This window comes from Dendrobates tinctorius, unplaced genomic scaffold (genome assembly GCF_039654945.1).
Source record: "Dendrobates tinctorius isolate UK_male_01 unplaced genomic scaffold, ASM3965494v1 ptg000173l, whole genome shotgun sequence".
Lineage (NCBI taxonomy): Eukaryota > Metazoa > Chordata > Amphibia > Anura > Dendrobatidae > Dendrobates > Dendrobates tinctorius.
This window is the reverse complement of record NW_027361840.1, coordinates 4,721,491-4,960,685: the sequence shown is the minus strand read 5'-3', so window position 1 is coordinate 4,960,685 and position 239,195 is coordinate 4,721,491. Positions and strand designations below refer to the sequence as shown.

General features: G+C 47.1%; 1 protein-coding gene across 1 annotated transcript; it reads right to left on the bottom strand.

Moving 5' to 3' along the window:
• Positions 1-64,581: 64,581 nt before the first annotated feature.
• Positions 64,582-221,934, bottom strand: LOC141053964 (uncharacterized). The gene is made up of 3 exons (XM_073551119.1): positions 219,231-221,934; positions 116,588-116,707; positions 64,582-67,536 (listed from the first exon to the last, which is right to left on the bottom strand). The coding sequence occupies exons 2-3, from the start codon at positions 116,655-116,657 to the stop codon at positions 65,615-65,617; spliced, it is 1,992 nt and encodes a 663-aa protein (XP_073407220.1). The 5' UTR covers positions 116,658-116,707; positions 219,231-221,934; the 3' UTR covers positions 64,582-65,614.
• Positions 221,935-239,195: the final 17,261 nt, after the last annotated feature.

The window sequence follows — 239,195 nt, the reverse complement described above, 5'->3', positions numbered from 1 at the left end:
CAGGAAACAGGGAAGTCATAGCATAAGAGTTTAGTCTTTCCCTTGGGTCACATACACGCACAAGTATAATTGCCTATATGTAGACTAAGTTTAAAAACATGTGACTAAAATGCATTTTCGAGTCTTTTCATCCATCCCAGAACCTGAGGACATAGGAGCCCACCAGATCCTGCCCGGTGACTGAGTCCTCATCACCTAGAGGTTCATCAGACATACCCTTGAACCTAGAGATGACAGCCTGTTCCAAGTCCTGTCAACTATCGCAGCAGTCCATGGGTCCTCGCTTCCCACTGCAAGGAGATGCCGGATCCAGAGTCCAGTAGCGGCTGCCACTCTTCATCCATCTGGCACTTATCCTTTTCCTAGCTCAAGGGGTAGTCAGTCACCAAGGGGTAGTCACTCATGAGAAGGGCATACTGACTTTCTGGTATAATGTCTCCACCCCAAGAGTAACATATCAATTTGACTATTGTCTCACAATAAGAATGTCCAGGCCCCATGGCACAGTTTCATATCAGGTTTAATACACAATTCATCTGTGTCACTACTGCTGAAATAGGGGAAGGTTCAAACTGGGAGGATTAGTCTCTTGTTGGGTGGCACACTGGTGAAAGTGACTAGAGACATCAACCAGCCCAGGCCCTACAGCGAAGGGACAAATGGGGAATAAGCCTATTAAGTCGCATGACCCTGTCCAAAGCCCATTTTAAGGGTCAGAGTGGCCTTCCAGATTCAATACTCCCTGTCACTGCCACTCACTGCCCCAAGGAGGGATGCATAGTTCTGTACCTCACCATTGAGAACCCCTCAGAGAATGAGCAAGGGTTATATGTACTAGGCTCAAGTACTAAACTTGGGAGGGAAAATGGTGACACAAAAGGTAAATTTTGGCTAAGAAGCATAGATACCAGTGGGGGCACACAGGGAGCACCTGACAAATTCAGAGTCAAGAACGAGACAATAGTTGTGTTTAAACCCACCATCCCCGTAAATAAGAATGCAATGCGGATAAACTATTTATACAATAATCAACAACGGTTTATAAAATACACTGGGGATGCCATAAAGGCAATTATTGACCCATTAAGTTTGCAAAAGTTATTTTATGTCCTTTGATCATATTTTCCTTAATTCTATGCTGCATAGTTCCATGCCTTAAGAAAATGATGATGAAAACTATGGAAACCACAGTGATGACCATGCATGCCGATTTCGAAGATCCCCTGTATGAAAAATGTCCCAATTAAAACATGCAAGCAACACCTCCGGAATATGCCTGCCTGAAGCAAGCCAACGAGGGAAAGTCCAGGATCTGACTTCCTCCTGTGCAAAGTCCGTTAGGAGGGGGTCCATCTACTAGAGATGGGTCGTCTCGTATATACGGTGAAGATTAGTTAGTTAGGTTCCAGCATTGTTGAGATAGGTAGGCCGGGAGGACAGATCGATAGGTTCGACGAGATTAGGATTTTGATTTTGCATATCTCCAAAGGAGGGACTGTTAAGGGGAAAATATATGGCATATGAATATATACAAGAATCAAAACTGTACCACTATATGGACGCTTTGCTGATCATGTTGCTTTAAGATATTTCTGATTCTCTAAGATATTTCTGATTTTCTGTTAATTGTTTCTGTATGATATCACCCACCTAAGCTTCATTTAATATTTAATGAACTGGGTGGATTAGGGTGGATCGGGCTAGAAAACAATACTTATGTACATAAGTATTGTGTAGCGATATGAGAACAGTATGAGAACAGTAAATATTAACGTGGAAACGTACATAATGATTGTGTAGCGGTATGGGAACGACAAATAGTAACCTGGAAACGTACCCATGATGTAATAACACAAACTCTGTATAAAAGCTGTTCATTTTTGGATTAAAGACAGAGAAGAATCATACTGACACGATACACCTTGTCTTGTGTATTCTTTTCTCCGTGCACGTAAAATCTCTACCAAAGATCCAATTTGGCCACAGACAATTAAGACGGGCCACACCCTAGTGCGGCAGAATCAACAACAGCATGAGAGGTGGCTGTGAACAATGGCGATGTGTGCCTGAGAGCTCCCTGGAGGGAACTAACGTATAGTGGTGAAGCCACATAAGGAACACTGACGGGTGAGATAATGTTGAGGCTGAACAGCCTATATAATGGACGCTATGCTGACATGAACATTGTGGTGCTCCCTATGGTTTATGCTGCATAATAAACCGCATGGAATGTTATGGTTTTATGGAAAAACCCGGTGCCGGACGTGTTTTATTCGCTGCAAGTGAGAATCCCCTAATTAGATGACAGCGCTACCTCACAATTGGTGGAGAAGGCTATGGGCAGTGTGTAGCCTTGTTGCTGGGAGGAACGGATAAGGACTGCATAAATTTGGTGGCAAAGAGCAACGCTGAGCCAGGAGGGCTGACGGTTGTGGAAGCCGTGTGATGTGCTGCTGACCGGCCATGTGTGAGCAGAGCCTGTGACGGCCTGCAAGTGGGGAAGCCACTGTCCGACTGTGGTGCTGGAAACCGTGGGGCAGCCTAGTGAGTAAGGCACTGTCCGGATCGGTGAGCCCAGTGCGGCCGCTTCCCCAGGAGAAAGAGACTGGTGAGTGATAGGGTGCCTCTGCGGAGAAGAGGTACCCGAGGACCTGTGTGGGCAACACAGGAGAAACGGACTGGTGTTCGTGTGGTACTGACCTGGGTCAGTGAGGAAGACGGTGTACCTGGAGGGTTCAGTGAGGAAAGGTCCTGGAGGGTCAGCCCTGGGACAAGAGTTGGATCCCAGGAGCACGTGGTGTGACCTTGGACCTGGTGAGGTACGAGTGTTGGGCAGTCTCAGGCGGAGACGGATGTCCTGAAGAGCACTCGCCGAGCCCCTGGACCTGGTGAGGCTGGTGTGTGGGGAGACCCTGGGAGGAGGGTCGCTCCCTGAATCGCACCCGGGGCGCCCTGTGTGTTGGACGGGAGCGTCCCGAATAGCACACAGTCAGGACACGTGAGTTTTTTTGTGTGGTGTTTTTTTTTCTTCTTTTTCTTGACTCAGCCTGCGGGGGCTCAGTGGGAGTCAAGAAGGTGACAAGCGGCTTGATGTGGCTCAATGGGGTCACGAAGGTGACAAGCGGCTTGATGTGGCTCAGTGGGGCCACGAAGGTGACAAGCGGCTTCCGGTGGATCGGCAGGTCCACAAAGACGGCGCAGCAGGAGCTGCAGTGACACCAGCCGCTGTATGTGTGTGAACAGCAGCCGGTGGTGCCGGTGATCGGTGACAGCAGGAGCTGTGGTGGTGCCAACAAAGACTTGTGTGGTATCGTGGAAAAAAAAAAAACTGTACTGTGTGAACTGTGGTCTGAGAAGATCGGTATAACAGACATGGGGAGATCCCGAAGGGGGGTGGAGTCCCAAAAGGGGGCGGTGACCCAAATTGGGGTGGTAGCCCAAAAGGGGGTGGTGTCCCAAAATGGGGTGGTAACCAAAAAAGAAGTGGAGTCCCAAAAGGGGGTGGAGTCTCAGAGGGAGGCGGTAACCCAAATGGGGGTGGTGGTCCAGAAAGGGGCCGAGTGTGAAGAAATGGCAGCACTAGTTGGCTCAGTGGGTATGTCTGGGAAACGGCAGTGTTCGTGTATGTCATTTCCCGAATGTGGGATATTCTTTCCGGGTGATGACTGGCCGCAAGTGTGTACCGTGATGTTACATCGGGAAGGGATCTCGGGACGGTTGGACTCCAAGAGTCAGGTTACTCTGGTAGGAGCTCCTCTCACTTTCTGTCTGACCGAGAAAATGGTCCAGGTTCGCTGTAAACATGGGGTCACGGTGAACTATCTGGTAGACAGAATAATGTTTGAGGGGCTTGAAGGCAGTGAGTGCCAAGGGGGCAGTATACCATCAGACTTAGGGTATGCCTTGGAGTGGGGCCGGGACTTTGTCAGGTTTGATGATATATGTCACGAGGGTGGAGACGTTCCTACTGTGGGGCTAACCCATACGAAGATGGTGACGGCTCCTGACGTGGAAAGGTCAGAAGTGGAAGTGACCGGGAAAAGGGGTATGTCAGCCCAAACGGACGGACCTGACATCTCGTGACAAAACTGACGCTGACCTGGTGGATAAGACGGCTGAAGTAGTCACACGGTTAGTGAGTAACTGGAGGGATGACTCAATTCTCGGGGGGTGACTGTGGCTCTGAGAAAGAAAGGGAGCACAGAATAGAAGGGCTAGAGAAAGAAGTCTCTGAGCTCAAAGGCCACATGGTAACGTGGCAAGGACTGAATAAGGCCCTCAGAGAGGAGGTGGATGAATGTGTCAAACGAGAAAAAGTCCTGAGACAAACAGCTGAGCACAGGGTCGAGGAGCTCAAGAAAGAGATCTTGGAGCTCAGAGGTCACCTGTCCACCTGGCAAAGTGTGAACAAGAACCTCAAGGAAGAGATGGAGGAACTCAGAGGAGTAGTAAAAAGTAGAGTTGAGCGATACCAGCCGATACTTGAAAATATCGGATCGGAATGGATCGGCCGATCTTAAAAAAAAGTATCGGTATCGCCGATTCCGATACCGGGAACCAATGCAAGTCAATGGGGCCAAAATATCGGAATTAAAAAAAACCCTTTCTTTCCTTGTAGGTTAATTCTACATGAAGAAAAACAACTAAGAATAATGTAGAATGTATTGTGGGAGGTGGAGGAGACATTAAAGCCATAGAGGTTTAGCCCAATCAAATGGAATAGCAGGAATTAAACTTTTTTTTTTAAAGATGTTAGGAGTTACAAAGATATTGACTATGTTAGCCTCATTTATATTTTGCCAGACATGTATGTCTTCTTCTTCTACTTCCTTTTTTTACATTCTTCTTCTTCTTCTTCTACTTCCTTTTTTTACATTCTTCTTCTTCTTCTTCTACTTCCTTTTTTTACATTCTTCTTCTTATTCCTTTTTTTACATTCTTCTTCTTCTTCTTCTACTTCCTTTTTTTACATTCTTCTTCTTCTTCTTCTTCTTCTTCTTCTTCTTCTTCTTCTTCTTCTTCCTTTTCTTACATTCTTCATATTCTTCTTATTCAACAATTATTATTCTACATATTCAGCTTCTTCATCTTCTTCCTATTCTTCTTCATCATATTCTTGTTTGTGTCAGGCATTCCTGTAGTTGTTATCTAGAAAAGTTAGAAGTTTACACCTTCCGTTCTGCCTGTCACAAAAGATTTACAACAGGATTTGTCCGCGTTCAGTTTGGCCTGCAGAAGCAGGCCTTTTCCAGGGGCACCACGAGGAGGAACGGACTCACCCCCATACACTGCTTAGTCTTCTTCTGCTTATAAATAAGATAATATCATTTGCTCAGAGTATTAGTCTTATGCTTAATGTTCTTCTGCTTTGTTTTTTTTATGCTTCTTTGTCTTCTCTCTCTTGTTGTTCTGCATCTTGGTGGTTGTCTTCCTGTTCTTTGTCCTCTTGAACCAGCTGACGGTACTGGCACCCGGAGGGGCAGCAGAAGGAACAAGAGCCAATGGCACTACCGAGGACCAGCTGACGGTGCTGGAACCCGGTTACTAAGCAGGAGGTACCTGTGCTACAAAGCACTACCAAGGACCAGCAGACGTTGCCGGAACTCGGATACCGAGATGGAGGCACCTAGGCCAAACGCTCTGACGAGAACCAGCTGACGGTGCTGGAACCCGGAGGGGTAGCATAAGCTGCAAGAGCAAATGGAAATAGCGAGGACCAGCTGACAGTGCTGGCACCCGGAGGGGCAGCAGAAGGAATAAGAGCCAATGGCACAACCGAGGACCAGCTGACGGTGCTGGAACCCGGTTACTAAGCAGGAGGTACCTGTGCTACAAAGCACTACCAAGGACCAGCAGACGTTGCCGGAACTCGGATACCGAGATGGAGGCACCTAGGCCAAAGGCTCTGACGAGAACCAGCTGACGGTGCTGGAACCCGGAGGGGTAGCATAAGCTGCAAGAGCAAATGGAAATAGCGAGGACCAGCTGACAGTGCTGGCACCCGGAGGGGCAGCAGAAGGAATAAGAGCCAATGGCACAACCGAGGACCAGCTGACGGTGCTGGAACCCGGTTACTAAGCAGGAGGTACCTGTGCTACAAAGCACTACCAAGGACCAGCAGACGTTGCTGGAACTCGGATACCGAGATGGAGGCACCTAGGCCAAAGGCTCTGATGAGAACCAGCTGACGGTGCTGGAACCCGGAGGGGTATCAGAAGTTACCCCTGAAAAGCAAAGTTGGCATGCCGCAAGCTGGCCGCAGTTACCGAATCACACAGTCCTACAGGGGGTGCTTGTCCTACTGGCACTATGGAACAAACCTTTCTTACCAGAACCCGCAGTCCACATAGGAAGCACCTAAACTGCTGGCACCCTAGCCTCGGCTAACCCAACCGCAACACGACATGGCAACTTGGGGTGGCAAACTGACATTGACACTTCCCGGAAACAGCAGGCAGGGCTGGAACCAAGCTGGGCAGGAGGGAGTACCCGTGCCAAAGTCAGTTATGAGCAGCAACTGGCGATGTTGGAGCCCAGGACAAGCACTTAGCAGGCTGAGGCCTGATGTGCTGTCAATTGGGAGGCAGCAGGACAGATTGCCATCAAAACAGCAGGGGAACAGCTGACGTTACTGAACCCCACAAACACAGGAGCTAGTGTTTTACTCTGTGAAGACGGCACTTCCGAGCAACAACTGGCTGTGTTGAAGCCCAGGGACAAGCACGGAGCAGGCTTAGGCTGCATTGAAGAAATTTTAAGATCGGTTGTAGACTACTAATTTGAACCAAGCTCCACTTAGGCCTGTGGATTCACTGATTTTCGTATTTCCCCTGTCCTCCAACCCCGCCAGTTACAGCTCCGAAGTGGCGTCTGCACAATCCACACTTGTTCCTGTGTTACAGGTGTTCAGTCCGGTCAGTTAATCCCCTGATGTGTGTCCGGCAATGTCGCCTGCTCTGTCCACATTCCGATAATGGGAATGTGGACAGAGCAGGCGACATTGCCGGACACACATCAGGGGATTAACTGATCGGACTGAACACCTGTAACACAGGAACAAGTGTGGATTGTGCAGACGCCACTTCGGAGCTGTAACTGGCAGGGTTGGAGGACAGGGGAAATACGAGAGACAGTGGAGCCACAGGCCTAATTGGAGCACGGTTAAAAATCAGTAGTGGTACGACTGTGTAGGCAGCAGGAGACTTTGCCATCCACACAGCATGGGATCAGCTGACATTACTGAACCCCACTGAGACACGGGAGCAAGTATCTCTTTCCGTGTGGACGGCACTTCCGAACTACAACTGGCTGTGTTGAAGCCCAGGAAATAGGAGGGTGTAGGCAGAGGCCTACTGTATTTTGAATGAGTTTACAGCAGGAGAGACTGCCATCCACACAGCAGGGGATCAGCTGACGTTACTGAACCCCACTGAGACACGGGAGCAAGTATCTCTTTCCGTGTGGACGGCACTTCCGAACTACAACTGGCTGTGTTGAAGCCCAGGAAATAGGAGGGTGTAGGCAGAGGCCTACTGAATTTTGAATGAGGTGACAGCAGGAGAGACTGCCATCCACACAGCAGGGGATCAGCTGACGTTACTGAACCCCACTGAGACACGGGAGCAAGTGTCTCTTTCCGTGTGGACGGCACTTCCGAACTACAACTGGCTGTGTTGAAGCCCAGGAAATAGGAGGGTGTAGGCAGAGGCCTACTGTATTTTGAATGAGTTTACAGCAGGAGAGACTGCCATCCACACAGCAGGGGATCAGCTGACGTTACTGAACCCCACTGAGACACGGGAGCAAGTATCTCTTTCCGTGTGGACGGCACTTCCGAACTACAACTGGCTGTGTTGAAGCCCAGGAAATAGGAGGGTGTAGGCAGAGGCCTACTGTATTTTGAATGAGTTTACAGCAGGAGAGACTGCCATCCACACAGCAGGGGATCAGCTGACGTTACTGAACCCCACTGAGACACGGGAGCAAGTATCTCTTTCCGTGTGGACGGCACTTCCGAACTACAACTGGCTGTGTTGAAGCCCAGGAAATAGGAGGGTGTAGGCAGAGGCCTACTGAATTTTGAATGAGGTGACAGCAGGAGAGACTGCCATCCACACAGCAGGGGATCAGCTGACGTTACTGAACCCCACTGAGACACGGGAGCAAGTATCTCTTTCCGTGTGGACGGCACTTCCGAACTACAACTGGCTGTGTTGAAGCCCAGGAAATAGGAGGGTGTAGGCAGAGGCCTACTGAATTTTGAATGAGGTGACAGCAGGAGAGACTGCCATCCACACAGCAGGGGATCAGCTGACGTTACTGAACCCCACTGAGACACGGGAGCAAGTGTCTCTTTCCGTGTGGACGGCACTTCCGAACTACAACTGGCTGTGTTGAAGCCCAGGAAATAGGAGGGTGTAGGCAGAGGCCTACTGTATTTTGAATGAGTTTACAGCAGGAGAGACTGCCATCCACACAGCAGGGGATCAGCTGACGTTACTGAACCCCACTGAGACACGGGAGCAAGTATCTCTTTCCGTGTGGACGGCACTTCCGAACTACAACTGGCTGTGTTGAAGCCCAGGAAATAGGAGGGTGTAGGCAGAGGCCTACTGTATTTTGAATGAGTTTACAGCAGGAGAGACTGCCATCCACACAGCAGGGGATCAGCTGACGTTACTGAACCCCACTGAGACACGGGAGCAAGTATCTCTTTCCGTGTGGACGGCACTTCCGAACTACAACTGGCTGTGTTGAAGCCCAGGAAATAGGAGGGTGTAGGCAGAGGCCTACTGTATTTTGAATGAGTTTACAGCAGGAGAGACTGCCATCCACACAGCAGGGGATCAGCTGACGTTACTGAACCCCACTGAGACACGGGAGCAAGTGTCTCTTTCCGTGTGGACGGCACTTCCGAACTACAACTGGCTGTGTTGAAGCACAGGAAATAGGAGGGTGTAGGCAGAGGCCTACTGTATTTTGAATGAGTTTACAGCAGGAGAGACTGCCATCCACACAGCAGGGGATCAGCTGACGTTACTGAACCCCACTGAGACACGGGAGCAAGTATCTCTTTCCGTGTGGACGGCACTTCCGAACTACAACTGGCTGTGTTGAAGCCCAGGAAATAGGAGGGTGTAGGCAGAGGCCTACTGTATTTTGAATGAGTTTACAGCAGGAGAGACTGCCATCCACACAGCAGGGGATCAGCTGACGTTACTGAACCCCACTGAGACACGGGAGCAAGTATCTCTTTCCGTGTGGACGGCACTTCCGAACTACAACTGGCTGTGTTGAAGCCCAGGAAATAGGAGGGTGTAGGCAGAGGCCTACTGTATTTTGAATGAGTTTACAGCAGGAGAGACTGCCATCCACACAGCAGGGGATCAGCTGACGTTACTGAACCCCACTGAGACACGGGAGCAAGTGTCTCTTTCCGTGTGGACGGCACTTCCGAACTACAACTGGCTGTGTTGAAGCCCAGGAAATAGGAGGGTGTAGGCAGAGGCCTACTGTATTTTGAATGAGTTTACAGCAGGAGAGACTGCCATCCACACAGCAGGGGATCAGCTGACGTTACTGAACCCCACTGAGACACGGGAGCAAGTATCTCTTTCCGTGTGGACGGCACTTCCGAACTACAACTGGCTGTGTTGAAGCCCAGGAAATAGGAGGGTGTAGGCAGAGGCCTACTGTATTTTGAATGAGTTTACAGCAGGAGAGACTGCCATCCACACAGCAGGGGATCAGCTGACGTTACTGAACCCCACTGAGACACGGGAGCAAGTGTCTCTTTCCGTGTGGACGGCACTTCCGAACTACAACTGGCTGTGTTGAAGCCCAGGAAATAGGAGGGTGTAGGCAGAGGCCTACTGTCTTTGTAATGCGGAGACAGCAGGAGAGACTGCCATCTCCACAGCAGGGGAACAGCTGGCAGTGCTGAACCCCACTAACACTTGAACGAACGTGTTTGGTTCTGTGGAGACGACACTTCTGAACACCAACTGACGCTGTTGGAGCCCAGGATTAGGCGAGGAGCAGGCTGGGGCCTACTGGATTTTGGCAGGTGAAGGCAGCAGGAGACTTGCCATCTCCACAGCAGGGGAACAGCTGGCAGTGCTGAACCCCACTAACACTTGAACGAACGTGTTTGGTTCTGTGGAGACGACACTTCTGAACACCAACTGACGCTGTTGGAGCCCAGGATTAGGCGAGGAGCAGGCTGGGGCCTACTGGATTTTGGCAGGTGAAGGCAGCAGGAGACTTGCCATCTCCACAGCAGGGGAACAGCTGGCAGTGCTGAACCCCACTAACACTTGAACGAACGTGTTTGGTTCTGTGGAGACGACACTTCTGAACACCAACTGACGCTGTTGGAGCCCAGGATTAGGCGAGGAGCAGGCTGGGGCCTACTGGATTTTGGCAGGTGAATGCAGCAGGAGACTTGCCATCTCCACAGCAGGGGAACAGCTGGCAGTGCTGAACCCCACTAACACTTGAACGAATGTGTTTGGTTCTGTGGAGACGACACTTCTGAACACCAACTGACGCTGTTGGAGCCCAGGATTAGGCGAGGAGCAGGCTGGGGCCTACTGGATTTTGGCAGGTGAAGGCAGCAGGAGACTTGCCATCTCCACAGCAGGGGAACAGCTGGCAGTGCTGAACCCCACTAACACTTGAACGAATGTGTTTGGTTCTGTGGAGACGACACTTCTGAACACCAACTGACGCTGTTGGAGCCCAGGATTAGGCGAGGAGCAGGCTGGGGCCTACTGGATTTTGGCAGGTGAAGGCAGCAGGAGACTTGCCATCTCCACAGCAGGGGAACAGCTGGCAGTGCTGAACCCCACTAACACTTGAACGAACGTGTTTGGCTCTGTGGAGACGACACTTCTGAACACCAACTGACGCTGTTGGAGCCCAGGATTAGGCGAGGAGCAGGCTGGGGCCTACTGGATTTTGGCAGGTGAAGGCAGCAGGAGACTTGCCATCTCCACAGCAGGGGAACAGCTGGCAGTGCTGAACCCCACTAACACTTGAACGAACGTGTTTGGTTCTGTGGAGACGACACTTCTGAACACCAACTGACGCTGTTGGAGCCCAGGATTAGGCGAGGAGCAGGCTGGGGCCTACTGGATTTTGGCAGGTGAATGCAGCAGGAGACTTGCCATCTCCACAGCAGGGGAACAGCTGGCAGTGCTGAACCCCACTAACACTTGAACGAACGTGTTTGGCTCTGTGGAGACGACACTTCTGAACACCAACTGACGCTGTTGGAGCCCAGGATTAGGCGAGGAGCAGGCTGGGGCCTACTGGATTTTGGCAGGTGAAGGCAGCAGGAGACTTGCCATCTCCACAGCAGGGGAACAGCTGGCAGTGCTGAACCCCACTAACACTTGAACGAACGTGTTTGGCTCTGTGGAGACGACACTTCTGAACACCAACTGACGCTGTTGGAGCCCAGGATTAGGCGAGGAGCAGGCTGGGGCCTACTGGATTTTGGCAGGTGAAGGCAGCAGGAGACTTGCCATCTCCACAGCAGGGGAACAGCTGGCAGTGCTGAACCCCACTAACACTTGAACGAATGTGTTTGGCTCTGTGGAGACGACACTTCTGAACACCAACTGACGCTGTTGGTGCCCAGGATTACGCATGCCGCATGCAGAGGCCAATGGGCAGCGGTTTTTATGGAGGTTGTGGACTACTACTGATTCTAACCATGCTCCACTTAGGCCTCTGGCTCCACTGTCTCTACTATTTACCCTGGCCTCCAACCCCGCCAGCTACATCTCTGAAGTGGCGTCAGCACAATCTACACTTGTTCCTGTGTTACTGGTGCTCAGTCCCATCAGTTGATCCCCTGATGTTTGTCCGGCAAGTTCGCCAGCTCTGTCCTCATTCCCACTACTGGTTATGGGAATGTGGACAGAGCAGGAGACCTTGCCGGACACACATCAGGGGATAAACTGATGGGACTGAGCCACAGGAACACAGGAACAAGTGTAGATTGTGCTGACGCCACTTCAGAGATGTAGATGGCGGGGTTGGAGGTCAGGGGAAATAGTAGAGACAGTGGAGCCAGAGACCTAAGTTGGGCACGGTTAAAAATCAGTAGTGGTTTGAATGTTGATGGAGCTGGTGACTCTGCCGTCCACACAGCAGGGGATCAGCTGGCATTACTGAACCCCAGTAACACAGGAGCTAGTGTGTTTCTCTGTGCAGACGACACATCTGAGCGACAACTGGCTGTGTTGAAGCACAGGGATTATAGTTCAGGTGGTAGAAAAATGAACACACCAGCAGACCTGGATACAGTTGCCAACCACTAATTTAGTCTGTAAGAGGAATGGCAAAGTCTTTGGAGATCCAGGCCTTGTTCATTTTCAGAAAAGTCAGCCGGTCAACATTATCGGAAGATAGTCGCGTGCGACGGTCTGTTAGTACACCACCTGCGGCACTAAAGACACGTTCCGATAATACACTGGCAGCAGGGCAAGCCAGCACCTCCAATGCATACTGGCTAAGCTCTGGCCATGTATCCAGCTTAGAGACCCAAAACTTGAAGGGGGAAGAGCCATCTGGGAGTACAGCGACAGGGCAAGACATGTAGTCTGACACCATCTGACGGAAGCGTTGCCTCCTGCTGACTCGAGGCGTCGCTGATGGTGTAGACAATTGTGGTGGACACACAAAACTTTGCCACATTTGGGCCATAGTGGTCTTGCCTTGTGCTGCGGCACTGCCTCTGCTCCCTCTTTGTGCAGAGTTTCCTCCACTGCCTCGACGCACAGAGCTGCTTTGTAAAGCACTTGCAACAATGCTGTCGGGTGGAATGGAAAACATTATGGACTGCACCAGTGACTCTTCGTACTCCCGCATTTTACGCTCCCGGTTCAACGTTGGTATGAGCCTTTGTACGCTGTCCCGGTAGCGAGGATCTAGGAGGGTGTACACCCAATAATCAGCCGAGACGAGAATGTGGGCGATGCGGCGGTCGTTTCTCAGGCACTGCAGCATGAAATCAACCATGTGCTGCAGACTCCCAACTGCCAAAGAACCGCTGTCCCCTGTTTGAGGCGTGACCTCGACCTGCTCTGCATCACCCCACCCTCGCTGTACATACTGAGTAGAGGTTTGTGTACCTCCCTCCTCTGGAGAGATGTCTTCCTCCTCCATCGACTCCTCCTCATCCTCCTCACAAAGTGTCCCCTGCCTAGGCCTTTGTGAGGAAACACGTAGCGCAGACTGTCCAGAAGCAGATGACATTTGGGACTCCTCATCCTCCACCTCTTCTGAAACCTCATCCCTTAGTGCTTGCAGTGTTTGTTGAAGCAGGCAGATAAGGGGGACAGTCATGCTGACTAGTGCATCATCTGCACTCGCCATCCGCGTGGATTCATCGAAGGCACGCAAAACGAGGCAGATGTCCTTCATAGAGGCCCACTCAATGGTGCTGAAGTGTGAACGGCGCACAGTGCGACTTGTTTGCGCCTGATGCAGCTGGTACTCCATGACTGCTGCCTGCTGCTCACACAACCGCTCCAACATATGTAACGTTGAATTCCACCGGGTGGGTAGGTCACATATGATGCGATGTTCTGGAAGGCCAAATCGTCGCTGCAGAGCAGCGAGGCGCGATCTTGCCGTGCTGGAACGTCGCAAGTGAGCGCACTCTATGCGGACCTTGTGCAACAGTGCATCAAGATCCGGATAGTCCCTCAGAAAGCTCTGCACGACCAAGTTAAGAACATGTGCCAGACATGGGATGTGTGTGAGGTTGCCTAGGCCAAGAGCTGCCACCAGATTTCGGCCATTGTCACACACTACCAAGCCCGGCTGGAGATTCGCTGGCCCAAACCACACATCGCTCTCCAGCTTGATAGCATTCCAGAGCTCCTGCGCTGTGTGGCTTCGATTCCCCAAAGAAATTAATTTGAGTACAGCCTGTTGACGTTTGGCCACGGCTGTGCTCATATCGGTCGTAACAGGCTCCTGCTCTGCTGTTTCTGAGGAACTTGAGTAGGAGGAGGAGTCTATGTGTACAGACTGGAGTCCTGCAATCCGTGGCGTTGGAAGAACACGTACAGCGCCACTCTCCAGATCCGTACCCGGCTCCACAACATTGACCCAGTGGGCAGTGAGGGAAAGGTATCGTCCCTGTCCATGGTTACTGGTCCACGCATCGGTGGTCAGGTGGACCTTGCTACTAACGGCGTTTAGTAGCGCATGTTTTATTTTGCCCTCAACATGTTTCTGCAGGGCAGGGACGGCTCGCCTGCTGAAATAAAAGCGGCTGGGCACGTTGTATTGGGGGACTGCCAATGCCATTAAGTCCCGGAAGGTGTCAGTGTCCACCAGCCTGAATGACAGCATTTCAACTGCCAGAAGTTTGGCAATGCCAGCATTCAGAGACTGTGCTCGGGGATGGTTTGCCGAGTAAGGGCGCCTTTTATCCCATGCCTGTGCTACCGATGGCTGTGATGGATGGGAACGTGCTGTTATGGGTGGAATCTGACAGGGTCTCCGGACAACAGTGGCAGAGGTTCTTCCTTGGCGATCCTGTGAGGAAGCCGAACCAGCAGTGTGTGAGCTGGAGGAAGAGGGCCCAACACGAACTGAAGAGGTGGTAGGTGGTGCTGTACGTTGGCCTACGTCTTGAGGGTGTCTCTGCAACTCCAACTCGTGCTTGGTGCGCACATGTTTCCACATATTTGTGGTATTGAGGTTGCTGACATTTCTCCCTCTTTTGACTCTCTGATGACACAGCTTGCATTTGACAAAGCAAATGTCATCTGCAACTGTGTCAAAAAAGGACCACGCACTGCAACTCTTGTGAGCGCCCGGTTTGCCTTTGGAAGGAGGAATGCTCCTAACGGGTGCCGAAGTGGAGGGTACAGGCAACCAAGTCTTCCCCCTCCCTCTGCCTCCTGTTTTGGCCGGTAGGGGAATCTCTTCCTCCGAGCTGCTCCCACCACCTTCCTGTTGCTCACGCCATGATGGGTCAAGGACCTCATCATCTTCCCTCCCCTCTTCAAACAGCTGCTTCTCCGGGGTTGTCTCGCCAGCACCGTACGCACCAGAAAGTGGCAACTGAGTCTCGTCATCATCTGATGCGTACTGAGGTGTGCTGACCATAGGCACTGGCCCACTCGCCTCTTCAGATTCAGAGGGACAAAGAAGTTGCGCATCACTGCATACTCCCTCTTCTTCACATTCAGGAATGCTGCTTGGCTGGCCCCCTCTTTCCAAGCCAACAGATTCCGAGAACAGAAGTAGAGATTGTGATGGCTCCTGTCCATGTCTCTCTGACTGCCTGGGCACTTTGGCAGGTGGTGAAGAGACAGATGGTTGCTCTTCGGTGCTCTGACCCTGAGAGGATGCGGAAGTAATTGAAGTCGATGCGTTAGCTGCCATCCATCCGACAACGGCTTCAATTTGTTCCTCCCGCAGCAGTGGGGTACGTTGAGGTCCTACAAAGCTGCGCATAAAGGACTGTTGCCTGCTAAAACTGGGGGATGCTGATCCACTGGTGCCCGCAGCAGGCCCAGAATCCCCACGTCCTCTACCTGTAGAATCCCCACGTCCTCTCCCTGCAGAATCCCCACGTCCTCTCCCTGCTGAAACTCCACGCCCACGCCCACGCCCCCGCGCCTTACTCCCTGCCTTCTTCATCTTGCAAGACTGCTTAAGATAGGCAAAAAAGGACAAAGGGGGGCCTTAGTGTGCTTATTCCTGAACAGCTGGTTACAGGTACAAGAAACACTAATTTTATGAAGTGTGTGTGTGTGGACTAGACTTTAATAGGAGCTGATGTGGCCTACACAAGTTCAAAATGTAGTGTTTGGTGAACTTTTTATGTGGTTTCTTTGTTTGAAACAAACTCAAAGTATGAGAACAAAGAATTGAAACTGATAGTATCACCAACTTTTTGGAGCTATTACAATGCAGGCAGGTAACCTACAATGCAAAAGATGAGGCTCCAAAAAAATTGGGTAATACTAATCTGGCTGCGCCGGCAGGGCACAAGCCAGAAAAAAAGGCTCCTCTATCTACTCCTATATAGTGTTTGCAACCAACCAATGTTGATGGATACGGATGGATGCACACTAATAGGAGAAGAAAAAATGAGCTGCACTCAGAGACAAATATGTGTGAGGCAGTGACGCACGTTGAGCGTCCTACAACCAGACGTAGCTGCAGGACACTCTACTCAGCGTGAGCTGCACTCACACACAGTCAGAGACCTCTCAGACAGCCGTCAACAGTGCAGCTAAGTGGGCACTGGCACTGACAGGCTGCAGAAAGGCTCCGCTGTGTACTCCTATATAGTGTTTGCAACCACCGTAGATGGAGACGGATGGATGCACACTAATAGAAGAAAAAATGAGCTGCACTCAAATAAAAATATGTGTGAGGCAGTGACGCACGCTGAGCGTCCTACAGCCAGACGTAGCTGCAGGACACACTACTCAGCGTGAGCTGCACTCACACACAGTCAGAGACCTCTCAGACAGCCGTGAACAGTGCAGCAAAGTGGACACTAGCACTGAAAGGCTGCAGAAAGGCTCCGCTGTCTACTACTAGTGTTTGCAACCAACGTATATGGATACGGATGGAAGCACACTAGATTGAAATTATTTAAAAAATGCAGCTCAAAAAATAAAAGATGTATGAGGCAGCAGTGATCACACTGGGTGGCCTACAGCCTGACGTGGCTGCAGGACCCACTCCACAGCGTGAGCTGCACTCACACAGCCCTTGCAGACAGCTGTGAAAACAGCGCTGCTAGGGAAAAGCAAGCTACAGTGGTGGTTTATGTAGCCTGGATAAAGCACAATATTGTTTTTAGAATCGCTATTTCTAACTGTCCCTCACAGTCTTCTACAGCAGCCTGTCCCTAACTGAATTCACAGCAGAGTGACCAGAAATGGCGGCTGCGGTGGCTTTTATAGTGCATCATGACATCATTTCGGCAGCCAATCACAGCCATGCCAATAGTTAACATGCCTACATGCCTAACAGGATGTGCCCACACTTCGGAGGATTCCCATTGGCTTAATCAAAGCAAGCAGGCTCATAGCATGATGGGAACTTCCTATTCCGATTCCGATCCCGGAATCCGATATGAAAAAAGTATCGGAATTAAGTATCGGAATTCCGATACCGCTGATATCGGCCGATACCCGATACTTGCGGTATCGGAATGCTCAACACTAGTAAAAAGTCTTCTGCGAGAGAAGTTGGACGAAGACTTACCGCAAGTGAGTGCGAGTGATAATAAGACAGAACTGCCAGTAGCCATCGTGGCAAAGGGTCATGAAGTGATCCCATCATGTGAAGTTGGCGAGTTAAGAACTAAAGAAGACAGTCACCCGGTCGGGGCAACTGTAGTGAGGGAAGTGTCCATGGTAATGCCAGAGCCTTCGGTCCAGGAAGAGAGCAAAACTACGACCTTCCAGTCTGTGATTGATGTACCAGAGGACATGCAAGAAGCCTGTGCTGAGGAAGGTGTGCATGAGGCTTTCAAAGAGGCGGTCAAAGCCTGTAAGGTGCACTGGGCACCTGAGACTCGGCAGTTGGTGATAGTATCAGCCAGAGAAGAGACATCAAACCGAGTAGCTGTCCTGAAAGAGATGCATTTGCAGTGTCTACGTGTCAAACAATTGGTTAGGCAGAGTAATGTGAAGGCTGCTCGACGCCTAGAGATAGCAAGAGAGGCTATGGATCGGCGGGGTTTGCGGAAAGAGGTAGTTCCGGTACCCAAAGCTCTGATTGGGAGAATCATTGGAAGATCTGGGAAGGTGATGCAAGACCTCGTGAATATCTCCGGTGTGGTGAGGGTGAGGATCCCTCCCGATAATGAAGACCCGGTGTCCAGTGAAGTGGGTAGAATTCCCATCATCGTGGTTGGCTCCATGGAGAGCCTGAGAGACTTTCGGATGCTCTTGGAGTATCGAGTGGGGTACCTGCAGGAAATTGAGCAGTTGAGGCAGGACCGCCAGCGAATTAATAAAGAAGTACGGAATACCAGGTGGCGGCCGCCTCCAACCCAAGATGTAAGGACCCGAAGGGTTCCTCCAAATAGTGACATGGCAGGTGGCCGAAGATTGTCAGCAAGTGGCAGTTCGACAGGCCGTGCGAGGCTGAGAGACGTTAGTTCCTGTGAGACGCTGAATGAGTCAGACTCAGGCCAGACAGTAGGACTGATTAAGACTGATGACCGTACCAACCGGGAGAGACGATCAGTGGGAGAACGGTCAGGTGATGAAGCGCATTCTAGGAGGGTGGTGACTAAACAGTGTCTGATGACGCAGACAGACTGCAACTGGAGGGTCAAAGACAATGACCGATATTTTGACCGCTGGAGGCGGGGGAGGCCAAACGCAGAGATGAGGCCGTATGACAGATGGAGACGGTTCTCTCGACCTGGGGGGCAAGATGTAATGAGTGCCCGGTCTCGAGATCCTTGTGTAAGATCATGTGTTCAATCCCACAAGTTTGAACAGAGGGGCGGGGTATGTGGTGTAATGACTACTGTGTCCGCTAGGGGGCGCTGTGTGGATGTCCCAAGAGAGAGGATGAGTGTCAGAATACTGAGTGGCCATTGTGTATCTCAAAGTGGGTGGCTTTGAGATGAAGGCTTGGACATATGCTGATCAGCAGAGCTGATCTCTCGTGCCTTTGTGTTAGGGAGAAGCCTTCAGGCAGCTGGAGAGATGGGCGGGTTCTAGCTGCCTACAAATCCACCCAGGGGTGTGTCTGATAACACCTATAGGAAAAAGCTATGTGTGTGAAGGACCTGTGATGAGGTCATAGCCATGTGACCCAGTGGGCGTGGCTACGGACCATATAACGTAGCCAGGGTAGGTCACAAGGGTGAATGCAGGGACCTGGTTGGTCCAGAGCGGAAGGTCCCGTGAGGAGAGTTGTCTCCTGGATCACAGCATGAGAGGTGGCTGTGAGCAATGGCGATGTGTGCCTGAGAGCTCCCTGGAGGGAACTAACGTATAGTGGTGAAGCCACATAAGGAACGCTGACGGGTGAGATAATGTTGAGGCTGAACAGCCTATATAATGGACGCTATGCTGACATGAACTTTGTGGTGCTTCCTATGGTTTATGCTGCATAATAAACCGCATGGAATGTTATGGTTTTATGGAAAAACCCGGTGCCGGACGTGTTTTATTCGCTGCAAGTGAGAATCCACTAATTAGATGACAGCGCTACCTCACAGTATGTAGTATGTATGTTGCATGTAGTATATATGTAGTATATATGTATGTTGCATGCATGTAGTATATATGTGGTATATATGTAGTATGCATGTTGCATGCATGTAGTATATACAGTCATGGCCAAAAGTATTGACACCCCTGAAATTCTGTCAGCTAATATTCAGTTTCTTCCTGAAAATGATTGCAAACACAAATTCTTTGGTATTATTATCTTCATTTAATTTGTCTTAAATGAAAAAACACAAAAGAGAATGAAGCAAAAAGCAAAACATTGATCATTTCACACAAAACTCCAAAAATAGGCCGGACAAAAGTATTGGCACCCTCAGCCTAATACTTGGTTGCATAACCTTTAGCCAAAATAACTGCCACCAACCGCGTCCGGTAACCATCAATGAGTTTCTTACAATGCTCTGCTGGAATTTTAGACCATTCTTCTTTGGCAAACTACTCCAGGTCCCTGATATTTGAAGGGTGCCTTCTCCAAAGTGCCATTTTTAGATCTCTCCACAGGTGTTCTATGGGATTCAGGTCTGGACTCATTGCTGGCCACCTTAGAAGTCTCCAGTGCCTTCTCTCAAACCATTTTCTAGTGCTTTTTGAAGTGTGTTTTGGGTTATTGTCCTGCTGGAAGACCCATGACCTCTGAGGTAGACCCAGCTTTCTCACACTGGGCCCTAAATTATGCTGCAAAATTTGTTGGTAGTCTTCTGACTTCATAATGCCATGCACACAGTCAAGCAGTCCAGTGCCAGAGGCAGCAAAGCAACCCCAAAACATCAGGGAACCTCCGCCATGTTTGACTGTAGGGACCGTGTACTTTTCTTTGAAGGCCTCTTTTTTCTCCTGTAAACTCTATGTTGATGCTTTTGCCCTAAAAGCTCTACTTTTGTCTCATCTGACCAAAGAACATTCTTCCAAAATGTTTTAGGCTTTTTCAGGTAAGTTTTGGCAAACTCCAGCCTGGCTTTTTTATGTCTCAGGGTAAGAAGTGGAGTCTTCCTGGGTCTCCTACCATACAGTCCCTTTTCATTCAGATGCCGACGGATAGTACGGGTTGACACCGTTGTACTCTCGGACTGCAGGGCAGCTTGAACTTGTTTGGATGTTAGTGGAGGTTCTTTATCCAACATCCGCACAATCTTGCGTTGAAATCTCTTGTCAATTTTTCTTTTCCGTCCACATCTAGGGAGGTTAGCCACAGTGCCATGGGCTTTACACTTCTTGATGACACTGCGCACGGTAGACTCAGGAACATTCAGGTCTTTGGAGATGGACTTGTAGCCTTGAGATTGCTCATGCTTCCTCACAATTTGGTTTCTCAAGTCCTCAGACAGTTCTTTGGTCTTCTTTCTTTTCTCCATGCTCAATGTGGTACACACAAGGACACAGGACAGAGGTTGAGTCAACTTTAATCCATGTCAACTGGCTGCAAGTGTGATTTAGTTATTGCCAACACCTGTTAGGTGCCACAGGTAAGTTACAGGTGCTGTTAATTACACAAATTAGAGAAGCATCACATGATTTTTCGTACAGTGCCAATACTTTTGTCCACCCTCTTTTTTATGTTTGGTGTGGAATTATATCCAATTTGGCTTTAGGACAATTCTTCTTGTGTTTTTTCATTTAAGACAAATTAAATGAAGATAATAATAACAAAGAATTTGTGTTTGCAATAATTTTCAGGAAGAAACTGAGTATTATCTGACAGAATTGCAGGGGTGTCAATACTTTTGGCCATGACTGTATGTAGTATAAATGTATGTTGTATGCATGCAGTATATATGTAGTATATATGTTGTATGCATGTTGCATGCATGTAGTATATATGTTGTATGCATGTTGCATGTAGTATATACACTCACTGGCCACTTTATTAGGTACACCATGCTAGTAACGGGTTGGACCCCCTTTTGCCTTCAGAACTGCCTCAATTCTTCGTGGCAGAGATTCAACAAGGTGCTGGAAGCATTCCTCAGAGATTTTGGACCATATTGACATGATGGCATCACACAGTTGGCGCAGATTTGTCGGCTGCACATCCCTGATGCGAATCTCCCGTTCCACCACATCCCAAAGATGCTCTATTGGATTTAGATCTGGTGACTGAGGAGGCCATTTGAGTACAGTGAACTCATTGTCATGTTCAAGAAACCAATCTGAGATGATTCGAGCTTTATGACATGGCGCATTATCCTGCTGAAAGTAGCCATCAGATGCCTGTTCTTAGCTGAGAGGAGTGGTACCCAGTGTGGTCTTCTGCTGCTGTAGCCCATCTGCCTCAAAGTTCGACGCACTGTGCGTTCAGAGATGCTCTTCTGCCTACCTTGGTTGTAACGGGTGGCAATTTGAGTCACTGTTGCCTTTCTATCAGCTCGAACCAGTCTGCCCATTCTCCTCTGACCTCTGGCATCAACAAGGCATTTCCGGCCACAGAACTGCCGCTCACTGGGTTTTTTTTCTTTTTCGGACCATTCTCTGTAAACCCTAGAGATGGTTGTGCGTGAAAATCCCAGTAGATCAGCAGTTTCTGAAATACTCAGACCAGCCCTTCTGGCACCAACAATCATGCCACGTTCAAAGGCACTCAAATCACCTTTCTTCCCCATACTGATGCTCGGTTTGAACTGCAGGAGATTGTCTTGACCATGTCTACATGCCTAAATGCACTGAGTTGCCGCCATGTGATTGGCTGATTAGAAATTAAGTCTTAACACACAGTTGGACAGGTGTACCTAATAAAGTGGCCAGTGAGTGTATGTATTATAAATGTATGTTGCATGCATGTAGTATATATGTTGTATGCATGTATGTAGTATATGTGTTGCATATATGTTGCATGCATGTAGTATATATGTTGTATATATGTATGTTGCATGCATGTGGTATATATGTAGTATGCATGTTGCATGCATGTGGTATATATGTATGTTGCATGCATGTAGTATATATGTAGTATGCATGTTGCATGCATGTGGTATATATGTAGTATGTATGTATGTTGCATGCATGTAGTATATATGTAGTATGCATGTTGCATGTAGTATATATGTAGTATATATGTATGTTGCATGCATGTAGTATATGTGGTATATATGTAGTATGCATGTTGCATGCATGTAGTATATATGTTGTATGTATGTTGCATGCATGTAGTATATATGTAGTATGAATGTTGCATGCATGTAGTATATATGTTGTATGTATGTAGCATGCATGTAGTATGTATGATGCATGTAGCATGTAGTATGTAATTTTTTTTATTTTTTTTTACATTCAACACATTAGCTGGATGATGGGACTACTACTGTCCCATCATTGGCTAATGTGTCAATCACCGTCATGGTTGCGGATGATGCCTGCACAGACCTCCACAGCCTGCACAGACCCCCGGACAGTCGGCACAGCCCCCCAGCAGGCCGGTACAGACCCCCGGGCAGTCCGCAGAGACCCCCGGGCAGTCCGCAGAGACCCCCGGGCTGTCGGCACAGACCGCCGGCAGGCCGGCACAGACCCCCGGAAGGCCCGTACAGACCCCCGAGAGGCTGTACAAGGAAAGAAAAAGGTTTTTCTTATTCCGATACCGGAAGTCCCATAGACTTGAATGGGACTTCCGGTATCGGAATCGGCGATACCCGATACTTTTTTCGTATCGGGCCGATACCATCCGATCGGATATTTTAGGGTATCGGATGGTATCGCTCAACACTACCCTGTAGTCCACGCAGAACCGGGTGGTTCGATCCTTTTTAGGCACGAGGACTACAGGTGAAGCCCACGCGCTTTTTGACGGTCGAATCACCCCTAGCCATAACATCTCATCGATCTCTTGGCGCATGACTTGTTGCACTGCCTCAGAGATCCGATAAGGTGTTCGCCGAAGTGTGGTGTGATTCCCGGTGTGCACCTCATGAACCGCTAACTCCGTCCTCCCAGGTCGGTTGGTGAAGACGGCCTGGAAGGGTTCCAGGGTTTCCACCAACTGCGACTGCTGGGATACTGTTAGCAAACCACTTATCTCCATGTCCTCAATGGACCCATTGGCCTTGGCTTGGGCCAGCATGTCCAGGAGAGGATCTTCCCCCCCCCATCCTCGGGCAGGTTGCAGACCGGTAGGACGCAAGCTTCACGTTCGTGGTGCATGTTCAGCATATTGACATGAAAGGCCTTGCGCCTACCCCGAGCATGGTCAAGCGTGACCACGTAGGTGACCGGGTTGAGCTGTTGGTGGACGACATATGGGCCTTCCCAGGCTGCCTGAAGCTTATCCGTTGGTACGGGGACCAGCACCCACACCTTTTGACCCACCTGGTAGGTCCGCTCCCGGGCGTTCTGGTCATACCAGTGCTTCTGGTCAGCCTGAGCCTGCGTCATGTTGTCATGCACCAACTGCGTCAAGGTCTGCATCTTGTCACGGAACCGCATGACATAATCCACGATGGACACTTCTGTGGCGTTTGGCTCATCTTCCCAAGATTCTCTTATCAACCCAAGGGGTCCCCGGACTCGCCTGCCATACAGGAGCTCGAAGGGGGAGAACCCGGTCGAGGCCTGCGGAACTTCTCTGTAAGCGAACAGCAGGTGTGGGAGGTACCGCTCCCAGTCACGCCCTTGGGTCTCGACCAGCATGCTGAGCATCTGTTTGAGGGTACCATTGAAGCATTCACACAAACCCTTAGTCTGTGGGTGATACGCACTCGATACCAGGTGCTTCACCTGCATTTTCTCACAGAGAGCCTCCATTAGGCGAGACATGAATTGGGTCCCTTGATCGGTAAGCATCTCCCTGGGAAATCCTATCCTTGAAAAGATGGTCACCAGTGCGTCAGCCACCTTATCTGCCCTGGTTGAAGACAGAGCTACTACCTCTGGGTACTGGGTAGCGTAGTCTACCACGGTGAGAATGTATCGCTTTCCAGAGCTGCTGGGGACGGCCAGCGGGCCTACAATGTCCACCGCGATCCTCTGGAAAGGCTCCTCTATCACCAGCAAAGGAATAAGGGGAGCCTTAAGAGCAGGCCCCGCCTTACCCACTTTTTGACAGGTGTTACAGGAGCGGCAGTATTGTGTCACATCTGTCCCCATCTTGGGCCAATAGAAGTGTTGAGACAGCCATGCCTTTGTTTTGCTGATCCCCCAAGTGTCCAGCGAGTGGAATCTCAAGGGCAATCCGCAACAACTCAGTTCTGAACTGTAGGGGGACGACTAGCTGTCTTTCCCTCAACCACTCCTTTTGGGAATCTCCGGGTACTGTCTCCCGGTACAACCTTCCTCAATCTCAGAACACACTCTCCTTATCAGACAGTTTCTCCAGACTCGCATCTGAGTGCAGAGCAACCTGGAACTCCTTGCTGGAGGCTGCCAGAAGTGACGTCAGGGTCCCTTCCTTACTGGGACCCTCTGGAACCGGCTCTGGGGTCACCTCTAGTTCAGTCTCTCCTGTAGCAGCAGAGGCTCCAGAAGACAGTGTGCTACCTGCGATGTGGGCACTCTGACTGCGTGTGACAGCTGCTATGTATGCTGCCTCCCTGGGGATTTCTACAGACCCACCAATCGGCGCTGCCATGGGCCCTACCTCCCCATCCACCCCCAACACTTCAGGAGCAGTGCTACTTATGGGCCAGTTACCTTCCTCGGTGGCACTGGTCAGCTGCATGGCATTACCTTCCTCATGGTCCCCATGCACCTCCCCATTTCCTTGAGCACCGTTGCTTGCTCCTGCCAGGGGTTCCTCAGCCGTCTCACTCCGCAGAGTGACGTGGCTGAGCACTTCGGTACCTGTGGACACATCTACCGTTTCAAAGAAAGGGTTAACAGGTTCAGTCGGCACAGATACATCATCATCATTCCTAGGAACAGAATGGTTATCAGATTGCTTGGGTACATTCACATCACCATCATACCTGGGGAAAGAATGGTCGTTAGTTGTATCATTACTCATCAAGGCATTAGCAGGTAACACATTCAGTTTCCCATCATCATCATCATCAGGGTTAATGTTACCCTTATTATCAGATTGGGGAAGGGTGTCAGGGACATAGTATGCAACCATCTGCCCCAAGTCAGTCCCCAATAAAACATCAGTGGGCAAGTTTTCAGACACTCCCACCACCTTCAACCCGCTCCCAGCACCCCAATCAAGAAAAACCTTGGCCACTGGAAAGGGACAATGGGTGCCTCCAGTCCCGGTGACAGTCAGGGTTTTCCCCTCAACAAACTCTTCAGGGGCCACCAGTCCAGGACGGATGAGGGTTCGTTCAGCCCCGGTGTCCTTGAGGCCTGTAGCAAGACGGGCCCCCACCTGAACAGGTTGAACGTTGTCATCAGCCCTCCCAACAACATCTCCCCACCGATCTGCGCTGCTTTGTCCGCGTTTGTTGGTTCGTGGTCCAGGATGAACTGTCGGACCTCAGCTGGGCAGAGATGCAGGAACTGGTCTTTGATCATCAGGTCCCGTAGCTGCTCAAAGGATTCAATGGACAGTCCTTGGCTCCACTGGTCAAAGTGGGTCCTGAGTCCTTGCACCACATCACTGTAGCTATCATGTGGGCCATGTTGGAGGTGCCGGAACTTCTTTCGGTATACCTCAGGTGTCAGCCGGTATTTGGCAATCAGAGCATTCTTTATGGCCTCATAGTCCTCTTCGGCTTCTGGTGGAAGAGAAGCAAACGCCTCCAGAGCTTTGCCTTTTAGCCCCGGGGTCAAGTACCTGGCCCATTGGTCTCTAGGCAGCTGGTACTGTCTGCAGGCTTTCTCAAAGGCTCGCACAAACGTGTCCAGCTCCCCGTCCTTTTCCATCACGGGAAAATGCTCTGGCCGGGGTTTCGGAGTCTGGATGCTGCTGGGCTCACCGCTTCGGGCTATGGGGGCATGCCCCCTTGTCGGAGCATCTCCAGCTCATGGGCTCTCTGAGCCTCCCGCTCGGCTTGGGCCTCCTGCCGATATTGCTGGATCAGCCTCCCCCGTCCCTCACGGTCTTTGGCGGGGAGGGCGTCCAAGGCCATTTGCAGATAGGGGTCCACCCCACTCTGGTTGAATGTGGGGCCAGCGCTCATGAGTGGAGCCTCTGCTGCAGCCCCATTGTCACTTGGGCCAACTTCTGCGTCCGCTGGATTCTGGTCGTTATCAAGCTGCACCAGAGACGCGATCAGTTGGGCTCTGTTTTTGTTCGTGGCGTCAAGGCCTTGGAATGTGCATAACTCAGCAAGAACTTCCTTTGTCTGCTTTTTGTACCAAGGTTCTCCTTTTGCCGCCATGGTTGCCAAATAAAAAATAGAAAAGAAAAGCGAAGAAACGGGAGGGGATACTTGCACGTACACACAAATGTCTCAGGACTAGCAACCACTGAGTCTGTTCTCCAAAACCTATGATGCAGGATTGCTGCAGGACCGTGCAGGTTTTTAGTGAAAAGGATGATTGCTCAAACCAAATCACTAATGCTCTAGGATGATCCCACCGCTCTGCCACCAATATGTGAGGAACAGCCCGCTCGCTGTCCCCCAATACGTGACGAATGGGGGTCCCGCTGCCACCAATATGTGACAGACAGCGGACCCTTTGTCACCACTATGTCACAATCCCACCACTGACATGGGTGTATCAGCAGACGGAGGGACGCGACACACTGCCGGCACACGGCTATCACAGGCACAGTGGAGCTTATCTTAGTTATCTCACCACTGACACCATGTGACAAAAATATCCAGCAAGCTAATCTCGCTCTAACAATTTGCCGCAGGGGGGTATTTTGGGTGCCCCACCACTGCTATCAATCTTCTATGAACTGCGGGGATTTATGTATATCCCACTTTCTCAGTTCCACTTTGGAACTCGCAGCTCTCCGGCGCCCCCCTTACCCTCAGGTCAGTCAGGGAACTGCACCTAGGATAATTAGTCACCGGACGGGCTGCTTGTTGTGGACCGGCGGTTAGGCTACTGCAGTGAGGGAATTATCAGTGCTGTGGCCACAGCCCCTCATTCAGCAATATAAGACCCTTCCGGACTGCCAACTAGCCTCACAGCCGTACACAATGTGCTGCCACCAGTCACGGTTTACTTAATTCACAGAGTTAATTAAGAGGGTCCGTGGCAAACCCCTTGAATTAGTAGCGATTATCTAAAAGAAGCGCTTAGTTCATTTCTTAGAGCATAGAGACAGACTAAATATTAAATCATTTATTCCCCGAAAAAAGTAGGGCAGTGGTTATACAGATAAAAGGTGCTATAAAATTGAGACATAAAATATGTGCAATAGACAAGTATAAAACAAAGTGGATGAAACAAAAAGAAATTACACTCACAGTTGCATATTGTTCCTTAGGCAGCCCATGTGGTGTGTGGGAGGGAGAAGGCGGAGCCACACGTCTCCACTCATCTGGGTTCTGGTCAGCTTGGATGCTGTAGCTCCAACTAACTGGGATATCATAGGGAGCACCTATTGTCTAGGGTCTTGTGACCTCACAAAGTGGGCGGTCTGGGAAAGTCCCACCTCCCTTACTCTCTAGGTAGAAATCTTACTAAAACTTATAATAATCATAACTTAACGAGGGAAGCCCGCACAAACACATATATGGCATCATTGTTTGTGGTTTGTTGAGTACAATAATTCAAGCCCAAATATGCAGTATGTTGTGAGTTCATTTTTCCCTTTACCACTGAGGCCCGATGAACTCCCTCCTCTGGTAAGGAAAGGTAGTGAGCCTGATTATCAGGCACCTGAGCCTAATGATGATGACTGGCTGAGTGGAGTTACGGACTGGATATAAGGCTAGCTGCGCCCTTCCTGCCCTGCGGGTGATTTCTCTGTGGGATCCTTGGAGACCAGTCTGAATTCCTGCTCTGCTAAAGCTAAGTTTTTTGCTCTGCTTTTTGCATTTGTGCTTTGACTTTGTTTTGCTTTGTTTTTCTGGATATTCTCCCACTCCCCTCCGGGGTGAGCTGAATTCCTTTAGCTCTGTCTTCTGAAAATACCTGAGTGCTGATATAGTTTTTGAAGCCTAGCTGCTTCAGGGCCTTTTTGCCATATCAGCTTGTTGGCTTGTCTTTGATAGGGTTTTGGCAGATTGCAGACAGCAACCTTCCTTTCCTTTCCTGTTTAGGTAGTTGGGCCCCATCGTTTGCTCAGCCTATCTTTCTATCTTTGTAAGTGTTTTTTCATCTTGCTTCACCGTCATTATATGTTGGGGGCTGCCTTTCTTTGCGGTCTGCTCTGGGGCAGTTTAAATTTCCTTTTCTGTCTTTAGGTTATTTAGCTCTCCGGCTGTGATCGAGGGGTCTAGGGCAACGTAGGAACCCCCCACGGCTACTGCTAGTTGTTGTTAGCTTCAGGGGTCTGCAATCTGATAGTTGCCAACTTCTCTGGTTTTCTGGACGTAGCTCCTATTTTTGTGTCTGCCTCCTACGGTGACTCATTCATAACAGAATCACCCGCCATACCGCAGATCCTAGGGTACTCAATAGCAGGAAAAAATTGTGTAAAAAAAAAAAAAAAAAAAAAAAAAAAAAAGTGTATTTTTTCCTCTATATCTCTGAGGCCGTAGGAGGATTTTTTTTTTTCTCTCTCTCAATGGAGATAAAGCAATTGTCTGATCGTGTGGAGCAGCTCGCTGCGGACGTGCGGGGAATTTCTGCCTACCTTGCTCATTCACATGCTGCTGAACCAAAGATTCCTACACCTGATGTATTTTTTGGGGATCGGTCTAAATTTTTGAATTTCAAAAAAAATTGTAAATTATTTTTTGCCTTAAAGCCTAACTCGTCAGGGAGCTCCGCGCAGCAGGTTAAAATTGTCATCTCTTTGCTGCGTGGCGATCCCCAGGATTGGGCGTTTTCTTTGAAACCAGATGATCCTATTCTGACTAATGTGAATGCATTTTTTCAAGCCTTGGGGTTGTTGTATGTCGAACCTAATGCTGTTGATCAGGCTGAAAAGACCCTGCTGGCATTGAACCAGGGTCGAGATTCTGCAGAATTGTACTGTCAAAAATTCCGAAAGTGGGCGGTACTTACTACCTGGAATGATAATGCCTTGGCTGCTCTCTTTCGGAAGGGTTTATCAGAAGCCGTAAAAGATACAATGGTGGGATTTCCTGTTCCCTCTGGTCTTGACGATTCTATGTCATTAGCCATTCAGGTTGATCGGCGTTTGCGCAAACGCAAAATTGCACGAGAGGTGTTGCCACCTGTTGAACAAATGTCTGACCCTATGCAATGTGATAGAGTTTTGTCCAGAGAGCAGCGTCAGGAGTTCAGAAGGCGTAATAAGTTGTGTTTTTTCTGTGGCGATGCCTCGCATATTATTTCTGTCTGTCCTAAACGAGAGAAACGCTTTGCACACACGTTTTCTGTTGGTGGTGTTCAACCTATGTTTCTTCTGGCTATTACTCTGATCTGCTCCCTGTCCACATTTTCCGCCAAGGCTTTTGTGGATTCGGGAGCAGCCCTAAACCTAATGGATTTGGAGTTTGCTAAACGTTGTGGATTTCCGATGACACCTCTGCAGATGCCCATCCCTTTGAGGGGGATTGATGCTACTCCTTTGGCTAAAAATAAACCTCAGTTTTGGACCCAGGTGGTAATGCGGGTCGCCCCAGACCATCAAGAAAATTGCAGGTTTTTGGTGTTGCATAATCTGCATGATACCATTGTTCTGGGGTTTCCCTGGTTACAGATTCATAATCCAGTTTTGGATTGGAAATCTGTGTCTGTGGTGAGCTGGGGTTGTCGGTGTGCCCTTAGTGAGGCTCCGGTTTTTTCCACCTCTCCTCAGTCGCATGATGTTCCTGACTATTTAGCGGACTTTTATGATGTATTTAGTGAGAATGAGTCTGCGTCTTTGCCTCCTCATAGGAGTTATGACTGTGCAATTGAACTGAGCCCGGGGTGTAAGTTTCCTAAGGGTCGGCTCTTCAATTTATCTGTACCTGAGCACGAGGCTATGCGATCCTATATTAAGGAGGCGTTGGAGAAGGGTCATATTAGACCATCCTCGTCACCCTTAGGTGCCGGTTTTTTTTTTGTAGCCAAAAAGGATGGATCATTAAGACCTTGTATTGATTATCATGCCCTCAACAAAATTACTGTTAAATATCAGTATCCGTTACCCCTGATTTCGGATCTATTCTCTAGAGTTAAAGGTGCTTGCTGGTTTACCAAGCTTGACCTCAGGGGGGCGTATAATCTTATTCGCATTAAGCATGGGGATGAATGGAAGACGGCGTTTAATACTCCGGAGGGACATTTTGAGTACCTGGTGATGCCTTTTGGGCTCACTAATGCCCCTTCTGTCTTCCAGTGCTTCATGAACGATATTTTTCGAGATTTTGTCGATACATTTTTGATTATCTATCTGGATGATATTTTGATCTTCTCCAAGGATTGGGATTCTCATGTGGAACATGTTCGGACTGTGTTCCGGATCTTGAGGGAGAATTCTCTGTATGTCAAGGGATCGAAATGCCTTTTTGGGGTACAGAGGATTTCTTTTTTGGGATTTATTTTGTCTCCGTCAACTATTGAAATGGACCCGGCCAAGGTACAGGCCATTCATGATTGGGTTCAGCCCACCTCTTTGAAGGCCCTCCAGAAGTTTTTGGGTTTTGCTAATTTTTATCGGAAATTTATAGCAAAATTTTCTAGTATTGCCAAGCCATTGACTGATCTGACTAAAAAGGGTGCTGATGTGTTGAATTGGTCTCCGGAGGCTGTTTCTTCCTTCCAGGAGCTGAAGCGAAGATTCACTTCTGCCCCGGTTTTGCGGCAACCTGATGTCTCACTTCCGTTCCAGGTAGAGGTGGATGCTTCTGAAATTGGTGCAGGAGCTGTTTTGTCCCAAAAGGATCCTGTAACTTCTAAAATGAATCCCTGTGCCTTCTTTTCCCGAAAGTTCTCTCCATCTGAACGTAACTATGATGTGGGGAATCGGGAACTGTTGGCCATGAAATGGGCATTTGAGGAGTGGAGACATTGGTTGGAGGGAGCTAAGCATCAAGTCGTGGTCCTCACTGACCACAAGAATTTGATTTACCTAGAGTCGGCTAAGCGCTTGAACCCTAGACAGGCTAGGTGGGCCTTGTTTTTTACACGTTTTGATTTTGTGGTTTCTTTTCTTCCTGGAACTAAGAATGTCAAGGCAGACGCCCTCTCTAGGAGCTTCCTTGCTGACTCTCCTGTAGTTACCAAGCCTGCTACCATCTTAGGTGAAGGGGTAGTTCTTTCTGCCATCTCGCCTGATTTGAGACGTGCTCTGGAAGAGTTCCAGGAGGACAAACCTGAGCGTTGTCCCAGTGGAAAGTTGTATGTTCCTGACCAGTGGAAGAAGAGAGTGATGTCTGAAGTTCATTGCTCTGCTTTGGCTGGTCATCCAGGTATTTTTGGTACTAGAGATCTGGTGAGTCGTCCTTTTGGTGGCCCTCCTTGTCTCGTGATATCAGGAATTTTGTGCAGTCCTGTGGGACGTGCTCCCGGTCTAAATCGTGTTCTCGCTCTAGTGGGTTGTTGATGCCTTTGCCTGTCCCCAAGAGGCCATGGACCCATATTTCAATGGATTTCATCTCTGATATGCCTGTCTCTCAAAGGATGACTGTTATTTGGGTGATTTGTGATAGGTTCTCTAAGATGGTTCATCTTGTACCACTCCCTAAGTTGCCGTCCTCCTTGGAGTTGGTGCCCCTGTTTTATCAACAGGTGCTTCGCTTGCACGGGATTCCTGAGAACATTGTATCTGACAGAGGAGTTCAGTTTGTGTCTAGATTTTGGAGAACTTTCTGTTCCAAGCTGGGAATTCAGTTGTCCTTCTCCTCTGCTTTTCACCCTCCGACCAATGGGCAGACAGAGAGAACAAACCAGACCTTGGAGTCATATTTGAGATGTTTTATTTCCGCTGATCAGGATGATTGGGTTTCATTTTTGCCCTTGGCCGAATTTGCTTTAAATAATAGAGCTAGTTCTGCCACTTTGATGTCACCTTTTTTTTGTAACTTTGGGTTTCATCCTCGATTTTCTTCAGGGCAGGTGGAGCCCTCTGCCTGCCCAGGTGTTGACACTGTGGTGGAGAGAATGCACCAGATCTGGGACCAAGTGGTAGATAAGTTATCTCTCTCCCAGGAAAAGGCCCAGCGGTTTTCCAACCGACATAGGACCATTGGTCCCCAGTTTAAGGTTGGTGATATGGTGTGGTTATCATCAAAAAATATTGCTATGAAGGTGGCTTCTCCTAAGTTTAAGCCTAGATTTATTGGACCTTACAAGATTATGGAGATTATTAATCCGGTCTCTTTTCGTTTGGCTCTTCCTGTCACATTTAAAATCCATAATGTGTTCCATAAGTCCTTGTTGAAGAGGTTTGTTGAACCTGTTGTTCCGGGGGTGGCACCTCCAGATCCTGTATTGGTTGAAGGTAACATGGAATATGAGGTAGAGAAAGTACTGGATTCCCGTCTGGCTAGACGGAGACTCCAGTATTTGGTTAAGTGGAAGGGTTATGGTCAGGAGGATAATTCCTGGGTCTCTGCCTCTGATATTCATGCCAAAAGATTGGTGCGTGCCTTTTATCGGGCTCACCCTGATCGCCCTGGTGGCGTGGTTGAGGGTTCGGTGACCCCTCCTCAAGGGGGAGGTACTGTTGTGAGTTCATTTTCCCCTTTACCACTGAGGCCCGATGAACTCCCTCCTCTGGTAAGGAAAGGTAGTGAGCCTGATTATCAGGCACCTGAGCCTAATGATGATGACTGGCTGAGTGGAGTTACGGACTGGATATAAGGCTAGCTACGCCCTTCCTGCCCTGCGGGTGATTTCTCTGTGGGATCCTTGGAGACCAGTCTGAATTCCTGCTCTGCTAAAGCTAAGTTTTTTGCTCTGCTTTTTGCATTTGTGCTTTGACTTTGTTTTGCTTTGTTTTTCTGGATATTCTCCCACTCCCCTCCGGGGTGAGCTGAATTCCTTTAGCTCTGTCTTCTGAAAATACCTGAGTGCTGATATAGTTTTTGAAGCCTAGCTGCTTCAGGGCCGTTTTGCCATATCAGCTTGTTGGCTTGTCTTTGATAGGGTTTTGGCAGATTGCAGACAGCAACCTTCCTTTCCTTTCCTGTTTAGGTAGTTGGGCCCCATCGTTTGCTCAGCCTATCTTTCTATCTTTGTAAGTGTTTTTTCATCTTGCTTCACCGTCATTATATGTTGGGGGCTGCCTTTCTTTGGGGTCTGCTCTGGGGCAGTTTAGATTTCCTTTTCTGTCTTTAGGTTATTTAGCTCTCCGGCTGTGATCGAGGGGTCTAGGGCATCGTAGGAACCCCCCACGGCTACTGCTAGTTGTTGTTGTTAGCTTCAGGGGTGTGCAATCTGATAGTTGCCAACTTCTCTGGTTTTCTGGACGTAGCTCCTATTTTTGTGTCTGCCTCCTACGGTGACTCATTCATAACAGCAGTAGTTCTGATACACCGTTTAGAAGGAACCCATATCTCAGGTTCTGAAGGCCCGAGGACCTCGCAAAAGCCACCGCAGCGAAGCTGGGACCGCTCAGATCACAAAAATATGATTGTTCTGTCGCTGCTATGTATGGTTTTCGCAGTGCAGTCTCTTAAAGTTTTACTCATTCACATGTCCTGAACAAATGATTTCCTGTGCTGTGCAGGCAGGGGGAGGTAAAATTCCACACTTACTTCGAGAGGAAGTTTCCGGTTTCAGGTTTCACAGAGCTGCACATAAAGACACTGGTGTATGTGAAGAGAAGGGGGGTTTGCGGGTGCTGCTGCGAAGCTGGCAGTCTACATTGTCATGAATGGAGGATTTTTTAGCGTTCTAGAAACATCTTTTACAGAAAAACCCTCATACTTCTCAGACATAGTATATCACAATCAGGATGCATCAGGATTGCTACACATCACAATGCACCGTACCAAAACACTAGTGGGCTGTATCATACCATGCTGGGGGGCTATATACCATGCTGGGCTGTATCATACTATGCTGGGGGGGCTATATACCATGCTGGGCTGTATTATACCATGCTGGGGGGGCTATATACCATGCTGGGCTGTATTATAATATGCTGGGGGGCTATATACCATGCTGGGCTGTATTATACCATGCTGGGGGGGCTATATACCATGCTGGGCTGTATTATACCATGCTGGGGGGGCTATATACCATGCTGGGCTGTATTATACCATGCTGGGCGGTATTATACCATGCTGGGGGGGCTATATACCATGATGGGCTGTATTATACCAAGCTGGGGGGCTATATACCATGCTGGGCTGTATTGTACCATGCTGGGGGGGCTATATACCATGCTGGGCTGTATTATACCATGCTTGGGGGCTATATACCATGCTGGGCTGTATTGTACCCTGCTGGGGGGGCTATATACCATGCTGGGCTGTATTATACCATGCTTGGGGGCTATATACCATGCTGGGCTGTATTGTACCATGCTGGGGGGGCTATATTCCATGCTGGGCTGTATTGTACCATGCTGGGGGGGCTATATTCCATGCTGGGCTGTATTGTACCATGCTGGGGGGGCTATATTCCATGCTGGGCTGTATTGTACCATGCTGGGGGGGCTATATACCATGCTGGGCTGTATTGTACCATGCTGGGGGGCTATATACCATGCTGGGCTGTATTATACCATGCTGGGGGGGCTATATTCCATGCTGGGCTGTATTGTACCATGCTGGGGGGGCTATATACCATGCTGGGCTGTATTGTACCATGCTGGGGGGGCTATATTCCATGCTGGACTGTATTGTACCATGCTGGGGGGGCTATATACCATGCTGGGCTATATTGTACCATGCTGGGGTGGCTATTTACCATGCTGGGCTATATTGTACCATGCTGGGGGGGCTATATACCATGCTGGGCTGTATTATACCATGCTTGGGGGCTATATACCATGCTGGGCTGTATTGTACCATGCTGGGGGGGATATATACCATGCTGGGCTGTATTATACCATTCTGGGGGGGCAATATACCATGCTGGGCTGTATTGTACCATGCTGGGGGGGCTATATTCCATGCTGGACTGTATTGTACCATGCTGGGGGGGGCTATATACCATGCTGGGCTGTATTGTACCATGCTGGGGTGGCTATATACCATGCTGGGCTATATTGTACCATGCTGGGGGGGCTATATACCATGCTGGGCTGTATTGTACCATGCTGGGGTGGCTATATACCATGCTGGGCTGTATTATACCATTCTGGGGGGGCAATATACCATGCTGGGCTGTTATATACCATGGTGGGTTATATACCATGGTGGGTTGTATACCATGGTGGGTTGTATACCATGTGTTGCTGGGCTATACACTATGCGGCTGTGTTATATACAATGGGGGTACATTTTACATTATATTCTATAAGGGGAGGCTGTTATATGGGGGGGGCTACATTATATTCTATGGGGAGGTGGGCTGTATTATATTCTATTTGGGGCTACGTTATATTCTATAGGGGGCTGTATTATATTTATTATATTCTATGGGGGCTGCATTATATTCTATGGAAGGGCTACATTATACTATATAAGGGGCTGCATTATATTCTATGAGGGGGTTTCCATATATTCTATGGAGGGGCTGCATTATACTATATGAGGGGGGACTGCATTATATTCTATGGGGGGTTACATTATATTCTATACAGATATTATATCCAGCCCTGAATAGACTCAATATTAGATAACAAATAGCAAATAACTTTGTTGCCCTATGAAGGGGGGGCCTGAAAATTTCTTGCACAGGGGCGCACTACAGTCTATGTCCGCCCCTGCACTAGTGTGAACGCAGCCCCACTCGTGCAGCCCCTAACCAGGAGCCCCCATACATGCTCCCAATACATTTTATTATCATTACCACAGCGTAGCACAGGGCACAAGCCCTTCTAGTGAGGCGGGAAAGATCACTGTATGACAGGGCAGCATGCGGACATAGTCTATATTATGTCTGCATACTAGTCCCACACAGCACATCCCTCGCTTCCGAGCATGCTCAGTGGCACAACACGGATCCCTGCACACGGAAGCACACGGATCCGTGCTCCATAGAGCTCCATGTTAATTCCAGACGTGTAGCCGCGGATCCGTGCGTCTCCCTGTGCCTGCGTGTTTTTCAGATGACACAAAACTGCAACAAGTTGCTTTTTTGTGCATCTGATAAAATATGCAGACATGCGGATCTGTGGCAAAACGGTAACAACTGGATGCACACGCAAGTCCCATCCGTCACCACTGAAAGTCAATGGAGACGAAAACGGATCCGTGTGCAGCCAAAATATGCAAGTGTGACACCAGCTGGACTCTATATAATGATTGGGGCTGGACCTAGATCTCTCCACAGGTTGTACCTAAAATCCCTCTATATTACTTACCCTACCCTCAGGGCTCATACTCACTTGCGAAAGACTCGCGTGATTCTTGTGCGAGTCTCACATGAAAACCCAGTACTGCTGCCGGCACGCGGACCGGAGGGGGCTGCATAGAAATACATGTAGCCGCACGCTCCGGTCCGAGTGCCGGCGGCAGTGCCAGGTTTTCATGCGAGAGACTCTCACGAGAATCACGTGCGTCCCTCACAAGTGAGTGTGAGCCGTGAGCAGCAACACCTGCTGCCGTCTGTCCTCCTCCCTGCAGTGTTGTCCTGAATCCTCCTGGCGCTGCGTTCAACGGGATCGTTACATAGCGGCACTAACGCTGTAACGGAGGAGTAACGCACCCATTGGCCGCAGTGCTACTAATGCATCCAAAATCGGCATGATGCGTTACTTCATAACGCCCCCACAAATGCTGCAGACCGCGTTCCAGGGGGCGTCATGAAGTAGCGCATCAGGCCGATTTTGGCATGCGTTTGGATGCGTTAGTATCATTGCGGCCAAAGGGTGCGCTAGTGCCGCTATGTAACGGATCCCGTTGAACACAGGGCCATTAGCGCAATGTGAACCCGGCCTAACACTATGATAAGATGATATACCAAGCAATGTGCGGGGTCTCTCCTCCTGCACACGCCATGTACTGTATGTATACGCCAGGGATGAGGGGCCAGGAAAGTAGATCTTTATTTGGGACTAAAGGTAACGCACAGGTCATTGCAGATGATGATGATGATGACAATGTGCTGAGTCCCTCCTCTAAGGCTGGTTTCACATTAGCATTTATTCGCCGCAGCGCATGGCGCCGCTCCCTGCCCACCCCTTCCGGTCATCGCCTCCTCCGAGCGCACACGGCTGCATGCGTTATGCGCACCCTATCTTTAGCATAGGGTGCGCTGGCGCAAGTATTAATGTAGCGTGCACTGCGCATTTTTGCAGGTGCGCCGAACGCAGCATGTTGCATTTTGGCACACACGGCACACCTTCAAAAATGCGCAGCACACGCTACATTCATAGTTGCGCACGGCCAGCGCACCCTATGCTAAAGATAGGGTGCGCATAACGCATGCAGCCGTGTGCGCTCGGAGGAGGCGATGACCGGAAGGGGCGGGCAGGGAGCCGGCAGGGGGCGTGGCTTAGCGGCGCCGTGCGCTGCGTCCTATAAACGCCAGTGTGAAACCAGCCTAAGGCAGACGCCCTTTCTAGGAGTTTCTTTGCTGATTCTCTTAATGTGACCGAGCCTACTACTATCCTAGGTGAGGGGGTAGTTCTTTCTGCCATTTTGCCCGATTTGAGACGCGCCCTGGAGTAATTTCAGGAGGATAAACCTGAGTGTTGCCCTATGGGAAGATTCTATGTTCCTGACCAGTGGAGAAAGAGAGTGATGTCTGAAGTCCATTGCTCCGCATTGGCTGGTCATCCGGGTATTTTTGGTACCAGAGATTTGGTGAGTCGGTCGTTTTGGTGGCCTGCCTTATCTCGTGATGTCAGGAATTTTGTACAGTCCTGTGGGACTTGTTCTCGGTCTAAACCCTGTTCTCGTTCTAGTGGGTTGCTGATGCCCCTGCCGGTGCCCAAGAGGCCATGACCCATATCTCAATGGATTTTATTTCTGATCTTCCTGTCTCTCAGAGAATGACTGTTATCTGGGTGACTTGTGATAGATTTTCGAAGATAGTCCATCTTGTACCACTCCCAAAGTTGCCATCTTCCGCTGAGTTGGTGCCCTTGTTTTTACAACAGGTGGTTCGGTTACACGGGATTCCTGAGAACATTGTGTCCGATAGAGGGGTCCAGTTTGTTTCCAGATTCTGGAAAGCCTTTTGTTCCAATCTGGGAATTCAGTTATCCTTCTCCTCCGCGTTTCATCCCCAGACCAGTGGGCAGACTGAGAAAACAAACCAGACCCTGGAGTCTTATTTAAGATGTTTTATATCTGCTGATCAAGATGATTGGGTCTCATTTTTGTCCTTGGCCGAATTTGCGCTGAACCATAGCGCTAGTTCTGCCACTTTGATGTCACCCTTTTTCTGTAATTTTGGGTTTCATCCTCGATTCTCTTCAGGACAAGTGGAATCTTCGTCCTGCCCAGGTGTGGACACTGTGGTTGTGAGAATGCAGCAGATATGGGACCAAGTGGTGGATAAGTTGTCACTCTCTAAGGAAAAGGCCCAGCGTTTTTCCAACCGGCATAGGACCATTGGTCCACGGTTTAAAGTGGGTGATATGGTTTAGTTGTCGTCTAAGAATATTCCTATGAAGGTTGCATCTCCAAAATTTAAGCCCAGATTTATTGGACCTTATAAGATTTTGGAGATTCTTAATCCTGTTTCTTTTCGATTGGCTCTTCCAGTTACGTTCAAAATCCATAACGTATTTCACAAGTCACTGTTGAAGAGGTTTGTTGAGCCAGTAGTTCCTGTGGCGGCACCTCCTGACCCTGTATTGGTTAAAGGCAATGTGGAATATGAGGTAGAGAAAATATTGGATTCTTGTTTGGGTAGATGGAGACTCCAGTATTTGGTCAAATGGAAGGGTTATGGCCAGGAGGATAATTCTTGGGTCTCTGCCTTTGATATTCATGCCAATAAATTGGTTCGTGCTTTTCACCGGGCCCATCCTGATCGGCCTGGTGGCATGGATGAGGGTTCGGTGACCCCTCCTCAAGGGTGGGGTACTGTTATGAGCTCATTTTCTGCTCCACCAGTTGAGAGTTCTCCTTCCGTTCTCCCTCTGGTGGTGACAGGAGGTAGTGAAGTTGGTTTAAGTGGTAGTGACCTGCCACCTGATGAGAAGGATAATGATTGGATCTCTAGAGTATCAGACTGGATATAAGACAGCCGACGCCCTATCCTGGCGCTGGTGATTCAGTCTGCTTCTCAGGTCTTGGACTTCAGCTCTCTTCCAGTCTTCTTAAGTTAAGTTTGTTTTTTTGCTAATGTTCACACTTGCGCTTGTTGGTCAATTCAGTTTCTTGTGTGGTCAGCTTGCCCCTACTTGGGCCATGCTGAACTTCCTCTCCTATTTATCTGTATTTGCCAATTTGCCTTTTTGTCCCTTATTAGATTGGCCTCTTTTTGCTCTGTCTCAGAATATTTCAGAGTGCTGATATAGTGGGAGAAATCTAGTGACTTCAGGGTTAATTTTGTTATCAGAAGTGTTGGACGTTATTTTTGTAGGGTTTTTGGCAGATTGCAGACAGTGTCTTTCTTTTCCTATCCTTTATAGTTAGTTTGGGCCCCATCGTTTGCTCAGCCTATTTTCCTGCCTGTGTTTGTGTTTTCATCTTGCTTCACTGTCAATACATGTGTGGGGGCTTTCTTTTCCTTTGGGGTCTGCTCTGGGGCAGTTAGTTTTCCCTTTTCTTGCTTTAGGTTTATGTAGTCCTCCGGCGGTGACAAGGTGTCTAGGAACAACGTAGGAACGCTCCACTGCTACTGTTAGTTGTGTGGTTAAGACCAGGGATCTGCAATCTGCATAGTTACCAACCTCTTTGGTTTTCTGGGACTTATCTTTTTGTTGTTCCTCCTCGGTGGCTCATTCATAACAGGGTCCCTGAAAGATCTAAGGACTGGGTACAAAAACGGGTCATCTCCTAATAGAAAACAAACTGAAAACAGAAACTAAGACTAGCAGAACCAGAGGTCCCAGAACTGCACTAATTAAACACACAGAAGGCAAAGCAAGGCTCCAAGCCAGACTTCAAGCAGATTAACACTGTTTTCCAGCAAGGAATGGGAGACAGGTACAGGTTAATAAAGGGTGATACAATCACCTGACCCAAGACAAACCCAGCACCAGGGGAAAAAGACCAGCAGCCAGAACACTACAAGAAAATGGCGGATAGTCACAAACTGAACAAATTCTAACACACTGTTTATAGGTGGGAGGCATATGGCGGCCTCTGTCTGTGTGCCCACATTGCATTTTTGTAAGCGTTTCCGCAGCGTTTGAGCCAGATCAGACGCTGCAGAAACGCTTAAAAGAAGCTTCCCATTAAATTTAATGCATTTTTGGCTTTTTATGCCAATGCATGCGTTTTTTCCGCTCAGGAAATGCTTAGCTGCTAAAAACGCAGCATGCTCATTAATTTCCGCATTGCTCCACGTTTTTAGCTGTTTCCAATGTTCCCAGAAAACGCGCAAAAAAAAAAGCAGAAAAAACGCGCATTTTCTGGGAAGGAGTCCGGTTTTGTGAGCGTTTAAAAACGCTAACGTGGGCACATGGCCTAAAGGACAGTACTCCCACAGGCGGGAGGGTGAAGAGTTCACACAGCGTCTTAAATAACAGAGCTCTCATAGGAAGGGAGTTGCAGAGTACACATGACGGCATAAAGGACAGTGATCCCACAGAAATGGGTGCAGAGTACACACGGCGGCTTAAAGGACAGTACTCTCACAGATAGGAGAGTGTAGAGTGCACACAGCAGCTTAAAGAACAGGACTCTCACAGACAGGAGATTTCAGAGTACTCACAGGGGCTTAAATTACAGTACTCCCACAGATATAGGTGCAGAGTACACAAGCAGCTTTTAGCACAATACTCCCACAGGCAATGGGTGCAGAGTACACAGAGCGGCTTTTAGCACAGTACTCCCACAGGTGGGGGGTGCAGAGTACACAGAGTGGCTTTTAGCACAGTACTCCCAGAGGTGCTGGGTGCAGAGTACACAGAGTGGCTTTTAGCACAGTACTCCCAGAGGCGAGGGTGCAGAGTTCACAGAGAAGCTTTTAGTACAGTATTACCCCAGATATGGGTGCAGAGTACACAGAGTGACTTTTAGCACAGTACTCCCAGAGGCGGGGGAGCAGAGTACACAGAGAAGCTTTTAGTACAGTACTACCCCAGATATGGGTTGCAGAGTACACAGATTGTTGATTGCAGAGTTCACAGTCACTATCTGTCCCTCACTCCAGCTGCATCCTATCTCTACACTAATCAGAACAGAATGGCGGCTGACTCGTGATCTGGCCTTTCTACAGGCCTGGTCACATGCTACGCCAGAAAATTACAGCTATGTCAATTCTTGGAATTGCTGTGATGGCTTTGGAAGTGCCCACAGTCTAAAGGCTTGCTGATTGGCTGTGCTATAGCCTTTCAACAAGCTTTATTAGACAAAAAGAGTAGTACACTGTAAAAAATGCATATTCTTGTTGCTAGGAACCCTGAAGGTGAACCCACTGGACCACGGCAACGAACCTCCCCCGGGCGAGCGGACCAGGTGGACCACCCCCTATACAGGGAGTGTTAGGGACAGGCCCAGGGGAAACTATTACCGCGGCAGCTGGTACCTAGGGCAGAAGCACAGAAGACTGGACCGGGGTAGAATGGCAGGAACATAGGAGACTGGACCAGAGTAGAGCGGCAGGAACACAGGAGACTAGACCAGGGTAGAATGGCAGGAACACAGGAGACTGGACCAGGGTGGAATGGCAGGAACGCAGGAGACTGGACCAGGGTAGAATGGCAGGAACCCAGGAGACTGGACCAGGGTAGAATGTCAGGAACACTGGAAACATAGGAGAGAACAGGTAACATAGGTGAGAGAGCAAGGCAGGCGACGAGACGCGGAGGAAGCGGCGATGAACGCCAGCATGAGGGGCCAGAATCACAAGGGAAGGCAAGTGACGATCAGGCAGCGTCACTAGGGAGCGACGGCCTGATATGGGAGCGTGGGGAGGAACTTCTGGGTCAGGGTCCTCCTGACCATAGAGAGGACCGGAGAGAGCGACCGGCTCAGAGAGGAGGAAGTGCTCGTGCACGGAGGGAGCTGCGGGGAGCGCGCGCCCGGGAGGAAGCAAGCTGGTGAGTCCGACGGGGCACAGGGAGCGGTGGCATGGCAGGAGGAAGCGGCGACGTGACAGTACCCCCCTCCTTACGCGCCCTCCTCCCCAGGCTGGAGAGAAATCTTGCCAAAATCCGGGGAGCTTGAATGTTCACCCGAGACTCCCAAGATCTCTCCTCGGGGCCAAAACCTTTCCAATCGACTAGGAAAACGGTCTTTCCATTTAGCCTCTGTGCCGATCGGATGCAAGCCAAGTTCTTATGGTCTGTGTAGATCTTAAAAGGATGCACAGCTCCTTTCAAAAGGTACCGCCACTCCTGCAACGCCATCTTGATGGCCAAAAGCTCCCTGTCACCAATGGAGTAATTTCGTTCCGGAGAGGAGAACGTCTTCGAGAAGAAGCCGCAGGAGAGGAAGTGCTCGTGCACGGAGGTAGCTGCGGGGAGCGTGCGCCCGGGAGGAAGCAAGCTGGTGAGTCCGACGGGGCACAGGGAGCGGTGGCACGGCAGGAGGAAGCGGCGACGTGACACTTGTAAAATACTCAGGACTAGTTACCAGATAAAAATGTTCTTATAAAAAAATGTAGTGGTTTATTTGGATTCTTCCATCAAAGAAAAGATTATTACAGAAAAACATAAAAATAGGTGCATGATTATAAAGAGATTGTCCATTTGTTCATAGTAAAACTTATATTCTTCTTTCTCTGGGATCCCACATGGCAAATGGCGTCTGTCTCTCTGTTAAGAGATTTTGCTGTAGTCACATATGGAGATTAAGTTACATACCAACTGTCCATTCAATGCTATGTCCGTGCAGAGATGACTTCCTTGCGTCTGTGTCTCATGATGGGGAGGGAGCAACAGCGACCTCTAGAGTAAGCCATGAATTATATACGTCTCTTAAAGCATGTGATCTCTGTATATATGGAGTTGACCTTTTACCATGAGCTAATGGAGTTGACATTTACCACTTGCTAAAATAGCACATGCAGTGTCAGTGGAAGGCAATGTCCAGTACAGAACTGAGTGTAATAAGAATACAACTCCATAACTAATATAAATCCATAACTAATAATATTTAACAATTTCACCTTTTGAAGGAGACAGACATTAATTGGAACCCTCAAAATATAATGAGATCTTCTTTCTTCTTCTTTGACAAAATAGTTTAATATCAATAATAATGATATCAGATTATTGTTATACATACTCAATGACATAATTGATGTGAATTCAAGTTATGGTAAGCCGTGAACAATATTCATATAAAATATGTATAATTATACTTCTCTAAATCTAAATTGAAGCATCTCAGGTCCAGTCATCATCATCTGATGTCATCTGGTCTTCATTTTGATGTCTTCTGTCTTCTTCTTGGTTCTTTTAAAAACACAGTTTTTCTATAGCATATAGATGTTATAGAAATCGTGTTGTGTCAAGTCAAAGTCCATAAATTCAAATGTTGATAAGAAAACAAAGTCTATAGATGAAATGTAGCTTTAATATCTGTGCAGTGTCACCTTTAAAAACCTGGGCTTACATTGGCTCGCCTTGGATATTTCTGGAATCCTCCATCAGCACTGGTCTTTGAACAGGTGTGACGTCTTTGGTCAGCAAAGCAAGGGTTAAAATTAGGGTTGAGGGACTTTGCCTTTTTTCGGGTCGAGTCGGGTTTCGCGAAACCCGACTTTCTCAAAAGTCGGGTCGAGTGAGATCGTCCGATTAACGGACAAAGTCGGGTTTCGTTCAGACCGAAACACGAAACCCAATGTAAGTCAATGGGGAAGAAAAGTCGGGAGTGAGAAGAGGACAGGAAACACACTTACAGTGCCCATTTGAATGCCAAAACCATAAATTCTTATTCCTGAAGCTTGTCACCCTTTATTTACTTCATAATACAAGCTACGCATTGAAAAATGGGGGTTATTTGGCTAAAGTTGCGGGGGGGTAGGTCTGGCTCCAGGTTTTCATGTGCCCTGGGCCAAAGAGCGCCCCTTTAATACATACCACAACTCATGATGCTCTGATATGGCAGAGAAATAGTGGTATAGTACAATGAAAAATACTTCACTTTTTACATCTCATGACTGATATCCATTTTAAATTCTCCAATAGCTCCAAAAACGGACAGTATATTACTCCATACAGTATTATGGCCACCGCATAGTGCGCTATACAGAGTAATGAGGCCCATCTATTTCTCCCTACAGAATCATTGATCCCATATAATGCTTGAAACTGTATATGATGAGCTCCACATAATGCTACAGTATATGTTGGTCCACATGGATGAAGTTCCACTGTCTTATGGGCCCAAATAATGCTCCATACATAATGGACCCTATTTCTAATGCTCTAGTGTATAATGGGCCCTGTACATGCTGCTCCAGTGTCTGATGTCCACCTTTGGAATGTTGCAGTGTATGGTGGGCCCCATCTATCATTCTCCATAGTATAGTGCTCCCCAAAAATTGCTGTCCCAACATTGAAAACAATGAAATAATTCTCCTCGCTATGGAATCCCTGTACTAGTCAGGACTCCTTGTCGTCCCCATCTTCCATCCCACTGCACTTGGCTGTTTAGGCAGAGGGTGTACAGACGTGATGTCATTGCGCTCTCTGATCACAATATCAGTGTCAGGAAACGCGGAAGACGTCATGGCGGTGGAGCAGGGAGAGGTAAGTATTTCAACCTTGCAAGTGCTGTGATCCTGAGCAAGCAGGGGGGGCCTACTCGTTGGCGACGGCACTGGCACAGGGCCCCTAATAGTACGGCGGTGTGTCTGACGGCAGGTGGGCCGAACCTGTACTTTCATCTGCAGCTTCCTCTTTGTCACCGTGTAAGGTGGAACATTATATGAGAAGGGTAACCTGAGTTTCATCAGGGTCAGATTCAGGCTGTGTAGAGTGCGAGGGGAATGTAGTGGTCTGGGTCAATGTACCAGCAGAATCATTGAGCAGTGGCTGGGCATCAGTGCACTTGTGGCACCCACAGCAGTATGGTCGCCACTGATGTCATGCTTGGGAGCAACGAAGGATGTCTCTAGCAGGTTAATTGATTGGGCGGCATGATTCCCACGACTCACGACCCTCCAAACAGCGTCCATGAAGGCAAAATTTTGGTTTGACGTGGGCAGTATGGTTGCAAAGCTGAACCTTAAAGGAATGTCCAGAAGGGCACCACCAGGAGTGGAGCCTGCGGCGCAATTGGACTCAACACGGGCAACCTCAACCATCCAGTAACCGAAAAGATGCACGCATTGCAAGCTTAATTCTGTTAACGAACGAGACTCCGTCCTGCCCACGCGGTCCGCGTCCAGCTTACTAGAGGGACACGCGAGGCTCTGGCACGCGAGATTGGCCAATAACTGGTGTGTCAAGGTCTTACATGTCCGTGGCTGCATGCGCGCTACACCGAAAGGGCCAGCGTGTGTCGCTTACAGGTGCAGATAAGCCGCTGAACATCGTTAGTGATGGGTATCTGGGATTACAATTATTACCCGCGAACGATGATTTCCCAGTAAGTGCAGGTCAACCGCTGTTCCGGAATTAGGCCTAACCGTCATTCCTGAAAAAGGGAAAAACTTATGTGTGCAAACCACAGGTGCTGTAGCTTGCATAACAGCTCGCCAGCCGTTCTCAGGCACAGTATGGATTACACGTGATTGCAGAAAGGTGAGAAAGGGTACCGTATCACCGGATAACATGTATGGATAGCATAGTTTACACATTAAAAATATATGTCTATACATCAGGAGGCAGGCTCAGACGGTGTCAGGCCCAGTATGGATTTGACAGCCCAGACTACACAGCGGAGGAGCAGGGAGAGGTAAAGATTGCAAATGCTGGGGCCCTGGCCAAGCACGGGTGGCCCACTCGTGGGCGTCGGTACTGGCACTGGGCCCCTCATAGTACGGCGGTGTGTCTGACGGTGGGTGTGCACCACCACCGTCAGAGACACTTGATTGCACTATGAGGGACCCTGTGCCAGTGCCCGCGCCCAAGAGTCGGCCTACCCACCTGTCAAGGGCAACGGCACTCGCACGGTTGCGTGTGCTAGCTGGTGAACCCGACCATGGGGGGGGGGCAGCCCAGTTAGGGAGGTTTACACAATGGCATATGTTGATGTTGGACATTCAGCTGATGCAAAAGGCGAAATTGGTCAAGTCCCAGGAAGCGGAGGACCAAAGCAAGCCATGTTTCTGTCAACCTATGTGTCATCAGGGGAAGGTGGGACAAAATCCTTGGAAATGCATGGTTCATTTTAATGAAGGTTAGATCATCCACATTTTGGGTCGACAGACGGGTCCTTTTTTCTGTCAGTATTGAACCAGCAGCACTGAAGACTCTTTCCGATAGCACACTTGCAGCTGGGCAAGCGAGCTCCTGTAATGCATATTGTGCCAATTCAGGCCAGGTGTCCAGTTTAGCGGCCCAATAGTCAAAGGGGAATGACCTGTGAGGGAGAACATCGACCTGGGAGGAAAAGTAGTTTGTAACCATAGCTGACAAGCGCTGTCTCCTGTCACTTTCCATCGATGCAGTATTACCAGTCGTTGGAGCGGGACTTGAAAAATCACTCCACAACATGGTCATGAAACCCCTTTCTCCAATGCCACTCCTGATGTGTGCACCACCAACACCTCTTCCAAGCTGCCCCCGGCCCCTACGGCTCGTGTGACAAACATCACCGCTGCTGTGTGCTGGGAATGCCTCAACCAACCTGTTTACCAGAGTTGCTTGTTTGTTAGCCAATATTAGGTCAAGGTTCTCCTGTGGCATGATGTTTTGGAATTTGCCTTTATAGCGTGGATCGAGGATGCTGGCCAACCAGTAGTCATCATCGTTCATCATTTTGGCAATGTGGGGGTCCCTTTTTAGGATCTGCAAGGCATAATCTGACATGTGGGCCAATGTTCCTGGTGTCAATGATGCAGTGCGACTGCATGGTGGAGGAGCACTTTCTGGCAAATCCACATCCCTCCAGTCACGCACAAACCCTGTACCAGCCCTTGCTACACCAACATTTTCTCTGGACACACGAGAAGCATCCTCCTCCCCTAAATAATCATCCCCATCATCACCCTCCTCCTCCTCTTCTTCCTCCACCTCATCCAGGAGAGGTCCCGGAGCAGACAATGGCTGACTGTCAGCAAGGATTCCCTCCTCCTCCTCTTCCTCCTCGTCAACCTCGGCTGCAGACGCCTGCTCCTTAATGTGCGTCAAAGTTTGCATGAGCAGACGCATAAGTGGGATGCTCATGCTTATGATGGCGTCGTCTGCGCTTGCCAGCCGTGTGCATTCCTCAAAACACTGAAGGACTTTACAGAGGTCTTTCAGCTTTGACCACTGCACACCGGTCAACTCCATGTCTGCCCTCAAAGTGCCTGTCCGGGTATCCTCCCACAAATGCATTACAGCCTGCCTCTGTTCGCACAGCCGCTCAACCATGTGCAGGGTGGAGTTCCACCTTGTTGTAATGTCGATAATTAGCCGGTGCTTTGGAAGGTGTAGCAATCGCTGCAGCTTCTGCATACGACTGGAATGTACGGGCGAACGGCGGATGTGCGAGCACAGTTTTCGAACCTTCAGGAGCAGGCCTGTTAACTCTGGATAATTATTGAGGAAGCACTGCACCACCAGGTTCAAGGTGTGAGCCAAGCACGGTATGTGTTTGAGTTTTGAAAGGGCTATGGCAGCCACAAAATTGCGCCCGTTATCACTAACTACCTTGCCTGCCTCAAGATGTACACTGCCCAGCCATGACTCAGTTTGTTGCTGAAAGTAGTCGGCCAGTACCTCCGCGGTGTGTCTGTCGCCCAAACACATCATCTTCAACACAGCCTGCTGACGCTTTCCACTAGCTGATCGATAGGGGGACACCTCGTGTGCAACACTGGCAGCTGCAGATGGAGTGCTGCAGCGACTGCGCTCTGGGGACGAGCTTTCGCTTCTGGAGGAGTAGGAAGAGGAGGGTCCAACGCCAACAGCCAACTGTTTCCTATTCCATGGGCTAGGCAGCACTGTCCCACCACCGCTGTCCCCTGTGGACCCTGCATCCACCACATTAACCCAGTGCGCAGTGATGGACACATATCAGCCCTGGCCATGCCTACTGGACCATGCATCAGTTGTGAGGTGCACCTTTCCACTCACTGATTGCTTGAGTGCATGGACAATGCGGTCCTTCACATGAAGGTGGAGGGCTGGGATAGCTTTGCGAGAAAAGAAGTGGCGACTGGGGAGTTCATAGCGTGGTACTGCATAGGCCATTAGTTCGCGGAAAGCTGCGCTTTCAACCAACCGATAGAGATGATGCCCTAACGAGATTAGTTTTGCAATGTGGGCGTTCAAACCCAGTGTACGCGGATGAGAGGATGAGTACTTTTTTGTCCTACTCATAGTCTCTGGTAGGGTGAGCTGGACTTGAGAGCTGCATATGGTGGAACTAGCGGTGGACATGGCGGACTGAGAGAGGGTTTATGATGGTGATGGAGTTGGTGTTCTTTCTGATGACCTAGATTCAGTCTTTCGTTGCAATGACAGTGTGATTCCCTGACTGATTTGCCCTTGCGACGACAACTCTACATTTGCTGCTGGTGGTGTGCTAACCGGTGGACTTACAGTGGGGGAAACAATGTAGCGTTGCTGACTACCTTCATTGGGAGCAGTAGCACATGTGGTACGTGAGTTTTGGTAGTCCGTCCACGCTTGCAAGTGCATGGTGGTTAAATGTCTTAGCATGCAACTGGTATTCAAATTTCTCAGATTTTTCCCCCGGCTAAAGGTCTTTGCGCACTTCTTACAGATAACCTTTGCCTGATCATTATGATTTTGTTTAAAAAAGTGCCACACTGCACTCTTCCTACTAGGGAAGACAGTTTGAGGCCTTGCACGCTGTGCTATTTTGACCATCTGGCCAAGCTGTCCTGCAATTTTTTGGGTTTTTGTAACCCGTTTTTGGACTGCTCCGGGCCTGCCAGATAACTGTTGCGGTGTCGATGCCCGCTGCTCCTCCTCCTCTTCTGAGCTATTGGCAGCGGCACACTCTACCCCCAATGGATGCCAATCTGGGTCAACAACTGAGTCATCCATCACCTCCTCTTCAATGTCATGTGCACCTTCCTCTGTGTCACCGTGTATGGTGGTATAGTATGCGGGAAGGGGCACCTGAGTTTCATCTGGATGAGATTCTGGCTCAGTACACAGCGAGGACAATGTAGTGCTCTGAGTGAATGTACCAGCAGATAAATCTATCAGTGGCTGTGCATCAGTGCACTCCATGTCAGATTCATCTTTGCCTGGGTAATTCACGATTTGACTTGATAACCCAGGGATGGTATGTGAAAACAGCTCCATGGAGTAATCTGTAGTGTGGCCTGCCGCATCCTTCAATTTGGGTAGGGGTGAAGGACACAAGGAAAGGTGTGGTTCATGACCATGAGCCTCCAATGAGGAATCACTGCTTTTATTTTTTAAAACTTCAGAAGAGGAGGCAATAGAGCTGGAGGCTGAGTCAGCAATGTAAGCCAAAACTTGTTCTTGAAGCTCTGGCTTTAGAAGCGGTTTACCTACTCCCAGAAAAGGGAGCCTTCGAGGCCTTGTGGAGCCAGACGATGACGCAGCCTCAACACCTCCTGCATTAGGTGCTATTTTGCTTTTGCCACTACCAGCAGATCCACCACCAACACCATCATTACCAGCTGCCAACCCCCGCCCACTTCCACGGACTCTTCCACCACACTTCCTCATTTTTGGGAAAAATGTACCCAAATTTCCACCAACTCTCTGGTACTGTAAAACAAGGTACAAGGTGTATATAGTAGTGGGGAGATTTGGAATGTCTCTACACTTCAGGACACTGTTGGATTCAGTCAGGCCCTGTGTATGTAACACCGCAATGTGACAGGCAGATTCTCTATGCTGTTAGAAAGGTGGTAACAGTTGTTACACGTTACTGAGAGAGGAGCGTACACGTACACCACTGTATGGTGTATGTAAAATTGTCAAGCTCCGTGTTTTTGGATACGGACTGACGCACGCTGTCTCTCTCTAGTTTTGAATGTAATCAAACAGCAAATTTACTATACTGTTTGAAAAACGGACAAAACTATAAGGTGTAGGTCTGTAAGAACGGACAAACTCCTCGGCTTTTCCTTAGAGTGACACACAGAGAGCTTCACTGTGGCTGTGATAACAGCCGTTACATGGTACTGAGAGAGGAGCGTGCACGTACACCGCGGTACGGTGTATGTAAAATTGTCAAGCTCCGTGTTTTTGGATACGGACTGACGCACGCTGTCTCTCTCTAGTTTTGAATGTAATCAAACAGCAAATTTACTATACTGTTTGAAAAACGGACAAAACTATAAGGTGGAGGTCTGTAAGAACGGACAAACTCCTCAGCTTTTCCTTACAGAGTCACACACAGAGAGCTTCACTGTGGCTGTGATAACAGCCGTTACACGGTACTGAGAGAGGAGCGTACACCGCTGTAAAAATGAACGCTCAGTAACTCACAAGGACAAAACAATAAAATCTGGATTGCTTTGAAAAAAGCAGTTTGCACACAGCAATGCAGCCTTAAAAGGCAGCCTAGTAACCAACAGAGCTGATGCACCAAGATATAGCCTCCCCTTGCACTGCACAGTGACTGGTGTGTTGTACAGGCAAAATCACTAGCAGCAGAATCAGTTTTTGGTATCTTCTTCCCTGCCTAACGCTCTCCCTACAGAATCTTCCTCAGCAGCAGCTCTCCCTCTTCGGAGATCAGCATGAGTAACATGGCGGTCGGCGTCCCCGCCCTTTTATACCCCCTGTGACGCCCCACAAAGCAAGCCAATCACTTGCGTGCCCTTCTCCAAGATGGTGGTGACCCCTGCCTATGTCATCACTGTTAGGCATCGGATTCCTGGCACTGCACAGCGGGAATCCAGAGCCAGACATCCTGCGGTCTCCCATTCTCCTCCAACTGCTCGGACTCCTGCTCAGCATTCTCAGCGAACCAGGCATTTCCCTCAGACTTGTTCTGTGAGCCTGGATGTTGCTTCCACCTCTGGTGCAGCAATGGTGGCGCAACCTGCTTTGCAGGGAACTGCTCCGGAGGCTAAGTCCTCGTGCCGTGCTACTGGGCATGCCCGCAACTTGTCTTCTCAGTGGAGAGCAGGGGTCACATGTGCAGGTCCTATGTCGGATCTGATTGGTCCTTCCTATAGTACTGGAAGGTCCCGGAAGCGCATGGCTATAAAAAGCCCGCATGGCGGCTCGGCCATGCGCTAGTGTAGCATATTATGCTGTGTGTGTGTATGGTGATGGATGCATGGACTGGTGGCTGACTTATTTGAAACCCCTTCCCTCGGTTATTACGAATGGTGACAGATTGTTGGGTAGTCAGCTCCAGATTGTGGCAAGCTACACGCCACTGTGCCTCCTGCACTGCACACTAGCGTCCGACGGTGCTCGGTCATTCCGGTGCCGTCGTTCAGCGGCCATAGTAATGGCCGCGCTGCAGTAGCAGCGTCCTTGGCGTCTGCGTTTGCAACGTCACTCGCTGGTTAGCCTGTGAAGTGAACAGGGCCAGCGTCCTCATAAGTCTTTTGTGTTAGCGACTCTGTGTGTGAACAGAGCCGCTCTTAGCGTTCGGGTGACGTTAACCCGAGCGCAGTACTTCACCTTTTGGTGCATTCGCCATTACTCAGCAGCGGTCTTGTCACCTACCGCACGGTGGACCCCGGGCGGCGAACGCACCCCCTATTATTTATATCTGGTGCGTTCCGCCGACCCTAACATTACACTAGCACCAGGGTCTGGCTAGTAATGGCGGATGAACAGCGACTGCTGCAGTACGTCCGGCAGCTGCAGGGCAGGTTGGCGGCTCTCGAGCGTTCAGCCTCAGCTGCGGATGTTACTGCAGGCGCTGTTCAGGCAGCCACAGAGGCTGCCTCCCGTGTGACCACAGCCATCCCTGTCCCGACTTTGTCCCACCTCCTGCTGCACGAAAAGTTCTCGGGTGATAGTGCTGCTTGTAGGGGTTTTGTAAGCCAGTGCTCTATACAGTTGGAGCTGCTGGCCGCCCGATTCCCCTCTGAGTGGGCTAAAGTGGGATTTATCATTTCCCTTCTGTCGGGCAGGGCTTTGGAGTGGGCCACACCGCTGTGGGAGCGTGGGGATCATGTGGTGCAGTGTGTCTCGCGGTTCTTAGACACGCTGAAACAGGTCTTCCTGGGACCACGAGTCACCCATGACACCACGCTCCGGCTGCTGGCATTATCACAGGGCTCGTCCATGGTCAGTCACTTCGCCATCCAGTTCCGGACGCTGGCCTCAGAATTAGAGTGGCCAGATAAGGTCCTCATTCCGGCATTCTGGAGAGGTTTGGCTGGCCATGTGAAAGACGCTCTGGCCACCAGGGAGATTCCCGCTACACTGGAGGAGCTTATCACTGTCTCCACCCGAATAGATCTTCGCTTTACCGAGCGAAGGTTGGAGCGGGACCAGTGTAGGCAGAGGTTTAGGTTGGCACCTTGTTTTTCTAAACCTCTGGAATCTTCCGATCAGGCGTCCGAGCGTCAGGGGGCTTCCCGTGAGGGATCTAGGCTCCGGTCCGCTCGAGCTCCTGTGAGCTGTCATATTTGTCGGCAGTCCGGTCACCGTGCCAACCGGTGCCCACAGCAGCAGGGAGAACGCTCGCGCCTAGTGGCCGTAGGAGGCGGCGCACTAGAGTCAGCGACGTTTTCCTCCAAGCTGTCCTTTAAGGGGACTCTTGGGTTTGATTCTTCCACTCTGGCGGTGGAGGTTTGCGTGGATTCCGGGGCAGAGGGCAATTTTATGTCGTCAGCCTTCGCCCAACGGCACGCTATACCCCTGGTTATGATGTCTACACCAGTCACTGTCAGAGTGGTGAACGGCACTACCCTACCCTCACAGATAACTCACCAGACCGTTCCCTTAGTACTCTCAGTGGCCCCGTCTCATCAGGAGACGATATCCCTCCTCGTCATGCCCGAGGGTATTGACCAAGTACTTCTAGGGGTTCCCTGGCTGCGGTATCACTCCCCCCATATAGAGTGGTCCTCAGGGAGGATTATTGGGTGGAGTAAATCATGTGAGGGTAGATGTCTGAGGGAGTGCGTTCAGGTTGCCTCCACCGAGGTTCCCGCTGATCTCTCCTCGCTCCCCAAACACTATCGACAGTATGCAGACGTGTTCTCCAAAAAGGCGGCGGAGACCCTTCCACCGCATCGCCCCTATGACTGTCCTATTGACCTCTTGCCTGGTGCTGAGCCACCCCGGGGTCGAGTCTATCCCCTATCTCTCCCAGAGACTGAGGTCATGTCTCAATATATCAGGGAGAATCTGGCAAGAGGATTCATTAGGAAGTCAGTGTCACCAGCGGGGGCGGGATTCTTCTTCGTCCAGAAGAAGAGTGGGGAACTACATCCTTGCATTGATTACAGGGGTCTTAACGCCATCACCGTTAAGAATAAGTATCCACTGCCCCTGATATCAGAACTGTTTGATAGGCTACGAGGAGCGAGGGTATTTACCAAACTTGATCTGCGGGGGGGCTTACAACCTGATTCGCATCCGTGATGGGGATGAATGGAAGACGGCATTTAACACCAGAGACGGGCACTATGAATACCTGGTGATGCCCTTCGGCCTCTGCAATGCCCCGGCCGTCTTCCAAGACTTTGTAAACGATATCTTCCGGGATATGCTTACCACCTCGGTTGTAGTCTATCTGGATGATATTCTCATCTACTCTCCAGATATTGACTCCCACCGGAGAGAGGTTTGCAAAGTCTTCGATCGCCTGCGGGCGAACTCCCTCTATGCCAAGTTGGAGAAGTGTGTGTTTGAGCAGGAGTCCTTGCCTTTCCTGGGCTATATCATCTCCGCCCAGGGATTGGCCATGGATCCTGCCAAGCTACAGGCGGTGATGGATTGGCAGGAACCTCATTCTCTCAAAGCGGTGCAGCGCTTTATGGGGTTCATAAACTATTATCGCCAGTTCATTCCCCACTTCTCGACTTTGGTAGCACCCTTGGTAGCCCTCACCAAGAAGGGTGCAAATCCCAAGTTGTGGTCGGAACCGGTCTCCAAGGCCTTCTCCATCATTAAGTCCCATTTCGCTAGTGCTCCCATTCTACATCGCCCCGATGTAGACAAGCCCTTCATTCTGGAAGTGGATGCCTCTTCCGTCGGTGCTGGAGCGGTCCTGTTCCAGAAGGACATGCAAGGTCGGAAGCATCCATGCTTCTTTTTCTCCAAGACCTTCACACCGGCGGAGAGGAATTATGCCATCGGGGACAGGGAGTTGCTAGCGATGAAGTTGGCCTTCTCGGAGTGGAGACACCTCCTGGAGGGGGCTCGCCACCCTTTCCAGGTGTTCACCGACCACAAAAACTTGGTATATTTACAAACAGCCCAGCGGCTAAACTCTCGCCAGGCCAGATGGTCTTTGTTCTTTTCCCGGTTCCATTTCACCCTCCACTTTCCCTCCGGGGAGAAGAACGTCCGGGCCGATGCTCTCTCCCGCTCCGTGGTTTCATCGGAGGAAGAGGAGGAGCCTCGGCTGATCGTCCCATCTGAGAGCCTGAGGACTGTGGCTCCGGTTGCCCTTGAGTCAGTACCTCCGGGCAAGACATTTGTCCCTGCCCGTCTGCGACCGGAGGTCCTCTCTTGGGCCCATTCGTCCAGAGTGGGTGGACATTTTGGGACAAAACGGACATCTGAGCTTTTGGCGAGGACGTACTGGTGGCCACATATGGCCCGTGACGTCAAGGACTATATTGAGGCGTGCGTCTCTTGCGCCCAGAATAGGTCCTCTCGGCAGCGGCCCGCTGGGCTTCTTTTCCCTCTGCCGATAGCAGACAGGCCCTGGGAGATGGTCGGTATGGACTTTGTGGTGGGGCTACCCAAGTCCAGCGGCAGCACGGTCATTTGGGTTGTCACCGACCATTTCTCTAAGATGGTGCACTTGGTACCTCTCTCCCGGTTACCTTCTGCCCGGGGCCTGGCAGTCTGGTTCATCAAGCATGTTTTCCGCCTGCACGGCATGCCGGACAAGATTGTCAGTGACCGTGGCCCTCAGTTTGCGTCCCGTTTTTGGAGAGAACTCTGTTCTCTACTCAGCATTGAGCTGAATCTCTCCTCGGCCTATCATCCTGAGACGAATGGGATGGTAGAGAGAGCCAACCAGACCCTGATAACATATCTTCGACATTTTGTCTCGGCCAGACAGGACGACTGGGCATCCTTGCTGCCATGGGCAGAGTTCGCGTTGAACAATGCTGTGGCCGACTCCACCGGTCAAACCCCATTCCTCCTAAATTACGGTCAGCATCCGCGCGCGTCCCTGTGCCCATGCCCGTGTCTTCCACCGACTCCAGGGTGGCAGACTGGGCGGTGGAGGCACGTGACATTTGGGATCGCACCCAGGATGCTATCTGAGCTTCCAAGGAGAGAATGAGGATCTCCGCTGACGCACACCGGTGTCCGGCTCCAAGCTTCTCCCCTGGCGACATGGTATGGCTCTCCACCCGAAACATTAAACTGCGGGTTGAGTCGCCCAAGTTCGCGCCACGATACATTGGACCATTCAAGGTCCTTGAGCGACTTAGCTCGGTGGTCTACCGCCTGGCTCTTCCTCCACATTTGGCCATCTCGGACGTGTTCCATGTGTCCCTCCTCAAACCAGTTCACATGGTCTGGTTTTCCGAGTCATCTGCCGGATCAGACTTATCGTCTGACGAGTTTGAGGTTAACGCCATCGTGGGGCGCAGGTTTGTCTGTGGCAAAAAGTTTTATTTGGTGGACTGGAAGGGTCATGGTCCCGAGGCTCGGACCTGGGAGCCGGTGGAAAACATTCACGCACCGCTCCTGATCGCGGCGGTGCTCAGAGGGGAGGGGGCGGGTAATGTTAGGCATCGGATTCCTGGCACTGCACAGCGGGAATCCAGAGCCAGACATCCTGCGGTCTCCCATTCTCCTCCGACCGCTCGGACTCCTGCTCAGCATTCTCGGCGAACCAGGCATTTCCCTCAGACTTGTTCTGTGAGCCTGGATGTTGCTGCCACCTCTGGTGCAGCAATGGTGGCGCAACCTGCTTTGCAGAGAACTGCTCCGGAGGCTAAGTCCTCGTGCCGTGCTACTGGGTATGCCCGCAACTTGTCTTCTCAGTGGAGAGCAGGGGTCACATGTGCAGGTCCTATGTCGGATCTGATTGGTCCTTCCTATAGTACTGGAAGGTCCCGGAAGCGCATGGCTATAAAAAGCCCGCATGGCGGCTCGGCCATGCGCTAGTGTAGCATATTATGCTGTGTGTGTATGGTGATGGATGCATGGACTGGTGGCTGACTTATTTGAAACCCCTTCCCTCGGTTATTACGAATGGTGACAGATTGTTGGGTAGTCAGCTCCAGATTGTGGCAAGCTACACGCCACTGTGCCTCCTGCACACTAGCGTCCGACGGTGCTCGGTCATTCCGGCGCCGTCGTTCAGCGGCCATAGTAATTGCCACGCTGCAGTAGCAGCGTCCTTGGCGTCTGCAACGTCACTCGCTGGTTAGCCTGTGAAGTGAACAGGGCCAGCGTCCTCATAAGTCTTTTGTGTTAGCGACTCTGTGTGTGAACAGAGCCGCTCTTAGCGTTCGGGTGACGTTAACCCGAGCGCAGTACTTTACCTTTTGGTGCATTCGCCATTACTCAGCAGCGGTCTTGTCACCTACCGCACGGTGGACTCCGGGCGGCGAACGCACCCCCTATTATTTATATCTGGTGCGTTGCGCCGACCCTAACAATCACGTTGCCCACAGTGTCCGTTCTTCCTGATTGGCTGCAAAAAGGGCGCTGAAGCATCCTGTGAAACGCGACTTTGGCAGTAAAGTCGCCGAACACGTGGCCGACCTCACGCTGGGGTCGGGTTTCGTTTCATGAAACCCGACTTTGGCGAAAGTCGGCGACTTTTAGACATTTTCGACCCGTTTCGCTCAACTCTAGTTAAAATGACTTCCTTGCTAAACATAGCACCATAAAAAGTCTTCAGTCCTAATGCACAGAACACATGTCAGGGTTGGAGCTTCCTGACAATTACCTTCATTGTTCACCAGCTTTTCATTGAAGCTTTACAGGTGATTGGAAAACACTGGAACTTGGTAAGAGCGTGATAACACCGTTCATCTCAGCATCATAGGATCATCGTCCTCTGTAATTGTGACTGTAAGTGGTGGATGCTGCACTTGTGGCTGTCAGTGGTGGATACTGCACTTGTGGCTGTCAGTGGTGGATGCTGCATTTGTGACTGTCAGTGGTGGATGCTGCACTTGTGACTGTCAGTGGTGGATGCTGCACTTGTGGCTGTCAGTGGTGGATGCTGCACTTGTGACTGTCAGTGGAGGATACTGCACTTGTGACTGTCAGTGGTGGATACTGCACTTGTGACTGTCAGTGGTGGATACTGCACTTGTGACTGTCAGTGGTGGATACTGCACTTGTGACTGTCAGTGGAGGATACTGCACTTGTGACTGTCAGTGGAGGATACTGCACTTGTGACTGTCAGTGGTGGATACTGCACTTGTGGCTGTCAGTGGTGGATACTGCACTTGTGGCTGTCAGTGGGGATACTGCACTTGTGGCTGTCAGTGGTGGATACTGCACTTGTGGCTGTCAGTGGTGGATACTGCACTTGTGGCTGTCAGTGGTGGATACTGCACTTGTGGCTGTCAGTGGTGGATACTGCACTTGTGGCTGTCAGTGGTGGATTCTGCACTTCTGACCGTCAGTGGTGGATTCTGCACTTGTGACTGTCAGTGGTGGATTCTGCACTTGTGACTGTCAGTGGTGTATCCTGCACTTGTGACTGTCAGTGGTGGATACTGGACTTGTGACTGTCAGTGGTGGATACTGGACTTGTGACTGTCAGTGGTGGATACTGCACTTGTGACTGTCATTGGTGGATACTGCACTTGTGACTGTCAGTGGTGGATGCTGCACTTGTGGCTGTCAGTGGTGGATGCTGCACTTGTGACTGTCAGTGGTGGATGCTGCACTTGTGACTGTCAGTGGAGGATGCTGCACTTGTGACTGTCAGTGGTGGATGCTGCACTTGTGGCTGTCAGTGGTGGATGCTGCACTTGTGGCTGTCAGTGGTGGATACTGCACTTGTGACTGTCAGTGGAGGATACTGCACTTGTGACTGTCAGTGGAGGATACTGCACTTGTGGCTGTCAGTGGTGGATACTGCACTTGTGACTGTCAGTGGAGGATACTGCACTTGTGACTGTCAGTGGTGCATACTGCACTTGTGATTGTCAGTGGTGCATACTGCACTTGTGACTGTCAGTGGTGGATACTGCACTTGTGACTGTCAGTGGTGGATACTGCACTTGTGGCTGTCAGTGGGGATACTGCACTTGTGGCTGTCAGTGGTGGATACTGCACTTGTGGCTGTCAGTGGTGGATACTGCACTTGTGACTGTCAGTGGTGGATCCTGCACTTGTGAGTGTCAGTGGTGGATCCTGCACTTGTGACTGTCAATGGTGGATACTGCACTTGTGGCTGTCAGTGGTGGATACTGCACTTGTGACTGTCAGTGGTGGATAGTGCACTTGTGACTGTCAGTGGTGGATATACTGCACTTGTGACTGTCAGTGGTGGATACTGCACTTGTGACTGTCAGTGGTGGATACTGCACTTGTGACTGTCAGTGGTGGATATACTGCACTTGTGTCTGTCAGTGGTGGATTCTGCACTTGTGACTGTCAGTGGTGGATTCTGCACTTGTGACTGTCAGTGGTGGATTCTGCACTTGTGACTGTCAGTGGTGTATCCTGCACTTGTGACTGTCAGTGGTGGATACTGGACTTGTGACTGTCAGTGGTGGATACTGGACTTGTGACTGTCAGTGGTGGATACTGCACTTGTGACTGTCATTGGTGGATACTGCACTTGTGACTGTCAGTGGTGGATGCTGCACTTGTGGCTGTCAGTGGTGGATGCTGCACTTGTGACTGTCAGTGGTGGATGCTGCACTTGTGACTGTCAGTGGAGGATGCTGCACTTGTGACTGTCAGTGGTGGATGCTGCACTTGTGGCTGTCAGTGGTGGATGCTGCACTTGTGGCTGTCAGTGGTGGATACTGCACTTGTGACTGTCAGTGGAGGATACTGCACTTGTGACTGTCAGTGGAGGATACTGCACTTGTGGCTGTCAGTGGTGGATACTGCACTTGTGACTGTCAGTGGAGGATACTGCACTTGTGACTGTCAGTGGTGCATACTGCACTTGTGATTGTCAGTGGTGCATACTGCACTTGTGACTGTCAGTGGTGGATACTGCACTTGTGACTGTCAGTGGTGGATACTGCACTTGTGGCTGTCAGTGGGGATACTGCACTTGTGGCTGTCAGTGGTGGATACTGCACTTGTGGCTGTCAGTGGTGGATACTGCACTTGTGACTGTCAGTGGTGGATCCTGCACTTGTGAGTGTCAGTGGTGGATCCTGCACTTGTGACTGTCAATGGTGGATACTGCACTTGTGGCTGTCAGTGGTGGATACTGCACTTGTGACTGTCAGTGGTGGATAGTGCACTTGTGACTGTCAGTGGTGGATATACTGCACTTGTGACTGTCAGTGGTGGATACTGCACTTGTGACTGTCAGTGGTGGATACTGCACTTGTGACTGTCAGTGGTGGATATACTGCACTTGTGTCTGTCAGTGTTGGATACTGCACTTGTGATTGTCAGTGGTGGATACTGCACTTGTGACTGTCAGTGGTGGATACTGCACTTGTGGCTGTCAGTGGTGGATACTGCACTTGTGACTGTCAGTGGTGGATACTGCACTTGTAATTGACACAGTCTATTACTCAGAAATCATAGCTTTGTTACCTTCTGGGACTTCTGGATCGCGTTCTTCTTCTTGCAACTGGTAAGAATCAATTTAGAAATATGAAAAGTCTTTATTAACGTAATTTCAGTATCTTGCTTGAAGTCTTCATTCCGTAGTCTATATCAAATCTGGTAATTTTCCTAACCCATATCACAGCGTACCACAGTAATCAGTAATATCCATATAATTATTATCAGAATTTGTACCATATATGGATTTCATGTTTAGAATAGTAAAACAATAATAATTGATAATACATTATTATCCATATTCTTCATGTGATAGAACATTTTTTTATGTCATAGGTGCAATTACCCTTTTCAACCCATAGGTGTCAGTGTGTTTTATGTAACAAGTGTTTTCATCTTTATTATTCAACTTTATTAATAGAATATATTCATTATACCAATAATATGTAAGAATGTATAGCCATGAACCAAAATATGAATATATGAGTGAGCGAATGAATGAATGGATGAATGAAAGAATTGTTGCATATAGCTCAGAATTGAAACATTTTCCTTTGTAATGGAACCACATCATTGCTATATTTAATAAAGCAATATTCTCATACTAGACATTACTTTATTAAATATTGATGGGTTTTTTTTGATTGACAGAAAAAATAAAAATGTAAGAATTAAAAATAAATATAGAATAAAAAATTGAAAATAAGAATAAAAATAAGAATAAAAATAAGGCCTTTATATTGAAACCAAATGCAGAGTAGTTATGTCCTCAGTAACATATACCCTTAATATTTCCATGATCTGGATTATTTCATAATTGTCATAAACTTGTGTTACCAAAATATTCAAATTATGCAACTTTGCATGTAATACTCTTCTTAGTGTAAAGAAAAGACTCTTTATAATACCTAATGTTATTATACCCAATACTTATACCATTGTACCTTATTAATATTTTTTTCTTTATTAAAATGTGTGACGAAGAGGCATTAATCAAATGTGATGATGTAGTCAGAATCAAAAACATATTTCCCCCTTAATACCGAAAAATATTGTTTCATGAAATAATTCATTTATCAAAACCAAAATTAAAATTAATTTATAAAGTGTGTACATTTTATATTTGCTTATACCATTTTGATGTGCGATTGCACTTATCCACATTTAACTAAATCAAGAAATAATTACTATAGAAATATATGTTGTGTAGGTAATATTTCATTATGTATCTTAATATTCTAATAATTTAGCTGATCTGCATATTTCTCCTAAAAATAAAAGTTTTTTTTTTTCCTCTTGCATACAGAATCCTGAGGGTTCACACACATCAAACGTATCACATTACTCCTAAGCAGCTGCTCATACACGCATCTATCTGTCACTCAGACTGTGTCACATATAAGTTCACACACCAAATTATCTGACATACAGAGGTATGAATTCATATATATATTAACCCAAATTATTATCCTAATTATCAATGCGCATTGTAAACTATTAAATTTAGTATCTTAATATTTCTTTGAATATTCCCCAAATACACATAACATAAATATATATTGTATAGCTATACTTGAAACTTTAGGCCTACGAAAAAAAATTCCTTTGATTTGCAAAATCTGAGACCCCTTAAAAATTCTTTTCACTAAGGCTACAGGTACATGATATACTTATTATTAGAACAAGGTTCAGATTTCACATGCTGTGGTTGTCATTCATGCCATGCAGCACACAGAAAGCTAATTTTTTTAGATACAGTTAGTTATTTTCTTTTAAGTGTTAAATATATAAAATCATGCAATTATTGCAACTTCCTGTGAAAATAAAGGCATAAATCCTTGTAAGAGAATTTTTCCCGATTAAGTCCTGCTTTGAAATGAAAATTCTAAGGAAAAATAAAAGAGAAGGTTAATATATTCATAATTCTAAATATTATTACTGGAGTAGATTTTAATTTTTCACTAAAAAAAAAAATACAGTTCTACAATAATTACATTTTTAGCCAATTCCTAAACCCAGACTTATTTCCCTGTAAAAAATGTCTCAAAATATTCTTGCAATTTTAAAATTACTGGATCCTCTGAGCAGCTCCGATGGACTCTTCAGCTCAAAGTCAACGATGTCACTCACCACCTGCTTCTGTCTGTCAAATTCAGCCATCTTTTTTACAGAAAGATCAGAATTTTGAATTTTTCTTAACTCGAACTGTAAAGTTTTTTCGGTGGTCTGCATCATTCCATAAGGCTTATAACAAACATGTGATTTTCTTTGTTCTTCAGGAATGATTTTGCATATTTTTAACAAATTTTTCCTCCTCCTTTCAATTTGGAGTTGGGCCTCTGAGTGATCTATTCTTAGTGGTACGTCTTTCTCTTGTACGTCCTCTACGTCAGTTCTGAAGTCTCCTCCTACTTCTCCATCTTGTTCCACAGCTGCAAGGTCACCTTCAATGGTTGCTACAGACACTTGATTACAGTCAATCTCCCTAACTTTACAGCCAATCTCTAGAACATCACTATCCTCTACACAATCATTTTTGGATTTCTCTGACACAGATCTATAAAATATATCTACCATTTGTAGAATATTTTTCAATTTCTCTCTTTCTCTATTGAACGACACCAGCTTAGAATCTAACTTCAGATTTTCCACTTCACATTCTGCATATAAGCGGAGCCATACTTCTGAATTAGACTTGTCTACAGACTTAAATTTCAGTTTACTCTGCTTAGAAAAAGAAGTAATGACATCCATTTTTCTTACCTTGAAATATCTCAGCTTGTTCCTTTGATGGACAACGCTGGGCTCTTGTCTTTACACGTCTACCTTCAGCATGTCTGGCACTTGTAGTACTTCTCAATCCATCTGGCAATTCTTAGTCCTCACTTCTAGGTTCTTGCAGCCTGAAATAATATTCCTGATAACTTGCACATCTGACGTTCTTTTACTTCTCTGTCGGCTCCCCTTGCAAGTTGAAGGAATTTCACAAAAATTCAGATGTGACTGGCTGGCTTCGCCTATGTAAAAGATGTGTATAGTTGTAAAATACTCAGGACTAGTTACCAGATAAAAATGTTCTTATAAAAAAATTGTAGTGGTTTATTTGGATTCTTCCATCAAAGAAAAGATTATTACAGAAAAACATAAAAATAGGTGCATGATTATATAGAGATTGTCCATTTGTTCATAGTAAAACTTATATTCTTCTTTCTCTGGGATCCCACATGGCAAAAGGCGTTTGTCTCTCTGTTAAGAGCTTTTGCTGTAGTCACATGTGGAGATTAAGTTACATACCAGCTGTCCATTCAATGCTATGTCCGTGCACAGATGACTTCCTTGCGTCTGTGTCTCATGATGGGGAGGGAGCAAGAGCGACCTCTAGAGTAAGCCATGAATTATATACGTCTCTTAAAGCATGTGATCTCTGTATATATGGAGTTGACCTTTTACCATGAGCTAATCTTACATATGTAAAGGAGTTGACATTTACCACTTGCTAAAATAGCACATGCAGTGTCAGTGGAAGGCAATGTCCAGTACAGAACTGAGTGTAATAAGAATGCAACTCCATAACTAATATCAATCCATAACTAATAATATTTAACATGCACAGAGGTATGGATGTCAAATGGGATACTATAAATAATAACATACCAAGCAAATTGTAGATATTATCCCACATTAATAAAAATACCATGGACTGTAAAGGGACCAATTGTCAAAATTCACAAAGAAAGGGGAGGAAGAAAAACTTCCAAGACAACAACTCAAGGTTATAATATAAAATTGCTTTATTGGAATACAGGGCAAGGAACAATAAAACATGCTAAAATGCTGATAACTTGTCATAAAACATTAGGACACGATGGACCTGCTACTTGCTTGCTTGCACTTGCGTTCATCAGGTAATTTGGGACACGTGTTGTTACTCTGCGGGTATATGTGCCTTCTTTTTCTATGGCCTATGTGCAGGATTTGGGTACCGGTTTAATTATTTGGTCAGTGACATGGCAGTTTACCGCTTACCTACTTGTGTCCTTCTCATATCTTCTACGATTATTATAACATAAGCAGCAATTATGGTCCATCGTGTCCTTATGTTTTTTGACAAGTTATCAGCTTTTTAGTATGTTTTATTGTTCCTTGCCCTATAATCCAATAAAGCAATTTTATATTATGACCTTGAGTTGTTGTCTTGGAAGTTTTTCTTCCTCCCCTTTCTTCAACAAGCTTTATTAGACTGGCAAACCCAAACAGGAAACTGGACAGACAGTAAAAACACCGTGTTCGGCATTCGGTACCGCACGCTAGGTGTCCAATACGAACCTCAGACTTTCCAGTCCGGGTTCACTCATCTCTAATGTCCAAGTCACTTTCATAGTATATGGGGGGAACGGTGCATTCCTTGCTCAGGGGTCATGTGCAGTCTGTGTCCTCCCATGATCCAGCCTGCTGACAGCCCACTCGATGGCATGTAGAGGCCGGATGCATTGGCACATCTCAGGGACATATGCTTCACCATCTAGAAATCCATAGAAAATCCAGGATGTGGGCATGTCTGACAAAGACTATTCAAACCACTGTGAGACAGTAAAGCTTCCTTTATTGGCAGTAAGTGTCTACAAGATTCAGTATATATCGTGTTGGTGTCTTCCCCGAGCCACAAAGAGTAACAAATAGGGGAAAAGGACATCAGGAAGAGAAACCTTCTATGTAACGTGCACATAATCAATAATGATGAAGACAGAAGATCAGAACACAGAAAAGCAACACAAATTGTAAGTTCTCAGTCACAGGAACGAGATTTCATGAGAACAATTATTAATAGCGAGAAAGTGAAATGTGAGTAATGTATCTGCTGTCTGGTGCCTGGAGGTTTACATGAGATGGACGGGACTTCTGTACATGAGAAGAGGCGCCATCACCCTCCTGCTTATGGTGGATTACTACCAGTGTGGAGCCGCGACCAAAGAGATATTCAAACTATGGGGGAAAGCAGAATAATGAAATATAGGCACGTTCCCCATATTATATGTTATCATAGTGACCACCGCTTGTGTAACTAAGATGGGCAGCTTGTCGCCAAAGGGTTTAAGAGCAAGAGCATCGCTCTAGGAAGGTAATAGGACAATAGGAACCCAAGGTCTCAAGAAGCCATGTTTGTTTGTTATAATGTGACTATAAAATGGCTACTTCTGTGTGAATGTTCTTATGTTTGTAAAGAGATGATCTCTAAGTAAAACATTTCCCACATACTGAACATGAGTGCGGATTTTCTTCCGTGTGACACCTTTGATGATTAGTAAGAGCTGATTTATGAGAAAACCATTTCCCTCATTCTGAACATGAATATGGCTTCTATCCTGTGTGAACTTTTTCATGTTCAACAAGACTTGATTTCATTGAAAAACATTTCCCACATTCTGAACATGAATATGGCTTCTCTCCTGCATGAATTCTCTCATGTGCAACAAGATTTGATTTCATTGAAAAACATTTCCCACATTCTGAACATGAATATGGCTTCTCTCCTGCATGAATTCTCTCATGTGCAACAAGATTTGATTTCTGTGAAAAACATTTCCCACATTCTGAACATGAATATGGCTTCTCTCCTGTGTGAATTTTCTCATGTGCAACAAGATTTGATTTCATTGAAAAACATTTCCCACATTCTGAACATGAATATGGCGTCTCTCCTGTGTGAATTCTCTCATGTGCAACAAGACTTGATTTCATTGAAAAACATTTCCCACATTCTGAACATGAATATGGCTTCTCTCCTGTATGAATTCTCTCATGTGCAACAAGACTTGATTTCATTGAAAAACATTTCCCACATTCTGAACATGAATATGGCGTCTCTCCTGTGTGAATTCTCTCATGTGCAACAAGACTTGATTTCATTGAAAAACATTTCCCACATTCTGAACATGAATATGGCTTCTCTCCTGTATGAATTCTCTCATGTGCAACAAGACTTGATTTCACTGAAAAACATTTCCCACATTCTGAACATGAATATGGCTTCTCTCCTGTATGAATTCTCTCATGTGCAACAAGACTTGATTTCATTGAAAAACATTTCCCACATTCTGAACATGAATATGGCTTCTCTTCTGTGTGAACTTTTTCATGTGCAACAAGATGTGATTTCACTGAAAAACATTTCCCACATTCTGAACATGAATATGGCTTCTCTCCTGTGTGAACTTTTTCATGTGCATCAAGACTTGATTTCATTGAAAAACATTTCCCACATTCAGAACATGAATATGGCTTCTCTCCTGTATGAATTCTCTCATGTGCAACAAGACTTGATTTCATTGAAAAACATTTCCCACATTCTGAACATGAATATGGCTTCTCTCCTGTGTGAACTTTTTCATGTGCAACAAGACTTGATTTCATTGAAAAACATTTCCCACATTCTGAACATGAATATGGCTTCTCTCCTGTGTGAACTTTTTCATGTTCAACAAAACTTGATTTCATTGAAAAACATTTCCCACATTCTGAACATGAATATGGCTTCTCTCCTGTGTGAATTCTTTCATGACGACTAAACTGTGATTTATTTGCAAAACATTTCCCACATTCTGAATATGAATATGGCTTCTCTCCTGTGTGAATTCTGTCATGTAAAAAGAGATTTATTTTGTGTGAAAAACATTTCCCACATTCTGAACATGAATACGGCTTCTCTCCTGTGTGAACTTTGTCATGTGCAACAAGACTTGATTTCATTGAAAAACATTTCCCACATTCTGAACATGAATATGGCTTCTCTCCTGTGTGAACTTTTTCATGTGTAACAAGACTTGATTTCTGTGCAAAACATTTCCCACATTCTGAACATGAATATGGCTTCTCCCCTGTGTGAACTTTTTCATGTGTAACAAGATTTGATTTCTGTGCAAAACATTTCCCACATTCTGAACATGAATATGGCTTCTCCCCTGTGTGAATTGTCTCATGTACAACAAGATTTGATTTAATTGAAAAGCATTTCCCACATTCTGAACATGAATATGGCTTCTCCCCTGTTAGAGGGCTTTTATCTTCAGCATTTCTTTTGTGACTTTTGTTTTGTTTAACAGTCTGTGATGAATTTAGAGATAATTGTTCATTAAAATAAGATGATCGGTCTCTGCTTTGAACAGCTGGGGGTATATCTGAGATGTTTTTATGCTGTGTAGAAGTATCCTGTGTGATACTAGAATCTTCTGAATTAAACTCTAAAGATATCAGATGTCCCTTGAAGCTCCTGGTACAATCATCTGTCAAGAATAAAATGCATGTTATTATTTTTAAATAACATAACCTAAAATATTATATTTGCATTTCCTGATGAAGAGAATTTTCAACTTTCACCACGACAACGACCCTAAGCAACCTTGAAGTCACCGTAAGAACGGCTTCACCACGAGAAGATGGAAGTTCTGGAATGGCCAAACCTCAACCCAAAACTGAATGCAAATTCTGTGGGGACCTGAAGAAGGCACTGTACACAGGAGACACCCCAGCAATCTGACAGATATGGAGCCTTTGCACGGAAGAGCGGGCAAAGATCGCCAATTGTAGATCTCTCTTGAGATAGACCCAGACCAATATAGACTGAATTCTGCCAGAAATTCAAAGTTGACTGCAACAAAGTATCAGTGTAAGGCATCTTTCACATTTTCACATGTCCTGGACTCCTGATAGTTCCGAAATGGGAAAAAATAGTACCGGTGCTATCAGTGTCCACATGTAAAATCCGTGTGGCATCCTTGTGCACCTTGTGCACAGAAATGACAAACGTTTAGGTGTTAGATGTCCAAACAGAGGATAGACAGCTAGAGAAATAGATAAAAGCTATATAATAGAAAGATTCAGTTGAAACCAGAAGTTTCCATCCACTATATATAAAGACACATCTGCATGTGTTTCTCAATATCTGACATTAAATCAGAATAAACCTTTCCCATTTTAAGACAATTAGGATTACCATAATTATTAATATTTGCCATAATAATGAGAATGTTTTAAAGGGAATCTGTCAGCCTATTTTCCGCCTATCAGGTGCTGGCACCGCCATCAGGGGCTTATCTACAGCATTCTTTAATGCTGTAGATAAGCCCCCGATGAAACCTCATACCTCAAGATCGGACAACAGAGAAGGTGGAGGTGTTGGTCTGCTCCTATCACCCAAATGTACCTTTCAGGTTATCCCTCAAGTACCCTCACTTGTTTTCCCTTCTTTTGAGGGCCATGCTGTCAGACTCTACATCACCTTCTCCATGCGACTGGCGGTGGGGTTACATCCTCCGGGCCCCTCGCATCAATTCCTGGATCACTTTGCCACGTGGTTTCCACATTTTTTCTCCTTTGACTTCCTCATCCTCATGAGAGACTTCAACATCCCTATTGCTCTCCCCCTCTCCATATCTGTTACTCACCTTTTATCTTTAACCTCCTTCTTTGGCCTTTTTGCAGCTTACTAGCTCTCCTACGCAAGAAGACGGAAACTCCCTCAACTTGGTCTTCTCCCAGCTTTGCTCAATGGTTGATTTCACAAACTCCCCTCTCCCACTCTGTGACCACAACCTTCTTTCATTCTCGGCTTATAACTGCCATTCCGCTCAGGTCATTCCCACTTTCCACACTTATAGAAATATACAGGCCAACACCCAGAAACTTATGAAGAACTTGCAGTCATCATTGGCCCCTATCTCCTCCCTCTCGTGTCCTGATTCTTCACTGAAGCATTATAATGAGACACTACCTGGATGAAGCTGCACCTCCTATAAATAGAACAATTCAGCACAGATGGCGACAACCCTGGCACACGCTGCAAACATGTTTCCTACAGCGGTGCTCCAGGTGTGCCGTACGTCTGTGGAGAAAATCCAATCTACCTGAAGATTTCATCCATTATAAGTTTATGCTTAATACATACAACACTGCCCTTCACCTATTTGAACACCCTCATCACCTCACTATCAATAACCCGAAACATCTCTTTGATACTTTTCATTCCCTATTCACCCAAAAGTGCAGGCCCCAACCACGGATCTCCGCGATGATGATCTGGCTAATTACTTCAAAGAAAAAATTGACCATATCCGACAGGAAATTTTCTCTCAACCCCCTCACACCATGCGCTGTCCTACCTCCCCCCCTGCATCTAGCTCACTCTCTTATTTTGAACCAGTCAGAGAAGAAAAAGTGATCAGGTTCCTTGTATCTTCTCGGCCTTCTACTTGCACAAGTGACCCTATTCCGTCACATCTCCTCCAGTCCCTTTCCCCTTCTGTCACCACTCACCTAACTAAAATATTCAACCCCTCTCTCTCTTCCGGTATCTTCCCCTCCTCATTTAAGCATGCCATCATATATCCACTGTTTAAAAAACTATCCCTTGACCAAAACTGTGCTGCTAACTATATACCTGTCTCTAATCTTCCCTTCATCTCTAAACTCCTGGAACGCCTGATCTACTCCCATGTTATCCGCTATTTCTCAGATAACTCTCTTCTCGACCCTCTACAATCCGGTTTTCTCTCTTTATACTCTACTGAAACTGCCCTCACTAAATTCTCTAATGATCTACTAACAGCTAAATCTAATGGTCACTACTCCGTGCTAATTCTCCTGGACCTCTCTGCAGCATTCAACACTGTGGATCATCAGCTCCTCCTCACTATGCTCCGCTCCATCGGCCTCAAGGACACCGTTCTCTCCTGGTTCTCCTCCTATCTCTCTGACCGCTCCTTTACTGTATCTTTTGCTGGTTCCTCCTCCACTCATCTTTCCTGTACTGTTGGGGTTCCTCAATGATCGGTCCTAGACCCCCTCCTCTTCTCTTTGTATACAATCAGTAGATTTGGTTTCCAGTACCATCTCTATGCTGATGAAACCCAATTATACACCTCCTCTCCTGACAGCACACCTGCCTCTTAAGAAAACACCAGTGATTGTCTTACCGCTGTCTCCACCATCATATCCTCCCGCTATCTGAAACTGATCCTGTCAAAACCTGAACTCCATGTGTTTCCTCCCTCTACTATCCTACCTATGCCCGACTGTTATGAATGAGTCACCGTAGGAGGCAAAAAACAGAAATAATAGCTAAGTCCAGAAACCCAGAGAAGTTGGCAGCTATCGGATTGCAGACCCCTGAAGCTAACAACAACAACTAGCAGTAGCCGTGGGGGGTTCCTACGGTCCCCTAGACCCCTCGATCACAGCCGGAGAACTAAATAGCCTAAAGACAGAAAAGGGAAAACTAAACTGCCCCAGAGCAGACCCCAAAGCAATAGGCAGCCCCCAACATATAATGACGGTGAAGCGAGATGGAAAAACACTCACACAGACAGAAAGGCTGAGCAAATGATGGGGCCCAAGCTAACTTAAACAGGACAGAATAGGAAAGCTGCTGTCTGCAATCCGCCAAAACCCTCTCAAAAACAAGAGCCAACAGTCTGATAAGAAAAAAGCCCTGAAGACGCTAGGCTTCAAAAGACTATATCAGTATTCTGGTATTATCTGAAGACAGAGCAAAAAGGAATTCAGCTCACCAGCAGGGAGAGGCAGAATTCCAGACCAACAAGGCAAAAACAAAACAAAAGCACAAATGCAAAAGGTAGAGCAGAAAACTTAGCTTTTGAGGAGCAGGAATCAGACTGGTCTCCAAGAATTCCTCAGAGGAATCGCCCGCAAGGCAGTAGGGCGTCGGCTGCCTTATATCCAGTCAGCGATCCCAGTCACCCAGTCATCATCATTCTGCTCAGGTGCTTTGTAATCAGCACCACTACCTTCCTTCACCAGAAGAGGGAGTTCATCAGACCTCAATGGTGAAGGGGAAAACGAACTCACAACATCCGACATTGCCATTTCCGTGTGTGGTTCTACCATTATTTCCCAGCAACATGCCTGCTGTCTTGGGGTCATGATTGATTCAGATCTTTCATTCACCCCCCACATCCGATCACTGGCTAGAACTTGTTATCTGCACCTCAAAAACATTTCTAGAATTCAACCCTTTCTTACTTTCGACTCCGCAAAAACTCTTATTGTTTCTCTTATTCATTCTCGTTTGGACTATTGTAACTCTCCACTAATCGGTCTCCCTCTTACCAAACTCTCCCCTCTCCAATCTGTCCTTAATGCTGCAGCCAGGATCATATTCCTCACCAACCACTACACCGATACCGCTACCATGTGCCAGTCATTACACTGGTTACCCATCCACTCCAGAATTCAGTATAAACTTATTACCCTCACCCACAAAGTGCTCCATGGCTCAACACCACCCTACATCTCCTCCCTCATCTCAGTCTACCCTACCCATTCCCTCCATTCTGCTAATGATCTGAAGTTAATATCCTCAATCAGAACCTCCCACTCCTGTCTCAAAGACTTTTCACGTGCTGCGCCAATTTTTTGGAATGCACTACCCAGGTTAAGTCGATTAATCCGTAATACCCACAGTTTTAAGCGTGCCCTAAAAACACATTTCTTCAGTCTCGCCTACCGTCTCAGTACATTAATCTAATTATCCCTGTGTAGCCCATTCAATATTTTTACCATAACCAGGTTCTTCATATCATATTCTCACATGTTTTAAGCATTTAATAGCCCTGTGTATATACTGCTACTTATTCTGGCTGATAACCGGTTCATGCAGCATTACATGAACACGTGATTTCTTAAATTATGGCTGGTCTGAACAATGAAGGCAATTGTTGACATCCACTTTTCGTGTCTCCCCTATTTCCTCATAGACTGTAAGCTTGCGAGCAGCAGGGCCCTCATTCCTCTTGGTATCTGATTTATGTAATTATTGTAATGCTGTAATGTCTTTTGTCTGTGGAATATGTTGGCGCTATAGGAATAAAAGTATTATTATTAATAATAAATATTAATAATTATAGTAATCCTAATTTACTTAAAATGGGAAAAGTTTATTCTGATTTCATGTCAGATATTGAGAAAAACATGTAGATCTGTCTTTTTATATAGTGGATGGAAACGTCAGGTTTCAACTGTAGATAGATAGATAGAAATATGTCGGTGAGATATATAATCAGTGCCTTGTGTGTGTAGTTTTCTGAATTGTATTTAGCTAATAAAAAAGGTAAGGTTACTGCAGTTCAAAGCCTCCAGGTCACATGAGAGCAGCACTGGCAGTTGTGTACTGGGATAACCTTACTGACCTCACCGCTCGTCACGGCAGCTGGGTTCTCCCGGAGTGCAGCGTTACAACCAGCAGCGACTGTTGCTCCAGTCTATTGAGCTTTGTTCTCTGAATGGGGCTCCATACACTGGACAAAGAAGACCTGGATCGTCGTGGGACTTCCATTTGTGTTATGACAGACTGGTGTGGATTATTTTTTATTAAATAAATGTGCTAAAGAGGGAATTTGTCAGAGAGTGATTTTTACAAATGAAACACTTTTTTGTAAATAGTTTAGACTTAGGGGTTAGTAATGGGGGTGTCTGATAGATGCCTCTCCGTTATTAACCCATAGGTTTGATGTCACCTGACATTACACAGCTGACATCAACCCCATAAACCATTACCCCGATTGCCACCTCACAATGGAAGCTGGGAAGAGCCGATCTTAAGCGTCAGAATTGGCATATCTCATGGATGTGCCATTTCCGGTGCGACTGTTATGGCCTTCCTGGAAATCATGGGGTACTACATGAGGCTAATTCCAAACTTTGCCACGGTGGCCAAACCCGTGATCAACCTCACTAAGGGGATAAAATTACGGGTGGCCAAATGGACGTCGGAGGTGGAAAAGGCCTTTCAAAAACTGAAAGTGGCTCTGTGTCTTAAAGAAATTTGTACTCCAAATAGATGTTAGATTAGGAGAGTTCCTCTCTCAGGAGATACACGGAGAGGAGAATCCTGTTCTCTACCTGAGTAGTAATCTGTAAGCATGTGAGAAAAATGATTCCATTGGAGAAAAGGAATGCCTGTCCATAAAGTGGGCGATGGACACATTGCGATACTATCTCTTAGGGTGAGAATTTAAATTAGTGTCAGACCATGGTCCACTCAGGTGGATGAGAAAGAAAAAGAGGAAAAATGCTTGTGCAACCCACTAATTTCTAGCCCTGCAGGATGTCCATTTTCAAGTAAAACATAGAATCGGGAGTTACATGGTAATGCCAATGCCCTCTCGAGAATCCTGTGTCTGCAAGATGTCAAGCCTATGGCTTTAGGCAGAGGGGGGAGGTATGTAAGGATGCTTGTTAAACACAGTGGATGGGAGATAAACCTGGAGTAACCTGGCCATGAAAGGTTCATTATGAGCAGGTGAACTGCAAAAAATGTATGAAGGTAGTAATAATAATAAAGGTATTTAGTAAACATAGTTTTGATCAAAAGAATGTACAAGCCATCCCGCCACGTCAAGCCTTGTGGGACAGTACTAACTCTTGTATTAAAACCTTTCCACTTGTCAAATGACGTAAATGTGAACAAGGATCGAGGGACTGAACCACCAGTAAAAGCCAGGATGGATTTTCCAGCTCAGAAACAGGGCGTTCACATCCTTATATGCACAGGATGCACATTGAACTGAATAAAAAACTGTAGTCTGAACTGAAAAAGTAAGTTAATGTGTATGCACAATATAAATGCATATTAACACACGACTTTTGATCAAAATTATGTTTACTAAAAACCCTTTCTACCTTCATGCATTTTTTGCATTTTACTTTTTTATTTTAGGATATTTGTGTTTTGTTTTTCTCTGTGTAATGGTCGTGTGTCGTGACTGCAGACCAAAGGGGGCTGTAAGTGAGAGACATTGGCATGGCATGCAGTCGCCCATGGAAACTGGAAAAGGTGAAGTCCAGCATGTTTAGGGGACTGTGATACAAAGCTGTGTCCTATGAAGTGCTATTGACTGGTGTGAACTGAACACTAATATTATTTGCACTTGTGTAAATTGGACTTTAATACTGTTAGGAAACACATTAAAAGGGACTTTTGTGTCTGCCTCTTCACTGCGTAATGCTGCTACCGCTGCCTTACATATGATGGAGAATACGGGCACTGTGAATTGAGGCATACCCCAGAGAGTGCTGCAGATCGTTGTACAGGTCTGCTGGAGAAATGGAGGAACTTTTAGAGCATTTTGTGCTCAGTCAGCAGTCACAGCAAGAGGTTCTGCAGCAGCAGCAAGAGGCACTGCAGTTTCAGCGGTCGCAGCAAGAGGTTCTGCAGCAGCAGGTGCTGCAGTTACAGCTGGAGCAGCAAGAGGCGCTGCAATGGAAGCTCCCACAGCTTCAGCTGAGTAAAAAGGAGAACCCTAAGGTAAGGGATGATCATTGGGTGTACCAGTGGTCCTGTGTAGTCTCGGCCCGCCAGGTCTCATGCAAATGACTTGCTGCAGTTGGTGGAGGAGTGGCTCCAGTCTGAGTTTTTTTCCCCAATCGAGATGATGGAGAGTTGTGGTTGATCGGATTGTGCGGCCTCTGCCGGCCGCCATGCAGCATTGGGTTGGGCAAAGGGAGCTGGGCAATCTGGACCTGCTGGTAGGATTGATTGAGTGGTATAAATCCACTCAGGATGTGGTACCAGAGCCTGGAAATGGGGCTAGTAACTGTTCTGTGCCATCTGAGCCCATTGACTGCAGGTATACGCACCATGTCTCGATATATGCCCAGCCAGTCTGTATCACCACTGCGGGCACTGCCGACAGCGTGCAGCGACTGTGCCAGGCGCTTGTGAATGGGTGCCACACAGAGGCTCTCCTGGACACAGGGAGCAGAGTGACTTTGGTCCATAGGTCCCTTGCTGCTGGGGACAACTCCAAAGGATGGAAGGTGAAGGTGGTGGATATCCATGGGGAAATCCGGGAGTACCCGACCGCTGAGGTTAATTTTTCTACACAATCTGGGGACATTAAACATGTGGTGGGAGTGATGAAGATCCTTCCATATGGGACTGTGTTGGGGAGCAACTTGCCCCTGTTTTTGTCGCTGTGGGAGACCAGGGTCAACCCTCTCATAGTAAAGGTTGTGCCAGGAATAGAACCCGGAGATGTTGAGATACCTGCCATAGGGGTCGCCAACCTAGGGACAGAGTGTAATCACGATAGGCTCCCCCTAAAGGTATTGGCAGGGCAGGATGAAAATGTTGTTTCGGGTGCAGAACCCGAAGATGTCAAGTCAGAGATATCTGCCACAGGGGTCGCCAGCTTAGGGACAGAGTGTAACCCCAACAGGCTTCCCCTAGAGCAGGGATCCCTAACCTGTAGCTCGGGAGCCACATGTGACTCGCGGTCCCATGAGTTGTAGCTCGCGACTGTCTGCCAGCTTGGTGCATTAGGTCCAGATCTAGCAAACAGGTATGAAGAGTACATCTCAAAATGGTGAATGTTGTGAGTAGCCCTGCACAGAAGAGCAGATGTGAATGCACATTTACTGGTCTTAGGGGTTTAGATATGTTTTAGGTATGGTATGCTGGAGGATGGTGCTCAAAGCTGGATGTGACTGTGTTGGGAGTCCTTGATGACAGAATACTGAATGGGGGTATTGTGGGAACCCCTGGATCTCAGTGTACTGCTTTGGAGTGATTTCTGTGGAAAAGCTTAGGTTATCATTATACCTGTAATGGGGGCTTTGGTTGACACTACTTTGAAGGAGATGGGAGCTGGATGTGGCTCACGCCCCTCTCTCAGTGCTGAATGTGGCTCGAGACCCTCTCTCAGTGCTGAATGTGGCTCTCAAGGTCAGAAAGGTTGGGGACCACTACCCTAGAGGTTGTGGCAGTAGAGGGCATGGAGACTCCACTGAACCCAGAGCTGGAAATGTCCCCTGGTAAGTTCATGGCAGCTCAGTTCCAGGGTCCCACGAAGAGAAACTGGTGTGTGTAAGAACTGCAGGTTTAAAAAGAACGCCGGGAAGAACCGGGAGTGTGTGGTCGCAGAGGCGACTGGGGACGTGCGCACGAGGAATCTTCTGGCACCGGCCAACGATGTGGCCTTGGGTCAGAGTGAAATAGATAGAGTGCTCGTTAGACAGCAGTGTCGGAAGCTCTGGTTTGGGTGCGACGTAATAAAGATGGATGCTCGGATTTGATGGGTCGAACCACGGCGTTTCAGCATGATATAGTCACCGAGGCACTGGTAAGGGTACGGAACAAATGATACCAAAGGTCCGAAGGTGAGTACTTAGGTGACAGGATGAGATGCGGGGTTACTGAATCCAAAATAAAAAAACACGGTCAGGGCCACCCAAAACTGGTCCAAATCTAGTTATACGTGAAAGTGAGCGTGGCGTCTGCATAGGAGAACGGAAAAGTGGGTGGTCCCGTAATGAAGTATAGAAGAGAAACGCAAAGGGGAGGGATGCATGTGTTGATCGACTGTTCCGGACCCTACTTTGGTTTCAAAGTGCAGTGTCGGGCGGGGATGTCACAGGGGCATGCGGATGCCGTCTCATGTCCATGTGGGGTGTCAAGTATTCAACCCCAAAGGTTTGAACAGTGGAGGGGTATATGTGAGGCAGTGACCCCTGTTACAGCTAGGGGGTGCTGTATGTTCTCCCCAGGATACGCACGGAGGCATATTGAGGCTATGGGAATGCATTGCGGTCACAGGCGTAGCTGGGATTGCAATGGTGAAGCAGTGACCAAAGTCACAGGTAGGGTTTGCTGTGTAGTCTCCTCAGGATATACACGGAGGTGTATGAAGGCCATAGGTGTCCATGGCAGTCACAGGCGTAGCTGTAACTGCAATACAGACTGATAATAAAAGTGTTAGTCTTGAACATGTTAGTGTCCAAGGCGGATGTAGGGAAAACCTGCTCTGGATGTTGTGTGTGAAACAGGCTGCAGGATAGTAGTTTGTGCAGTCTGTTCCATTCCGGACCCAGGTTTTCCCATGTGGCTGGAAGCCACACTTTGCTATGTTAAAAACCCTGAAGGAAAGGGTTAGGTGTTGCTTAATGAGTCTCAGGTGTGTCAGGGCCAGAGAGAGGCCTGACAACCCACAGCATACACAGTGGTCCTGCCGTCCACGATGACTGGTCATGGATGTGGACAGGTCTTGTGCCCAGAGGTGAACCGGAGGTAGACTTCCTGTGCCCGAAGGAAGGACTGGCATGTGTCACAGCTGCAGACAGGAGGATGTCAAGGTCTGTGTATGGCTGTGAAGAGAGACTGTGATACAGTGGTGCACGACACCCATGTGAACTAGTCAGAGGTGGGGTAGCGGGTGTCGTGACTGCAGACCAAAGGGGGCTGTAAGTGAGAGACATGGCATGGCAAGCAGTCACCCATGGAAACTGGACAAGGTGAAATCCGGCATGTTTAGGGACTGTGATACAAAGCCGTGTCCTATGAAGTGCTATTGACTGGTGTGAACTGAACACTATATTATTTGCACTTGTGTAAATTGGACTTTAATGCTGTGAGGAAACACATCAAAGGGACTTTAGTGTTTGTAGGTCACTGCCTCTTCACTGCGTACCATGATACCGCTGCCTCACAATGTGTAGTGATGATTTTGACTCCATGGGTGTTTTCCAGAAGCAAGCAGCAGTGTATGTTGCTGATTGAAAATAGCATATCTGCCATTGAAGTGCCCATTAAATTGTAGTGCCCAGACATTGTGCCCAGATAATACTTCTGGACACATGCACCCTCATTGCTATAGAAATGCCAAACATGTGGACACTAAATGTGGTTTAGGCACACTGTGGGGCTCAGAAGGGAATGGGGCATTTGGATTTGGGAGCTCAGAATTTGCTGGATTTTTGGGGAGAGGGGAGGAGCCATAGTGCTTTTCCAGATCATTTGTGCTACCTGTAATGTGGAAGCCCCCTATATTTAAGGACACTGCCCTCTCCTGGTTCTCATACTATCTTTCTGACCACTCCTTCAGTGTTTTGTTCATTGGTTCCACTTCATCTCCTCTTCCTCTCATTTTTGGGGTACCTCAGTGCTCAGTCCTTAGCCCCCTTTTCTTCTCTCTCTACACGGCCCCAGTTGGACAGACCATCAGCAGATTTGGCTTTCAGTACCATCTTTATGCTGATGGCACACAACTATACACGTTATCCCCTGACCTTACCCCTGCTGTACTACAACGCAAGTGACTCTCTGTCCGCAGTCTCCAACATCATGTCCGTTCTCTATCTGAAACTCAACTTCTCCAAAACGGAATTTCTTCTGCACTTGCAGTCTACTAACCTCCCTAAATCTGACATTTCCCTCTCTGTGGGTGGCACCATAATAACACCCCAGCAGCAGGGCCGCTATCTGGGTGTTACGTTTGACACAAATCTCTCCTTCACCTCCCATATACAATCTCTTGCCCGCTCTTGCCCTTTACACCTAAAGAACATCTCTAGAATCCGCCCTTTTCTCACCATGCAAACAGAAACCCTCACTGTCACCTTGATCCACTCCCGCCTGGATTGCTGCAGCACTCTATTAATTGGCCTTCCCCTCACTCGACTTTCCCCTCTCCAGTCCATCCTTTATGCAGCAGCCAGGGTCGTCCATCTGGCTAATCAGTACTCGGACGCGTCCGCTCTTTGCCAGTCCTTACACTGGCTGCCCATTCATTATAGGATCCAATTCAAAGTACTTGTTCTCACCCACAAAGTTCTTCACAGTGCGGCACCTCCTCCCTCTTTTCTGTTTATCGGCCTAGCCAATCGCTGTGCTCTGCAAACGACTTTCGACTAACCTCTACACTAATCTGTACCTCACACTCCCGACTCCAAGACTTCTCCCACGCTGCACCAATCCTCTGGAATGCTCAATCTTCCAGGTCTAGATCAACCAAAGGCATGGAGACAACTAATATGTTTCCTACTAGGGGAAATCAGGCGGTAAAACGGAAGTTCATACTCCCTAATAAACAAGATAAAAGGGATAGGAAGACTAATCTTGAGGTAATTAACCTGTCAAAACACGTTCTTACTGTGGCTCAACTTGAGGTGCTCTCCAGGGACCTCACCTTCTCCCCTACTAACAACTATGACTCTTTTACAGCCATAAAAGATTTATATCTATTTTCTAGAAAACTGATTCTTAAGAAGCTGTATGTGAAGGGAAACAGTGACCAACATTAGGCTGATGTTATGGAGGAGGAGGCATTGCAGGCCCTGGAGGAGCTACTCAATGAACAAAATTTGGCATCACAAGGTATGTTCCCACAGTCCCTCTATCCACGTTCCACTCGCTTTCCCCCCTTGTCATTATGTCCGGCAGTTGACATCTTCACGAAACTAGTCATGGAAGACTTTAAATGTATCTCCCACAAACGGAGACTGGATAACCTCACGGCTGTACAGCTTGCAGCCTTGAGAGAATTACAGTCCCTTGAGGACGTTGTTATAAAACCGGCAGACAAGGGGGAAACAGTGATTTGGCCACAAGAAATGTATGAGAGGGAGCCGTTTAGACAGTTGAAAGATAAAAAGATCTACCTCAAGTTAGACTGCAATCCCCTGAGAGCCTTTTCGGCAGAGTTAGAAATGATCCTCAATCAAGCTTTCGAAAAGGGTGTGATCCCTAAAAAAATCTATGATGGACTGCTAACCAGCTGCCCCAAAATACCCACTATATATTTTACGCCAAAAATACACAAAAACACGGCTGAACCACCGGGGCGCCCTATTGTGGCGGGCATAGGAGGGCTATGCGAGCCGGTTTGCTAATTTATTATTATCTCAAACCTTTGGTTGAGGCTCTGCCCTCCTATGCCTGTGACACAATGGACGTTCTTGTTAGAATTGACGGCATGACTCTGGACCATGATATGTTACTAGTGACTGTGGATGTTGAGTCGCTGTATACATGTATTCAGCATCAACACGGTCTGGAGGCATGCCGTTTCTTTTTGGATAACAGCAACTGGGATGGCCCTCTCTGTGAGCTCATTCTCAAACTTTTACAGTATATTTTGACTCACAATTTTTTTGTTTTTAGGGAACGTTTCTATTTGCAGCAGTGCGGCAATGCGATGGGGGTGGCCTGTGCGCCTTCCTTCAACAACCTCTTCCTGCAGTGCTGTGCAGTGCTGGTTACGGTACATCGACGATGTACTTATCGTCTGGCAAGGTACCGAACAACAACTGCATATGTTTATGGAGGGGTTAAATACCTCCTTCAGCAGAACGGAGGTAGACTTTCTGGATATTAAGTTTCTAGTAGACGAACATTTACAACTACAGGCAGATATATACTGAAAGCCCACCTCAACAAATTCACTACTTCATGCAAGTTCGTATCATCCAGGAGCCTCGGTGAGGTCCATCCCGGTGGGACAATTTCTCAGATTGAGGAGAGTATGTTCATCGGATTCAAGATTTGAGGATCAAGCTGCTGATCTCCGAGAGAGATTTAGAATGCGGGGGTATAGTAATAGATGTGTAAGATTTGGCTAAACGAGAGCAAAGAGAAGTCAGCGTACATCTTTACTACCCTCTCAAAGTAGAAAAAATAGGGAAGGCCAGGACCAAATTAGGTTTATATCTACCTTCAATGGCGAATGGTCGACAATGAGGCAATGTCTCCAACGTCACTGGAGTATTTTGAAAACTGAACCAACTTTAACAACATTTTTACCCGAACAACCACTCATGACAGCAAGGAGAGGCCAAAATTTGGCTGACCTCCTTGTACACAGCCACTATGCACCAGTAATAAAAAATCCCTTTAATACAAGAGGATGTCCACAAGGATGTTACCCGTGTGGAAATTGTGTAGCGTGTAAAAACATCATGCGGGCTACTACTTTCACCTCAGCTGACGGACGTCAACAATTTTCAATACGGCAGTACATCACCTGTACCACAACACAGGTTGTGTAATATGCCACTTGCGGCTGCCAAAAGATATATATTGGCTTGATGTCACGCCAACTTAAAATCCGTACAAGGGAACATGTACGAGATATCTTGGCTGCTGCCTCTGTCACAGACCTCTCTGTTCTAAAAACTATACCAAAGCATTATAAACAGTTTCACCAGAGTAACCCAAAAACTTTTATGGTCAGAGGTATACAAACATATTCAATGCGGAATCCGAGGAGGCGATATTAAACGCCTACTGGCGCAAAAAGAATGTAGGTGGATTACCATCTTGGGGACAATGTCCCCTCATGGTCTAAATGAGTCACAGGGGTTTGCTTCCTTCCTGTGATCATTTTTGGATTCCCTAGTTCTTATATATGGGGATGTTTTTATCCCCTGATTCCTAGTTCCACCATGATGGCTTTATCTTTAATTTTAACCTTTGTTTTTAAACAGTGTTGTTGGTTTTTAATTGTATTACTTTTCATTTCTTCAGTTCTACTCATTGACTAATTACACCAGCTCTGGTATAACGGTCCCATGATGTCTCACTATATCGGCAACTAATGCGGTCTTGGGTAGCTGATTTGTAACATTCTGACAGAAGATTACATCCGGAAAATTCCTAACTATAACTAATATCATGTGGAATTATTTGGATTTAGTTTAATAATGGACAAATTTTGTTCTTATCGGTGAACAATATGTCATGTCATGATTAATATTTGATGCAATGTGGTATTATATGAATTGAGTCTCTGTATTCTGCAATAATCTTTTTGCCCTTTTCCTAGCACAATGGATTTGTTTAGCTCTTGTTATAAAAAAAAAATTTCTGACAAGGTATCGTTTTTAAAGTGCTTAGAATAGGTTCTCTCTCTAAGATTATTGATGCTATTTGAGACTTCATAGATGCAGTACATCAAAAGTTTTTTACTTGGTGAAACAGGGTATGCCTTAGGTACTAATGTGTGCCTTGTGGCACACTAAGAGTTAATTAGCAAAATGATTTCACTAATTTTTGGTGTCTGTATTTCAGTTACCTATTGCACATCTGTTTAGATACACGATTTATTTGTTTACCGCATTTGCGCGCCCCCCCTTTTTCTATTTAATCTATATCTGTATAAGGCTTCCATAAAAGCGCTTCTATATAACTTGCTATTTAGCAGCTGATATCCGGCTCTGATTGCTTCATTGCCACTGCGCATGTGCGCTCTCCTCTGTGTGCTTCCCTCATGCGTCTCTTCATTACTCCCGGCTCTGCTGGGCTGCGTGGTGACGGCTTGGTGCCAGCCGCCCCACGTGGTCCAGAAGACTGGGGGATATGCTATTGGTTTAGAGCATCCAGGGGAGGCGCATTGTTTCAGCGCTGCTGACCTTTGCAGCGCTACTACTGGCTGTAGATTTACAGCGTTCAGTCTTTATTGCGCTGTCATTTCCTGCAGAACTACTCACCCGGATATTTAAACGGGAGCCAGGGACCTATTAAGCCGCCCCCCTGAAGAAGGAAATCCACACTGAAACGTGCGTTGGGGATCGGGCTGTCTGCTTCCACCTTCTAAACATGACGGGTAATGATCTATTTTAGTCATTTTTTACATTTGAAATGTCACTATATGACTATGTAGTTTGAGACTTAACTTATTCCCTGGGACAGGGGTTCTTCTTCTTATGACTACCTATGCTCTCTATGGGTCTGACCAATTACTGACACTGCTTAGGACCAATATAATCTGGTGCACGGGTCTGTGGTGTTTTTCAACTTTTGTGGTCAGTGCACTGGAGGAGCCTGGGCATTTTGCTTACCTTATCCTTAGGATATATTGGCAATTTTTTACTATGCCAAACATGTTTTAATGAGGAAACAGGATGTCCATGTTACGATCCAGGGTACTTAAGTCACTTTATGATGCTCATCTACTCTTGCTAATTGTGTCTGCTCACACCTACTCTATATATGTTCTTTTTGCATATTTATGAAAAAACTGTCATTTTTTTGTAATAAATAAACGTTACTATTTTTCTATACTAGCATAGACTTTGTTTCTCCTCCTTTTTCTCATTACAATTTGAGTCGCCACTTTGATGCATCTTCTGCCTAAAAGGGTGTTATTTGCACCATCATTGGATAGCCAATTATGATTTGGAGATTTGTTGTATTATCCACAATTTGCATAGTTTTAGGCGCTCCCTCAAAACACATTTGTTCAGAGCGGCCTATCACGTTCCCTAATCACAGTCATTCTATGTGTAAGTGTGCATGTGCAACCCATTCACTATCTCCATCCATCCCTCACTCCCTAAAGACGGCTGGACCATCATTGTATATACACCATTGTAAATACTCACTTGTACTCTGTATCTCCCCCACCTCATTGTAGAGTGTAAGCTCTCACCAGCAGGGGCGTCTTATTTTGCTTTAATTATTGTATTGTTAACGTTGTTACTTATGACTTGTGTTTTGAAATTTTTAAACTGTAAAGCGCTGCGGAATATGTTGGCGCTATATATATATAAAGATTATTATTATATTTCCATTAAAAGATGACAAACCTTAGTAAGGGTTTTTTTGTGGATTGAGTTGAAGGTTTTATCGGGACAGTTTACATTACATTTTGGATCACCTTTATCCTGCGCTCTACGCTGAACACTTACTTTGGGGTTTCTATCTAAATCACTGAGTGACGTGATTCAGATGAAACTCCAGAGGGATTTATTCACTATAATTCAACAGCAGATTACTCTGGACTCCGTATGGCCAAAGTTCAGCGGTGTCCTTCTTTTCAGAGGTGCATAAAACTGGCCGACCGTGATTTTTTACACGCTTAAAAAACCAGACACTGCCAGATCACAGGTCAAACTGCGTCCACAGTGTTTCCATCTGTCTCATTATAGGGAATCTTCCACCAAAGATTTACACAAAAACTCTGATGTAAGCGCTCAGCATAGAGCACAGGATAAATGTGTGCTGAGCCTTACTACATGTAAGGATTCCGGACTTTACTTTGTGCCTGTTTGCCTTCATCCAAGTGGGAGCCTTGTATCTCGCCCTGTCATGGAACTTCCTGTCTGTCCTGTTATTTAAGTCCGGGTCATGTGTTCCTCCTTGCCTGAGTATTTTGTGCTGTTGGTTCCAGAGCTCCTGCCTGTTGTGCTGGTGAACTCCCTGCTACTTCTGCTGGTTAATTGGTGGTCTGCCTCGCCTCATTCAGCTGCCTTCCATTTTCTGTGTGCTCCTGGATCCTGATCGGGGTTGCCTATTGATCAGAATACTTGGGTGCTGCCCTTCGCCTCAGAAGCTGCTGTGCCCAGTAAGAAGTGCAACTTCATATCTTCTGGACTACGTCTGTTGGGCTGTGGTGCGGGACTTGTCAGCCCTTCAAGGTACCTTTAGAGACATTCCCCTGTCTAAGCTTCTTCTATGTATTGTTGGACTCCCACAAACAAGTGCCGTACCGACGTGTGATCAAGATATTGGTGGGAGACTCCCTTGTTTAAGTACTGTGTGCATTGAACGACCCCCTTGCTGGATAACCACGTTTAAGTACTGTATGCATACCCACTGATATCTTTAATGGTCTTCCTTGTTTAGGTGTCTTGCGCACTCCTGCATCATATCCTTGCTGGACTGGTTCGTATTAGCGGTCGCATCCTGCTATTCCGCTTGCTGTGATTTACTATATTGTGCTGAGCACCTCGTTTCAATTGCAGGAATATCTGTTAGTTCTGTTTACATTCCTGTTTTCTTTAAATACATCTTTATGCTGCAGCTTTGTTCTCAGACTGATTTTATCCCACGCTATCAGATTCCTTAGTACCTACATAATTGTTACAGGATACTCAGGACAATTAGGAATCTGCTGGGATAATGTCGACTGAGTCAAAGTTGGATCATTTGTTTTCTATGATCAACTCCTTACAAGGGGACGTAGTAGCTCTGAAAAACAAGGTGGCTAGCTGGGAGGCCCAATTCAGGCAGGCGCTGCAGGATTTAAGTAATCAATAACAGCATGGGCGCCTCCACCCCTGGGGCAGCTACTGCCAACTAGTCCTCCCAAGTTACCGCCGATTAAATTTAATGGTGAACGCTACAAATTTTGTGGGTTTATAAATAAATGCATTTTGTATTTTGATGTACATGCTGCCCATTTGTCTTGTGTATAATCATGTTACTTATCTCCCGAGCTCTCGCGTGGGTGAATCCGCTGATTGAGACTCGTGACCCTCACTTGAATAATGTTGATGATTTTCTTGCTGCAATGTCTATGATGTTTGATGATCCAAATCGTTGCACTACAGCTGAAACTGCATTGTTGTCATTACGTCAGGGTAAGCGCTCTGTTGTTGAATACGCCACTGAATATAGACGGTTGGCGGTGGATACGGTTTGGGACTGTTATGCTCAATTACCCATTTTTAAGAGGGAACTTTCTAGTAAAATTAAGGACAAATTAGCCCAAGCAGATTCTCCTCAGGAGTTGGAGGTGTTCATACAGCACTGCGTGCGCATTGACATACGTATTACTGAACGTAGACAGGAGAAATTTGCAGCCTTTAACTGTGTCTCTAACTCTCCCCTTCCATCTAAAGAACTTGCAGGCAAAGACTCTTGGGAAGCAGAACCAGTCCCTATGCAAGTGGATGCTTTACAGCGGCGTGAGAGAGTAACGAGCGCAGGGAGCATCACTTTCGTGAGAGTTTATGTTTTTACTGCGGTCAGTCTGACCATTTCCTTATAAACTGTCCTAAGTGGCCTCGCAAGGTACTAGCCGCTGTAGGGGAACATAAGGCTAAGTGCACACGTACCGGAACTCTTGCGGAAATTACCGCGAGAATTCCGGAATTCCAGTCCGCGGGAAAATCGCATTTTAAATTCCCGCGATTTTCCCGCGGAAAAACTAGCATTTTGCAAGCGTAATTAGCTTGCAAAATGCTAGCGTTCTCCAAGCGATCTGTAGCATCGCTTGGAGAACTGATTGACAGGTTGGTCACACTCGTCAAACATAGTGTTTGACGAGTGTGACCAACTTTTTACTACTGAGGCCGCCTATGCAGCATCAGTAGTAAAAGATAAAATGTAAAAAAAAATAAAAAACGGTGTTATTCTTACCCTCCGACGTCCCGCGCATCCGTTCCCAGTAATCCTTTGCGAAAATGCCCGCGATGACGTCAGTTCTCGCGGGATCGCGACGTCTCGCGGTAATTCGCGATGACGTCGCGCGAATGACCGCGAGACTTCGCGATCCCACGAGATCGGACGCCATCGCGGGCATTTTCGCAAAGGACTACTGGGAACGGGAGCGTGGAGAGAAGCGGAAAGACTGCGCGGGACGTCGGAGGGTGAGAATAACAATATTTTTTATTTTTAAATTCTTTTTTTTACAGGGATATGGTACCCAAAGCCCGGAGGACAGTCTCCTCTCCTCCGGACCATGGGTACCATCCGCAAATGTTCTGCTTACTTTCCGCATGTTGTGCACAGCCACATGTGGGAAATAAGCGGAACAATGCATTCTTATGGGTGCGGGATCGCCGCGACTCCGCAAATTAATGAGCATGCTGCGGTTTTTACCGCGAAGCGATTCCGCCGCGGTAAAACCCGCAGCATTAGCACAGCATTGCGGAATCCCATAGGAATGCATGGGATGCTTATTTTTCGCGTTTTCGTGGCAAAATCGCGCGGTTAAAACAGCCGCGGAAACGCGAAAAAAATGCCACGTATGAACCCAGCCTAATAATCAGGATGAATCTGTTACTTCTGAGTCCAGCTTTGCTGTGAATGCTGTGTTTCATTCCCTAGCAATGACTGCTGCTCCCAAGACACAGAAGGATAAGGATACACATTGTTCCCTCCTCATTAAGATCTTATTGTTGGGCCAATGGATATCATGGGCGGCTATGGGGGAATCTAGAGTGGGGGGTAACTTTATGGACAGCACTTTTGTCAAGGAACATGGCATACAGATTCCACAGAGAACCACCCCAGTAGGCATAGAAACGGTGGATGGTTCCCCCTTAGTTTTTAGACCGGTGGATCAGGAGATGGCACCCCTGGAGATTTACGTGGAGCCCAATCGTCGAAAAGTGCTTTCTTTTATGCTAATTTCTTCACCACATTTTCCTTTAATTCTAGGAATTCCCTGGCTTCAGGCACAGAACCCAATCATCAACTGGGAGACCAAGGAGATCACCTTTCCACCAAAGGATACACCAGTAACCGGTCAGGTAAATTCTCGGGATGCGGAATGTATCACTGGAGTATCAATGTTACCACCCATTTACAACGAATTTTCTGATGTCTGTGACAAGAAAATGGCAGATCAGCTTCCTCCTCATAGACCCTATGACTGTCCTACCAAGCTGCTTCCGGGGGCGGCTATTCCATTTAAAAATGTTTACCCACTAGCAGCTCCCACAAGCCTTGAAAGAATACATTCATGAGAATCTGGCTAAGGGTTTCATTCACCCTCCTCATGACCGGCAGGAGCACCCATCTTTTTCAGAAAAAAGAAGGAACTCTTGACTACCGGGAGCTCAACAAGGTAACCATTTGGAACCATTATCCTTTACCGTTAATCCCCAAATTGCTGGAGTACGACACGCCAACATTTTTTCTAAGTTGGATCTTCGAGGAGCTTATAACCTAGCTCGTATCTGCTCTGGGGATGAATGGAAGATGGCATTTAGATGTCGTTATGGGCACTTTGATTACCTTGTGATGCCTTTTGGATTCTGCAACGCTCCGGCAACCTTTCAACATTTGGCTAATGACGTCTTTAGAGATTTGCTAGATCATTTTGTTGTAATCTATCTGGATGATATTTTGATTTTCTCCCATTCTTTGCAGGAGCATCAAGAACATGTTAAGACGGTTTTAAGACGTCTGAAAGAGAATCATCTCTACATCTAGCTTGAGAAGTGTGCGTTCCACTGCACTAAGATTCAATTTTTAGGCTACGTCATCTCGCCACAGTGGCTTAACATGGAGTTAAGTAAGATTCAGGCTATTCTTGATTGGTCCGCACCTAAAAATGTTAAGGAGGTACAACGCTTTATCGGGTTCACTAACATTTATAGACGGTTCATCCGTAATTTCTCTGAGATTGTGCGACTTATTACGCAACTAACCAAGAAGGAAAAAACTTTCTTGTGGTCTACACAGGCTCATGAGGCTTTTGACTGTCTTAAGTCCTGCTTTACATCTGCTCCGCTGTTGACCCATCCTAACCCAGCACTTCCTTTCATCGCCGAGGTGGACGCTTAGGATTGTGCATTGGGGCCATACTTTTGCAAAGAACAGAGGAGAAAGGTCTGTTAAATCCATGTGCTTTTTTTCTCCTTGCCATCATCGCTGCATTTAAAAAATAGAGGCACCATCTGCAGAGGGCAGCACAACAAGTTATTGTGCTCACAGATCATCGTAACCTAGAATTTTTGATGTCTTTCTCCACGTCAGGCTCGTTGGAGTTTGTTTTTCAATCAACTTCATTTTGTCATTTCGTACTGCCCAGGCTCACCTAAAGGGAAAGTGGATGCTTTGTCCCAAATCTATGCCACCGATTCCGTACCTGGGACCCCTTCCAAGACAATTTTGTCTGATGTCAACTTTGTCAGAGTCATCCAGAATAAGGACTTATGGAAGACTATTAAGGAGGCCTATGACGCACATCCATTCCTTGCTAACCCTACTGATGATGTTAACCTGGTTCTCAAGAACGATATGTGGGTTCGGGATCAACGTTTATACGTTCCAGAGTTTGTAAGGCTGCTGTCCCTCAAGTTTATCCATGACTATAAGTTGGCTGGTCATCGGAGGGTACAGAAGACACAGGAGTTCCTGAGTTTTTTTTTTGGCGGCCTACCTATCTGAAGGACATGAAGAGCTACGTTCTCTCTTGTGAAGTATGTGCAAGCTTTAAGACTCCTCGTGTATCACCTACGGGATTGCTGCAACCACTACCCGTCCCCTCTCGCCCTTGGGGGGTCTATTTCGATGGACATTATAGTGGAATTACCCACCTATGGGGGAAAGAATTCTGTTTTGGAGCCTTACAAAGGCTGCACACTTCATTCTTTGCACTGGTCTTCCCTCTTAGCTAAGGAGATGATTGAGCTAGTCATTCAGAATGTGTTCCACCTGCATGGTGTTCCAGACGAGATCTCTGATCGGGGAGTGCAGTTTACCTCCAGATTCTGGAAAGGATTCTGTTCTGCACTTGGTATCAATGTCTGTTTGTCCTCAGCATATCATCTGCAGACCAATGGGCAGACGGAGCGGACTAATCAGACTTTGGAGCAGTACCTTCGGTGTTATATCAACCAAATGCAGGATGACTGGTTGGAGTTGCTTCCTTTAGCAGAGTTGTCCTATAATAACTCACAGCATGCATCCACTAAGGTTACACCCTTCTTTGCCAATTTGGGTTTTCTTCCTAGTATTCTTCCCAGATCCCTGATTGATGCTCCAGTGCCTGCAGTAGAGGAGAGGGTGGCAAGGATGAGACAAAATCTGGAAACTCTGAAAGAATCGCTATCTACCACACAGGAGAGATACAGGAGATCTGCCAATAGGTTCCGGAGACCTGCACCTATGTTTAATGTAGGAGACTCTGTGTGGTTATCCACAAAGAATTTAAAACTGAATGTTCCGTCACAGAAGCTGGGACAAAAATTCATCGGTCCTTTCAAGATCTCTGGGATCGTGAGCTCCGTTGCCTGCAGTCTGAAGTTGCCAAGGACTATGAAGGTACATCCTGTGTTCCATGTCTCCTTATTAAAACCTGTGTCTCCCTGTGTCAGGGACTTATTGCACCTCCTCCTCAGCCTATGTTAATGGATGGACATGAACAATTTGTTGTGGAGAAGATCCTGGACTCCAGGATCCGCAGGAATCAACTGCAGTACCTCATCAAGTGGCAAGGAAATCCACGAGAGAGCGCGAGAGCGTGACGTCATCTCAGGCAATTCGCACAAAGCATCACTGGGACCGGAAGATGCTGGCAGTGTGGTGAGAGGCGGGAAGAACTTCGGGGGTCGCCGGAGGGTGAGTATATCCCTATTTTTTATTTTAATTCTATTTTTTACAGGACTATGGTACCCAGGGCATGGAGGAGAGTCTCCTCTCCTCCAGACCCTGGTACCATCCGCACATGAAGCGCTCACTTTACGCATCGTGGGCATAGCCACATGCGCAAAGTGAGCATTTCACTGCAATACTATGGGTGCTGAATCGCGGCGATTCCGCACAAAGAATGAACACGCTGCATATTTTTCCGCTATGCAATTCCGCAGAGGAAAAATCCGCAGCATTAGCACATCAATGCGGAATCCCATAGGATTGCATGGGGTGCATTTTCGTAGTGTTTTCGCGGCATTTACGCAGCGGAAAAACGCTGCGAAAACGCTAATAAAAACGCAACGTGTGCACACAGCCTATCACTACGTTCTTTAGGAAGCAGAATTAACAAATCAACAGCAGGTGAAGAATTGGTATTATCTATTTTTTTTCTGCCTTTCCTCGTGTGGTATAAGTTATTAGACTACTTTATTCTTCGGGTCGGTGCGCTTACAGCGATACCACATTTAGAATTTTTGTATGTTTGGCTGCTGTCACTCTAAAAGATACTTATTTTGCAAAAGTTTTTGCATCACAACATTTTGAGAGCTATAATTTTTCTATATTTCTGCTGACAAAGTCATGTGAGGGCTTGTGTTTTGCAAGACAAGTTGACGTTTTTATTGGTACCATTTTCGGGCGAATTACATTTTTGACCACTTTATATTCTGATTTTTGCTAGGCAGAATGTACAAAAAACAGGTATACAGGAATTATTTTTTGTCAGTACGATTACAGCGATACCAATTTATATATTGTTTTATGTTTTGCCGCTTTTACACAATATAAATTATTTTATAGAAAATGGTGGGTAAACAACTCTTTGTTTCAAATATGTGATGCTCATTCAAACTCACCAGTGGAAAGTGACAGGTGAGGGCAATATGAAAATCACACCTGAAAGCAGCTAAAAAGGGGAAAATTGACTCAATCTTTGCATTGTGTGTCTGTGTGTGCCACACTAAGCATGGAGAACAGTAAGAGAAGAACTGTCTGAGGACTTGAGAACCAAAATTGTTGAACAATGTCAACAATCTCAAGGTTACACCTCCATCTGCAGAGATCTTCATGCTCCTTTGTCCACAGTGAGTAACATAATCAAGAAGTTTACAACCAATGGCACTGTAGCTAATCTAACTGCATGTGGATGGCAAAGAGAGATTGACGAAAGGTTTTAACGCAGTAAATAGTCCGGATGGTGGAAAACCTCCAATCAAGGTCCAAAGTAGTTCAAGCTTTCCTGCAGGCTCAAGGTCTCAATGTGCACATGTGCCGCCTCCGGCGACCATTTTCCCGAAGCCCACATCAAGTTAGATTTGGAAACAAAATGGGGGCCATATAGGGGTGGGGGTTGGATTGCATGAAAGGGGTTGTCCAGGCTTGACACAAAAGTCTGCAGTCATTTTATAGTCTGTAGACTGCTGAATTGTGACAGTGTGCAGTGTGCATGATTAGAGATGAGCAACTTTGCCTTTTTTCGGGTCGAGTCGGGTTTCATGATCGCTGCAGCTTCTGCATACGACTGGAGTGGACGTTTGAGCGACGGATGTGCGAGCACAGTCTTCGCACCTTATGGAGCAGGGCTGTTAACTCTGGATAATTATTTAGGAAGCACTGTACCAACAGGTTCAAGGTGTGAGCCAGGCAAGGTATGTGTGTGAGTTTTGAAAGGGCTATGGCTGCCACAAAATTCCGCCCATTATCACTGTAATGTAAAATGTCTGTAAAGTATGATGCTTCTGGAACATTCTAGAAAATCCCTTTGTCACACAGCTGCAGCCCCCCTCCTATTTGGTTTCTCCCTCCTTAGCAGCTGTCTGTGTACTCTCTGCTTGCATCTGAAACATGATACTGTCCATTTCCTCTCGAAGCCCTCTCCCCCCCCCCTCTCAGCACAGCTAAGGGGAAAGGATGTCCCTTTGTTCTAAAACCATGAGGTTTGAATACAGGTATAGGAAATATTAAAGAAGCTTAGCAGGCACTTCGCTCATGACAGAGATATAAAACTCACATTTCTGCGAAGGGCACGAGGCCAGCTTTCTAATTCCTAATTTTCACGGTTGTAACTCCTCCAGAAAGTGAGATATGGATTGTTCCCAAATGGAGTCTCTTAATTATGGCCAGTTTGATGTTGTCTTGTCGGGTTCGATGAGCTACAACCGATGATACCATATACGTGTTTGTGCAGGCTTCCCTCGCTAAGATATGATTATTATAAGTTTTAGTAAGATTTCAACCTAGAGAGTAAGGGGGGTTGGACCTCACCAGACCGCCCATTTTGTGAGGTCACAGACCCTAGGCTATAAGGTAATCCAATCCCTAGCAGATTTTAGGGAGTTGAGCTTAAGTCCTCATGCCAGAAAGACGTGCAGATGAGTGGGGACGTCTGGCTAAGTGCCCCTCCCCCCAGCCACATGGTCTGCCTGATACCAACTAAGCACATGTAAGTGTTACCTTCTGTTCTTTCATCCATTTTGTTTTATATTTGTATTTGTACATATGTAATGTCTCAACTTTATAGCAACTTTTATCCATGTAATCACTGCCCTTTTGGGAATAAATGATAAAATCTGTTAGTTTGTCACCATGCTCTAAGAAACGAACTGCGCGCCTTTTTAGGATAATTACGCTACAGTTCGGGTTGGCTTCGAACCCCTCCATTAAGTCTATAACTTAAGTGGAGAAACCAGGAGCTGGTGGCAGCGTGGTATGTGCGGTGGGTTAGGCTAGTTGGCTGTCCAGAAGGGTCTTATATTGCTGAATGAGTGGTTGAGGCCACAGCATTGATAATTCCCTTACTGCAGTAGTCTAATTGTCCGTGCACAACAAGCAGCCCGTCCGGCGACTAATTATTCTAGGTGCAGTTCCCTGACTGACCTGAGGGTAAGGGGGGCGCCAGAGAGCTGAGAGTTCCAAAGTGGAACTGAGAAAGTAGGATATACATAAATCCCCGCAGTTCTTGGAAGGTTGTTAGCAGTTGTGGGGCATCCAAAATACCCCCTGCGATAAATTGTTAGAGCGAGATTAGCTTGCTGTGTTTTTGTCACATGGTGCCAGTGGTGGGATAACTAAGATAAGCCCCCACTGTGACTGTGATAGCCGTGTGCCGGCAGTGTGTCACGTCCCTCCGTCCGCTGACAAACCCATGTCAGTGGTGGAATCGGGACATATTGGTGGCACCGGCCGCGCTGTCCGTCACAAGTTGGTGGCAGCGGTCCGCTGTTCTTCACATATTGGTGGCAGAGCGGTGGGATAATCCTAGAGCATTATTGATTTGGTTTGGGCAATCATTCCTCTCACTAAAGACCTGCACGGTTCCTGCGGGAATCCTGCATCATAGGTTTTGGAGAAGAGACTCAGTGGTTACTAGTCCTGAGACATTTTTGTGTACGTACAAGTATTCCCTCCCTTTTCTTCGTTTTTCTTTTCTATCTTTTATTTGGCAACCATGGCGGCAAAAGGAGAACCCTGGTACAGACAGCAGAAAATGGAAAACCTTGCTGCAGTATGCACGTACCGAGGCATTGACGCCACAAGCAAAACCAGAGATCAATTGATCGCAGCTCTGGTGCAGCTGGACAACACCCAGAGTCCAGCGGGTGCAGAAGTTGGCCCAAGTGACAATGGGGCTGCAGCAGAGGCTCCACTCCTGAACGCCTCCTGCTCGGCTCGCTGCTCCGCACTCCTTGCTGAAGACCGCGAGGGTCGTATGACACTGATCCAGCAAGCTCGGGAGAGAGCGGAGCAGCGAGCCGAGCAGGAGGCGGAGAGAGCTGAGCGACAAGCAGAGGTGGAGAGAGCGAAGCAGCGAGCCGAGCGCAAGGCGCAAAGGGTCCATGAACTGGAGGTGCTCCACCGTGGGGGAATGCCCCCACAGCCCAAAGCAGTGAGCCCAGCAGCGTCCAGATTCCTAAACTCTGGCAGAGCATTTTCTTGTGATGGAAAAGGACGGGGACTTGGACACGTTTCTGCGAGCCTTTGAGAAAGCCTTCCGACAGTACCGACTGGATAAGGTCCAATGGGCCAGGTACTTAACCCCAGGCAAAGCTCTGGAGGTGTTTGCTTCTCTTCTGCCAGAAGACGATGACGACTTTGATGCCATAAAGCAGGCCCTGATCACCAAATACCGGCTGACACCTGAGGTATACCGAAAGAAGTTCCGGATCCTCCAACGTGGCCCACACGATAGCTATAGTGATGTGGTGCAAGGACTCAGGACCCACGTTGACCAGTGGATCCATGGACTGTCCGTTGAATCCTTTGAGCTGCTATGGGACCTGATGATCAAAGACCAGTTCCTGCATCTTTGTCCAGCTGAGGTCCGACAGTTCATCCTGGACCGCGAACCAGTGAATGCGGATAAAGCGGCGCAGATCGCCGACAACTATGAGGCCAACCGGAAGCCAGAGACACGGAGGCCAGTCACCACCAGCTGGTAAGCCTGCAACCAACCCCAGTGCCCCAGCTAGCCGTCCCTCCGGAGGCCCTGCCCCTGTTGCCAACACCAGGCCTACTACTGACAGTCGCCTGTGTTACCACTGCAAGCGGCCTGGTCACATCAGTTTCTCCTGTCCGGAGAAGCCAAAGAACCCCCCAGCCAAGGCCTCTGGGCCCAACGCCTCTGTTCTTTTGGTGGGAGGTGTGGTTGGGAGGATTGACGACAAAGTTCAACCCGTCCAGGTGGCGGCCCATCTTGCTACAGGCCTCAAGGACACGGGGCTGAACGAGCCCTCATCCGTCCTGGACTGGCGACCCCTGAAGAGTTTGTTGAGGGGAAAACCCTGACTGTCACCGGGATCGGGGGTACCCGCTGTCTCTTGCCAGTGGCCCGGGTATTCCTTGATTGGGGTGCTGGGAGCGGGGTGAGGGAAATGGGAGTGTCTGAAAACCTGCCCACTGATATTTTATTGGGCACTGACTTGGGGAGGATGGTTGTATACTACGTCCCTGATCCCCCTCCCCAATCTGATAATAAGGGTAACGTTAACCCTGATGATGATGATGGGAAACTGAATGTGTTACCTGTTAATGCCTTGATGAGTATTAATGCAACTAACAACCATTCTTTCCCCAGGAATGATGCTGATGGTGATGTAACTGTACCAAAGAAATCTGATAACCATTCTTTTCCTAGGAATGATGATGATGTATATGTGCCGACTGAACCTGTTAACCATTTCTTTGAAACGGTAGATGTTTCCACAGGTACCGAAGTGCTCAGCCCCATCACTCTGCGGAGTGAGACAGCTGAGGAACCCCTGGCAGGAGCCAGCAACGGTGCCCAAGGAAATGGGGAAGTGCATGGGGACCATGAGGAAGGTAATGCCATGCAACTGACCAGTGCCACCGAGGAAGGTATCTCGCCCATAAGTAGCACTGCTCCTGAAGTGTTGGGGGTTGATGGAGAGGTAGAGCCCATGGCAGCACCGACTGGTGGGTCTGTAGAAATCCCCAGGAAGATGGCATACGTAGCAGCTGTCACACGCGGCCAGAGTGCCCAGATCGCATGTAGTGCCCTGCCTTCTGGACCCTCTTCTGCTACAGGAGAGACTGAACCAGAGGTGAACCCAGAGCAGGTTCCAGAGGGTCCCAGTAAGGAAGGGACCCTGACGTCACTTCTGGCAACCTCCAGCAAGGAGATCCAGGCTGCTCTGCACTCAGATGCAAGCCTGGAGAAATTGAGACATCTCGCCGAGATGCCCACCTCCGAGCCTGATAAGGAGAGGGTGTTCTGGGAACGAGAAAGGTTGTACCGGGAGACAGTACCCGGAGATTCCCAAAAGGAGTGGTTGAGGGAAAGACAGCTAGTCGTCCCCCTACAGTTCAGAACTGAGTTGTTGCGGATTGCCCATGAGATTCCACTCGCTGGACACTTGGGGATCAGCAAAACAAAGGCACGGCTGTCTCAACACTTCTATTGGCCCAAGATGGGGACAGATGTAACACAATACTGCCGCACCTGTAACACCTGCCAAAAAGGGGGTAAGGCGGGGCCTGCTCTTAAGGCTCCCCTTATTCCTTTGCCGGTGATAGAAGAGCCTTTCCAGAGAATCGCGGTGGACATTGTAGGCTCGCTGGCCGTCCCCAGAAGCTCTGGAAAACAATACATTCTCACCGAGGTAGACTGCGCTACCCGGTACCCAGAGGCAGTAGCTCTGTCTTCAACCAGGGCAGATAAGGTGGCTGACGTACTGGTGACCATCTTTTCAAGGGTAGGATTTCCCAGGGAGATGCTTACCGATCAAGGGACCCAATTCATGTCTCGTCTAATGGAGGCTCTCTGTAAGAGAATGCAGGTGAAGCACCTGGTATCGAGCGCGTATCACCCACACACTAATGGTTTGTGTGAACGCTTCACTGGTACCCTCAAACAGATGCTCCGCATGCTGGTTGAGACCCAAGGGCGCGACTGGGAGCGGTACCTCGTACACCTGCTGTTCGCTTACAGAGAAGTTCCGCAGGCCTCGACCGGGTTCTCCCCCTTCGAGCTCCTGTATGGCAGGCGAGTCCGGGGACCCCTTGGGTTGATAAGAGAATCCTGGGAAGATGAGCCAAACCCCACAGAAGTGTCCATCGTGGACTATGTCATGCGCTTCCGTGACAAGATGCAGACCTTGACGCAGTTGGTGCATGACAACATGACGCAGGCTCAGGCTGACCAGAAGCATGGGTACGACCAGAACGCCTGGGAGCGGACCTATGAGGTGGGTCAAAAGGTGTGGGTGCTGGTCCCCGTACCAACGGATAAGCTTCAGGCAGCCTGGGAAGGCCCATACGTCGTCCACCAACTGCTCAACCCGGTCACCTACGTGGTCACACTTGACCATGCTCGGGGTAGGCGCAAGGCCTTTCACGTCAATATGCTGAAGGCTCACCATGAACGTGAAGCTTGCGTCCTACCGGTCTGCAACCTGCCCGAGGATGGGGAGGAGGATCCCCTCCTGGACATGCTGGCCCAAGCCAAGGCCAATGGGTCCATTGAGGACATGGAGATAAGTGGTTTGCTAACCGTATCCCAGTGGTCGCAGTTGGTGGCCACCCTGGAACCCTTCCAGGCCGTGTTCACAACCTACCTGGGAGGACGGAGTTAGCAGTTCCTGAGGTGGACACCGGGAATCACGCCCCACTACGGCGAACACCTTATCGGATCTCGGAGGCGGTGCAACAGGTCATGCGCCAAGAGATTGATGATATGTTAAGGTTGGTGGTGATTCGACAATCAAAAAGCGCATGGGCTTCACCTGTAGTCCTCGTGCCTAAAAAGGATCGAACCACCCGGTTCTGCGTGGACTACAGGGGGCTCAACGCCATCACAACCTCTGATGCCCACCAGATGCCGCGCATCGAGGATCTGCTTGAGCGGTTGGCAAAAGCTAGGTACATATCCATCATGTATTTGAGTCGGGGATACTGGCAGATTCCTCTGAGCCCTGAGGCGCAGGAGAAATCCGCCTTTATCACCCCCTTTGGAGTGTACGAGTCCACAGTCATGCCCTTCGGCATGAAACATGCCCCTGCCACTTTCCAGCGGATGGTCAACCACCTGCTCCGGTGACTGGAGGAGTACACGGTGGCGTACTTGGACGACATCGCCATCTTCAGTTCCACCTGGGAGGAACACCTTCAGCACCTCCAGGAGGTGCTCAAGCGTCTTCACCAGGCAGGCCTGACTATCAAGCCGGGAAAGTTCCAGATGGGCATGAGCGAGGTCCACTACCTGGGGCACCGGGTAGGCGGGGGTTGCATGAGTCCGGAGCCAGAAAAGGTGGACGCAATCGTGTCCTGGCCCACCCCCAGGACCAAGAAACAGGTGAAGTCCTTCTTGGGCACTGCAGGGTACTATAGGTGGTTCGTGCAGGACTATAGCGCCCTTGCAAAACCCTTGACTGACCTCATCAAGCAGAGGCTACCCCAAACAGTCAACTGGACAGATGACTGTGAGGCGGCTTTCCAAGCTTTGAAAGCAGCCCTGTGCAGCTCTCCAGTGTTGAGAGCAGTCGACAGCAGTCGCCCGTTTCTGGTACAAACCGATGCCAGCGAGTTTGGCCTCGGTGCTGTGCTCAGCCAGGTCGACTCGGGGAACCAGGAGCACCCCGTGTTGTACCTGAGCCGGAAACTTTTGCCAAGGGAAGTGGCATACTCCACCATCGAGAAGGAGTGTCTGGCCATGGTGTGGGCACTGCAACGTTTGCAGCCCTACCTGTACGGGCGCACCTTCACGGTGGTAACCGACCACAACCCTCTGAGCTGGTTGCACACCGTGTCCGGAACCAATGGAAGGCTGCTCCGCTGGAGCCTTGCCCTTCAACAGTACGACTTTACTGTACAAAAAGGGCAGCGAACATGTTAATGCTAATGGGGTGTCCCGCCGGGGCGAACCCGCTGAGGTGCGCATGGCCAATTACCGTCAGGTAATGTCTCTGTAGCGCCCTCTAAAAGGGGGAGGTGTAATGTAAAATGTCTGTAAAGTATGATGTTTCTGGAACATTCTAGAAAATCCCTTTGTCACACAGCTGCAGCCCCCCTCCTTTTTGGTTTCTCCCTCCTTAGCAGCTGTCTGTGTGTGCTCTCTGCCTGCATCTGAAACATGATACTGTCCATTTCCTCTCGAAGCCCTCTCCTCCCCCCCTCTCTGCACAGCTAAGGGGAAAGGATGTCCCTTTGTTCTAAAACCACGAGGTTTGAATACAGGTATAGGAAATATTAAAGAAGCCTAGCGGGCATTTCGCTCATAACAGAGATATAAAACTCACACTTCTGCGAAGGGCACGAGGCCAGCTTTCTAATTCCTAATTTTCACGGTTATAACTCCTCCAGAAACTGAGATATGGATTGCTCCCAAATGGAGTCTCTTAATTATGGTCAGTTTGATGTTGTCTTGTCGGGTTCGATGAGCTACAACCGATGATACCATATATGTGTTTGTGCAGGCTTCCCTCGCTAAGATATGATTGCTATAAGTTTTAGTAAGATTTCAACCTAGAGAGTAAGGGGGGTTGGACCTCACCAGACCGCCCATTTCGTGAGGTCACAGACCCTAGGCTATAAGGTAATCCCTAGCAGATTTTAGGGAGTTGAGCTTAAGTCCTCATGCCAGAAAGACGTGCAGATGAGTGGGACATCTGGCTAAGTGCCCCTCCCCCCAGCCACATGGTCTGCCTGATACCAACTAAGATCACGAAACAATCACTGACCTCAGGGAGACCAGTCAAAGAAAACACTGCGGCAGCCGGCAAAGGCACTCAATCAGTGAAATCCTAGGTGCATTGCTCCTTGGGAAATACAAATATGCAAATAAAGTCCGTGGAGCCTCATTTAAGAGTCTCAAACACGGGACTAGCCAGATCTTCCTCCAGGGAAGGACCCAGCCAAGGAGTGGCTCCTTTTGGAAACGGCCCTGGCCATGCCTACTGGTCCATGCATCCGTTGTGAGGTGCACCTTTCCACTCACTGATTGTTTTAGTGCATGAACAATGCAGTCTTTCACATGCCGGTGGAGGGCAGGGATGGCTTTTTGAGAAAAGAAGTGCCGACTGGGTAGGTCATAGCGTGGGACAGCGTAGGCCATGAGCTCTCAGGAAAGCTTCGCTTTCTACCAGGCGGAAGGGAATCATCTCTAATGAGATCAGTTTGGCAATGTAGGCGTTCAAAGCCAGTGTACGCGGATGAGAGGATGAGTACTTTCTTGTCCTACTCAGAGCGTCTGGTAGGGTGAGCTGGACTTGAGAGCTGCATATGGGGGAACTAGCATTGGACATGATGGAGTGAGAAGGGGTTTGTGATGGTGAGGGTGTTGATGGCCTAGATTCAGTGTTTCCTAGCAAAAATATTGTGATTGCCTGACTGGTTTGGCCTAGCGACGACACCTCAACATTTCTTGATGGTGGTATGCTCAGCGGTGGCCTTACAGTGGGGGAAGCGATCTAGCTTTGCCGGCTAACTTGTCGGAGCAGGTGCACATGTGCTACCTGAGCTCTTGTAGTCCGTCCACGCTTGCAAGTTCATGTTGGTAAAATGTCTAAGCATGCAACTGGTAATCAAATTTCTTAGATTTTTCCCTCTGCTAAAGGTCCTTCCGCACTTCTTACAGATAACCTTTGCGTCATCAGTAGGATTTTGTTCAAAAAAGTGCCACACTGCACTCTTCCTACTATGGTACAAATTTTCAGGGCTTGCACGCTGTGCTAATTTGACCGACCGGCCAAGCTGTCCTGCAACTCTTTTAGTTTTCTTGCCAAGTTTTTTGACAGCTACGGGCCTGCCGGATAACCGCTGCTGCGATGACGATGCCTGCTGCGGATCCTTCTCCTGTTCTGACCTATTGTCACCAGCACCCTCTTCCCCCAATGGATGCCAATCCGGGTCAACAACTGGGTCATCCATGACCTCGTCTTCAATGTCATCTGCACCTTCCTCTGTGTCACCGTGTAAGGTGGTATAGTATGCGGGAAGGGGCACCTGAGTTTCATCAGGGTTTGATTCGTGCTCAGTAGACTGCAAGGGCAATGTAGTGCTGTGGGTGAATGTACCAGCAGATTCATCTAGCAGTGGCTGTGCATCAGTGCACTCCATGTCAGATTCATCTTGGACTGGGGAATTCAGGATTTGACTTGATAACCTAGGCATGGTATGTGAAAAGAGCTCCATAGAGTAATCTGAAGTGTGTGCTGCAGCATCCTTCACTTTTGGTGTGGGTGAAGGACACAACGAAAGGTGTTGTTCCTGACCAGAGGCCTGCACTGACGACTCTGTGCTTGCAGTTTTTGTAACTCCAGAAGAGGAGGCAATAGAGCTGGAGGCTGTTTCGGCAATGTAAGCCAAAACCTGTTCCTTATGCTCCGGCTTTAAAAGCGGTTTACCTACTCCCAGAAAAGGGAACCTTAAAGGCCTTCTTGTGCCAGATGATGACCCAGGCTCAACACCTCCTGCCTTAGCTGCTATTGTGCTTTTGCCAGAACCAGCCGATGCACCACCACCATCAGTACCAGCTGCGCCCCCCTGCCCATGTCCGCGGCCTCTTCCACCATACTTCCTCATGTTTGGGAAAATGTACCAAAAATACCAGAAGACAGAGGATACTGTGGCGCCCCTGAGGCTCAGTCGCCACAGAGGTACTGCACCTTCTCCTAAGGTGTGGTGCCCCACCATCCATGTAAGTTGGGAACTCCTGACCACGCTCCAACACTCGCACCCCACACAATAGTAGTTCAGCAAAACCACATTGCAGCTCCTTACTTAGAGAGGCAGAGCACCTTTGGTGGTTGCCTGCTTGGTACACTAGACGTGCTGGGAGGTGGGTGGAGTTCAGCTATGAGTGGGACGGTTCCAGGATTGGTTTCAGTCAGTCAGTCAGTGAGTCTGGGAGAGAAAGCCACTCGGGAGGAGTGGGGATCCCTGGAAGAGGGATGGAGGAAGGAGTGCTGCAGCTGCCTCAGTGATCTGAGCCAGCTGGCACGGGAAAGGAGAGAAGGAGAAGGACATTGAACTGAAGCCTGAGCTTCCATAGAAGGGAAAAGACAAGTATGGAACGTAGGAGTAAAAGGGAACACAGTGGACGTGGGTTAGAGGAAGAACCCTGCCTAGAAGTTCTAACTGCAAGGCCGGGGCCTGGTCCCCGAGGTTGTATGAACACTAACGGTTCTGCAGCAGACACCGGTGGAGTAGTGGGCTGTAAATGCACTACTCCCATCTAAGACTTGAGGGCACAACAGCAACACAGAGAGCCGAGACTTAGGAGTAGAGAGTCCCCGAAGCAGGCTACAGCTGTCTGCCATGCAAGTAGAGTTCTTGGGAACATCTGTCAGGAGGAACTCCAGTGTAACACAGTACTAGGAGATCTTTACACTTAAAGGCGTTATAGAGGAGATGTTCAGGAAAGGCACATAAGTTGGCGGAGTGTGGAAGGGAGCATTTCATCTTGCCTGGAGGTTGACTGAGTCCCTGACCCGGAGGACACGGCACAGAAGCGGGCACTACAGACTGTGAGTAAAGCTTTGGAACTACATGCCCTGGTGTCCTCTATTCCTTCCTGCGTCCGTCCCTGGCACTGCTACATCCCCTGCGCCGGACACTATACCATCTAAGTGTCTCCATATCTACACTGCCCTGGGACAACAGCCCTGCCTGTGGAGGGCTATACCATCCTTGCTGCACCACACCATCTGTCCCAGAGGATCTGTCTGCAGCGTCGGCTTAACACCCCCCTTGCCGAGCACCACAGGTGGCGTCACAAACTATTCACTTCTTCCTATTACTTGGGCGCCCAAGGCCACGGTCCGGGTCACCGCCGCCGTGACACATCCCACTGATACCAGCTCGGTACCGAGTACCCCACAGCCCTGGGAGGGTGACCCAGTACTGTATGAGGAGTGTACAGCTGTGTAAGGTGCATTAAAAAAATTAAATCTCCATATATATTTTGTTAGTCACAGATGCTCTACCAGTATGTATTTGACCGTAATCCAACAAGCAGATATACGGTACTGTATCAGAAGTGTACAGCTGTATACGTTTTTAGTGAAGCTAACAATCTCCGTATATGTATTTACGGAGTGTCACACACACGCTGACTCTGTATAGATGTGACTGTAAAGTAAACAGCAGGTATACAATACTGTTTGAGAATTGGACAGCTCAATACGGTGTATGGAGAAATGGAAATGTCCGTATATGCATTTACGGAGTGTCACACAGACACACGCTGACTCTGTATAGATGTGACCGTAATGCAAATGGCAGATATACAATACTGTTTGAGAATCGGACAGCTCTATATGGTGTCTGTATGGAAAATTGAAAATCTCCACACGCTGTCTCTGTATAGATTTGACCGTAATCAAACAGCAGATATACGATACTGTTTGAAAAGCGGACAGCTCTATATGATGTAGGTCTGGAAAAATGGAAAATCTCCTCTTTTTTTTTTTCCAGAGTCACACACAGATAGCTTGTATTTATCCGTGATACCAGCCGGTACATGGTAGTGTGTGAGGAGCGTACACCGCTATACGGTGTGTGAAAAAATGAATGCTCGGTAACTGACCAGAACAAAATAATAAAAGTTGGAGTGCTTTGAAAAAAGCAGTTTGAACAGCAATGCAACTATCAGGTAGCCTTAAAAGGCAGCCTAATCACCACCAGCGCTGCTGCACACAATAAAAATCCTCCCCTTTCACTGCATACTAACTGTACAGTGAAAAGTGCTATCAGCAAAAGCAATTTTTGTCTTCTTCCCTGCCTAACGCTCTCCCTATTCAGAATCATCAGCAGTAGCACCTCTCCCTATTGTAAGTTCGGCAGAAGATGGCGGTCGGCGGTCACAGCCTTCTATAGGCACTGTGACGCCACACAAAGCCAGCCAATCACTTGCATGCCCTTCTCTAACATGGTGGAGGCCGCTGCCGACGTAATCGCGTTGCCCACGGTGTGCGTCCTTGATGATTGGCAGAGAAAAGGCGCTGGAAGCATTATTTGAAACGCGTCTTTGGCGCTCAAGTCGGCGACCTCATGGCCGACCTCACGCTATGGTCGGGTTTCGATCGGCGAAACCCGACTTTAGCAAAAGTCGGCGGATTCTGAATTTGGCCGACTCGTTTCGCTCAACTCTATGCATGATGTCAGTGTTTCCTAGAAGTCACAGAGCAAACGGACGCTCATGCGCTGAGTAGACAAGCTCCGCTTCTCTCACCAGAAGTGCTGTCAGGGAAGCTGGATATATCTAGTCAGCACAAGACAGCGAGCATGCGCGTCGTGTGAGATATAGGATATATGTGTAGGTGTCATTTACTTGTCTGTAATTCTGCAAGTTGACACGGACATGATGAATCCTAAAGGTGTGTAACATGCGCTATGCCAGGATTTTGCGGCCGTCAGGTGATGGCTCGATTTGCAGACTTGTGCTCCGGCTGACGTCTCCTCCTGCTTCTCTTATTGTTCTGTTTTTCTACTGACAGAAGCCGGAGACGCTCGATCCAGCAGCATTACACACCGACCTCAGTGTCATGGATGACAGCGGAGAAATCTCGCAGATCGCACCGCTGCCACCAGTTTGTCAGAGGAATTCTGCTGCCGCCAATCACCAGGACAAAACGCAGCTGTCTGACGAGTGATGGACGAGGCCACCGCTGCCTCCACTACTGCGCCGGATATTGGGACCTCACAGTGACGGTACGGTATATACACTTCCGATTCCAGCGCCTAGAATATATATATGTATATGTGTATGTGTGCACATAAATATATCTACCATATAACAGCCAATCGGCTCTGTCACAGCTTCCGGCGATTGTGTCGCTATCCCACAATCCACCGCGGCCGGAAGTAGTGACAGAGCCGACCGCCATATTGCAACACCCAAGCAGGGGCCATCTACCGCGGAGCTGCAGCCGCTGCCAGACAGCAATTGGCCTGAAGCGATGGCTGCTCTGTGTGCACAGGACCTGTGATGAGGTCACAGGAGGGGAGGAGTCAGGGGTCACATGATCAGTGAGGCCGTACTGGGCCACAGGCCTTAGAAGGGAGGACGACATGACAGGGTTGAGGGGAACTATAAAAATGGAAACAGGTAAGAGGTTTTGGTAAGGAAGGGGTTAAAGGGTTTTTTGTATAGTTGCAAGGGGAGGAGGATTTGGAGTGGTAGGAGGGGTCACAAGAGGAAGGTGGGGGGGGACTATAAAAGGGCATCGCCATCTTAGTGGGGCAACCATTTTAGGAGCCCCATCACAGTAAGAACAAGCTCCCACCCACCCGCCCTTCTTTATTTGGGTTATGGGGGAATTGTGTGCAGGATCCATAGATACGGGGTTTAGGGGGTTAAGAATTCCGATTTAAGAAGAAATGTTTGCGTTTATGTACATTTGTCATGGCAGCTTGGAGTGGCGGGAGTGGTCCTCGAGGTTGGTGGTGCCAGGAAACGGCGGTTTGGAGGGGGGGGGGATCTGTAAGGTCCTGGACTCCCCCTTGGGCGGATTAATGTGGAACGGAACATAATGGTCACACCGAGGAACAGAAGTGGAAATACGCCGGGATTTCGGGCGGATATTGTCCGGTTGAGTCTATTCGTGTCTCTGAGCTGGTGCTAAGCGGCTAGAGGCAGGACTCGTCCTGGGGACAAGGTTTATGGGGTCATTGACCTGTGGCAGTTACAATTTTTGTGCCTCGAGGACCGCCCCTCCTTTGGGAACATTGTTTTATAAATGTTTTGTTAAAATGTTAATAAAAGGCTGCTGTGGCCAATTTATCCAATGAAGGTGTGTGAGTCATCACTGGGTGGGTCGGCAATATTTGAGTAGATGGGGAGGAAATCTATAGGAATCGCAAATACCCATTGTCAAGGGCCTCAGTGTGTGGAGGACTCAGCTGTGCTGGTTGTCATGGTGCTGGATGAGGGGAAGTTTCCGTGTGAGGTCAGGAGGGGACAGGGTGGACGTAGCAGAGCCGTGTGTGTACGACGTGTACGGAGCGGAGCCACGTGTGTACGAGGCGTGCGGAGCAGAGTTGTGCGTGTACGAGGTGTACGGAACGGAGTCGCAGGTGTACGGAGCGGCGCTGCGTGTGTACGAGGTGTACGGAGCGTAGCCCTGTGTATGAGGTGTACGGAGCGTAGCTGTGTATATGAGGTGTATGGAGCGGAGCTGCGTGTGTACGAGGTGTACGGAGCGTAGCTGTGTATATGAGGTGTACGGAGCGGAGCCGCGTGTGTACGAGGTGTACGGAGCAGAGCCGCGTGTGTACGAGGTGCACGGAGAAAAACCGCGTGTATACAAGGTGTATGGAGCGGAGCCTCGTGTGTACTTGGTGTACAGAGCGGAGCCGTGTGTGTACGAGGTGTACGGATCGTAGCCCTGTGTATGAGGTGTACGGAGCGTAGCTGTGTATATGAGGTGTATGGAGCGGAGCTGCGTGTGTACGAGGTGTACGGAGCGTAGCTGTGTATATGAGGTGTACGGAGCGGAGCCGCGTGTGTACGAGGTGCACGGAGAAAAACCGCGTGTATACAAGGTGTAAGGAGCGGAGCCTCGTGTGTACTTGGTGTACAGAGCGGAGCCGTGTGTGTACGAGGTGTACGGAGCGGAGTCACGTGTGTACGGGGTGTACGGAGCGGAGCCGCATGTGTACGAGGTGTACGGAGCAGAGCCGCATGTGTACGAGGTGTACGGAGCGGAGCCGCATGTGTACGAGGTGTACGGAGCGGAGCCGCATGTGTACGAGGTGTACGGAGCGTAGCTGTGTATATGAGGTGTACGGAGCGGAGCTGCGTGTGTACGAGGTGTACGGAGCGTAGCTGTGTATATGAGGTGTACGGAGCGGAGCCGCGTGTGTACGAGGTGCACGGAGAAAAACCGCGTGTATACAAGGTGTATGGAGCGGAGCCTCGTGTGTACTTGGTGTACGGAGCGGAGTCACGTGTGTACGGGGTGTACGGAGCGGAGCCGCATGTGTACGGGGTGTACGGAGCGGAGCCGCATGTGTACGAGGTGTACGGAGCAGAGCCGCATGTGTACGAGGTGTACGGAGCGGAGCCGCATGTGTACGAGGTGTACGGAGCGTAGCTGTGTATATGAGGTGTATGGAGCGGAGCTGCGTGTGTACGAGGTGTACGGAGCGTAGCTGTGTATATGAGGTGTACGGAGCGGAGCCGCGTGTGTACGAGGTGCACGGAGAAAAACCGCGTGTATACAAGGTGTATGGAGCGGAGCCTCGTGTGTACTTGGTGTACAGAGCGGAGCCGTGTGTGTACGAGGTGTACGGAGCGGAGTCACGTGTGTACGGGGTGTACGGAGCGGAGCCGCATGTGTACGAGGTGTACGGAGCAGAGCCGCATGTGTACGAGGTGTACGGAGCAGAGCCGCATGTGTACGAGGTGTACGGAGCGGAGCCGTGTGTGTACGAGGTGTACAGAGCGTAGCCGTGTGTGTACGAGGTGTACAGAGCGTAGCCGTGTGTGTACGAGGTGTACGGAGTGCAGCAGCGTGTGTACGAGGTTTACAGAGCGGAGCCGTGTGGGTACGAGGTGTACGGAGCGTAGCTGTGTATATGAGGTCTACAGAGCAGAGCCGCGTGTGTACGAGGTCTACGGAGAAAAGCCGCGTGTATACAAGGTGTATGGAGCGGCGCCTCGTGTGTACTTGGTGTACAGAGCGGAGCCGTGTGTGTACAAGGTGTACGGAGCGGAGTCGTGTGTGTACGAGGTGTGCGGAGCCGCATGTGTACGAGGTGTACGGAGCGTAGCTGTGTATATGAGGTGTACAGAGCGGAGCCACGTGTGTACGAGGTCTACGGAGAAAAGCCGCATGTATACAAGGTGTATGGAGCGGAGCCTCGTGTGTACGAGGTGTACGGAGCGGAGTCACGTGTGTACGAGGTGTACGGAGCGGAGCCGCATGTGTACGGAGCGTAGCCGCATGGGTACGAGGTGTACGGAGCGTAGCCGCATGTGTACGAGGTGTACGGAGCGTAGCCGCGTGTGTACGAGGTGTACGGAGCGGAGCCGTGTGTGTACGAGGTGTACAGACCGGAGCCGTGTGTGTACGAGGTGTACAGACCGGAGACGTGTGTGTACGAGGTGTACAGACCGGAGCCGTGTGTGTACGAGGTGTACAGAGCGTAGCCGTGTGTGTACGAGGTGTACGGAGTGCAGCAGCGTGTGTACGAGGTTTACAGAGCGGAGCCGTGTGTGTACGAGGTGTACGGAGAAAAGCCGCGTGTATACAAGGTGTATGGAGCGTTTGTACTTGGTGTACAGAGCGGAGCCGTGTGTGTACGAGGTGTACGGAGCGGAGTCGCGTGTGTACGAGGTGTGCGGAGCCGCGTGTGTACGAGGTGTACGGAGCGGAGCCGTGTTTGTACAAGGTGTACACAGTGGAGCCGCGTGTGTACGAGGTGTACAGACCGGAGCCGTGTGTGTACGAGGTGTACAGAGCGTAGCCGTGTGTGTACACGAGGTGTACGGAGTGCAGCAGCGTGTGTACGAGGTTTACAGAGCAGAGCCGTGTGTGTACGAGGTGTACGGAGAAAAGCCGCGTGTATACAAGGTGTATGGAGCGTTTGTACTTGGTGTACAGAGCGGAGCCGTGTGTGTACGAGGTGTACGGAGCGGAGTCGCGTGTGTACGAGGTGTACGGAGCGGAGTCGCGTGTGTACGAGGTGTACGGAGCGGAGCCGCGTGTGTACGAGGTGTACGGAGCGGAGCCGCGTGTGTACGAGGTGTACGGAGCGCAGCCGCGTGTATACGAGGTGTACGGAGCGGAGCCGTGTGTGTACAAGGTGTACACAGTGGAGCTGCGTGTGTACGAGGTGTACGGAGCGGAGCTGCGCATGTTCGAAGAGAATGCCAAGAGTGTGCAAAGCAGTAATCAAAGCAAAAGGTGGCTGCTTTGAAGAACCTAGAATATAACGCATGTTTTCAGTTGTTTCACACTTTTTTGTTAATTATATAATTCCACATGTTATAATTCATAGTTTTGATGCCTTCAGAGTGAATCTACAATTTTCATAGTCATGAAAATAAAGAAAACTCTTTGAATGAGAAGGTGTGTCCAAACTTTTGGTTTGTACTATATATATATATATATATATATATATATATACACACACACACACACACTAGCTGAAGAGCCCGGTGCCCATATACCCATCATACATATTCTCCATCCTATAGTCCCGTGCCCATATACCCATCAACATACCCTCCATCCCATTGTCCCGTGCCCATATACCCGTCATACATATCCTCCATCCCATAGTCCACTGCCCATATACCCATCACACATCCTCCATCCCATAGTCAACCATTATGACATCATAATGAGCAGCGGCAGGGCTTGCAACCTATGATGACATCAGCGTCGCCATGGCAACCATTGTGACATCATGAGGGGTGGGGCTTGATACGCACACACTATTTCCCCAGTATGCAAATAGGGGCATTATGACATCATAATGAGGGGCGGGGCTTGAAACGCACACAATTTTTCCCCAGTATGTAGATAGGGGAAAAATTGGTGAATTGGAACGCGCGGGGTTAAAATTTCGCCTCACAACATAGCTTAGGACGCTCTCGGGGTCCAGACGTGTGACTGTGCCAAATTTTGTGGCTGTAGCTGCGACGGTGCGGATGCCAATCCCGGACATACACACATACATACATACATATACACAAACACACCTCGGTATGGTCACTGCTCAACAGAAAACAAAAAGAACAACTAGCTTCCATCACAATGTAGGGAAGGTGAGCTGACGGACGGACGGACGTGTCAGAATAGAGGAAGAAAGGTTTGCACAGTTTAGACAGGTGTCAGTTACGACAGTGGGGAAACAGCTAGGAAAGTGTAGTGGACGTGCAGTACCTTGGGATGACCATTAGATGGCAGGGTGGAGTGTGAGCAAAGGACTTGACAGCAGCTTAGGGCTTTAGAAACCGTTGGTCATGGGGGGCGGAGTGACAGTTTCAAGGGACCGGGTTTGTTATAAATACTGAGGGAGGGTTCCAGAAGGTTCCAGTCCCCAGGGGGAGCCCAGGTGACAGGATGACTGCGACAGTCTGTGCACTCTGAGGAGAATCCGACCAGGGGGACTGAGGAGAGAGAACGTCAGGGGGGTGGTCCTGACAGGAAAATACCACAGAAGAGACGAGACACTGGGTGTGAGACACCGTATTTGACATGACGACTGATCAGTGGAAGCGCTGTTGGTTTACGGGCCTAAGGCGGCCACAGTGACGGACCTGTCAGGAGCGTCGACGAGTGAAGAGGGGACGGTGTACGCATACACGTCCCCAGTATAGAGTACGGTGTGTGAAAAGCGGCCCTGGAAACGGAAGGCCGTGAGGTAAAGAAAGTGCGATGTGCTCTGAGGCCGTCAAACGGACGGCGAGTGAATAAAGCTTGGACCTGTTGTACCCAGTACCTGCCTCCATCTTGTCTCTGTTACATATCTGCGCGGTAAGAAAGGGACCACCCCCCAGCCCGGCCCACCACCTCTACATTTGGCGTAGTCGGCAGGATCGCCGCCGCTAATACACCATCTTCTGCGGCAGGCCTGCCTAAAAAAAAAAAAAATGGAAAAAGACTCAGACTGCTTTGCGTGGATTATAAGCACCTGTGGAATACAAATCACTCACCTGTGGATTACAAAATGGGAGCGCTGTGGCATATCTGCATTGTCAGCAGAGGATCCAGGGCGGTACCAGGTCCAGAGCAAGATGGCGGTGCTGCTTCGGCGCAGAGGAGAGATCCAGGTATTTGCCGTTGTCCCCAATGGACTGGGGCCCCCTCCTACGTACCCCTGGGGCCAGCGATATGTGCCAGGAGGCCGACGCTCCCACATACTGGACCCTGACAAGTGGGTGGAAAGGCCTGCAATCGCCCCACCCAGCAGAGGTAGTGGCACAGAGGAAAAGCTTGGCTGCGGCTGTCTGACGCCATTCGAGTGCTGCCCATCGGACGATATAAGGCGCTGTGGATGTCGAGGCAACGGGCGCCTGGAGTGGAAATGGTGGCGGGAGATCGAGCTCCGCCAGAAAGTGTCATCTTCAGAGCCACAAGCAGGCAGCAGGATGGTGAGCGGGGAAGCGGAGCCTGTGCGGAATCACCGGGAGCGGCCACCCAGAATACTGGCGGAGAGTCTGCCCACCGAGGCCGCGACGTCGGGGAAGGTGAGAGTTCCCCCGGCTCTGCCAGCGGCTCCGCAAGAAGTCCCCGCTACTCAGCCGCAGCACACGGCCCCCTGTATATCCGAAAGTCTGGCCGAGGAGGCCCTTACTGTTTACGCTGAGCTGAGCAGGGCCTCCGTTCCCGTTCCTGATTCATCAGGCCCGGTGGCGCCACGTCTGGTGTCGCCGGTGCGGAGACTGTCTACAAAAGGCGCTGCTGCATGTCCCCTGCCGGTAGCAACCTCATTCCCGGAATCGGCAGCTACTCCGGCTCAGTCTGAAACTCCGGGTGTGGCCTATCCCGCGGCCGCGGCTATGCTGGCAGTGGAGCCGGCTGCGGCCTATGTGTCAGGCCCTGTGGCCCAATCTGCGAGAAATCCGGCTGTCCCTGCCCGCCACCCGGCCCCAGCGGCTGCTGGGCCGCTGACATCATCAGCCGCCTCTGCCCCGCCGTCATCCTCGGTTAAGTCCCGCCCACCGGACTCCAGGGCTGGTACCGGACCCTCTGTTTGGGTCGCAGGAGTTATAAAGAAGAAGAGGGCCAGGGAGCAGGAAGTCTGGAACCTGCTCCATGAGAGGGGAGAGGCTGGCATGGCGGCTGCACGATCCCGGGGACGGCTGGTATACACCAACGTCGACAGGGGGTACGGTTTCATCCGTGATAAGACTGGCCAGAAGGTGTACGTGAACGTAGCCTCCATACGCCACAGCCGTGCCCTGGAAGTAGGGGACTTTGTCTCCTATTATAAGGAATACTGCCCCCGCGGGTATTATGCGGTGGCAGTACTGGTGGAGGCTGAGGAAAACGGACCCCCGTGAAGGACTGGTATGGACACTCTCGATGCCCCCGGGAGTCCCACGGCTGTGGGGTCCCTCATTACTGGCCGCTAGAAGGCGGATTGAACTGTCAGGAGTTCGTAGCACCGTTGTGCAGGTTATAAGGACAGTTGCGTTTTAATAAAAAAAAAAATGTGTTGTTATCTGATGCAACTATTTTCTCTCTCTTTCTTTTTTTTTTTCCTTCTCTTTTCTATGTTCCATGTATGGAAAGCATACGTAAATATGTTTGCCTGACAGAGCGGGGATACGTAGAAGAGAGGGAGTGTCCATGTCCAAGGAAGGGGGGGGGGAGGAGTACTTATGATGTTTACTGTTGAATGTTGAGTTTTAAAACAAAAGAAAATGAAAAAAATATATAAAAAAAATGGGGTACTTGTGCTATTATAAAGTTGTTTGATGTATAATATGCAAAAGTAAAAAAGCAACAGGTCCGAGTGAGGGAAGGTCTAGAGGGACCAAAGGGAAGAGTGAAATCCGAGAGGGGTCTACGCATGAAGAAGGTCTGGGAGACCGGGACGCCGACCATGACCTGTTATGAAAAGAAAGGTAAAAGATGGATGACGTAGGAAAGACAGCCATCCTAGGTTAGGTCCCCGACACCACGGACACCCCCGAAGAAGGAAGGCGGGCGCTGGTAATGATCTGGTAGGTGTGAGGCCTCGATCATGGCGTACCGGATAGTGGAAGGTGACAGTAGGGGAGAGTAGGGGAAGGTACACGCCATAGAGAGAATATGGGTGTACCTAGCCCAATTTGAAAGACTTCATGTGGCGTGCGCGCTGGTGAGTAGCAGTAGGCTACTCAGAGCATGGTGCTTCCAGTATGGTTTGGCCCCCGCAGGAAGTGGGTTTGGCCCAACAGCTGGTCCGACAACAGAGTGTAGGTGAAGCTTCAGAACGACGTAGGCAGGGATGACGATTGTCGGGGACGACAATAGACAAAGGAAGGGGGAATGTGGGGAAGGTGACCTGTCGGACGGACGTGTCAGAATAGAGGAAGAAAGGTTCGCACAGTTTAGACAGGTGGCAGTTACGACAGTGGGGAAACAGCTAGGAAAGTGCAGTGGACGTGCAGTACCTTGGGATGACCATTAGATGGCAGGGTGGAGTGTGAGCAAAGGACTTGACAGCAGCTTAGGGCTTTAGAAACCGTTGGTCATGGGGGGCGGAGTGACAGTTTCAAGGGACCGGGTTTGTTATAAATACTGAGGGAGGGTTCCAGAAGGTTCCAGTCCCCAGGGGGAGCCCAGGTGACAGGAGGACTGCGACAGTCTGTGCACTCTGAGGAGAATCCGACCAGGGGGACTGAGGAGATAGAACGTCAGGGGGGTGGTCCTGACAGGAAAATACCGCAGAAGGGACGAGGCATTGGGTGTAAGACACCGTATTTAACACGACGACTGATCAGTAGAAGCACTGTTGGTTTACGGGCCTAAGGCGGCCACAGTGACAGGCCTGTCAGGAGCGTCGACGAGTGAAGAGGGGACGGTGTACGCATACACGTCCCCAGTATAGAGTACGGTGTGTGAAAAGCGGCCCTGGAAACGGAAGGCCGTGAGGTAAAGAAAGTGCGATGTGCTTTGAGGCCGTCAAACGGACGGCGAGTGAATAAAGCTTGGACCTGTTGTACCCAGTACCTGCCTCCATCTTGTCTCTGTTTTGTCTCTGCGCGGTAAAAAGAGGGACCACCCCCCCAGCTCGGCACCACCTCTACAACCAATCATTTATACAAGCTGATTGGACGCCCGTTATAGGTTGCATATGGCTTCAGGGTGTGGTTTACAGAGGAAAAGGAACAAAGCTATTACATTTTATGTGCCGTATATACTCGAGTATAAGCCGACCCGAGTACAAGTCGAGCCACCTAATTTTGCCACGAAAAACTGGGTAAGCTTATTGACTTGAGCTGGGTATGCATTGTCCCCTCATCCCTGTCCTGCTATGTGTGGCTCCCCCCGTCCAGTCCTGCTCTGTGTGGGTCCCCCGTTGTATGCTTGGCTCCCCTCCTGTTGCATGCATGGCTCCCCCAGTCCCCTCGTTGTATGTATGGCTTCCCCGATCCCCTGTCCCATCTTGTATGCATAGCTTGGCTTCCCCATCCCATCCTTGTATGCATGGTTTCGCTCAGCTACCTCCGTCCTCCTCCATCCTCCCTCGTCCTCCTTGCGCTGTCGCTGCACGTCCCTGCATCTCCGTTGTCCCGGCGCGGCAGCACTTCCTGTGTTCAGCGGTCGCGTGGTACCGCTCATTAAAGTAATTAATATGTGCTCCACGCCTATGGGAGTGAAGACGCATGCATATTCATTACCTTAATGAGCGGTACCACGTGACCGCTGAACACAGGAAGAACTGCCGTGCCGGGACAACAGAGATGCAAGGAGTTCAGCGAGGGAGGGAGGAAGGTGAGTATGATGTCACAGCAGCCAGCTCCTGCCGCTGCTCCACCGCTACCCTCCTCCTCCACCGCTGGCTTTCTGGACAATGACTCGTGTATAAGCCAAGGGGGGCATTTTCAGCACAAAAACATGTTCTGAAAATCTTGGCTTATACACGAGTATATACGGTATTTAATCTGGAAATATAGGCAGTGTTTATAAAAATATACAAAATGTGAGCAAAACAATATATATACAATTGCATAAAATGAAAAGGAATAACGAAAGAATAAGTACTAAACCTGGCCACAGAGATGGCTCAGAGCTTGGCGGAGGAAGGTACTCTGTAGGAAAATGGACCATACTGTGATGTGAGTTATGTGCATCCCTCTACCACAATGCCGAAAATATATCTCCCATAACTATCAGATCGATGCAAACCTCAATATTCATCACTGGCCAGTGGCTGCGTCTCAGACAAGCCTTTTGAACAGAGGAAGCTCTTGCATTGGAAGTGTACGTCTCCACCTCTGTGCAATTAAATTCCAGTCTAGGTGGCTGGTTCCCAGAACAGATTCCTATTGTAACTACCTGGTCCCCACAGGAGGTCCTTACTTCAATAAAGGCTGAAGTGTCAGCTCTCTCTCACTTCCCCTATTCTAATTAGTCTCATATGTTCAATGTGACGGTGATATGTCTCCTCTCCAGAGATTTCTTTATGGATTTTTACATTTTCTCTACGACATTTAGGATTCGGCATCTCAGCGTCAACTTTCAGAACTGCACACAGGGGACACCTGTCAGTGTAGGGCAGCAGAGCAGGGAGAAGCCGCTGGGGATGGACACTCGGGCTAGTCATCCTGGTCACATCTTCCCCAGCCGGATATTAAATGTAGGTTTCCTCTGAAATGTCACAATGTCGGAGTAAATCATCCACGGCTGTCAGATCCCTACTCTTGTGGCAAAACAACACTGGAAGCCGTATACGTTGCACGCCGTCACTGCTCTCTGCACATCACACGTCAGTGATCAACGCGGAAATAGAAGCCATTCTGTCAATGTTAGGCAACGATAGCAGCTGAGATATATTATGAGGTTCTGCAGCAGCTGAGGTATATATGATGATGTTCTGCAGCAGCTGAGATATATTATGAGGTTCTGCAGCAGCTGAGGTATGATGTTCTGCAGCAGCTGAGGTGTGTATGATGATGTTCTGCAGCAGCTGAGATATATTATGAGGTTCTGCAGCAGCTGAGGTGTGTATGATGATGTTCTGCAGCAGCTGAGGTGTGTATGATGATGTTCTGCAGCAGCTGAGGTGTGTATGATGATGTTCTGCAGCAGCTGAGATATATTATGAGGTTCCCCAGCAGCTGAGGTGTGTATGATGATGTTCTGCAGCAGCTGAGATATATTATGAGGTTCTGCAGCAGCTGAGGTGTGTATGATGATGTTCTGCAGCAGCTGAGGTGTGTATGATGATGTTCTACAGCTGCTGAGACACATTATGAGATTCTGCAGAAGTTGAGGTGTGTATTATCAGGTTCTGCAGCAGCTGAGGTATGTATGATGATGTGCTGCAGCAGCTGAAATATATTTTGATGTTCTGCAGCAGTTGAGGTGTGTATTATCAGGTTCTGCAGCAGCTGAAGAGTGTATTAGGTTCTGCAGCAGCTGAGATACATTCTAAGGTTCTGCAGCAGGAGAGGTGTGTATGATGATGTTCTGCAGCAGCTGAAGTGTGTCTTATGAGGTTCAGCAGCAGCTGAGATACATTATGAGGTTCTGCAGCAGCTGAGAAGTTTTATAAGGTTCTGCAGGAGTTGAAGTGCGTATTATTAAGTTCGGCAGCAGCTGAGGTGTGCATGATGATGTTCTGCAGCATCTGAGGTGTATTGTGAGGTTCTGCAGCAGCTGAGGTGTATAATGAGGTCCTGCAGCAGCTGAGGTGTATTAAGAGGTTCTGTAGCAGCTGAGGTGTGTATAATGACGTTCTGCAGCAGCTGAGGTGTATATTATCAGGTTCTGCAGGAGCTGAGGTGTATTATTATTATTATTTATTTATATAGCACCATTGTGTATTGTGAGGTTCTGCAGCAGCTGAGGTGTATTATGAGGTTCTGCAGAAGCTGAGGTGTGTATGATGAGGTTCTGCAGCAGCTGAGGTGTATTATGAGGTTCCGCAGTAGATGAAGTGTGTATGATGATGTTCTGCAGCAGCTGAGGTGTATTATGAGGTTCTGCAGCAGCTGAGGTGTATTGTGTGGTTCTGCAACAGATAAGGTGTGTATGATGAGGTTCTGCAGCAGCTTAGGTGTATTATGAGGTTCTGCAGCAGCTGAGGTGTGTATGATGAGGTTCTGCAGCAGCTGAGGCGTATTATGAGGTTCCGCAGTAGATGAGGTGTGTATGATGAGGTTCTGCAGCAGCTGAGGTGTATTATGAGGTTCTGCAGCAGGTAAGGTGTGTATTATGTCCGGTGAATGAGAAAATCATGACTCTTCTTTGTATTATTTAGTGGTAGTTCCTCACCGGGCCGGTTACTTGTAGAGACGTCCTCTGAGCATCGCTCACCACCCCGGACATCACTTTCTTCTTCCATTATGGTGGCAGCAATAAGGTTTCTCAGATCTTTACCCGGATTTCAGAGCTCTGAAAGAAATAATGGAAACGTCACAGATAGAAGGAAAAGTCAGGAGGAAAGTTGTAGCGGAGCGGAGGAGATGAGCACAGAGGAGCCGTCCGCTCTCCGGACAATATTTATATCCCGCCTGATCTCTGGTTCTGGAGCTTCTCTCCTGACATCTCTACGCTGCCCCGTTCCTCTGCTGTTCCTCCTGATAATGTATGACTATAGAGACAGCTGGGTGGTACCGGGGGTCACGGCACGGCCCCTCTGATAATGGGAATGGACAGCCCAGCTGTCAGTGGATTCAGAGCTGAGGACCCCGTGGATGTGGCGTTAGGTCGGGCATTTTGTCATTGTACGGTAAATATGATCTGGAATCATGATCGTCCACGACAATCCCATTACCGCGATGCCAAACATGAATCTTTTTTATTTATGTGATGAAGAAAATTCAGAATATTCCAGAAATGTCTCCAGGTTTGTGTAGGAACCTTCTGAGAACAGGAGAACCTTCTTTTCTGTTGCTGGGGCTGAGCGGGGGCTTGTTTTTTGGTTTCCCGGCAGTTACGCCAATTCAGCACATACAAAGCTTTGTTGCTCATTTCACACTTTAGGATCGTGAGATAAATAAACAAAACATAATTCAAATGGGGCAAAACTAAATATGAATTTTTATTTTTATTTACTTTTAACGAGGAAAAACTTCGGTGACCTCCACCTGCAATGCTCCTGAGGGACATAGTGAAGATGTCCGCCTACGGCTGAGGTTCACAGGAGGACGGGGTGATAGTGACAGGACTAGGACAGTGGCGGTGGTCTTCAGCAGAGCCCTGACTGTCACAGTAACCCACAGGTCCCCAGTGATCGCACTGCAGGGGGCTGATGGGGGCTCCTCCACGTGGGCACCACCATGCATTTCATTTACATGCTGCTGTCCTAGACTGAGACAGATGGCGGCTATATAATACAGCTGGTATCTGCCTCGTGTGGACGGAGCTCAGCTCCTGAGCCCCCTCCACCACCGACGACAAATTCCCAGGATGTTAATACTATGTCTTTTTGGTGGAAGGCGTTAATATAATTTTTTGCGCTTTCTTCTATTGTTGCCTACCTAGCAATCATTGTGGCAACCCCTATACGTTCCTTTCCTGGTTAAATGAATGATTGTTTGCTGCACTTATCCAGGGCTATCTAGGAGATTTAGGGTACAGCCGACGTGGAGCGCGGGCGCCAATCTCGTATATGTTTAGGGTGCCAACCTCCGCTGCTAGGCAGTTTTGATATTAGGACCCCTATTTGCAGGGTCCAGTAGGTGACACGGTTATTTGTATTTCTGTGTGGTAGTGGCGTCTTTTAGAGTTGAGCGACTTTGCCTTTTTTCGTGTCGAGTCGGGTTTCGCGAAACCCGACTTTCTCAAAAGTCGGGTCGAGTGAGATCGTCCGACTAACGGAAAAAGTCTGGTTTCGTTCAGACCGAAACACGAAACCCAATGTAAGTCAATGGGGAAGAAAAGTCGGGAGTGAGAAGAGGACAGGAAACACACTTACAGTGCCCATTTGAATGCCAAAACCATAAAATCTTATTCCTGAAGCTTGTCACCCTTTATTTACTTCATAATACAAGCTACGCATTGAAAAATGGGGGTTATTTGGCTAAAGTTGCGGGGGGGAGGGCTGGCTCCAGGTTTTCATGTGCCCTGGGCCAAAGAGCGCCCCTTTAACACATACCACAACTCATGATGCTCTGATACGGCAGAATAATAGTGGTATAGTACAATGAAAAATACTTCACTTTTTACATCTCATGACTGATATCCATTTAAAATTCTCCAATAGCTCCAAAAACGGACAGTATATTACTCCATACAGTATTATGGCCACCGCATAGTGCGCTATACAGAGTAATGAGGCCCATCTATTTCTCCCTACAGAATCATTGATCCCATATAATGTTTGAAACTGTATATGATGAGCTCCACATAATGCTACAGTATATGTTGGTCCCCATGGATGAAGCTCCACTGTCTTATGGGCCCAAATAATGCTCCATACATAATGGACCCTATTTCTAATGCTCTAGTGTATAATGGGCCCTGTACATGCTGCTCCAGTGTCTGATGTCCACCTTTGGAATGTTCCAGTGTATGGTGGGCCCCATCTATCATTCTCCAGAGTATAGTGCTCCCCAAAAATAGCAGTCCCAACATTGAAAACAATGAAATAATTCTCCTCGCTATGGAATCCCTGTACTAGTCAGAACTCCTTGTCGTCCCCATCTTCCATCCCACTGCACTTGGCTGTTTAGGCAGAGGGCGTACAGACGTGATGTCATTGCGCTCTCTGATCAGAATATCAGTGTCAGGAAACGCGGAAGACGTCATGGCGGTGGAGCAGGGAGAGGTAAGTATTTCAACCTTGCAAGTGCTGTGATCCTGAGCAAGCAGGGGGGGCCCACTCGTTGGCGACGGCACTGGCACAGGGCCCCTCATAGTACGGCGGTGTGTCTGACGGCAGGTGGACCGAACCTGTACTTTCATCTGCAGCTTCCTCTTTGTCACCGTGTAAGGTGGAACATTATATGAGAAGGGTAACCTGAGTTTCATCAGGGTCAGATTCAGGCTGTGTAGAGTGCGAGAGGAATGTAGTGGTCTGGGTCAATGTACCAGCAGAATCATTGAGCAGTGGCTGGGCATCAGTGCACTTGTGGCGCCCACAGGAGTATGGTCGCCACAGTGGCATTACCTTCCTCCTAGGGAGTGTGATGTCATGCTTGGGAGCAACGAACGAAGGATGTCTCTAGCAGGTTAACTGATTGGGCGGCATGATACTCACGACCCTCCAAACAGCATCCATGAAGGCAAAATTTTAGTTTGACGTGGGCAGTATGGTTGCAAAGCTGAACCTTAAAGGAATGTCCAGAAGGGCACCACCAGGAGTGGAGCCTGCGGCGTAATTGGACTCAACACGGGCAACCTCAACCATCCAGCAACCGAAAAGATGCACGCATTGCAAGCTTAATTCCGTTAACGAACGAGACTCCGTCCTGCCCACGCGGTCCGCGGCCAGCTTACTAGAGGGACACGCGATGCTCTGGCACGCGAGATTGGGCAATAACTGGTGTGTCAATGCCTTACATGTCCGTGGCTGCATGCGCGCTACACCGAAAGGGCCAGCGGGTGTCGCTTACAGGTGCAGATAAGCCGCTGAACACCGTTAGTGATGGGGATCTGGGATTACAATTATTACCCGCGAACGATGATTTCCCAGTAAGTGCAGGTCAACCGCTGTTCCGGAATTAGGCCTAACCGTCATTCCTGAAAAAGGGAAAAACGTATGTGTGCAAACCACAGGTGCTGTAGCTTGCATAACAGCTCGCCAGCCGTTCTCAGGCACAGTATGGATTACACGTGATTGCAGAAAGGTGAGAAAGGGTACCGTATCACCGGATAACATGTATGGATAGCATAGTTTACACATTAAAAATATATGTCTATACATCAGGAGGCAGGCTCAGACGGTGTCAGGCCCAGTATGGATTTGACAGCCCAGACTACACAGCGGAGGAGCAGGGAGAGGTAAAGATTGCAAATGCTGGGGCCCTGGCCAAGCACGGCTGGCCCACGTCGGTACTGGCACTGGGCCCCTCATAGTACGGCGGTGTTTCTGATGGTGGGTGTGCACCACCACCGTCAGAGACACTTGATTGCACTATGAGGGACCCTGTGCCAGTGCCCGCGCCCAAGAGTCGACCTACCCACCTGTCAAGGGCAACGGCACTCGCACGGTTGCGTGCGCTAGCTGGTGAACCCGACCATGGGGGGGGGGGCAGTCCAGTTAGGGAGGTTTATACAATGGCATATGTTGATGTTGGACATTCAGCTGATGCAAAAGGCGAAATTGGTCAAGTCCCAGGAAGCGGAGGACCAAAGCAAGCCATGTTTCTGTCAACCCATGTGTCATCAGGGGAAGGTGGGACAAAATCCTTGGAAACCCATGCATGGTTCATTTTAATGAAGGTTAGATCATCCACATTTTGGGTCGACAGACGGGTCCTTTTTTCTGTCAGTATTGAACCAGCAGCACTGAAGACTCTTTCCGATAGCACACTTGCAGCTGGGCACGCGAGCTCCTGTAAGGCATATTGGGCCAATTCAGGCCAGGTGTCCAGTTTTGCGGCCCAATAGTCAAAGGGGAATGACCTGTGTGGGAGAACATCGATATGGGAGGAAAAGTAGTTTGTAACCATAGTTGACAACTGCTGTCTCCTGTCACTTTCCATCGATGCAGTATTACCAGTTGTGTGAGCGGTACTTGAAAAATCAGTCCACAACATTGTCATGAAACCCCTGTCTCCAACGCCACTTCTGCTGTGTGCACCACGAACAACTCTGCCAAGCTGCCCCCGGCCCGCACGGCTCGTGTGAGTACCATCACCGCTGCTGTGTGCTGGGAATGCCTCAAGCAACCGATTTACCAGAGATGCTTGTTTATTAGCCAATATTAGGTCAAGGTTCTCCTGTGGCATGATGTTTTGTAATTTGCCTTTATAGCGTGGATCCAGGATGCTGGCCAACCAGTAGTCGTCATCGTTCATCATTTTGGCAATGCGGGGGTCCCTTTTTAGGATCTGCAAGGCATAATCTGACATGTGGGCCAATGTTCCCGGTGTCAATGATGCACTGCGAGTGCTGGTTGGAGGAGCACTTTCTGGCAAATCCACATCCCTCCAGTCACGCACAAACCCTGTACCAGACCTTGCCATGCCAACATTTTCACTTGCCCCACGAGATGCATCCTCCTCCCCTAAGTAATCATCCCCATCAACATCCTCCTCCTCCTCTTCTTCCTCCACCTCGTCCAGGAGAGGTCCCTGAGCAGACAATGGCTGAATGTCATCAAGGATTCCCTCCTCGTCAACATTGGCTGCAGACGCCTGCTCCTTAAGGTGCGTCAAAGTTTGCATGAGCAGACGCATAAGTGGGATGCTCATGCTTATGATGGCGTCGTCTGCGCTTACCAGCCGTGTGCATTCCTCAAAACACTGAAGGACTTTAAAGAGGTCTTTCAGCTTCGACCACTGCACACCTGTCAACTCCATATCTGCTCTCAAAGTGCCTGGCCGTGTATCCTCCCACAAATGCATTATGGCCTGCCTTTGTTCGCACAGCCGCTCAACCATGTGCAGGGTGGAGTTCCACCTTGTTGCAATGTCGATAATGAGGTGGTGGTTGGGAAGGTGGAGCAATCGCTGCAGCTTCTGCATACGAGTGGAGTGTACAGGCGACCGGCGGATGTGCGCGCACAGTCTTCGCACCTTCTGGAGCAGGGCTGTTTACTCCGGATAATTTTTGAGGAAGCACTGCACCACCAGGTTCAAGGTGTGAGCCAAGCAAGGTATGTGGCTGAGTTTTGAAAGGGCTATGGCTGCCACAAAATTACGGCCGTTATCACTAACTACCTTGCCTGCCTCAAGATGTACACTGCCCAGCCATGACTCAGTTTGTCGCTGAAAGTACTCGGCCAGCACCTCGGCGGTGTGTCTGTCGCCCAAACACATCATCTGCAACACAGCCTGCTGACCCTTTCCACTAGCTGCTCGATAGGGGGACACCTCGTGTGCAACAGTGGCAGCTGCAGATGGAGTGCTCGTACGACTGCGCTCTGTGGACGAGCTTTCGCTTCTGGAGGAGGAGGAGGGTCGAACGCCTACAGCCAACTGTTTCCTGTACCGTGGGCTAGGCAGCACTGTCCCACCACCGCTGTCCTCTGTGGACCCTGCATCCACCACATTAACCCAGTGCGCAGTGATGGACATGTAACGGCCCTGGCCATGCCGACTGGACCATGCATCAGTTGTGAGGTGCACCTTTCCACTCACTGACTGCTTGAGTGCATGGACAATGTGGTCTTTCACATGATGGTGGAGGGCTGGGATGGCTTTGCGAGAGAAGAAGTGGCGACTGGGTAGGTCATAGCGTGGTACTGCATAGGCCATGAGTTCGCGGAAAGCTGCGCTTTCCACCAACCGATAGGGCATCATCTCAAACGAGATTAGTTTGGCAATGTGGGCGTTCAAACACAGTGTACGCGGATGAGAGACTGAGTACTTTCTTGACCTACTCATAGTGTCTGGGAGGGTGAGCTGGACTTGAGAGCTGCATATGGTGGAAGTAGCGGTGGACAGGGCGGACTGAGAGAGGGTGGATGATGGTGATGGAGTTGGTGTTCTTTCTGATGGCCTAGATTCAGTATTTCGTTGATATAACAGTGGGATTCCCTGACTGCTGTGGCCTTGCAACGACACCTCAACATTTGCTGCTGTGCTGACCGGTGGGCTTACAGTGGGGGAAACAATGGAGCATTGTTGACTACCTTCTTTGTGATCAGTTGCACATGTGGTACTTGAGGTTTGGTGTTGTGTCCACGCTTGCAAGTGCATGCTGGTTAAATGTCTAAGCATGCAACTGGTATTCAAATTTTTCAGATTTTTCCCTCGGCTAAAGGTCTTTGCGCACTTCTTACAGATAACCTTGGCCTGATCATGAGGATTTTGTTCAAAAAAGTGCCACACTGCACTCTTCCTACTTTGGCAGACATTTTGCGGCCTAGCACGCTGTGATATTTTGACCCTCTGGACAAGCTGTCCAGCAACTCTTTTGATTTTTGGAACCTGTCTTTGGAGTGCTCCGTGCCTGCCAGATAACAGCTGTTGCGATGTCGATGTCTGCTGTGGATGCTCCTCATCTGAGCTATTGGAAGCAGCACCCTCTTCCCCCAATGGATGCCAATCTGGGTCAACAACTGGGTCCTCCATCACCTCCTCTTCAATGTCATGTGCACCTTCCTCTGTGTCACAGTGTATGGTGGTATAGTGTGCGGGAAGGGGCACCTGAGTCTCATCAGGGTTAGAATCTGGCTCTTTACACTGTGAGGACAATGTAGTGCTCTGAGTGAATGTACCAGCAGAATCATCTATCAGTGGCTGTGCATCAGTGCACTCCATGTCAGATTCATCTTGGCCTGGGTAATTCACCATTTCACTTGATAATCCAGGCATGGTATGTGAAAAAAGCTCCATGGAGTAATCAGTAGTACGGCCTGCTTCATCCTTCAATCTTGGTTGGTGTGAAGGACACAAGGAAAGGTGTGGTTCATGAACATGAGCCTCCAATGACGACTCAGTGCTTTTACTTTTTACAACTTCAGAAGAGGAGGCGATAGAGCTGGAGGCTGAGTCAGCAATGTAAGCCAAAACTTTTTCCTGCAGCTCTGGCTTTAAAAGCGGTTTGCCAACTCCTAGAAAAGTAAGCCTTCGAGGCCTTGTGGAGCCAGACGATGACGCAGGCTCAACACCTCCTGCATTTGGTCCTATTTTGCTTTTGCCACTACCATCAGATCCACCACCAACACCATTATTACCAGCTGCCAACCCCCGCCCAATTCCACAGCCTCTTCCACCAGCCTTCCTCATTTTTGGTAGAAATGTAGACAAAATCCAACAAACTATATAGTAATGTAAAACAAGGTACAAGGTGTCTATAGGACAGGGGAGATTTTGAAGTTCTGCACACACTTGTGGACACTGGACACTTATGGATTGTGTGAGGCTCACTGAATATCGCAGCGCTATGTCACAGGCTCGATGGCACAGGTGTGAAAAAAGTGTCTATAGGACAGGGGAGATTTTGAAGTTCTGCACACACTTGTGGACACTGGACACTTATGGATTGTGTGAGGCCCACTGAATATCAGAGCGCTATGTCACAGGCTCGATGGCACAGGTGTGAAAAAAGTGTCTATAGGACAGGGGATATTTTGAAGTTCTGCACACACTTGTGGACACTGGACACTTATGGATTGTGTGAGGCCCACTGAATATCAGAGCGCTATGTCACAGGCAGAAATTGGCTAGTGTATCACAAACTACAAGGTGTATATAGAATTGGGCAGAATAGGAATCTCCCTAGAGTGTAGGTCTGTAAGAACGGAACAAGTCCTCCACTTATCCTTCCACAGTGACACACACAGATGTTTTTTAAGTATACGGACTGACACACGCTGTCTCTCTATAGTTTTGAATGTGATCAAACAGCAAATATATTTAACTGTTTGAAAGCTAGACAAAACTAGAAGGTGCAGGTCTGTAAGAACGGAACATGTCCTCGACTTATTCTCACAGAATGACACACAGATAGCTTCACTGTGGCCGTGATAACAACCATTACACGGTACTGAGAGGAGCGTGCACATACACGGCTGTCCGGTGTACGTAAAATTGTCAAGCTCCGTGTTTTTTAAGTATACGGACTGACACACGCTGTCTCTCTATAGTTTTGAATGTGATCAAACAGCAAATATATTTAACTGTTTGAAAGCGAGACAAAACTAGAAGGTGCAGGTCTGTAAGAACGGAACATGTCCTTGACTTATTCTCAGAGTGACACACAGATAGCTTCACTGTGGCTGTGATAACAGCCGTTACACGGTACTGTGTGAGGAGTGTGCACCGCTGTATGGTGTGAAAAATGCACGCTCAGTACCTCAGCAGGACAAAACAATAAAATCTGGATTGCTTTGCAAAAAGCAGTTTGCTCAGCAGTGTGCACACAGCAATGCAGCTACCAGGTAGCCTTAAAAGGCAGCCTAATAACCAACAGAGCTGATGCACCAAGATATAGCCTCCCCTTGCACTGCACAGTGACTGGTGTGTTGTACAGGCAAAATCGCTAGCAGCAGAATCAGTTTTTGGTATCTTCTTCCCTGCCTAACGCTCTCCCTACAGAATCTTCCTCAGCAGCAGCTCTCCCTATTCTGAGATCAGCATGAGTAACATGGCGGTCGGCGCCCCCGCCCTTTTATACCCCCTGTGACGCCCCACAAAGCAAGCAAATCACTTGCATGCCCTTCTCCAAGATGGTGGTGACCCCTGCCTATGTCATCACGTTGCCCACAGTGTCTGTGGATCCTGATTGGCTGAAAAAGAGCGCAAAACAAGCTTTTGAAACGCGACTTTGGCGCCTAAGTCGCCGACCTCGTGGCCGACCTCATCCTAGGGTCGGGTTTCGATTCATGAAACCCGACTTTGCCAAAAGTCGGCGACTTTTGAAATTTGTCGACCCGTTTCGCTCAACTCAAGTGTCTTTTATCAAGACTTTAATAAAGGTTTAGATTTATATCCTATATTCTTAGTCATGTAAGGCTCCTCGATAATACTATTGATGTTTTTGACCTTACTGGTCATACATTTTTTTCAAAAAGGAGTTAATATCTCCATAATTTCCTTCCAAATTGTCTGATAATTTGTAATAAATGTGATTTTTTTCTTGAGATTTCATGTTTTTCAGACTGGGAGTCTGAAGGTTGTTTGGCAGTGAAAGAACAAGCACCGGACCGTAGGTACCTCTCTTGTGCTGGTTCCGGAACTGTCGGGGCTGTCACCATTGTTGTCCGGGGGATAGCTTTCCTACCCGGACCGACCTTTTCACTTGACAGCAGGGGGCGTGTCTAAAAAAGCCTGGGCGCAGGAGAGGTTTGGCGGGAAGACAGCGCGCGCAGCAGGGGATGTTTGGTTCTACGTCCTCTGAGCGACGTGACAGCGCAGGCCGGCGCTAAAGATCCCCTTCTGCTAAGGACAGTGACTGTGAGCAGCGACTTGCTGTATGCCCATTGGCTCCAGCAACCGAAGATGCCAAAACGGTCTGGGTCGGTTTTAGCTGCGCGCGTGCCGCCTAAGACAGACCGGGTGACTATTATAGAACTGTGTCCTTCCTCACCCACGGGTTATTGCCAAGCGAAGTTACGGTTCTAGCAGTGTCACAGACTACTCTTCACTCCGCACGACGAATCCAGATACAGGACCCCGCACAAGTCAGCGAATCAGGGGGATGATGAGAATGCACCCCATGACCCCTGCATTAGAAGCAGAGGTTGCTATGATGGCTTTAGATGGAGAGGACAAGGATTCTGTCATGCTACGACCCCTCGGGAATGGGACACTTTTAGTAAGGTGTTACAAATACTGGAGGAAACCTGTCAGGAACAAAGCACTGCACTTGCTCACTGAGCCAGTGCGTGTGTCCTGAGTAGAACAAACTATGCTCAAAGATACCTGTGGAGTGGGGTTGCAGCAGTGGAGATGCGTGATTCAGACAAACAGAACCTGAAGCACGTGACTGCCAAGGAGTGGAGCCGGCGACAGGTCTCACAGAGGGAGCAGAAGCAGAGAGAGATGCCGGCTCGAAATAAAGATCCTACCAGCAGGTATAGCTCAAAGAGAAGCACCGATGAGCGCTAGACAGGAGGGATGTCAGGGACAGGCTAAGGGTCAAACCGTATGGACAGCAGAAGTACCAGGGGTGTAGACAGGAGAATAACCAGAGACGTAGCCAAAGTCAGAAACCAGGAGAACAGACACACAGTACCGAATCAGCAGGCAAGAACACAACAGGCAACAGACCGGGTCAAAAACAGGTAATCAGGCAGAAAAGCAGGCACACAGCACTAACACAAACGCACAGGGGTCACTTAACTAAGCCGAGGGCTAAGGTATAACTGACAAGGATGGAGATCCACAGTGGCTATAAAAACCCTCCCCATGCCCAAAATGAGGCCACAGAGTTAACCCCTGAAGCTCCAGGTCAAACTTCACCACAGGATCATGACAGTACCCCCCTCTCAAGAGGTGACCACTGGACCTCCAGGCTTCCCCGGATATGTGGCAAGAAAAGCTAGAACTAGATGGTCAGCGTGCACCAAGCGAGCAGGAACCCACGAGCGATCCTTCGGCTCATACCCCTTCCAGTGCACCAGGTACTGCAAACATCGTCGCATGTTGTGAGTTCGTTTTCCCCTTCACCATTGAGGTCTGATGAAATCCCTCTCCTGGTGAAGGAAGGTAGTGAGGCTGATTACAAAACACCTGAGCAGAATCATGATGACTGGCTGCCTGGGATCGCTGACTGGATATAAGTCAGCCGCCGCCCGTCTGCCTCGCGGGTTATTCCTCTCTGGGATTCTTGGAGACCAGTCTGATTCCTGCTCCTCTGAAAGCTAAGTTTTTCTGCTCTACTTTTTGCATTTGTGTTTTGTTTGGTTTTGCCCTGTTTGGTCTGGATTTCTGCCTCTCCCTGCTGGGTGAGCTGAATTCCTTTTTGCTCTGTCTTCAGATATTTCCAGAGCACTGATATAGTCTTTGAAGCCTAGCGTCTTCAGGGTTTTTGTCCCTATCAGTCTGTTGGCTCTGTTTTTGAAAGGGTTTTGGCGGATTGCAGACAGCAGCTGTCCTGTCCTATCCTATTTAGTTAGCTTGGGCCCCAACATTTGCTCAGCCTATCTTTCTGTCTGTGTATGTGTTTTTCCATCTCGCTTCACCGTCATATGTTGGGGGCTGCCTTCTGCTTTGGGGGTCTGCTCTGGGGCAGTTTAGATTTCCCTTTTCTGTCTTTAGGCTATGTAGTCCTCCGGCTGTGATCGAGGGGTCTAGGGCACCGTAGGAACCCCCCACGGCTACTGCTAGTTGTTGTTAGATTCAGGGGTCTGCAATCCGATAGCTGCCAACTTCTCTGGGTTTCTGGACTTAGCTAGTAATTCTGTTTTTGCCTCCTACGGTTACTCAGTCATAACAGAATAACCCGCCATACCGCTGATCCTAGCGTACTCAATAGCAGGAAAGAATTGTAAAAAAAAAAAAAAGGTGTGTATATTTTTTCCTCTATATCTCTGAGGCTGTAGGTGGATTTTTTTTTTCTCTCAATGGAGATAAAGCAATTGTCTGATCGTGTGGAGCAGCTTGCTGCGGAAGTGCGGGGAATTTCCCCCTACCTTGCTCATTCACATGCTGCTGAACCAAAGATCCCTACTCCGGATGTGTTTTTTGGGGATCGGTCTAAATTTCTGAATTTCAAAAATAATTGAAAATTATTTTTTGCCTTGAAGCCTAAATCGTCAGGGAGCTCCGCGCAGCAGGTTAAAATTGTCATCTCGTGTTGCGTGGCGATCCCCAGGATTGGACGTTTTCTTTGAAACCAAATGATCCTATTCTGACTAGTGTGAACGCATTTTTTCAAGCCTTGGGGTTGTTGTATGACGAACCTAATGCTATTGATCAGGCTGAAAAGACCCTGTTGGCACTGAGCCAGGGTCAAGATTCCGCAGAATTATATTGTCAAAAATTCCGAAAGTGGGCGGTCCTTACTACCTGGAATGATAATGCCTTGGCAGCTCTCTTTCGGAAAGGGTTGTCAGAAGCCGTAAAAGATACTATGGTGGGATTTCCTGTTCCCTCTGGTCTTGACGATTCTATGTCATTAGCCATTCAGGTTGATCGGCGTTTACGTGAACGCAGGATTGCACGGGAGGTGTGGCCACCTGTTGAAGAAGTGTCGGAACCTATGCAATGTGATAGAGTTTTGTCCAGGGAGCAACGTCAGGAGTTCAGAAGGCGTAATAAACTGTGTTTTTTCTGTGGAGATGCCTCGCATATTATTTCTGTCTGTCCTAAACGTGAGAGACGTTTTGTACACGTTTTCTGTGGGTGGTGTTCAACCTAAGTTTCTTCTGGCAATTACTCTGATCTGCTCCCTGTCCACATTTTCCGCCAAGGCTTTTGTGGATTCGGGAGCAGCTCTGAATTTGATGGACTTGGATTTCGCTAAACGTTGTGGATTTCCTATGACACCTCTGCGGACGCCTATCCCTTTGAGCGGGATTGATGCCACTCCTTTGGCGAAAGATAGACCTCAGTTTTGGACCCAGGTGGTAATGCGGGTCGCCCCAGACCATCAAGAAAACGGCAGGTTTTTGGTGTTACATAATTTGCATGATACTATTGTTCTGGGGTTTCCCTGGTTGCAAACTCATAACCCAGTTTTGGATTGGAAATCTGTGTCTGTGGTGAGCTGGGGTTGTCGGTGTGCCCTTAGTGAGGCTCCGGTTTTTTCCACCTCTCCTCAGTCGCATGATGTTCCTGACTATTTGGCGGACTTTTATGATGTATTTAGTGAGAATGAGTCTGCGTCTTTGCCTCCTCATAGGAGTTATGACTGTGCTATTGAACTGAGTCCGGGGTGTAAATTTCCTAAGGGTCGGCTCTTCAATTTATCTGTACCCGAGAACGAGGCTATGCGATCCTATATTAAGGAGGCGTTGGAGAAGGGTCATATTAGACCATCCTCTTCGCCCTTAGGTGCCGGTTTTTTTTCGTGGGCAAAAAGGATGGTTCATTAAGGCCTTGTATTGATTATCGTGCCCTCAACAAAATTACTATTAAATATCAGTATCCGTTACCCCTGATTTCGGATCTATTCTCCAGAGTTAAAGGTGCTTGCTGGTTTACCAAGCTTGACCTCAGGGGGCGTATAATCTTATCCGCATTAAGCATGGGGATGAATGGAAGACGGCGTTTAATACTCCGGAGGGACATTTTGAGTACCTGGTGATGCCTTTTGGGCTCACTAATGCCCCTTCTGTCTTCCAGTGCTTCATGAACGACATTTTCCGTGACTTTGTGGATACATTTTTGATTATCTATCTGGATGATATTTTGATCTTCTCCAAGGATTGGGATTCTCATGTGGAACATGTTCGGACTGTGTTCCGGATCTTGAGGGAGAATTCTCTGTATGTCAAGGGATCGAAATGCCTTTTTGGGGTACAGAGGATTTCTTTTTTGGGATTTATTTTGTCTTCGTCAACTATTGAAATGGACCCGGCCAAGGTACAGGCCATTCATGATTGGGTTCAGCCCACTTCTTTGATGGCCCTCCAGAAGGTTTTGGGTTTTGCTAATTTTTTCGGAAATTTATAGCAAAATTTTCTAGTATTGCCAAGCCATTGACTGATCTGACTAAAAAGGGTGCTGATGTGTTGAATTGGTCTCCGGAGGCTGTTTCTTCCTTCCAGGAGCTGAAGCGAAGATTCACTTCTGCCCCGGTTTTGCGGCAACCTGATGTCTCACTCCCGTTCCAGGTAGAGGTGGACGCTTCTGAGATTGGTGCTGGAGCGGTTTTGTCCCAAAAGGATCCTGTAACATCTAAGATGAATCCCTGTGCTTTCTTTTCCCGAAAGTTCTCTCCATCTGAACGTAACTATGATGTGGGGAATCGGGAACTGTTAGCCATGAAATGGGCATTTGAGGAGTGGAGACATTGGTTGGAGGGAGCTAAACACCAAGTTGTGGTCCTCACTGACCACAAGAATTTGATTTACCTGGAATCAGCCAAACGCTTGAATCCTAGACAGGCTAGGTGGGCCTTGTTTTTTACACGTTTTGATTTTGTGGTCTCTTTTCTTCCTGGCACTAAGAATGTCAAGGCAGACGCCCTCTCTAGGAGCTTCCTTGCTGATTCTCCTGTAGTGACCAAGCCTGCTACCATCTTAGGCGAAGGGGTAGTTCTTTCTGCCAACTCGCCCGATCTGAGACGTGCTCTGGAAGAGTTCCAGGAGGACAAACCTGAGCGTTGTCCCAGTGGAAAGTTGTATGTTCCTGACCAGTGGAAGAAGAGAGTGATGTCTGAAGTTCATTGCTCTGCATTGGCTGGTCATCCAGGTATTTTTGGTACTAGAGATCTGGTGAGTCGGTCTTTTTGGTGGCCCGCCTTATCTCGTGATGTCAGGAATTTTGTGCAGTCCTGTGGGACTTGCTCCCGGTCTAAACCTTGTTCTCGCTCTAGTGGGTTGTTGATGCCTTTGCCGGTCCCCAGGAGGCCATGGACCCATATTTCTTTGGATTTCATCTCTGATATGCCTGTCTCCCAGAGAATGACTGTTATTTGGGTGATTTGTGATAGGTTCTCTAAGATGGTTCATCTTGTACCACTCCCTAAGTTGCCATCTTCCTCTGAGTTGGTGCCCCTGTTTTTGCAACAGGTGGTTCGCTTGCATGCGATTCCTGAGAACATTGTATCTGACAGAGGAGTTCAATTTGTGTCTAGATTTTGGAGGACTTTCTGTTCCAAGCTGGGAATTCAGTTCTCCTTCTCCTCTGCTTTTCACCCTCAGACCAATGGGCAGACGGAGAGAACAAACCAGACCTTGGAATCGTATTTGAGATATTTTATTTCCGCTGATCAGGATGATTGGGTTTCATTTTTGCCCTTGGCCGAATTTGCTCTAAATAATAGAGCTAGTTCTGCCACTTTGATGTCACCTTTTTTTTGTAACTTTGGGTTTCATCCTCGATTTTCTTCAGGGCAGGTGGAGCCTTCTGCCTGCCCAGGTGTTGACACTGTGGTGGAGAGAATGCACCAGATCTGGGACCAAGTGGTGGATAAGATCTCTCTCCCAGGAAAAGGCCCAGCGGTTTTCCAACCGACATAGGACCATCGGTCCCCAATTTAAGGTTGGTGATATGGTTTGGTTATCATCAAAAAATATCGCTATGAAGGTGGCTTCTCCTAAGTTTAAGCCTAGATTTATTGGACCTTACAAAATTTTGGAGATTATTAATCCGGTCTCTTTTCGTTTGGCTCTTCCTGTCACATTTAAAATTCATAATGTGTTTCATAAGTCCTTGTTGAAGAGGTTTGTTGAACCAGTTGTTCCTGGGGTGGCACCTCCGGACCCTGTATTAGTTGAAGGTAACATGGAATATGAGGTAGAGAAGATACTGGATTCCCGTCTGGCTAGACGGAGACTCCAGTATTTGGTTAAGTGGAAGGGTTATGGTCAGGAGGATAATTCCTGGGTCTCTGCCTCTGATATTCATGCCAAAAGATTGGTGCGTGCCTTTCATCGGGCTCACCCTGATCGCCCTGGTAGCGTGAATGAGGGTTCGGTGACCCCTCCTCAAGGGGGGGGTACTGTTGCGAGTTCGTTTTCCCCTTCACCATTGAGGTCTGATGAAATCCCTCTCCTGGTGAAGGAAGGTAGTGAGGCTGATTACAAAACACCTGAGCAGAATCATGATGACTGGCTGCCTGGGATCGCTGACTGGATATAAGTCAGCCGCCGCCCGTCTGCCTCGCGGGTTATTCCTCTCTGGGATTCTTGGAGACCAGTCTGATTCCTGCTCCTCTGAAAGCTAAGTTTTTCTGCTCTACTTTTTGCATTTGTGTTTTGTTTGGTTTTGCCCTGTTTGGTCTGGATTTCTGCCTCTCCCTGCTGGGTGAGCTGAATTCCTTTTTGCTCTGTCTTCAGATATTTCCAGAGCACTGATATAGTCTTTGAAGCATAGCGTCTTCAGGGTTTTTTTCCCTATCAGTCTGTTGGCTCTGTTTTTTAAAGGGTTTTGGCGGATTGCAGACAGCAGCTGTCCTGTCCTATCCTATTTAGTTAGCTTGGGCCCCAACATTTGCTCAGCCTATCTTTCTGTCTGTGTATGTGTTTTTCCATCTCGCTTCACCGTCATTATATGTTGGGGGGCTGCCTTCTGCTTTGGGGGTCTGCTCTGGGGCAGTTTAGATTTCCCTTTTCTGTCTTTAGGCTATGTAGTCCTCCGGCTGTGATCGAGGGGTCTAGGGCACCGTAGGAACCCCCCACGGCTACTGCTAGTTGTTGTTAGATTCAGGGGTCTGCAATCCGATAGCTGCCAACTTCTCTGGGTTTCTGGACTTAGCTAGTAATTCTGTTTTTGCCTCCTACGGTTACTCAGTCATAACAGGCGCACCAGCCGAGAATCGATGATGTGCGCAACCATATATTCGCCATGACCCTCTACCAACAACGGAGCGGGCACTGACCCTGAACTCTCTTTGACAGACTCCAACGGTTTTAACATGGATCTATGATACACATTGAACAAACTAAATGAGGCTGGAAAACGCAACCTATAGGCTACCGGATTGATTATCTCATTAATCTCATACGCCCCGATGAATTTTGGACCCAATTTGGCCGAAGGGACCTTCAGACTGATATTCCGAGTGGCGAACCAAACCTTCTTCCCCAACTAAAACATGTGACCCGGTGCTCTCTTTCTATCGGCAAACAGCTTATACCTCCCCTGGGCTCTGGAAATATTACGCCGCACCTCAGCCCACAGATCCTTCAACCGCTGAACAGACCCCTCTGCCCCCGGACAACCAGAATCTAACCGTGAGCATTCCCCAAAATGAAGACTTAAGCTATAATTTACCAGGAATGGGGGGTTGGACCAGATGGCCCAGGAGGTCCCTTCCAACTCTACGATTAAAAAAAAAAAAAAACATACTAGTGGACTGACATACTCGGTTGTTGAAGGTGACTTCAGCCAATGGTAAAGCGTCATACCAGTCATCTTTTCTAACAGAGGTCAAACACCTAAGAATCTGTTCCAAGGATTGATTGGTGCGTTCTGTTTGCCCATTACTTTCCAGATGGTATGCGGAAGAAAACGGCAAAGAAATAGACAATTTCTTACAGAACGCCCTCCATAACTTGGCCACAAACTGCACACCTCTGTCAGACACAACTTTCAGGGGTACCCCATGCAATCGGACCACATGCTGCACGAACAACCTGGACAATGTCTCTGCTGAGGGTAAAGATGCCAAAGGGATAAAGTGAGCTTGTTTGGAAAACCTGTCCATCACAATACATATCACAGTATTACCCCTGGATGAAGGGAGACCGGTAATTTATTCCATGGACAGGTGAGTCCAAGGCCTCTCAGGAACCAGTAAAGGCATCAATTCCCCCGCCGACCGGCCATGAGAACTCTTGGAACGGGCACAAACCCCACAGGCAGAAATGAATTTTTTGACATCAGAACTTAGAGAGGTCCACCAGAAAACCCTTGCCACCGCCTCCTGTGTAGCCTCGATCCCTGGATGGGTACTCAGACTGGCCTCATGGAACTCCTGAAGGAGGTTTATCCCGAAATTGGACAAGTACAAACAGTTTATTTCCTGGCTTGGAGGCAGGAGCTAAAGACTGAGCCCCCACAATCTCTCATTCCAACTCAGATGAGATCTCTGCTACCACCACTCTGGGAAGAAGAATGGAGGATGGCGGATCGGGGGGAGACAAGGCTCTAAACTACGGGACAAGGCATAAGCCTTGATGTTCTTAGAAACCGGACGGAAAGTGATACTAAACTGAAATCGGGAAAAAAAGTGACCAACTGTTAAGGGGAGAATATATGGCACATGAATATATACAAGAATCACAACTGTACCACTATATAGTGGCTTTGTAGAATATTAGGATCATGTTGCTTTAAGATACTTCTGGCTTTCTGCTGAATTATTTCTGTGCATGACCCACCTAGGCTTCATATAATACCGCAATACTGGGTGGATCGGGTGGATCGGGCTAAAGAACAATACTTATGTACACGGTGATTATGTAGCATATGAGAACAGTAAACAGTAACTCAGAAACGTACATAGTGATATGTAGCGGCATGGGAACGGTAAATACTAACTTAGAAATGTACCCATGATGTAATAACACAAACTCTGTATAAAAGCTGTTCATTTTTGGATTAAAGACAGAGAAGAATCATATTGACACGATACACCTTGTCTTGTGTATTCTTTTCTCCGTGCACGTAAAATCTCTACCAAAGATCCAATTTGGCCACAGACAATTAAGACGGGCCACACCCTAGTGCGGCAGAATCAACAGTTGGCGCTCAAACAGTGGGGCTCAGGACGATACCAGATGATCACAGCCGCAACAAAATCTCCCCCCAGGATGGACGTCTTTCCAGCGGGACGAGACTGCAGCTCGAGACCTGGTGAGAAAATATATCATCTTACCTACCCTTCTGTATTCACGTCCGGCTGGGAGGAGATAGTTGGCTGTCTTCTCTGAACCCTTAAACTGACCACGTTTGAAAGTCCTGAGCCTACGGACCCGGTCAGGTATATAATTCCTTAATTGTCTGTGTGTATTGTCCGGTCTAACCAATTCAGAGGGTGTGTCTAGAATCTGTCAAGTATCTGATAAAAACTATTTCATACTGCACTAGCGCTACTAGAAAGAAAACAGAGCAGAGTACAAAGGGGGTGTTCACACTGGGTTATCACCCTGGTTCCGACCTTAGAAGGTCGAAGAAGTTATAGGTATATATATATATATATATATACACACACATATAGGTGCTCACGTCCGGCCATACGCCCACAGTATAAACTGGGCCCGGTGACGTGAATGACACGGTAGTTTTTAAGGAAAGAGGTGATTACTAAATTTTCCCCCCTCTGCTGAAATATCAACCACCTATCTAGAGGTGATTACACTATTTACTATACCTAAAGTGACAAAAAGCCCAGCCCTAGTTGCCTTGGTAACAAAAGAACAGTGAAAGGGATAAGGAATACATTCATAATAGTTTTTTTTTATGTTTGAAGTATTGATGCATTGTTGAGACACGCCTGTCCGCAGCTCTCATATTGAATATACTGCCATACTGGTTAGACTGCTATTTCAGCTGCATTTCCTGAATGCAAAGTGTTTAACAATCCCGCTACATTATCTGTATTCAGTCCGGAGGATATAAAATATAGAGTGTAATAAGTTGTTTTATAGTATACATATATATCCCTTCAAGCATATTTATAATTACGGTAATCTAAAAGTTTAATTGTCTGCCTTATCTGCTTTGCCTGTCTACTTTGCTGTTTTGGTTGTTTGCATACGTGATTGTTACCTCAGCCAGCCTGAAAAGGAAAAAAATATAGATAGGGAGACGTACTGAGCAAATTCACTGTCACTCTGGTTCCGGTCCTGCTCTCGGCTTGACCGATGATCACAGAAGTCTGAACTGTGTCTCTCCCAGTGGGCAAGTGGGAGTAGGGGCTTGATTACTCTCAGTGATTTTCCAACCTCTAAGTGGTTGGTGACTTCTTGCGGGTTTCCCACCGGACATCATCTGGCTAAGATGATGGTGTTTTAGCTGCAGCATAGGTTCATAAGTTATATGGGTGGAAGGGTAATTTCAATTACCGTGTTGATGTGACTGAGTGATTGCTCTCTCCCTGAAAAGTATGGTTTGCCCAGGTGTAGATTTTTCACCTCTACAAATCAGGCTGGCCTATGGATAGGTAAATTGCGAATTGTTTTGGTGTCAAGGATTCGCAGTATTTCATGTCAGTACCAGTTTTAAATTCATTGTCTTTTGTAGTGTGTATAATTTGCAGGAGGCGTACTAGCATGTGGTTAAAATTTTTGAATGCATTCTATGTGTGTATACATATATATGTTGTGAAATTAGAGAATTGGATAAACTAGTTTTGTTCTGTATACTATAATTATAAGGTTAGTTGGTTCAGGTAGAAAGAGAATTACTTGAATGGTAATTGCTTGATTTGTAAAGATATCTCTGTGAGATCCGAGGTCTATTGTTACTTTTTAGTTATTGTTTTACTAATGTCACTACATTTCTCTATGAGATGTTTTCTTTGAAATGTTTTAGAGCGAAAGTTTTGAGGAAACAGAAATTTTAACAATTTATAAGGTATTTTTATACTACGCAGTTTCTGGATACACAAGATTTGTGAAATACTCTGGTGTTAGTTGTTGGTTAATTCCCTATATTACTGTGTTCAAGATAGCTAGACATCACTATGTTCACTGAAGACCCCTTTACTCGGACATAAGGAGTACATACAGCTTTTACAGTCACATATCCCACTGTTCATAACCCCGTGAGAATTTGTTTCAAGACGCACACATACAAATGTTTTTCAGATATACTCAGAATTCAGATGATAGAATGGGTGGGAGCAGTCAGTCAATATCTATAAGACAGATATGACCCATAGTGGAGTGAGAAAGAAAATGTACGTTAAGAAACCCTCCGATCCCGAGGGGAGGAGCATTAGATAAGAAGGAATAGAAGAATGTGTTAATGAGTGGAGAGCAGCGTCCCAGCCTCAGGTATTATGAGGTGTTACAGGACCCTGAAGCATTTTATAAGATGGCAGAGGAAGTTAGGAAAAAAGGGATGAGGAGAGGAATATAACAAGATTGCTGAATTTTGTGCAAAACAAATATTTACACAGGAAGATGTCAGTTGCAATATCTGCATTACATTCATTTATACTTCTATATACATTCCAGATGACTGGACGTGTGCCAGCTGTCAAACGCAGAATGCAGAACATCGTGAGACTTGTTCTGACTGTCAGATGACCAACCCAAAGAGCCGTACCTTCTTTCCAACTATTTATATAGACGGCACGTCTTGTGCTACATCCTGTCCAGCATCCATTATAGTTTTATTAATTAATGTAATTTATGAAAAGAATAATGAAGAAAAAGATGAATATGACATGGAGGTATATAATTAAACAGAACCGGAGGAGACAGGAAATAAATAGCTCAGACTGATAATCTACAGTATTTATCGTTATATGGTGAGGGGACATAATTATCATCATCATCATCATCATCATCATCATCATCATCATCATCATCATCATCATCTTTTAAGCCTCAAAGCTCATTCTTTTGTACACAATCTACTCCACACAAGGACTCCTGGAAATATGCAGGGAAAAGGAGAACCTGTGGATAATTTCTTCCACCAATGTAACAAAAAGTTTCTGGATCTCAGATTTGAAATGCAAATTAGTCCCCATTTGGAAGAAGCTTGACACCCACCAATACCGAGCTCCAGATTTTAATAGGGTAATGGCATACTGAGTCCACAACCCATGAAAGTACGTATTCTCTTGCAGCCCCCCCCCCCCACAAAAATACAATAGAGAAACAACATCTCTCACCCAGACAGAGGTTGAGGATACTCCTCTCAAATTCCTGGTGGGTCCCGATGCAATCAGAAGATTGATCAGGGACATTGATCTACTTGCTGAAGAAGTATGTAGTCTTTTCTTTTTTTTACAGGACACATCTGTAGATCATGTGGGCGTTGAACTAATGGCACTGATCCCAGACTCAATATTGGCAGGCTGAAAATCCAGTTTGTAAAGGTGGGGCAGAAGCCAGTAGCCCAGCTGCCAAGGAAATTGCAATATTTACCCTCCATTTCATAATTTGCAATTATTTCTATGAAGTTATGGATAATACATGACTTATGTGCTGTCAATGAAGTTATTGTACTGAACACATCTATGGTACCAAACCCACACACTATGTTTTGTTTTTATCAATTCTATTTATTTTTCTATGGTTCACGGTGATTGACCTGGCCAATGCTTTCTTCAGTTTATTTCTACATGCTGCAAGCCAGTACCTGCTTGTTTTCACACGAGGGCCAGCAATATATTTGGACTATGATGCCTCAAGGGGCACAGTATAGCCTCTCTATGTTCACCCGAGCCATGACCACGGTCCTGGAGCCCTGGAAGAGGATACATCCCACAGCCACTTTTTTTTTTACAATACATATGGATGACCTCCGACCCTGACTGAAGACAGCCAAGACAATACTGCTCTTCTACACATGCAACCTTTTTTATAACTATTTTAAGGTTAACCAAAGAAGGTATCGGTGTGTTTTATATGCTAAATTGCAATCACATTTTCACAGCTCTAGGACTGCCACGCTATACTGAACTGTTTTGTCTGTTTGTCATGAAGAAGCCTGACCATGTAAATGGAGTCCTAACACAGCTTCACGGAGGAAGACAATGCCCTCCTGGCTTCTACTCTCCAAAACCTGACCAAGTGACTCGTGAAGTCCAAACCTGCATGAGAACAGTGTTTGCAACCCACCTGTGCTGGATAAAGCTTCTGATATTTCTGTCTGCAATGCCCTACTCTGCTCCCGGACAACGTCACCATCTCCAGATGTGCTGTCCATAATCCAGCTACTCTTCTACCTCTGCCAAAGGGGGGAGGAAGATGGAGGATGAAAACCACATCTCTGACACATTAGTGGAAGAGGTAGTCGACTCTGAAATGGCTGAACGCGATTGTCTTGCTGTCATGAGGCAAGAGAACACCTGGAAGATCCTGACCTGATGCTCTTTGTGGCTAGACCAAGGTATGCAGACCAAGAAGGCCGTTCGCACACTGGTATAGCAGTAGCCACAGAAGTAACTTGCTGCCAGCAAAACCACTGCCTACATCCAAAGGCAGGACTGCGCGCCTTGACAGAAGCATACGAGAGGTCCACTCAACATGAAGCTGTCAAGATCAATCTGGAGGGAAAGAGGCTTCATCACGGCTAACGGAACGCCAGTCTGACACCACAAAGCCATACAAGAATTAATGGAGTCCTTGTTGATGCCAGGAAGAGTTGCGGTGGTAAAAGTAAAAGCACACACACTGGAGACACTTCAAGGGAAGCAGTGGGCAACAGACTAGCTGAAGTAACAGCAAAAGAAGCAGCAGTAATACCGGTTGACACGGAAACAGAGGAAAAGGAATAACACTCCAGAAACAAGTATCCAAGGAAGAAAAGAAGAAATGGACCGAAGATGAAGTTATACAGGATGAAATACGCCTAAGGATGAACAAGGAAAATTTAAGGCCTCGAACAAAACTCTACATACTTGATGCTATACAGGAAACAGGGAAGTCATAGCATAAGAGTTTAGTCTTTCCCTTGGGTCACATACACGCACAAGTATAATTGCCTATATGTAGACTAAGTTTAAAAACATGTGACTAAAATGCATTTTCGAGTCTTTTCATCCATCCCAGATCCTGAGGACATAGGAGCCCACCAGATCCTGCCCGGTGACTGAGTCCTCATCACCAAGAGGTTCAACAGACGTACCCTTGAACCTAGAGATGACAGCCTGTTCCAAGTCCTGTCAACTATCGCAGCAGTCCATGGGTCCTCGCTTTCCACTGCAAGGAGATGCCGGATCCAGAGTCCAGTAGCGGCTGCCACTCTTCATCCATCTGGCACTTATCCTTTTTCCTAGCTCAAGGGGTAGTCAGTCACCAAGGGGTAGTCACTCATGAGAAGGGCATACTGACTTTCTGGTATAATGTCTCCACCCCAAAAGTAACATATCAATTTGACTACTGTCTCACAATAAGAATGTCCAGGCCCCATGGCACAGTTTCATATCAGGTTTAATACACAATTCATCTGTGTCACTACTGCTGAAATAGGGGAAGGTTCAAACTGGGAGGATTAGTCTCTTGTTGGGTGGCACACTGGTGAAAGTGACTGGAGACATCAACCAGCCCAGGCCCTACAGCGAAGGGACAAATGGGGAATAAGCCTATTAAGTCGCATGACCCTGTCCAAAGCCCATTTTAAGGGTCAGAGTGGCCTTCCAGATTCAATACTCCCTGTCACTGCCACTCACTGCCCCAAGGAGGGATGCATAGTTCTGTACCTTACTATTGACAACCCTTCAGAGTATGAGCAAGGGTTATATGTACTAGGCTCAAGTACTAAACTTGGGAGGGAAAATGGTGACACAAAAGGTAAATTTTGGCTAAGAAGCATAGATACCAGTGGGGGCACACAGGGAGCACCTGACAAATTCAAAGTCGAGAACGAGACAATAGTTGTGTTTAAACCCACCATCCCCGTAAATAAGAATGCAAAGCGGATAAACTATTTATACAATAATCAACAACAGTTTATAAAATACACTGGGGATGCCATAAAGGCAATTATTGACCCATTAAGTTTGCAAAAGTTATTTTATGTCCTTTGATCATATTTTCTTTAATTCTATGCTGCATAGTGCCATGCCTTAAGAAAATGATGATGAAAACTATGGAAACCACAGTGATGACCATGCATGCCGATTTTGAAGATCCCCTGTATGAAAGATGTCCCAATGAAAACATGCAAGCACCACCTCCGGAATATGCCTGCTTGAAGCAAACCAACGAGGGAAAGTCCAGGATCTGACTTCCTCCTGTGCAAAGTCCGTTAGGAGGGGGTCCATCTACTAGAGATGGGTCGTCTCGTATATACGGTGAAGATTAGTTAGCTAGGTTCCAGCATTGTTGAGATAGGTAGGCCGGGAGGACAGATCGATAGGTTCGACGAGATTAGGATTTTGATTTTGCATATCTCCAAAGGAGGGACTGTTAAGGGGTGAATACAGTGGGGCAAAAAAGTATTTAGTCAGTCAGCAATAGTGCAAGTTCCACCACTTAAAAAGATGAGAGGCGTCTGTAATTTACATCATAGGTAGACCTCAACTATGGGAGACAAACTGAGAAAAAAAAATCCAGAAAATCACATTGTCTGTTTTTTTTTCATTTTTTTTGCATATTATGGTGGAAAATAAGTATTTGGTCAGAAACAAGCAATCAAGATTTCTGGCTCTCACAGACCTGTAACTTCTTCTTTAAGAGTCTCCTCTTTCCTCCACTCATTACCTGTAGTAATGGCACCTGTTTAAACTTGTTATCAGTATAAAAAGACACCTGTGCACACCCTCAAACAGTCTGACTCCAAACTCCACTATGGTGAAGACCAAAGAGCTGTCAAAGGACACCAGAAACAAAATTGTAGCCCTGCACCAGGCTGGGAAGACTGAATCTGCAATAGCCAACCAGCTTGGAGTGAAGAAATCAACTGTGGGAGCAATAATTAGAAAATGGAAGACATACAAGACCACTGATAATCTCCCTCGATCTGGTGCTCCACGCAAAATCCCACCCCGTGGGGTCAGAATGATCACAAGAACGGTGAGCAAAAATCCCAGAACCATGCGGGGGGACCTAGTGAATGAACTGCAGAGAGCTGGGACCAATGTAACAAGGCCTACCATAAGTAACACATTACGCCACCATGGACTCAGATCCTGCAGTGCCAGACGTGTCCCACTGCTTAAGCCTGTACATGTCCGGGCCCGTCTGAAGTTTGCTAGAGAGCATTTGGATGATCCAGAGGAGTTTTGGGAGAATGTCCTATGGTCTGATGAAACCAAACTGGAACTGTTTGGTAGAAACACAACTTGTCGTGTTTGGAGGAAAAAGAATACTGAGTTACATCCATCAAACACCATACCTACTGTAAAGCATGGTGGTGGAAACATCATGCTTTGGGGCTGTTTCTCTGCAAAGGGGCCAGGACGACTGATCCGGGTACATGAAAGAATGAATGGGGCCATGTATCGTGAGATTTTGAGTGCAAACCTCCTTCCATCAGCAAGGGCATTGAAGATGAAACGTGGCTGGGTCTTTCAACATGACAATGATCCAAAGCACACTGCCAGGGCAACGAAGGAGTGGCTTCGTAAGAAGCATTTCAAGGTCCTGGAGTGGCCTAGCCAGTCTCCAGATCTCAACCCTATAAAAATCCTTTGGAGGGAGTTGAAAGTCCATGTTGCCAAGCGAAAAGCCAAAAACATCACTGCTCTAGAGGAGATCTGCATGGAGGAATGGGCCAACATACCAACAACAGTGTGTGGCAACCTTGTGAAGACTTACAGAAAACGTTTGACCTCTGTCATTGCCAACAAAGGATATATCACAAAGTATTGAGATGAAATTTTGTTTCTGACCAAATACTTATTTTCCACCATAATATGCAAATAAAATGAAAAAAAAACAGACAATGTGATTTTCTGGATTTTTTTTTCTCAGTTTGTCTCCCATAGTTGAGGTCTACCTATGATGTAAATTACAGACGCCTCTCATCTTTTTAAGTGGTGGAACTTGCACTATTGCTGACTGACTAAATACTTTTTTGCCCCACTGTATATGGCACATGAATATATACAAGAATCAAAACTGTACCACTATATAGTGGCTTTGTAGAATATTAGGATCATGTTGCTTTAAGATACTTCTGGCTTTCTGCTGAATTATTTCTGTGCATGACCCACCTAGGCTTCATATAATACCGCAATACTGGGTGGATCGGGCTAAAGAACAATACTTATGTACACGGTGATTATGTAGCATATGGGAACAGTAAACAGTAACTCAGAAACGTACATAGTGATATGTAGCGGCATGGGAACGGTAAATACTAACTTAGAAATGTACCCATGATGTAATAACACAAACTCTGTATAAAAGCTGTTCATTTTTGGATTAAAGACAGAGAAGAATCATATTGACATGATACACCTTGTCTTGTGTATTCTTTTCTCCGTGCACGTAAAATCTCTACCAAAGATCCAATTTGGCCACAGACAATTAAGACGGGCCACACCCTAGTGCGGCAGAATCAACACATCGAGCTTGCCTAGGAGTCAGTCTTTTCGCTGATTCGATATATGCCGAATTTTTGTGATCTGTGATCACAGTAACAGGGTGAGCTGCCCCTTCCAAAAAGTGCCTCCATTCTTCGAATGCCAACTTGACCGCAAGAAGTTCTCTATTGCCCACGTCATTGTTTCGCTCGGCGGGAGAGAACTTCTAGGATAAGAAAGCATTGTTGTAATAGTTTTAATAAAGGGCGCAGTACTATCATTAAATAATAAACAAAATATCAATGGGGTGCAAAACCTAGTCAGTATATCAACACGGAAACATGGAAGAGAAAAGACTAGACTAATAATGGTATGCACAACCACGAGAGTAAAGCTATGAAAAAGCTTCATTACACCTCAGACAAAACAAACATTAAAATCAATTAAAATGGATACATAACAAGAGAGCAACATCCCCTTGTGAAAAGTCAATAGATGTAATACTGTACATACATGAAAGGCATATACTAATAGCAATGCATAATATATCCGAACAATAATTGTTATAATTAGAAAAATATATTGCTCAACCCTTAAATGTGCAGACCTAACAATAGTTCCAGGAGCATAAAAACCACATGAAAAGTGCTATAAGCCCCAGATTCAATGATCGTAATCCCTAAATACAGGCTAGAGACTGGTCAATGTCTATACATAATGAGGATAAATAAATCACCAAAAACCAGAGATATCTGATAACCACCAGAAAAAGTAGACACACAACCTGATGAAAGGCAGCCTAGTACGGGTGGAGAAAGGAGGCATGATAGCCAAAAAGGAATACAAGCAATGCCAGTCACAATGCCAGCTCAAAAAGGCTTATAATAAAGCCATATAAATGTAGATGTGCAGAGAGGAAGGGAAAGGGGGGTGGGGAGAAGACCCCACGCGTATCGCTGCTCTCAGGAGCTTCGTCAGGGGAAGTGAGTATGAAGTGATTATATTGCATATAAATACATGAACCAATCAAATTAAAGACATACCGGTGTGGTGTCATGGTGTCACGCTCACCTGTTGTAGCTGTCAGGAGTGGCGTGACAGGCAAGCGTCAGCGGGCCCTGAAGATGCTGAGACTCCAGGGGAAGCTAAGTCTTGGTGGCCGGGCAGGGGCGCAGTATCTGAGATCAGGAAAACGGTCACAGGACCTGCGGGAGGGGAGGAGCGATGGAGAGGCACTCAGTACCCGCAGGACCTTCCACCATGTGACCGCTTGTCAGAGGAGGCTTACCCCCGGGAAGCAGTGGTGACAGGCAGAAGACTAAGTCACACAGGGGCTGAGCAACGGTGATAGTCAGATAAAGCAGGGGGACATACACAAATCTAGCAACGCAGTACAGACTCAGAATGGCAGAGGATCGTCAGGTGCAGCAGAGGGTCAGACACGGGTCGGGCAACGCAGTAAAGAATCAGGATGATAGAGAGCATTCAGGGGAAGCAGAGGGTCATACACGGGTCGAGCAGTAGAGTGCCAAATCGGAAACCAAGAGATGTAAACCAAGTCCAGAACAGATCATACACCAAACAACGTACGAGAACAGGCGAGAGGCACTAGCGATGCAGGGTCGGGCACACTCTAGTTAGGAGTATAAACGACAGGGAGGGGTGCTCACCTAAGGCTATAAAAACCCTCCCTGGCGTCAAAGAGAGGCTCTCCCTATTAACCCCTGCACCATCTGTCCAGAATAACTCATGACAGTACCCCTCTTTCAACGGGGGGCCTCCGGACCCCCAGGCCTCCCCGGGTATCGCGCATGATACGCCCTGACCAGACGATCTGCGTGCACTGACCTGGCCGGTACCCATGATCGATCCTCTGGACCATACCCCTTCCAATGGACGAGATACTGCAGAGAACCACGAACCCATCGAGACTGCACAATGTTTTGTACCTCAAATTCCAGATGACCTTCCACCAATACCGGGGGCGGTAACGGTGTGGGTTCTTCCCTCACTGACCCTACCGGTTTGAGTAAGGATCTATGAAAAACGTTATGCAATTTCAAAGAAGACGGAAGGAGCAAGCGATAAGCCACCGGGTTAATCACATAGGGACCAAGGAATTTGGGGCCCAACTTCGCGGACGGCAGTTTTAAAGTTATGCTTCATGTCGAGAGCCATACCTTATCCCCACAGTGTAGGGTCTGACCCGGATCCCTCTTATTATCAGCAAAGTGTTTGTACTTTTCCTGCGCCTTCCCAATACTTGCTCGAACCTTAGCCCACAGATCACCAATCTGTCTGACCGAATCTTCGGCCCCCGGATAGTTTGAATCCAAACGTGAAATCTCACCAAAATGCGGGTTTAATCCCAGATTAATGAAAAAAAGATGACCTACCAGTGGATTGATTAATCCGATTATTAAAAGCGAACTCCACCAAGGGCAATGCGTCACACCAGTCATCTTGCAATGTTGAAGTCAAACACCGGAGGATTTGTTCCAATGACTGATTGGTGCGCTCCGTTTGTCCATTGCTCTCCGGGTGGTATGCTGAGGAGAAAGACAGAGAAATCCCCAACTTCCTACAAAAAGCTTGCCAAAATTTTGCTATAAATTGTGTCCCCCTATCGGACACAATATTAGTAGGTACCCCATGGAGACGAATGATTTGGGAAAGAAAATGCTTAGAAAGAACCTCGGCTGAGGGTAGTTTGGCCATGGGTACGAAATGTGCCATTTTTGAGAATCTATCCACGACTACACAGATCACCGTGTTACCCCGGGATGGAGGGAGATTGGTGATGAAGTCCATGGACAGATGAGTCCATGGTTTTCTCGGAATTGGTAAGGGTACCAATTCCCCGGCCGGCCGGAAATGAGAGCTCTTAGAACGGGCGCAAACCCCACAGGCTGTGACATGCTCCTTAATTTCTGCAGACATAGATGGCCACCAAAACACTCTTTTTACTGCCTCACATGTGGCCGCAATACCTGGGTGAGCACCCAACTTAGAGTCATGAAACTCCCGTAACAACTCAGAACGTAGATGATGTGGTACAAACAATCTATGAGGAGGCTTGGCCCTTGGAGCTAAAGATTGAGCCCCCACAATCTCTCGCTCCAATTCTGACGATAGCTCTGCTATAACCACCCCGGGTTGAAGAATGGATGACGGTGGCTCGGGGGCAGACACTGGTTCAAAACTTCGTGACAAAGCATCCGCTTTTACGTTCTTAGATCCAGGCCGGAAGGCAATAGAGAACTGAAACCGAGAAAAAAAAAGTGACCACCGGGCCTGTCTGAGAGTCAATCTTTTCGCTGTTTTAATGTATTCCAGATTTTTGTGGTCAGTGATGACCGTAATTGGATGTTCTGCCCCCTCCAAAAAATGCCTCCATTCTTCAAACGCCAGCTTTATTGCCAGGAGCTCCCTATTTCCCACATCGTAATTTCTCTCCACCGGAGAGAATTTTTTGGAGAAAAATGCACAGGGTCTGAGATTAGTCAGAGTAGCTGGTCACTGAGACAAAACAGCCCCCACCCCCACCTTGGAAGCATCGACCTCCACAACAAAAGGTATGTTGATCCCTATGGATTCTGCCACACTATGGTGTGGCCCGTCTTAATTGTCTGTGGCCAAATTGGATCTTTGGTAGAGATTTTACGTGCACGGAGAAAAGAATACACAAGACAAGGTGTACCACGTCAATATGATTCCTCTCCTCATCCCTTTTTTCCTAACTTCCTCTGCCTTCTTATAAAATGCTTCAGGGTCCTGTAACACCTCATAATACCTGAGGCTGGGACGCTGCTCTCCACTCAGTAACACATTCTTCTATCCCTTCTTATCTAATGCTCCTCCCCTCGGGATCGGAGGGTTTCTTAACGTACATTTTCTTTCTCACTCCACTATGGGTCATATCTGTCTTATAGATATCGACTGACCGCTCCCACCCATTCTATCATCTGAATTCTGAGTATATCTGAAAAAACATATGTATGTGTGCGTCAGTGCGTAGTATAAAAATACTAAATAAATTGTTGAAATTTCTGTTTCCTCAAAACTTTCGCTCTAAAACATTGCAAAGAAAACATCTCACAGAGAAATGTAGTGACATTAGTAAAACTATAACTAAAAAGTAATAATAGACCTCGGATCTCACAGAGATATCTGTACAAATCAAGCAATTACCATTCAAGTAATTCTCTTTCTACCTGAAAGAACTAACCTTATAATTATAGTATGCAGAACAAAACTAGTTTAACCAATTCTCTAATTTCACAACATATATATATATATATACACACACACATAGAATGCATTCAAAAATTTTAACCACATGCTAGTACGCCTCCTGCCGGCAAATCATACACACTACAAAAGACAAAAGACAATAAATTTAAAACTGGTACTGACATCAAATGCTGCGAATCCTTGACACCAAAACAATTCGCAATTTACCTATCCATAGGCCAGCCTGATTTGTAGAGGTGAAAAATCTACACCTGGGCAAACCATACTTTTCAGGGAGAGAGCAATCACTCAGTCACATCAACACGGTAATTGAAATTACCCTTCCACCCATATAACTTATGAACCTATGCTGCAGCTAAAACACCATCATCTTAGCCAGATGATGTCCGGTGGGAACAACGCAAGAAGTCACCAACCACTTAGAGGTTGGAAAATCACTCAGAGTAATCAAGCCCCTACTCCCACTTGCCCACTGGGAGAGACACAGTTCAGACTTCTGCGATCATCGGTCAAGCCGAGATCAGGACCGGAACCAGAGTGACAGTGAATTTGCTCAGTACGTCTTCCTATCTATATTTTTTTTCCCTTTTCAGGCTGGCTGAGGTAACAATCACGTATGCAAACAACCAAAACAGCAAAGCAGAGAGGCAAAGCAGATAAGGCAGACAATTAAACTTTTAGATTACCGTAATTATAAATATGCTTGAAGGGTTACTGTGTGTATACTATAAAACAACTCATTACACTCTATATTTTATATCCTCCGGACTGAATACAGATAATGTAGCGGGATTGTTAAACACTTTGGATTCAGGAAATGCAGCTGAAATAGCAGTCTAACCAGTATGGCAGGATATTCAATATGAGAGCTGCGGACAGGCGTGTCTCAACAATGCATCAATACTTCAAAACATAAAAACTATTATGAATGTATTCCTTATCCCTTTCACTGTTCTTTGTTACCAAGGCAACTAGGGCTGGGCTTTTTGTCACTTTAGGTATAGTAAATAGTGGTAATCACCTATAAATAGGTGGTTGATATTTCAGCAGAGGGGGAAAAATTAGTAATCACCTCTTTCCTTAAAAATGTATATACCGTGTCATTCACGTCACCGGGCCCAGTTTATACCGTGGGCGTATGGCCGGACGTGAGCACCTATATGTATATATCTGATATACAGTCATGGCCAAAAGTATTGACACCCCTGCAATTCTGTCAGATAATACTCAGTTTCTTCCTGAAAATGATTGCAAACACAAATTCTTTGGTATTATTATCTTCAATTAATTTGTCTTAAATGAAAAAACACAAAAGAGAATGAAGCAAAAAGCAAAACATTGATCATTTCACACAAAACTCCAAAAATGGGCCAGACAAAAGTATTGGCACCCTCAGCCTAATACTTGGTTGCACAACCTTTAGCCAAAATAACTGCGACCAACCGCTTCCGGTAACCATCAATGAGTTTCTTACAATGCTCTGCTGGAATTTTAGACCATTCTTCTTTGGCAGACTGCTCCAGGTCCCTGATATTAGAAGGGTGCCCTCTCCAAACTGCCATTTTTAGATCTCTCCACAGGTGTTCTATGGGATTCAGGTCTGGACTCATTGCTGGCCACCTTAGAAGTCTCCAGTGCTTTCTCTCAAACCATTTTCTAGTGCTTTTTGAAGTGTGTTTTGGGTTATTGTCCTGCTGGAAGACCCATGACCTCTGAGGTAGACCCAGCTTTCTCACACTGGGCCCTAAATTATGCTGCAAAATTTGTTGGTAGTCTTCTGACTTCATAATGCCATGCACACGGTCAAGCAGTCCAGTGCCAGAGGCAGCAAAGCAACCCCAAAACATCAGGGAACCTCCGCCATGTTTGACTGTAGGGACCGTGTACTTTTCTTTGAATGCCTCTTTTTTCTCCTGTAAACTCTATGTTGATGCTTTTGCCCTAAAAGCTCTACTTTTGTCTCATCTGACCAGAGAACATTCTTCCAAAATGTTTTAGGCTTTTTCAGGTAAGTTTTGGCAAACTCCAGCCTGGCTTTTTTATGTCTCGGGGTAAGAAGTGAAGTCTTCCTGGGTCTCCTACCATACAGTCCCTTTTCATTCAGATGCCGACGGATAGTACGGGTTGACACCGTTGTACTCTCGGACTGCAGGGCAGCTTGAACTTGTTTGGATGTTAGTCGAGGTTCTTTATCCAACATCCGCACAATCTTGCATTGAAATCTCTTGTCAATTTTTCTTTTCCGTCCACATCTAGGGAGGTTAGCCACAGTGCCATGGGCTTTAAACTTCTTGATGACACTGCGCACGGTAGACACAGGAACATTCTGGTCTTTGGAGATGGACTTGTAGCCTTGAGATTGCTCATGCTTCCTCACAATTTGGTTTCTCAAGTCCTCAGACAGTTCTTTGGTCTTCTTTCTTTTCTCCATGCTCAATGTGGTACACACAAGGACACAGGACAGAGGCTGAGTCAACTTTAATCCATGTCAACTGGCTGCAAGTGTGATTTAGTTATTGCCAACACCTGTTAGGTGCCACAGGTAAGTTATAGGTGCTGTTAATTACACAAATTAGAGAAGCATCACATGATTTTTCGAACAGTGCCAATACTTTTGTCCACCCTCTTTGTTATGTTTGGTGTGGAATTATGTCCAATTTGGCTTTAGGACAATTCTTTTTGTGTTTTTTCATTTAAGACAAATTAAATGAAGATAATAATACCAAAGGATTTGTGTTTGCAATCATTTTCAGGAAGAAACTGAATATTATCTGACAGAATTGCAGGGGTGTCAATACATTTGGCCATGACTGTATATACCTATATATATAACTTCTTCGACCGTCTAAGGTCGGAACCAGGGTGATAACCCAGTGTGAACACCCCCTTTGTAATCTGCTCTGTTTTGTTTCTAGTAGCGCTAGTGCAGTATGAAATAGTTTTTATCAGATACTAGATGGATTCTAGATACACCCTCCGAATTGGTTAGACAGGACAATTAAGGAATTATATACCTGACCGGGTCCGTAGGCTCAGGACTTTCAAACGTGGTCAGTTTAAGGGTTCAGAGAAGACAGCCAACTATCTCCTCCCAGCCGGACGTGAATACAGAAGGGTAGGTAAGATGATATATTTTCTCACCAGGTCTCGAGCTGCAGCCTCGTCCTGCTGGAAAGACGTCCGTCCTGGGGGAGATTTTGTTGCGGCTGTGATCATCTGGTATCGTCCTGAGCCCCACTGTTTGAGCGCCAACTGTTGATTCCTATGGATTCTGCCGCACTAGGGTGTGGCCCGTCTTAATTGTCTATGGCCAAATTGGATCTTTGGTAGAGATTTTACGTGCACGGAGAAAAGAATACACAAGACAAGGTGTATCATGTCAATATGATTCTTCTCTGTCTTTAATCCAAAGTGAGCAGCTTTTATACAGATATTGTGTTATCTCATCGTGTTACATCATGGGTACATTTCTAAGTTACTATTTACCGTTCCCATGTCGCTACATATCACTGTTCCCATATCATATGTACGTTTCTGAGTTACTGTTTACTGTTCCCATATGCTACATAATCACCGTGTACATAAGTATTGTTCTTTAGCCCGATCCACCCTAATCCACCCAGTATTGCGGTTTTACATGAAGCCTAGGTGGGTCATGCACAGAAATAATTCAGCAGAAAATCAGAAGTATCTTAAAGCAACATGATCCTAATATTTAGCAAAGCGTCTATATAGTGGTACAATTTTGATTCTTGTATATATTCATGTGCCATATATTCTCCCCTTAACACCCTGGTCCGAGATAATCTCCCGGGGAAATCCAACCCGTGAGAAAACCTGGAGCATGGCGGCCGCCACTGTCTCTGCCAGTATGTTAGGTTACGCAACCGCCTCTGGATACCATGTGGCATAATCTACCACTGTAAATATATACTTTTTCCCGGACGGACTGGGTTTGGCTAACGGCCTTATCAGATCGACCGCTACTCGGCTAAATGGTTCCTCCACAATGGGGAGGGGGCGTAATTTGGCCTTGCATCGATCCCCCCTCTTGCCAATGCGCTGACAACTGTCACAGGTCTGGCAGTACTGACGAACATCATAGGTTACCCCCGGCCAAAAGAAGTTGTGTGTCAGACGATGCCTGGTGCGACTGACGCCGAAGTGCCCGGCCAAGGGTATATTATGAGAGATTCGCAGTAACTCCTGCCTATACTTCTTGGGAACTACCAGCTGTTGTTTTATAGTGGGGCTTGTCCATGTGTGGTGCTGCTCTGTGATCCGGTAGAGGAGTCCCTGCTTCCATACAAACTGTTCCCCTTCCAGTACTCCTCTCCCCTCCTGTGCCTTCCCACGATATCCCTCTAATGAAGGATCCTCAAGTAACTCCCTCTTAAATTCATCTGGGGTGGCCCAAGAAATGTGTCTGGCTATAGGAATACGTGCAGGGCTGGGATGTCTTACCTGGGCCTCCTCTGAGTGTGATTCCGCCTTCGCAGCTCGAGCTTGTCTCCAGGTGGTCACAGGATAGGTCTCAGCCAGAGGGGCCACCGAGAATGCAGACAACATGGGCCCCAAGTCATTTCCCAGCAAGACGTCTGCAGGCAAATCCTCCATCAAGCCGACCTCAACAAGGCCATCCCCGACTCCCCAGTTCAGGTGAATCCTGGCAGTGGGTAGTCGATGTATAGCTCCCCCTGCTACACGGACTGCCACTGTCCGGTCCGTCTTCTCTTGGTCCCGGACGAGATGAGGCTTCACAAGGATCAAAGTTGCCCCGGAATCTCTTAGTCCCTTGCATACGTTTCCCATTAACCCACACGACCTGTCGATGCTGTTGTCGATTATCTGCCAGGGCTGCCTGCACGGAGTCTACTTCATGAAGCACTTCCTCCATCTCTTCCACCCCTTGGTTAATCGTAGCCCCCAATGCCGGGTCAGCTTCGCCTTGGTAGCAGTGTACAGCAGCCCGGCTGAAGGTAGCTGTTCCCGCCTTTGGCCACTGGGTATGCCGAGTCCGGTTGGGGCATTGTCTTTGCAGGTGGCCCAGCTGACAACAGGTGTGGCTTTGAGCCCCAGGGGGACTGTGGTAGGCCGGGTTTTTAGCTGGTCCCCCTACAATCTTCGGTGGTTTGGGGCCCTCCAGGTCCATGGGCGGGCCCCTAGTGACCACCTTTGATGCGGACAACTGCGGCCTCCCGGCATCATGATGTTCATCGGCCATACGAGCGGCTTCCTCTTGAGTCGTTGGCCGCATGTCCCGAAGCCATTCCTGTGTCTCGGGGTTTAGTCCATTAAAGAATCGTTCTAACAGGAAGAGCTGGAGGACGTCCTCCTTAGTGGTTGCTTGGCTCCCTTGTACCCACTGTAGCAGTGACTGCCGTAATTTACAGGCCCATTCAGCGTGGGTATCGGTTATGCGTTTTATAAGTCCGCGGAACTTTTGGCGGTAGGCCTCTGGTGTCAGCGCATACCGGGCCAAGATCACTTCTTTGATCCACTCATAGTCCATACAGTCCTCATCAGGTACCGTGCTATAGGCGTCCGCTGCCCGGCCTGTCAGCTTGCTGGCCAGAATCGGAACCCGTTCCTACGGCTTCACTTGATGAAGGGCACACTGCCGCTCAAAGTCCTGCAGAAAGCCATCAATGTCTTCCTCTGCCTCCCCCCAACTGTCGGAAGGCATTATATTGGATCTTTTTGTGGCTTACTGTTGAAGGTACCTGGTCGAAGGCCAGAGCTCCCCCTGCTCGCTGACTCTCCTCTCTCCGCCTGCCATCTCCATCTTGGCCAGCTCCACTTTGGTCCGCTCTGCCATCTCCATCTTGGCTAGCTCTATCCTGGTCTGCTCGGCCATCTTTTCCTTCAGATCAGTACACACATCAGCGATCACCTCTCGTATGATCTCTACTGCAGGGTTTAGGCCATAGAACGCCAGTCTGTTCTTTACCTCCCTCTGGAATTCGGTTTCCTCCACATTCACATTGGGGGCTCTGCACTGTCGTGTTCCATGATGGCTGCTTTCAAATCCGCTTTTGTTTTGTTGCTGGAGATCAACCCTCGGGATTCCAAGAGATCTTTTAATGTAGTCCTCTTTAACTTCTGGTAGTTATTTTCCATTCATTCCTTTCCTCCTGTAGAAGGGGTATCAAATCCCGCTGTCTGCCACCAGTGTAACGGGGTCTACCCAAGCTGGGGTACCTCTTTCAGTACCACCCCGTGTTTTCGGAGGTCCGCTCTGCGTTGGCTGGAGTCTGAATGAATGACGCTGGCTGGAATTCCTTGATTACATGGGCGCATATAAAAGATCACTGCTTCTCCACATATTTCCAGTCTGACAACACTTTACTCACAGGACACAGAATATATCACACAGATACAGAGGGCAGGCCAATAGAAAAGCGGCAGACCAGACATGCATTACAAAAGCCGCAGGTGGCCGGAGCCTGCCGATGTTTACTGTGGGAATTACAAAGGTGGGGGGAGGGCGGACAAAAGGAGAATATTGTGTCCCCTCTGCCCAGGGACGCAGCCTGTGGGCTGATGCATTAGGGACATGCATCTCAGATAGAACCTATTATACATACATATAACTGCACAACATATTATGGGTGCTGAGTGGTTCTGTAACAAGGATAGTGTAGGTCCGCGGCGACACGGATAATGTATAGCAGTATAGGATAGTGTAGGTCCGCGGTGATACGGATAATGAATATAGTAGTATAGGATAGTGTAGATCCGCGGCGATACGGATAATGAATATAGTAGTATAGGATAGTGTAGGTCCGCGGCGACACGGATAATGAATATAGTAGTATAGGATAGTGTAGGTCCACGGCGACACGGATAATGAATAAAGTAGTATAGGATAGTGTAGGTCCACGGCGATACGGATAATGAATAAAGTAGTATAGGATAGTGTAGGTCCGCGGCGACACGGATAATGAATATAGCAGTATAGGATAGTATAGGTCCGCGGCGACACGGATAATGAATATAGCAGTATAGGATAGTGTAGGTCCGTGGTGACACGGATAATGAGTATAGTAGTATAGCATAGCGTAGGTCCGCGGTGACACGGATAATGAGTATAGCAGTATAGGATAGTGTAGGTCCGCGGTGACACGGATAATGAATATAGCAGTATAAGATAGTGTAGGTCAGTGGTGACACGGATAATGAGTATAGTAGTATAGGATAGTGTAGGTCCGTGGTGACACGGATAATGAGTATAGTAGTATAGGATAGTATAGGTCCGCGGTGACACGGATAATGAGTATAGTAGTATAGGATAGTGTAGGTCCGCGGTGACACGGATAATGAATATAGTAGTATAGGATAGTGTAGGTCAGTGGTGACACGGATAATGAGTATAGTAGTATATGATAGTGTAGGTCCGCGGTGACACGGATAATGAATATAGTAGTATAGGATAGTGTAGGTCCGCGGTGACACGGATAATGAATATAGTAGTATAGGATAGTGTAGGTCCGCGGTGACACGGATAATGAATATAGTAGTATAGGAGAGTGTAGGTCCGCGGGGACACGGATAATGAGTATAGTAGTATAGGATAGTGTAGGTCCGCGGTGACACAGATAATGAGTATAGTAGTATAGGATAGTGTAGGTCCGCGGTGACACGGATAATGAGTATAGCAGTATAGGATAGTGCAGGTCCGCGGTGACACGGATAATAAGTATAGTAGTATAGGATAGTGTAGGTCCGCGGTGACACGGATAATGAATATAGTAGTATAGGATAGTGTAGGTCAGTGGTGACACGGATAATGAGTATAGTAGTATAGGATAGTGTAGGTCAGTGGTGACACGGATAATGAGTATAGCAGCATAGGATAGTGTAGGTCCGCGGGGACACGGATAATGAGTATAGTAGTATAGGATAGTGTAGGTCAGTGGTGACACGGATAATGAGTATAGTAGTATATGATAGTGTAGGTCCGCGGTGACACGGATAATGAGTATAGTAGTATAGGATAGTGTAGGTCCGTGGTGACACGGATAATGAGTATAGTAGTATAGGATAGTGTAGGTCCGCGGTGACACGGATAATGAATATAGTAGTATAGGATAGTGTAGGTCCGCTGTGACACGGATAATGAATATAGTAGTATAGGAGAGTGTAGGTCCGCGGGGACACGGATAATGAGTATAGTAGTATAGTATAGTGTAGGTCCGCGGTGACACGGATAATGAATATAGTAGTATAGTATAGTGTAGGTCCGTGGTGACACGGATAATGAGTATAGTAGTATAGTATAGTGTAGGTCCGCGGTGACACGGATAATGAATATAGTAGTATAGGATAGTGTAGGTCCGCGGTGACACGGATAATGAATATAGTAGTATAGGAGAGTGTAGGTCCGCGGGGACACGGATAATGAGTATAGTAGTATAGGATAGTGTAGGTCCGCGGTGACACGGATAATGAGTATAGCAGTATAGGATAGTGTAGGTCCGCGGGGACACGGATAATGAGTATAGTAGTATAGGATAGTGTAGGTCAGTGGTGACACGGATAATGAATATAGTAGTATAGGATAGTGTAGGTCAGTGGTGACACGGATAATGAGTATAGTAGTATATGATAGTGTAGGTCCGCGGTGACACGGATAATGAGTATAGTAGTATAGGATAGTGTAGGTCCGTGGTGACACGGATAATGAGTATAGTAGTATAGGATAGTGTAGGTCCGCGGTGACACGGATAATGAATATAGTAGTATAGGAGAGTGTAGGTCCGCGGGGACACGGATAATGAGTATAGTAGTATAGGATAGTGCAGGTCCGCGGTGACACGGATAATGGGTATAGTAGTATAGGATAGTGTAGGTCAGTGGTGACACGGATAATGAGTATAGTAGTATATGATAGTGTAGGTCCGCGGTGACACGGATAATGAGTATAGTAGTATAGGATAGTGTAGGTCCGTGGTGACACGGATAATGAGTATAGTAGTATAGGATAGTGTAGGTCCGCGGTGACACGGATAATGAATATAGTAGTATAGGATAGTGTAGGTCCGCGGTGACACGGATAATGAATATAGTAGTATAGGAGAGTGTAGGTCCGCGGGGACACGGATAATGAGTATAGTAGTATAGGATAGTGCAGGTCCGCGGTGACACGGATAATGGGTATAGTAGTATAGGATAGTGTAGGTCCGCGGTGACACGGATAATGAATATAGCAGTATATGATAGTGTAGGTCCGCGGTGACACGGATAATGAATATAGTAGTATAGGATAGTGTAGGTCCGCGGTGACACGGATAATGAATATAGCAGTATAGGATAGTGTAGATCCGCGGTGACACGGATAATGAGTATAGCAGTATAGGATAGTGTAGGTCCGCGGTGACACGGATAATGAGTATAGTAGTATAGGAGAGTGTAGGTCCGCGGTGACACGGATAATGAGTATAGCAGTATAGGATAGTGTAGATCCGCGGTGACACGGATAATGAGTATAGCAGTATAGGATAGTGTAGGTCCGCGGTGACACGGATAATGAGTATAGTAGTATAGTATAGTGTAGGTCCGCGGTGACACGGATAATGAGTATAGCAGTATAGGATAGTGTAGGTCCGCGGTGACACGGATAATGAGTATAGCAGTATAGGATAGTGTAGGTCCGCGGTGACACGGAAAATGAGTATAGCAGTATAGGATAGTGTAGGTCCGCGGTGACACGGATAATGAATATAGCAGTATAGGATAGTGTAGGTCCGCGGTGACACGGATAATGGGTATAGTAGTATAGGATAGTGTAGGTCCGTGGTGACACGGATAATGAGTATAGTAGTATAGGATAGTGTAGGTCCGCGGTGACACGGATAATGAATATAGTAGTATAGGATAGTGTAGGTCCGCGGTGACACGGATAATGAATATAGCAGTATAGGATAGTGTAGGTCCGCGGTGACACGGATAATGAGTATAGTAGTATAGGAGAGTGTAGGTCCGCGGTGACACGGATAATGAGTATAGCAGTATAGGAGAGTGTAGGTCCGCGGTGACACGGATAATGAATATAGCAGTATAGGATAGTGTAGGTCCGCGGTGACACGGATAATGGGTATAGTAGTATAGGATAGTGTAGGTCCGTGGTGACACGGATAATGAGTATAGTAGTATAGGATAGTGTAGGTCCGCGGTGACACGGATAATGAATATAGTAGTATAGGATAGTGTAGGTCCGCGGTGACACGGATAATGAATATAGCAGTATAGGATAGTGTAGGTCCGCGGTGACACGGATAATGAGTATAGTAGTATAGGAGAGTGTAGGTCCGCGGTGACACGGATAATGAGTATAGCAGTATAGGATAGTGTAGATCCGCGGTGACACGGATAATGAGTATAGCAGTATAGGATAGTGTAGATCCGCGGTGACACGGATAATGAGTATAGTAGTATAGGATAGTGTAGGTCCGCGGTGACACGGAAAATGAGTATAGCAGTATAGGATAGTGTAGGTCCGCGGTGACACGGATAATGAGTATAGCAGTATAGGAGAGTGTAGGTCCGCGGTGACACGGATAATGAATATAGCAGTATAGGATAGTGTAGGTCCGCGGTGACACAGATAATGGGTATAGTAGTATAGGATAGTGTAGGTCCGTGGTGACACGGATAATGAGTATAGTAGTATAGGATAGTGTAGGTCCGCGGTGACACGGATAATGAGTATAGTAGTATAGGAGAGTGTAGGTCCGCGGTGACACGGATAATGAATATAGCAGTATAGGAGAGTGTAGGTCCGCGGTGACACGGATAATGAGTATAGTAGTATAGGAGAGTGTAGGTCCGCGGTGACACGGATAATGAATATAGCAGTATAGGATAGTGTAGGTCCGCGGTGACACGGATAATGGGTATAGTAGTATAGGATAGTGTAGGTCCGTGGTGACACGGATAATGAGTATAGTAGTATAGGATAGTGTAGGTCCGTGGTGACACGGATAATGAGTATAGTAGTATAGGATAGTGTAGGTCCAGGGTGACACGGATAATGAGTATAGTAGTATAGGATAGTGTAGGTCCGCGGTGACACGGATAATGAGTATAGTAGTATAGGAGAGTGTAGGTCCGCGGTGACACGGATAATGAATATAGCAGTATAGGATAGTGTAGGTCCGCGGTGACACGGATAATGGGTATAGTAGTATAGGATAGTGTAGGTCCGTGGTGACACGGATAATGAGTATAGTAGTATAGGATAGTGTAGGTCCGTGGTGACACGGATAATGAGTATAGTAGTATAGGATAGTGTAGGTCCAGGGTGACACGGATAATGAGTATAGTAGTATAGGATAGTGTAGGTCCGCGGTGACACGGATAATGGGTATAGTAGTATAGGATAGTGTAGGTCCGTGGTGACACGGATAATGAGTATAGCAGTATAGGATAGTGTAGGTCCGCGGGGACACGGATAATGAGTATAGTAGTATAGGATAGTGTAGGTCCAGGGTGACACGGATAATGAGTATAGTAGTATAGGATAGTGTAGATCCGCGGTGACAAGGATAATGAGTATAGTAGTATAGGATAGTGTAGGTCCGCGGTGACACGGATAATGAGTATAGTAGTATAGGATAGTGTAGGTCCAGGGTGACACGGATAATGAGTATAGTAGTATAGGATAGTGTAGGTCCACGGTGACACGGATAATGAGTATAGTAGTATAGGATAGTGTAGGTCCAGGGTGACACGGATAATGAGTATAGTAGTATAGGATAGTGTAGGTCCGCGGTGACACGGATAATGAGTATAGTAGTATAGGATAGTGTAGGTCCGTGGTGACACGGATAATGAATATAGCAGTATAAGATAGTGTAGGTCCGCGGTGACACGGATAATGAGTATAGTAGTATAGGATAGTGTAGGTCCGTGGTGACACGGATAATGAGTATAGTAGTATAGGATAGTGTAGGTCCGTGGTGACACGGATAATGAGTATAGTAGTATAGGATAGTGTAGGTCCGTGGTGACACGGATAATGAGTATAGTAGTATAGGATAGTGTAGGTCCAGGGTGACACGGATAATGAGTATAGTAGTATAGGATAGTGTAGGTCCGCGGTGACACGGATAATGAGTATAGTAGTATAGGATAGTGTAGGTCCGTGGTGACACGGATAATGAGTATAGTAGTATAGGATAGTGTAGGTCCAGGGTGACACGGATAATGAGTATAGTAGTATAGGATAGTGTAGGTCCAGGGTGACACGGATAATGAGTATAGTAGTATAGGATAGTGTAGGTCCGTGGTGACACGGATAATGAGTATAGTAGTATAGGATAGTGTAGGTCCAGGGTGACACGGATAATGAGTATAGTAGTATAGGATAGTGTAGGTCCGCGGTGACACGGATAATGAGTATAGTAGTATAGGATAGTGTAGGTCCAGGGTGACACGGATAATGAGTATAGTAGTATAGGATAGTGTAGGTCCATGGTGACACGGATAATGAGTATAGTAGTATAGGATAGTGTAGGTCCGCGGTGACACGGATAATGAGTATAGTAGTATAGGATAGTGTAGGTCCTCGGTGACACGGATAATGAATATAGTAGTATAGGATAGTGTAGGTCCGCGGTGACACGGATAATGAGTATAGTAGTATAGGATAGTGTAGGTCCGTGGTGACACGGATAATGAGTATAGTAGTATAGGATAGTGTAGGTCCGTGGTGACACGGATAATGAGTATAGTAGTATAGGATAGTGTAGGTCCAGGGTGACATGGATAATGAGTATAGTAGTATAGGATAGTGTAGGTCCAGGGTGACACGGATAATGAGTATAGTAGTATAGGATAGTGTAGGTCCGCGGTGACACGGATAATGAGTATAGTAGTATAGGATAGTGTAGGTCCGTGGTGACACGGATAATGAGTATAGTAGTATAGGATAGTGTAGGTCCGTGGTGACACGGATAATGAGTATAGTAGTATAGGATAGTGTAGGTCCAGGGTGACACGGATAATGAGTATAGTAGTATAGGATAGTGTAGGTCCGCGGTGACACGGATAATGAGTATAGTAGTATAGGATAGTGTAGGTCCGCGGTGACACGGATAATGAGTATAGTAGTATAGGATAGTGTAGGTCCGCGGTGACACGGATAATGAGTATAGTAGTATAGGATAGTGTAGGTCCAGGGTGACACGGATAATGAGTATAGTAGTATAGGATAGTGTAGGTCCAGGGTGACACGGATAATGAGTATAGTAGTATAGGATAGTGTAGGTCCGCGGTGACACGGATAATGAGTATAGTAGTATAGGATAGTGTAGGTCCGTGGTGACACGGATAATGAGTATAGTAGTATAGGATAGTGTAGGTCCGTGGTGACACGGATAATGAGTATAGTAGTATAGGATAGTGTAGGTCCAGGGTGACACGGATAATGAGTATAGTAGTATAGGATAGTGTAGGTCCAGGGTGACACGGATAATGAGTATAGTAGTATAGGATAGTGTAGGTCCAGGGTGACACAGATAATGAATATAGCAGTATAGGATAGTGCAGGTCCGCGGTGACACGGATAATGAGTATAGTAGTATAGGATAGTGTAGGTCCAGGGTGACACGGATAATGAGTATAGCAGTATAGGATAGTGTAGGTCCAGGGTGACACAGATAATGAATATAGCAGTATAGGATAGTGTAGGTCCGCGGTGACACGGATAATGAGTATAGTAGTATAGGATAGTGTAGGTCCAGGGTGACACGGATAATGAGTATAGTAGTATAGGATAGTGTAGGTCCAGGGTGACACAGATAATGAATATAGCAGTATAGGATAGTGCAGGTCCGCGGTGACACGGATAATGAGTATAGTAGTATAGGATAGTGTAGGTCCAGGGTGACACGGATAATGAGTATAGCAGTATAGGATAGTGTAGGTCCAGGGTGACACGGATAATGAGTATAGTAGTATAGGATAGTGTAGGTCCAGGGTGACACAGATAATGAATATAGCAGTATAGGATAGTGCAGGTCCGCGGTGACACGGATAATGAGTATAGTAGTATAGGATAGTGTAGGTCCGCGGTGACACGGATAATGAGTATAGTAGTATAGGATAGTGTAGGTCCGCGGGGACACGGATAATGAGTATAGTAGTATAGGATAGTGTAGGTCCGCGGTGACACGGATAATGAGTATAGCAGTATAGGATAGTGTAGGTCCGCGGTGACACGGATAATGAGTATAGTAGTATAGGATAGTGTAGGTCCTCGGTGACACGGATAATGAGTATAGTAGTATAGGATAGTGTAGGTCCAGGGTGACACGGATAATGAGTATAGTAGTATAGGATAGTGTAGGTCCAGGGTGACACGGATAATGAGTATAGTAGTATAGGATAGTGTAGGTCCAGGGTGACACGGATAATGAGTATAGTAGTATAGGATAGTGTAGGTCCAGGGTGACACGGATAATGAGTATAGTAGTATAGGATAGTGTAGGTCCGCGGTGACACGGATAATGAGTATAGTAGTATAGGATAGTGTAGGTCCGTGGTGACACGGATAATGAGTATAGTAGTATAGGATAGTGTAGGTCAGTGGTGACACGGATAATGAGTATAGTAGTATAGGATAGTGTAGGTCCAGGGTGACACGGATAATGAGTATAGTAGTACAGGATAGTGTAGGTCCACGGTGACACGGATAATGAGTATAGTAGTATAGGATAGTGTAGGTCCGCGGGGACACGGATAATGAGTATAGTAGTATAGGATAGTGTAGGTCCAGGGTGACACGGATAATGAGTATAGTAGTATAGGATAGTGTAGGTCCGTGGTGACACGGATAATGAGTATAGTAGTATAGGATAGTGTAGGTCAGTGGTGACACGGATAATGAGTATAGTAGTATAGGATAGTGTAGGTCCGTGGTGACACGGATAATGAGTATAGTAGTATAGGATAGTGTAGGACAGTGGTGACACGGATAATGAGTATAGTAGTATAGGATAGTGTAGGTCCAGGGTGACACGGATAATGAGTATAGTAGTATAGGATAGTGTAGGTCCGTGGTGACACGGATAATGAGTATAGTAGTATAGGATAGTGTAGGTCCGTGGTGACACGGATAATGAGTATAGTAGTATAGGATAGTGTAGGTCCGTGGTGACACGGATAATGAGTATAGTAGTATAGGATAGTGTAGGTCCGTGGTGACACGGATAATGAGTATAGTAGTATAGGATAGTGTAGGTCCGCGGTGACACGGATAATGAGTATAGTAGTATAGGATAGTGTAGGTCAGTGGTGACACGGATAATGAGTATAGTAGTATAGGATAGTGTAGGTCCGTGGTGACACGGATAATGAGTATAGTAGTATAGGATAGTGTAGGACAGTGGTGACACGGATAATGAGTATAGTAGTATAGGATAGTGTAGGTCCAGGGTGACACGGATAATGAGTATAGTAGTATAGGATAGTGTAGGTCCGTGGTGACACGGATAATGAGTATAGTAGTATAGGATAGTGTAGGTCCGTGGTGACACGGATAATGAGTATAGTAGTATAGGATAGTGTAGGTCCGTGGTGACACGGATAATGAGTATAGTAGTATAGGATAGTGTAGGTCCGCGGTGACACGGATAATGAGTATAGTAGTATAGGATAGTGTAGGTCCGTGGTGACACGGATAATGAGTATAGTAGTATAGGATAGTGTAGGTCAGTGGTGACACGGATAATGAGTATAGTAGTATAGGATAGTGTAGGTCCGCGGTGACACAGTGACACAGATAATGAGTATAGTAGTATAGGATAGTGTAGGTCCGCGGTGACACGGATAATGAGTATAGTAGTATAGGATAGTGTAGGTCCGCAGTGACACGGATAATGAGTATAGTAGTATAGGATAGTGTAGGTCCGTGGTGACACGAATAATGAGTATAGTAGTATAGGATAGTGTAGGTCCGCGGTGACACGGATAATGAATATAGTAGTATAGGATAGTGTAGGTCCGTGGTGACACGGATAATGAGTATAGCAGTATAGGATAGTGTAGGTCCGCGGGGACACGGATAATGAGTATAGTAGTATAGGATAGTGTAGGTCCGTGGTGACACGGATAATGAGTATAGTAGTATAGGATAGTGTAGGTCCGCGGGGACACGGATAATGAGTATAGTAGTATAGGATAGTGTAGGTCCGTGGTGACACGGATAATGAGTATAGTAGTATAGGATAGTGTAGGTCCGTGGTGACACGGATAATGAGTATAGTAGTATAGGATAGTGTAGGTCCGTGGTGACACGGATAATGAGTATAGTAGTATAGGATAGTGTAGGTCCGTGGTGACACGGATAATGAGTATAGTAGTATAGGATAGTGTAGGTCCGTGGTGACACGGATAATGAGTATAGTAGTATAGGATAGTGTAGGTCCGCGGGGACACGGATAATGAGTATAGTAGTATAGGATAGTGTAGGTCCGTGGTGACACGGATAATGAGTATAGTAGTATAGGATAGTGTAGGTCCGTGGTGACACGGATAATGAGTATAGTAGTATAGGATAGTGTAGGTCCGTGGTGACACGGATAATGAGTATAGTAGTATAGGATAGTGTAGGTCCGTGGTGACACGGATAATGAGTATAGTAGTATAGGATAGTGTAGGTCCGTGGTGACACGGATAATGAATATAGCAGTATAGGATAGTGTAGGTCCGCGGTGACACGGATAATGAGTATAGTAGTATAGGATAGTGTAGGTCCGCGGCGACACGGATAATGAGTATAGCAGTATAGGATAGTGTAGGTCCACGGTGAGACGGATAATGAGTATAGTAGTATAGGATAGTGGAGGTCCGCGGTGACACGGATAATGAGTATAGTAGTATAGGATAGTGTAGGTCCGTGGTGACACGGATAATGAGTATAGTAGTATAGGATAGTGTAGGTCCGTGGTGACACGGATAATGAGTATAGTAGTATAGGATAGTGTAGGTCCGCGGCGACACGGATAATGAGTATAGTAGTATAGGATAGTGGAGGTCCGCGGTGACACGGATAATGAGTATAGTAGTATAGGATAGTGTAGGTCCGCAGTGACATGGATAATGAATATAGTAGTATAGGATAGTGAAGGTCCGTGGTGACACGGATAATGAATATAGTAGTATAGGATAGTGTAGGTCCGCGGTGACACGGATAATGAGTATAGCAGTATAGGATAGAGTAGGTCCACGGCGACATGGATAATGAATATAGTAGTATAGGATAGTGTAGGTCCGTGGCGACACGGATAATGAGTATAGCAGTATAGGATAGTGTAGGTCCGCGGCGACACGGATAATGAGTATAGCAGTATAGGATAGTGTAGGTCCGCGGCGACATGGATAATGAATATAGTAGTATAGGATAGTGTAGGTCCGCGGTGACACGGATAATGAGTATAGTAGTATAGGATAGCGTAGGTCCGCAGTGACATGGATAATGAGTATAGTAGTATAGGATAGTGTAGGTCCGCGGTGATACGGATAATGAGTATAGTAGTATAGGATAGCGTAGGTCCGCGGTGAGACGGATAATGAGTATAGTAGTATAGGATAGTGTAGGTCCGCGGTGACACGGATAATGAGTATAGTAGTATAGGATAGTGTAGGTCCGCGGTGACACGGATAATGAATATAGTAATATAGGATAGTGTAGGTCCGCAGTGACACGGATAATGAGTATAGCAGTATAGGATAGTGTAGGTCCGCAGTGACATGGATAATGAATATAGTAGTATAGGATAGTGTAGGTCCGCGGTGACACGGATAATGAGTATAGTAGTATAGGATAGTGTAGGTCCGCGGTGACACGGATAATGAGTATAGTAGTATAGGATAGTGTAGGTCCGTGGTGACACGGATAATGAATATAGTAGTATAGGATAGTGTAGGTCCGCAGTGACACGGATAATGAGTATAGCAGTATAGGATAGTGTAGGTCCGCGGTGACACGAATAATGAGTATAGTAGTATAGGATAGTGTAGGTCCGCGGTGACACGGATAATGAGTATAGTAGTATAGGATAGTGTAGGTCCGCGGTGACACGGATAATGAGTATAGTAGTATAGGATAGTGTAGGTCCGTGGTGACACGGATAATGAATATAGTAGTATAGGATAGTGTAGGTCCGCAGTGACACGGATAATGAGTATAGTAGTATAGGATAGTGTAGGTCCGCGGTGACACGAATAATGAGTATAGTAGTATAGGATAGTGTAGGTCCGCAGTGACATGGATAATGAATATAGTAGTATAGGATAGTGTAGGTCCGCGGTGACACGGATAATGAGTATAGTAGTATAGGATAGTGTAGGTCCGCGGTGACACGGATAATGAGTATAGTAGTATAGGATAGTATAGGTCCGTGGTGACACAGATAATGAGTATAGTAGTATAGGATAGTGTAGGTCCGTGGTGACACGGATAATGAGTATAGTAGTATAGGATAGTGGAGGTCCGCGGTGACACGGATAATGAGTATAGTAGTATAGGATAGTGTAGGTCCGCGGGGACACGGATAATGAGTATAGCAGTATAGGATAGTGTATTTCCGCGGGGACACGGATAATGAGTATAGCAGTATAGGATAGTGTAGGTCCGTGGTGACACGGATAATGAGTATAGTAGTATAGGATAGTGTAGGTCCGCGGTGACACGGATAATGAGTATAGTAGTATAGGATAGTGTAGGTCCGCGGGGACACGGATAATGAGTATAGCAGTATAGGATAGTGTATTTCCGCGGGGACACGGATAATGAGTATAGCAGTATAGGATAGTGTAGGTCCGTGGTGACACGGATAATGAGTATAGTAGTATAGGATAGTGTAGGTCCGCGGTGACACGGATAATGAGTATAGCAGTATAGGATAGTGTAGGTCCGTGGTGACACGGATAATGAATATAGTAGTATAGGATAGTGTAGGTCCGCGGTGACACGGATAATGAGTATAGTAGTATAGGATAGTGTAGGTCCGCGGTGACACGGATAATGAGTATAGCAGTATAGGATAGTGTAGGTCCGCGGTGACACGGATAATGAGTATAGTAGTATAGGATAGTGTAGGTCCGTGGTGACACGGATAATGAATATAGTAGTATAGGATAGTGTAGGTCCGCAGTGACATGGATAATGAATATAGTAGTATAGGATAGTGTAGGTCAGTGGTGACACGGATAATGAGTATAGTAGTATAGGATAGTGGAGGTCCGCGGTGACACGGATAATGAGTATAGTAGTATAGGATAGTGTAGGTCCGCGGTGACACGGATAATGAGTATAGTAGTATAGGATAGTGTAGGTCCGCGGTGACACGGATAATGAGTATAGTAGTATAGGATAGTGTAGGTCAGTGGTGACACGGATAATGAGTATAGTAGTATAGGATAGTGTAGGTCCGCGGTGACACGGATAATGAGTATAGTAGTATAGGATAGTGTAGGTCCGCGGTGACACGGATAATGAGTATAGTAGTATAGGATAGTGTAGGTCCGCAGTGACACGGATAATGAATATAGTAGTATAGGATAGTGTAGGTCAGTGGTGACACGGATAATGAGTATAGTAGTATAGGATAGTGTAGGTCCGCGGTGACACGGATAATGAGTATAGTAGTATAGGATAGTGTAGGTCCGCGGTGACACGGATAATGAGTATAGTAGTATAGGATAGTGTAGGTCCGCGGTGACACGGATAATGAGTATAGTAGTATAGGATAGTGTAGGTCCGTGGTGACACGGATAATGAGTATAGTAGTATAGGATAGTGTAGGTCAGTGGTGACACGGATAATGAGTATAGTAGTATAGGATAGTATAGGTCCGCGGTGACACGGATAATGAGTATAGCAGTATAGGATAGTGTAGGTCCGTGGTGACACGGATAATGAGTATAGTAGTATAGGATAGTGTAGGTCAGTGGTGACACGGATAATGAGTATAGTAGTATAGGATAGTGTAGGTCCGCGGTGACACGGATAATGAGTATAGTAGTATAGGATAGTGTAGGTCCGCGGTGACACGGATAATGAGTATAGTAGTATAGGATAGTGTAGGTCCGCGGTGACACGGATAATGAGTATAGCAGTATAGGATAGTGTAGGTCCGTGGTGACACGGATAATGAATATAGTAGTATAGGATAGTGTAGGTCCGCGGTGACACGGATAATGAGTATAGTAGTATAGGATAGTGGAGGTCCGCGGTGACACGGATAATGAGTATAGTAGTATAGGATAGTGGAGGTCCGCGGTGACACGGATAATGAGTATAGTAGTATAGGATAGTGTAGGTCCGCGGTGACACGGATAATGAGTATAGTAGTATAGGATAGTGTAGGTCCGCGGTGACACGGATAATGAGTATAGTAGTATAGGATAGTGTAGGTCAGTGGTGACACGGATAATGAGTATAGTAGTATAGGATAGTGGAGGTCCGCGGTGACACGGATAATGAGTATAGTAGTATAGGATAGTGTAGGTCCGCGGTGACACGGATAATGAGTATAGTAGTATAGGATAGTGTAGGTCCGCGGTGACACGGATAATGAGTATAGTAGTATAGGATAGTGTAGGTCAGTGGTGACACGGATAATGAGTATAGTAGTATAGGATAGTGTAGGTCCGCGGTGACACGGATAATGAGTATAGTAGTATAGGATAGTGTAGGTCCGCGGTGACACGGATAATGAGTATAGTAGTATAGGATAGTGTAGGTCCGCAGTGACACGGATAATGAATATAGTAGTATAGGATAGTGTAGGTCAGTGGTGACACGGATAATGAGTATAGTAGTATAGGATAGTGTAGGTCCGCGGTGACACGGATAATGAGTATAGTAGTATAGGATAGTGTAGGTCCGCGGTGACACGGATAATGAGTATAGTAGTATAGGATAGTGTAGGTCCGCGGTGACACGGATAATGAGTATAGTAGTATAGGATAGTGTAGGTCCGTGGTGACACGGATAATGAGTATAGTAGTATAGGATAGTGTAGGTCAGTGGTGACACGGATAATGAGTATAGTAGTATAGGATAGTATAGGTCCGCGGTGACACGGATAATGAGTATAGCAGTATAGGATAGTGTAGGTCCGCGGTGACACGGATAATGAGTATAGTAGTATAGGATAGTGTAGGTCCGCGGTGACACGGATAATGAGTATAGTAGTATAGGATAGTGTAGGTCCGCGGTGACACGGATAATGAGTATAGCAGTATAGGATAGTGTAGGTCCGCGGCGACACGGATAATGAGTATAGTAGTATAGGATAGTGTAGGTCCGCGGTTACACGGATAATGAGTATAGTAGTATAGGATAGCGTAGGTCCGCAGTGACATGGATAATGAATATAGTAGTATAGGATAGCGTAGGTCCGCGGTGAGACGGATAATGAGTATAGTAGTATAGGATAGTGTAGGTCCGCGGTGACACGGATAATGAGTATAGTAGTATAGGATAGTGTAGGTCCGCGGTGACACGGATAATGAATATAGTAATATAGGATAGTGTAGGTCCGCAGTGACACGGATAATGAGTATAGCAGTATAGGATAGTGTAGGTCCGCAGTGACATGGATAATGAATATAGTAGTATAGGATAGTGTAGGTCCGCGGTGACACGGATAATGAGTATAGTAGTATAGGATAGTGTAGGTCCGCGGTGACACGGATAATGAGTATAGTAGTATAGGATAGTGTAGGTCCGTGGTGACACGGATAATGAATATAGTAGTATAGGATAGTGTAGGTCCGCAGTGACACGGATAATGAGTATAGCAGTATAGGATAGTGTAGGTCCGCGGTGACACGAATAATGAGTATAGTAGTATAGGATAGTGTAGGTCCGCGGTGACACGAATAATGAGTATAGTAGTATAGGATAGTGTAGGTCCGCGGTGACACGGATAATGAGTATAGTAGTATAGGATAGTGTAGGTCCGCGGTGACACGGATAATGAGTATAGTAGTATAGGATAGTGTAGGTCCGTGGTGACACGGATAATGAATATAGTAGTATAGGATAGTGTAGGTCCGCAGTGACACGGATAATGAGTATAGTAGTATAGGATAGTGTAGGTCCGCGGTGACACGAATAATGAGTATAGTAGTATAGGATAGTGTAGGTCCGCAGTGACATGGATAATGAATATAGTAGTATAGGATAGTGTAGGTCCGCGGTGACACGGATAATGAGTATAGTAGTATAGGATAGTGTAGGTCCGCGGTGACACGGATAATGAGTATAGTAGTATAGGATAGTGGAGGTCCGCGGTGACACGGATAATGAGTATAGTAGTATAGGATAGTGTAGGTCCGCGGGGACACGGATAATGAGTATAGCAGTATAGGATAGTGTATTTCCGCGGGGACACGGATAATGAGTATAGCAGTATAGGATAGTGTAGGTCCGTGGTGACACGGATAATGAGTATAGTAGTATAGGATAGTGTAGGTCCGCGGTGACACGGATAATGAGTATAGTAGTATAGGATAGTGTAGGTCCGCGGGGACACGGATAATGAGTATAGCAGTATAGGATAGTGTATTTCCGCGGGGACACGGATAATGAGTATAGCAGTATAGGATAGTGTAGGTCCGTGGTGACACGGATAATGAGTATAGTAGTATAGGATAGTGTAGGTCCGCGGTGACACGGATAATGAGTATAGCAGTATAGGATAGTGTAGGTCCGTGGTGACACGGATAATGAATATAGTAGTATAGGATAGTGTAGGTCCGCGGTGACACGGATAATGAGTATAGTAGTATAGGATAGTGTAGGTCCGCGGTGACACGGATAATGAGTATAGCAGTATAGGATAGTGTAGGTCCGCGGTGACACGGATAATGAGTATAGTAGTATAGGATAGTGTAGGTCCGTGGTGACACGGATAATGAATATAGTAGTATAGGATAGTGTAGGTCCGCAGTGACATGGATAATGAATATAGTAGTATAGGATAGTGTAGGTCAGTGGTGACACGGATAATGAGTATAGTAGTATAGGATAGTGGAGGTCCGCGGTGACACGGATAATGAGTATAGTAGTATAGGATAGTGTAGGTCCGCGGTGACACGGATAATGAGTATAGTAGTATAGGATAGTGTAGGTCCGCGGTGACACGGATAATGAGTATAGTAGTATAGGATAGTGTAGGTCAGTGGTGACACGGATAATGAGTATAGTAGTATAGGATAGTGTAGGTCCGCGGTGACACGGATAATGAGTATAGTAGTATAGGATAGTGTAGGTCCGCGGTGACACGGATAATGAGTATAGTAGTATAGGATAGTGTATGTCAGTGGTGACACGGATAATGAGTATAGTAGTATAGGATAGTGTAGGTCCGCGGTGACACGGATAATGAGTATAGTAGTATAGGATAGTGTAGGTCCGCGGTGACACGGATAATGAGTATAGTAGTATAGGATAGTGTAGGTCCGCGGTGACACGGATAATGAGTATAGTAGTATAGGATAGTGTAGGTCCGTGGTGACACGGATAATGAGTATAGTAGTATAGGATAGTGTAGGTCAGTGGTGACACGGATAATGAGTATAGTAGTATAGGATAGTATAGGTCCGCGGTGACACGGATAATGAGTATAGCAGTATAGGATAGTGTAGGTCCGTGGTGACACGGATAATGAGTATAGCAGTATAGGATAGTGTAGGTCAGTGGTGACACGGATAATGAGTATAGTAGTATAGGATAGTGTAGGTCCGCGGTGACACGGATAATGAGTATAGTAGTATAGGATAGTGTAGGTCCGCGGTGACACGGATAATGAGTATAGTAGTATAGGATAGTGTAGGTCCGCGGTGACACGGATAATGAGTATAGCAGTATAGGATAGTGTAGGTCCGCGGTGACACGGATAATGAATATAGTAGTATAGGATAGTGTAGGTCCGCGGTGACACGGATAATGAGTATAGTAGTATAGGATAGTGGAGGTCCGCGGTGACACGGATAATGAGTATAGTAGTATAGGATAGTGTAGGTCCGCGGTGACACGGATAATGAGTATAGTAGTATAGGATAGTGTAGGTCCGCGGTGACACGGATAATGAGTATAGTAGTATAGGATAGTGTAGGTCAGTGGTGACACGGATAATGAGTATAGTAGTATAGGATAGTGTAGGTCCGCGGTGACACGGATAATGAGTATAGTAGTATAGGATAGTGTAGGTCCGCGGTGACACGGATAATGAGTATAGTAGTATAGGATAGTGTAGGTCAGTGGTGACACGGATAATGAGTATAGTAGTATAGGATAGTGGAGGTCCGCGGTGACACGGATAATGAGTATAGTAGTATAGGATAGTGTAGGTCCGCGGTGACACGGATAATGAGTATAGTAGTATAGGATAGTGTAGGTCCGCGGTGACACGGATAATGAGTATAGTAGTATAGGATAGTGTAGGTCAGTGGTGACACGGATAATGAGTATAGTAGTATAGGATAGTGTAGGTCCGCGGTGACACGGATAATGAGTATAGTAGTATAGGATAGTGTAGGTCCGCGGTGACACGGATAATGAGTATAGTAGTATAGGATAGTGTAGGTCAGTGGTGACACGGATAATGAGTATAGTAGTATAGGATAGTGTAGGTCCGCGGTGACACGGATAATGAGTATAGTAGTATAGGATAGTGTAGGTCCGCGGTGACACGGATAATGAGTATAGTAGTATAGGATAGTGTAGGTCCGCGGTGACACGGATAATGAGTATAGTAGTATAGGATAGTGTAGGTCCGTGGTGACACGGATAATGAGTATAGTAGTATAGGATAGTGTAGGTCAGTGGTGACACGGATAATGAGTATAGTAGTATAGGATAGTATAGGTCCGCGGTGACACGGATAATGAGTATAGCAGTATAGGATAGTGTAGGTCCGTGGTGACACGGATAATGAGTATAGTAGTATAGGATAGTGTAGGTCAGTGGTGACACGGATAATGAGTATAGTAGTATAGGATAGTGTAGGTCCGCGGTGACACGGATAATGAGTATAGTAGTATAGGATAGTGTAGGTCCGCGGTGACACGGATAATGAGTATAGTAGTATAGGATAGTGTAGGTCCGCGGTGACACGGATAATGAGTATAGTAGTATAGGATAGTGTAGGTCCGCGGTGACACGGATAATGAGTATAGCAGTATAGGATAGTGTAGGTCCGTGGTGACACGGATAATGAATATAGTAGTATAGGATAGTGTAGGTCCGCGGTGACACGGATAATGAGTATAGTAGTATAGGATAGTGGAGGTCCGCGGTGACACGGATAATGAGTATAGTAGTATAGGATAGTGTAGGTCCGCGGTGACACGGATAATGAGTATAGTAGTATAGGATAGTGTAGGTCCGCGGTGACACGGATAATGAGTATAGTAGTATAGGATAGTGTAGGTCCGCGATGACACGGATAATGAGTATAGTAGTATAGGATAGTGTAGGTCCGCAGTGACATGGATAATGAATATAGTAGTATAGGATAGTGTAGGTCCGCGGTGACACGGATAATGAGTATAGTAGTATAGGATAGTATAGGTCCGTGGTGACACGGATAATGAGTATAGCAGTATAGGATAGTGTAGGTCCGCGGTGACACGGATAATGAGTATAGCAGTATAGGATAGTGTAGGTCCACGGCGACATGGATAATGAATATAGTAGTATAGGATAGTGTTGGTCCGCGGTGACACGGATAATGAGTATAGTAGTATAGGATAGTGTAGGTCCGCAGTGACATGGATAATGAATATAGTAGTATAGGATAGTGTAGGTCCGCGGTGACACGGATAATGAGTATAGCAGTATAGGATAGTGTAGGTCCGCAGTGACATGGATAATGAGTATAGTAGTATAGGATAGTGTAGGTCCGCGGTGACACGGATAATGAGTATAGTAGTATAGGATAGTGTAGGTCCGCGGTGACACGGATAATGAGTATAGTAGTATAGGATAGTGTAGGTCCGCGGTGACACGGATAATGAGTATAGTAGTATAGGATAGTGTAGGTCCGCAGTGACATGGATAATGAATATAGTAGTATAGGATAGTGTAGGTCCGCGGTGACACGGATAATGAGTATAGTAGTATAGGATAGTGTAGGTCCGCGGTGACACGGATAATGAGTATAGTAGTATAGGATAGTGTAGGTCCGCGGTGACACGGATAATGAGTATAGTAGTATAGGATAGTGTAGGTCCGCAGTGACATGGATAATGAATATAGTAGTATAGGATAGTGTAGGTCCGTGGTGACACGGATAATGAGTATAGCAGTATAGGATAGAGTAGGTCCACGGCGACATGGATAATGAATATAGTAGTATAGGATAGTGTTGGTCCGCGGTGACACGGATAATGAGTATAGTAGTATAGGATAGTGTAGGTCCGTGGTGACACGGATAATGAATATAGTAGTATAGGATAGTGTAGGTCCGCGGTGACACGGATAATGAATATAGTAGTATAGGATAGTGTAGGTCCGTGGTGACACGGATAATGAGTATAGCAGTATAGGATAGTGTAGGTCCGCGGCGACACGGATAATGAGTATAGCAGTATAGGATAGTGTAGGTCCGCGGTGACACGGATAATGAGTATAGTAGTATAGGATAGTGTAGGTCCACGGTGACACGGATAATGAGTATAGTAGTATAGGATAGTGTAGGTCCGCGGTGACACGGATAATGAGTATAGTAGTATAGGATAGTGTAGGTCCACGGCGACACGGATAATGAGTATAGTAGTATAGGATAGTGTAGGTCCGCGGTGACACGGATAATGAGTATAGCAGTATAGGATAGTGTAGGTCCGCGGTGACACGGATAATGAGTATAGTAGTATAGGATAGTGTAGGTCCACGGTGACACGGATAATGAGTATAGTAGTATAGGATAGTGTAGGTCCGCGGTGACACGGATAATGAGTATAGTAGTATAGGATAGTGTAGGTCCACGGCGACACGGATAATGAGTATAGTAGTATAGGATAGCGTAGGTCCGCGGTGACACGGATAATGAGTATAGCAGTATAGGATAGTGTAGGTCCGCGGTGACACGGATAATGAGTATAGCAGTATAGGATAGTGTAGGTCCGCGGTGACACGGATAATGAGTATAGCAGTATAGGATAGTGTAGGTCCGTGGCGACACGGATAATGAGTATAGCAGTATAGGATAGTGTAGGTCCACGGTGACACGGATAATGAGTATAGTAGTATAGGATAGTGTAGGTCCGCGGCGACACGGATAATGAGTATAGCAGTATAGGATAGTGTAGGTCCGCGGCGACACGGATAATGAGTATAGTAGTATAGGATAGTGTAGGTCCACGGTGACACGGATAATGAGTATAGTAGTATAGGATAGTGTAGGTCCACGGCGACACGGATAATGAGTATAGTAGTATAGGATAGTGTAGGTCCACGGCGACACGGATAATGAGTATAGTAGTATAGGATAGCGTAGGTCCGCGGTGACACGGATAATGAGTATAGCAGTATAGGATAGTGTAGGTCCACGGTGACACGGATAATGAGTATAGTAGTATAGGATAGTGTAGGTCCACGGCGACACGGATAATGAGTATAGTAGTATAGGATAGCGTAGGTCCGCGGTGACACGGATAATGAGTATAGCAGTATAGGATAGTGTAGGTCCGTGGTGACACGGATAATGAGTATAGCAGTATAGGATAGTGTAGGTCCGCGGTGACACGGATAATGAGTATAGTAGTATAGGATAGCGTAGGTCCGCGGTGACACGGATAATGAGTATAGTAGTATAGGATAGTGTAGGTCCGTGGTGACACGGATAATGAGTATAGCAGTATAGGATAGTGTAGGTCCGCGGTGACACGGATAATGAGTATAGCAGTATAGGATAGTGTAGGTCCGTGGCGACACGGATAATGAGTATAGCAGTATAGGATAGTGTAGGTCCGCGGTGATATGGATAATGAGTATAGCAGTATAGGATAGCGTAGGTCCGCGGTGAGACGGATAATGAGTATAGTAGTATAGGAGAGTGTAGGTCCGCGGCGACACGGATAATGATTATAGTAGTATAGGATAGTGTAGGTCCGCGGTGACACGGATAATGAGTATAGTAGTATAGGATAGTGTAGGTCCGCGGTGACACGGATAATGAGTATAGTAGTATAGGATAGTGTAGGTCCGCAGTGACACGGATAATGAGTATAGTAGTATAGGATAGTGTAGGTCAGCAGTGACATGGATAATGAATATAGTAGTATAGGATAGTGTAGGTCCGCGGTGACACGGATAATGAGTATAGCAGTATAGGATAGTGTAGGTCCGCAGTGACACGGATAATGAGTATAGTAGTATAGGATAGTGTAGGTCCGCGGTGACACGGATAATGAGTATAGTAGTATAGGATAGTGTAGGTCCGCGGTGACACGGATAATGAGTATAGTAGTATAGGATAGTGTAGGTCCGTGGTGACACGGATAATGAATATAGTAGTATAGGATAGTGTAGGTCCGCAGTGACACGGATAATGAGTATAGTAGTATAGGATAGTGTAGGTCCGCGGTGACACGGATAATGAGTATAGTAGTATAGGATAGTGTAGGTCCGCGGTGACACGGATAATGAGTATAGTAGTATAGAATAGTGTAGGTCCGTGGTGACACGGATAATGAATATAGTAGTATAGGATAGTGTAGGTCCGCAGTGACACGGATAATGAGTATAGCAGTATAGGATAGTGTAGGTCCGCGGTGACACGAATAATGAGTATAGTAGTATAGGATAGTGTAGGTCCGCGGTGACACGGATAATGAGTATAGTAGTATAGGATAGTGTAGGTCCGCGGTGACACGGATAATGAGTATAGTAGTATAGGATAGTGTAGGTCCGTGGTGACACGGATAATGAATATAGTAGTATAGGATAGTGTAGGTCCGCAGTGACACGGATAATGAGTATAGTAGTATAGGATAGTGTGGGTCCGCGGTGACACGAATAATGAGTATAGTAGTATAGGATAGTGTAGGTCCGCAGTGACATGGATAATGAGTATAGTAGTATAGGATAGTGTAGGTCCGCGGTGACACGGATAATGAGTATAGTAGTATAGGATAGTGTAGGTCCGCGGTGACACGGATAATGAGTATAGTAGTATAGGATAGTGTAGGTCCGTGGTGACACGGATAATGAATATAGTAGTATAGGATAGTGTAGGTCCGCGGTGACACGGATAATGAGTATAGTAGTATAGGATAGTGTAGGTCCGCGGTGACACGGATAATGAGTATAGTAGTATAGGATAGTGTAGGTCCGCGGGGACACGGATAATGAGTATAGTAGTATAGGATAGTGTAGGTCCGCGGTGACACGGATAATGAGTATAGTAGTATAGGATAGTGTAGGTCCGTGGTGACACGGATAATGAATATAGTAGTATAGGATAGTGTAGGTCCGCGGTGACACGGATAATGAGTATAGTAGTATAGGATAGTGGAGGTCCGCGGTGACACGGATAATGAGTATAGTAGTATAGGATAGTGTAGGTCCGCGGGGACACGGATAATGAGTATAGCAGTATAGGATAGTGTATTTCCGCGGGGACACGGATAATGAGTATAGCAGTATAGGATAGTGTAGGTCCGTGGTGACACGGATAATGAGTATAGTAGTATAGGATAGTGTAGGTCCGCGGTGACACGGATAATGAGTATAGTAGTATAGGATAGTGTAGGTCCGCGGGGACACGGATAATGAGTATAGCAGTATAGGATAGTGTATTTCCGCGGGGACACGGATAATGAGTATAGCAGTATAGGATAGTGTAGGTCCGTGGTGACACGGATAATGAGTATAGTAGTATAGGATAGTGTAGGTCCGCGGTGACACGGATAATGAGTATAGCAGTATAGGATAGTGTAGGTCCGTGGTGACACGGATAATGAATATAGTAGTATAGGATAGTGTAGGTCCGCGGTGACACGGATAATGAGTATAGTAGTATAGGATAGTGTAGGTCCGCGGTGACACGGATAATGAGTATAGCAGTATAGGATAGTGTAGGTCCGCGGTGACACGGATAATGAGTATAGTAGTATAGGATAGTGTAGGTCCGTGGTGACACGGATAATGAATATAGTAGTATAGGATAGTGTAGGTCCGCAGTGACATGGATAATGAATATAGTAGTATAGGATAGTGTAGGTCAGTGGTGACACGGATAATGAGTATAGTAGTATAGGATAGTGGAGGTCCGCGGTGACACGGATAATGAGTATAGTAGTATAGGATAGTGTAGGTCCGCGGTGACACGGATAATGAGTATAGTAGTATAGGATAGTGTAGGTCCGCGGTGACACGGATAATGAGTATAGTAGTATAGGATAGTGTAGGTCAGTGGTGACACGGATAATGAGTATAGTAGTATAGGATAGTGTAGGTCCGCGGTGACACGGATAATGAGTATAGTAGTATAGGATAGTGTAGGTCCGCGGTGACACGGATAATGAGTATAGTAGTATAGGATAGTGTAGGTCCGCAGTGACACGGATAATGAATATAGTAGTATAGGATAGTGTAGGTCAGTGGTGACACGGATAATGAGTATAGTAGTATAGGATAGTGTAGGTCCGCGGTGACACGGATAATGAGTATAGTAGTATAGGATAGTGTAGGTCCGCGGTGACACGGATAATGAGTATAGTAGTATAGGATAGTGTAGGTCCGCGGTGACACGGATAATGAGTATAGTAGTATAGGATAGTGTAGGTCCGTGGTGACACGGATAATGAGTATAGTAGTATAGGATAGTGTAGGTCAGTGGTGACACGGATAATGAGTATAGTAGTATAGGATAGTATAGGTCCGCGGTGACACGGATAATGAGTATAGCAGTATAGGATAGTGTAGGTCCGTGGTGACACGGATAATGAGTATAGTAGTATAGGATAGTGTAGGTCAGTGGTGACACGGATAATGAGTATAGTAGTATAGGATAGTGTAGGTCCGCGGTGACACGGATAATGAGTATAGTAGTATAGGATAGTGTAGGTCCGCGGTGACACGGATAATGAGTATAGTAGTATAGGATAGTGTAGGTCCGTGGTGACACGGATAATGAATATAGTAGTATAGGATAGTGTAGGTCCGCAGTGACACGGATAATGAGTATAGCAGTATAGGATAGTGTAGGTCCGCGGTGACACGAATAATGAGTATAGTAGTATAGGATAGTGTAGGTCCGCGGTGACACGGATAATGAGTATAGTAGTATAGGATAGTGTAGGTCCGCGGTGACACGGATAATGAGTATAGTAGTATAGGATAGTGTAGGTCCGTGGTGACACGGATAATGAATATAGTAGTATAGGATAGTGTAGGTCCGCAGTGACACGGATAATGAGTATAGTAGTATAGGATAGTGTAGGTCCGCGGTGACACGAATAATGAGTATAGTAGTATAGGATAGTGTAGGTCCGCAGTGACATGGATAATGAATATAGTAGTATAGGATAGTGTAGGTCCGCGGTGACACGGATAATGAGTATAGTAGTATAGGATAGTGTAGGTCCGCGGTGACACGGATAATGAGTATAGTAGTATAGGATAGTGGAGGTCCGCGGTGACACGGATAATGAGTATAGTAGTATAGGATAGTGTAGGTCCGCGGGGACACGGATAATGAGTATAGCAGTATAGGATAGTGTATTTCCGCGGGGACACGGATAATGAGTATAGCAGTATAGGATAGTGTAGGTCCGTGGTGACACGGATAATGAGTATAGTAGTATAGGATAGTGTAGGTCCGCGGTGACACGGATAATGAGTATAGTAGTATAGGATAGTGTAGGTCCGCGGGGACACGGATAATGAGTATAGCAGTATAGGATAGTGTATTTCCGCGGGGACACGGATAATGAGTATAGCAGTATAGGATAGTGTAGGTCCGTGGTGACACGGATAATGAGTATAGTAGTATAGGATAGTGTAGGTCCGCGGTGACACGGATAATGAGTATAGCAGTATAGGATAGTGTAGGTCCGTGGTGACACGGATAATGAATATAGTAGTATAGGATAGTGTAGGTCCGCGGTGACACGGATAATGAGTATAGTAGTATAGGATAGTGTAGGTCCGCGGTGACACGGATAATGAGTATAGCAGTATAGGATAGTGTAGGTCCGCGGTGACACGGATAATGAGTATAGTAGTATAGGATAGTGTAGGTCCGTGGTGACACGGATAATGAATATAGTAGTATAGGATAGTGTAGGTCCGCAGTGACATGGATAATGAATATAGTAGTATAGGATAGTGTAGGTCAGTGGTGACACGGATAATGAGTATAGTAGTATAGGATAGTGGAGGTCCGCGGTGACACGGATAATGAGTATAGTAGTATAGGATAGTGTAGGTCCGCGGTGACACGGATAATGAGTATAGTAGTATAGGATAGTGTAGGTCCGCGGTGACACGGATAATGAGTATAGTAGTATAGGATAGTGTAGGTCAGTGGTGACACGGATAATGAGTATAGTAGTATAGGATAGTGTAGGTCCGCGGTGACACGGATAATGAGTATAGTAGTATAGGATAGTGTAGGTCCGCGGTGACACGGATAATGAGTATAGTAGTATAGGATAGTGTAGGTCCGCAGTGACACGGATAATGAATATAGTAGTATAGGATAGTGTAGGTCAGTGGTGACACGGATAATGAGTATAGTAGTATAGGATAGTGTAGGTCCGCGGTGACACGGATAATGAGTATAGTAGTATAGGATAGTGTAGGTCCGCGGTGACACGGATAATGAGTATAGTAGTATAGGATAGTGTAGGTCCGCGGTGACACGGATAATGAGTATAGTAGTATAGGATAGTGTAGGTCCGTGGTGACACGGATAATGAGTATAGTAGTATAGGATAGTGTAGGTCAGTGGTGACACGGATAATGAGTATAGTAGTATAGGATAGTATAGGTCCGCGGTGACACGGATAATGAGTATAGTAGTATAGGATAGTGTAGGTCCGTGGTGACACGGATAATGAGTATAGTAGTATAGGATAGTGTAGGTCAGTGGTGACACGGATAATGAGTATAGTAGTATAGGATAGTGTAGGTCCGCGGTGACACGGATAATGAGTATAGTAGTATAGGATAGTGTAGGTCCGCGGTGACACGGATAATGAGTATAGTAGTATAGGATAGTGTAGGTCCGCGGTGACACGGATAATGAGTATAGCAGTATAGGATAGTGTAGGTCCGTGGTGACACGGATAATGAATATAGTAGTATAGGATAGTGTAGGTCCGCGGTGACACGGATAATGAGTATAGTAGTATAGGATAGTGGAGGTCCGCGGTGACACGGATAATGAGTATAGTAGTATAGGATAGTGTAGGTCCGCGGTGACACGGATAATGAGTATAGTAGTATAGGATAGTGTAGGTCCGCGGTGACACGGATAATGAGTATAGTAGTATAGGATAGTGTAGGTCAGTGGTGACACGGATAATGAGTATAGTAGTATAGGATAGTGGAGGTCCGCGGTGACACGGATAATGAGTATAGTAGTATAGGATAGTGTAGGTCCGCGGTGACACGGATAATGAGTATAGTAGTATAGGATAGTGTAGGTCCGCGGTGACACGGATAATGAGTATAGTAGTATAGGATAGTGTAGGTCAGTGGTGACACGGATAATGAGTATAGTAGTATAGGATAGTGTAGGTCCGCGGTGACACGGATAATGAGTATAGTAGTATAGGATAGTGTAGGTCCGCGGTGACACGGATAATGAGTATAGTAGTATAGGATAGTGTAGGTCCGCAGTGACACGGATAATGAATATAGTAGTATAGGATAGTGTAGGTCAGTGGTGACACGGATAATGAGTATAGTAGTATAGGATAGTGTAGGTCCGCGGTGACACGGATAATGAGTATAGTAGTATAGGATAGTGTAGGTCCGCGGTGACACGGATAATGAGTATAGTAGTATAGGATAGTGTAGGTCCGCGGTGACACGGATAATGAGTATAGTAGTATAGGATAGTGTAGGTCCGTGGTGACACGGATAATGAGTATAGTAGTATAGGATAGTGTAGGTCAGTGGTGACACGGATAATGAGTATAGTAGTATAGGATAGTATAGGTCCGCGGTGACACGGATAATGAGTATAGCAGTATAGGATAGTGTAGGTCCGTGGTGACACGGATAATGAGTATAGTAGTATAGGATAGTGTAGGTCAGTGGTGACACGGATAATGAGTATAGTAGTATAGGATAGTGTAGGTCCGCGGTGACACGGATAATGAGTATAGTAGTATAGGATAGTGTAGGTCCGCGGTGACACGGATAATGAGTATAGTAGTATAGGATAGTGTAGGTCCGCGGTGACACGGATAATGAGTATAGCAGTATAGGATAGTGTAGGTCCGTGGTGACACGGATAATGAATATAGTAGTATAGGATAGTGTAGGTCCGCGGTGACACGGATAATGAGTATAGTAGTATAGGATAGTGGAGGTCCGCGGTGACACGGATAATGAGTATAGTAGTATAGGATAGTGTAGGTCCGCGGTGACACGGATAATGAGTATAGTAGTATAGGATAGTGTAGGTCCGCGGTGACACGGATAATGAGTATAGTAGTATAGGATAGTGTAGGTCCGCGATGACACGGATAATGAGTATAGTAGTATAGGATAGTGTAGGTCCGCAGTGACATGGATAATGAATATAGTAGTATAGGATAGTGTAGGTCCGCGGTGACACGGATAATGAGTATAGTAGTATAGGATAGTATAGGTCCGTGGTGACACGGATAATGAGTATAGCAGTATAGGATAGTGTAGGTCCGCGGTGACACGGATAATGAGTATAGCAGTATAGGATAGTGTAGGTCCACGGCGACATGGATAATGAATATAGTAGTATAGGATAGTGTTGGTCCGCGGTGACACGGATAATGAGTATAGTAGTATAGGATAGTGTAGGTCCGCAGTGACATGGATAATGAATATAGTAGTATAGGATAGTGTAGGTCCGCGGTGACACGGATAATGAGTATAGCAGTATAGGATAGTGTAGGTCCGCAGTGACATGGATAATGAATATAGTAGTATAGGATAGTGTAGGTCAGTGGTGACACGGATAATGAGTATAGTAGTATAGGATAGTGTAGGTCCGCGGTGACACGGATAATGAGTATAGTAGTATAGGATAGTGTAGGTCCGCGGTGACACGGATAATGAGTATAGTAGTATAGGATAGTGTAGGTCCGCAGTGACATGGATAATGAATATAGTAGTATAGGATAGTGTAGGTCCGCGGTGACACGGATAATGAGTATAGTAGTATAGGATAGTGTAGGTCCGCGGTGACACGGATAATGAGTATAGTAGTATAGGATAGTGTAGGTCCGCGGTGACACGGATAATGAGTATAGTAGTATAGGATAGTGTAGGTCCGCAGTGACATGGATAATGAATATAGTAGTATAGGATAGTGTAGGTCCGTGGTGACACGGATAATGAGTATAGCAGTATAGGATAGAGTAGGTCCACGGCGACATGGATAATGAATATAGTAGTATAGGATAGTGTTGGTCCGCGGTGACACGGATAATGAGTATAGTAGTATAGGATAGTGTAGGTCCGTGGTGACACGGATAATGAATATAGTAGTATAGGATAGTGTAGGTCCGCGGTGACACGGATAATGAATATAGTAGTATAGGATAGTGTAGGTCCGTGGTGACACGGATAATGAGTATAGCAGTATAGGATAGTGTAGGTCCGCGGCGACACGGATAATGAGTATAGCAGTATAGGATAGTGTAGGTCCGCGGTGACACGGATAATGAGTATAGTAGTATAGGATAGTGTAGGTCCACGGTGACACGGATAATGAGTATAGTAGTATAGGATAGTGTAGGTCCGCGGTGACACGGATAATGAGTATAGTAGTATAGGATAGTGTAGGTCCACGGCGACACGGATAATGAGTATAGTAGTATAGGATAGCGTAGGTCCGCGGTGACACGGATAATGAGTATAGCAGTATAGGATAGTGTAGGTCCGCGGTGACACGGATAATGAGTATAGCAGTATAGGATAGTGTAGGTCCGCGGTGACACGGATAATGAGTATAGCAGTATAGGATAGTGTAGGTCCGTGGCGACACGGATAATGAGTATAGCAGTATAGGATAGTGTAGGTCCACGGTGACACGGATAATGAGTATAGTAGTATAGGATAGTGTAGGTCCGCGGCGACACGGATAATGAGTATAGCAGTATAGGATAGTGTAGGTCCGCGGCGACACGGATAATGAGTATAGTAGTATAGGATAGTGTAGGTCCACGGTGACACGGATAATGAGTATAGTAGTATAGGATAGTGTAGGTCCACGGCGACACGGATAATGAGTATAGTAGTATAGGATAGCGTAGGTCCGCGGCGACACGGATAATGAGTATAGTAGTATAGGATAGTGTAGGTCCGCGGCGACACGGATAATGAGTATAGCAGTATAGGATAGTGTAGGTCCACGGTGACACGGATAATGAGTATAGTAGTATAGGATAGTGTAGGTCCGCGGCGACACGGATAATGAGTATAGCAGTATAGGATAGTGTAGGTCCGCGGCGACACGGATAATGAGTATAGTAGTATAGGATAGTGTAGGTCCACGGTGACACGGATAATGAGTATAGTAGTATAGGATAGTGTAGGTCCACGGCGACACGGATAATGAGTATAGTAGTATAGGATAGCGTAGGTCCGCGGTGACACGGATAATGAGTATAGCAGTATAGGATAGTGTAGGTCCGTGGTGACACGGATAATGAGTATAGCAGTATAGGATAGTGTAGGTCCGCGGTGACACGGATAATGAGTATAGTAGTATAGGATAGCGTAGGTCCGCGGTGACACGGATAATGAGTATAGTAGTATAGGATAGTGTAGGTCCGTGGTGACACGGATAATGAGTATAGCAGTATAGGATAGTGTAGGTCCGCGGTGACACGGATAATGAGTATAGCAGTATAGGATAGTGTAGGTCCGTGGCGACACGGATAATGAGTATAGCAGTATAGGATAGTGTAGGTCCGCGGTGATATGGATAATGAGTATAGCAGTATAGGATAGCGTAGGTCCGCGGTGAGACGGATAATGAGTATAGTAGTATAGGAGAGTGTAGGTCCGCGGCGACACGGATAATGAGTATAGCAGTATAGGATAGTGTAGGTCCACGGTGACACGGATAATGAGTATAGTAGTATAGGATAGTGTAGGTCCACGGCGACACGGATAATGAGTATAGTAGTATAGGATAGCGTAGGTCCGCGGTGACACGGATAATGAGTATAGCAGTATAGGATAGTGTAGGTCCGTGGTGACACGGATAATGAGTATAGCAGTATAGGATAGTGTAGGTCCGCGGTGACACGGATAATGAGTATAGTAGTATAGGATAGCGTAGGTCCGCGGTGACACGGATAATGAGTATAGTAGTATAGGATAGTGTAGGTCCGTGGTGACACGGATAATGAGTATAGCAGTATAGGATAGTGTAGGTCCGCGGTGACACGGATAATGAGTATAGCAGTATAGGATAGTGTAGGTCCGTGGCGACACGGATAATGAGTATAGCAGTATAGGATAGTGTAGGTCCGCGGTGATATGGATAATGAGTATAGCAGTATAGGATAGCGTAGGTCCGCGGTGAGACGGATAATGAGTATAGTAGTATAGGAGAGTGTAGGTCCGCGGCGACACGGATAATGATTATAGTAGTATAGGATAGTGTAGGTCCGCGGTGACACGGATAATGAGTATAGTAGTATAGGATAGTGTAGGTCCGCGGTGACACGGATAATGAGTATAGTAGTATAGGATAGTGTAGGTCCGCAGTGACACGGATAATGAGTATAGTAGTATAGGATAGTGTAGGTCAGCAGTGACATGGATAATGAATATAGTAGTATAGGATAGTGTAGGTCCGCGGTGACACGGATAATGAGTATAGCAGTATAGGATAGTGTAGGTCCGCAGTGACACGGATAATGAGTATAGTAGTATAGGATAGTGTAGGTCCGCGGTGACACGGATAATGAGTATAGTAGTATAGGATAGTGTAGGTCAGTGGTGACACGGATAATGAGTATAGTAGTATAGGATAGTGTAGGTCCGCGGTGACACGGATAATGAGTATAGTAGTATAGGATAGTGTAGGTCCGCAGTGACATGGATAATGAATATAGTAGTATAGGATAGTGTAGGTCCGCGGTGACACGGATAATGAGTATAGCAGTATAGGATAGTGTAGGTCCGCGGTGACACGGATAATGAGTATAGTAGTATAGGATAGTGGAGGTCCGCGGTGACACGGATAATGAGTATAGTAGTATAGGATAGTGTAGGTCCGCGGTGACACGGATAATGAGTATAGTAGTATAGGATAGTGTAGGTCCGCGGTGACACGGATAATGAGTATAGTAGTATAGGATAGTGTAGGTCCGCAGTGACATGGATAATGAATATAGTAGTATAGGATAGTGTAGGTCCGCGGTGACACGGATAATGAGTATAGTAGTATAGGATAGTGTAGGTCCGCAGTGACATGGATAATGAATATAGTAGTATAGGATAGTGTAGGTCCGCGGTGACACGGATAATGAGTATAGTAGTATAGGATAGTGTAGGTCCGCAGTGACATGGATAATGAATATAGTAGTATAGGATAGTGTAGGTCCGCGGTGACACGGATAATGAGTATAGCAGTATAGGATAGTGTAGGTCCGCGGTGACACGGATAATGAGTATAGTAGTATAGGATAGTGGAGGTCCGCGGTGACACGGATAATGAGTATAGTAGTATAGGATAGAGTAGGTCCGCGGTGACACGGATAATGAGTATAGCAGTATAGGATAGTGTAGGTCCGCGGTGACACGGATAATGAGTATAGTAGTATAGGATAGTGTAGGTCCGCGGTGACACGGATAATGAGTATAGCAGTATAGGATAGTGTAGGTCCGCGGCGACACGGATAATGAGTATAGTAGTATAGGATAGTGTAGGTCCACGGTGACACGGATAATGAGTATAGTAGTATAGGATAGTGTAGGTCCACGGCGACACGGATAATGAGTATAGTAGTATAGGATAGTGTAGGTCCGCGGTGACACGGATAATGAGTATAGTAGTATAGGATAGTGTAGGTCCACGGTGACACGGATAATGAGTATAGTAGTATAGGATAGTGTAGGTCCACGGCGACACGGATAATGAGTATAGTAGTATAGGATAGTGTAGGTCCGCGGTGACACGGATAATGAGTATAGTAGTATAGGATAGTGTAGGTCCACGGCGACACGGATAATGAGTATAGCAGTATAGGATAGTGTAGGTCCGCGGTGACACGGATAATGAGTATAGTAGTATAGGATAGTGTAGGTCCACGGCGACACGGATAATGAGTATAGTAGTATAGGATAGTGTAGGTCCACGGCGACACGGATAATGAGTATAGTAGTATAGGATAGTGTAGGTCCACGGCGACACGGATAATGAGTATAGTAGTATAGGATAGTGTAGGTCCACGGTGACACGGATAATGAGTATAGTAGTATAGGATAGTGTAGGTCCACGGCGACACGGATAATGAGTATAGTAGTATAGGATAGTGTAGGTCCGCGGTGACACGGATAATGAGTATAGTAGTATAGGATAGTGTAGGTCCACGGCGACACGGATAATGAGTATAGCAGTATAGGATAGTGTAGGTCCGCGGTGACACGGATAATGAGTATAGTAGTATAGGATAGTGTAGGTCCGCGGCGACACGGATAATGAGTATAGTAGTATAGGATAGTGTAGGTCCACGGCGATACGGATGAGTATAGTAGTATAAGATAGTGTAGGTCCGCGGTGACACGGATAATGAGTATAGTAGTATAGGATAGTGTAGGTCCGCGGTGACACAGATAATGAGTATAGTAGTATAGGATAGTGTAGGTCCACGGTGACACGGATAATGAGTATAGTAGTATAGGATAGTGTAGGTCCACGGCGACACGGATGAGTACAGCAGTATAGGATAGCGTAGGTCCGCGGTGAGACGGATAATGAGTATAGTAGTATAGGATAGTGTAGGTCCGTGGCGACACGGATAATGAGTATAGTAGTATAGGATAGTGTAGGTCCGCGGTGAGACGGATAATGAGTATAGTAGTACAGGATAGTGTAGGTCCGCGGTGATACGGATAATGAGTACGGCAGTATAGGATAGTGTAGGTCCGCGGTGACACGGATAATGAGTATAGCAGTATAGGATAGCGTAGGTCCGCGGTGAGACGGATAATGAGTATAGTAGTACAGGATAGTGTAGGTCCGCGGTGATACGGATAATGAGTACAGCAGTATAGGATAGTGTAGGTCCGCGGTGACACGGATAATGAGTATAGTAGTATAGGATAGTGTAGGTCCGCGGTGACACGGATAATGAGTATAGTAGTATAGGATAGTGTAGGTCCGCAGTGACACGGATAATGAGTATAGTAGTATAGGATAGTGTAGGTCCGCGGTGACACGGATAATGAGTATAGCAGTATAGGATAGTGTAGGTCCGCGGTGACACGGATAATGAGTATAGTAGTATAGGATAGTGTAGGTCCGCAGTGACACGGATAATGAATATAGTAGTATAGGATAGAGTAGGTCCGCGGTGACACGGATAATGAGTATAGCAGTATAGGATAGTGTAGGTCCGCGGTGACACGGATAATGAGTATAGCAGTATAGGATAGTGTAGGTCCGCGGTGACATGGATAATGAGTATAGTAGTATAGGATAGTGTAGGTGAGCGGTGACACGGATAATGAGTATAGCAGTATAGGATAGTGTAGGTCCGCGGTGAGACGGATAATGAGTATAGTAGTATAGGATAGTGTAGGTCCACGGCGACACGGATGAGTACAGCAGTATAGGATAGCGTAGGTCCGCGGTGAGACGGATAATGAGTATAGTAGTATAGGATAGTGTAGGTCCGCTGTGACACGGATAATGAGTATAGCAGTATAGGATAGTGTAGGTCCGTGGCGACACGGATAATGAGTATAGCAGTATAGGATAGTGTAGGTCCGCGGTGACACGGATAATGAGTATAGCAGTATAGGATAGTGTAGGTCCGCGGTGATACGGATAATGAGTACAGCAGTATAGGATAGTGTAGGTCCGCGGTGAGACGGATAATGAGTATAGTAGTATAGGATAGTGTAGGTCCGCTGTGACACGGATAATGAGTATAGCAGTATAGGATAGTGTAGGTCCGTGGCGACACGGATAATGAGTATAGCAGTATAGGATAGTGTAGGTCCGCGGTGACACGGATAATGAGTATAGCAGTATAGGATAGTGTAGGTCCGCGGTGATACGGATAATGAGTACAGCAGTATAGGATAGTGTAGGTCCGCGGTGACACGGATAATGAGTATAGCAGTATAGGATAGCGTAGGTCCGCGGTGAGACGGATAATGAGTATAGTAGTACAGGATAGTGTAGGTCCGCGGTGATACGGATAATGAGTACAGCAGTATAGGATAGTGTAGGTCCGCGGTGACACGGATAATGAGTATAGTAGTATAGGATAGTGTAGGTCCGCGGTGATACGGATAATGAGTACAGCAGTATAGGATAGTGTAGGTCCGCGGTGACACGGATAATGAGTATAGTAGTATAGTATAGTGTAGGTCCGCAGTGACACGGATAATGAGTATAGTAGTATAGGATAGTGTAGGTCCGCGGTGACACGGATAATGAGTATAGCAGTATAGGATAGTGTAGGTCCGCGGTGATACGGATAATGAGTACAGCAGTATAGGATAGTGTAGGTCCGCGGTGACACGGATAATGAGTATAGCAGTATAGGATAGCGTAGGTCCGCGGTGAGACGGATAATGAGTATAGTAGTACAGGATAGTGTAGGTCCGCGGTGACACGGATAATGAGTATAGTAGTATAGGATAGTGTAGGTCCGCGGTGATACGGATAATGAGTACAGCAGTATAGGATAGTGTAGGTCCGCGGTGACACGGATAATGAGTATAGTAGTATAGGATAGTGTAGGTCCGTGGTGACACGGATAATGAGTATAGTAGTATAGGATAGTGTAGGTCCGTGGTGACACGGATAATGAGTATAGTAGTATAGGATAGTGTAGGTCCGTGGTGACACGGATAATGAGTATAGTAGTATAGTATAGTGTAGGTCCGCAGTGACACGGATAATGAGTATAGTAGTATAGGATAGTGTAGGTCCGTGGTGACACGGATAATGAGTATAGTAGTATAGGATAGTGTAGGTCCGTGGTGACACGGATAATGAGTATAGTAGTATAGTATAGTGTAGGTCCGCAGTGACACGGATAATGAGTATAGTAGTATAGGATAGTGTAGGTCCGCGGTGATACGGATAATGAGTACAGCAGTATAGGATAGTGTAGGTCCGCGGTGACACGGATAATGAGTATAGCAGTATAGGATAGTGTAGGTCCGTGGTGACACGGATAATGAGTATAGTAGTATAGGATAGTGTAGGTCCGTGGTGACACGGATAATGAGTATAGTAGTATAGGATAGTGTAGGTCCGTGGTGACACGGATAATGAGTATAGTAGTATAGTATAGTGTAGGTCCGCAGTGACACGGATAATGAGTATAGTAGTATAGGATAGTGTAGGTCCGCGGTGAGACGGATAATGAGTATAGTAGTACAGGATAGTGTAGGTCCGCGGTGATACGGATAATGAATACAGCAGTATAGGATAGTGTAGGTCCGCAGTGACACGGATAATGAGTATAGTAGTATAGGATAGTGTAGGTCCGCGGTGACACGGATAATGAGTATAGTAGTATAGGATAGTGTAGGTCCGTGGTGACACGGATGAGTATAGTAGTATAGGATAGTGTAGGTCCGTGGTGACACGGATAATGAGTATAGTAGTATAGGATAGTGTAGGTCCGTGGTGACACGGATAATGAGTATAGCAGTATAGGATAGTGTAGGTCCGCGGTGACACGGATAATGAGTATAGCAGTATAGGATAGTGTAGGTCCGCGGTGAGACGGATAATGAGTATAGTAGTATAGGATAGTGTAGGTCCGTGGCGACACGGATAATGAGTATAGCAGTATAGGATAGTGTAGGTCCGCGGTGACACGGATAATGAGTATAGCAGTATAGGATAGTGTAGGTCCGCGGTGATACGGATAATGAGTATAGCAGTATAGGATAGTGTAGGTCCGCGGTGAGACGGATAATGAGTATAGTAGTATAGGATAGTGTAGGTCCGTGGCGACACGGATAATGAGTATAGCAGTATAGGATAGTGTAGGTCCGCGGTGACACGGATAATGAGTATAGCAGTATAGGATAGTGTAGGTCCGCGGTGATACGGATAATGAGTACAGCAGTATAGGATAGTGTAGGTCCGCGGTGAGACGGATAATGAGTATAGTAGTATAGGATAGTGTAGGTCCGCGGCGACACGGATAATGAGTATAGTAGTATAGGATAGTGTAGGTCCGCGGTGACACGGATAATGAGTATAGCAGTATAAGATAGCGTAGGTCCGCGGTGAGACGGATAATGAGTATAGTAGTACAGGATAGTGTAGGTCCGCGGTGATACGGATAATGAGTACAGCAGTATAGGATAGTGTAGGTCCAGGGTGACACGGATAATGAGTATAGTAGTATAGGATAGTGTAGGTCCGCGGTGACACGGATAATGAGTATAGTAGTATAGGATAGTGTAGGTCCGCGGTGAGACGGATAATGAGTATAGTAGTACAGGATAGTGTAGGTCCGCGGTGATACGGATAATGAGTACAGCAGTATAGGATAGTGTAGGTCCGCGGTGACACGGATAATGAGTATAGTAGTATAGGATAGTGTAGGTCCAGGGTGACACGGATAATGAGTATAGTAGTATAGGATAGTGTAGGTCCGCGGTGACACGGATAATGAGTATAGCAGTATAGGATAGCGTAGGTCCGCGGTGAGACGGATAATGAGTATAGTAGTATAGGATAGTGTAGGTCCGCGGTGATACGGATAATGAGTACAGCAGTATAGGATAGTGTAGGTCCGCAGTGACACGGATAATGAGTATAGTAGTATAGGATAGTGTAGGTCCGCAGTGACACGGATAATGAGTATAGTAGTACAGGATAGTGTAGGTCCGCGGTGATACGGATAATGAGTACAGCAGTATAGGATAGTGTAGGTCCGCAGTGACACGGATAATGAGTATAGTAGTATAGGATAGTGTAGGTCCGCAGTGACACGGATAATGAGTATAGTAGTATAGGATAGTGTAGGTCCGCAGTGACACGGATAATGAGTATAGTAGTATAGGATAGTGTAGGTCCGCGGTGACACGGATAATGAGTATAGTAGTATAGGATAGTGTAGGTCCGTGGTGACACGGATAATGAGTATAGCAGTATAGGATAGTGTAGGTCCGCGGTGACACGGATAATGAGTATAGCAGTATAGGATAGAGTAGGTCCGCGGTGACACAGATAATGAGTATAGTAGTATAGGATAGTGTAGGTCCACGGCGACATGGATGAGTATAGCAGTATAGAATAGTGTAGGTCCGTGGTGACACGGATAATGAGTATAGTAGTATAGGATAGTGTAGGTCCGTGGTGACACGGATAATGAGTATAGCAGTATAGGATAGTGTAGGTCCGCGGTGACACGGATAATGAGTATAGCAGTATAGGATAGTGTAGGTCCGCGGTGACACGGATAATGAGTATAGTAGTATAGGATAGTGTAGGTCCACGGCGACATGGATGAGTATAGCAGTATAGAATAGTGTAGGTCCGCGGTGACACAGATAATGAGTATAGTAGTATAGGATAGTGTAGGTCTGTGGCGACACGGATAATGAGTATAGCAGTATAGGATAGAGTAGGTCCGCGGTGACACGGATAATGAGTATAGTAGTATAGGATAGTGTAGGTCCGCGGTGACACGGATAATGAGTATAGTAGTATAGGATAGTGTAGGTCCGCGGTGACACGGATAATGAATATAGTAGTATAGGATAGTGTAGGTCCGTGGTGACACGGATAATGAGTATAGCAGTATAGGATAGTGTAGGTCCACGGCGACACGGATAATGAATATAGTAGTATAGAATAGTGTAGGTCCGCGGTGACACGGATAATGAGTATAGTAGTATAGGATAGTATAGGTCCGTGGTGACATGGATAATGAGTATAGTAGTATAGGATAGTGTAGGTGAGCGGTGACACGGATAATGAGTATAGCAGTATAGGATAGTGTAGGTCCGCGGTGAGACGGATAATGAGTATAGTAGTATAGAATAGTGTAGGTGAGCGGTGACACGGATAATGAGTATAGTAGTATAGAATAGTGTAGGTCCGCGGTGACACGGATAATGAGTATAGTAGTATAGGATAGTGTAGGTCCGCGGTGACATGGATAATGAGTATAGTAGTATAGGATAGTGTAGGTGAGCGGTGACACGGATAATGAGTATAGCAGTATAGGATAGTGTAGGTCCGCGGTGAGACGGATAATGAGTATAGTAGTATAGGATAGTGTAGGTCCACGGCGACACGGATGAGTACAGCAGTATAGGATAGCGTAGGTCCGCGGTGAGACGGATAATGAGTATAGTAGTATAGGATAGTGTAGGTCCGTGGCGACACGGATAATGAGTATAGCAGTATAGGATAGTGTAGGTCCGCGGTGACACGGATAATGAGTATAGCAGTATAGGATAGTGTAGGTCCGCGGTGATACGGATAATGAGTACAGCAGTATAGGATAGTGTAGGTCCGCGGTGACACGGATAATGAGTATAGCAGTATAGGATAGCGTAGGTCCGCGGTGAGACGGATAATGAGTATAGTAGTACAGGATAGTGTAGGTCCGCGGTGATACGGATAATGAGTACAGCAGTATAGGATAGTGTAGGTCCGCGGTGACACGGATAATGAGTATAGTAGTATAGGATAGTGTAGGTCCGCGGTGACACGGATAATGAGTATAGTAGTATAGGATAGTGTAGGTCCGCAGTGACACGGATAATGAGTATAGTAGTATAGGATAGTGTAGGTCCGCGGTGACACGGATAATGAGTATAGCAGTATAGGATAGCGTAGGTCCGCGGTGAGACGGATAATGAGTACAGCAGTATAGGATAGTGTAGGTCCGCAGTGACACGGATAATGAGTATAGCAGTATAGGATAGCGTAGGTCCGCAGTGACACGGATAATGAGTATAGTAGTATAGGATAGTGTAGGTCCGCGGTGACACGGATAATGAGTATAGTAGTATAGGATAGTGTAGGTCCGCAGTGACACGGATAATGAGTATAGTAGTATAGGATAGTGTAGGTCCGCGGTGACACGGATAATGAGTATAGCAGTATAGGATAGCGTAGGTCCGCAGTGACACGGATAATGAGTATAGTAGTATAGGATAGTGTAGGTCCGCAGTGACACAGATAATGAGTATAGTCGTATAGGATAGTGTAGGTCCGCGGTGACACGGATAATGAGTATAGTAGTATAGGATAGTGTAGGTCCGTGGTGACACGGATAATGAGTATAGTAGTATAGGATAGTGTAGGTCCGCAGTGACACGGATAATGAGTATAGTAGTATAGGATAGTGTAGGTCCGCGGTGATACGGATAATGAGTACAGCAGTATAGGATAGTGTAGGTCCGCGGTGACACGGATAATGAGTATAGTAGTATAGGATAGTGTAGGTCCGCAGTGACACAGATAATGAGTATAGTAGTATAGGATAGTGTAGGTCCGCGGTGACACAGATAATGAGTATAGTAGTACAGGATAGTGTAGGTCCGCAGTGACACGGATAATGAGTATAGTAGTATAGGATAGTGTAGGTCCGCAGTGACACAGATAATGAGTATAGTAGTATAGGATAGAGTAGGTCCGTGGTGACACGGATAATGAGTATAGTAGTATAGGATAGTGTAGGTCCGCGGTGACACGGATAATGAGTATAGTAGTATAGGATAGTGTAGGTCCGTGGTGACACGGATAATGAGTATAGTAGTATAGGATAGTGTAGGTCCGCGGTGACACGGATAATGAGTATAGTAGTATAGGATAGTGTAGGTCCGCAGTGACACGGATAATGAGTATAGTAGTATAGGATAGTGTAGGTCCGCAGTGACACGGATAATGAGTATAGTAGTATAGGATAGTGTAGGTCCGCAGTGACACGGATAATGAGTACAGCAGTATAGGATAGTGTAGGTCCGCAGTGACACGGATAATGAGTATAGTAGTACAGGATAGTGTAGGTCCGCGGTGATACGGATAATGAGTATAGTAGTATAGGATAGTGTAGGTCCGTGGTGACACGGATAATGAGTATAGCAGTATAGGATAGTGTAGGTCCGCGGTGACACGGATAATGAGTATAGCAGTATAGGATAGAGTAGGTCCGCGGTGACACGGATAATGAGTATAGTAGTATAGGATAGTGTAGGTCCACGGCGACATGGATGAGTATAGCAGTATAGAATAGTGTAGGTCTGTGGCGACACGGATAATGAGTATAGCAGTATAGGATAGTGTAGGTCCGCGGTGACACGGATAATGAGTATAGTAGTATAGGATAGTGTAGGTCCGCGGTGACACGGATAATGAGTATAGTAGTATAGGATAGTGTAGGTCCGCAGTGACACGGATAATGAATATAGTAGTATAGGATAGTGTAGGTCCGTGGTGACACGGATAATGAGTATAGCAGTATAGGATAGTGTAGGTCCGCGGTGACACGGATAATGAATATAGTAGTATAGGATAGAGTAGGTCCGCGGTGACACGGATAATGAGTATAGTAGTATAGGATAGTGTAGGTCCGCGGTGACACGGATAATGAGTATAGTAGTATAGGATAGTGTAGGTCCGCAGTGACACGGATAATGAATATAGTAGTATAGGATAGTGTAGGTCCGTGGTGACACGGATAATGAGTATAGCAGTATAGGATAGTGTAGGTCCACGGCGACACGGATAATGAATATAGTAGTATAGAATAGTGTAGGTCCGCGGTGACACGGATAATGAGTATAGCAGTATAGGATAGTGTAGGTCCGTGGTGACACGGATAATGAGTATAGTAGTATAGGATAGTGTAGGTCCGTGGTGACACGGATAATGAGTATAGTAGTATAGGATAGTGTAGGTCCGTGGTGACACGGATAATGAGTATAGCAGTATAGGATAGTGTAGGTCCGTGGTGACACGGATAATGAGTATAGTAGTATAGGATAGTGTAGGTCCGTGGTGACACGGATAATGAGTATAGTAGTATAGGATAGTGTAGGTCCGTGGTGACACGGATAATGAGTATAGCAGTATAGGATAGTGTAGGTCCACGGCGACACGGATAATGAGTATAGTAGTATAGAATAGTGTAGGTCCGCGGTGACACGGATAATGAGTATAGTAGTATAGGATAGTATAGGTCCGTGGTGACACGGATAATGAGTATAGTAGTATAGGATAGTGTAGGTCCGTGGTGACACGGATAATGAGTATAGCAGTATAGGATAGTGTAGGTCCGTGGTGACACGGATAATGAGTATAGTAGTATAGGATAGTGTAGGTCCGTGGTGACACGGATAATGAGTATAGTAGTATAGGATAGTGTAGGTCCGTGGTGACACGGATAATGAGTATAGCAGTATAGGATAGTGTAGGTCCGTGGTGACACGGATAATGAGTATAGTAGTATAGGATAGTGTAGGTCCGTGGTGACACGGATAATGAGTATAGTAGTATAGGATAGTGTAGGTCCGTGGTGACACGGATAATGAGTATAGTAGTATAGGATAGTGTAGGTCCGTGGTGACACGGATAATGAGTATAGTAGTATAGGATAGTGTAGCTCCGCGGTGACACGGATAATGAGTATAGTAGTATAGGATAGTGTAGGTCCGCGGTGACACGGATAATGAGTATAGTAGTATAGGATAGTGTAGGTCCGTGGTGACACGGATAATGAGTATAGTAGTATAGGATAGTGTAGCTCCGCGGTGACACGGATAATGAGTATAGTAGTATAGGATAGTGTAGGTCCGTGGTGACACGGATAATGAGTATAGTAGTATAGGATAGTGTAGGTCCGCGGTGACACGGATAATGAGTATAGTAGTATAGGATAGTGTAGGTCCGCGGTGACACGGATAATGAGTATAGCAGTATAGGATAGTGTAGGTCCGCGGTGACACGGATAATGAGTATAGTAGTATAGGATAGTGTAGCTCCGCGGTGACACGGATAATGAGTATAGTAGTATAGGATAGTGTAGGTCCGCGGTGACACGGATAATGAGTATAGTAGTATAGGATAGTGTAGGTCCGCGGTGACACAGATAATGAGTATAGTAGTATAGGATAGTGTAGGTCCGCGGTGACACGGATAATGAGTATAGTAGTATAGGATAGTATAGGTCCGCGGTGACACGGTTAATGAGTATAGTAGTATAGGATAGTGTAGGTCCGCGGGGACACGGATAATGAATATAGTAGTATAGGATAGTGTAGGTCCGCGGTGACACGGATAATGAGTATAGTAGTATAGGATAGTGTAGGTCCGCGGGGACACGGATAATGAGTGTAGTAGTATAGGATAGTGTAGGTCCGCGGTGACACGGATAATGAGTGTAGTAGTATAGGATAGTGTAGGTCCGCGGTGACACGGATAATGAGTATAGTAGTATAGGATAGTGTAGGTCCGCGGGGACACGGATAATGAGTGTAGTAGTATAGGATAGTGTAGGTCCGCGGTGACACGGATAATGAGTATAGTAGTATAGGATAGTGTAGGTCCGCGGTGACACGGATAATGAGTATAGTAGTATAGGATAGTGTAGGTCCGCGGGGACACGGATAATGAGTGTAGTAGTATAGGATAGTGTAGGTCCGCGGTGACACGGATAATGAGTATAGTAGTATAGGATAGTGTAGGTCCGCGGTGACACGGATAATGAGTATAGTAGTATAGGATAGTGTAGGTCCGCGGTGACACGGATAATGAGTATAGCAGTATAGGATAGTGTAGGTCCGCGGTGACACGGATAATGAGTATAGTAGTATAGGATAGTGTAGCTCCGCGGTGACACGGATAATGAGTATAGTAGTATAGGATAGTGTAGGTCCGCGGTGACACAGATAATGAGTATAGTAGTATAGGATAGTGTAGGTCCGCGGTGACACGGATAATGAGTATAGTAGTATAGGATAGTGTAGGTCCGCGGTGACACGGATAATGAGTATAGCAGTATAGGATAGTATAGGTCCGCGGTGACACGGTTAATGAGTATAGTAGTATAGGATAGTGTAGGTCCGCCGTGACACGGATAATGAGTATAGTAGTATAGGATAGTGTAGGTCCGCGGTGACACGGATAATGAGTATAGCAGTATAGGATAGTATAGGTCCGCGGTGACACGGATAATGAGTATAGTAGTATAGGATAGTGTAGGTCCGCGGTGACACGGATAATGAGTATAGTAGTATAGGATAGTGTAGGTCCGCGGTGACACGGATAATGAGTATAGTAGTATAGGATAGTATAGGTCCGCGGTGACACGGTTAATGAGTATAGTAGTATAGGATAGTGTAGGTCCGCGGGGACACGGATAATGAATATAGTAGTATAGGATAGTGTAGGTCCGCGGTGACACGGATAATGAGTATAGTAGTATAGGATAGTGTAGGTCCGCGGTGACACGGATAATGAGTATAGCAGTATAGGATAGTGTAGGTCCGCGGGGACACGGATAATGAATATAGTAGTATAGGATAGTGTAGCTCCGCGGTGACACGGATAATGAGTATAGTAGTATAGGATAGTGTAGGTCCGCGGTGACACGGATAATGAGTATAGCAGTATAGGATAGTGTAGGTCCGCGGTGACACGGATAATGAGTATAGTAGTATAGGATAGTGTAGGTCCGCGGGGACACGGATAATGAGTATAGTAGTATAGGATAGTGTAGGTCCGCGGTGACACGGATAATGAGTATAGTAGTATAGGATAGTGTAGGTCCGCGGTGACACGGATAATGAGTATAGTAGTATAGGATAGTGTAGGTCCGCGGTGACACGGATAATGAGTATAGTAGTATAGGATAGTGTAGGTCTGTGGTGACACGGATAATGAATATAGTAGTATAGGATAGTGTAGGTCCGCGGTGACACGGATAATGAGTATAGTAGTATAGGATAGTGTAGGTCTGTGGTGACACGGATAATGAGTATAGTAGTATAGGATAGTGTAGGTCCGTGGTGACACGGATAATGAGTATAGTAGTATAGGATAGTGTAGGTCCGCGGTGACACAGATAATGAGTATAGTAGTATAGGATAGTGTAGCTCCGCGGTGACACGGATAATGAGTATAGTAGTATAGGATAGTGTAGGTCCGCGGTGACACGGATAATGAGTATAGCAGTATAGGATAGTGTAGGTCCGCGGTGACACGGATAATGAGTATAGTAGTATAGGATAGTGTAGGTCCGCGGGGACATGGATAATGAGTATAGTAGTATAGGATAGTGTAGGTCCGCGGTGACACGGATAATGAGTATAGTAGTATAGGATAGTGTTGGTCCGTGGTGACACGGATAATGAATATAGTAGTATAGGATAGTGTTGGTCCGTGGTGACACGGATAATGAATATAGTAGTATAGGATAGTGTTGGTCCGTGGTGACACGGATAATGAGTATAGTAGTATAGGATAGTGTTGGTCCGTGGTGACACGGATAATGAGTATAGTAGTATATGATAGTGTAGGTCCGCGGTGACACGGATAATGAGTATAGTAGTATAGGATAGTGTAGGTCCGTGGTGACACGGATAATGAATATAGTAGTATAGGATAGTGTTGGTCCGTGGTGACACGGATAATGAGTATAGTAGTATAGGATAGTGTTGGTCCGTGGTGACACGGATAATGAGTATAGTAGTATAGGATAGTGTAGGTCCGTGGTGACACGGATAATGAATATAGTAGTATAGGATAGTGTTGGTCCGTGGTGACACGGATAATGAGTATAGTAGTATATGATAGTGTAGGTCCGCGGTGACACGGATAATGAGTATAGTAGTATAGGATAGTGTAGGTCCGTGGTGACACGGATAATGAATATAGTAGTATAGGATAGTGTTGGTCCGTGGTGACACGGATAATGAGTATAGTAGTATAGGATAGTGTAGGTCCGTGGTGACACGGATAATGAATATAGTAGTATAGGATAGTGTTGGTCCGTGGTGACACGGATAATGAGTATAGTAGTATAGGATAGTGTAGGTCCGCGGTGACATGGATAATGAGTATAGTAGTGTAGGTCCGTGGTGACACGGATAATGAATATAGTAGTATAGGATAGTGTAGGTCCGCGGTGACACGGATAATGAGTATAGTAGTATAGGATAGTGTAGGTCCGCGGTGACATGGATAATGAATATAGTAGTATAGGATAGTGTAGGTCCGCGGTGACACGGATAATGAGTATAGCAGTATAGGATAGTATAGGTCCGCGGTGACACGGTTAATGAGTATAGTAGTATAGGATAGTGTAGGTCCGCCGTGACACGGATAATGAGTATAGTAGTATAGGATAGTGTAGGTCCGCGGTGACACGGATAATGAGTATAGCAGTATAGGATAGTATAGGTCCGCGGTGACACGGATAATGAGTATAGTAGTATAGGATAGTGTAGGTCCGCGGTGACACGGATAATGAGTATAGTAGTATAGGATAGTGTAGGTCCGCGGTGACACGGATAATGAGTATAGTAGTATAGGATAGTATAGGTCCGCGGTGACACGGTTAATGAGTATAGTAGTATAGGATAGTGTAGGTCCGCGGGGACACGGATAATGAATATAGTAGTATAGGATAGTGTAGGTCCGCGGTGACACGGATAATGAGTATAGTAGTATAGGATAGTGTAGGTCCGCGGTGACACGGATAATGAGTATAGCAGTATAGGATAGTGTAGGTCCGCGGGGACACGGATAATGAATATAGTAGTATAGGATAGTGTAGCTCCGCGGTGACACGGATAATGAGTATAGTAGTATAGGATAGTGTAGGTCCGCGGTGACACGGATAATGAGTATAGCAGTATAGGATAGTGTAGGTCCGCGGTGACACGGATAATGAGTATAGTAGTATAGGATAGTGTAGGTCCGCGGGGACACGGATAATGAGTATAGTAGTATAGGATAGTGTAGGTCCGCGGTGACACAGATAATGAGTATAGTAGTATAGGATAGTGTAGCTCCGCGGTGACACGGATAATGAGTATAGTAGTATAGGATAGTGTAGGTCCGCGGTGACACGGATAATGAGTATAGCAGTATAGGATAGTGTAGGTCCGCGGTGACACGGATAATGAGTATAGTAGTATAGGATAGTGTAGGTCCGCGGGGACATGGATAATGAGTATAGTAGTATAGGATAGTGTAGGTCCGCGGTGACACGGATAATGAGTATAGTAGTATAGGATAGTGTTGGTCCGTGGTGACACGGATAATGAATATAGTAGTATAGGATAGTGTTGGTCCGTGGTGACACGGATAATGAATATAGTAGTATAGGATAGTGTTGGTCCGTGGTGACACGGATAATGAGTATAGTAGTATAGGATAGTGTTGGTCCGTGGTGACACGGATAATGAGTATAGTAGTATAGGATAGTGTAGGTCCGTGGTGACACGGATAATGAATATAGTAGTATAGGATAGTGTTGGTCCGTGGTGACACGGATAATGAGTATAGTAGTATAGGATAGTGTAGGTCCGTGGTGACACGGATAATGAATATAGTAGTATAGGATAGTGTTGGTCCGTGGTGACACGGATAATGAGTATAGTAGTATAGGATAGTGTAGGTCCGCGGTGACATGGATAATGAGTATAGTAGTGTAGGTCCGTGGTGACACGGATAATGAATATAGTAGTATAGGATAGTGTAGGTCCGCGGTGACACGGATAATGAGTATAGTAGTATAGGATAGTGTAGGTCCGCGGTGACATGGATAATGAGTATAGTAGTATAGGATAGTGTAGGTCCGTGGTGACACGGATAATGAATATAGTAGTATAGGATAGTGTAGGTCCGCGGTGACACGGATAATGAGTATAGTAGTATAGGATAGTGTAGGTCCGCGGTGACATGGATAATGAGTATAGTAGTATAGGATAGTGTAGGTCCGCGGTGACACGGATAATGAGTATAGTAGTATAGGATAGTGTAGGTCCATGGTGACACGGATAATGAGTATAGTAGTATAGGATAGTGTAGGTCCGTGGTGACACGGATAATGAATATAGCAGTATAGGATAGTGTAGGTCCGTGGTGACACGGATAATGAATATAGTAGTATAGGATAGTGTAGGTCCGCGGTGACATGGATAATGAGTATAGTATTATAGGATAGTGTAGGTCCGCGGTGACACGGATAATGAGTATAGTAGTATAGGATAGTGTAGGTCCGCGGTGACATGGATAATGAGTATAGTAGTATAGGATAGTGTAGCTCCGCGGTGACACGGATAATGAGTATAGTAGTATAGGATAGTGTAGGTCCGCGGTGACACGGATAATGAGTATAGTAGTATAGGATAGTGTAGGTCCATGGTGACACGGATAATGAGTATAGTAGTATAGGATAGTGTAGCTCCGCGGTGACACGGATAATGAGTATAGTAGTATAGGATAGTGTAGGTCCGCGGTGACACGGATAATGAATATAGTAGTATAGGATAGTGTAGGTCCGCGGTGACACGGATAATGAGTATAGTAGTATAGGATAGTGTAGGTCCGCGGTGACACGGATAATGAGTATAGTAGTATAGGATAGTGTAGGTCCGTGGTGACACGGATAATGAGTATAGTAGTATAGGATAGTGTAGGTCCGCGGTGACACGGATAATGAGTATAGTAGTATAGGATAGTGTAGGTCCGCGGCAACACGGATAATGAGTATAGTAGTATAGGATAGTGTAGGTCCGCGGTGACACGGATAATGAGTATAGTAGTATAGGATAGTGTAGGTCCGCGGTGACACGGATAATGAGTATAGTAGTATAGGATAGTGTAGGTCCGCGGTGACACGGATAATGAGTATAGTAGTATAGGATAGTGTAGCTCCGCGGTGACACGGATAATGAGTATAGTAGTATAGGATAGTGTAGGTCCGCGGTGACATGGATAATGAGTATAGTAGTATAGGATAGTGTAGGTCCGCGGCAACACGGATAATGAGTATAGTAGTATAGGATAGTGTAGGTCCGTGGTGACATGGATAATGAGTATAGTAGTATAGGATAGTGTAGGTCCGTGGTGACACGGATAATGAGTATAGTAGTATAGGATAGTGTAGGTCCGTGGTGACATGGATAATGAGTATAGTAGTATAGGATAGTGTAGGTCCGCGGTGACATGGATAATGAGTATAGTAGTATAGGATAGTGTAGGTCCGCGGTGACACGGATAATGAGTATAGTAGTATAGGATAGTGTAGGTCCGTGGTGACACGGATAATGAGTATAGTAGTATAGGATAGTGTAGGTCCGTGGTGACACGGATAATGAGTATAGTAGTATAGGATAGTGTAGGTCCGTGGTGACACGGATAATGAGTATAGTAGTATAGGATAGTGTAGGTCCGTGGTGACACGGATAATGAGTATAGTAGTATAGGATAGTGTAGGTCCGCGGTGACATGGATAATGAGTATAGTAGTATAGGATAGTGTAGGTCCGCGGTGACACGGATAATGAGTATAGTAGTATAGGATAGTGTAGGTCCGTGGTGACACGGATAATGAATATAGCAGTATAGGATAGTGTAGCTCCGCGGTGACACGGATAATGAGTATAGTAGTATAGGATAGTGTAGCTCCGCGGTGACACGGATAATGAGTATAGTAGTATAGGATAGTGTAGGTCCGCGGTGACACGGATAATGAGTATAGTAGTATAGGATAGTGTAGGTCCGCGGCAACACGGATAATGAATATAGCAGTATAGGATAGTGTAGGTCCGCGGCGACACGGATCTCCATCTAAACCCAAGTGTGTATGACGGGTATATGATACAGACTGCAGACGATGGAATAGATTATTATCCTCCTCTTGGTGGACACCACACATCGACCGCTGCACACTGAAATCGTGGATTCCTCCTAATTGTGTAAGTTACATTTTCGTCTTTAGTTTGGGATTTTTGGCCTCTGGCAATTTGACAATGATTGCACTTATCCTTCGTTGACTTTTTAGAACCTTATGTTCAAACTTTTACATCGGCCCATTTTCCTTTTAGTAATTTTTTAAAATGTAAAATTGACAGTTTATATATGTTTTGTCTAAAATACAAAGGAGACGTGTGACCTGTATCTTCAGGCCTATTACACATCATCTCATCATCAACTTGCTTAACTGTTTACAATAACAATAATTGGAGCAGGGGTGCACAAACTTTTACATTCCACTGGTTATAGGTGTATATATATATATACTGTACTAACGTGTCATAATCAATACTTCCCAACTTTTGAAGAAGGGAAAGAGAGACAAAGGATGGCCACACCCCTGACCACACCCATTTCACAATTAGTCACACTCATGTCCACGCCCAGCCGCACCAATTTAGCACTGCTGATCACACTGACTGGTACTGAGGGCACAGTGGTGGGAATTATGGGCACAGTGGCTGGTACTGTGGGCACACTGACAGGTGCTGAGGAAAAAAAGAAAAAGAAAACAGAGAGAGAGAAAAATGAAAACAAAGAGAGAAAAAGAAAGGAGAGCAAGAGAGAAAGAAAGAACACAGAGAGGAGAATGGACAGAGAGAAAGAAGAACAGAGAGAGAGAAAGAAAGAGGGAAAAGAAAGCTAGAACAGAGAGTGAAAGAAAGAACAGAGAGGGAAAGAAAGAACAGAGATAAAGAAAGAGGAGAAAGAAAGAACAGAGAGAGAAAAAGAAAGAAAAAACACAGACAGAAAGAAAGAGGCGACAGAAAAAAAGAACAGAGAGAGAGAAAGAAAGGGGAAAGAAAGAACAAAGAAAGAACAGATAAAAAGAAAGAACAGAGACAGGAAGAAAGAACAGAGCCAGAAAGAGAAAGGAAGAACAGAGAGAGAGAGAGAAAGAGGAGAAAGAAAAAAAGAACAGAGAGAGAAAGAAAGAAGTGGCAGAAAGAAGAACAGAGGGAGAGCGAAAGAAAGAAGAGAAAGAAAGAACAGAGAGAGAATGAAAAAAGAAAGATTAGAGAGGGAAAGAAAGAAAGAACAGAGAAAAAGAAATAAAGAAAAAGAAAGAAAGAACAGAGAGAAAGAAAGAGGGGACAGAAAAAAAGAACAGAGAGAGAGAAAGAAAGAGGGGAAAGAAAGAAAGTAAGAAAGAGGGGAAAGAAAAAACACAGAGAGAGAACAGATAGAAAGAACAGAGAGAGAGTCAAAGAAAGAACAGAGAGAGAGAGAAAAAGAGGGGACAGAAAAAAAGAACAGAGGGAGAGCGAAAGAAAGAGGGGAAAGAAAGAAAGAACAGAGAGTAAGAAAGGGGAAAGAAAGAATAGAGAGAGAAAGAAAAAGAAAGAAAGAACAGAGCGATAGAAAGAAAGAAAGGGAAAAGAAAGAACAGAGAGAGAGAAAGAAAGAGAAAAAAAGAAAGAACAGAGAGTGAAAGAAAGAACAAAGAGAGGGAAAGAAAGAAAGAATGAAGATAAAGAAAGAGGAGAAAGAAAGAACAGAGAGAGAAAAAGAAAGAAAAAACACAGAGAAAGAAAGAGGGGACAGAAAAAAAACAGAGAGAGAGAAAGAATGGGGAAAGAAAGAACAAAGAAAGAACAGATAAAAAGAAAGAACAGAGAGAAAGAAAGAACAGTGACAGAAAGAGAAAGGAAGAACAGAAAGAGAGAAAGAAAGAGGGGAAAGAAAGAAAGAACAGAGAGAGAGAGAAAAAGAAAGGGGAAAGAAAGAACAGAAAGAAAGAGGGGAAAGAAAATAAAGAACAGATAGAGAAAGAAAGAGGTGGCAGAAAAAAGAACAGAGGGAGAGCGAAAGAAAGAAAGAAAGAAGGGAAAGAAAGAACAGAGAGAGAATGAAAAAACAGAGAAAAAGAAATAAAAAGAAAGAATGAAAGAACAGAGAAAGGGGACAGAAAAAAAGAATAGAGAGAGAAAGAAAGAGCGGAAAGAAAGAAAGAGAGGAAAGAAAGTAAGAAAGAGGGGAATGAAAGTACACAGAGAGAGAACAGATAGAAAAAACAGAGAGAGAAAGAACAGAGAGAGAAAGAAAGAGGGGACAGAAAAAAGAACAGAGGGAGAGCGAAAGAGGGGAAAGAAAGAACAGAGAGAGAAAGAAAGGAGAATGAAAGAAAGAAAGAATAGAGAGAGAGAAAGAAAGAACAGAGCGATAGAGATAAAAAGGGAAAAGAAAGAACAGAGAGAGAAAGAAAGAGAAAAAAAGAAAGAAAGAACAGAGAGAGAATGAAAAAAGAAAGATTAGAGAGGGAAAGAAAGAACAGAGAGAGAAAGAACGAGGGGACAGAAAAAAGAACAGAGAGAGAAAGAAAGAGGGGAAAGAAAGTAAGAAAGAGGGGAAAGAAGGAACACAGAGAGAGAACAGATAGAAAGAACAGAGAGAGAGAAAGAAAGAGGGAACAGAAAAAAGAACAGAGGGAGAGCGAAAGAAAGAGGAGAAAGAAAGAACAAAGAGAGAAAGAAAGGGGAAAGAATAGAGAGAGAGAGAGAGAAAAAGAAAGAAAGAAAGAAAGAAAGAACAGAGCGATAGAGAGAAAGAAAAGGAAAAGAAAGAACAGAGAGAGAAAAAAAGAGAAAAAAAGAAAGAAAGAACAGAGAGGGAAAGAAAGAACAGAGAGAGAATGAAAAAAGAAAGATTAGAGAGGGAAAGAAAGAAAGAACAGAGAGAGAAAGAAAGAGGGGACAGAAAAAAGAACAGAGAGACAGAAAGAAAGAGGGGAAAGAAAGAAAGAGGAAAGAAAGTAAGAAAGAGGGGAAAGAAAGAACACAGAGAGAGAACAGATAGAAAGAACAGAGAGAGAGAGAAAGAGGGGACAGAAAAAAGAACAGAGGGAGAGTGAAATAAAGAGGGGAAAGAAAGAAAGAACAAAGAAAGAAAGAAAGGGGAAAGAAAGAATAGAGAGAGAAAGAAAGAAAGAACAGAGAGAGAGAAAGAAAGAGGGGACAGAAAAAAGAACAGAGGGAGAGCGAAAGAAAGAAAGAACAGAGAGAAAGAAAGGGGAAAGAAAGAAAGAATAGAGAGAGAAAGAAAGAACAGAGCGATAGAGAGAAAGAAAGGGAAAAGAAAGAACAGAGAGAGAAAGAGAGGGAAAAGAAAGAACAGAGAGAGAAAGAAAGAGGAAAAAAAGAAAGAAAGAACAGAGAGTGAAAGAAAGAACAGAGAGAGGGAAAGAAAGAAAGAACAGAGATAAAGAAAGAGGAGAAAGAAAGAACAGAGAGAGAAAAGGAAAGAACAGAGAAAGAAACAGAGAGAGAAAGAAAGAAATAAAGAAAGATTCTATAAAGATACTATAGCAACCCGGTTCCCTTTGTAATGCCCACCTGAGCCTCCCAGTGCAGGACATATCAAGATCCGCTCACATGGCCGGCATCCCAGAATTCCAAGGTGATCCCGCTGTCCACGCTGTCGGAGGAGGACACAGTGATGGATCTGAAGCATTCCTTGGAGTGCCTCCATGGTTCCGTCACAATCTCCTCATGAAATTACCTAATTTCCGGTCATCTTCCAGCACATCACTTCCGGTGGAACGTCATGTGCGAGTTTTAAAGTGCTCCTCAGGGCTCCGCCGTGTACTCCTGTGTCCGCGGGAAAAGCCCGCTTTGTATGCCTCATACACACTTGGCTCTGCTCCGTACATCCCGTACACACATGACTACACTCCGTACACCCCATAAACACATGGCTCCGATTGGCATACCCCATACACACGCGGCTCCGCTCTGTACACCAAATACACACACTCCTCTCCACACACCTCGTACACACACGGCTCCGCTACGTACACCAAATACACACACTCCGCTCCGCACACCTTGTACACACACGGCTCCACTCCGCACACCTCATACACACGTGGCTCTGTACACCTCGAACAGATGTGGATTCGCTCCGCACACGCAGCTCCGCTCTGTACACCTCATACACACACAGCTCCGCACACCTAGTACACACGCGGCTCCGCTCTGTACACCTCCTACACACGCAGCTTTGCTCCGTACACCTCGTACACACGTGGCTCTGCTTTGTACACCTCGTACACACACGGCTCGGCTCTGTACACAAAGTACACACGTGGCTCTGCTTTGTACACCTCGCACCCATGCGGCTCCGCTCCGTACACCTCGTATACACGGCTCCGCTCTGTACACCAAGTACACACGGGGCTCTGCTTTGTACACCTCGAACATGCGCGGCTCTACTCCGTACACCTTGTACACACAGGGCTCCACTTCGTACACCTCATACACACACGGCTCCGCTCTGTACACCAAGCACACACACGGCTCTACTCTGTACACCTCGTACACATGTGGCTCTGCTCTGTACACCTCGTACACATGCGGCTCTGCGCCGTACACCTCGTACACACACGGTTCTGCTCTGTACACCAAGTACACATGGGGGTCTGCTCTGTACACCTCGCACCCACGCGGCTCTGCTCCGTACAACTTGTACACACAGGGCTCCGCTTCGTACACCTCATACACGCAGGGCTCCGTACACCTCGTACACACGGCTCTGCTCCGTACACCTCGTACACACGCGGCTCTGCTCTGTACACCTCGTACACACATGGCTCCACTCCGTACACCTCGTACACATGGCTCCGCTCTGTACACCAAGTGCACACGCGGCTCTGCTCTGTACACCTCGTACACACGCGGCTCCACTCCGTACAACTCGTACACACGCGGCTTCGCTCCGTACACCTCGTAGACACACGGCTACGCTCTGCACACCAAGTACATATGCGGCTCTGCTCTGTACACCTCGTACACACACGGCTCCGCTCCGTACACGCAGGGCCGGTTTTAGGCAAAGTGGGGTCCTAGGCAAAGTTTAAAATGGGGCCCCAAATGCTAACATATTGCACCTCACACAGAAGCATTTCGGCTGTACAGTAGTTATATGCGCTGAGTTCAGGCTGCTAAATGAGTGTGATCGACAATATTGAAATCATTCAACACTTGTTTCCCGGCCTCTTTCCACTGCCTGAGAAAGAATGATGGAGACAGACCAATAACTAATGGATCACTAACAGATCACCATACAGTATCATGTTATCAGCAGCACATCTACAGTTTACACCCCATAGTCCTCCATAATGTATAATACACTCCTCATAGTCCTACATATATTAAAATACACTGCTCAGTCCTCCATAAAGTATAATACTCTCCTCATAGTGTTCTGTCCCCACTTAATGGCGATTAAAGGTATGCAGACATGTAAGTGAGAGAAGTTCCTACCTTTGTGTATCCAATAAGCGAGGCAGACATGACCCTTAGCAGCTTCTCAGATAAGCATACACGCGTTGTGATGAAGAACAATGTTGGTTTATTCCGTAGATAACGATCCAAACATTACATTGAGTCTCTTGCATGGAGCTTGTCTCTGGAGTCGCTACTTGTGGGTCAAAAGACTTTGCTTCCTCAGCTCATGAGGGAGAACAGTTCTCTCAGGTAAGATGTCTGCCGATGACTGAGCAAACAGGAAGAGAAGAGGCTGAAGAGAAGCCTCTCCCCATAGGCCGAACAAGGAAAGACTGAGGAACTAAATGGTCTGGCCAGTAGATGGCAGCAGAGACAAGCGAAAAAACATAAATACATTTCTTTAACTAGAAACATGCATGGAACAGCACACTCCCCGTCTGGAATTCACTATGGGGATTCCACTATTGTCCATAATAATAATAAACCTAAAAGAGAGGGCATGTTAAATGCAACAATTAAAGTTCAAAAAATCAGAAAAACGGCCAAACTTCGGGTGCAGAACGCTCATCCCGTAGTGGCGCTCTCGATAGGCAGTAAGAGGACGAGTTCATGGATTGGCCTCGCAAAGATCTTCGTCTCACCCTTCCTAAAGACCCTCAGCTCGACCTTCCGCACGTTGCCGTCCTGGCTAGGCAGTGTCCTGGTAACAAGTCCCAGAGGCCAGTCAGTCCTTTCATGATGATGACGGATCAGTAAGACTGTAACGTGGTGTTTGTTGGGAATGATGAGAGGATTTTGCTCTGCGACACCGAAACGAGCCTGGCTTAAACGACCGCCAACCCTCAGTAAGCCGAAGCTGTCCATTACTGGGTTTAAATTGGCGAGGGGGCTTCTTAATGGAATCTGCTGTTTGTTGTTTAAGCACTTCCATTCGGTGGCGAATTCGCTCTGTTGGAGGTGGCGTATAATGAGGGACTCACTACGGGAGATGTCCTCAGCAGAAAGAGGTCTGTGGCATACATGCCAGCGATGACAGTCCTTGTCTTTAAAGTCTGCACGATAACATCTGGCGATGTGCACTAACCTGGCAACAGTCCTGACGAGTCTTAACCAGCTGGAGAAACGTTCAAAACGTTGGCAGCTGAGGTTGGATGTTTTCTCAGCACTGGTGGTCAGGGTATGGACCTCAGTTCGGACATCTGGATCGTTGTCTGGATCTAGGATGCTGAAGTCTTCCTGGACACCTTCTTCTGACTGTCTCAGCAGGAACTCTGGACCTGTAAGCCAAGAAGAGTTAACGAAAGAAGATATAGACATGGGTCTGGTTGCAAGATCTGCTGGATTCAGCTCCGATGGTACGTAACGCCATTGTTCCGGTTTGGAGGATCTCCTGATCCTTTCGATGCGGTTACTGACATACACGTAGAATCGTCTCGATGTATTGTAGATGTAACCCAAAACGACCTTGCTGTCGGTGTAGAATTGGACCTCATCTATGTCGATACACAGTTCTTGTAGTATGAAGTCAGCAATTTCCACTGCCAAGACGGCTCCACAGAGTTCGAGTCTGGGGATGGTGTGGTCGGGCTTCGGGGCTAGCTTCGCCTTGCCGAACACCAATTCGACGTAGCTTTGCCCGCTGGCGTCTATCACCTTCAGGTATGCAACCGCCGCTATGGCTTCTGTGGAGGCGTCTGAAAAGACGTGGAGTTCTTTCCTTCCGCTAGAGGCAAGGGAGATTTTGGTGTAGCATCTCGGGATGTGAATATTGTTCAATCCGCACAATGACTGTTTCCAAGTTTCCCATTTTTTCTCTTTGTCGGAGGGGAGCGGGGTATCCCAATCCTTGACAGTTTCAGATAGTTGTCTCAACAAGGATTTGCCTTGTATGGTGATGGGCGCCACGAACCCCAGCGGGTCAATTAAGCTGTTCACTATGGAGAGGACACCACGTTTTGTGAACGGTTTGTCCGAGCAATTCACTTGAAACCCGAAGGAGTCGGCTACGAGATCCCATCTGATGCCTAGGCTCCTCTGCACGGGTGGGCTGTCTAGCCCCAAGTCAATGTCCTTGAATCCAGGGGCGTGATCACCCGAATCAAAGGCTCTCATTACGGTCGGGCTGTTTGAAGCGATTTTATGAAGCCTGAGCCTTGCCTGGGCCAGCATACCTTGGGTCCTCTTGAGCAAATCAATGGCTGCTTCTTCAGTGGGCAGTGATTTGAGCCCGTCGTCTACATAGAAGTCTCTTTCAACGAAGTCTCTTGCGTCTGTGCCATACTCAGACTCTCCCTCTGATGCGGTCCTTCGGAGACCGTAGGTTGCTACTGCGGGTGAAGGGCTGTTCCCGAAGACATGGACTCTCATTCGGTATTCCACCATCTCTTTGTTGGTGTCGTTGTCCTTGAACCACAGGAATCTGAGGAAGTTCCGGTGGTCCTCCCTGACTAGGAAACAGTGGAACATCTGTTCGATATCGGCAGTGATGGCGACGAGTTCTTTCCGGAACCTCAGCAACACTCCTACTAAGTTGTTCGTCAGGTTGGGACCTGTGAGGAGGACATCGTTGAGTGATACGCCTCCATGTTTGGCGCTGGAGTCAAAGACAACCCTGATTTGGTTCGGTTTCCGTGGGTGGTAGACACCAAATGAAGGCAGATACCAGCACTCTTCGTTCTTCTTCACGGGAGGAGCGGGTTCCGCGTGGTTGTTGCGAAATATTCTGTCCATAAAGGCGACAATATGCTCCCTCATTTCAGGTTTGTGGTTCGTTGAACGTTGAAGAGAGTTGAATCTGTTCTGAGCTTGGTCTCGGTTGTTTGGCAGTCTTACCCTGGTGGATCGGAAGGGTAATGGAGAGACCCAGTGGTCGGTTTTGTCCTTAGAGAACTCACGGTCCATTATGTCGATGAATTCTCTGTCCTCCACTGACAAGGCTACTTTATCGTCGTCCTTGGTGATGTGAAAGACTGATCTTCCCAAGTTGTCGGTACGCAGAGAAGAAGCGATGTCAGGCAGCTGTATTGAGTCTGGGGGCTTCTCTTTCACTTCATAGTGATGAGGACATGGCCTTAGGCAGGTTGTGCGTCCATCTCCATGGACGTAGGTCCTGAAGGAGTCGATTTCTGATCGATCAACGCACACGTTTCCTATGACTACCCATCCGAGGTCCAGTCTCTGGGCGTATGGTGCGTAGTCAGGTCCGTTGCACTGTTGTCGCACCTTGTGTACCCTCAGGTTGTCTCTGCTGAGCAGGAGTAGAATCTCCGCGTTGTTGTCCATAGGTGGGATGACGCTTGCGAGGTGCTTCAGGTGCGGCTGATGAAGTACAGCTTCTGGGGTAGGAATTTCACTCCTATGGCTGGGTATTTGGTCACATTCAACTAGCGTTGGCAGAGGTATTTCAGTCTTCCCGTTGATAGGAGAAGCGATGAATCCCTGGGCTCTTCTGCCGCTAGTCTCTATGCGGCCTGAGCAGGTGTTCAAGGTGTAGGGCTCTGATGGTCCACTAATTCCGAAGGCTTCAAAGAATTTGGCTCCTGCCAGGGACCGGTTGCTTTGGTCGTCTATGATGGCATACACCTTCATTGCCTTTTCTGGATGTCCTTCGGGGTAAACCTTGATGAGGCATATTCGGGCGCAACATTTCTCCATGCGGCCCTCTCCACATACTTCTGAGCATGAGCAGGAGACAGTTGTGGCGGTGTCGGTCTGATTCTGTGGCTCCCCGCCATGACTTGGAGCGGGAGCGGTGGTGACTGCAGCCGGTGTGTCTCTAGCTATTCGGGTTGAATGCATGGCTGAAACATGCTTTTCGCTGTGGCACTCCCCACACTTGACTGTGGATTTGCAGTCCTCGGCCATGTGCTCAAGTGATGCGCAGCATTTGAAGCAAACCCCGAGCTCTGTGAGGATCTTCTTGCGCTCCTGTAGGGTTTTGGATCTAAACCCTTTGCACTTGGTCAACGAGTGTGGCTTCTTGTGGATGGGACATTCACGATTAAAGGATTTATCTCGTGATGAGACGATGTTCTGTTCGTCTGTGGGCGTTGCAGGTGACGGTAGCTCGGTCTTCCTAACGCTCACAGCTCTCTTAGTGTCTCTGCGTTTGTTTGTGGTGTTTTCATACCTTGGCGCAGGAGTTGGTGCGGCTGTCGAAGCGTTGGACTCTAGGAAGTCGAGGCTGGGGTCATTCCTCATCTGGGCCTGTCCATCGATGAACCTGCAGAAGTGGATGAATGGAGGGAAGGTAATGTCGTTCACTCTTTTGTATCTTGATACTGACATTGCCCACTTTTCCTGCAGGCTGTATGGCAGCTTCACCACGATCGGGTTTACTCCATGGGCTGAATCCAGATAGCACAGCCCAGACAGACGAGGGTCTCTTTTGGCGAGCTCCAGCTCCATTAGCAGGTCACTTAGGTCTTGCAGCTTGTGGACGTCTTTAAGGTTGATCTTTTGGAAATCCTGCAGTCTCTTGAATAAGGCTTTCTCTATTGCCTCTGCGCTGCCAAAGGTGCGTTCCAGCCTTTGCCATGCGGCAGCGAGACCTGCTTCTGCTTGTCCCACGTGGACCGCTCTGAGGCTCCTGACGCGGGTTGAAGAGCTTGGACCTAACCACTTTATCAGGAGGTCAAGTTCCTGTTCTTCAGTTAGGTTGAGATTGGCGATGGCTGCCTTAAAGGTTGCTTTCCAGGCCCTGTAGCTCTCTGCACGATCATCAAACTTCGTAAGACTGGTGTTGATTAGCTCTCTGCTCACCATGAACCTGGCGAACTCGGACATATCCAACTTCTCACCACTCGTTGCCACGATGACTCGTGATGCTCCTGGGGCGTATGGGCCGCCTGGTGTGAATGGATGAGCTGTTCCCGGATAGAATGATGTTGCTGCAGGGTTGAGCTGTGGTTTAGCCCTTGAAGAATCTGACGAATACCGCTTGAGCTGTGAAGGTGGGTCAGGAAACACTTGGTTGCCATCTTGTGGTGGTGACTGTGTTTGAGAAGGTATCTCTGGGTGACTGTCATTAATTAGCTCGGGTGCCTTCGAGGGTACTGGCGCCTCTGGAAGTACGTTGGAGGTTTTGGTGTCGTCGACTTGGACGGTACTGTAGACCGGGGTTGCTACAGGTAGCTGGTTTAGTACATAGTCTTTCGTGCGATTGACTGGATCGTCTGATTCCAGTGGTGGCGAGTTAGCTGCATCAGGACCTTGGATCAACGCCTGCTCAAGTAGTCTCACTTTAGCTAATGCGACCTCCTCTTCCATCTGTGACCGAAGAATCTTCAGCTGAGCCTCCGCTTCTGCTTCTGCTCTCTTGGCTTCCACTTCTGCCCTTTTTGCTTCCACTTCTGCCCTTTTTGCTTCCATGTCTGCTTCTGCCCTTTTTGCCTCTGCCTTAGCTTCTCTCTCAGTGAAAGAACGTCTCACTCTGGATTCCTCTGCCTTTATGCGGGCCTCTAGTATCCTGTCGCTCATGGTTGAACTTCTTGAGGACGATGCCCTGGATGACCGAGAGGAACGTTTAGATGAGGTCGTTCGGTGTGACCTGGTTTCTTGCAGGTGAGAGATACGGTGTTCAGCCTTGTTTATGGCATGTTGGACCTTGGCGTCTCTCTCCTTGTCCGTCTCTAGCGCCTCACTGAGGTCTGGAAGAGCTTCATCAGAATTAAAATCTTTTAGAAGAGCGATGTACTTTGCTGATAGTCTCTTGTACCTTTCACGGGCGGTGTTCAGCCGCTCCATGACGGATTGCAAGCTTGCGGCGTTGCCTGATGAGGATTCGAGTCTTGACATATAGGAGGTGACGCATTCCCACTGTTCTTCCAGGTGATCACATAGCTCATCTTTCATATTGTGATAGTTTTCAAGCACCTTTATAGTTGGTTTGGCAGAACGTTTTGGTCGAGTGACTTGGTCTGCTTGAGATGTGGGGTCTGCCGGCAAGCTAGTCTTTTGACTGTTCTGTCCCCACTTAATGGCGATTAAAGGTATGCAGACATGTAAGTGAGAGAAGTTCCTACCTTTGTGTATCCAATAAGCGAGGCAGACATGACCCTTAGCAGCTTCTCAGATAAGCATACACGCGTTGTGATGAAGAACAATGTTGGTTTATTCCGTAGATAACGATCCAAACATTACATTGAGTCTCTTGCATGGAGCTTGTCTCTGGAGTCGCTACTTGCGGGTCAAAAGACTTTGCTTCCTCAGCTCATGAGGGAGAACAGTTCTCTCAGGTAAGATATCTGCCGATGACTGAGCAAACAGGAAGAGAAGAGGCTGAAGAGAAGCCCCTCCCCATAGGCCGAACAAGGAAAGACCGAGGAACTAAATGGTCTGGCCAGTAGATGGCAGCAGAGACAAGCGAAAAAACATAAATACATTTCTTTAACTAGAAACATGCATGGAACAGCACACATAGTGCTCCATATAGTGTAATGTACCGCCATAGTCATCCATGTAGTACAATTCACTTCCCATAGTATAATGCACCGCATAGTTCTTCATATAAAGTATTCCCCATAGTCCTCGATACAGTATAATGCAGCCCACATATAGTATAATGCAGCCACCCCGTAGAGCATAATACAGCTCCCCACAGAGTATAATGTAACCCCCCATAGACTATAATGCAGCCCCCCTCTTATAGTATAACACAGCCACCCCTTAGAGAATAAAGCAGCTACCCCACAGAGTATAATGCAGCCACTCCACAGAATATAATATAACCCCCCATAGAATATAATGCAGCCCCCCTCATATAGCATAATGCCGCCCCTCCATAGAATACAATGTAGCCATCCTCATATAGTAAAATGCAGCCCCCATAGAATATAATAAATATAATACAGCCCCCCCATAGAATATAATGTAGCCCCCATATTATATAACACAGCCTTCCTCATAGAATATAATGTAAAATGTATCCCCCATGGTATATAGCAGCACAGCCCACCATGGTATATAGCAACACAGCCCACCATGGTATATAGCAACACAGCCCACCATGGTTTACAGCAGCACAGCCCAACATGGTAAATAGCAGCACAGCCCACCATGGTATATAGCAGCACAGCCCACCATGGTATATAGCAGCACAGCCCACCATGGTATATAGCAGCACAGCCCACCATGGTATATAGCAGCACAGCCCACCATGGTATAAAGCAACACAGCACACCATGGTATATAGCAGCACAGCCTACCATGGTATATAGCAGCACAGCCCACCATGGTATATAGCAGCACCACCCACCATAGTATATAGCAGCACCGCCCACCATGGAATATAGCTGGACAGCCCCACCATGGTATAAAGCAGGACAGCCCCACCATGGTATATAGCAGGACAGCCCCACCATGGTATATAGCAGCACAGCCCACCATGATATATAGCAACACAGCCCACCATGGTATATAGCAGAACCACCCACCATAGCATATAGCAGCACCACCCACCATGGAATATAGCTGGACAGCCCCACCATGGTATATAGCAGGACAGCCCCACCATGGTATATAGCAGGACAGCCCCACCATGGTATATAGCAGCACAGCCCCACCATGGTATATAGCAGCACAGCCCCACCATGGTATATAGCAGCGCAGCCCACCAAGGTATATAGCAGCACAGCCCACCATGGTATATAGCAACACAGCCCACCATGGTATATAGCAGCACAGCCCAACGTGGTATATAGCAACACAGCCCACCATGGTATATAGCAACACAGCCCACCATGGTATATAGCAGCACAGCCCACCAAGGTATATAGCAACACAGCCCACCATGGTATATAGCAGCACAGCCCAACGTGGTATATAGCAACACAGCCCACCATGGTATATAGCAACACAGCCCACCATGGTATATAGCAGCACAGCCCACCAAGGTATATAGCAACACAGCCCACCATGGTATATAGCAGCACAGACCACCATGGTATATAGCAGCACAGACGACCATGGTATATAGCAACACATCCCACCATGGTATATAGCAGCACAGCCCACCATGGTATATAGCAACACAGCCCACCATGGTATATAGCAGCACAGCCCACCATGGTATATAGCAACACAGCCCACCATGGTATATAGCAGCACAGCCCACCATGGTATATAGCAGCACAGCCCACCATGGTATATAGCAACACAGCCCACCATGGTATATAGCAACACAGCCCACCATGGTATATAGCAGCACAGCCCCACCATGGTATATAGCAACACAGCCCACCATGGTATATAGCAACACAGCCCACCATGGTATATAGCAACACAGCCCACCATGGTATATAGCAGCACAGCCCACCATGGTATATAGCAACACAGCCCACCATGGTATATAGCAGCACAGCCCACCATGGTATATAGCAACACAGCCCACCATGGTATATAGCAGCACAGCCCACCATGGTATATAGCAACACAGCCCACCATGGTATATAGCAGCACAGCCCACCATGGTATATAGCAACACAGCCCACCATGGTATATAGCAACACAGCCCACCATGGTATATAGCAGCACAGCCCACCATGGTATATAGCAACACAGCCCACCATGGTATATAGCACCCCCCCTGAGAATGGCCCCACAGTCCAGTACTCACACTGATATATTTAAATAAAAAAGAAAAACACACTCCTCACCTTCACCTCGTGCCCGCACTGCAGGCTCCTGCTCTGTCCTGGCACACCGTGAGAGTGACGATGACGTCATCGCACACCCACTGCGTCAGAGGCAGAGCGGGGAATGATGGGAGAGGGAGCGTCAGCTGACGCTCTCTCCTCCATTATTGCGGCGGTGGGGGGAGTCGGCACTGGGGGCAGGCGGCGCCCCATAGCAGCGGTGTTATGTGACACTAGCTGGGAGCCCAGGGGGAGCGGGGGCCCTAGGCAGCTGCCTGGTTTTCCTGCCCCTAACGCCAGCCCTGCGTACACCTCGTACACACGTGGCTCCATATACCTCGTACAAGCGCAGCTCCGCTCTGTACACCTCAAAAAAAAGGCTCTGCTCCATACAGCTCATACAGATGTGGCTCCGTACACCTCGTACACACGTGGCTCTGTACACCTTGTACACACGGGGGGTGTGGCTCAGTGCAGTGCGGGAAAAATAGAGTCCCGGGCGGGACGCGGGTGAGGGGGGTCAAAAACGGGACTGTCCCACGAGAATCGGGATGGTCGGGAGCTATGCATAATCCTGTGTGTATATACATATATACAGTATGTGGGGGCTCCGGCAATGATGGACTCAGTTATTTATAAGGAGCTTGTTATGTGGCGGCCCCATATACCGGGGAGGGGACATCTGTCGGGGTCTGTTAGACATTTTCTGGGGTGATTTTCCTCTGATGTATCCAAACACATCTCTCCACCTCCTGTTCTCCTTGGAGATAATCGGCACTAGAGACGCTTTCCCACCGCTTGATCCCACCCCATACAGAACATGTGCCCATGTGTATGGGGTCCGGAGAGATGCCCGCACCTGCTGGATTCTACTAATCCTTTACCTCTGGTGTCTCCTCAGACACCATAGACCCCCAACCAACTGTGTGAGCTCTGGAGCCCCCTGCACATAAAAGAGGGCACAGCACCATAATAAGAAAGGGCTCAGCGGCCACAATATGAATAAGTCCTCACCCCCAATCTCACATATTACTCACAATCCCAAGAGCCGACAATTCAGGAGCTGGAGAATGGAGACTTACCTGGACGGCAGACAGCGGGATCCTGGAGAGGCTGCTTAGTGCTGGAGGATAGCAGACAGCGGGGTCCTGGAGAGGCTGCTTAGTGCTGGAGGACCGTAGGCAGCGGGGTCCTGGAGAGGCTGCTTAGTGCTGGAGGACGGCAGACAGCGGGGTCCTGGAGAGGCTGCTTAGTGCTGGAGGACGGCAGACAGCGGGGTCCTGGAGAGGCTGCTTAGTGCTGGAGGATGTCAGACAGTGGGGTCCTGGAGAGGTTGCTTACAGCTGGAGGACGGCAGACAGCGGGGTCCTGGAGAGGCTGCTTAGTGCTGGAGGACGGCAGACAGCAGGGTCCTGGAGAGGCTGCTTAGTGCTGGAGGACGGCAGACAGCGGGGTCCTGGAGAGGCTGCTTAGTGCTGGAGGACGGTAGACAGCGGGGTCCTGGAGAGGCTGCTTAGTGCTGGAGGACGGTAGACAGCGGGGTCCTGGAGAGGCTGCTTAGTGCTGGAGGACGGCAGACAGCGGGGTCCTGGAGAGGCTGCTTAGTGCTGGAGGACGATAGGCAGCGGGGTCCTGGAGAGGCTGCTTAGTGCTGGAGGACGGCAGACAGCGGGGTCCTGGAGAGGCTGCTTAGTGCTGGAGGACCGTAGGCAGCGGGGTCCTGGAGAGGCTGCTTAGTGCTGGAGGACGGCAGACAGCGGGGTCCTGGAGAGGCTGCTTAGTGCTGGAGGACGGCAGACAGCGGGGTCCTGGAGAGGCTGCTTAGTGCTGGAGGATGTCAGACAGTGGGGTCCTGGAGAGGTTGCTTACAGCTGGAGGACGGCAGACAGCGGGGTCCTGGAGAGGCTGCTTAGTGCTGGAGGACGGCAGACAGCGGGGTCCTGGAGAGGCTGCTTAGTGCTGGAGGACGGCAGACAGCGGGGTCCTGGAGAGGCTGCTTAGTGCTGGAGGACGGTAGACAGCGGGGTCCTGGAGAGGCTGCTTAGTGCTGGAGGACGGTAGACAGCGGGGTCCTGGAGAGGCTGCTTAGTGCTGGAGGACGGCAGACAGCGGGGTCCTGGAGAGGCTGCTTAGTGCTGGAGGACGATAGGCAGCGGGGTCCTGGAGAGGCTGCTTAGTGCTGGAGGACGGCAGACAGCGGGGTCCTGGAGAGGCTGCTTAGTGCTGGGGGACGACAGACAGCGGGGTCCTGGAGAGGCTGCTTAGTGCTGGAGGACGGTAGACAGTGGGGTCCTGGAGAGGCTGCTTAGTGCTGGGGGACGGCAGACAGCGGGGTCCTGGAGAGGCTGCTTAGTGCTGGAGGACGGCAGACAGCGGGGTCCTGGAGAGGCTGCTTAGTGCTGGAGGACGGCAGACAGCGGGGTCCTGGAGAGGCTGCTTAGTGCTGGAGGACGGTAGACAGTGGGGTCCTGGAGAGGCTGGTTAGTGCTGGAGGACGGCAGACAGAGGGGTCCTGGAGAGGCTGCTTAGTGCTGGCGGACGGCAGACAGCAGGGTCCTGGAGAGGCTGCTTAGTGCTGGAGGATGGTAGACAGCAGGGTCCTGGAGAGGCTGCTTAGTGCTGGAGGACGGCAGACAGCGGGGTCCTGGAGAGGCTGCTTAGTGCTGGAGGACGGCAGACAGCGGGGTCCTGGAGAGGCTGTTTAGTGCTGGAGGACGGCAGACAGAGGGGTCCTGGAGAGGCTGTTTAGTGCTGGAGGACGATAGACAGCGGGGTCCTGGAGAGGCTGCTTAGTGCTGGAGGATGGTAGACAGCGGGGTCCTGGAGAGGCTGCTTAGTGCTGGAGGACGGTAGACAGCGGGGTCCTGGAGAGGCTGCTTAGTGCTGGAGGACGGCAGACAGCGGGGTCCTGGAGAGGCTGTTTAGTGCTGGAGGACGGCAGACAGCAGGGTCCTCGAGAGGCTGCTTAGTGCTGGAGGACGGTAGACAGCGGGGTCCTGGAGAGGCTGCTTAGTGCTGGAGGACGGCAGACAGCGGGGTCCTGGAGAGGCTGCTTAGTGCTGGGGGACGACAGACAGCGGGGTCCTGGAGAGGCTGCTTAGTGCTGGAGGACGGTAGACAGCGGGGTCCTGGAGAGGCTGCTTAGTGCTGGGTGACGGCAGACAGCGGGGTCCTGGAGAGGCTGCTTAGTGCTGGAGGACGGCAGACAGCGGGGTCCTGGAGAGGCTGCTTAGTGCTGGAGGACGGCAGACAGCGGGGTCCTGGAGAGGCTGCTTAGTGCTGGAGGACGGTAGACAGCGGGGTCCTGGAGAGGCTGCTTCGTGCTGGAGGACGGTTGAAAGTGGGGTCCTGGAGAGTCTGCTTAATGCTGGAGGACGGCAGACAGCGGGGTCCTGGAGAGGCTGCTTAGTGCTGGAGGACGGCAGACAGCGGGGTCCTGGAGAGGCTGCTTAGTGCTGGAGGATGGCAGACAGCGGCACTGACTGCTCCTGAGTTCAGAGAAACCTCCTGAAGATTGGAGGGACGCTCCTCTTCTTGATTGACTCCTGACAGCTGCACAGGAATGGAGTCATATCGAGTATCCTGACAGCCATTGAGGATGATGAGGGCCATGGTGCAGCTGTCTGGAGCCATCAGGGGGGGTGGAGGTGGGGAGGGATATTGTCAGCTCTGTGCAGGGGGCGAGAAATTAAGAGAGAAGGATCCCTTGTGACATGGAGACCATCCCCAACCATAGGTCACCAGCCCCCCAGTACTACAGAGAGAGATCATTAGCCCCCAAGTACTACAGAGAGGTCACCTGCCCCCGTACCATAGAGATGTCATCTGCCCCCCCTGTACTATAGAGAGTGGTCACCTGCCCCCCAGTACTATAGAGAGAGGTCACCTGCCCCCCAGTACTATAGAGAGAGGTCACCTGCCCCCCAGTACTATAGAGAGGTCACCATCCCCCCAGTACTATAGAGAGAGGTCACCTGCTCCCCAGTACTATAGAGAGGTCACCATCCCCCCAGTACTATAGTGAGAGGCCACCATCCCCCCAGTACTATAGAGAGAGGTCATCATCCCCTCATTACTATAGAGAGAGGTCACTAGCTCCCAGTACTATAGAGAGCGGTCACAAGCCCCCTAGTACTATATAGAGGACACCATCCCCCCAGTACTATAGAGAGAGGTCATCATCCCCCCAGTACTATAGAGAGAGGTCACCAGCTCCCAGTACTATAGAGAGAGGTCACCAGCCCCCTAGTACTATATAGAGGACACCATCCCCCCAGTACTATAGAGAGAGGTCACCAGCTCCCAGTACTATAGAGAGAGGTCACCAGCCCCCCAGTACTATATAGAGGACACCATGACCCCGGTGTTATGGACGGCGGAACGCACCAAATATAAATAGGAGGTGCGTTCGCCGCCCGGGGTCCACCGTGCGGTAGGTGACAAGACTGCTGCTGGACAATGGCAAACTAGCTAGGAGGCGGAGCACTACACTCGGGTTAGAGTCACCCGAGGTGCTAGGCGCGGCTTTGTTACAGGCACAGAGACACTCTAGAGGAAATAAGGCGTAAGCGCTGGACCTGTTAATCTCACAGGCTGCCGGCGTGTGGAGTCGCAGCCGCGAACGCCAAGAGATACTGCTGACTGCAGCGCAGCGTAAACTGAGGACGCTTAACGTCAGTGCCGGGAAAGCGGTCACTGACGGATGCTAGTGTAAGGTATGGTAGCTCAGTGGCGCATAGCTAGCCACTACCTGGTGCTGACTAAACCAACACTCTGTCACCATTCGTAATATCCAAGGGTAGGGGTTTCAAATAAGTCAGTCACACCATCACCATTCACTCATAGCATAATAAGTCTACACTAGCGCATGGCCGAGCCGCCATGCGGGCTTTTTATAGCCATGCGCTTCTTGGACCTTCCAGTACTTTGGGAAGGACCAATCAGATCTGACACAGGACCTGAGCATGTGACCCCTGTTCTCCACTGAGAGGTCATCTTGCGGGCATGCCCAGTAGCACGGCGAGAGGACTTAGCCTCTGGAGCGGTTCCCTGCAAAGCAGGTTGCGCTACCATTGCTGCACCAGAGGTGGCAGCAACATCCAGACTCACAGAGCGGGTCTGAGCAGGACGCCTGGATCGCTGAGATTGCTGAGCTGAACCCTGAGCGGTCGGAGGGAAATGGGAGACCGCTGTATGTACGGCTCTGGATTCCTGCTGTGCAGAGTCAGAAATCCGACGCCAAACACCTGGTACTATAAAGAGAGGTCACCATCCCCCCAGTACTACAGAGAGGACACCAGTCCCCCCGTACTATAGAGGTCACCAGCCCTCCAGTAGTATAGAGAGAGGTCACCAGCCCCCTAGTAGTATAGAGATACGTTACCAGCCCCCCCAGTACAATAGAGAGAGGTAGGGCCATCTCCAGGTTTTCATGGGCTCCGGGAGAAAGGGTCTCAGTGGGCCCCTTTAACACATACCATGATTCATGAGAAACAGTTATGGCAGAAAAATCTAGGTTATAGTACAAGATTTCACTTATTTATATTACATAAGCGATATCTATTGTAAATTATACAATCGCTCAGAAACCGGACAGTATAGTCCTCCATACAGAATAATGAGCCCCATATAGTGCTCCATACAGTATTATGGGCACCGCATAGCGCTCCATACAGAATAATATGCCACATATGTTGCTCCATACAGAAAAATGAGCCCAATATATTGCTCAATATTATTATTTATTTATACAGCACAATTACATGGTGCTGTACATGAGAAGGGAGGTTACATACAGTATTATGGGCTCTACATAGTCATCCATGCAGTATTATGGGCACCGCATAGTCCTCTGTTATGAATGAGTCACCGGAGGAGAAAACAAAAATACAAGCTAAGTCCAGAAAACCGGAGAAGTTGGTAACTAGCGGATTGCAGACCCCTGATCCTATTCACACAACTAACAGTAGCAGTGGGGGGTTCCTACGGTGGTCCTAGACCCCTCGTCACAGCCGGAGAACTAAATAAGCCTAAAGAAAGAAAGGGGAAATCTAAACTGCCCCAGAGCAGACCCCAAAGCAATAGACAGCCCCCAACATGTATTGTCGGTGAAAAACAGATGAAACACAAACGCAGACTGAAGACAGGCTGAGCAAACGATGGGGCCCAACTAACTAGATAGGACAGGACAGAAAAGATGCTGGCTGTAATCCGCAAAAACCCTACCAAAAATGTCCCAACAGTCTGATAGGAAAAAAGGCCCTGAAGTCGCTAGACTTCAAAAACTCTATATCAGCACTCAGGTATATTCTGAAAACAGAGCAAAGAGATCAACTGATCAGAGACAAAAATGGAATTCAGCCAGTCCCAGCAAGGACTGGCTGAACGCAAACACTAAGTAAACCAGACAAAATCTCATGGAATAATAGCAGGGCAAAAACTTAGCTTTTAGTAGACAGGAACTAAACTGGATGCCAGAGCTCAGAGCAGAAAGGATCACCAGCAACAAAGCAGGGCGTCGGCTGCCTTATATCCACTCAGAGGTTCCGGATGTCCAATCACACTCCACCTGTTCAGATGACAGGTTCTTCCCATCCGAATCAATTTCACTACTTCCCTTCACCAGCAGAGGGAGTTCATCAGACATCACAGGTGAAGGGGAAAATGAACTCACAACAGTCCTCCATACAGAATAATGAGTCCCATATATTGCTCCATACAGAATTATGGACCACATAGTGCTCCATATAGAATAATGATTCACATATTAACATAGCAACATAGTTAGCAAGGCCGAAAAAAGCCATGTGTCCATCCAATTCAGCCTAAATTCCGTCAGAATAAATCCCCAGATCTCCGTCCTTCTAAAGAACCTAATCACTGTAAGATACAATATTGTTATGCTCCAGGAAGACATCCAGGCCTCTCTTGAACCCCTCGGCTGAGTTCACCATCACCAACTCCTCAGGCAGGGAATTCCAGATTCTCTCTGCCCTAACTCTAAAGGTTCCTCTCCTATGTTCGTGGAGAAACCTTCTCTCCTCCTGCTTTACATAGTTTTGTATTGTTTGCAAATATCGATATTTTACTGTGTAAACCTTCTACCAGATCGTTAATTAATATGTTGAAGAGAAGAGGTTCTAACACCGACCCCTGCGGTACCCCACTGGTCACAGCGACCCAGTTAGAGAATATACCATTTATGAGAATTTTGTTACTATTTTTCCCTCCATGTATTTCGACCCATATGGACTCGACATCCTCATTCCCTTTGCTAATATCCTCCCTTAAAGTGGACTTTAGACAAGACTTTACATAAAGACAAACCCCTCCTCCTCTCCGAATTTACGATCCTTTCTAAGCAGACTGTAACCCTGTAAGGTAACTGCCCAGTCATAGCTTTCATCTCACCATGTCTCGGTTATTCCCACTATGTCATAGTTACCTGTAGATGTTTCTGCTTCTAGTTCTTCCATCTTGTTTGTCAGGCTTCTGGCGTTTGTGAGCATGCAGTTTAGAGGATTTTGTTTTGTTCCAATCACCTTCCTGTGGATTGTTTTAGACATTTTCTTACCTCCCTTCATAGTTTGTTGTCTTGGGTCTTCTTTGCCACACCTCATATCATTCATCAGTATATTTTCTGGCTTCATGTTCGAGTCTGTTATTCTTCCCGTCCCCTCTTCTTCAAGTTTAACGCCCTCCTGATGAGTGTAGAAAGTCTTCTGGCGAATGTGTGTTTCCCAAGTTTGTTGAGGTGTAGTCCGTCTCTGGTGAGGAGTCCGTCATACAGATAATTCACACCGTGGTCCTGGAATCCAAATCCTTGTTGTCTGCACCATCGTCTTAGCCAGTTGTTCGCATCAAGGATCCTGTCCCATCTCCTGGTGCCATGCCCGTCTACTGGAAGGATAGAAGAAAAAACTACCTGTGCATCCAGTTCCTTTAGGCTATGTGCACACGGTGCGGATTCTGCTGTGGAACTTTCCACGCAGATTTTGCTAAATCTGCAGGTAAAATGACCTGCACTTTACCTGCAGTTTTAGTGCAGTTTTTGTGCGGATTTCCCCTGCAGTTTTCACCTGCAGATTTCTATAAGGCTAAGTGCTCACGTAGATTTTCCTCCTGCGGATTTTTCCGCGCAGATTTGAAGAAATCCGCAGGTCAAATGACCTGCATTTTTCCTGCGGATTTCTTCCTGTTTTTGTGCGGTTTTCCACTGCGGTTTCCCCCCTGCGGATTTGGAGAATGGAGCAGGTGGAAAACCGCACAAAAGAAGTGACATGCTGCATTTTTTGTACCGCACAAAAACCGCGTGGAAAAAACCGCAGCGTCTGCACAGCATTTTTTTTTTTAATTGATTTACATTGTACACTTTGTGGATCCGCAGCGTTTCTGCGCGGCAAAATCCGCTGCGGATCCGCAGGAAAAATGCATCGTGTGCACATGGCCTAATGAAGCAGGTGGAAAACTGCAGCAAAACTGCACAGAGGAAGCGACGTGCTGCTTCTTTTATTTCGCACCAAATCTGCGCAGAAGAATCTGCAGCATGTGCACAGCGCTTTTTGTTTTACATAGCCTTAAATGGTACTGTACATCACGTGCAGTTCTGCAGGGCCAAATCTGCTGCAGAACTGCACAGAATCTGCACCGAGTGCACAGGGCCTTACTTTCTTCCCCAACTCTTCAAAATCATTGCAGATTGTTGGTAGGTCCTTCCTTGCCGTGTCATTGGTGCCAACATTTATCAGAAGAAATGGATCGACGTCCTTGGAACTGATGAGCTTTGGTATCCTATCAGTCACATCCATGATCTTCGCACCTGGGAGGCAGCATACTTCTCTTGTGGCTATGTTCGATCTGCAGATGGCTGCTTCTGTGCCTGTCAATAGTGAGTCTCCCACCACCACCTTTCTTCTTCACTTCTTGGCTGTACCTTTTGTTGTCACTTCTGGGTGTTGCTCTGTGCCCTTTTCTTGTGTGTTTGCTGGTAATGCCTCATCCTTAGGTGTGCCATCTTCGTCCTCCACAAGGCCTTGGTATCAGTTTCTCAGTTGTGTGGTTGGTGATGTCTCTATGATCTCCTTGCTTATTTTGGTCACATGCTTCCACTCATCTGCTTTTGGAGGTTCTCTGACACTTTCCTCACCTTCTGTGACCAGTAGAGATGCTTCTATTCTGTGTCATGGTCATGCGTGGCTGGACACAGCGCCTCCAACAGGGCGGATTTAGATGACACTCATGACCCTGGATACGCCGCCTCCAGTTGGGCGAATTTAAATAATAAAACGTGCAGCTAGATACGCTGCCTCCAACAGGCGAATTTCGGTAATACACGTATGTCTGGAAACCCCGCCGCCAGTAAGGCGAATTTAAACAATAAAAGGGAAAACCTGGGTAACAATAGCAATGGCGCCCTGCGATAGGGAACGGGGACGTGAAGACCTCCTGCACTCCCCTGAGTCAGTGTCTCTACACTCCTAACATTCCCTAGGCCGGTTCTGCACCAGGCGCCGATCAGGAACCTCAGAACCCTGACTCGACCTGCACCTAAACCCTCACTAGTGAAGTGGACGGTACGGAAACTAATCCCACCACTGCACTAAAACACACATAAGGAAAAGAGACAAAACAGGGAAACACCACTTAGCTTTGCTCTGTTGCTTACGCTCCCAACAACAGAGCCCACCACCTGCGTGCATCTTTTCCTCCGACCGGATCCAACACCATAGTGCAGTTTTGGAGCAAACAGAGTCCACCACCTGCGTGCAGCTGTCCAGAAACAGAGTCCAGCATATGAGTCCAGCTTTCCAGCAACCGAATCCAGCATCATGAGTGCAGCTCTACACCATAGCTGCCACTCCACCAAGCCATGCAAGAACTCCTTGCTAACACCATAGCTGCAACTCCACCAAGCCATGCCAGCCCTCCTCGCATACACCATAACTGCCACTCCAGGACTCTCACTGAGCTGCCTGGATTCTCCTTCAGCTCCATCCTTCACCCAGGCATGCTTGTAACTGAGGACTATCACCAACAGTGATTACCACACCTGACACTCTTTTATAGAGCAATCACACCTGTTTTATAATAACGTGCACAAACTAAGGTAACCAGAGCGCAATGACCTTAATGGCCACCGGGGGGGAACTAGAACTGAAACCACCACAGTGCAATGACTCTAATGGCCACCAGGGCCAAACACCAAACTTTAGCACACAGCTAAAGGAAAAAAAAGGTTACTTGTGCATTTTCTCTGTCATATCCAACCTGGATCATGACATTCTGTCTAGGAAGTGTTCATTTTCTTTGCTGAGTTTCAAAGTTGCAATTCTTTCTTCTAGACCCCGCACCTTTTTTCTAAAAGGGCGAGTAGTCTACACTATTGGCAGGTGAAGTAGGGTTCTTCACATCTGCCATGTTGCTCCTAGATCCTGCTGACTTGGTGTGTGTGTCTTCCTTCTTCTGTAATCTGCTGTCTTTTCCTTATTGTGTAATCTACTCAATCAGCCAAGCTTTCTTGCAATAATGTCCTATAGGCAAAAATTCATGTGCCGTAAGGAATGTGCAAATTGTCCTCCTCAAGCTTCAATCCCTGGTTAGGTGCTGTTGCATTTTGCTGTTGCATTCCCACACCCTGGCACGACACAAAGGAAAGACAAAGTCCCCGTCTGTTGTGTGTGATGTGTACCAAATAGAACACTCACTCACATTAGAATCCAGGGTTTCTTCTGATTCTGTAATCTCAGCTTCAGTTCCACAGTTCACACAAAAAGTCCAGACTCCATGTTCATACTCAACAGTTCATCTTCACTTGAAAGCAGGGTTCTTGATACAGCCATAGCACAGAACACATACATTGGCATTCCTTGAGCTTTTCCTGCCTTCTCTGACAACTTCCTTCCTGAAGATACTTGTATCCCTGTCTCTTCCGACAATCTCTGTCCCACAGATACTCCTTTCCCTTTTGCGGCATCCATGCCCCTAGGTTCACCATCTTCCTCCCATTCCCCTTGTCTGGTTTTCATTGGAAAAAGGTAAGAGGCGCGCTCAGCTCTGCCTAGTTCCGTCAATTAGCCCCTGATCTCCTTTGGAATGGTTACTTCAATAGATGGTGACCACTCTCATGCTGCTCAGCCTGGGGTCCCTCATTGCCTCAGCAATCTTCACCCCCAGGGCTATCCATCTGCCCTCTCTCACTGCTACATCATTAGTCCTCACTAAACAGGAATTCTCACACTATCATTCACTGCTCTGTAAAACACCCATCTCTAACTCCTCCCAACCTGGAACCCCTTATTCAACTAAGCTTATCCTGGCATTTCCGTTTCCTACCTCTATTGTGCCCCACTAATCTATTCCCAATATTATCCTATCCTACTGCTACCCTTCTATTCTACCTTCTATATCTTTCCCTACTCCTATACCAAGTAAATGTAAAGTACATACACAATATAATAACGTAAACATTCATAAAACTCTATGAAGCAGCTCATATTCCATGCCAATGCTGTTTATAGGGGGAGGCATATGGCGGCCTCTGTCACCCCCTTACAGTTGGACAACACAGCAGAAAATATAAAAAACAATTGTGTTGTTCCTCTAAATGTATCAATAAGGTGCAATGTGCCAGCAGCATATGGAACTACACAATGAATCTGGGGTAAACAATAGAACACCGGAACCAACCACACATCTGCTGTTTGATCCCCATCCACAGCTCCTGCGTGGTGTGGGATTTCTCCCCCAAACAGGAGTTTAAGAATAGCTTGCTGCTGTTTCCCCCTGGCTGTGCTGAAGATGGTGGTGCAGGTCTTCCTGTGACCAAATGAGGAGGCGGTGGAGGAAGTGAAGGTATGAGTAGGAGGCAACCCGGACAGATAAACATCCAGCAATACTAGGTGGTGATAGGATATCAGGTAGAACGCCTTCCGCCTCTGTCCCAGCCACCACTACATTTACCTAGTAGGCATTTAGGGAGATGTAACATCCCTGGCCGAGCTTACTGGTCCACGTATCGGTGCAGAGTACACACAGAAGCGTAATGGAATGCACTCCCACAGACAGGGGAATGTAGAGTACACAGAGCAGTTTAAAGGACAGTACTCCCACAGGCGGGAGGGTGAAGAGTACACACAGCGTCTTAAATAACAGAGCTCTCATAGGAAGGGAGTTGCAGAGTACACATGGCAGCATAAAGGACGGTGATCCCATAGATATGGGTGCAGAGTACACATGACAGCATAAGGGTATGTGCACACGCTGCGGATTCTGCTGCGGTTCCGCAGCGGATTTGGCCTCTGCGGATCCGCAGCAGTTTTTGCTGCGGTGTACAGTACCATAATATCCTATGGATATTGAAATCCGCAGTGCAGGCGGTGCGGATTTTTCCGCACGGTTTTCCTGCGGTTTCTAAACCGCAGAAAGAATTGACATGTCAATTCTTTCTGCGGATTCCGCTGCGGTTTGCCATCTCCTCCATTGTGGAGATGAAAAACCACAGGGCAAAACCGCAGGCTAATCCACAGGTAAAACCACAGGTCTTTTGACCTGCAGATTTACCTGCGGATTTTACAAAATCTGCGCCGCCAAATCCGCACCCCATTCACCAGCGTGTGCACGTACCCTAAAGGACAGTACTCCCACAGACAGGGGAGTGTAGAGTGCACACAGCAGCTTAAAGAACAGTACTCTCAGAGACAGGAGATTTCAGAGTACACACAGGGGCTTAAAGGACAGTACTCCCACAGATATAGGTGCAGACTACACACAGCAGCTTATGGTGCAATAGTCCAACAGGCAATGTGTGCAGAGTACACAGAGTGGCTTTTAGCACAGTACTCCCACAGGCCGGGTGTGCAGAGTACACAGAGCGGCTTTTAGCACAGTACTCCCACAGGCGGGGGGTGCAGAGTACACAGAGCGGCTTTTAGCACTGTACTCCACAGGCCGGGGGTGCAGAGTACACAGAGCGGCTTTTAGCACAGTACTCCCACAGGCGGGGGGTGCACAGTACACAGAGCGGTTTTTAGCACAATACTCCCACAGGTGGGGGGTGCAGGGTACACAGAGTGGCTTTTAGCACAGTACTCCTACAGGCGGGGGGTGCAGAGTACACAGAGCGGCTTTTAACACAGTACTACCCCAGATAAGGGTTCCAGAGTACACAGAGTGGCTTTTAGTACAGTACTACCCCAGATATGGGATGCAGAGTATACAGAGTGTTGTTTGCAGAGTGCACAGTCACTATCTGTCCCTCACTCCAGCTGCATCCTATCTCTACACTAATCAGAACAGACTGACTTGTGATCTGGCTGTTAGTGGAGTTTTAGTCTTCCAATTAGAAATTGTCCAGACCTGAATAAGTAAGATTCTTTATTGGTCATGCCGGCATGGAGAGAGAATGACAACCACACCATATGTGAGCAGTCATCTGTCTGACTCCATGCAGATTCTTAGAGTTTAAGTAGAAGAATAATAGGGCGTTTAAAATACTGCATTTGCAAAAATAGTACATACAATTGGAATATGCTTAGCTGTTAGCAATCCTTATCTACGTTACCAGAGTACAAAAAGTGATGATTCTTTATTTAGGAAAGCCAGCTAGCAGTAACACCCAAAAGTAACACCCATATATTACATCAGCTGAAAAGAGTTTTAGTCTAAGCATAATAATGGCCTATATGCAATCATGATATATATACATACTTACACACATGCACATAAAAGAAAGAACATTATTACAATTATTATAACATTCCCTCATCTTGTAATAAAATCATTTATCTGTACACATTGGGGACAGATTTCTTTTTGTCAGATTTCACAGAAGATCTTCATATAATCTGAGGAAGAGTAATATGTTCAGTATATTTATCATTGAGTCCCAAAATTTTCATTGTTTCATTGGATTCCAAGGTCTCTGCTCCTTGATACATAGTTGTTGTTATGGCAGAGTCAATCAGTCTTTGAACAAGTCCTCTAATACATGGAATAGCACAGCGTCCACAAACAATCAGCACTCCGGCCACGATGGTAAGAGATGTCAACGCAGAAGTGAATACTCCGGACCATTTCCCAAACCATCCTTCAGTCCAGGAATATGTCGTCATATCCAGAGTTCTCAGCTAATTCATTAGACAGGGCAGTCAGTCCATCAAGAGCTTTGGAGATACTCCCATCAGGATCTGTATTAGGGATAAAGGTGCAACAAAATCCTCCAAACATTTTATATACACCTCCCTTTTCTGCTAAGAGCTTGTCTAATGCCATCCTATTCTACCAGGCCATGAGAGGAGTTGGTCCTAATTCCTCAGCTATTCCTTTACCTGCATCTCGGGTATAATTAACAAATCTCTGCTGGTTATAGTATAAGTAGTTTATCCAATCTACATTTTTATTTATAGTCACCCACCAAATTATGGATTCCCACCCGGCTGCCACCTGGTTCCTAGCCTTGTACTCGGTGGTCACTCCCCTGGGAACTCCAATGTCATCTCTGTAGATACTAGAATGGAAGGATCCTTGTGGAGTTTCACACTTCTGTCTCTTCCCACTACATACCTTTGGCCATATCCCTGTTGACAACAGGTGGAACGGCATGATTAGCTGGACCACCGCACAGTCCCTTCGGGAACCATGTGGTAGTCAGGCTCTTATCCTTTTATCACCGCATAACCCCCATACATCCGCTCTCAGGGTAGTGTGGTCTGACCATATGGCTGAGTACTTGGCCCTGTGGGAGACAATGTTCCGTTCTCTACAAGAGTCGCCTTGGAGCTCTCCGACGTCGTGCCCATGCCCTGGGAGACTAAAACAAGTATAATTACCAGGATTAGCAACCACCTGTAGTGGGATATCCGGATTCTCTAGTGGGGGATATAAAAATGATAACATTTTACATTTTCCTCCCCTTTCTGAGCAGACATAAGTTTTACTATATAACTTAATTTTTCTTAAGCTTTCTGCAATGTATTTAAGCCATTCTAACCATTCATTCTTCTCCTCACAGCCTCTCTCTAGAGCTAGTTTATCTTCATAAGTTAGGTTAGACAATCTAACTATGAGCCCTATGGACTCTGTTATGGTTCTCTCTGGCATAACTTCCTTGGGTCTATGTATGCTATTATTCTGAACTTCTATGTAGAGATGTCCTATTGGGTCTGTTCCTGACATATCAGCTCCTATAACCTTTGATCCCTCATCTTAAGGTTTTTTAAAGTTCTCAGTAGCTGATTACAATTATTCTTATTTGTGTAATGGGATCTCCTTTTTTCTAATGGAGAATCAGGCATTAAAATCTATGTAGTCATAAGGCGTATACCTATAGTCTCGGGATACAATTGTCCATGCTGCTTTACGTCAGTCACACACATTCATCCCCTCTGCTATTAGAGCTCATAACACAAACATACTTATCAGACTCGGCTAGTTTCACAACTTGTTCCCTATGTCTGCATCATTTATACAACAGACAGAAATCCACTAACATGGCGGCCTCCTGCCCGATTTCAAAAGTAAGATTTAAAGTCTTAAATCTGAAATCATTCTACCACCCTGGACTTTCCTCTCCTGCTGGGTCTATTACTGTCCAATCTCCCATCACTATGGTCACGAAGAATATACATGTGACTAACCCTGATGTACACATCCTAGATCTGACCGTCTTGTCCGGGCAGGGGAATGAATGGGAGACTTCACCAGTTTGAGACAAGCTTTCCCTTGTGGAAAACCTCCCTTTGTAGCTGGACTATGACAAGCAAGTCAGATCCTACTCTGTCCCTACCTGTCTGACAAGTTCACAGTGTGAGAGATGGATCCAGGAGGTGCGCTCAGCAGTAGGAGTAGTCCACAGGACGTGGTAAGGACTTTCTCACTTAGGATGGTGCTGGTGTCTTTTCTTTATCAGTTTCACAAGGACTCAGTCTGCAGGTTTCATAATCTCAGGTTTTGTTAGTGGGTTTCCTGGAACAAAACTACGAGTAGAAACTTCTTCGTGAGTTAATACCTTAGCCATATATTCTGCTAATGTACAATCAACTTCCTCATCTATCTTTCTAAAGAGTTTTAGCTGAGGTAACAGAAAAGGTCTCCCTCTCCCATATATGATTTCAAAGGCTGTCAGCTGTTATGAGCTCATTTTCTGCTCCACCAGTTGAGAGTTCTCCTTCCGTTCTCCCTCTGGTGGTGACAGGAGGTAGTGAGGTTGGTTTAATTGGTGGTGATCTGCCACCTGATGAGGAAGATAATGATTGGATCTCTGGAGTATCAGACTGGATATAAGACAGCCGACGCCCTATCCTGTTGCTGGTGATTCAGTCTGCTTCTCAGGTCTTGGACTCAGCTCTGTCCAGTCTTCTCAAGTTAAGTTTGTTTTTGCTAATGTTCACACTTGCTCTTGTTGGTCAATTCAGTTTTTTGTGTGGTCAGCCAGCCCGGCTGGGCTGTGCTGAATTTCCACTTTTATTTATCTGTATTTGCCAATTTGCCTTTTTTTGTCCCTTATTAGATTGGCCTCTTTTTGATTTGTCTCAGAATATTTCAGAGTGCTGATATACTGGGAGAAGTCTAGTGACTTCAGGGTTAATTTTGCTATCAGTTGTGTTGGATATTATTTTTGGCAGGGTTTTTGGCAGATTGCAGACAGTGGCTTTCCTTTCCTGTCCTTTCTAGTTAGTCGGGCCCCATCGTTTGCTCAGCCTATTTTCCTGCCTTTGTGTGTGTTTTCATCTTGTTTCACCGTCAATACATGTGGGGGGCTGTCTTTCCTTTGGGGTCTGCTCTGGGGCAGTTAGTTTTCCTCTTTTCCTGCTTTAGGCTTATGTAGCTCTCCGGTTGTGATGAGGCGTCTAGGACCAACGTAGGAACGCTCCACGACTGCTTCTAGTTGTGTGGTTAGAATCAGGGATCTGCAGTCTGCATAGTTACCAACTTCTCTGGTTTTCTGAGACTTAGCCTTTGTTGTTTTTTTTTCCCTCGGTGACCCATTCATAACAGTCAGCACTACAGATGTCCATGTGACATACATATTTAGTACAACCCATAGGAGACAGTGCAACCAATTTTTCCTGTTTCCTGCATGGTCTTTGTCAACATATTTTTCAAGATCCCACTGTCTCTCAACCAGTCTGGCTGACTGAGGATGACAGGCACAGTGGTTTCCTAACTCAACTGACAATGTTTTTGCTAATAATGACATTATTTAGTTTACTATATTTTTTCTGGAACCCCAAATCTGGGTATGATTTCCTTTAGAAGGGCCTTCGGTACCATTAAAGCATCAGGGTGGACAGCTTCAATCCACCTGCTGAAAGCATCCATAATAACAAGGCCGGACTTTTTCCCTCACACTTGTTCAGTTCAATAAAATCCATACAAATGTGTTGGAATAAGTATTCAGGGTGAGGACATTGTCCTCTCTTTGGTCTCAGGTTCCCTTAGGAATTATTTTTGCACAAGTAATGCAGATTAAACAAATTTTTTTAATAGTTAGTAAAGCCATACATCCTAAATACCTAAGATATGATCTCTACCATCCCTCCTGTTGAGACATAGCTTATGCCATGGCTCAATACTGTGACATATCTTAGGAGGTCACTGGGCAGTTTATACATATAGGGCATCTTTAAAGATAAACCCCTTTGGTTACCAATTTTTTTTGTTTTTGTTTTTAATGCCAATAGCATGTCATCCACATATAAGAGTATCTGGCTCCCTTCTGGTGTCTCACATTGATCTAGGTTAGCCGATTTTACCTGGGAAGCAATAGTAGGTAATTCACAGTACCCTTGTGGGATTCTGGTGAACGTATATGGATCGCCCCCTGCGGTCGGCAGGGGCAGGACCGTGGGATACTCGGTACCGGGCCCGTTGGTTTCAATGGGAGATGTCACGTTAGCTGAAACCCGGTCCGTGGCCTTGGGCGTCACTTATAAAAGGGGAATGTTGGAATGTTGAGCGTGTGGATGATGATTTAAAGTTTATGAGTGAATAATTCATGACGCCACCTGTGGTGTTCGGCAATGAAGATGTTAAACCGACGCTGCAGTCAGATCCTCTGGGACAGATGGTGTGGTGCAGCAATGATGTTGTGGCCTTCCACAGGTAGGGCTGTAGTCCCAGGGCAGAGTAGAAGAAGAGGTAGTGAAGAAACGTAGATGGTGCAGTATTAGGCACAGAGATGTAGCAGTGCTGAGTGTGTTGGCACAGGAATAAGTGGAGGACACCAGGGCATGTAGTTCCAAAGCTTTACTCACAGTCTGTTGTGCGTACAGGTGCCCACATCCGTGCCATGTCCTCCAGGTCAGGAGCTCAGCCAACTTCCAGGCAAGATGAAGTACTCCGTTCCAACACTTTGCCAACATGTGCCTTTCCTGAACGTCTCCCTTCTAGCGCCTATTTGAAGTACTCACAGTACTGAGTTACACTGGAGTTCCTCCTTTCAGATTTTCTTAGAACTCTACTTGTATGGCAGACAGCTGTAGCCTGCTTTGGGGACTCCTTGCTACTAAGTCCCGGCTCACTCACGTTGCTGTTGTGCCCCCCAAGTCTTGTGTGGGAATAAAGTGATGACAACTTCTATTCCTCCAGTGTCTGCTGCAGGACCATTAGTATCCATACTACCTCAGGGACCGGACCCCGGCCATGCGCTGAGAACTTGAGGAAGGGCTCTGCTCTAACCCTAGTCCTTAGTTCTCTTCTTCTCCTTACGTTCCATACAAAACTATCTTTCTTATGGAGAATTAGGCTTTCTGAATATCTCTTTCCTGTGCCAGCAGACCCAGGTCACTGAGGTCTGCTGCAGCACTTCCTTCATCCATCCCACTCTGGGGATCTCCTCAGACCAACTACCCTCAATCCTAATGATCTCCCGCTCTTTGGTGCAGACTAAGCTCCACCCACCTCCCAGCATTCTTCGTGTTCCAAGCAGGGAGCCACCAAAGGTGCTTTGCTACATTACTATGTTGTGTGGGATGTAGGTGTTGGAGTGTGGTCAGGTGTCTCCACCTTACCTGGATGGTGGGGTACCACACCTCATGAGGAGGTGCAGTACCTCTGTGGCAACTGAACCCTCAGGGGCGCCACATATACCTGCTCCCCTTATATGTGAATGCAAAACCAAATCTGGCTATCTGGATGTACCAGGATGCTGAAAAAGACATTACTGATATCTATCACTGTAAAGACCTTATTTTCCGGCCTCCAGTCATTCAGCAGAGTATGGGGGTCTGGCAGTGTGGGGGCTCTTGGAATCACAGCCTTGCTTACAGATGGGGGCGCCCTCCCTACTGGAAACAAGGCTGTGTTACAAGGTGAGCTGAACAGGATATAATCACCTCTTTTATCAATCCCACGTCTGCAGGTCATGTGGACCACAAAGATTCTGGGTATGTGGTCAATTCTTCCTCTAATTCTGGGAAAGGATCAGCATTTCTCACTCGCTCCCCTGCCTCGCTGCAGGTGGACACTGGGTTTAGAACTGGTGTTCCACTTCAGTACTTGTGAACATGCCTGCAGTCTGGCATTGTAAAATGAGCCATCACCCAAATCCTCCCATCGTTACTTTCCTTACACTCCAACAAAATCACCAAGGAATTTCCATGATCTACCTTTACATCTGGAGAGGGAGACATGTGGCACAGTGCCTCTAAAAAGCAAAAAACAATTTAATTCTGTTCTGACAGTTTACAACTGATATCACAGTTCCCTTTATAATCCCAGTATACGGTGTGCAAAGAACAATCTAGAGCATGAAAATTCTCATATTTTACATCAGGACCCCTAAATACCTGTAGTACATGGTGCAGTGCAGTTCTTCAGGTGTGTGAACATCTACACTTGTGTACCTTTATCTACTGCTTCCTTGATGAAGAACTCAGTAACTGAGGATGGTCCTGCAGTTATTAGATCTAGACTATAATAATATCTGGATTCTCCATACCCCTGGATCACTATTGTCTCAGCCATGGATTTTACCTGAAGTCCTGCAGCAGCAGTGGATGGCCATGGAACAAAGAGGTGGAATAAGATTCTGCAGGTGAACATCTGGCTACGTCGATGGTGCCATCAGCAAGGATTTGGATTTCTGGATCACGGAGTGAATTACCTATACGATGGACTACTTGCTAGAGATGGGGTGCACCTTACGAAGACTGGAAAACATGTATTTGGAAGTCGCCTTGCTACACTCCTCAGGAGAGCTTTAACCTAGAACAATGTGGGAAAGGAAGTAAAAGACCAGAAAAAGCCATACACCTGACAAATGCTATTGAGAACTCTGATATTAGAAGTGGGAAGGAAGAACAAAGACAAAAGAATCTAAATAACAAAAATATTGGAGAAAGAGAAACCAATCACAAACTAAAATGTTTCTATACTAATGCACAAAGCATGGGCAACAAACAAGAATTGGAACTACTAACACAGGAAAAGAAATATGATGTCATTGGAATCACTGAGACTTGGTGGGACAATACACATGATTGGAATACAAGGCTAGAAGGATACAACTTATTTGCAAGAAACAGACTTGATAAACGAGGAGGAGGTGTCACATTGTATGTTAGAAACGCGTATATCTGCACAGAGATTGAAGCTTCAGAGACTGGGAGTTCTGTGGAAACTGTTTTGGTAAAAATACAAGGTCAGAACAATGGAAAGGACACCATTGTAGGCATTTACTACAGGCCGCCTGTGCAAGCTGAAGATATGGATGAACTCTTTATGCATCAGATGGCCAAGTTCTCCAAAAAATATGACATAGTTGTCATGGGAGATTTCAACTATCCAGACATTTGTTGGGAATCTCTCTCAGGCAAAACTAACAGGTCAAGGAAATTCTTATCCTCTCTTGCTGACAATTTTATCTTCCAAAAGGTAGGGGAGAAAACAAGGGGAACTGCTACCTTGGATCTAATCCCTATAAACAGGGAGGAAATGGTTGAGGAGGTAAAAGTGGCTGGGACCCTAGGAGGTAGCGACCATGCTATGTTAGAATTTTGGATAACTAGAGGAGGAAGACCTGTGAAGATTCAGACGTCAAGGTTAGATTT

What these genes read in the sequence shown, in the direction of transcription:
- LOC141053964 (XM_073551119.1), bottom strand. Translation starts at nt 116,657, where the DNA reads ATGGAAGAAGAAAGTGATGTCCGGGGTGGTGAGCGATGCTCAGAGGAC. An exon ending in CTCTACAAGTAACCGGCCCG is followed by an intron (nt 67,537 to 116,587) that starts GTGAGGAACTAC and finishes TATTCTTGACAG; the next exon opens with ATGATTGTACCAGGAGCTTC.